This window comes from Balaenoptera borealis, assembly GCF_965194805.1.
Source record: "Balaenoptera borealis genome assembly, chromosome: 9".
Taxonomy (NCBI): domain Eukaryota; kingdom Metazoa; phylum Chordata; class Mammalia; order Artiodactyla; family Balaenopteridae; genus Balaenoptera; species Balaenoptera borealis.
This window is the reverse complement of record NC_138873.1, coordinates 7,377,697-7,666,054: the sequence shown is the minus strand read 5'-3', so window position 1 is coordinate 7,666,054 and position 288,358 is coordinate 7,377,697. Positions and strand designations below refer to the sequence as shown.

General features: G+C 43.1%; 5 protein-coding genes, 1 long non-coding RNA gene and 1 pseudogene across 21 annotated transcripts in view; 2 read left to right on the top strand and 5 right to left on the bottom strand.

The window, feature by feature from the left end:
- SLC22A2 (solute carrier family 22 member 2) overlaps nucleotides 1-20,864 on the bottom strand; it is a 31,317-nt gene extending 10,453 nt beyond the window's left edge. Inside the window, exons 1-9 of one of the 2 annotated variants that reach the window (XM_082404580.1) lie at nucleotides 19,273-20,858; nucleotides 17,275-17,378; nucleotides 10,829-10,983; nucleotides 8,739-8,907; nucleotides 6,796-6,910; nucleotides 5,152-5,258; nucleotides 3,208-3,422; nucleotides 2,503-2,611; nucleotides 1,413-1,525 (exon numbers count right to left, since the gene is read on the bottom strand). In XM_082404580.1, coding sequence (XP_082260706.1) covers nucleotides 1,413-1,525; nucleotides 2,503-2,611; nucleotides 3,208-3,422; nucleotides 5,152-5,258; nucleotides 6,796-6,910; nucleotides 8,739-8,907; nucleotides 10,829-10,983; nucleotides 17,275-17,378; nucleotides 19,273-19,683 — 1,498 coding nt within the window. In that variant the 5' untranslated portion in view covers nucleotides 19,684-20,858. Of the gene's footprint in view, nucleotides 1-1,412; nucleotides 1,526-2,502; nucleotides 2,612-3,207; nucleotides 3,423-5,151; nucleotides 5,259-6,795; nucleotides 6,911-8,738; nucleotides 8,908-10,828; nucleotides 10,984-17,274; nucleotides 17,379-19,272 lie in introns of both variants that reach the window. The other variant, XM_082404581.1, reaches the window with a different exon arrangement.
- Nucleotides 20,865-76,971: 56,107 nt separating this feature from the next.
- On the bottom strand, nucleotides 76,972-91,890 carry LOC309634497 (uncharacterized protein; the record flags this gene model as incomplete). Of its 3 annotated transcripts, XM_082404686.1 has the most annotated exons (4): nucleotides 84,532-91,890; nucleotides 82,410-82,460; nucleotides 81,097-81,194; nucleotides 80,341-80,501 (listed from the first exon to the last, which is right to left on the bottom strand). In XM_082404686.1, the coding sequence occupies exons 1-4, from the start codon at nucleotides 84,552-84,554 to the stop codon at nucleotides 80,341-80,343; spliced, it is 333 nt and encodes a 110-aa protein (XP_082260812.1). In that variant the 5' UTR covers nucleotides 84,555-91,890. The 3 variants fall into 3 exon arrangements, 1 of the variants encoding a protein (XP_082260812.1); XR_014248146.1 differs by lacking the exons at nucleotides 80,341-80,501; nucleotides 84,532-91,890 and adding an exon at nucleotides 76,972-77,038 and having other exon boundaries at nucleotides 82,323-82,527; XR_014248145.1 differs by lacking the exons at nucleotides 80,341-80,501; nucleotides 82,410-82,460; nucleotides 84,532-91,890 and adding an exon at nucleotides 82,536-83,650 and having other exon boundaries at nucleotides 81,102-81,194.
- On the top strand, nucleotides 83,820-176,674 carry SLC22A3 (solute carrier family 22 member 3). Of its 2 annotated transcripts, XM_082404576.1 has the most exons (11): nucleotides 83,820-84,385; nucleotides 127,889-127,992; nucleotides 130,336-130,490; nucleotides 132,160-132,328; nucleotides 133,170-133,287; nucleotides 158,534-158,631; nucleotides 158,751-158,965; nucleotides 166,059-166,167; nucleotides 166,914-167,026; nucleotides 170,308-170,407; nucleotides 175,087-176,674. In XM_082404576.1, the coding sequence occupies exons 1-11, from the start codon at nucleotides 83,951-83,953 to the stop codon at nucleotides 175,145-175,147; spliced, it is 1,677 nt and encodes a 558-aa protein (XP_082260702.1). In that variant the 5' UTR covers nucleotides 83,820-83,950; the 3' UTR covers nucleotides 175,148-176,674. The 2 variants fall into 2 exon arrangements, with proteins under 2 accessions (XP_082260702.1, XP_082260703.1); XM_082404577.1 differs by lacking the exons at nucleotides 130,336-130,490; nucleotides 132,160-132,328.
- On the bottom strand, nucleotides 91,988-105,282 carry LOC309634502 (cytochrome c oxidase subunit NDUFA4 pseudogene; annotated as a pseudogene). The gene has a single exon. The product of its transcript is annotated as a cytochrome c oxidase subunit NDUFA4 pseudogene (transcript).
- Nucleotides 127,955-144,256, bottom strand: LOC309634522. 2 transcript variants are annotated; one of them, XR_014248176.1, is made up of 4 exons: nucleotides 143,101-144,256; nucleotides 129,255-129,385; nucleotides 128,136-128,233; nucleotides 127,955-128,040 (listed from the first exon to the last, which is right to left on the bottom strand). It is a non-coding gene; the product is annotated as an uncharacterized lncRNA (long non-coding RNA). The 2 variants fall into 2 exon arrangements; XR_014248175.1 differs by having other exon boundaries at nucleotides 128,136-129,385.
- Nucleotides 176,675-177,259: 585 nt separating the features above from the next.
- Nucleotides 177,260-219,726, bottom strand: PLG (plasminogen). Its single transcript, XM_082404537.1, has 19 exons — nucleotides 219,582-219,726; nucleotides 215,213-215,348; nucleotides 213,842-213,948; nucleotides 209,895-210,009; nucleotides 208,004-208,143; nucleotides 206,469-206,589; nucleotides 204,767-204,885; nucleotides 203,200-203,362; nucleotides 202,371-202,516; nucleotides 198,986-199,145; nucleotides 193,125-193,306; nucleotides 191,355-191,503; nucleotides 190,347-190,440; nucleotides 186,398-186,518; nucleotides 184,554-184,634; nucleotides 183,921-184,061; nucleotides 181,942-182,048; nucleotides 178,327-178,472; nucleotides 177,260-177,675 (listed from the first exon to the last, which is right to left on the bottom strand). Exons 1-19 carry the CDS (start codon nucleotides 219,628-219,630, stop codon nucleotides 177,514-177,516), a joined length of 2,439 nt encoding a protein of 812 aa, XP_082260663.1. The 5' UTR covers nucleotides 219,631-219,726; the 3' UTR covers nucleotides 177,260-177,513.
- Nucleotides 219,727-235,239: 15,513 nt separating this feature from the next.
- The window catches only part of MAP3K4 (mitogen-activated protein kinase kinase kinase 4), a 154,248-nt gene continuing 101,129 nt past the window's right edge, over nucleotides 235,240-288,358 (top strand). For 2 of the 10 annotated variants that reach the window (XM_082404519.1, XM_082404522.1), the window contains exon 1: nucleotides 281,925-282,218. In XM_082404519.1, the coding sequence (XP_082260645.1) occupies nucleotides 282,079-282,218 (140 nt within the window). In that variant the 5' untranslated portion in view covers nucleotides 281,925-282,078. The other 8 variants (XM_082404516.1, XM_082404520.1, XM_082404517.1 and 5 more) reach the window with 7 other exon arrangements.

Genomic DNA, 288,358 nt, shown 5'->3' with positions numbered 1-288,358 from the left:
TATGGCAGTAGAAAATTTCCCCTTCACAAATCCCTTGAGAAGAAGGGAATGAGCAGAGACACTTGTGTGTGACAACGTGTGGCACCAAGAGGAGAACCATTCGCTATCCCCCTGCTGTGCATCTGAGCTGGTCTTTCCCTTCCTCCCCCCAGATTAAGTCTTGTATGCCCATGGGGAAAAGTGTTACATTTCTGTCAAATTAAAAGAAAGACTCAGGGACTTCCCTGGTGGCACAGTGGTTAAGACTCTGCCTGCCAATGCAGGGGACATGGGTTCGAGCCCTGGTCTGAGAAGATCCCACATGCCGCGGAGCAACTAAGCCCGTGTGCCACAACTACTGAGCCTGCACTCTAGAGCCTGGGAGCCACAACTACTGAGCCTGCGTGCCACAACTACTGAAGGCCGTGCGCCTAGAGCCCGTGCTCCGCAACAAGAGAAGCCACCACAATGAGAAGCCCGCGCACCGCAACGAAGAGTAGCCCCTGCTCGCCGCAACTAGAGAAAGCCTGCCTGCAGCAACGAAGACCCAACGCAGCCAAAAATAAGTAAATAAATAAATAAAGACTCAGAATGCATCTGAAAGAAGATTGAAATGTGTCCATCGAGACCTTGGGGCTAACACTGACAAGGTGAGTGTTACGTGTATGGCTCTGGAGCTGTGTCTGCGTGGACGCACAGAAGGAGAGGACCCATGCCTCCGTCTACCGCAGCGGAAAAGACAACGGATGTTGAGTGAATGGAAATGCCCAGGATTCCCAGCCCCTTTCACAGTCTGCAGACTTTGCGTTCAGCATGTGCTGACAATTAGGTTTGTCCCGCCCCTTCTCTCCTGTGGGCTGGTCAGGGAGAGGCCGGCTCAGTGTCTGTACATCCTTCAGGGTCAGAGGGAAGTGCTGTGCCCGGGCTCCTGAAATCGAATGGCCGAGGAATCTGAGGGCCGGGGCGCCCAGCACCCACACAGGTGTTCCTGTTATTCTAACGCATTTCCTTGGTCTTTGTTTCCCCTGGGTTTTGAAATTGCCCTTTGCAAAATTTTAACTGCCTTTTTTGAAGTAACGAAGTAAAAGCATTTGTATTTTTCTACATCTGGGCATAGAGGAGGCAGAAAGGGTCAGCTCTTGGACAAAGGGGTGGAAATCAGTGAGGAGCGAAGGGTCTTCTTCAGGGGAAACTCCACCTCACTCTCCCTTGACTTTGCACCTCTATGGGCATAAGTCCTCGTGGGCTCCCAGACCTGAGTGTTGGCAGCTGCTAATACTATTAGTAATACTAGCATTACTACACTACTGGTAGTAGCAATTACTAGTCATATTTAGTAGTTACTTGCAAACATAGCACTTGTTTTGAGGTAGAAACATGGAGGCATCTAAAAAATAGGTTTTCATTCAAAGACATCTCTGAGGATATCTTACCAAAAACCACCAGGGGAAGCTCATGCCAGATGTTGGTGAGCCGGTAGACGAGGAACGGCGTGATGATGCCCCCGATGTCACACATGGAAGAGCAGACGAGGACCCCAAGGTTCCTGAAACACAGGACACTGATGTATCCTTTGCTTATCAAAGGACAGTGGTTATCTCCCACATCCCCCAGATAAATACTTCCCCAAAGCATTAAAATGTGTGTGTGAACTGAAAGTGTACACGTTATTGTCAATGCACATAAATGATACATGGTACATAATTCCATTCATATTCTGTTGTACTTGTTTTATATTAACTTTCTTGAAGATTTTTGATTGGTGTTGGGGACAATTTTCATTTTTTACTTTCATCACTGTCTCCCCTGCTCTATTCTATGGTCCTGCTTGGGCTACTCTCCCTCATGTTGACATTTGGTCATCCCTCTCTGGCAATTCAATAGCTTCTGTTCTCATCGCATGGTTTCTGTGTTTTACCCTATCCTGTAAGTGTGAGGTGTGACCTGCATACTGCCTTGAAATGGTCTCAACCTCTCTTACCCTGCGTTTTGAAAGGTAAGCTGTCCTCCCTAGAGATGATCATACTAAGTAAGTCAGAAAGAGGAAGATAAATACCATATGATATCATTTATATGTGGAATCTAAAATATGACACAAATCAACTTATCTACAAAACAGAAAAAGACTCACAGACATAGAGAAGAGACTTGTAGTTGCCAAGGGGCAGGGGGTGGCAGGAGAGGGCTGGATTGGGAGTTTGGGATTAGCAGATGCAAGCTAGTATATATAGGATGGATAAACAACAAGGTCCTACTGTATAGCACAGGGACACAGGGAACTAGATTCAATATCCTCTGATAAACCATAAAGGAAAAGAATATGAAAAAGAATGTGTATATATATATATATGACTGAATCACTTTGTTGTACAGCAGAAATTAACACAAGGTTGTAAATCAACCATACTTCAATAAAATAAATTGAAGAAAAAAGTACGGTGTCCTCTGCTGGCACCTGTGGTCTTTCTCACCAGTAAACAAATGTCCCAGCTGCTCTCTTCATGCTGAAGGAAATGCGCTCACCTGATGAATGTGGGGTACAGTTCCGCATTGACCAGGCAGACCATTTCATAGGCCATTGTAATCCCCATTCTACCCAAGCATGCGACTGTAACTCTTAGCCAGTGTAGATCTGAAGGGGAAAACACACCGCTGACACGTGCTGCACTCACTCCCTGGTCTCCCAGCAGTGCCCCAGGGGCGTTTGCAAGGAGAAAGTGCACCCTCCAGAATGGGACAAGAATGCACAATCGGTTCTTCTATAGACCCAGGACAATTCAGCCAAATTCCCCATGTCTGTTTGTTTTAGCCTCAGACACAATTCTGATACTCTCTTCACTTTAGACCCCAGTCATTAATGACAACACAATTATACCAGCTTCCAAAGTTGCACCAGCTTTAGTCTATAGAAGTCACCCAAAAGAAATAGCATACTCCCTGCTCTGGGCCAGCTCGATGGCCTGTGGCATGGGTCCTCCTAACCTCTCTTGTTATATTACATCAAAGAACCAGTGGGTGTTATTATATTACATCAGGCAACCACTGGGTGCCACTGTTCTTAAAGGCAGAGTTGCCATATGGGTTCACTCAGGAAGGTCCCAGATATTTTGTTCATTCTTTCCAAATTGACTTGGATGTTAAATGACATGGTCTTTCTATCAAAGGGTTGTAATATCCCCTCTTCTCAGGGCCTTGGAAGACAAGACCCCGGCTTGGCCTGACACTTACCCTCAGGGATAAAAACCGAGGCTAAACAGGCTGCCCCCGCCACCGTATTCGATGCAGCCCATGGATGACGGCGACCCACGCGGTCAATTGTGACGAGGATGATGAAGGCGGCCGGGAATTCGACCAGGGCAGAGTAGAGGAAGTCCAGGTAGATGTTGCTCCCGGCAAGGCCCATGTGCATGATGAGGCCCTGGTAGAGAACAGAGCTCGTGAACCTGAGCAAAGAGGAGAGCTCAGGTCAAGCCAGGCACCAGGAGCAAGTCACTGAAAGGTTGATTGTAGGTCACCTTTTTTGGTCCTCTTATTATTGCTTTTCCCTCTATTCCATTGCTTTAACACCATCTGACCCACTGCGGGGGCTGGCTGTGACCCCAGCACCAGGAAAGGGGAAGAATTAGGCTAACATTCCTTGACCAAATTGAAAGGCAAGAAGAACTGTCTTACTAGAGTGATTTATTTAGTAAACTGTATCAAGCTGTTAGTGGTTGTTAATTGTTTTTCTCTTTGTGGCCTTCAAATGCAGTCAAAATCACAAGGATTGACTACTTAATCCAAACATTAGGAACCCAGGAGACCAAATGGGTACCAAATTCCCAAATGGGTACAGGCCCACTTTTGATGATTTATCTTCTGACGTGATACAGCAACATTTTGATCTAGTTTTGTTGACTAAAAATGTTCATTGTCTGTAATGGAAAATGTGAGGATGATTAGCAAGAATCACAATTACTCAGAAAAAGAAAGGATAATGAAGCCAAATTTCCCCGATGCCTTTTACATGCAATATTGTGAAGGTTGCTAAATTAATTCCTGATGAGCTTTGCTTTTGTCAGCGACCGCGAAGCTTCCTTTGGCTGATGTGAGTCGTCCCGGTGATGCCGCCCCGTGAAGGGAAGCATGCTGCAGCAAAGGAGGCTGTTGCAGGGCCCACAGCACAGGGCTCTGGAGCAGCCTGCAGGCGGTGAGGACGGTCAGGCTTGCTATTGGATTGTGGAGCCAGTGGATTATTCCTGTGGTTTCTTCTTTTTTTTTTTGAATTTTTGAATTTTGTTTTTTTTTTTTATACAGCAGGTTCTTATTAGTTATCCATTTAATACATATTAGTGTATATATGTCAATCCCAATCTCCCAATTCATCACACCACCACCACCCCCTGCCACTTTCCCCCCTTGGTGTCCATACGTTTGTTCTCTACATCTGTGTCTCTATTTCTGCCCTGCAAACTGGTTCATCTGTTCCTGTGGCTTATTCTTGTTCGGGAAGTTTACTTATTTATTTTCTCCAGGTAGAAAAGAAAAATAAAAAGCCTTGTACAATCAGGAGAGATGTACACTCATCATCAATTAATCTATACCACAAGGACCTACTGTGTAGCACAGGGAACTGTACTCAATATTTTGTAATAACCTATAAGGGAGGAGAATCTGAAGAAGAATATATACATGTACATGTATATATATACACATATATGTAACTGAATTGCTGTGCTGTATACCTGAAACTAACATGATATTGTAAATCAATTATACTTCAACTGAAAAAAGTTAATCTATAGCAATAGTTCTCAGTTTGGCTATATATTAGAATCACCTGGAGGATTTTGAAAGTATTGGTTCCTAGGTCTTTCCCTCGACCAATTAAATCCATATCCTTGTCAGGGAGGGGTCTGGCCTTGGCATTTTACTACCTCCCAGGTGATTCTTAAGGGAAAGCCAAGGTTGAGAATGTAGTGATCTATGCGTTGAGACTGCAAGCTGATTTCAATATCTGCCTGAGAAAAATGATTTCAGGAAAACCACCTATAAATGAGCCTACTTGCAATCCACTGTTCATGCTAACTGGACCCAGGCTATGTTTTGAAGGTACTCTTGGTCCCTCCCTTTATGTGGATGATTCAGAGTAAAAGAATTTGGAGGGATTTTAAAGTGAAAAATAATCTTTACCAGTTGTACATCAAGATCAAAGTGTGTTTCCTTATCTGAGGGGTTCTGACCAAGTCAAGAAATGAAGGATTCAACTTCTCGCCAACTTCCTCATCAGGTCCGAGGCTCTAAGAATAGAAAAAATAGGAACAGCTTTGTATATTTCATGATGGCATCCCAGGGTCATCCAGGGAACATAATGCCTTACACTTGCTGAGTGCTTTTAATGTGCCCAGGACTAGCTAAGCCCTTCACACACATTAGCTTGTTTAATCATTACAACTACCCTACAAGTTAGGTCTACGTTTTTCACCCCATTTCACAGAAGAGGAAGCTGGGCTACAGAGAAGTGAGGTAACTCATGCACGTATTTAAAGGGATACTGCTGGTAAAGCGGGTGGGGTAAAATCAAGGCCCAGCCCAGTGGCCCTGAGGGCTGAGGGCATTGACACGCCCTCTCTGCACACCTGGATTGGTGTGTGGCCCAAAGGTCAGGAGAGTGATCTGGGACCCTGGCACTCAGTCCAGCAACTGAATCGCCTGGAGCTCATTAGAATGAAAGATCTCAGGCCCCAGCCCAGACAGATGGAACCCGAATCTGCACGTTCACAAGGTCCCCAGGTGATCCTCTGCACAGAATTGAGAAGCCCTACTCTAGATGACACAGTAGGTGGTGGAGGGAACATTTCATCTCCAGGGTTCAGGAAGCAGAACCCTTGTGAGACCCACTCCCCTCTGTCTCCTTCCTGGAGCAGCACCTGATGTTGTGTGAAAGGCCCAGGAACGAGGGGAAGAAGTCTCCAGGAGACCAGCAGTGACCAGACTTACCACCCTCACGTGAACTCTGACCTTGAGCGAGACAGTGACCCACATGTGCCTTATTCCCTGGCCAGTTTCTGAGAGGATCTGAAATCCAAGAATCAGTGCTATGCCTGTCATTCGTGGGGAAAAATACATATTCCAAACACCCAGAAACCAGAGAGGAAGTGAAGAAAAAAGAGCTCTGAGCCCCCAAATCCTCACTCTAAATGCCACGTCAATCTCAAATTCTTACAGGTCACTCATCTTAGAGCCTCATCAGAAATGACTTACTCTTATTTCAATATAAATTCCTAATAAGCTTGATATTCTCTTTTCCAAGCCTTGTCAGATGAAAAGGTTTAAATTAAAGGTGATGAGGTCCGCTAAAGGCAAAACACTAAATGCAGAGAGAATGAACACTTCAGTAATTTGTTCTATTCAGGAAGGCAGGGGTTGCTTAAAATATTTTGGGATAATTTCTATCCAAAATTTTAAAAATTCTAAGAAATTATTTGTGTTTGAAGAATCTTCCCTCTGGGGAAAACCTCCCTCCCTGAGGATGTTGATGGACACACAGGCAAACAAGACTTCAAGTACCGGAGCCTAAGGGGCAACATGGTCAAGAGGTAAACAAGAGAGAAGCTCCTCATTTGACTTTTAAAAGACTTTTGGCTTCCTTTAGTTTTACGTTTTCCATCTGCTTAAAATATTCTACCAGGGAACCACAAACCTTAGAACAACAGAAATATCCTGTTGCACATGGTGGGTGGGCCCCTTCTGCCACTCCCCATTGAGACAATGCACGGTTTTCCCAAATCTTCCTTTCCACTGTTCCCTGATTTGATACTTCAGCTGCTGGCTCACCTGAAGAGAGGCAGGCAGAGATTTTCCATTTTTCTTTGCTATGTGCTTAATGATTTTCATGGCTTTAGCATCTTTGTTCTGGGAGATCAGCCACCTAGGAGACTCAGGTACACACCTAGGGCATAGAAAAAGTGTCATCAATGCTGTTAAGTGGAGGGGAAAATCTTACTGAACACCCACCCCCAGGGGTCATAAGCAGATTTCTGTGAGGGATCTTACACAGTGAGGTTTGGTTGGATCTACAAAGGAAATAAAAGTGTGCAGGGGCTACACAGCAAAGGGAACCATCAACAAAATGAAAAAGCAGCCTACTGAATGGGAGAGAATATTTGCAAACCATGTATCTGATAGAGGGTTAATATCCAAAATATATAAAGAACTCATGCAATCCAATAGCAGAAAACCAAGCAATTCAATTTAAAAATGGGCAGAGTATCTGAATAGACATTTTTCCAAAGAAGACATACAGATGGCCAACAACTACATGAAAAGATGCTCAACATCACTAATCACCAGGGAAAAGCAAATCAAAACTACAATGAGGTATCACCTCACACCTGTCAGAATGGCTGTTATCAAAAAGACAAGAAGTAACAAGTGTTGGCAAGGATGTAGAGAAAAGGGAATCCTGGTGCACTATTGGTGGGAATGTAGATGGGTGCGGCCACTATGGAGAACAGGATGGAGGTTCCTTAAAAAAATTAGAACTACTGTATGATCCAGAAATTCCACTTCTGAATATTTATCTGAAGAAAACAAAACACCCCAAATACCTATTTTCTACTGTTCTGTGGAGCTTGTAGAATTGTAAGAAAATTAAATTTGACTCTATTGAGTGAAAGTGGCAAGAAATGCTTCAGAAATAGTCAGAACTTGGATAATAGGTGGGCCTTTTCTGTCATGCTAAAGCATTAGGTCTTTATTCTGAAGGGAATCAAGCTACTGAAAGACGTTTAAGCAGGAAAGTAACGGGGTGGGCCTGGATTTTTACAATGCGGCGTGAAACATGGATTAGAGGATGGGAAAGCTGATGCCAAAGAGACCAGTTATGAGTCTACCCAGAAATCCAGGCAAGACATAATGGATTCCTAATGAGAACAGGGGAAAAAAGGGATGGTTTCAGAGATATAAAGGGGGTAGAAAGGATATAGGGATGAAGCGAAGGATCACTCTCAGAGTTTTACTGGCTTTCAGAGGAGAAATAGGCTTCCTGGGAAGGGTTGAGATGTTTAATTCTTAGACAAGACAGCTATGGGAAGAACAGGTAGATATGTCCAGGAGCTAAATAAGTGAGTTTTCTCATAGGAGAGAGATTTGTTTGATAATCTAGCATCCCTCTTGCTTTATCTCAGGTAACCTTGCATTAGGAGTTTCTGATAGTTTCTTCTGTTTTTACTGTTTTCCATGTTTCCCTTGGGCAGGGGTGAGAAACATATTTCACTTGCCCTGGTAACTCTGATTGCTTGGTATGGTCTCTCTGGGGTGCCATGTTGGCCTTATCTGGGATAAAGACTGCTGTGATTGATTGGGGATGTCTGCTTTTGGCATGGTATGGGAGGTGGTGACAAAAGTGCCATACTTCCCCTTCTCTATCCTGAAGTTTCTTCTGAGGAGGGGCAGCATAAGAACAGTAATATTGTCAGTCTCTTTAAAGGGTATCATGGCTACTGGAAGCTACTTTAAACACCACAAAAATAATGTGAAAAATGTGAGATCCAAGTCATAAAGCTCTTAAGTTCAAAGTGAAAGAACATCTGATTTCCAGATGGGAAGACAGGTTAAAGCTTATGATTTTTATCCCTGAAACATGGACCTGGGTTTCCTGTGAAACAGAAGAGTGAAGGATATCTTAGGTTGGAAGGATGGTGTGCATTGGGGAAGACAGTCTTTTTAGCTAAATAAAATATTTCAGTCTATCTCCTCTTGGTTCCACATGGACTTACCAGTAATAGAGCAAGAAACAGAAGTTGGGCAGAGTCACTGTGAACTGCAGCCATCTCCAGTGCGGAAGTGCGTATGCCACCCCAGCAAGCACCAGGAGCCCAACCGTAAAGGCCACTTGGTAAAAAATCCCCACTGTTCTCCGATAGCTCAGCCCAACAAATTCTGTAACTGCAGAGAGAACCCAAATGGTCAACGCAAGTCAGTACAACAGTGAGTTGGCTGTCTAACCATGGGGAAACTAGAATGCCAACTCAGAAAGTAGTCCAAGTTCTAGAATTTTCTATACAGCTCTCTGAAAACTTTTAAATGTTCTTTGGGACCTATTTTGTTATGATTACTGCTGTTGCGTTAATTAATGTGAAATCTTATAATCCCACATTACATGGAGTAAACATTGACTTTAGAGCATAGATGATTTTCACGTAAATGAATAGCTCAATGTAACTTGTCCTCTTACATGAGTTAAACATTTTCTTGGCAATCTTGTTAATGTGTTTAAATGGCTTGGAAACCTGGTGGTGGCGTTCCAAGCTGACTGGAGTCGGCTAGTACTGGCTTGCAAGAACTGATTTTTAAATTTTCAGGAATTTTGCAAGCTGGTTTTTAACCCATTGGTATCTTAAAAGCAGGCATGGTGGGAGTATTTACAACTTAGAAATTGGAAAACACTATGAATCAGGCTTTTTATTCTCCAAGAGCTGGTTTACAAGCATAACAATGCACATGGTATAATAATCAGCCTTATCCAATCCCATGACTACATCATGACAGAAGTATGAAGTCTGTGGTACGTGGATTTAAGAAATAGTCATTTTTATATTACAGACATTCTAGAATTGAGATTCTAGATATTCCATGAACCCCAGAGTTTTGCTTTAAATGTTTGGTAATCGTGTTAAAGACTTCAACTATTTGTAAACCAAATAGAAATGCACTCTGAAATTATTTCTATAAATCACTGTGAATTATCCAAAAGCATTTTAAAAAGATGGACAAAATTATGTACATGCTTAATAAATAGAAATGTCTGTCTTTCAAAGTGGTTGGGGTCATGGATGAGGTCTTGGGGTAGCAGGTAAAAAGAGGGTGAATGACAGGTGCACCTTAAGGACATCCAGAGGGACTGGAGAAGAAATTAATGGGAGAAGGATGAAATTTAAATTCAAATTCTACATATTTCTACATGTCATGTGTATGAGAAACCAAATTTCTCATCGAATAACTGCGTACATTAGTTCCTTTGTTGCCCAGACATAGATCAGGTGACGACCATGACAGGCACCTGAGAGTATTAGGCACCATCTCCTCTTCATCTCACAGAATCCCCCAAATTAACTTTACTGGGTCAAATTTTAAGCACACATATTCTAGTTCTCTTGTGCGAAATGAAAGATTGATTAATATTATTTTAATTTCAGTGTCCATTTCCCTTTGTGTGGATGCTATTTGAATGTAGCAGAAGGGCAAGCAATGATGGAGTGAATTCCCAAGATCTAATTATGGTGGTAATTCTCCTTAATATTATTTTACAGATGCTCTGCTGTCATCATCCAAATATTCTCTTATAATCCATGGAGCTTAAGCATAACCCTGACTCCTAATGAGTAGGATGTAAATGATATTCCTGTTCCTACAAATGGCTCGCTGAGGAACCGAGATCGACCACAGTACTTCTATCCTTGGTTTCCTTGCATATACATTGAGGATAAATGTGGTTTGCTAGAATGGATGTACTCAAATTAATAAAGCCCCTTATAAATCTAATATATTCTCATCAATGAATTGTCTCTCTGTAAAGCCTGGTAGGCTAGATTTCCTCTCTATGGGCACAGAAAACAAAAATTCCTGAAGAGTTATATAAGAGTTTGGATGGCATGATGTTTACTCTCATTCCTGCTTCATTGTTTTCTTTCTAGGAGGAATGCAGAATGAGTTTACTGAAAAGATTTCAGAAATTCTTTTGATACAGAAAAAAAATCTTTCAACATTGTCTTGAAGCTGAGTCCATTTTCCTGTGCAGCTACCCTCAGGTGACTGACTATATTTTGCCAGCAATGTCCCCCATAGCTACAATCACAAGCGTTCTTACTCAGGATGTAGCCTATTAACCAGCCTGCCTTGCTGACCAGTCCTTGGATCAAGCGAAAAATTAACATCCATGTATAGGTTGGGGAAATAGCCACGAGAACTCCAGATGAAGCATTTATGAGGATTGTAATCAAGAGGCAGAGCTTACGGCCAAACCTGCAAGGAGAAAACGAAGACAGGGAATGGAATTAGATTAGATTCATGAGGGTTGTAGAAAATTCATGGAAGTTATGGAACTCTAAACTAAAGTGGAGGTTATCTCCGAATTATGGAAATTCAGGAGGTACAGACTGATAACGCACCAAGAGAATCCCTGACTTCAGGTCAGTTCCATCAGGACTTTGCACTATGTATAAACCTGAAGCCCAGTGAGGCCCATTCACCCTGGGCTGGAGCACCTCTCAGCCCCATACTGTGGAGGGTACGTGGGGAGGGGGTGATTCTTCAGGCCACCCAGCGCTGAATGCCCCAAGGGCCCGTCTAGGTCTTCTGTCATCACATGAGCTGGGCCTTTGCACCAACAGTCTCAACTAGTTGCCCACTGAGGAGCTTTTGCTTTAGAAAAAACAAAATTCCATGTTCAATGTATTTCCCCATCCATTTCCAACACTGCCTTTGGACTTCATGGTATTTGTGTGTCTCCATGGAAACGGTCTTTTGTGTGGCGCTGTCATCATCTCACCTGTTGCCATCCCATAGGCCTTTGCCATGGAGTACCTTAGCAAGATTGCTCCTGCACATTTTATTTGAGAGACTTGGGTCCCATCGGTTTAGGGACCTGGAGAGTGTCTCAGTGCAGGGTAGACGGAAACGTGGGAACCTGGGTTTAACCTTGGCCTTACCGCTGACTGGGACGTCGGGTGAGTTATGCGGCCTTTCTCAGTTTCTTCATCTGGAGAAGAGCTATCTGACCCAGCCTGGCCAGGGGATTAAGTGCGGTACTACACGTAAAGAGCTTCGCACCCAGCTCTCATCCCTCCCTCCCTCCCTCCCTTTGCGAAGCTGCCTCTCAGAAAGCTGACTTGAGGTTCAGTCTCTTTTTGTCACATTTCATCATGTCCTCTTGGTTTTGTTCTAAAAGGCGCCCTAATTAGCTGTTAGTGGATTTAAAAAAATTCTTCACGCAAAGCGATGTTTTATTTAATTTTTGTTTGTTTATCCACTTCAAACTGAATGTCAGTAGTGCTGCCACGTCATTAGCAGTGCACATTTGATGTGGCTGGACATTTTTTAATTGCTGCTCTTCTTCTAGGCAATTTGTGCTCTAGTGACCATTTCAATACTAACTGACCATTTGAAAAGAATCTACAACATTGTTAATAATTACTTGGGATTATTAATGCTTTAAATCTGAAATTTAAAGATCAAGCAGTCTCATTAGTAATTAATGTAAACTGCTAAACTTCTTAAAACCCTGTTTTGACCACATCATTTTAAAATTCTCAGTCAGTGGTTCCTCACTGTAAACATATACCCCCTGGACTTTTACCCACAGCCTTGCAAAGTCATATCAACACAATGTTTTAGCCTTTCTTCCTGAACCTCTCCCTTTACGCTCAAAGAATTTATAAGTATGTGCTGAAGTGATAATTCTTCAACTTCCAAAGTTGACTCAGCCAAATCACCAAGCACCGTAGTCATGCTCCTGTATATGGACAAAACCCCACGGCTGATGAGAGGGAACATTCACCATCTGAAACTCAGTGCGTGGAAGCCTTCAGAGAATCAAATCGACCAATGCAGAACAGCTTCACTAGGGGACATGTTCACATAAAGACACAGTGCTATTAAAACAATAAGGCAGGCACTTCCCTGGTGGCGCAGTGGTTAAGAATTCGCCTGCCAGTGCAGGGGACACGGGTCCGAACCCTGGTCCGGGAAGATCCCACATGTGCAGAGCAACTAAGCCCGTGCGCCACAACTACTGAGCCTGCGCTCTAGAGCCCGCAAGCCACAACTACTGAGCCCGCGTGCCACAACTACTGAAGCCCGCGCGCCTAGAGCCCGCACTCCGCAACAAGAGAAGCCACTGCAATGAGATGCCCGCGCACCACAACAAAGAGTAGCCCCCGCTCGCCGCAACTAGAGAAAGCCTGTGCACAGCAACAAAGACCCAACACAGACAAAAATAAATAAATAAATAAATAAATAAATAAAATTAAAAAAAAAAACACAATGAGGCAGGGCTGGAAGAAATTTTGGAGATTTGGGAGAGTGGTTTGAGAACCTTCCCCCCCTTCCTACCCTCCCACAACAGAACCACTTAAGTGGTTAAATGAAAAACGAAGAGCAAATAAAAGAGAATGGGGTGAACTCCAGGACTGCTGGCTTCAAAAGTCCTTTAGCTATTTGCTACTCAGACTGTAGTCTGGGGCTATCAGCATCACCGGCGAGTGGTTAGAAATGCAGATTCTCAGGCCCACTCCAGACCCACTGGATCAGAATCATAATTCTAACAAAACCCCCAGGTGGTTAATATGGACGTTAACATTTGGGAAGCACTGCTTTCATTTCACTGAGCCTCAGTCTCCTCATCTGCAAACGGGATAATAAACTCTCCTTTCAAAGGCTGTTATGATCCTAAGTGAAATGTAACACACAGTGATGCCCAGTACAATGACTGCCACATAGTACGTAGGGGAGAGCTAGTTTTGAAAGATTCCACAGAGTTGAGTAAGTTCGACTGCGTCCCACTGGGACTTTGATTCTGCCTTGATCTCGTTCCGCTGTGAAATCTGGACAGTGCAGTGCTGGCTTTCGAGAGCTGATTGATAGACTTTCAGAAAATTTGTGAGCTGATTGTTAAACACAGCCATTATTAAAAATGAAAGTACACACTTACAATAAAGTAAATTATGTTAAAAACATGTGTAATAAATATGCAAAACTTATCTCTTCCTAATTATTTTACTGTGTTTGACCATTATCTATGCTCAGGAAGTTTTTTATGTCTATCTGTTGTAGTTGTGTGGTGGAAATACCATAGAATGGTGCATATTTCTAGCCAACTCTGTGTTCAGTGACCTCACTTTGGTAGCTTGAAATGGACCACCGTGGGAGCCTTGACAACATGGCGATCAACAAACCCTACAAATTGGGGCTTTTTCCTTCAGAGAGTCAGTTGTTAAACATTTACAAGCCTGACACTAAATTACTGACCATTAGAGTAAAAAAACCTTGAATTGGTGAGAGATTACTTTTTTGGTGTCAGGTGATTCTGAAAATCATTCTTTAGGAGGTTTGAATAATGAAACAAATTAGACATCTTACAAAAGGTTTACTTTCAAAATCTCTAGCATATATCCCCTGTCCCTCCCTCCTTCTACTTGCAAAGGTGACCTTCAGAAAGTTGACTTGGTGTAAGGCTCAGTATTCTTATTATAACCTGTTCATAATGTGCTCCTGGCTTTCTTCTAAAAGACACCGTTCATCAGCTGTTAGGTCATATTGTTACAGGAGAGAACCAAGTCTGATTACATGTTGGATCTGTTTCTTTTACTTTAACCTTTGCTTCCTGTTGCTTTTGTTCACTAAAAGGATACTGTCTATACATAATGGCCTGCCTCGGGGAACCCCGCCCCTCTGCCTGAATGTTAAACCAAAGTGCCTTTGTTCAGGGAAACATCCGGACCCTGTCCACCTGCCGATGGCTGCAAGGAAGAAGGAATTAACACATCCCCTCCCTGAGGCCGGCCATTCCAGGGGATATTTGCAAAACTTATGGTGTTTTTACTTTACTTCCCCATCTCCTCCCCCTCTCTGTTCTATAAAAGAAACTGGCATCCAAACCCCGATAAGATGGTTATTTTGGGGACCCTAGCCTGCCATCTTCTCACCGGCTTTCCGAATAAAGTCGTGTTCCTTGTCTCAACACTTTGTCTCCGATTTATTGGCCTGTCAAGTGGCAAGCAGAGTGAGCTTGGGCTCAGTAACAATATTTTAAAAATTCCTCATAGCTGACAATCTATTTTATTCAGTGTTGGTTTAATCTGTAGCATCAGATGGGTTTCCATGAGATTCTTGTTCCATTCTATAAAACCTGACAATTATTCAGTAATAGGCATTAAGTGTGCAATAGATAGTGTCCTTTTTGGACCCGTAGGGTGGTTGTCTTATTACGCACCCTTACCTGCCTACACAAACAGAAGAGAAGGGGACAGCAACCAACCAACCAGACTTCAGACAGTTTAAGAAAACGAAATAGAGGGATGTACACAGCTTTGGGGGGAAGAATAATGAGTAGTCAACTTTACATGGGAGATTTCAACAATGGGAACAAAATAATGAGGTCATCTAAGAAGGTGGATAATTGACCGGGGATTTTAAGTCAGGAAGGCACCATCCGGAGAGAATGATAACTGGTCTCCTACTCTCTGAGTGGGATGGGAATAATTAACTCATTTATTGAACCAGCTGTGAAGCTCAGTCCCCTGTTCGCTCACTTCTGTGCTGGCGAGTTGAGTGTTAGAATCTCTTCCTTCGTGGAAGAGCGAGTGGAGAGGGAGCCGGGACTCAGGGGTCCAGAGAGCCACACGCGGGGAGCAGGGCAGACTCTCCACCACCCTCGTCAGGGTACCTCTCAGGACTTCAGGGGTCATTTCCAGACCACCGTCCTTATTGCCAGTTCTGTGGCAATAAAAGTAAAAGCGAATGACCTTCCTCTGCACCTCACAAGCCTCTGTGCCACACAGCGCCCCAGGAGGAGCCTTCGAAGGGAGGCTGAGAAGACAGTTACAGAAGTGGTGTGATGCACGGGGCTGCCTCGTGACCCAGCACCTTCACTGTCACCTTCCCTCCCTCCTGCTGCCACAGGGGGCCCCGGCTGTGACAGTTCAGCTGCCCCTGAGGGTGTGATTGATTCAGCCATCCTTATTAATCTTTAACACATTTGCAAGTTTTAATCCAGACTGTAGTATCATCAGAGAAAATGTTCTATCTATATCGAATATTAAGCTCACGGCTTTTGGTTTATCTGTATCAAAGATATAGTTGGGGAAGGCAACAAGCGTAAAGTGTATTTACTTTACCACTTATTTCAGAATTAGATACATATAGTTGTAGCTTATAATAAATTATAAAAGATGGTATAATTATTATATAGTTATATGGCACTATCTCACTAGGTGACTAATGATTAAAGAGGATAATCCTGTCCAGAATGTTGCACACGGTGCCTGGAACATGGGAAATACTCAGTAAACAGTCAATATCAGGAATATTAAATAATTAGCGCTGATGGCCAAATTACCTAAGGTGCTTATCAAGTATAAAGCCAACTTTTCCGTTCCCTTCCCTTTGGGGGACTCCTAATAATGTCTAATTGATCATCAACAGAGTAAAGATGCACCTTATGGGCTTCCCTGGTGGTGCAATGGTTGAGAGTCTGCCTGCCAATGCAGGGGACACGGGTTCGAGCCCTGGTCTGGGAAGATCCCACATGCCGCGAAGCAACTGGGCCCGTGAGCCACAACTACTGAGCCTGCGCGTCTGGAGCCTGTGCTCTGCAACAAGAGAGGCCACGACAGTGAGAGGCCCACGCACCGCGATGAAGAGTGGCCCCTGCTTGCCGCAACTAGAGGAAGCCGCTGCAACTAGAGGAAGCCCTCGCACAGAAACGAAGACCCAACACAGCCATAAATAAATAAATAAATAAATAAATAAATAAATAAAATTAAAAAAAAAAAAAAAAAGATGCACCTTATGAGGAACTTCCAGCACAGTGAACCTGGGATTACAAAATAGTGGATAAATAAAAGACATAGGAACGGCTCCAATAGTATGAGTCACTGAAAACTAGCTCCCGGAGGCACGGACCCATGTGCGAGGACCACCTGTTGTACATTCCATGTGGAGAGGTCTCTCCTCATCTCTCTCCAGGGACGTGACAGTATGGAAGTGGATATTTACCTCTGCCAGTGTGGAGACCCTGTTTCCCTTTCACCAGATTATATCTTAGGTTCCATACATATAATTACATCTGGCCCCAGGGCCCCAGTTCAGGAATCCTGCAACGGCACAGGCTCAGGTAAGAACAAAAGGGAGAGTCTACCTGGTTCCAGCACAGGAGAGGCAAGCAGAGGACGGGACAGAGCTCAGAGGCCCTGAAGACGCATGACCAGGTGGATGGCATGAGGCCAAAGAAAGAATTGGGATTACAAAAGGGATCAAATCCTCTATCACTCTCCCTTCTAACGCTAAGCTTCTGGATAGCCCACAAGGAAACACTGCTGCCCAGTGTTGAAACATCCCTCTATGATCCAAGAGAATTAGAAAATAAAGACATTGGTCATGCTAACCAAAGCTGTAAAAGAAATCTAAGATCGTCGCGACAATTCAGGAAAGTGTGGTCTGTGTGCTCCGGGAATGGATGGTATTCAGGCAGGAACAGGTGAATCCAAGCGCTCTCCTTGGACTGCTTACCTTCCACCACTTTTGTACCGTACCTACCTGTCTGCTGTGTAGCCGATACCCACAGAACCGATAAAAAATCCTACATTCACAGCCGACTGAAACAGGTCCAGCATCCAGGAGTTGGTACACACTAGGTTAAACTGCGAGGGGCCAGGGGTGTCCCGGGTTGGGAGGGAAAGAAAACAAAATTCTGTTAGACACAGCTCAACCCAGGGAACTCAGGAGGTATTCCTTGCATGGCACTGATGTGACTGGACGACAATAAACCAACTCTTTTCTTGCTCGTGTTAATTTTCTTTACACAACCCCGAAGATTTGTCCCGCAGTCTGTTTAGCATTCCATCTGGCAGTATGTCATCAGGCTGAACTGTTTTGGCTAAATGAGCTGAAATTGGGTAATTACTTATGCACAAACCATTTCTCTTTGTAATTTTATTAAATATGTGTGTGGACACATTCAAGCGTTGCCCTAAGGAAGCCGGGCTGTTCAGTGTCTCTTTAAATTAGGGGAATTAGCATCTTGCTAATGGCTGTTACCTTTGTCCTCACTTGGAACAGGAGGCGGTGCTGGGGGTCCACAGGTGCTGGCCTGGAGGTCGGGAGGAAACCCCTTTCTAGGGCTAAGGACTAGCTTTCTCATTTTGTGGCCTTGGGCAAAATTTTTCTCTGCTCTGGGCCTCAGTCTCCCATCTCTGTATGAACAATGAGATGAACCACGCTGCAAAAGCCTCTTAAAAGTTTTATGGTACTTGACCAACAGAATGTGGTGGAAGTTTTACTTTGCCATTTTCTGGGTCCAGGCCTTAAGAAACAGGTAGCTTCCTGTGATGGTTAATTTCATGCGTCAACTTGACTGGATCACAGGATGCCCAGATACTTGGTTAAACATTATTTCTACTTCTTAATGAGTTTGTTTAATCAAAAATCACAAACATGTTAAGCCAATGGAGGCTGGAAATAAAGAATCAGTGTAGAAGAAAAAAAAAAAGTTTTATGGTGTTAAATCTTCAATCCTCCACATTTCATGTAACTATCAGACCATTTTAGGTCCTTCACATGGCTCTTCTACATTAACGCCTGTACAGAATATCTTCACATCATCCGAGCAGTCCTTTTAAGTTAAGCCAGGCACCTGGCTTTCTTTGTATTTGCAGAATAATTTTATCCCCCCCATTTTGCTTTGTCTCCAATAAAAGCAAGTCTCACTACTATACATAAAATAGACAACTAATAGGGACTTATTGTATAGCACAGGGAACGCTACTCAATACTCTGTCATTAATGGCCTATATGGGAAAAGAATGTAAAAAAGAGTGGATATATGTATATGTATAACTGATTCACTTTGCTGTACACCTGAAACTAACACAACATTGCAGATCAACTATATTCCAATAAAAAATTTTAAGACAGCAAGTCTCCATTTTTTCTTTCTATTTATTGAAAAGAGGCCTCATGATTAGATGTTAATGCCAAGTGTGGTTTTTAATAAAATAATAGTACCATAGCATAAGCTCCAACCCCGAATGGTTTGATATGGATACTTCGAGCAAATTAAAGAGAAAAAAGTTAGCCATCGAGAGAAAAGTACACTGTATCACAGTAAGGCACCGTTCAGGTGAGTTCTGTGAGGTGTCAGGTGTCCATCTGTACCATGGCAGAGTGGAGGGGAAGGCAGGGCTTCCAGAAAAAGAGGAGGCTTGAAAATTTTCCCTTTCCTGGCATGATTTCCAGGAATTCTGATGTTTTTGCTTGCTTCTTACCACTGAGACTTGCATACACTAGAATCATTATTGTCAGAATTTGAAGCTTAAACTCACCTGCTCACACCCCAGACAAATAAGAGGCTGTATGTTTTTTTGAAAACTAGGATTTGATTTTACTTGATTAATTAATTTGTTTGTTTGTTTATTTGTTTATTTTTTATAAGATACTTAGAGTCCAAAGAGCACATCTGGCCCTCCCTGGGTTCTTCCTTAAGAAAAACTGCACGATTTGCTTTCTCCATCCCTTCTAAGTCCCACGATCACCTACCTCGGTCACGATGGAGGAGCCGGGCGTGTCGTACACCCAGCCGTGCCGACAGGGGCCCAGAGGCAGGACGCTGCTGTTGGCGGCCAGGCCGGCCAGCGGGTCCACGCAGCCGAGGGCGCTCTGGTTCCAGTCGACCTCGTAGCGGCGGCACCGGCGGGGGAAGGCCTGGCCCTCGGACCCCGGGCCCGGCACCGTGTAGTTGAGCTCCTCGGCCAGGCTCCAGCCGCATCGCCGGCTCAGCTCGGCCACCCCGGGGCTCCGGCAGCGGTGGTCCGGGGTGAAGCCCAGGAAGACGATGCCCACGTAGATGGGGGTGAAGGCGGCAGAGAGCAGAGAGAGGAGGAGAAATGTCTGTTTCTGGAAAAAGTTGAATTCCCCTATGTGTTCTAGGATGTCGTCCACCGTCGGCATTGTTCCGGGGAGAGAAGTCCCAATGCTGCCTCCTGCGCTGCTCAGACGCCACGGAACGAGGCTGGGCCCGGCTCAGCACAACCCCGACCAAAAGTCAAAGGGTGAGTTTATTTTAGAAAGCGACCAGCCTTTGGTCCAGACCTTTACTGGTCGGACCAACTCGCAGCCACGCACCTCCCCGGCCACGTGTGTCCAGCCGCTTCCCCGAAACGCCCCGAGCAAGTCACAGGGCAAGATGCTGTGTTTATCGTAGCATCCCTCCGGTGAGTGGGCCCCTACCTCATGCCGGCCCCGCAGACAATCCTTCCTCTGTACCACACGGGGAGAAATCCGAGCACTGTCACATATCACAGCCCTGTTGATCTTTCTGTAGTAAACTGAGTGTCCAGGAAATTAATACATTCATATCTCACTGACACAGCCAACCTTTCCGCTAAGGTGTTGTAGGGAAACACACGCAGTTTTGGCCTTGCTCGCTGGGTACGATGCGAGTCATGGTCTGCCGGTCAGAGCCCTGGTCTGGGGTCAAGGTGGTTTGCAAATTCTGTCGCTGGGCTTTTTCTACAAACAACAGCCGGGGCACTCGGGGTACCTGCTGGGGCGGTTTGTTTTGATTTTTCCAAGATTTTATAATTCTGCTCTTTAAAGAATGACAATTTGGCATTCTTGCCTTTGAACCCTGGAACCCCTTGACCTGTTTGTGAGGAATGAATAAAATGTTCTCCACACATGTAGGTCAAGTGTAATGCAGGCAGGAGTGGTCTCATTCTGCTGTTTTTTGGTCTTAGTTATTTCTGCCTGTGGTCAGGGGTGGAGCGGCTCTTTAGGATGGTATTGGTGCATCCAAACGCAAGGGAAACAGGCAAACATCTTTCCTGGTGGGGAAAGGATCCTCACTGCGGTGGGCAGCTGCCACATCAGCAAGGTGGCCTGCTGATATATCTGCATATTAAAATACCAGAAATTTAATCCTGTTTTCTTCTTTTTTCCCCGTTGGGGTCTGTTTTCCTGTGTGTAGAACAGCATGGGTTGAAAAGTAGTGACCCACAGAAGTCCTCCTCCCCATTGCAGCTGCAAACTTTGTTTTCTTAAAAAAGCAAGAACCAGGGTGCCTCTGGGGACCTTGTCAACCTCTTCTGGGCTCTGTCAGGCTCCTGGAGGTTCTCTGCTTGGTGGTAGCAGGATGGGGGGGACTCCTGCTGCCCCCGGCCCCAGTTTGAGTGCGTGGGTTCAGACGCTATAGAACCAAGAGCGGGGGGAGAATTTCTGGCACAGATTCATGCATGCAATTCTACCTGCTAACTATTCAGTGGGCTAAAACAAAACAAAATAAATGAGAACTGGATTAAATTGCTGACTGTACCGGGACTGGCCAAGGCCAAGGGTGGGCCGTGGTGAGCAGGGGTCTCGGCTTCTGAGGTAATAAACTGTCACAGACTAAAAACGCCAGCCCCCGAGAGCCGTGGCTCATCCCACAGCCGTCTTGGGTAACAGATAACAGGGAGGATTTCCAGAGAGATGAGGCCACGGCCGGTTGACTGAATCTGGAGACGAGTTCCGGTTCTTTGCTTGGGAGCTCTCTAGAGGCAGAGAGATTTTTCAAATAAAGATGAAAAATCATTAATAACATAAAGGACAGATAAATAATGCCAACCAGCAAAAAGATATGGTGATATCAAGCAAGAAAAACATACCTTTAACTTCCATTTCCAGGAAAATGGAATAGATGGCCTTTTCCTTTTCCTTCCCGCTGAGCACGACTAAAACCCCAGCATGCTGCATATAAAACGATTGCCAGGACACACTGAACAGTGGAGAGAAGGAAGGCTGGGCCGGGACCTCCGGGCCCAGAGAGTGACACAGTGGGCAGTTTTCCTCCTCACAACCCAGACTGGGTGCTGGAGAAGCAGCAAGCCAGAAATACCAGTGGTCCCAACAAAATACCATCGAAAGTCCCAACAAAAGCCTGCTCTCTCTAGATTCCCAGGAATAAGCTGAAGCTTTTCAATGACCCTAATGGATGTCTCATTCCTCTTTTCTTAAGGTTTTTTCTTTGTTATCAGTCTCTTGTTAGCCCCAAATCACATTGTCTCTTAAAATAATCCCATAGCTCCATAAGGTGAAACACTGCCTTAAGAGTTGCTGTCTGCGATTCCGCAGTGTGATTTTGTCCTCTGAACAAGGGTGCTGAGCACCCTGGACATGATTCCCCAGGTGGAAACAATCGGCAGGACCAGGTTTCACCTCATCCCGCCTCTGTCAAACGTGTGGATCCCTCGACGGGATCCTCAACGCACAGCCACTGGACCTTGGAGGCTGCCAGCTTCACTGCCCGACATTCCCTATTGACGGAAAAATTCATCTTCTATATGCCTGTCCACGTGCGCTCAACCTAATGGCCTAGTTCTCGCCTCCAGAACTACCAGAACAAGACTCCTGGCTCCCCGAGGTGACACCCCATCACACAGTAGAGGTCTGTGCATTGCTGTGGCTGACGCGGGGAGACTGGGGCGGTCTGTGGTTCCTCACAGGGGTCCAGCATGGCCAGCTGGGGCTTTGGTCTTACTCCCCGACCTCCACCTCCAGCCTCTTCTCTGACCCCAGGTGCCTATGGCGGGAACCAGAGGAGGACCGGCAGGTGGCAGAGACCGTGACAGGGAGGAAGGGAGGAAAGAAGGAGACTCACGTCTGCTGAGCGTGTATTCTGCTCCAAGGAGCCTTGGAGGAGCCGTGTCTTTCCTGTAATCCAGAGACCATCCCCATGGGGCAGGTGTGAGTGCCCCTATTTACAGAAGAGGGCACTGAGGGTCAGAGTGGTTTAGGGACTTCCTCAGTGTCAGCCAGCCAGTTAAGGATGAGTCAGACCCGAGGCAGGGGTGTCCCCACACCTCTCCTGCCTTCTGGCATTGGCCAGAAGTGATGTGGGAGGAGGCGAGTTAAAAAGTGACCCAGGTCCTAAAACTCAGCACCTATTCCAGGGACCCAGGTGGTCCTCACTGCCCCTTATTAGGAAATTGTATAAACACCTGCACCCTGGATTTGACTCATTGACGTGGTCCACTTCAAGACACCAGATCTTCATGCCATGAGCAAGAGAGCACCAGGTGAGAGGCAAGAAGAGTGTCGTTTGCCAAGGAGAAGTGATGTTGAAACTCACTGTGAATTACTTACAGTAAATGATCAGATAAGGAGAAGGCAAGACCTCAGATCACTTACAGCAATTGGTTGCCTGGTCATTTGACCCTTTTCCATTGAAATACCAGCACAGAAGCAAAGTCCACAGCACGGCCACAATAAAACCCATCCTCCTGAGGGGACAGACCCTACAGCAAAGCCACACAGGCGGTGAGCGGGAAGAACCCCAGAGAGGGAGGGAATGGAGTGGTGGGGTACCTCCAGGCTTACAGCCTGAGTCTGGTCTCCTGGGCACCTACCACTTCCTTTGTGGGGTTGCTTACACACTCAGGAGCGTGGCGAGAGGCTAATCTGACCCAATGCTGAGCGATCACTTAATCCATAAAATCGGATGATTCATTGTAATGAGTGTTGGAAGTATTTCTCAATCTTTTATCAGGTTCTTTTGTAATGTAAATAAATATGGTCCCCAGATGCTATGTTCTGGAAGCACCAAGGAAGGCCAGTTGTGCCCAGGCTGACTTCTGAGCTCTCCCCACCAGAGGACAGGTGGGCAGTAAGAACCGTGAGTCCTACCCAGTAAGAAGCTAGCGTTCAGGCAGTAGACACATGACATAGAGAAAAAGTATGTTGTGGCCTCCGGTCAGTGCCGCCCCGTACGTAGGTAAGTTGGAGCCCACCTGAGACCAGGATGATTGGAAGCAGGTTGTCTCAAGGTGGTGAGGGCTGTGTGTTCTCCAAGCAAGTCACAGGGGTGATGGCAGCAGACCGGGCGGGACCAGGGAGGGAGAGTCCACACAACCAGACTGCGCCCAGCCTTGCCCTAGGGCATCCGTGTCACTGGGCTGGCTCCTAACTTGTAAGCTGTTGCCTATTCTCGAGTCAGAGAGCCGATGAGCGGGAACGCTCAGGACCCCCCGGTGCCGTGGCTCCCTGCTGCCAGCCTCACCCACAGGACATTCTTTACCCCCCTCCCTTCCGCCTTCTCCCTCCTCCCTGTCCCCGCCCCATCCTGCACTGGCCTCGGTCCTCCTCACTGCCCTGCTGCCCACCTGCATATATTGGCCACAGCGGCAGGAGATCTGCTTTGACCCAGAATCATGAACTTGTAGAACCTCTGGATAGAGGGACCTCAGAGGACATCAGAACTGACACTTTGATATCTCAGAAACATCTGTCCCACATGGTTTCACACACACATCCTGTGCAGGTGATCCCACTCCGCTGTTAGGCATTACCGATTGCTGGAAAGATCTTCCTCATCACGCATCAAGAGTCGGCTTCCAGAATCTTCCACACACTTGGACATTATTCTTTCTTTTGGGGTCAGCTAGGTTAGGTTAAAACCTTCTTACACAGAAATTCTTGTATTGGAAGATGGCTTTCTCTGACCTCAGAATCTTCTCTTTCCAGGGTAAACATCCCCAGCTCCGCATGTGGCAGGTGTTCTATTCTCCTCACCACCAGGGATGATCCTGATGTGTGCTCTGGTTTCCCCTTAACTTGCAGAGTCCGGGTCCCAGAGCATCACTCCAGGTGGGGTTCCCCTGGGTGCTGGAGAGCTGGGTGCTGCCCTCTCAAGCCGGGGTGGGCTGACACCAGCAGACAGGCAGCTCCTCCGTCAACCTGCTGCAGTTGCCATCCCGCGGAGGAAGGGCTGATCGGCTCTCCCTGGGCTTCCTTCATCGACAAAATCTCTTATCTTGTTTATCCGTATTGGTTCTGCTTTCCCCACAAAATGGTGGTCCTGTGCTTATTCCCTTTAAGCCAGGAAGGTGGAGTTAGACTGGCCATGACATCAAGGTGGCTTCTTAGAAGGGGCAGGAACGAGGGGGGTGACTGAGGTTTTGGGGGTCCCTCCTTCATGTAGCACCTTCTCTCTCCTCTTAGCTCAGCCTCCACACCTGGGGTGGGCGGGCAGCTCTGGGGGCCACAAAAGGCCTGAACGCTGCGTGTTAAAATACAAGACACGTGCCTGATACCAAACCACAAGGCAGCCTGGCTGACTTCACAGGCTTCATTTGAAGAGCTGCAGGGAAAAGTAATGTTTAAAACACTCAGGCAGTTAATGACTACAGTTTCCTGCTTCACAGACACCACTTGTCTTTAAAGACTGTATTATTTCTTATGTAAATAGTGCAGAGAATTTGGTTTTGGCCTTTGGTTTCTGAGTCGGGGTGAACCTGCAGCTCATACAGGCCCCGAGCTCTCTAATCTGGCAGCTCGACTTTTATGTGGTTTTGTTTGCCAAGGCAAACGCCGTATTAATGTCCAAATATTTGGTTGGCCAAAAAGTGCCTTCAGTTTTTAAGTAAAAATAAAAGGCACATTTTTCATTTTCACTAAGAACTTTATTGAACAATGTATTCACCATTTTGTTCCACTACCTTCAGCCATTTTTCAGGCAACATCATAATTCCATCTTCCTAACACTTTTTATCTTTTTGAGCAAAGAACTGTTCCAGGTGCCTTTTATAGTCTTCCAGGGAATTGAAATTTTTTCCATTAAGAGGATTTTGTAAAAACCTAAACAAATGGAAACCAGAAGGTGCAATGTCTGGTGAATACGGCGGATGAATCAGAACTTCCCAGCTAAGCTGTAAGAGTTTTTGCCTGGACATCAAAGAAACATGTGGTCTTGTGTTGTCCTGATGGAATATTATGTGTTTTCTGTTGACTAATTCTGGACACTTTTCTTCGAGTGCTGCTTTCAGTTGGTCTAACTGGGAGCAGTACTTGTTGGAATTAATTGCTTGGTTTTCCGGAAGGAGCTCATAATAGAGGACTCCTAATCCCACCATATATACAACTTCACCTTCTTTGGATGAAGACCGGCCTTTGGTGTGGTTGGTGGTGGTGCATTTCACTTGCCCCACCATCTCTTCCGTTCCACATTATTGTACAGTATCTGCTTTTCATCGTCCGTCACAATTTGTTTTAAAAGCAGAGCCTTTTCATTACATTTAAGTAGAGAATCGCATGCAGAAATACGGTCAAGAAGGTTTTTTTCGCTTAATTTATGTAGAACCCAAACATCAAAGCAATTAACATAACCAAGCTGGTGCAAATGATTTTCAGCTCTTGATTTGGATATTTTGAGTCTGTTGGCTATCTCCCTCATGGTGTAACGTTGATTGTTCTCAATTAATGTCTCGATTCGATTGCTATCAACTTCAACTGGTCTACCGAACTGTGGAGCATCGTCCAGTGAGAAATCTCCTGCACAAAACTTCGCAGATCACTTTTGACACATTTGATCAGTCACAGCACCTTCTCCATACACTGCACACATCTTTTTCTGCGTTTTGGTTGCGTTTTTACCTTTCTTGAAATAATAAAGCATAATATGCCAAAAATGTTGCTTTTTTCTTCCATCTTTAATGTTAAAATGGCTACACAAAAATTCACCAGTTTTGATGTCTTTTTTTAAATGCACGCTGATATGACAGCTGTCACATACAATCTAACAAAATTGTTTTGAATGAAGTTAAAGACAACCAAGTGCTACTATAGCCATCTTATGGAAACAAACAAACAAACCTTTTGGTCAACCCAATACAATTGAACTTTCGTGGGCATTTAACCAAGACCCAGGAGTGAGTCAACTTGATTGGACTGCTTTCTTCAAAGAGATAGTGAACCTGGTCTGGCTAGAAGGCATAACTTTTAATGTTACATGGGTGCCACTGGAGAATGAGAAGAGAAGAATCTTTAAGATTTTCATTTCCATAATTCTCAGCTTTTATTTTTTTTGAAGTTTGGATTAGTGATCAATTTCCCCCTCAACTGACTTATTATTTGTTTTTTTTCTTTTTTCTTTTTGGTCGCATTGGGTCTTTGTTGCTGCACGCAGGCTTTCTCTAGTTGCAGCGAACGGGAGCTACTCTTTGTTGTGGTGTGCGGACTTCGCATTGCTGTGGCCTCTCTTGTTGCTGAGCGCGGGCTCTAGGTGCACGGGCTGCAGTAGTTGTGGCTCGTGGGCTCTAGAGCACAGGCTCAGTAGTTGTGGTGCACGGGCTTAGTTGCTCTGCGGCATGTGGGATCTTCCTGGACCAGGGATCGAACCCGTGTCCCCTGCAATGGCAGGTGGATTCCCAACCATTGTGCCACTAGGGAAGTCCCCGAGTTATTATTTCTTAAGACCATTTATCCAGAGCACTGAGGGTAACACTGCCTGTAATCCTCTCATATGCTTACGAGATGGGGATTTCCACACAGGTATGTGTGCCAGAGTCAAAGGAATAAATAGTGTTAATGTCAATTAATCCCAAGCTGATTTTTTTTAAAAAATGACAGAAACAGAGCTTTTAATTCACAGCAAAGCCATAAGCTTCACCAGTGGAAGTGTCGTGCCTGAGGTTCAAAGAACTCTGGTTAGAGAGGACGGGCCCAGGACATCTTAACTTTTTTGTGACTTCAGCTCAGAGCAGGGGTGCAGCAGATGAAAGGGAGGGGCATTTCCTTGGAAAAACTGCTGATTCCAGATCAGGGGAGTAAATCAACATGACGAGCTGGGACATCCTGTCAGGCCGGAAAATAAGAGAGTACTGGTCATGCCGAAAGGGCAAAGGAACCCCATAAAGATGCTCCCATTGGCCTACAACATGACAATTTGGGCACCAACATGAATAATAACTGCAATGCATTGAAACACATGTGTATTTTAAAAATCTATTGGTTCATAATGATATTTTTTTAAATCTCATGAAATAATCTAGGCATCAATCTTTAATACACTCTAAATTCGTTAGGTGAAATGATGATGAGGAATTCCATATTGGAGGGGTCAGGCTAAATTTCCCCATCCACCTAAATTTCCCCATCCATAAATAGAAGGGAACAGACTAAATCTCTAGGGATCCTTTAAACATCATAATTTAAGGACTTAGTGATTTGCTAGCTGTAAATCCAAAGTCTTCTGTGTCATGCACAAAGACCCTCATAACACTTTGTATGCTACAGATCTATCACCACAGCGTAAATACATATAAACTCTCCCCTCTTTCTCTCAACCTTCCACATTAATACAGGTAGAGCCAAGCTGGGTTGTGTGAGGTATATGGTTCCTGGATCAACTACTACCTATGTCCTTTTCATCTCTCTGGGTTATGCCCCTCATTTATTAAGAGAAAAATTATCAAGTACACCAACAGAATTAATTCCTCTAGAAATTCTTCATCTTCCCAAGAAAGACAACTTCAAGTAGAAGATGAAGGAAAGGCTTATCGACTTCTGGTTGAAATGAAAGATGATGGCAAGTGATCAAAGTGTCTTGTTTATATTTGAGATTTCCTCAAGATCGAGTCTCAGAGTTTAGGTTCCTTTGATTCAGGAATAGAAAGAACAGACAGCTTAGGGTTGTGGTTTTCATAGGACTGGAAGTAAATTGGGGGACCTACAAGCCATATTCATTTACCCAGATCCTGCAGGAAAGGAACACAGTGTGAAGAAAATCGTGTATAACCGAGAATTAAATTGAAGAATTTACCTCTTTTCTTCATATTAATTTTAGAGGGTGAAATAATTCATTTTTAGAGGAAAAAATTCATTTGTGCTAAAAGCTAAAATAAGCAAGTGTGGAAATGAACAAAAACCATGCAATTGAGGACAAAAAAAGGCTCTCTCTTCAGAGCTTGCTGTACCAAGGGAGTCAGCCACTTGCATTTTGGCAGAGACTCAAGGGCAGGCAGAGGAGTGGGAAGCCTTCTTAGTGGAGAAAGACACAGCTCCAGGCATGCCCTGATGGAGGCTGCAGGCATGGGGAAGCTGGAGGCAGCTGACCAAAAGCAGGGCAACCGTGTGATTGGTTAGGGCTGCATATTTCGTTTTCTATGGTGGGTCCTAAATAGAGATGCTATCAGTTATTAATCAAGTTCTGGCTGTTTTGGTTCGGTTGCTGCAGGCTGTTATTTGGCTTCCTGAACTGATGGCTGCAGAAGTTCTGTCTTTATACAGTCTGGCCATTACTGTGTGTATGTTCCGTCTCTCACAAGCTAGTCATTTGTCTGAAGAAGCTTTAACTACTCTCCGCAAAGAAACCAAACCAGGCTTGGTCGGAGACATAACAGCATGATGGGGGAAACAGTGCCAGAGAATGATAAGACATGACATCACGTTTGGGGGTGTGGCCTCAGAGCAGGGAGAATTTGCCTTCTAGGCCACTCTCTTCCAGAATCTCCTAGGCTAGGTCTCTGAGATTGTAGTAATGCCATCAGCAAGCAGACTTACCTGGTCAGAGAACAACAGCTCCACCAATGTGAGGGGAGAAGTCTCGTAGGAGTCCTTATTCAAGAAAATTCTCTATTTTTCCTTCAAATATATTTCTCCATTCTCTCGGCTGTCTCTCAAGTGGACTCTTCATAAATAAGTTGGAGTTTTTCATTCTTTCCTCCATTTCTTTTAACTTTTGCCTACATTTTCCATCTCTTTATTTCTCTGTGTTGAGGCCTATGTTACGTTCCCAGATGTATTTCTCCTCTGCTGTGCTTACCCTGCGGTTTAATTTGTCTAAGGCATTTTATTTAAATGGCTGAATTTCTATTTGGTGCCTTTTCAATCTCCTTGTTTTTTTTTTTTAACATAATTTTGTATTCTTGCACCACACAATCAAATACTTCCTTTCCATACTTTTAAAACCTTTAAAACTTTAAAAATGTACTCATTTAAAAATATTTTTTAGATTTCCTTATTTTTGTGTTTCTGGCAGTGAATTTTCTCCAATCCTTAGCTTTATTTGGGGAACTCAGTTTCAGCAGCTCATCACCTCCAGGGCTTGTATCCATGACTTCTGTTCTTCCTTAGCATTAAACCCCAGCACCAAGGGGTTTATGGCATTCCGTGGACTCAACTCATGTTGAATCTCAAGAACCACCTCTCTGGTTCTGAGTTCCTTCTACGACTCTAGCCTCTAGGGAGATCCCTTTCTTGCTTTGGAGCTTGGCTCTCTATCCGTCAATGGTTCTATCCAGCATATCCCTGTGCGAGGAGCTGGATAGCATATCACAGAGGAGATCTGCTAAGTCTGCCATGTTGACCAGTGTCAACTAATATTTATGATGTGCCTACTGTATACCTTCTCTAGCTAGGTGCTGAGGATGACAAATGAGCAAGGCACAGACCTTTTCTTTAGGGAACCTAGAGTCCAGAGGGCCAGAGAGACAAATGAAACACTTATAATAAAATACAAGAAGTTCAATGCTACATGGGATTCTATAGAAGCACCTAGGAAGGGGCATCTGACTCAGGCTTTAGGGAAGGTTGGGAGTCAGTGAAGAAATGTGTGTTCTTCTAAAGAAAGGCTCTATTGGAAAAGATGGTTTTGTAGGGAAAAGGTTTTGGTTTTATTTTATTTTAAAAATCTGTGCGTGAGCCCAACAATGACAGTCATACACACTGAAGTCCTTGCCTCGCTGGTTCCCACGGTTTAGGACTTTCCCAAGCTTCATGTTTCTTTCAACACCAGAGACATTATTTGATGAATCATTTATTCAGCAAACATCATACAAACAGCTATTAAGGTAGCTTCTCAAAAGATTAATTTTACTGCTGGGACATAGATGATACCCTGGAAAGATGTGGAATCATTGCCAACTGCCATTGTAAATATTTATTAGGAGGCTGTTCTGGGAGGCTTTATTCTATTGTTGCTTTTTTAAGCATTAAAAAAGTGCTACTTATCTGCATATTTTTGGTAACATATGAAAATTATTACTTATATTGAAGATAAATAATCTGGGACAACTTAAAAACAAGGGATCTGGAATGGAAGAAATACAGTGAACTATTTATAGACCCATAGGATGTTTGAGCTATATATTGCCTTGTTGGAAATCCAGTCCGATCTAATCAAAACCAGGTTTCTCACCAGCAAAGTTGGTCTCTACTCCCTAGATGCCAGTAACACCCCTCCCACTCCAAGTCATGACCAAATGTCCCAGACGTTGCTAAATGTCCCCAGATGAGAACTACTGGTCCACATCCTTTCTTTTAGAGATGAGAAGTGGAAGCCCTGAGAGTAAATGATGTTATGCTACACAGCTAGTTAGAGACAGTCCCTGCAATAGCGTCCCTGGTCTCCTGCTGCCTCTTCTCGGGCTCTTTCACAGAAACTGCAATAAAACCTCCAGGCTAGTGTTAGTTAACTGCTCAGTCCTATTTGCAACAGAGGCCTGGGCTCAGACCCTCAAAATAATGTAGCTTCTACTGACTCCAGCTTGGCAAGCTTGTACTGTTTGAGTCGTTCGTCTCCAATGCACTTAAGAACCAAGATTTTTGTGAAATTTCAATGATACTCATTGAGCTGATTCTAAGTAACCAAAATGTTCCCTCCAAGCTCACGTTTTCTTTTAAAGAAAGTATCTGTTTCTCTCTCCATCTCCTTCACCTGTGAAAAAATAAATGCCTTGAGCCAAGCCCAGAGGATTGTGTACTTGATCATTTTCTGTGGTGCTGGTGATTGGATGACCATATGCTTGCCAAATGGTAAATAAATCCTTACACAGCTTTTGTTCATTTGACAATTGGGTGTAATATATGCAAAGTTAAAGTTCACTTCTTGAAAACATCCAGTTTTATCTGGGATCTTTTCTTCTGGTCAGTACATTCAGACACCTGAGGAAAAAACCAGATAATCCACATTTTGAAACCCTGTGGTCCTATTTTTTAGCCTCTTATTCACCATGTTGACAAATAAGTGAGACAGCAGAGGGTGAGTGAAACCAGGCCCCAGAATGTTCTTCCTTGGGGAATGTACCACCATGACCCAGCCCTTCCTGGCTGGTGAGATGCTCCCTTAATTACAGGTCGCTTGGGGTCACTGGCAGGCCTGGCTTGGATTCTGACTCTGCAGAGCTGTTGTCTTTGAAGTCTAGCAGCTTGTGGTTGGAAAAGACCACCCGAGCCAGAAAACGGCCAGTGAAATTCAAGCTCAACTCCAATTTATGTCAGTGTGCCAGTGACGAAATTCACGAGTCTCCCTCGGCACTGCTGAGCATCTGACGGGGCAAATCCTTGCCGACAGCCAGTGCCAGCGGCCACAGCAGGTGCTGCTTCTTGCTCGTTGTTGAAATGCCCACAGCTCTGGGAGATGGCTCAGGAATGCTGCTGACGCCACCCGAGGGCTCAGCACCTCTACTCGCTTACGCTACCACTCTGCCAGTCGGTAAGAGGAAATATGTTTCTGTACTGGGAGACGTCCTCATTGTACCAGGTGACGAATTTTGAGCTGGTTTGTGCAGGAGCCAGAGATAGCCACAGTCAAATTGAAAACTGGGGGTGGAAAAAAATCGGGTCAGTGCTTCATGGTCAGGACGTATGGAGGCCCCACAGACCACTGATCTCTTTCCCCTGAATTACTACATCTTCTGCGTTGTGAACTGAATCTTTCTGTGATTAAGTCCAAATAGGCAAGGACTATCTCCTGGTCCCTTTTCATGCACAGCACTACGTTGGATGTGGCAGCATGGGATAGCAGAAAGAGCACTGACCAAGGAGGGTCTAAAGATCAGGAGTCAGGGACCTTCAAAATGGCGGAAGAGTAAGACGTGGAGATCACCTTCCTCCCTACAAATACATCAAAAATACATCTACATGTTGGGTCTTTCCTGGTGGTGCAGTGGTTAAGAATCCACCTGCCAGTGCAGGGGGAAATGGTTTTGAGTCCTGGTCTAGGAAGATCCCACATGCCACTGAGCAACTAAGCCCACATGCCACAACTTCTGAGCCTGCGTGCCGCAACTACTGAAGACCGTGCACATAGAGCCTGTGCTCTGCAACAAGAGAAGCCACTGCAATGAGAGGTCCATGCACCACAATGAAGAGTAGCCCCCGCTCTCTGCAACTAGAGAAAGCCCGCTCGCACAACGAAGACCCAATGCAGTCAAAAATAAAATAAAATAATAAATAAAAATTTAAAAAATTACATCTACACGTGGAACAACTGCTACAGAACACCTACTGAATGCTGGCAGAAGAACTCAGACTTCCCAAAAGGCAAGAAACTCCCACGTACCTGGGTAGGGCAAAAGAAAAAAGAAAAAACAGAGACAAAAGAATAGGGACGGGACCTGCGCCTCTGGGAGGGAGCTGTGAAGGAGGAAAGGTTTCCACACACTAGGAAGCCCCTTCGCGGGCAGAGACTGTGGGTGGTGGAGAGGGGGAGCTTTGGAGCCACAGAGGAGAGCGCAGCCACAGGGGTGCAGAGGGCAAAGCGGAGAGATTCCCGCACAGAGGATTGGTGCCAACCAGCACTCACCAGCCCGAGAGGCTTGTCTGCTCACCTGCCAGGGCGGGTGGGGCTGGGAGCTGAGGCTCGGGCTTCGGTCGGATCGCAGGGAGAGGACTGGGGTTGGCTGCATGAACACAGCCTGAAGGGGTTAGTGCACCACAGCTAGCCGGGAGGGAGTCCGTGAAAAAGTCTGGACCTGCGGAAGAGACAAGAGACCATTGTTTCAGGGTGCGCAAGGAGAGAGGATTCAGAGCACCGCCTAAACGAGCTCCAGAGACGGGCGTGAACCACAGCTATCATATCGGACCACAGAGACGGGCATGAAATGCTAACACTGCTTCCACTGCAACCAAGAATCCTGTGTGCAAGCACAGGTCACTACCCAGCCCCCCCCCCCACCAGGAGCCTGTGCAGCCCCCCACTGCCAGGGTCCCGAGATCCAGGGGCAGCTTCCCCGGGAGGACACATGGTGCGCCTCAGGCTGTTGCAACGTCAAGCCAGCCCCTGCCGCCGCAGGCTCGCCCCGCATTCCAATTCTGACTACTGTACCCCTCCCTCTCCCCGGCCTGAGTGAGCAAGAGAGCCCTAATCAGCCGCTGCTTTAACCTCCTCCTGTCTGGGCGGGGAACAGATGCCTGAGGGCAACCTACATGCAGAGGCGGGACCAAATCCAAAGCTGAACCCCAGGAGCTGTGCGAACAAAGAAGAGAAAGGGAAATCTCTCCCAGCAGCCTCAGGAGCAGAAGATTAAATCCCCACAAGCAACTTGATGAACCCTGCATCTGTGGAATACCTGAATAGACAACGAACGTTCCCAAAATTGAGGCAGTGGACTTTGGGAGCAACTGTTGACTTGGGGGTTTGCTTTCTGCCCCTGATTTGTTTCTGGTTTTTATGTTTATCTTAGTTTAGTTTTTAGTGCTTGTTATCATTGGTGGATTTGTTTATTGGTTTGGTTGCTCTCTTCTCTTTTTATTTTTTATTGTTTTTTAAAATTTTTGTTATTTTTAAATATATTTTTAAAATTTATTTTACTTTTTTCCTTTTTGTGAGTGTGTATGTGTATGTTTCTTTGTGTGATTTTTGTCTGTTTAGTTTTGCTTTTACCATTTGGTATGTGGCTCTAACTGTTCAGTATTTCTTTTTCTTTTCTTTTTTTTTCTTCCTTTTCTTCTGAGCTATGTGTCTGGCAGGGTCTTGGTGCTCTGGCCGGGTGTCAGGCCTGAGTCTCTGAGGTGGGAGAGCCGAGTTCAGGACATTAGACCACCAGAGACCTCCTGGCACCATGTAATATCAATCAGTGAGAGCTCTCCCAGAGATCTCTGTCTGAACGCTAAGACCCAGCTCCACCCAACAGCCGGCAATCTCCAGTGCTGGACTTCTCATGCTAAAGAACTAGCAAGACAGGAATACAACCCCACCCATTACCAGAGAGGCTGCCTAAAGTCATACTAAGTTCACAGAAACCCCAAAACACACCACCAGATGTGGCCCTGCCCACAAGAAGGACAAGATCCAACTCCACCCACCAGAACATGGGCACGAGTCCCCTCCACCAGGAAGCCTACACAAGCCACTGAACCAAACTCACCCTCTGGGGGCAGACACCAAAAACAACAGGAACTATGAACCTGCAGCCTGCAAAAAGGAGACCCCAAACACAGTAAGTTAAACAAAATGAAAAAACAGAGAAATATGCAGCAGATGAAGAGCAAGGTAAAACTCCACCAGACCAAACAAATGAAGAGGAAATAGGTGGTCTACCTGAAAAAGAATTCAGAGTAATGATAGTAAAGATGATCCAAAATCTTGGAAATAGAATGGAGAAAATACAACAAATGTTTAACAAGGACCTAAAAGAACTAAAGAGCAAACAAACAATGATGAACAACACAATAAATGAAATTAAAAATTCTCTAGCAGGAATCAATAGCAGAATAACTTAGGCAAAAGAAAGAATAAGTGAGTTGGAAGACAAAATAGTGGAAATAACTGCCACAGAGCAGAAAAAAGATAAAAGAATGAAAAGAATTGAGGACAGTCTCAGAGACCTCTGGGACAATATTAAATGCACCAACATTCAAATAATAGGGGTCCCAGAAGAAGAAGAGAAAAAGAAAGGGTCTGAGAAAATATTTGAAGAGATTATAGTTGAAAACTTCCCTAACATGGGAAAGGAAATAGTCAAACAAGTCCAGGAAGCACAGAAAGTCCCTTACAGGATAAATCCAAGGAGAAACACATCAAGGCACATATTAATCACTATCAAAAATTACATACAAAGAAAAAATATTAAAAGCAGCAAGGGAAAAGCAACAAATAACATACAAGGGAATCCTCATAAAGTTAACAGCTGATCTTTCAGCAGACACTCTGCAAGCCAGAAGCGAGTGGCAGGACATATTTAAAGTGATGAAAGGGAAAAACCTACAACCAAGATTACTCTACCCAGCAAGAATCTCATTCAGATTTGATGGAGAAGTTAAAACCTTTACAGAGGAGCAAAAGTTAAGAGAATTCAGCACCATCAAACCAGCTTTCCAACAAATGCTAAAGGAACTTCTCTAGGCAGGAAACACAAGAGAAGGAAAAGACCTACAATAACAAACCCGAAACAATTAAGAAAACGGTAATAGGAACATACATATCGATAACTACCTTAAATGTAAATGGATTAAATGCTCCAACCAAAAGACACAGACTGGCTGAATGGATACAAAAACATGACCCGTATATATGCTGTCTACAAGTGACCCACTTCAGACCTAGGGACACATACAGACTGAAAGTGAGGAGATGGAAAAAGATATTCCATGCAAATGGAAATCAAAAGAAAGCTGGAGTAGCAATTCTCATACCAGACAAAATAGACTTTAAAATAAAGACTATTACAAGAGACAAAGAAGGACACTACATTATGATCAAGGGATCAATCCAAGAAGAAGATATAACAATTGTAAATATGTATGCACCAAACATAGGAGCACCTCAATACATAAGGCAAATGCTAACAGCCATAAAAGGGGAAAACGACAGTAACACAATAGTAGGAGGGGACTTTAACACCTCACTTTCACCAATGGACAGATCATCCAAAATGAAAATAAATAAGGAAACACAAGCTTTAAATGACACATTAGACCAGAGGGACTTAATTGATATTTATAGGACATTCCATCCAAAAACAACAGAATACACTTTCTTCTCAAGTGCTCATGGAACATTCTCCAGGATAGATCATATCTTGGGTCACAAATCAAGCCTTGGTAAATTTAAGAAAATTGAAATTGTATCAAGTATCTTTTCCGACCACAATGCTATGAGACTAGATATCAATTACAGGAAAAAGTCTGTAAAAACTACAAACACATGTAGGCTAAACAACACACTACTAAATAACCAAGAGATCACTGAAGGGCTTCCCTGGTGTGCAGTGGTTGAGAATCTGCCTGCCAATGCAGGGGACACGGGTTCGAGCCCTGGTCTGGGAAGATCCCACATGCCGCAGAGCAACTAGGCCCGTGAGCCACAACTACTGAGCCTGCGCGTCTGGAGCCTATATTCTGCAACAAGAGAGGCCACAGTAGTGAGAGGCCCGCACATTGCAATGAAGAGTGGCCCCCGCTTGCTGCAACTAGAGAAAGCCCAGGCACAGCAACGAAGCCCCAACGCAGCCAAAAATAAATTAAAAAAAAAAATAAATTAAAAGAGTCTGTACCTATAGCTTAATCCTTAAAAAAAACAGATATAAGGCTATTCAGGTTATCTATTTCTTCTTGAATGAGTTTTGGTTTTATACGTCTTTCAAAGAATTTGTCCATTTCATCTAAGTTGCAGAATTTATAAGCATGAAGTTGTTCATAATACTGTAGTCTTTTATTATCTTTTAAATACCTGTTGACTCTGTAGTGCTGTCACCTCTCTCACTGCTGATATTGGACTTTGTGTTTTTTCTTTTCTTTTTGCCTGGCTAGAGGTTTATCAGTTTATCAGTCTGGCTAGAGGTTTATCAGTTTTATTAATTTTCTCTGAGAATCAGCTTTTGTTTTCATTAATTTTCTCTATTCTTTTACTGTTTTCTATTTCATTGATTTTGCTCTGATTTTTAAATTATTTTCTATTTATTGCTTACTTTGGGTTTAATTTGCTCTTCTTTTTCTGGTTTCTTTTTTCTTTTTTTTTAAAGTGTGTATTTTATTTATTTTTCTCTGTGTCGGGTCTTCGTTTCTGTGCGAGGGCTTTCTCTAGTTGTGGCAAGCGGGGGCCACTCTTCATCACAGTGCATGGGCCTCTCACTATCGCGGCCTCTCTTGTTGCGGAGCACAGGCTCCAGATGCGCAGGCTCAGTAATTGTGGCTCACGGGCCCAGCTGCTCTGCGGCATGTGGGATCTTCCCAGACCAGGGCTCGAACCCGTGTCCCCTGCATTGGCAGGCAGATTCTCAACCACTGTGCCACCAGGGAAGCCCGTTTTTCTGGTTTCTTGAGATGAAATCTGAGGTTATTGATTTGAGACCTTATGTCCGTTTAAATATAGGTGTTTAGTGCTACAAATTTTCCTAGAAATACAGCTTTAGTGGCACTCCACAGAATTTGGACTATTATGCTTTCATTTTCATTCAGTTCAAAATAATTCCTAACTTTCCTTTCAGTTTCTTCTTCATTGAATCATGGAATACTTAGAAATGTGTTATTTAATTTCCAAATATTTGGGTATTTTCCAGTGATCTTTTTGTTATTGATTTCTAATTTAATTTCATTGTGATCAGAGAAAATACTTTGACTTGAATTCTTTTAAATTTATCAAGACATATTTCATGGCACAGAATGTGACTATCTTGGTAAATGCTTTGTATACACTTTGTATACACAGGAATGTGTAGTCTGCTATTGTTGGGCAGCGTGTTCTATAAATGACAATTAGGTCAGTTTCATTGATAATGTTCATAAAGAAAGGCTATAGTTCCTAAATAATATCATTTTGTTTCTGTTTACTTGTTCAATTATTGAGAAAGTACTACTTAAATCTCTGACTATTATTGTAGATTTGTGTATTTCTCCTTCCACATCTATCATTTTTCTTCATTTTTTTTTTTGAAGTTCTATTGTTAGGTACATGAACTTTTAGGATCGTTCTCTTGATAAGTTAACTCTTTACCTTATTGAAATTACCCTTTTACCTCTGGTAATATATATGCTCTATAACTTACTTTGTTTGAATTTAATATCCACTCCAGCTTTTTTCTTGACTAGGGTTAGCAAATCACCCATACTTTTCCTTTTAACCTATTTGTTTCTTTATATATAGGGTGTGTTTCTTATAAGCAACATTTAATTGGATTTTGCTTTATTTATGCACCCTGGCAATCTGTGCCTTTTAACTCTTTTAACTGAGATCTTTAGATAATTTACATTTAATGTGATAATTTATATGACTAGATTTAAGTCTGTCACTTTGCTATTTATCCCATCTGTTTTTTATTCCCTTTTTCCTGTGTTCTCCCTTCTCTTGGATTAATTGCTTGTTATTATTCCATTTAGTCTCTTTTGTTGACTTATTAGCTAAAACTTTTTGTTTTGCTATTTGGTGGTTGCTTTAGGGTTTATAGTATACATATGTCAAGTGTTATTATATGACTTCCATATGGCATAAGCATGCACAATATTAGAACCCCTTGCTTTCATTGCTATTGTTAATACACATTTTTACTTAAACCCCACATCTTGTAAAATCAACAATTTTTTTGTTTGTTTGTTTGTTTAAAAGTTTTAAAAGTTAAAAAGTTTTTTTATTTTAAAAGTTAAAGAATAAATTATTTTTGCTTAAAATGTCAATAATATTTTACACAGATTTAAATAATAAGATAGCAGTTTTACATATTTACCAATGTAGTATTATTCTTGGTACCCTTTATTCCTTTCTCTACTGGGTGTGATTTTTGCCTCTTGGGACATTTGGCAATGTCTGGACACATTTTTTGGTTATCATCACTGAGGGAGGCTACTATTAAGCATCTAGAGGGTACAGGCCAGTGATGTTGACAAACATCCTACAGTGCACAGGACAGCTTCCCCACAACAAAGAATTATCCAGCTCTAAATGCCAACAGTGCCAAGCTTGAAAAAACACTGGTGTGAATCTGTATTTCCATTTGCTTTCACTTTCCTTTTGCCTGAAGAGATTTCATTAAAATTTCTTGTAGTGTGGCTCTGAAGGTGAATTTTTTCAACTTAGAATTTAGAGTTTTTGTTTTAATTTTGCCTTCATTTTTGAAAGGCATTTTTTGGGAAATAGAATTTTACCTTGAGTTTTCTTTTTTTTTTCTTTCAGTCCAGGCATATCTCGTTTTATTGCTTTATTGTACTTTGCAGATACTGCAGGGTTTTTGTTGTTGTTGTTGTTTGTTTGTTTTTTGTTTTCTACAAATAGGAGGTTTGTGGCAATCCTATGTCAAGCAAGTCTATTGGCACCATTTTTCCAACAGCTTTTGCTCACTTCATGTCTGTGTGTCATATTTTGGTAATTCTCACAATATTTTAAATATTTTCGTTATTATTATATTTGTTAGAGTGATCTGTGATGAGTGATCTTTAATGTTACTATTGAAAAAAGATTACAACTTGCTGAAGCCTTAGATGACAGTTAGCATTTTTTAGCAATAAAGTGTTTTTTAACTAAGGTATATACATTGTTCTTTTAGACTATTGCACACTTAATAGATTACAATGTAGTGTAAACATAACATTTATATGCACCAGGAAATGGAAAAATTCGTGTGATTTGCTTTATTGTGGTGGTTTGGAACAGAATCTGCAACATCTCCTAGATGTGCCTGTACTTTGAAGATGTTGCTCCACTATCTTCTTGCTTGCACTGTTTCCAAAAAGAAATCTGCTGTCATCCTTATCTTTGTTCCCCTCTATATACACCATGTCTTTTTTCTTCAGCTGCTTTTCTGATTTTTTCTTTATCAGTGGCTTGTGAAATTTGATTATGAAGTAACCTGGTGTGATCTTTTTCATTTTTTTGTGCTCAGGCATTTTCGATCAAGCATTTTGGATCTATGGGTTTATACTCTTCACCAAATTTGGAAAAATATCATTCATTATTTCTTTAAAATAGTTTTTCTGGTGTCCCCCTTTATCCTTTTCTTCCAAGACTCTAAATATACATATATTCAGTCATTTGAAGTTGTCCTATATTTTGCTGGTGATTTTGTCATCTTTTTAAGGTTGTTTTTTTTTTTTTGTATTTTATTTTGGATAGCTTTTATCGCTGTTTTCAAAGTCACTATCTTTTATTCTGCAATGTCTAATCTGTTGTTAATCACATCCAGTATATTTCTATCTCAAATTTGTAGTTTTGTCTCTAAATGTTTGATTTGGACATCTAGAATACAGTTATACAGTTATAATATTTCTTGAACATATAAAGTACAATTGTACAGTTATAACTGTTTTATGTCCTTGTTTGCTAATTCTAACATTTAATCAGTTCTGGGTTGGTTTTGATTGGTTGATTTTTCTCCTCATAGACATTTTCCTGTTTCTTTGCATGCTTGGTGAATTTTACTTTGTTTGGTGCTGAATATTTTTCCATATCTAAGTATTCTTGAGCTTTGTTTTGGGATGCAGTTAAATTACTTGGAAAAAGTTTCATTCTTTTGGGTCTTGCTTTAAGAATTTAGTTGAAACAGAGCAGCATTTAGTCTCAGGCTAATTATTCCACATTACTGACAAAATATGACTTTGAGTGCCCTACAGAATGACCCATTAATTATGATGCTTTCCTGTCTTGTTGTGGGGGCAGGCACTCTTTCTGGCCCTGTGTGAGTAGCAGGCACCCTTCCCACTCATCCTTTCAGACAGGTCTTTACCCAGCCTCACAGTTTCCTCATGTGCATGTGCCTAGCAGTACTCTGCTGCATTCTTGAGCGGACCTTCCATAGACCTCAGGAATTCTCTCTCCATGCGACTTTTCTCTCTAGTATTTTATTCTGCAAACTCTAGGCACCCTGTTCTCCCATACTCTCAGCTCTGTTGATTCAATAGAGCTCTGTTGATTAAGGAAGTCCACTGGGCACCACCTGGATTCCCTGTCCCTGCACCATGGCCTGAAAACCCTCTCATGGCAGTAAGGTGGGGTCATCAGAGGGCTCATATTGCCTATTTCCCATCTCATAGGATTGCTGTTCTTCACTGCCTGATGTCCAGTACCTTGAAAATGGCGGTTTGATGTGTTTTATTGGGTTTTTAATGATTGTTTCAGGCAGGAGGGTAAATCTCTTACTCCATCCTGATCAGAAGCAGAAGTTACATATTAACTAGATTTTATTTCCTTTTAGCAAGCATGTATGCATGTGGCTATGATTTTATATTGCATACGTGCAATAAATATTTGCTGTAAGTAAAATTAATCCTGGTTTCATATTGGAGCTGAGCAGATGAATAATCCATGGATTTTGTTTGCTAAGTAAGTCATATCTGCCAGGTACTGACGAAGTAAGAGAATCCTGCCCTCACTTATCTTCCTGTCACTGATGTGCATTCAGGGACCTCTTGTCCTATCAAGGGAGTCATATCCCCTTCCCAGTGAAGTCCTTTGCTCCCATCAAGTATCCACTTGAAGTTTGGTGAAGTTCACTCCTTCAAAATCCAGTTTTTGCCTCCTGAGAATTTTATGAACCAACTTTTCTTAAAGGGACCATATCACATTTCTAGTTTTAAAATCTAAATCTAAAGTAATACACTTATAAGAATACACCTATCATGATGAGTTTCTTAAGCATGGAAGTATTTAGCTATTTTATATAGATGTTCGGAAAGTAAATGGTGGAATTTCCACATGAGGTGTTCCCATGTCTCTGATGGATGGACACAGAGGTCTTGAAAGCAGAAATAAGAACAGAACAGCGCACACCAACACAGAAATAGCCTGTTCTCTCTTGGAATGGAGAGCCAAGGCAAAGCCAGTGCATTTTAGGAAGGTGGAAATTTGTGCCAACAATTTTTTCCCAGTTTATTTTTGGCCTTTTTATTTTAAGGAGTTTTAACCTACAAAGGTGTTCAAAACTCAAATAGATTTTTTTCTTTTACTTCTTCCATTGCTTTTATGCCTTGACTCTCATTACTGAGAGGGTATAAAGTTTTAACATATATGATTTTTATGGGGTCATCTTCCCTGTATTATTATTTAATTCATATGGAATTTATTAGGGATGTGAGATAAGAAGTCAACATTATTTATTCCAAAATGTCAAGAAATTTTGCCAGCACCATTACTTTAAAAAATATCCATCACCATTGATTTGTGATGCCACTTTTATAAAATATATAGTTCTTATGTGTACTAAGAGCTGTTGATGGCTTCTTAGCTCTCTTCTGTTTATTTTTTCTGTTTAGACTTCTATAAGCCTACTCTAAATCATAGAAAGGGTCTTCTGTAGATAAGACCTACATTATTCTTATTCACTGACTGTCCTTATTTATTTAATCCATGTTCCAGATAAACTTTATGTTAACTTTTTCAAGTTCAAAAAAAAAAAAACAAACCACCATTAAAATTTCCTTTGAGATCAAATAGAACATCTCAATTCTTTGGGAGAAGAACTGCCATTTTTACAGTACTTTAATCTCTTCAATCTTACCATCCAGAAATATTTTCTCTCTCAATTTATGCAACTCAGTTATGTCACTCAGTAAATATGTAAATATCTACATATTTACTGAGATAGACATATATTCCCTGTGCATTTTTAATAAGTTTTTCCCCTAGTTATTTGTTTTTGTTGTTACTGATGTTGTGGTGGGAACACCGGACTTCATAACCGAGTTTTGCTAGTTGATAGAAAAGATATTGATGTCTCTACACTTTCCATTGGTCTCCTTTAAATGTTTCCTGTAGTTTTCAGTTGGTTTGTATGGTGTTTTTTTTTTTTTAAATCAATAGAAAGAGTTTCACTTGAAACTCTTAATATTCTCTTGATTATGATTCTGTTTAATGAATACCCGGAAGCGCTAAGAAATGCTGAGTTGGCAAGGAAAGAATACTAACCCCAAACTTCTAAAATATCCTCACTATATAATGTATTTTGCTATAAAATTCTAGAATTCCTTAGAGATGAGTAGAACTTTAGGTATAACAAATCTAATTCTTTCATTTACAGAGAATAAAACAGTCTCTGCTATGTCGCTGTTGTAAGGTTAGATGCTGTTGGAGAGGGGAAAGAAACATTAGTGACCATGTTATAATGAGCAGTCATCAATTTCAATATTCTGGTAATTTTACACTTTCATTACCTGTCATTTTCCCCATAAGTGGTATCAGCATCGCCCCCTTTTGCCTCAAAATGGCACATTTTATATCATAACAGAGGCAGAAAAGAAGGTTCCACCCACTCCCCCAGGCTGTCTTTCTGAATTGGTTTCTAAGCACACAGCAAGCTGTGGGAAGATGCGTGCACTGGCCGCATCTCAGGAAGTGTGACTGGCCAATGCAAACCAACTGTGAACCTCCAAGTGGAAACTCACTGGTTTAGAGTCATGTGTGTCTGGGGAGACGCAGGGGTGCCTGGAACTCAGGGCAGCTCCACGGAGATAGACCCTGGTGGGAACTTGCGTGCTTAAAGCCACCAAAAAATGCTTTAAGGAGCTCTGCAAGCACATACCACTTATTTGCCTTGGAAGATGGGCCATTATCCAAATCCCCTGGAGGGAGCCAGCCTTGCAAAGAGGCTGATGCAACCCTGAGATCAGAGACAACACAGACCTTTCTCATCATTTGTCACCAGTCTGGAATAATCCTGCCCTGCCTCCTGCCATCTCTGCTTCTGTTGTGGCTGGAAAGCCCTCTGAGAGCAATTCCCCGGGGGAAGAAATGAGCTTGATGCCAAGGTCACGTGCAGCCAAGTTCCCTAGGCAGCTGAGGACAACACATTTTTGCAACATCACCTCCAAAGCTCACTTCAAAGGGGATGGGAACCAAATCTCCAGCTTCATAGAAAACATTCATGAATTTAGTCAACAAATACAGAGGGAGTTTGTTGTGCGCCCAAGACTTTGAGTTACAAAGGCTGCAGAAGACCTGGTCTCAGCATCAGGGAGAGTATCACCTAAGTGTGGGTAGCAAGTAGGGAGAGACCCCCATGTCCAAGACAGTCTTTGCTAGTTTCACCCACAAGAGTCAAGCACCACACTGGATACGAAGCACGTAGAATAGTTTGAAGGGAGTATATTGTAATGAGCACAGGGGCCCTTATATATATCGTGAAGTTATAAAGAGGCAAAAAATAATGGGATATATCAGAACACCAAGGCTGGAATCTCTGCTCTTACCACCCATATGATTTTGAACACTCATGGCACATACAAACCATGCGCATGCAATCCAAGAGGCCCTGATGGGTTATGTAAGGAGACCCAGGAAGACTTGCTGGAAGAGGTGGTTTCAGGGGTAGCTGAAAGGGGACAGAGCCAGTAGGAACCCTGAGACATAGACTCTCACCAGGTGCCTTTCTGTTTCCTTTTTGGGTAGCGAAGCAAGCCCTCAGCCCTCCAAGGTGAAGGTGGTGTCCTGGTGATGGATTTATTACATAGGCATCAGGCACACAAATGCTGCAGAAAGATATATAGGTATATGGTCGTCTGTGCCATCACTGGCTTCACTTGTTGAGCAGAGGGGAAAGAAAGTATTTTCCAATGAGAAAAAAGAACCCAAAATGTGATTTTCAGTCACAGCCAGTATTCAGCCCTTCTACCTACAAGTTTTAAAACTTTAGTGACTTGTCTCATGGAGGATCAGAAACCTGGCTTCAAGGGATCAAGGTCAAGGATTGGCTCCTCATTTAGGTCCGTTGGACTGGATTATTCCGTAGCTACATTCTGTAATCTCTAAAAGGTTACAGAATGTAATCTTTTTTAATGAATAGGTCAGTATTCCACATTAACAGGGAGGGGCATGCAAAGTGTGGGCTGTGCTCTTATATCTGCACATCAATCAAGTATTTATTGGATACCCATGCCTTCTGTGTGCTCAGCTCTCACTAGAACATGGACTCTCTAAGGGCAAGGACGGTGTCTTATTTGTCTGTGGGAGCTCAGTCCCCAGCACTGAGCTGGGTGTAGGGTAGGTTTCAGTAAAAGTTTGAATGATTGAGAGAGCGAATCCCTAGCATGAGAAGAACGTTGAAGAAATTCATAGCACGTGCACTGTCCACTGTGAGCCGGTGAAGACAATGCACTGCTGGCTACCATAGCTTTGCAAACTTGATCTGGGCTGATGGGCCAGTGGGACAGGACTCCCTGCCCCCCACTTTCTGGAGTGTGCTTGAACGAGACAATCACACTTGGCAGGGAGATTGCACTCAGCTTAGGGGCAGAGGTCCCGAAGATCCGCCCCCTGAGGGAGACTGAGTCGTTGACGCCACCTGGTGGGGTCTGCAGAGTACTCACCTACCTGATGCGAAGCAGGGAGGAGCCGGCAGCCCAGCGCCGGCCATTCAGGTTCGGACCCCGTGAGCAGGAAGACTCCCAAGGAGGGAGGGGCTGGGGCTTGAAAGAGCCCCAGAGAGCATCCGTGGGCTCCAAAAGCTGGGCTCCGAACCTCCCAGGCACGGTGGGCTCTGCTCCCCTGATCCCACCCCAGACAGCAACATCCCTAGGCAGATGGCCTTATTACTCCCTGAAACAGGATAATAAAGTGTTCTGGGAAAAGGCTGTCTGAATGCCCCTGGATGGTCCAACTGTGGAACAGACAGCTGTGAGGTTGGCTCGTGAACCCCCGTTTTCCCAGCGAGTCATCTGAGGTTCAGAGGAAGCTTCCGAGGGAGACATGTCACCCAGATCTCCCACCTCCCAGCCAACCTCTCATCTCTGCTACACGCACGCTGCCTCTTACCTCCCATGTACACGGGGCTCTGCCATTACGGAGCTCAGTCATATGTGACCTAGAACCTAACTGGCTGTCCAGTGAATACGGAAGAGGAGTGCCCTTGTCCATGACACAGGTGAGAAGGCAGACAGGTGAGGTCACTAGCGAGTGAATAGCGGACTGGCACTAGCCCAAGGCCAGCACGCTCTGCGCCCTCCACGGGGGCTGAACTCCCAGAATCCAGCGGTTCCTGCTGTTCTATGTCCTTGCAACCCCAGTGTTTGATTTGAGGAACGACATCGCCTGTGACTGGTACGGCTCGCTCCATCTAGCAGACCATGAAGGGGAGCTTATTTCCGTCCACTTTGTGGTTTGACAGCCCATCTAGACTGATTGGAAAAAAGAAAAAGAAGAGACCTGAAGGTTTCTTCGAGGCATTTCTAGAGCAAGCAAAACACTTCCCACATCTCCGTAGGCCTGACAACACGGGAATTGAGAAGCCACAGCACCAAATGTGCAATGGATGTTCCAAAGAAAACGCAGGTTGTTCTTTTTCGAAATCAGGCTTTGGAGATGGTGTGTCTTTTCCTTCTTGAGGTGGTGTTGGACTGTTCATTCAATATGGGTATGTGGGACTTCATTATGAGAGAAGACAATTTCAAATGCATAGACTGAATTAGCTGAAACCAAAAAGTGTAAGGGAAAGAAAAGGAAGTGGGGAACTTTCTCACTGCGGGTGGGGAGATGAAATGTCTTGATGAAGCCACAGAACAATATATGAGACAAAGAAATGATAGGGACAAACGTATATACTTCATGAGAAGTGGAGCTGTCGTGAAAAGACAGTTTGATCTCTGATCATTTGACCCCACAGGGAAGAGGACTCTGGGTAGCATTTCATAAACATCCTGTTATCAGAGAGGATTACCCGAACCCATGTCATTTCCCAAGACTGGGTTAACCTAAAATGAAGCAACAGAATTGCTGTTGCTTTTGACTGGAATTAAGAAAACTCAGGAAACACACAACCCTATAAAAATATTTTTTTAAAGAGCAAGAGTCACCAAATGTCCTTCAACAAGAAGTCCAGAACAAGTCACAATGGATGTTTGCTACGACTGGGAACACACAGGATGATCAGTCTAGGCTTTTACATATACGTCCACAAACATATACACACATACACATACGTATACATATGTGTGCACACGTATATGTTCACACTGACATGGGCTGGATCAAGTCCCTCCCAAATTGCTAACCCTTAGTAGCTCAGGATGTGACTGCATTTGGAGATGGAGCCTTTAAAAAAGCAATTAAGTTAAAATGAGGCTGTTAGCGTGGTCCCTAATCCAGTGTGACTGGTGTTCTCAGAAGAAGAGGAAATTTGGGCACTTAAAGAGACTCCAGGGACGCGGATGTGTGCACACTGAGGGAAAACCATGTGAGGGAGGACCCAGAGAGAAGGCGGCCGTCTGCACGTCCAGGAGAGGCCTCAGAGTGAAACCAACCCTGCCCACACCTTGACCTTGGACTTCTGACCCCCAGAATTGTGAGAAAATAAGTCTGTGGTTTAAGCCACCCGGTCTGTGGAATTTTGCTTTGGCCGCCCCAGCAGATTAATACACACATTATTTTACATTAAGTGTGTGATTGCAAGTTTTTTTTAATTTTTAAGTTAGTCTTCTCCTTATTCTCCTTATGCTTGGCTCCCTCTCTCTGCCCCTGACTCCACCCAAGGTCACCGTATACAACGTACCTCGTGGGAGTTCTTATTTCTCTCTGTAGTCGTGTAGTCAGAGAGAGACACACACGTACAGAGGTGAGGGGCTATCATTGCCTTACACAATTGGATCATATTTCACGGGTTTTCAACGTCTTGCTTTGCATTACTCGTTAAAACTTATGGAAAAGTTGCAAGTACGATACAAAATACCTGTTCATTATTTTTTTTTTTTGAAACTTTGATCCATTTGAGATGAAGTTGCCAACATGATGCACCATCGGCTCTGAACACTTTGGAGAGTGCTTCCTTGTCATCTTTGGCAGGAATAGTACAGAAATGATGGGCTCTTCCCGTGGGATCCTATCGGTGGTACTCAGGCTCTACTCATCATTGCTGATGACACGCAGTTTGATGACCGGTTAAGGTGGTGCTGCCAGTATCTGTTTTAGCACAGTTTCTCTTTTTCTCTTTGTAGTTAATAAATAGTTGACACTATGTAAATATCTTGTTCTTTATCAAACTTTCAATTCACTCATTTATTTATATTAGACGGACTCATAGATTCCTTTTGTATGTAATGGGTTATAATTTGTTAACTATCATGATTTACTTTGATGTCTATGTCTGTGTCCTTTGGACATGTCCCCCTCATTATTTGAACACTTTCCTGCTTTCTGATACCAGATGTTACAGGCTCACCTGTGCTTTCCCTGCCCCAGCACTGGAATTGGCCATTTCTCTAAGGAGCTTCTCTTCCTTTTGCAGAGAACGGTATTTAAAAAGCCAAGATTCGGGCATTAGATGCACTCATGGCTACGGGGCATGGCAAGGGCAGGAGGTGGCTGTTCCCAGTCAACAGAGTTACAGATTATACAGACATATACACACACTCACATGTGTACCCACATACGCACACACATATATAGCTACACCTATGTATATATATTCACACACATATGTATATATGTGTACACATGCATCTATACATACACACATCTGAATCTATACTTATTATGTATATTGACAGCCATGAATTCACACTGATACCTCCCCTTCCCATTGAACACCAAAGAGTTTATCCAGGTTCCGAGTTGTCCTTATCTGTACCTCCCACCTCTGACAGTGAGGCATCTGGGCTGTTCCCCCAGGCAGAATCCCCCTCAGCCCTCCTGGACTTCTCGCCTCACCCTGCCAGGGCTCTGAGCCCCAGCCCAGGCCCCCATAGGACCCTCCTCTCTGCTGGGCCTCTGATACCCCTCGCCGGGCAACCCCTCTAAGCAGATGCTCTCCTCACTCACCCAGGCCCTGACACTCCCCCTGGGCCAGCCTCCCTGTAGGCTCCCCCCTCCACGCCCTGCTCAGGATCTGACTTGTCCTGCGAGCTGCGCTCTCACCCTGACTGGCCCCAGCAGCCTGGGTGTTGCTGCCTGCCCTGCACACACAAGGCGGATGAGTTCTTCTGGAAAGGAAGGGAAGGGCAAGGGAAGGGAGGGCCATGTCTGCTACCCTCACTGGGCAGGATCCCGGGCAAATCACTCCATGTCACTTCGTGGAGGTGGGCGTTCCCCCTTGCACGGCACGGGTGCGTCATAACAGCCCATGTGCCCCTCGTTGGCATCCCTTTGTTTCGGTGTTTTACCGTCACAAACGAAGCTGCAACAAGCATCCTTGTATATGCCTGTGGACTGGGTTTTACGCTTATTTCTATGGGACAGAGTCCCAGGGGTGGGATGGCTGGGTCAAAGGTAAAGATTTTAACAATGTCCGGCAATCCCGTGACAATCTCTGAGAAACTGTTTCTTGACACGAGGAAACCGAGGTGCTGAGAGGCATGTGACATCCTTGGTAGCCCTGGAGCCCTGGCGGGTTTCAGCTGAACCCAGGGAATGCAGGCGTATTCTTCTCGAGTAACCATACCAGCCAAGACACTCCCTTTCAATCCCTGTAGGTCCCCATAAGGGGGTGGAGCGAACCCCGTCCCCTCAGCTTTCAGAATTCATCCCCTCCTCCCTCCTCACCGGGCTCCATGTTCAGCGGACTTGAATGCTGACTCTCTGCTGGCCCCGGGGTGCCGTCCGGCAGCGCTCACGACCTAGTAGGGAGGTCGACCAGCAAGCCAGTCCTTGTCATCGCGTATGCCGAGAGCCCTGGGGACACAGGCAGGGGCAGCTTAGACGCGGAGGTGGGCAGGGAGGGAGGCAAGGGCTTCCCAGAGGGGTGACCTATGACCCTGGTCTCGGAGATCAGGTAGATCCCAGGAGGGCAAAGGAAAGGCAGGGCGTGTCCCACAAAGGAAACAGGTGACAGGGAGTGTGGCCCGTATGGGCAGTCAGAGCGCACGCCCTCCACCGGGGATGCAGGGACCCCACCTCCTCCAGCAGCTCACTCTGCCGGCCCGGCTCCTCACCGCCCCCAAACGCAGCAGGCTCCTTCCAGCCTCGTGCTTTCCCGCCGGCACCACCCTCGCCCTTCTCCCGAGCAAAAGCCACCTTCCAAATGCCTGGTGTGTGCAGCGTTCCCTGGCCGCTGCAGCCACACTTATCTCGTGCCCTGGGAACAGCCAGGTGCCTACAGCCTGGCACCTCGTGTTTGTCAAACCCCTGCAGCATTGAGCGCCGGAAACTTACCGCGTGTCTCAGCAATTGATCTTAGCCTGGGAAGTGGGTTTGGAGTTTCCTGCTCCCCCTGCTGGAGAGCAGCTCCCTAGGGGTCAGGTGTGCTGTACACAGATGGGGCTTAGCCGGTGGGCACAGAGAGAAGGAGTAGCTTTGTTCCATTGTCTTTAGACATCACAGAGGCCTCATTCCCTGAAAATCCTTCTCACCATCCTGGGGGCTCTGCTGGGAATCTAGGTGCACAGGCAAAATCCTCCTATTTTCAGTTATTTGCAAAGTGATCCAGTGTCCAGCTTTCCCATCAAGGGGGTGGGGTGAGCAATATTGCACCCATGGGAAGAGGGGAGGAGATTTTCTTCATGTTTTCTCTTCCCATCAAGGCAGAGGGTGACTAAATGTTGGCCAGCTGAGTAACCCCCATGTCTCATGGGCTCCTAAGGATTTAGCTTAAGCAGGTGGCTCAGGGAGCCCTCAGGTGGAGCTGGGACATGCGATAAACACTGCTGGTGGAATCGCACAGAGTGCGGACGTGTGACTGGAGGAAAGAGGGGTCCTGAGCAACCTCACTGCCGGGGTCCTGTGGGTTCTAGCCCCTTCCCTGTGCTGTGAGGGCAGTGGCCGAGTTTCCAGCAACTGACCAGCTGCTGACCACCACACTCCGCCCCCGCCCCCCAGCCAGCGATGGATGGGGACAGCTGAGACCCACTCACCCTGCAGAGACAGAGTCACACTGGCATTTTTGAGGTCTTCTCTTTGAAAGAGTTACTAAATTAATCATTAAAGCTAATCTCTATTGGATCAGCTCGGTGCTTTGTGACCACTTAGAGGGGTGGGATAGGGAAGGTGGGAGAGAAACGCAAGAGGGAGGAGGTATGGGGATATATGTATATGTATAGTAGATTCAGTTTGTTATAAAGCAGGAACTAACACACCATTGTAAAGCAGTTATACTCCAATAAAGATGTTAAAAAAAAAAAAGCTAATCTCTAAAGGCCATTTTTTGGTGTATTTTACAGTCTAAACAAAGTTGCACTTTATCTCAAATTGAAGTAACTAAAATAAAATCCATGTTTGGTGGTGGAAGTCAGAGCATATAAAGGAATAAGATGTTTACGGTGAGAAGTGTGTGCACCTGAGGCACTGTGGTTCAAAATAAGTGTGCTGAAATGGATTCATGTGCTTTCTGAAATGACTAGACATCAAAGTCCTATCTATAAGGCAGACCATTAACAGCTGTGGAGTCAGGAGGGTGGTGATTTCAAGGTCCTAGCCAAGACCATGCCTTGGAAACGGCTAGTTCAGAGAGATATGATTAATTCTGGGCAGAGCGATTTCTAGGAAACTGCTGTAGCCAATCTCTAAGAGAACTCTTTATCTGAGTGCCAAGTGTCTCCTGGTTAGATTCTGAAATCAGCCAGTAAGCGTTAAGTTGATATTAAAGCCAGCGGAGGTTCTCCCAGGAATTCCTGATGGGATGGTGGTGTGGTCGATGTCACCGACGCTGACAGGAAGAGGCAGGAGGCTGTTCTTCCTGGAACCAGCTTTGTGACCTTGGGCAAGTCACTTAGCTGACAAGACCTCTTCCAGTCCTAAATGCTCTGATTTATTAACTTTGGGGAGGTAGTTACAGGGTATTAGGTGGAGCGAGGCTTTGCTGGTGAGAAAAAGAGAAACACATGTTCAGCAGTCTATGCTTTCTAACCTGCATTGGAATCATTTCTCTGTGTTCATGCTATCAGGCTGTAATCACTTAGATTACAGTGACTGGAACAGGGTGAACAATTCAGGAAATGTTTGCAAAATAGGCAAGTCCTGAATTTAGAGGGAAAGGAGAAGCCTGACCTGGAATGGGAGGGATGTTCTAGGCAGGGATTAGCTTATCTGGTGCCTTGGAGGAGTGGTGGGTGCGATGAAGAGCGGGTGCTGGGGTTTGGGTGACCAGAGAAAGACTAAGAAGCTTAGGTCATGGTAAAAATGCTTTACTTGCTAAAATAGACACATGCAGGCTTTTCAGAAACAAGAACTGTGGACTTGAACAAGAAATCTGCTTGCCTATCAGTTCCAGTTGGTTGTACTTCATGGACCAAGAAAATAAATTTCGGAACTATGATGATTGACATAGTGTAGCTAGCAAGATACTCAAAAGCAAAAAACAAACCAAAGAAACAAGAACAAAATTATCTCCTATTAGTCTGATTTAAAAAAGGAAGATATGGCTACCAGAAATTGTTGGAATCATCTCAAGATTTAGACATAGAACAAAGGTAGCTTTAAAAGAATCGAATAGCATTGTTCTCATATCCCTTCCCCATTTTGACACAAATCAGCAAAAGCTGTCATGTACCTGCACCATGATTTAACTGACCCATTTTACAGACAGAGAAACTGAGCCCTGGGAGATAGACTCTAGAATCACAACATATGTTAACTTCCACGGGTTCTTCAGTAAACAGATCACTTTAGCAAGATCTATGAAAATAAAATGATTTGTGTGTAAGCAGATAGGGTACGGAGTCTCTGGAGAAAGAGAACCAAGCATGGCTTTCTTGACATAAGAGAAGACATTTTTGGCCCAAGCCATTTTGGGGTCTAAGCATGGCCACAATGCTTGTCCTTGAACAGGTCTCAGTTATCAGTGATCTTGAGGGAACAAAAGAATGCAGAAATGTATGACTGTCATCAGGCAAGAGAAGTAACAATAGCAAAGATAACATATCAGTTGTAAAGGCTCCCAGTTCTCTTCCAATGATACAGATTAGTCTGAAGCACTCAACCACCAGATCAACTAGAACCTAGTGGATGGTGATGTTGACCTTTTCTGACACTCATGACTTCAATCAACTGAAGCCTGGACTTTGTCAGCCACCCAAGCTCCTTCATGACTATGCGTGTACCCTTAGCTTAAAGCTCCCCCAGTTTTGCTGTTCAGAGAAACACTGCTTTGGGAAAGATCCTGGGGTTCTCCTTAGTTGTTGCAAGTAATAAATCCTTCCTTCTCCTCCTCTTTAGCTTGGTTGTGTCTTGGCTCTGATGCCAAAAGCTCAGCCTCTGTGCACCAGTGCCGAATCAAGTCTCAGAGACAGAGTTTTGGGTGAAGTAGAAAAGAATAGCTTTATTGCTTTGCCAGGCAAAGGGGGACACAGCTGGCTCCTGCCCTCGAAAAACTATGTGTCCCAACTGGGGAGGATTTGATGAGGAGTTTTATAGCAATGGTTCAAGGGTGGGGTTGCTGATAGGATTAGGGTGTGTGCAGGGCCTGCACTCCTCTAATCTGGTCTCAGGTAATCTTTTTTATAGATTTTTTTAAAAAATTTATTTATTTTATTTGTTTATTTTTGGCTACGTTGGGTCTTCGTTGCTGTGTGTGGGCTTTCTCTAGTTGTGGTGAGTAGGGGTTACTCTTCATTGCCATGCATGGGCTTCTCATTGCGGTGTCTTCTCTTGTTGCAGTTGCAGAGCACAGGCTATGGGCACGTGGGCTTCAGTAGTTGTGGCACATGGGCTCAGTAGTTGTGGCTCTCGGCCTCTAGAGTGCAGGCTCAGTAGTTGTGGCGCACAGGCTTGGTTGCTCCGCGGCATGTGGGATCTTCCCGGACCAGGGCTCGAACCCATGTCCCCTGCATTGGCAGGCAGATTCTTAACCACTGCGCCACCAGGGAAGCCCCTTTTTTACAGATTTTTAAAAAAATTTATTTTATTTACTTTTGGCTGTGTTGGGTCTTCATTGCTGCATGCGGGCTTTCTCTAGTTGCGGTGAGTGGGGACTGCTCTTTGTTGCGGTGCACGGGCTTCTCATTGCAGTGGCTTCTCTTGTTGCGGAGCATGGGCTCTAGGTGCTTGGGCTTTAGTAGTCGTGGCGCGTGGGCTCAGTAGTCGTGGCTCACAAGCTCTAGAGCATGGGCTCAGTAGTTGTGGCACACGGGCTTAGTTGCTCCACGGCATGTGGGATATTCCTGGAACAGGGCTCGAACCCTTGTCCTCTTCATTGGCAGGTGGATTCTTAACCACTGACCCACCAGGGAAGTCCCTCAGGTAATCTTCTTGATGAGCTTCTCTGGTTACTTTAATGTAGCGTCAGGTGGTCTTTCTCTGGTATGAAGAATGTTGACGTTTTAAAGAGCTTAAAGACATTGTTATGTGTATCCCTTGAGGTGGAACCAGGACCCTGCCCCAAGGCTGCACTATTGTTTCTTGGCTGCCCCTCCCTTGTCTTTGCATCCTTTCCCTTCCGGGATTAGCAACTGTTTGAATCTGCCCTTTGGAACTCAGGGAAGGTCATGGAGGCTGGAGTCAAGAAACAGGGGACAGAAAGGCTTCTGGCTTCCGTGCCCAGGAGCCCCACAGGATCCTGCTGGGTTTCAGCTCGACACCCACCAAGAGGCAAACCAATTCTTCGGGTAACATGTCTTGCTCTTATTTGCAGGGGGAGCTTTGGGGTTGGGGGAGGTGGTAGCAGGAGACCTTTGTTTTATACTTTCTTGCTAGATTTAAATCCTGAAGTATACTCTAAGCTCTAGAACCTTTAGAATTAAAATTGTAGAATTACAGAAATATGGAGTCTTCACAGATCTAGTCTTGTTCCCCGAAAACTGGGTTCACCTCTTGGTGGGTGTCGAGCCAAAAGACACAACTAAGCCAAAGGTTGGGAGACGGAAGGATTTATTATTGATACTTGCAGCAAGTAAGGAGAACCCCAGGGATCTTCCCCAAAGCAGGGTCTCCCCGAACAGCAATATTGGGGAATTTTTAAGCTAAGGGTGCAAGCATATTCATGAAGGGGCTTGAGCAGAGCAGAATTCAGCATAGAACTGGGGCCAAGGTCGACAGAGTCCTAGCTTTAGTTGATTGAAGTCACGAGGGTCAACATTGTCTCTCTATCCTCCTCCTGGGTGCAGAGCTCAAAAACTGTATCAGATTGTTATGTATTTCCCTTGAGAGGGAACTAGGACTCTTTTATCACTGAACGATTGTTTCTTGACTGCTTTTCCTTTGTTCCTGCACTTCCTTAACTTCCCTTAAGATCACTGATTAGTGAGACCTGTTCAAGGGCAGGCATTGTGGCCAAGCTTAGATCCCAAAATGGCTTAGGCCAAAAATGGCTTCTCTTATGTCAAGAAAGCCACGCCTGGCTCTCGCTTTTTTTTTTTTTTTTTGACATCTTTATTGGAGTATAATTGCTTTACAATGGTGTGTTAGTTTCTGCTTTATAACAATGCCTGGTTCTCTTTCTCTGGGGACCCCCCTACCCTACAGTCTGTCTCCTCATTTAACAGGTGAGTCAACTGAAGCCATGGAGATCCACATATGACTGATTCAGCTTGGTGCCTAACAGGCAGCTGGACACGTATGCCCACAATGAAACTCTGAAGCCATGTGCTGACCACCAAGGTTGAAGGATGGCATTAAAGTGGTCAGGCTGAAAAATTGTGGGACTATCATTAATAACTGTGGGGAGGGGACACATATCTGATTGGAAATTTTCTATATAAATATTTGTTGTAGAAATGTAAGCAGATAAGGTAGGGGATCCCCAGAGGAAAAGAATCAGATAAAACTTTTTGACATAAGAGAAGCCATTCCATCTAGGCCATTTTGTGGTCTAAGGCAGGCCACAATCCTCGCCCTTGAACAGGTCTCAGTAATAATGATCTTAAGCGAACAAGGGAACAAATGACTGTTATCAGGCAAGAGAAGTAACAACAGCAAAGATAATAAATCAGTTGTAACTCCCAGTTCTGTATTAATGGTAAAGATTAGCCTGCAGCACTATCTTGAGCTGTTTTGCAGAATTCAACCCCCAACCCCCCCGACCCCCCCCCCCCCACCATCAAGCACTCACCTACCAGATCAACTGGAATCTAAAGGATGATGATGTTGATCTTCGTGATTTCAATCAACTAGAGCTTGGACTCTGTCGACCTAGGTCCCAATTCTATGCTGAATTCTCCTCCTCAAGCCCCCTCATGAATATGCATGTGCCCTTCACTTAAAATTTCCCCCATCTTGCTGTCTTTCCCACTACTTCGGGAAAGATCCCCCGTGTTCTCCTTACTTGCTGCAAGTAATAAATCCTTCCTTCTCCTGATGTTTGGCTTGCTTGTGTCTTTTGGCTGAACACCCACCAAGAGGCAAACCCAGTTTTCGAGTTTTAGGGTAACAGGAACATGTTAAATAGGGGATAATTTAAAATTTTTTTCCCCAAACAAACAACTTTTTATTGAAGTTTAGTTGATTTACAATGTTGTGTTAGTTTCAGGTATACAGCAAAATGATTCATTTATATACATACATACATATATATATATTCTTTTTTCAGATTATTTTCCATTATAGGTTATTACAAGATATTGAGTATAGTTCCCTCTGCTATACAGTAGTCCTTGTTGTTTATCTAGCTTTTTAATTTAAATTTTTATTTTTTTATTGGGGTATTGTTGTTTTACAATGCTGTGTTAGTTTCTACTGTACAGCGAAGTGGAGTTTCCTGTGCTATACAGCAGGTTCTTATTAGTTATCTATTTTATACATGTTAGTGTATATATGTCAATCCCAATCTCCCAGCTCATCCTCCCCGCCCCCGGAATTTAAAATTGTTGACAAAGCACATTGATATCTGTGGAAGAACTCTAAAACTTCCTGAAATAGCAACATGCTGTGCTCACTTTCTAATGGGGTTGGCCGAGGATTAAGGTGAGAGGTGTGGGGAAGCCTGGACTCTCCTCGGTGGGGCTTGCCTGCTCTGTGTGTTCCTGCGGAGGGGAGAGGGGCAAAGGCAGGGGTGGCAGGCAGGGCAGCTCCACCAGGCCCCCAGGCTGGGTCTGTTCAGCTTCTACTAAGACAGGACACAGGAGCAATCTTTCCAGGGCTCCGCGGACAGGCGATCCTTCCTCAGATCACATGCTGCTAAAGGAAGCCCTGCCTTTAAAACAGGAAAGCTTAAAAAGAGCAGTCATGCCTCATGCCTGGAAAGTACCTCCGCTATACCAAACACCATCACATCTGCCTTCTTATTTGACCTCCACAGTGAGCCAATACAGATTACATATGACAAAATAAAAGATCAGTGAACTTGCAGATTGACTAATAAAAATGATAAATTCTGAAAAACAAAGAGAAACAGAATGAAAAGATATTGACTGGTAAGACAAGATCAAGCAATCTAAAAATGTGTAACTGGAGTCCCAGAAGAAATAAAAAGAGGAAAATGTGGCAAAAAACATTACTTAAAAAAATAATGATATAAGACTTCCCAAATTTGATGAAAAACAATAACCTTATAGATCCAGATAGTTCAGAAAACATATGCAGGACAAATACAAAGAAACCAACACCTTGGCATGTCATAATCCAACTGCTGAAAATCAAAGATAAAGAGAAAATCTTGGGAACAGGAAAACAAAAACAAAAACAAAAAAGCCACAATGACTATAGAGAAGCAACAAGAAGAAGAATAACTGACTTCATATCAGAAAATAAATAAATAAATAGGTGAGAATGCAGTGGAGTAACACCTTTAACGTACAGAAAGAGAATGCCTGCCAACCCAATTCTTATTTATTTATTTAAAAAAATTTAAATTGAGGAAACCCAGAATTCTATACCCAGCAAAAATATCCTTCAAAAATGAAGGGAAAGACTTTTCAGATGTCTTAAAATTGGGAGAATCGATTACCAGCACATCCACATTATAAGAAATAAAAGATGTTCCTCAAGTGGAAGAGAATTGACTCCAAATGGAAAATTAGACGTACAAGGAAAAAAGAAAAAAAAAAAAAAAAAGAGCACCAGGAGTAGTAAATATGTGGGCAAATATAAAAGATTACATATTTTTTTATTCTCTTAATTTCTTTAAAAGACACAATTCTGTGTAACACTGTATTGGCGGTTTATAAAGTATGCAGATGTAATATGTATGACAACAACAAAACTAAGTATGGTGAGGAGTAGAACTCTATTGTTACAAGGTCCTTACATTTTCTGAGAAGTGATACCACATTAACTCTGAGTAGATTGTGATAAATTAAGGATTCGTATTGTAATCCCTATAGGAACAATTAGAAGAATAGTGAAAAGAGATGAGCTGAAAAGCCACTCTTTCAGACTGATGGACACTGAGTTGTGCCTCTTAGATCCCCCTTCAAAAAAAGACTGGTTGTCCCAGCTGCTGGAGTGCCCTTGGCAGACAGCCTCCCACTGGCAGACCCTTCACGGGTTATGCCAGGCGCAGAGAACTATCTTGCCCACCCCTCCTTGGGCAACTCAGGGCAACCCTGAAGGACCATTGTAGGGGGCCTGTGGGGTTTCTGTGGGGTCTTCTGGGGTTATTGTTGAACCTACAGTGCAGGTCAACTTCTCCCCCTGCCCCATTCTCCTTTCTCCTCCCGTCCCCAAGCTTTGCTCTCAGGGCCACGTCCTGACCAAGCACTGTGCATGCTTGATTCCACCTCAGAGACTTCCCTAGGGAACCCAATCTGCAGCACTCGGTGGCAAGACTGTGCTGAGAAAGCAGGTGAAAAGATGGAGTTTGGGAGCCGGCACACGCACTTGTCTAGCTGGTGACGAGGACCCCACCACTGGTGACAGGTGGAGATAGCCCCTGGTGCAAGGCAGTAGCCTAATGGCTTAAACTTTCTCTGGTGGTGAACTGGGATGGCCTAACAGGGCCAAGAGATGTAATGTGATAAAGCTGATGTGATATATCAGGTGTTTAAGAGAAAAATAGAGCCTGAGATTGATGATCAAGCAAGTGAAGGCCTCCTTGGTAGCATACAAAGATGCTCTCCTTTCCAACAGCAGGAAGAAAAATAAAGCTGAGGATGACCCAAACTTATTGGTCAGAGTAGTCAAGCTCCAAAGAAGGTTAAATGCCAACCAAGGCAGGTTGTAATGCCAGAGTTGGGGCCCTTATGGAAAAGAATATGACCAGGACTCATGCAATGGGGTCAACAGGGTCAGTGGTCCTCCAAATATATATATATATTTAATATGTTCCAGATAAATTTCACCATCACAATGATTTTAAAGTCTGAAATTCAGTGGTTTTTAGTATATTCAAAATAACGTGCAACCATTACCATTGTCTAATTCCAGAATATTGCCATCATCCCCCAAAGAAACCATGTACCTCCCAGTTTCCTCTTCCTCCCATGCCCTGGAAATCACTAATTTACTTTCTGCCTCTACCAATGTGCCTATTCTGGACATTTCATATAAATGGAATCTTACAAAGTGTGGTGTTTTGTATCTGGCTTTTGTCACGTAACATAAAGTTTTACAGGTTCATCCATGCCGGGTCATCCATGTGTCAGGTCACTAAGACTTACACCTTTGTTTCTTCTGAGAGTTTTATAGCCTAGCTCTCATGTTTAGGTCTTTGATTCATTGTGAGTTAAATTTTGTATATGGTGTGAAATAGGGAGCCAAAGTTATTTTTTGCGAGTGGCTATTCAGTTGTTCCCACACCATTTGCTGAAAGACTATTCTTTTCTCCACTGAATCATGTTGGCACCCTTGACAAAAATCAATTGACCATAGATGGTCTCTCCATTGTCCCAGCTGCTGCCACCATGTCTGCACTCCAGACAGCAAGAAGAAGAAAAACAAGGAAGAAAGGCACATCAACATCAACTCTCTTTCAAGGAGACTTCCCAAGGTTCTACCCAATCTACTAGCATCTCCTTGGATGGAACTGGGTCCACGGCTGCACATCCCTGCAGAGGAGGCTGGGGGATGCAGTCATTACTCCACTTGTTAGAACTCACTGTGAATTTTAATTTTTCATTCATTCACCTCATTTATTAGGAGCTATTGATAGATTAATATAAAATTGTAATTCTTCAATAAACTTAAAAGATATTAATATTAATTAGATATAAAACATGCATATAATATAGAGATGATCAACCAAGCTAAAACAAATTCTTTGAAGAATCTAATACAAATGGACAAAACTTGGGTTAGATTAATGAAGAAGAATAAAAGAAGGCACAAATCACTGATATAGCCGAAGAAAAGAGGGACAGAAGGACGGTGCTGCAGTGGAATTTCCTCCTGCCTTAGAGATGCAGGCAGCTCCGCATCCTGCCGTATTAGCCTCCCAACATCACCCAAACCTGAGCCCTCTCCCATGCCCAGAGCCCCCTTTGCTCGGCTCTTCGTTACTTTCCTCTGTGCTCTTGCCCTGGCCCCTAACTGGACTCCCCACCCCTGCCCTCCTCCGTCCTAACTGAACCATGCTCTTCAGATGCCGGTGGCCTGCAGGAGAAATCTTTCACCATGAACCTGGCATTCAAGCCCTTCTTGCTCTGGAGCTGATCTCTTTTCACCTCTGCTTTCTCTACTTCAGTTAAAATACGCTCCGTTTTCTAAATTCACCCCTGTAACTTCCAACCTCCACAGTCTCACTGACGCTTCTCCCTGCACTTTTCCTCTCCTCAGAGAGCCCAAATGTCACCCAGTAAAACTTCACTCTTCCTATCAAGTCCCCAACTTGAAAACTGGACTTCTTCCACTCAACACTTTAATAATTTTGTGGATTTTTAAATTTTGATGTGGTTTCAGACATATAGAAAATTTGCAAGAGTAATAAACAAGTCTGTGTACCATTTCTCACAGTTACTAACTACTTATATTTTGCACTATTTTCTCTCCCCCTCCATACACACACACACACACACACACACACACACACACAGAAAGGAAGTTGGAGACGTGGTGCTTCCTATCCCTTAAATACTTCTGCATGGATTTCCTAATAACAAGGATATTTTCTTATACAACCACAGTGCAATTATCAAAATCTGAAAGTTCAACATTGATGCAATACTATTATCTAACCCAAAGTCCGTATTCCAGTGTCATCAATTGTCCCGATAATGTCCTTCATAGCTATTTTTTCCAATCCAGGATCGGTCCAGGACCATGCCCTTCCCTTAGTTGTCACGTCTCTGGTCTCCTTTATGGTGGATCAGTTCCTCAGCATTTGTTTGTCTTCCTTCTAGGACTGTGACCGAGTGTGTCGTACAGGGCTTAACAAATTGGAGACCCAGGAGCCATCTTTATGCTTTCCTCTCTTTCCCCCACTTACCTACCATCACCAACTACTGTTGATTGTAACCTCCTAAGTATCTCTGGAGTCATCCATTTTTTCCATATCCATCTCTTAGTCTATCCAGCTAGAACACCTGTCTCACCAGGACTCTTGGAATACCCTCCTAATTAACTATTTTTCCTCCTTTCGTGATTGGTCCTCTCCAATCCATGCAGTACATGGCCGCCGCTGTCATCTTTTCCAAATGAAAATTGGATCTTCTTACTCCCCCAATTAAAAGCATCTGATGGTTTCCCACTGTCCTCAAGGCAAAGGCTACAAAGCCCTAGGTGGTCCCTGCACCCCACTGCCTCTTCAGTCTCGTGCTGAACCGAGAAATCTCCCCTCATGCTCCAGAGTCCAGCCTCACCAGCTCCTTTCAGCTCCTTCAAGCCTGTGTGCCTCCCAGTGGGAGAGACGTTGCTCAGCTTCCCCTCCCCAGGGAGCACCCCCGTCTCCTCCCCCACCGCTCATCCCTGTGTCTGAGCTCTCAGCTCCCAGGGCATTTCCTTCCAAGTTCTTTCCTGCCCGTCTGCTTGGGCGGGGTTTCATCATTATATCTGTGAAAAGACGAGTTTACCTTCCTCTCTCTCTTCTTTCTGAAGCCTGGCACCTTGTAGATTTAAAATAAGAGAAGGGCCTTTTTGCAACTCCAAGCCAGAAAGGAGATGGACAATCTTTTCACCTGGTGAAAGTACAGGAGATATGCTGGCGGCAGGCTGACCTCCACAGTGCTGGGAATCTGACTGGTTTGTAGATGTCCCTCCTGGAGGTGGAGCCACTGTGGGGGAGGGCTTTCTCCTGTGTCTCAGCCTCGGGGGTCTGCACCTCACACCCACTCCCGGCAGCAGAGCGTGATGGAGAAGTAACAAGTGCCCACCCACGCTGGAGGCCACACAAAAAGAGGGGAGGCTTTGGGGACCAGGAAAGAATGAAGTGACTTAAAGATCCGAGGGCTTTGACATATATACACTAATATGTATAAAATGGATAACTAATAAGAACCTGCTGTATAAAAAAATAAATAAAATAAAATTCAAAAATTCCAAAAAAAAAAAAAAAAGATCCGAGGGGCTGAGGGAAGACGGTATAAGAGGGAGGGTCCCCCCAAATCCAGAATTAAGGCATCTCTCCCTCCATGAGTGGTCTGTGCACTCAGGGCAAGTGCAGAGGATGGTGCATGGTGTAGAGAATCCAATCCTGAATTTCTATAATTGTCTCTGGGCCAAAGTAAGGAATGACTGAACACTCTTGGCAACCCACACGGGTGCTGGACTGGCCTTGTCCCGCCCCACTCCCGTGCCTTGGTCTCAGGCAGAAGCACACACCTTGACCTTCCTCCAGAGGATGACAGGGGTCAAAGAGCACATCCAGCCAGGAGAATGCTTTTGTTACTGACCTTGCCATCTTCCCTCTCCAGTTAGAGGTTACATACCTCCTCACGGTGCCCTGCCCGCTTGGCCACAGCTAACTGGACCAGGCGTGGATACTTGACTCATGATTCACAGATTCTCTTTTCTGCAAATTTGAAATTAGAGCTATCAAGCTTTCTTTGATTTCTTGGTTTAGTAGGCCTTAGAGTTTAGGCAAACAAATTTGCTGTGTGGATAAAGAAGGAACAAACCAGGTCTATAGAAAGTGAGAGAAGAATGGTCAGACACACAAGAAACTCTGCATCTTCCAGGAAGGGAGACAGAATGAATAGGTGCTTTGGTTGCTGATGGCTTTACAGAGTCCAGCTCCAGGCTTTACAGTGTTCAGTTCTAGTTTTGCATTTGGTCCCAGCGTTTCACCTGCCCTTGATCTCCATGAACTACTCCTCTTTCTTCTGATAAAGTCTCCTTTCAGCTCCAGCTAATTTAAGTGAACTTCTGTTTTTATAAATGAAATAATCTATTACTTAGAACCAATAATCTCTGAGTTGGCTTCCATTACTTATCACCAATAATAATCTGAGATTTGTAGCTGACAATTTTATGATGTGTACTTAATTTTAATTGCTTGTAACCCATCAAAAACAACAAATTAAACAAACCAACAGACCCAGCTGGTGTGATTCAGACAGAGCTGGAAGGTCGCTGTGCCAGGAATCTAAGAAGTCTTCAGGTTCACTGTTGCTTTGGTCAGCAGAATTCTAAAGATGCCCCAGGCTTCCCATCCCCTGGCTATTCAATCAGACCCTCATCTAGATAAGAACTTTGCCGGTGCAGTTAAGGTTAGGCATCACCTGACTTGTAGATAAGATTATCCTGCATTACCAGGTGGGCCCAGTGTAATCACATGAGTCCTTTAGAAGAAGAAGAGGAAGGCAGAAGGGGAAGGAAAGAGACATTCCAAACAGAAGAAGGACTCAGTGCTCCACTTCTGGCTTTGAAGATGGAGGGAGCCACAAGCCCAGGAATGTGGGCAGCCTCCAGCAGGTGAGAACGACTCTCAGCTGACAGCCAGCAAGGAAAGGACCTTAGTCCTACAACCTCATTGGACTGAATTTGGCCAACAACCCAAATGAGCCTAGAAGTGGATTCTCCAGATAAGAGGCCAAGCCAGTCAACTCCTTGATGTCCACCAGTGAGACCCTAAGCAGAGGACCCAGTTGAGCCGCACTGTGCCCAGATTTCTGGCCCACGGACCCTGTGACCTAATAGATGGGTCTTGCTTTAAGTTACCCTGTTTGTGGTACATATTACTACAGGAAGAGAAAACTAATATGACTGTTGTCTGGGGTACATCAGCACCACCTCGGGAATCCAACACACTCCAAGGCCAGAGGTCATCCTCTCTATCATCTGGTTCAGGTCTCTTGCTTGTAAATCAAACAAAGGGAAAAAGAAAAGGAAAAACAGAACTTCAGGTCAAGCCTTGCGGTCTATCCTTGGGACCTCTTCATGTAGGTGTGGGCTGTATGTGCACATTAATGAGGTTTTTTAAATCACAATAAATGATAAAGTAACTGATATCCTTAACTGAAGGTCAAGGTCATCCTAATTCACGGGGCTAGGAATCTCCAATCGTGGAACTTGTAATTAACCCTCCTCTCATGCAGGTTGGCAATACTATTAAAACAACCTTTCTCAGGATATTTTGGGAGTTATATTCCCAGTGAGAAATGAGAAATGCAGACCCACATGGAACTGGAAAGGCTATCAAGAGAAAATAATTTCCTATTCTTCATGGGGCTGGAAAGGGAGAGAGAGGATACAATCTCAGGCTTAACACTTTGAAAAGGAGGGAGAAAGGCTCAGGGGAGTGATTTGAATATTAGACCCAGGCTCCCAGCTGTGGCCAAGAATCAGGGTGCGGGCGTTCCTGCTCCCCACCCCTGGAGCTGGATGGGTCAGCAGAGCCCGGACTGGATTTATGTTTGTCGAGTTTATGGGGCTGCGAGAGGGGGAGTGTGAGAAAGTCAGTATTTTAGTGGCTCCAAAAGGGGCAGGAGGAAGAGACCAAAGCCAGGGTTAGGGATGGCGCTTCTCCTGCTATAAACGTGAGATTTGGAGCCCTGGGAAGAAAGGGGCAGACCAAAGGCTGAAGGACCTCTGCTTGGAAAGCCTCTGAGACTCTGAGCAGAAGCTTCACGGCCCAGAAAACCCGCAGCGACGTGGGTGCCAGCCTCGCCCTCCCTCCACCCCAGAGCCCCAGGGCCAGCTGCGCAGAGCGGGCAGCAGGACGGCCAGCGGAGACACCTGCTCACGGGGCTGCCGGCAGAAGGGTGATGGGGAAACGCCTGGTGAGCCAGAGCAGGACCAGTCCGCAGGCTCGTTTCTGAGGGCGGGGGGAGCTTCTGGGGTGGGGGGCAGGCAGCACCAGGGGCCTGACTTAGCAGATAAGGTACATGGCCTCAAAGCCCTCCCCATTTAGGCAGAAATGCCAAGTGATGTCATTTGCTCCCAAAGGCTGGTGAGGCCAAGAGTATTCAGTCTGTACCCTCATGCCACAAACACAAGTGTGGGCTCGTTTAAGAGTCTGTGCCGAGATGGAAGACAGCTATTTCCATTGAACAACAAAAGCAAAAATCCCGAACGAACCTCAAAAGAAACCTGTGTCAAGGTGGAGCAGAGGGGCTTCTTTTAAACAGCCCTCCCTCCGGTCCCTGAAAAGCCCCAGGAATGTCCCCCGGGTCATAGAAAGCAGAGCTCCATGAGGGCTAATCCCCATGCCCGCAGCCTCCCTCCAAGCCCCAACCTCAAAAAATTCTAAACACAAAAAATCAAGAACAACAACTCAGTTGAGCCCTGGTTTGGGCAAGAGATCCTGAGTTTGCCAGGGGAAGGCTACCTTCCCTGGCCTATTTTTAGAGCACAAAGCGGGGGTGGGGGGAAGGACTTGTCCTTCATTTTTATATCAACATGTGTTTTTCTAGGTACAGGGTAGTGGGTTGAATGGTGGCCCCCTGCAAAAGACATGTCCTAAGCCCTGGACGTTGTGAATGTGTCCTTATGTGCAAAAAAGGTCTTTACAGGTGTAATTAAGGAAAGCGTCTTGAGATGAGATCATCCTGGATTGTCATCCCTAAATCCGATGACAAGTGTCCTTATAAGAGACACACAGAGGCGAACCACAGGGAGCAGAGGACACGGCCACGAGAAGACAGAGACAGAGATTGGAGTGATGCTGCCACCAGCCAAGGGATGCCTGCAGACCCCGAAGATGGAAGAGGTAGGGAACGGATTCTCCCCTATAGCCTCAGGAGAGAGCCCAGCCCTGCCCACGTCTTGATTTTGGACTTCTGATCTCCAGAACCACCAGAGAATAAATTTCTGCTGCTCTGAGCCCCTCAATTTGTGGTCATTTGTCACAGTAGCTATAGGAAACGGATACACGCAGTTACAGGAATTAAGTCTACGTTTTAGCCTACACTCTCCACTCCTTCCTTTTCTGTCACTCTCAGTTCTGGTCAGGAGGCGGCAAAAAGCTTTCTGATGTTTTTACTTGTGATTGCCTCTAAAGCAGACCAATGCAACAATTGAACATTGAAATAGCAGTAGCTGAAGGTATGGAGTATGATGTGAGAATGCTCACTATTTTGAATGCTAGCAGCCAATGCTAGGAAGACGTGATTGACAGCGGACTTGTGCGGGGGACACTGAGGGTCCGCAAGATTTATCACGTGACTTAGGAATGATCTGTTCCATCATCTACATCGGAGGTCTTATCACCTGTGACGGGGGAGGTAAAAAGGGTGGAAAATGAGGGATGAGGGATGCCAGTATTCTGCTATGGTTGAGTCAGGAGACACTTTCCAAGGTTGCTAGAATAAGAAATAAAGATTAATAACTTCACTTTTAAAAAGAAGAACTAAAAATTGTTCTGTAGTCATAAAATATGTAGAGGATTATGGGAAAGGAATGCTTACGTTTTGTAGAAGAGTCACTAGACCCTATCAGGAGTTGCTAAACAAGAAACGGAGGGGGTTTCCTGGTGGCCTAGTGGTTGGGACTCCGCGCTTTCACTGCCACGGCCTGGGTTCGATCCCTGGTCGGGGAACTGAGATCCTGCAAGGTGTGTGGCATGGCCAAAAGAAAAAGACAGTTGAAAAAAGATAAAAAAGAGAGCGAAATGGAAGTAACATCCAGTAGGACTGAAGATGGAGAACAGTTAGCTCTGGGAAGTCCTGAGAATGAAATCATTACTAAACGGTTCGCTCCGGAAAGTGGTCCCAGGGACGTGGGAGGTTCATAGGGAGATTGTTGTTTTTCCACATTCCCTTCTGTATCTTTTTTTTTTTTTTCATGTGTATGTATTATTTTAAACTGATTTTTAAAATAAAATAATCCAATAATCCACCTTCTCTCCCCTTTGCAGTGTATTTCAAGGCAGAAGTTGGGGGCAGTGAAAAAGGAGGACAGAGGAGGCAGGGTAACCACGAAGTCAGGTCCCCTGTGGCCCTTTCTCCCACCCTGGGTATCAGGTGCCCCAGGAAGGACAACTTGTAATGAGCTCCAGAGTTCTTGGAAGGTTGCAGTGTCACGGAGGCCCTGGTTGGGCTTAGGTCCCAGCGCCCACATTTCATGAAGTCAACTCTGGCAGCACCAGGGTGCCTCTGTGCCATGCCTGGGCTGGGGTCACAAATCTGTGAAGACAGGGAATAGCAGGGGAATTCAAAGATTGACGAAAACAGCACTGAACACATCTGGGATGCTTTTCCTCCGGGAATAGCTATGCTGTTGTTGTATCACTGCTCCTGATTTCACGTGGAAGGTCCCATGAGCACTAATATCTGTGGCAAGTAACAGAGCATGTTATCAGCACTCATGGGGTTGCAAGTCACCCAGAAGATACTGTGTAATTTTGGAGTTGGGAGGGCTTTAAAATTTATTCAGAAAAGAGTCAGGATAAAGGGGTCAATTCCGTCCAGTTCCATCCAGTTTTCTCTCCTTCTCTCCCACCTCCATTTAGAATTCATTTCAAAGGTGGATTTTCGAGGCAATTTGAATTCTTTGGGGGCTATGCAGCTGTGCTTATCACAAACAGAAATTAGCGAGCCTTTTCACTAGGTACTGGAGAAGCCTGTGCTCAGAAATGCAAGGGGCGATCCGTCATCCAACACGTTTTGGGGGGGAAATCCTATTTTCTATGATCTGGACCATGTCGATTTCAGGCAGTAACCATTTACCATCTAGAGCAATAAGGAAGGCCTTTTCCATGACAGACATGGGAGCCAAAAGGAGTGTGGATGGTGCCTGCAGTGACCCACGGACATGCCTCGGGGTTCTGCCCAAGTCTCTTGGGCCAACGTTAACTGATTTGCAAATACAGAGTCAGGAACCTGGGAAAGTCATCACTAACGCTGATAAAGACATGAACAGGCACATACAGAAAGGACTTAGAATCCTGGTTTTAGGCTCAGAAACTGGAGTCTGAATCCCAGCTCGTTCTCTTGCTGATGGTCTATTTTTTCATGTCTGAACTTCAGTCTCTCTGAAAGAGAAAAAAGCAGCGTGACCAGGTGAGAACACCATCAGCTTTAGAACCTGACAGACTTGGAGTTGGATTCCGTCCTTGCTGTATTTTGTATGAGTTAACTCTTTCCCAGCCTTGGTTTTCTCTATTAAAAATGGGCATGACAGATTAAATGAGATGACGTCTGTTAAAATGTCTGGGACATTCTAGTTTCTATTCCACTGAAAGAGGTAAGAGATGAGGAAGTTAGAAAGAAATTCTGCCTTCCACAATGAGGCAGGAAAAAGAGGCAGGGAAGTGGGGAGGACTGAGAATAGAGGCAATGGCAAGTTTGGGACCATGAAGTGAGAAGGCTCTGGTTGCTCCTTGAATGACAGAAACAAGCGTCCATTAGCTTGGAGGCATATATAGACTTGGGATCTATTTGCTATTAACTTTGAGGCATATATTGTATATTCTTGGGGTACATTTGCTATTATGTATTGTGTATACTGGGGGTACATTTGCTATTAACTTTGAGGCCTGCGTATACTTGGGGTACATTTGCTTCTGCAGCCACAACTACTCTCATAGTTGCCCAAGGAGAGTCTGTAGAATGAGAAGAAGAGAGTGATTTGGGCAGAACCTTGTCGAATGCCCACTTTGAGGGAGTGGTCAGAAGGAAAGAGGGAGTGGTCAGAAGGAAAGAGGCAGGAAAGAACCCACCAAGAGGTCTGAAGAGTGGGCTGGGGCCTCACAGAAGCCAAGGGAAGAAAGTGCTTCAAGAAGGAGGGAAAGTCAAAGAAGAACTGCCTTACCAGTTGGATTTAGCCCAAAGGAGGTCTGTAGTGATCTTGTCCGGATAGTCTTAGAGGAGTGGTGGGTACCAGCTCTCCTGCAGATGTTGAGGAGGGAAAGGGAGGGGGGCGGACACGGGCTCTCTGAGCAGGGTGGGTAGTGCCCGGAGGAGAAGTGCGGTTGCAGGAAGGTGTCTTTCTTTCTTCTTCCTCCTTTCCTTTTTCCTTTTATTCTATTCCCTTCATTCCTTCCTATCTCCCTCCCTTCTTTTCCTTCATTGAGTAGAGAGACATAAGCATGCTTAAATTCTAATGAAAAAGGAAATGGAAGCTACAGGCAAACAACTTCCAAAACTCTTATCTACTGCCCAGATGGCTTTCTCATAGAACCAATAAATTGCCCATCAAACGCCTCCATCTGGATGTCCCTTGGGTGCTTGAAGTTCAATATTGTCTAAAACTGCTTTTTCTTTCTTTCCTCCCAGTGTTTGCTTCTTTTACCCTCTTGACAGGCACCACCATCCACCCTCCCAGTCGCCCCGGTCAGGGACCTGTGGGTCACCATGGATTCTACCTTCGCCTTGTCACCTACCCAGTGCGGTCCTGCTGTATCCTCAACATCCCTCACATCCGTCAGGCTCGTCCATCCCCACTGTCTCTTCTTAGTGGAGCTGCCCACCTTCTCTCCCCTGGACCACTGAGAGTCTCCCGAATGGCCACCTTGCCTCTAGTCTCGTATCTTTGAAGCATCTTTCCTCATTAAGCAACCTCATCTTCAAAGGAACCCTTTTCATTCTGTAGGAAAGTCTTGCAGTCTTCCAACTGTGATATGTGGCTTCCTTGTCTTTACCTTTGTACGTTCATCCTCCTCAGTCTGGAATGCCACTTATTCCTTTGTCTCAGACCCAACTCAAGGGCTTGTCTGACTCTCAGACAGATCTGATGTCTCCAGTGTTCCAGCCTGACACCTCTGATGTGTTTTCATAGTCTCTCCCTAGACAGTAAGCTCTTTAAAGGCAGGGATAGTATTTTATTAATCTCTGTACTTCTAGTCTCCGGCACCATTGCAGGAACTGATTGAATGAATGAATGACAATGAAAAAGACAGGGCTAAATGCAATTTCATGGAACCGATTCCTCATTACACTCTTTGGGTTCAGTCCTCTAACGAGTCATAAGCCACCAAATCATATTATCCGTGTTCAGGCCACCCCACTCCTCTCATTTACCCACAGGATATTGTCACAAACCTCATACAGCAATTTGCCGTGTTACCTGTTTCCCAGAGTACGGCACCAGGAAATGTCAGTCCTTCAAGATGTTCTGGGAGAGAAGGATTCCAAGGTCACAGTAAGTTTTGGACACAGTGCAAACCACATTCTCTTTTTGGGGATATACCATGTAGCTTAAGGGCTTTGAGAAGTTTAACAGAAAAAACGTTGAATTTGGTTGTCAAGGCTTCCCAAACTTATCTGAACCTTTTCTTTCTTCAAGTCACACTTTGAAGCTTTAATATTTCTGAAAGTTGGCCTGTGGCAGTCTTTTGATTTACTCACAGTGGGGTTCTTCTAGTAACAAGTGACACTGGAATCCTACTTGATTCCTAATCAGTGACTTTTGGTGCCATCTTTTGCCGACAAAATGGCATATGGCAGTTTTAACGATATCTGTTTTCCAAATAAGCAATGTATCTTGAGTTTATGACATGTTTTAGAGAGTAATGATTTTTCCTCAATTAAGAAATTCTATGCCTATCTGAAAGATTCCATGTATCTTACGAGGTTTACTTTTTTTGTTTTGTTTTTGTTTTTGCGTTTTTGTAGAAAACTTTTTGTTCCACCTAACTGGGGATTAAAAATAAGATATACCAAAGTTATTCTTTTGATTCCTTAATTGAAACATAAGTGAGCTAGAGTGAGGTCTTGCTTCGTTTTAGGCTTCACTCCAGGGTCCTTAAGGGAAAGCAACACTATTTTCCAACATGATCTGGATGGTGAGGTTCAAACCTGAAGATTTCATGTTTTTAAATTTGAGATTTTGGAGACAGAAACTTAGGGTGTATCTCTACATACATCCTAGACTAAAATCCAAACTTCTTGTTTAAAAGTGAACAGACACTTCATGAAAAAAAAATCCATCTGTCTAGTTGACTTCTATAGCTCAGCTTGTACAGAGTGAAATGATATTTCTTTCTATAACAGCATGGATAGTTTAAGGGACGGTAGCGTGAGCAGGGAACACCGCCCAGCAGTTAATTCATGCGACACCTGCAACAATTTCTGCTACTCACGTTCATTAGAGTTGCTTTTCCTGAAAGGATAATGTATACTAATCTCAAATCCTATTGCAGAGCTGGTATTCAAAAGCTCAATTTCACATTTTTTCCAAGCCAAATTTCCTAAATATTTGGATTAATTAATACTCTTTAGAAGGGACTTGCCATTTGAAAAATCGTACTTAGAATTATGATTCTGGGGTATTTGCATCATTTCATGTCTGGATGAGGATTATGCTAATAGTTTCAGACATCACATCTGCAAAACATTGTTTGATGTTCTCTAATGGAGATTTCTCAGTCATAAGATAGCTGAGTGGAAAGACTTTTTAAAACATCGGTTTGTCTCTCACTGTATCTGGTGCATAAAATAGAATAAATGTCTGCCAACAACACGACCTGAGGATCTTTTAGATTGTCTCTATACAATACCCGCAAGGGCAAGAAGGCATAAGTCACCCATTGCCCTGCCAAGTTTCCTTTGTAAACTTGTGGTGTTGGCATCACCAGCTCATGACAAGCACATCAGAGCACATCAGAAAACGTCAGTGGAGCAATAATTAGCAACTGCATCAGGCGCCTGGGCCCATTTTGATAATGTGAGATCATAGCTTTCTTGCTCTTGGATGAACAGGAAAGAATGGTTTCTGGAAGCCACAGAGCACCTAAATCAGTTTTCCCACTTGTATTTGGGGTAAGGTATTAGACCAAAGCATTAAGAAAAAAAGAGGTTCAGAATATATGAATATTCGAAACTGATAACCACATGAGTCACTGAGTTTCCCTAAAATGACTCCGAGAGTTGATAGATATTGTAGACTATCTAGAAAATGCCCAGTGTTACGCTGGGAAATACATACAAGAGAAATACACAATGTAGTCCTGGTCGTCAATGACAAGGTTAAGAAGACAGAAATAACTTGTATGACACAACTGGAAAGGAGTACCTCCTGCTAAGTGCTGTGTTACCAATCACAGAGTGATTTGACATGGGCATAAGTACTCAGGAGTGAAGAGAAACAAGTAGAGTTTAGGAAAGAGGCATAGAGGAGGCATGATTGAGTGCAACTTGGAAATGGAAAGAATTTTGCAAACAGTCAACGTTGATTGAACTCTTCTTTTTGTCCAATACTATGCTAGGCAATCAGCTTACAGTATTTCATTTATTTTCCCCTACAATCCTGTGAGTTTAATACTGTTATTTATCCCCATTTTACTAATGAGGACATTGAGACTCAACGGGGTAAGTGATGTGTCTAAGACACACAGCAAATAAGTGACAGAGGGGGAATTCCAGGGCAGCTTGCAGACCACTTAGCCACCTTGCTACAATAGCTAGCTCTGTTGTCATCAAAGACACGGGTATAGATATGAATATGGATATAAATGTACACGTATGTATTAGATGTGGTAGAAGCAGAAGATGGTCACAGGGGACCGCATTTCAGAGATAAGAGAAAGATTAAGTATAAAAGTAGGATCTGGCATGGATGTGAGGGGGTTGATGAAGATACATGACTATCTGGAAAGAAGCGCATACCTCGGGAGGGTCATGGAAGACCTCCGTGGGCAGGTCGGGGTTAGCATGTAACAGGGAGGCTGGCTGGTCTGGAGCTGAGATTCAGGTGTGGACTGAATGACCAATACTGACCACCATACTTTGTCTCTGTGCTTTGGGTGCAGAGAAAAAATATTTAAGGACAAATGCCCAGGCACGTCTTCTGATGTGACTGTAGCCCAAGAAACCCATGGGAAAGAGCTTGAACCCTGACTATATTTGGGGGTCAGACACATGCAGACCCAAAGGTGTGGAGCAACGGAAACCTGAGGGCTGAGGATGACGGAAGCCACATCCAGCCCCTTTGACCCCCACTCAACAGACACAGGTTCCCAGTGAGGGTGACTCTACTCTTCCCCGGCATTAGCAAGCCTCCCACGTGTACACATCACCATTCTCATCATACAGTTCCAAACAAGACGATGCTCCAGTTCATGCCCATCGCTTCATCCGGTCCCTGCCTAGAGAAACCAGGATCTGTAATAGCTCTGGACCACTGAGAAGACTTTCAAGTAAGATTTTGGACCAAATACTCTTTTCTCCGTGTGCTCTAACTTGAGAACTTAACCCTTGAATGAGATATGATTCCACAGTGCACATGAGAGCCCCACCCACCATCATCTTAGATGTTCCTGGAAGGTAGAAGAAGGAGAAGTGCAGGAAACTGTCCAAATGGATGTGGGGCACCCTTAAAAGACAGTCCTGGGCATTTCCAGAGAAGCTTGGGTGTGAGACGCCTGCAAGGGTTACAAGACTTCCCGCAGGAGCAGAGCCAGGGCAGAGCTGCGGAGATGCACACAGCGATCTTGAAGTGGCTGCATTTGTGAGCTTAAACGGGTGATGTCCAGGAGAGCCAGTTATCACATCCAAACTCTTCCAGCGTGTCTTTAGGTGTGTTATGGAGCGTGCACACAAAACCCCATGGGCCATGTGTATTTATTAAGCAAAGAAAGCAAGTATTTTGCAGCAAGATCACTAACACCAATGACAAAAGCAGTAAAAGAGCAGAAGAAACACAAATCCTTTTTTTTTGGTCATAGCCTTCTTATCAGACTTTAGCGAAAAATGATTGATCACCGTTTTAGCAAAAACTTCTTTTTTGCCCATCTAAAGATAAACATTTATTTCGAGGCATTAGAAATCCATAGCTTATGGCTTCAGTTCACTTGTCCTCTGTGCCAAACCCAAGGTCACACTCAAGACGCCACGCACACAGACGATCTCCAATTTGCAAGTAGATGGGGCTCTGAGAGGACACTTATAAATTGGTTCTCTGGAGCACAGGAGCACGTCCCCGTCGACTCTCAGGCCAGCCCAGAAAACTCTCTGAACCCCCTGAGTTCCGAAGCTGGTTCCAAGAGCTGCCTCAGAGCAACTGTGAGACTGAGGGTAGAGCAGGGCCAGGGGGGTGGGGCTGGACTTGGAGGGCGGGAATTGTCATGCCCTTGAAAGGAAGAGCTCAAAGTCACGGTCGTTGTGGGCACAAGTCTTCCAGGACTGGTTGTCGTAGCAATATAGCATTACTTTTATTTCTTAAATAACTTTTTTGCGAAACAGTTTAAGACTCACAAGAAGTTGCAAAAATAGTACAGATTCTGTGTATCCTTCACCCAGTTGCCTTAATAATCATCTCTTACATAATCATGGTATATTGTCAAAACCAGAAAAAATGACATTGGCAAGATACTCTTAACTCAGAGAGCTTACTCAGATTTGACCACTCATCTTTTTTTCTCCCTAAACAAATATAATGCTTTGGAATTATTAGATCATTTTATTTTTCCAATGTTACAATGCTAAAAAGTCTCAGCTTTTGCAACAAAATCTTCCATTCTTTACTATAAAATATTTAACTGACGGTGTTATTTGAGTGAAGACTGAGTAGGTTTTATATTTATACAAATCACTTTAATTTTGATATTAAAAGGCAAAGATTTTATTTTAAATTTCTAGGCTATACAATATTTGTAGCCAAGAGAATAATTTATGAAATGACAACTTTAAAAATTAATCTGAGTCACTGTTTGATAACAGTGTTTGGGCCTGACTCCTGGACCTACTGGTGCTGTAAACTGAGTGACCTCATTTTAGATGAGTTACGTGATCTCTTTGGTTCTTAATTACTTGATTGCAAAATAAGGAAATTAGACTACATGACTTCTGAAATTTTTTTCAGCTAAAAAAACCCCTATGGGACCCCCATGTCAAAAGTATCATATAGAGATTGTTATAGAAAGCATAAGATGGTTTTATGAAAAACAGACAAAACAAAAACAAAGACCAAACCCTAGAGTTAAAGCGAAAAGGGAAAAATACCTTGTATTCACCTAAAAGTTATGGGAAGAGTACAAAAGAACATTTGAGGACAGCATCCCTGTGGAGGATGAGGGCCACCTGCCCGCAGGTGGTCCTGAAGAGCAGACATGGTCTGAATTCCCCACAAATCACTAAACTTGTGTGAATTCGGACCATCCCAAGCCTCAGTTTCCCCATCTATAAAAGGATGATGGACCCTGTTGGTGGGGCTCTGAGGAGGAAAAGGGATATGACAGGTAAAGCGCATGACAGAGTCTTGTCCCATGAACGTTACCAGAGTCCCTGAGTGTCAGGTGTGAGTGGGAATGGAGCGGATGTTGCGTTAGATGGTATGAATGGAGTGCGGGTCCGCCTGCCTCTGACAGTGTGCTTAGCTTAAGCGGGGAGCCTCCACTTCCGGAGGACAAGTTATGGGGCTTAGATGTGGTTGTCACCCTGGGCACTTGTGAACTAAGAAGGGGGACAGGGTTTCCCCTGTGATGCGGATGAGAGACCCCTGGTCTCAGTGGGGGGATCTGAACCAGCAGAAATGAAGAACACTAATTAGAGAGCATTCTATTCTGTTTTTAGGAAAAATAGATATGTCCCACATACTTTGTATCTCACTGTAAATTTGGGATTAGAATTTAGACTCTGGATTTCAGTCTAAGACGTCTTACTATGAAAATGAAACAAAGATTTATTATTCTCTCTCCATCTTGCTGCTCATACTAGTTTCTTATCTACAAATGCCTTCTCTTCCGCCTGGCCTTTTCTCCTGCTATTTATAGCCATGTCTCAAACATAGCCTTCCAATTGTGATACTCAAGATAAATGGGAAAATCATCTAGACCACAATCAATTCAATACAAAGATAGAAAAAAATTAATTAATTCAATAAAAAGACAGAAATATTTGTATGTACTCCTGTCCAGCAGCCATATAACATTGCTATGTACATGAAAATTTCCTAGTGGGTATTCTTGTTCTCCTTATATTATTTCTTTGGGCCATATTTTTTAAAGTTTTCATTTTGAATTTTTCAAAGAGCTTTCACCTTTTCATGTTTAAGACATAGCTTTAAAATCTCACAACATCGAATATTCTGTCTGCCAGCATTCTACCACCTGCATTAGAAAACCAGTGTTAATATATACATATATATACAAACTGCACTAAAATTGACCTGGATTACTGTAATTTATACATTTTATTTTTGTATTTAAAGGAAAAGAGAACTTGAACTCATTGCATTTTACAGCCAGGAAATGGTCTAAATTATCTTAATTTCATTGTACTTTTAGAAATAATTTATTGGCTCAACCAGAACTAGAAACTACTCTTTGACTCCAGTATAGACAGGGAAAGTAGTCATTTGTAATGTGAAAAATACAAACAAAAATTAATTCCAAAAGGAAAGTAATCTACAAGTAGAATGCCTTTAAGCTATGAAATCAGCTAAGGACTCAAAGCCCCTTGGTGTTACTCTGCTAACCCGGGGCTCATCTCTCCAGACCACCTTTCATGCATAGACAGACTCTGGAAATCATTCATTGCCAACAGTGTTACAGCATCTGTTTGTGCCTGGGGTACAATAAAGAATTCTTACGGAGACGTATGTTATTTTACAAAAACCAGGATTGCACAGAAGGCACTATTAGAGTTGGTCTGTGAATCGTTGTCCCCTGTCTGCAATCAGGTAAGTGCAGAAATTGGGAGTAAGCAGTTAGAAACTTTTATACTGATCTGGCATCGCCATGACATCCAAGTGTATGACTGGTGCACAGGTCTCCTTGAATAGGATGTAGACCAGTTCCGATGTTGCTGAATTCACCTTGGGGTTGTACGTGTCGTGAGCTGCAGACTATTGTGCCCAGTAAGACCATACATTGATCTGCAATAGATCGAAACAGACAAACAAATAAACATGTCTCCTTTACCACTAATGGGTTGAGAGGCATTGATATCAAACGTAGTCTTTGAAACCTGTTTCTTTTACACAACATGTTGTGAGTATCACTCATTTCAGTAACTATGTCGATAAACCTTATTTTTAGTGAATGTGTTATCCTTCAGTTTTTAAGTTGGATTAATTGAGAGGTCACTCAAGTTTTAATCGGTGCCTGCAAATCTCCTAAGACTGACTTTTCCCATTTGAAGATGGCATTACTGTGATTTATGTGCAATGGTACTAAGAGTCAGAAACAGTGGATCGCTGTTGAGTGCTTTGCCCAGGGGGACCACTATCACACTATAGAAGGTACCTCACTAAAAGACAATTTCATCCAGAATGAGGTCCAGCAGCAGAAACTTCTGGGCAATATTTTAGCAATTAATAGCATAGTGGCCTCTTCACCGAGACTTTCACAAATCCCCAAAGTAATAGATGTTTTAAGAGTTTTGGAGACCCACGGGGAATACTGTGTCAATTTGGCACTTCCCAGGCTACACTGACAATAGAAGGATGACCACTGTTTTGCCCTCATACTCCTGTCCCCTTTCCTCTACCTGACATTCCTAAACAGTCGTGGCCTAATTTCCACTCCACCTCAAAGTTACCTTCAACACGGTGCTCTAGATGGCTCCTGACAGACGACAGGAGTGGGACGTAAGAAGAATCCCATTTACCATTCCTGCCCTAAACCATTTGTGATGAAAAGGTTTTCAAGAGAGGTAATGTGCTTCACCTTGCACTTGTTATAATGGCACAAGCACTGAAAGGAAAGTGGCAAAGGACTTGCTATTGTATATGTTCAGAGAGTAAAATACAAACTCTCAAATCTCTTAGGCTTGACTAGGTTTTTCTACTTTGTCAAAATTCAACTCTGGAATATTTTAGCGCTGTTTAGCGTTTTCCTTCATGGCTACCATCTTCTCCGAAGATGTCTTTAAGTCTAAGATCCTAGATGCTTCAAATATAGAGAGCATCTATTTCCAAAGGATAATAGTATCTGTAATATTTGTCCCCCAAACCAGAAACTTTTCTCTAGGGAAGTCCAAATTGTAATCAACTAGCGAGAGAGTGGGTCAGAGAAAGAAATGAACATTGGTCAGTCTAAATCAATGTTAGGGTCCAGCATTCTGCCATATAATAATGGAAGTGCTCTATGGTTTTTTTTTACTACGTTCACATACTAAGGTAAAAAATAGCTACTCCGTGCCTAATAAGGTAAGAATGAGAGCGTTTCAAATACTCTTACCCATTTGTTAAAAAACAAAAAAGAAAATATGATTCCTACTTTTTCCCCTTAGACCTGAGCACAGGCCACGATTCACTTGCCAAATTTTCTCTCAGCAGATTGTTTTCAGAAGTTTTATTTCTAGATTTATTACAGTATTCCCAAGGAAACTAATCTTTTTTTGTGCTTTATAAACAGCACAAATGTCATTATGACGTCTTTTGGTAACTCAATCTGTGGTGAATAAACCCTAATACCTGGTATATCCATTCCTAAATGCGATAAAAAAAATACTAACTATAAAATTTTAGATGAATAAACCCAAACAATTACCTTTTCAAAAACAGTTAAAGTCAGTATGCTTTACAAAAGCTAAAAGTTGTAGGCCAGTAGATTTTTATTGTTCTTATTCAACAATCATTTATTGGTCACTATGTCTGGACCAGCTCTGTCCAACAGAAATCCCTGTGGTGATGGAAATGTTCTGAATGGACATAGTCCAATATGGTAGCCACCAGCCACATGGGGTTATTGAGCACTTGAAACGTGGCTCAAGAGGAACACAGTCTTTCATTTCACTTAATTTTAATTAATTTAAATTTAAATAGCCACATGTGGCTAATGGTACCTTACTGGATAGTGCAGATATAGAATAGGTATCAATGTTTTAAGATAGAAAGATGAACATGATTTGGCTTTTCTCCCAAAAATCTACAGAGTAATGGGAAAAATAAAATGCATATATAATTTTACGTAAAAATCCTGATCAAATTTATATGGAACTTAATAATGAGATAAAATTTATATGGAAGAAAAAAGCCCCCAAATTGCCAAGATAACTCTGAACAGGAGGAAGGTGAGGGGAGAGAAGAGGTGAGACTTGTCCCACCAAATACTAAGAATCATCATAGAACTATCATGATTAATAGTAAAATATTGTCATGGAGACAGACAAATAAGCAGTAGAACAGAACGAACAGTCCAGAAGCCTATTTGTGCAGGATTTTTTTTTTTCTTTTTGGCAAGATGCAAAAAGCAGAAGCTATAAAGAAAAATGATACATTTTACTAACTATCAGAACTTAAACTTTTTGTAGTCACCAAGACAACATAAATACAGTTAAAAGACAAGCCACAGACTAAGGAAATAGAACATATACAGCTGACAAAGGAGCAGAATAAACACATATACAAATAACTTCCCAAAACTTCAGTAAGAGAAAACAAGTAACAAAGAGAACATAGGCAGAGGATATGAGAGGTGATTCGCAAGAGATGAATCTGAAAGATGAATACATGTCAAATGTGCTCAGTTACAGGAAACGAGCTAGATCCATATTCATCAAGGCTAATAGGTCTCAAAAATATAATGTGGGGACTTCCCTGGTGGCGCAGTGGTTAAGAATCCGCCTGCCAATGCAGGGGACGCGGGTTCGAGCCCTGGTCCGTGAAGATCCCACATGTCGCGGAGCAACTAAGCCCGTGCGCCACAACTACTGAGCCCACACGCTACAGCTACTGAAGCCCGCGTGCCTAGAGCCTGTGCTCTGCAACAAGAGAAGCCACCGCAGTGAGAAGCCCGCGCACTGCAACAAAGACCCAACGTAGCCAAAAATAAATAAATTCATTAAAAAAAATATATATATATATATATATAATGTGGAGTAAAAAAGAAAAGTGACAGAAAAATAGTATCGTACCATTTGTGCAAACTTCAAAGCACCCCAAGTACTGTAGAGGTTTCCCTCGCTCTCCGAAAGTAGAGGTTTTCTATGAAAGCTTTCCTAAGCCAAAATGGCAAAAGGCGAAGAAGCAGTTACCTTAGGACACACCTTGCTAACAGATGCAGAAAAAGAAATTGAAATGAAGCACAGATGCTCACAGATAGTTCAAAGCTATGCCGGCTTGCAGCTGAGATGCTGCATGTAGTTTCTGGAGAAGGAGCTTGGCAGGGCCACTCTTGCTGCTGGGGTGAGCGCTGCTTCTATAATGACTTGCCGCAAAACAAGAGGTGAACGCTATTTTCGATTTTCATCTTTTATCATAAAAGTGAAAATCCTCTTTGATTTCTTGCCGTTAGGAAAAACAGGTGCTAATGTAGGTCTTTCATAAAAGTAAAGTGGCATAAGGCAAACTTTTGAAGAGCAAGGGACACCTGTATAGTGTTTGTGTGTAGTACCTAGGTATAAAAAGGATTAAAACATAGAGGAGATGAGTAACGACTTCATGATAACTATACCTGGGCAAGAGGCGGCCTGAATCTTCATCAGAGGGGGCCACACTTTCGCCTTCCTCTCCCCTAGAGCCAAGGGCTTGTACCCACCTGAAGCCCATCCCCCTTCCCATCCTCCTGCCTCACACCAACACGCTGGGATCTGAGATCCCAGGTTTCCCTGCTCAATGGTCCTGAGCCCTCTTCCTGAGCCTGTGTGGCCTTTTCCCCAGGCCCACCTTCTGAAGAAAGGGCCTGGTAGCTGCCCTGGGAAGGAAGGGAGGGGACAGGGGACAGGACCTGAAGGCATATGAAGGAGACTTCAGCTGTGTCTAGGAGTGTTAGTTCTTTATAACAATATACCTAAAACACGATAACACGACATTTGCTAATTCTGGGGAAGGGTGGTATTTTTGTACTACTCTCTTTATTAATAGCCAACTTACATATAGCACTTGTCATGTCTCAAGTACTGTTTTAAGCGATTTGCATAAAAAATGAAAAGGTGTCATTGCTACTCAGTTTTACGGAAAAGGCTGAATAACTTGCCCAAGTCACTCACCATAAAGAGTAGAAGGGGATTTGAACATAGCAGGTCTGGCTCCAAAGTCCATGATCTTAGTGACTGCTCTAGGTCTACTTGTCCAAATGCTCAGATTACTTCATTTAAAAAAAAAAAAAAATGGAATTAAAGTTAAAATAGCCTGACAACTGCAATACAAAGAAAAATGTAGTGAAATTCCTTAAGAAGGTTCTTAGATGTGTTAGGAGCACAGACAAGGACGGCAGACATGACTTGGGGAAGAAGGCAGTTTCGGCGGTTGGGGAGGGCTCGGAGGAGGGGATGCGGACTTTTGGCCCAGGCCTTGCTGGGCAGTGGCTGGGAGGGCAGGAGAGTGAAATGCCAGGAAGAGGAAACTTCTTTGTGTGGACAGGCACAGGTTTAGGAAAGTTAAAGAAGGATTTAGGATTAGCAAGTCGTGGTGTTTGGCTGTTACATGGGGGGACAACTTGGTGAGGGACGTAGGTTGGCATCTTGAAAGGGAGGCTGAGAAATGAGTATTTAATTTGGAAACCAAGGCAAGCCCTTGAAGGAAGCACCTCCGAGCTGCTCTGTGGGAAGACAAGGAGGAGTGCAGCCTGGATGGAAGGACAGCGGCCGCAGGTGAGGAGCCCCTAGGGTCACTGCGAACAAAGTTGGTGGAGGAGGAGAGGAGGCCGTGCCTGTGGGGAGCAGGGGAGGAGGGAGGGGTCTGGAAGCATCCAGTTGTTCCACCAATATTTATGGAGCACCTACTATGCACCAGGCACTGTTCTAGGTGGTGGCAATATAGAAATGAACAAAACAAAACTTTCTGTCCTCGTGAAACCTGCCTTCTAGTGGAGGAGGGGGCACAAGTAAGAAAAATAAGTAAATTTAGTAAACAAAGGAATAAAAATATGCACATGTTGGAGGGTGATAAGCACTTTGGAGACAGATAAAACAGGGAAGGGAGCTGGGGGCTTGCCTGTGTGTGTGTAGGTGTGTACTGGGGCTGGCGTGGTGGGGAGATAGCCAGGAGGGATGAGCTGAGGGCACCTTTGAGTAAAGGCCTGCGGAGTGCCAGGTGTTGAGATGATATTGAGAGTCTGAGTCTTGGGGTGGGGCCATGGTTACCCCAGAAGAGAGGGCAGAGGAGGAGCTGGGTGGGAGGAGGACAGATTGAGTCTGGGGTCCCAGGGGGGCAGTCAATAATACCGACTACACCGTGGAGCGTGAGACATGTACACACAGAAGTCGCTGCTCACCAGGTGACAGATGAGCTTCAGTAGCTGGGAACAAGGATGATAGAACAGTAAGAACTCTCATTCAGTGAGCCCCTAATGTGTGCCCACCTGCCACCAGGTGTTTTATCCTTCCTAGTACCCGGGATCCTTAGGACATCCCTGCACGGAAGACAGTATTAACTCAGCAAGAAGTAAGAACGACAGTAATAAGAGCTAACACGTGAAAGGGCATACTGTGCGTCGTCAGGCACTTTTCTGGCACTTTATGTGTAATAACTCATTCAATCCTCACAGCAACCCCAGGAAGGTATCAGTCTCATTTGACAGATGAGAAGACTGGGCTGGCCCAGTAAGGTGCCCAAGGTCACAGCTGGTGAACCGAGGCAGCCTGGCTCCCGTCCTTGCTCTGGAAGGAGGAAAAGTCAGTCTGCGCTCTACCGGCCTCTCCACCCTCCGAGAAAAGCGAGCTAAGGGTAGAACGCCTTTCCGACGGCTGGGGTGGGGTTCTGGGGAGAAGAGCTAGAGAAATTCTCAGAAGATACGTCTTGAGGGGGGGAGGCTGGGCCAGGGCAGGGAGGGCGCTGTTAGGAGTGCAGGGTGAACCTTATAGCTGAAGGCTGCAGCCGCGAAGGGGCTTTTAACCCGGCCCGGGGAGGGCATCCGAGTGTGGACGTGGACACAGCAGCCCGGACGCGGACCAGAGGCCAGGACGCCAGATCGCACACAGTTCTGCGGATCTCTGGGAGCGAATAAGGGAGCTAAAAACAACGATGGAAACCAACCAACAAACACCCTTTCTGGGCGATTTCAGGCCGAGAGCGAAGGCCTTGGCTAAAGAAACCTGTAAGGGGCTGAGGTCCGTTCTCACTTTGAACTCCAGGACTCTGAACGAGACGCCTAACACCCCTGTGGGTTGCCCGGCTGCTCTTTTGAAAAAGTTGGACGCTCTCTGAGATGTCGCCAAAATCTAACCCCGCGTGGTCCTAGCTCTGCAGTCGGTCCACTGCTCTGGGACCCGGCTGCCCGGCCCCAGGGGTGCGCCGGGCGGCTCTACTCACCCCACGGACGAGAACTGGCGGGGGTGGGTGGTGGCTCCCGCGGCACGGGCGCGGGACCCGGAGCGCGCGCGTCGTCGGTCCCCCAGGCGGCACCCGGGACCACCTAGAGACCAAGTCCCATTAGCCTGGGAGTCGCTGGGTGGCCCTGGAACTTTCTTCTCTGGAGCCCGATCCGGGACCGCCCGCAGAACAGGCTGCTGGCAAGGACCGAATGGAGCTCCGCGCCAGGCCGGAGGCTGTGCGCGTCACTCGCAGTCCCGGGCCGGGTCCGCGGCGCGCGGTGGCGCTCCGCCAGGCCGCGCCGCCCGCGCCGCGCCGCGCGCCCACCCCGACCCCGCGGCGGCGCCCCCGGGGAGCGCGGCCCCGACCTCCGCGGGCGCCCCCGGACCGGAAGCGGGTGCGGCGGGCGGGGGCCCCGGGGCCGGAGGAGCGGCGGCCGCTGGCGCGGCGCCCAGGGGCGTGAGGCGGGAGCGCGGGGGAGGCGGCGGGGCGGAGGAGGCGGCCGGCCGGCCCGCGGGTCACTCGGAGGCCCGGGCGGCGGGCGGCAGGACGCGCTCGGGGAGTCGGGCGGGCGGGCGGGCGGCGCGCACCATGCCCTCCTTCGACGAGGCGCTGCAGCGGGCCGGCGAGTTCGGCCGCTTCCAGCGGCGCGTGTTCCTGCTGCTGTGCCTGACGGGCGTCACCTTCGCCTTCCTCTTCGTCGGCGTGGTCTTCCTGGGCAGCCGGCCCGACCACTACTGGTGCCGCGGGCCGAGCGCCGCCGCGCTGGCCGAGCGCTGCGGCTGGAGCCCCGAGGAGGAGTGGAACCGCACGGCGCCCCCCCGCCTCGGCCCCGCGCCCTCCGAGCGCCGCGGCGACGGCCGCTGCCAGCGCTACCTCTTGGAGGCGGCCAACGCCAGCGCCGCCGCCCCGGGCGCGCTCAGCTGCGCCGACCCGCTCGCCGCCTTCCCCAACCGCTCGGCGCCGCTCGTGCCGTGCCGGGGGGGCTGGCGTTACGCCCAGGCCCACTCGACCATCGTCAGCGAGGTAAGGGCCCGGGTCCGCGCCGGGCGCGCCCGCCCCGCCGCCGAAAGCCGGCCGGGAGCGGACGGCGCGCGGAGCCCCCGCGGACGCCGGGAGTCGGTGAAGCCGGCCGCCGGCAAGGTCCGCGGAGGCCGGGAGCTGTCGGTTACCTCTGGGGACCGACCGGGTTCATCCCGCGCTTGGAAGCGTGGTGCTGCGTCCTAACTGCTCGGGCAGTGCCTTTGCTTTATCTCCCTCTGCTAGTGAGGCAACGGAGTGGTGCTTCGGTTTAGGTGTGAACGAAAACCGCCCTGGAAGCCAAGTGCTAAGATGCTTCGCACACGCCTCCTGAGGGATCGAAGCATCCTGTACGGTGCTCGTTGTCTCTGAGATGTGTGTGCGCAGTAGTTGGAAATGTCGGGTGGACGCGGGTAGAGAACCGCAGCGTCTGGGGCGAGCGACGCTGAGCAGGTCCGCGCCGGCTCGTGGTCCCCAAGGGGCGAAGGAAAGGAGAAACCAACGTTTGAAGGCAGCGCCAACTGTCTCTAGTTGCCCAGATGATTATCTGAAATGCAAAAGGACAAAGGTCGAGGCTTTCCCGGGAGCATGATTTTGGCGAAACTGCTTTGGGGCAAAGAGCAACATTTGAGAGAAGTTGGGAAAGCCAGGGTTTTGAATTTAAAAAAAAAAAAAATTTTTTTTTTTTTCCTGCTAATAAAGGACAGGAACGCAGCAGAAGAGGCTGTAAGGTATACACAGTGGACACCCCACTTATTGGGGGGTAGCTGCTGGTGTCGGGTGGGGACAGTCCCCACGGTTTTTTGGCCACGTTTGAGCTGGCAGTGCCTTGGGGGTTAGGTGCCCTCACCCTTGGCGGCAGAGCTGTTCCTGCGCTGCGCTGGGCTGGCAGTTTGCATCTTCATCATGGTGAGTTCTGACTTTAGGGACTGCCTCCACTGAGCTTGCAGGGAAGGTATGAGCAGTTTTATTGAACTTTGCTGCAAGCATGGATCAATTTAATTTCTAACAAGTGATTGAATGTGCTCAGGCAAATTGGGAAGGAAAAATGTTTGTCTTTAATTTATTATCATAAAGAATTTTTAAGCACCTACTTGAATAATGGGGGAAACACTGGCTTCAGGGTTCGCAGTGCCTCTTCTGCCTGTTACTGGTGTTCTTTGGTCTGGTGGTGACCTAGTCTCTCTGAAGCTGGGATTGTAGGTCTTTGAGGTTATGCATGTTCTGTGTGTTAGCACACTGTGTGTGGTCCTCTGCTAAGTGCTTTAGAGATCAAACCCCATGGCAGCCCAGGAAGGCCATGTGTATGTGTGTTTGGGGTACTTTAATTTCTACCTAATTCGTGGGTCATGATCGGGACTGCTTTATAAACTGTGGTGGTCTTGTTGTTAGGGGTTTCACTCTTGAAATGGATAGGGTGTGGGCTTGGGTGGGAGAGGGTGTTATCACTGGTACTTCCTTTGAGTTGTATCCATTAGGTGGCTGCTTAGTGCTACTTTCCAGGCAAACCAGAAGACGCTGCTTGGAGAGTAGACGCCTGATTTTTGAAGACATAGAGATCTCAAATGAAGAATCAAATGAACACACACTCCAGTGGGGTTTCCATGAGCAGGCATGATCCCTAGACATCAGAGAAGGGAGACATAAAAATCTCTAAGTTAGTGTCCAGACAGGTACTTTAAAAGCATTCTGGGGTTCCAGGGTTGTTTCAAGCACTCCAGGGTTATTTCAAAGGAGGGACAGTTGGTCTTATGAAGGTCTAACAGGCACTGTGGAAGGTGGGAGTTCAGGAGACCTGATCCTGGCACGGTCTCCATCTAGCTGTGTGGCTTGGGTGGATAGCTTAACCCTTCTGGGCTTAGCTTTCTCATCTGTAGTATCAGGGGTTGGATTAAACCCTTTACAGTCCTACCAATGCCATCAGTGTCATCACTGGATGGCTGTTCTCAGTGTGCTCAGAACAATGACAAAAATCTTCAAGGAAAAGTAAAATGCTATTCAGAATGCTCCCTTAAGGCCTCTGACAAGTTTTGGAAGTATATTGGAGAGAGAGTTTTTGTTGTTGTTCTAAATTGTTTGCTTCTTCTGGTTTGTTGTTTTAATGTTTTGCTTCTTGAGAAGAAACCCTCCATCTGTTCAGGAAGTTCAGCATCCAGAACAACTCCTTCCCTCTCAGAGTTCTGCACAGCTAATATATTACTGTCTTTGGTTTTGCATATGATCCAATTAGTGTTTGTTCTTTCATATCCTGTCAGCGTGACCCATCTCTGGCTCACACTGTACACCCAGTGTGTTTTCAGAGACTTGAAATCTAACATATGAATCATGGAAAGGGGGTGACTTGGGAGAGTTCAGAACGCGGAAGGGGAGACCAGATTCCAGAATGGCAACATACAGCTGTTATATGTAATCCTTGCGCCATGGCGGGGGAGACAGCACTGTCCCGGCTTTTAGAAGAGGAACCTGAGGCAGGAGATGTGAAGGGACCCACTAGCATCCCAGACCTTTTATGTAGCCAAGGTGGGTTCAGATCTGGGGGTCTTGATTGTGAATCCGTCTCCTTTCCTCCAGGCAGTGCTCTAAGTCCTTGAAACAGGTCCACACAACATGATACCAGATCACTCACACTTTAGAACCTGCAAGAAATCTAGCTGAACCTTCCTGTTTACTTAGTTACTATCCTGGTCCTCTGGCCAGCGTGTCATTTTATTTCATTTCACGGCCCGGAACACGATCCGCTGCAGATGAGGAGGTGGGAACGGCAGTCTGTACTCTCGGTGTGAGTGTTGCGGAACGGGCACTTAAACCTCATCCACCCTTTTTTCATCTTACAAAGAGAAACAGCGCCAAGGAGTTAAGTCAGAAGTCAATGCGAAGTGCAGGGCCGTTTCTGTCCAGCTCGCCCTCTGGTTTCTCCTGCTCAAGGTGATGCAGTGGATTTTTCACCTACATTCAGTGACCTCAGCACAGACTTTCCTAACGTCTGCATCTCAGCCCTATCTGGTTGTCAGACATTGGGCAGAAGAAAGCATGATGTGATGCGGAAAAGTCCAAGCCCTTACCACCCAAATATTTCAAATCATTGCCCAGGGAGTGAGACTCTGAAATTAATGTTAAGACTTGGAAATGCTTGCTTGTGTACCATGGATGGGGGGAAAAAAGAGCTCCTCTCTCACTAGGAACCAGGCCTCAGAGCACCATTAAAAATAGACCGAATTGCCCTTTCTAGATCATTTTTCTCCCACACGCAAAAAATGAAAGTCCATTTGAGGGAAGTGGCTGACCCATTGAAGAAAACGGAGGCTGCTTCCATCTCTGGGGCTGTCGCACTGCTTCTCACGTCTCTGCTTTGCTTCCTGCTTGTCCAGCCCCCAACATGAGGCCAGCCCCAGACATTAGTGTCATCAGCCTCTGGTCCTTACTATTTGCTAAGCGTGGAAACACAGTGCCATGGATACTGGAGAAAGGAGTGTAGCCAGGCCCAGGTTTTATTCTGGGCTGAGTCTCTGATTTGCTCTGAGCACTTGAGAAAGATATTACTTTTATATTGTTTTTATTTTTAATATTATTTGTGCTTTCCCTGGTTTTTGCTGAATCAACCTCACCAAGAGAACATCTGTTTTATTATTACTTCAAAGGACCAACTATGGTATTGTTCATTTTCTATTTCATTAGTTTGTCCTCTTTTTTTTTTAGTTTGCGTTATTCTTTTAAAAATCTATTTTATTGAAGTATAGTTGATTTACAATGTTGTGTTAATTTCTGCTGTACAGCAAAGTGATTCAGTTATACATATATACATTCTTTTTCATATTCTTTTCCGTTATGGTTTATCACAAGATATTGAATATAGTTCCCTGTGCTATACAGTAGGACCTTGTTGTTTATCTTCCTGTTTAGTATTTGTTCTGGTTTTTTGGATTTACTATGGGTGTGCTTTTTTTTCCGATTTAAGTTAGCTGCTTAGCTCAATTCTTTCCTGCCTTTCTTCTTTTCTAGTATAAATGTTTAAAGCTATAGATTTCCTTCTGTGTACTTTTTTTGGACTACACCCAGCAAGTTTTGAAATGCAGGTTTTAATTATTATTCCATTCTCGGTATTTTTAATCCCCATTATTTCCTCTTTGACCCATGATTTATTTAGATATTTGTTTAAAATTTTTAAACATACATTGATTTTTTTATCTTTTAATTGTTGACTTCTAAGTTAACCTTGGAGTGGTAAGAGAACGTGGTCTGAATGATACTGATTCTTTTTTAATTTTTTTTTATAATTATTTGGCTTTATTTTCTAAGTATTCTATTGACCTTTTTATTTTTATCATTTACCTTTTAAGTCTCTCTCTTTTTTTTAATTTTATTTTTGGCTGTGTTGGGTCTTCGTTGCTGCTCTCAGGCTTTCTCTAGTTGTGGAGAGCAGGGGCTACTCTTCGTTGTGGTGCGCGGGCCTCTCATTGCAGTGGCTTCTCGTTGCGGAGCACGGGCTGTAGGCGCGCGGGCTTCAGTAGTTGTGGCGCGCAGGCTTCAGTAGTTGCGGCATGCGGGCTTCAGTAGTTGTGGCGCGCAGGCTTCAGTAGTTGCGGCACGCAGGCTCAGTAGTTGTGGCACGCGGACTCTAGAGCGCAGGCTCAGTAGTTGTTGTGCACGGGCTTAGTTGCTCCGTGGCGTGTGGGATCTTCCCGGACCAAGGATTGAACCCGTGTCCCCTGCATTGGCAGGTGGATTCTTATCCACTGTACCACCAGGGAAGTCCCTGATACTGATTCTTTGAATTTTATTGGAACTTTCTTTTTGGCCTTCTAGGAGGTCAATTTTTATAAACATTCCATACATGCTTGAGAAGAGTGTGCAGTCTTTAGCTGTTGGGTGTAGGGTTTTATAGATGTCCAATATTTGAAGCTTGTCAGTTGTGTTGTTACAATATTCTATATTTTAATTAACTTTCCATCTGCTTGGTCTAGCAAGCATAGAGAGTATTAAAATTTACCATTGTGTTAGGGGGTTTGTCATTTTCTCCCTATATTTCCAGCAGATTTTAAAAGTTATACACATGAGATTGGATGCATGTACATACAAATTTAGAATTTTTAAAAATCTACATAGTGAATTGAACCTTTTATTATAGTGTTGGTACTCTGTCTAAAATCCATGATGTATATATTGTCCCGAGGTCTACTTTGTATAATACTATTTAGCTACTCCAACTTTCTTTTGGTTAATATTTGCCTGCTATATCTTTTGTTATCCTTTACTTTCAAACTTCCTATGTTCTAATAATTTAGATGGGTTTCTTATAAAATGCATATAACTTGATTTTGCATTTAACTACTATGCTTAGTCTATTCACCATTTCTTGTGGTAATTGGTATATGGGGGCTTATTATACCATTTTTTTCTTTGTCTTGTTCCTTTTATGCTTTTTCCCTTCCTTTAAAAAAATGATTTTAAATTTGTTTCTCTTATTCTATTTACTCCTTCCTTTATTTGTTTGGAATTTAGATTTTTTTCCCCAGCTTTTCTACTTTTTTTTTTTTTTGGAAGTATAGTCGATTTACAATGTTGTGCTAGTTTCAGGTGTACAGCAAAGTGATTCATTATATATATATTTTTCAGATTCTTTTCCATTATAGATTATTACAAGATATTGAATATAGTTCCCTGTGCTATATAGTAGGTCCTTGTTGTGGAATTTAGATTCTTTATTTCAATTCTTTTAGTGGTTACCCCTGAAATTTTGCTAAGTTTACTTAACAAAACCTAAATTTAATACTCCAACCTCCTCCTAAACAATTTAAGATCTTAAACACTTTCATTCAGTCACTTCTCCTGTATTATAGGCATTAATAGCCAATATTCTAGGTCTGTTCCTTTATTGTTAATTTATGGGTTTTGTGTAAATCATGTATGCTTGGATTTATACTTATACTTTATCTACTCATTATTCCATACCCTATCTCTTTTCCCCCCTTCCTTTTCATATAGATCTTTAACATTTTTTCTTTAGCGTGTATCTCTAGGTGGTAAATGTTCTCAGTTTTTGTTTATATGGAAATGTCTTTATTTCACCATTATTCTTTAAGATTTTTTTTTGATGTGGACCATTTTTAAAGTCTTTACTGAATTTGTTACAATAGTGCTGCTGTTCTATGTTTTGGTTTTTTGGCCGCGAGGCATGTGGGATCCTAGCTCCCTGACCAGGGATTGAACCTGCATCCCCTTCATTGGAAGGTGAAGTCTTAACCACTGGGCTGCCAGGGAAGTCCCCGCTATTATTCTTGAAAGATAGCTTTGCTAGGTAAATAGTTCTATGTTGCCAATTATTTTTCCTTAACCCTTTGAAGATGTTAGTTCTACCTTGTAGCTCTCATTTTACTTTTGAAAAATCTGTTGTCAGTTTAACTGTCCTTTTCTCTTGGGTTGTGTCTAGGTGGGTATTTCTTTTTTCTTTTTTTCGTGGGTATTTCTTTTATTTATCCAGCTTGGTATGCATTGCCTCTAAAGAGTGTCTGACATATAGTAGGCACTCAATAAATAGCTGTTGAATGAACCAGTTGTGTTTCCTTTCAACTGTGAATTTTGGTTCTTTGGTAGGTTCTGGAAAATTCTCAGCCATTATCTTTTCATTTTCTGCTCTCTATTCTTTCCTTCTGAGATTCGATTTGGACATAAGTTGGACCTTCTTTTTCTGTCCTTCATGAGTCTTAACCTCTCTCTCATATATCTCATTTCAATATCTATATGACGGTTAAGATATTTTTTCAGACCTATCTTCCAGATCACAATGTTTCTATTCAGCAGTATCAAATCTGCTGTTTAATCCATTCATTGAAGTTTTTATTTCAGCAATTATCTTTTTCATTTATCAGAGTTACATTTGTTATCTTTCAGATATCCCTGGTCATTTATTGGTAGTCTCTTATTTTTTGCTCATTCTTGTGTTTCCATTTTTCAGTTTCTTTAAGGGTTTTATGTATGATTACTCTATATTTTATATCTGGTAGTTACACTGCCTGAAGCCCTTGGTGTTTCGAATCTCTCATTTGTCATTTGTTATGTGTTTGGCACTTGTTTGTCACATGTTGGTTGTGAGTTCCCAGCTGGTTGAGTGTCTCTGTGGGAAACCTGGCTGCCTGCAGAGAGGATTTGCACTTGCTTCTGTCTGAGCTTGGACACCCATGATCTGGAATCATTTTCTTCCTTCCAGACTTCCTGGTGCATCTACAACGGCTGAATCTGTCATTGTTGTTTGTTTTTATTAGAGGTGTATGATTTCCCCTTACTTTCTGAAACACCAGCAATTCAACAAAAATTGTGTTTTATGCTGAATCTCATTTTTTCAACAAGAGTCCCTCAAAATAACTCGTCCTTTCTGCTGATGACAAAAGTGTATTAATAGTTTCACAGATTTTTTTTAATGGAGTGAAAGCAAGACCTTAATGAGTGAGCAGTCACCCCACTAGGTGTCTGCTACTTGGTGTTGGCAGCAGGATGAACCAGCAGATCCATGCAGTGATGTGTGTATGAACCCCAGAGCCAAAAGGAATGAGACTATGAAAAAGCATCTCCTGCTTCTTTCTGGCAACTGATTTATTAGATTATCAGCTACAGATCAATTGAAATTTATTTAGCATTTGTTATATGCTAGGCACTGGGCTAGGCTGGTAATACAAAGATAGATAAAATTGCCCGATGAGTTCTGGCAGAGAGACTTGCCCCGAGACAGTAATGTACTGAGAGTGGTGACAGGTGTGGTGAAGGGATGCCTTCTTATGATTGACTGGGGGTGAATCAAAGCAGAATGTGCACTGACCTTGACCTCAGCCCCAGAGGAGAAGGAGGAGTCCAAGAGGAATATATGAGGAAAAGGATGTTCTATTCCCACATTCTCTCATCTTCAGCATCATTTATTTGTAGCCATTTATCGACTGCCCTCTGGAGCAGTGGTTGATGTGTATTCCTTTGACCCACCCACACAGACATGGAATCCAAAGATCAGGGTGGGGTTCAGGAATCTTCGTTGTTCACAAGCATGTAAAGCCCCTGCAGGTGGTCCCTAGACTACACATGAGGAGTGTGACAAGATCATCACAAGTGGAACAGCCTATGTGTGGGTGAAGCAAGTGCCAGCTCCCCCAAACACACCCTGCAGACCTTGGGATGGAAGCATTGTCCCTTTACCCAAGACAGGAGTCCCACATTTTTTTTTAAGATGAAAAGACAACCCTCAGAATGGGAGAAGATATTTGCAAATGAATCAACAGACAAAGGATTAATCTCCAAAATATATAAACAGCTCATGCAGCTCAATATTAAAAAAACAAATAACCCAATCCAAAAATGGGCAGAAGATCTAAACAGACATTTCTCCAAAGAAGACATACAGATGGCCAAGAGGCACATGAAAAGCTGCTCAACATCACTAATTATTAGAGAAATGCAAATCAAAACTACAATGAAGTATCACCTCACACCGGATAGAATGGGCATCATCAGAAAATCTACAAACAATAAATGCTGGAGAGGGTGTGGAGAAAAGGGAACCCTCTTGCCCTGTTGGTGGGAATGTAAATTGATACAGCCACTGTGGAGAACAGTATGGAGTTTCCTTAAAAAACTAAAAATAGAACTACCATACGACCCAGCAATCCCACTACTGGGCCTATACCCTGAGAAAACCATAATTCAAAAAGACACATGCACCTGTACTTTTCCTCTGGGACACACAGCTAGGTTGAATTTCCCAATGTCCCTTGCAGCTGGTGGGGGGCGGTCCTGTGATGTGTTCTGGTCAGTGATGTTGGGAGAAGCAACACACCTGGAGCCAGAATAACCTTCCTCCTCGCAATCCCCCTGCTTGCTTCCTTCCTTCATCTGCCGGCAGAGAGTCCTGAAGACCCCAAAGACAGCAAAGCCCTTAGCTGGAAGGAGATCAGTGCTTGAAGCCTGCAGGGAGGGGACCCCCATCTTCCTCCCCTCCACCTCCTCTGCATGGGAATGTGAAATTAATGAAAAATAAACTTTCTTGTGTTAAACCACTGAGATTTGGGGGGTTTTTGTTACAGCTCTTACTGTGAGCCTACCCTGACAAATACACATTTTGGTGTATTTCCTGGAGGCTGCAGGCACCTGATGAAATGGAAGCTCGTTCCTTCGAGACAGTCCTCCCCTTGGTCTGCACACAAGGTCACCATGACCTTTCCTGAGGCCCCTACGGGCCCCTCTCCTCTGCAGGCACCCCTGCTGCAGCCCCCCCAGGGCACGCCTGGCTGTCCTCCCTGGGCTGTGAGTGTGCTGTTTCCTCTTCTCCAAATACCTTTCCTCTTTCTTCTTGAGGATGTTCCATTTTTTTCCCTAGAGATGCAGCTAAGAGTTACCTATTCCAGAAATACCTTCCCTGCCCCGACTCTGGGGGTCTGCTTTCCTTCCTCTGCCCAGCCACCCCCTGTGTGTGCTGAACGTATTGCCTTCCTCATCAGACTGCAGCTTTCTTTTGTTTTTTTCAAGTTTTACTCATCAGTGTAAACCCCAACACAAATACACCAACATGATTTCGTGCATTTAGAGGGGAAATGTTTCTTGGTTAAGTGGAAAATTGTGCAGATGGCTTCTGGAAGACCTTCATTCTAAGCAGCTTTATAGTGAAACATTTTATTTAGAAGTCTGGACCTTCTTTCTTCAATCTGCTGTAATCTACATTCACTGAGTAGAACTTGTACTGATCATTGGGACCCAGTGGGTTCCAGGGTTCTGGGTTATTCTTTCTGTCCCAAGTGACATCTGGATTGAACGATGCCAGGCGCAGGCGTACAGTGCTGTGCCAGTACCTCCTGCTCCAGTCAATACAAAGAGGGGGATCAAACTAGAATGCTTCTTGGCCTGACCGATGATCTGGCAGAGCATGGTTGCGACAGAGGCCTTGAGTCCAAATGGAGAGAAAAACAAACCTGCAAGGCCCGAGACTAAATAGCCTCCGCGCTGAGCAGGAGTGGATGTCCAGAGTCACCCAGGACCTAGACTGCAGCTTTCTTGGGGGCAGAGACTGTTTAGCATATATTTGTGATGAGATCACATGGCATTTAATAAATCCCGTGATTAAATTAATGAGTGAACGGGAAAGGGATTGAGTGAAATATTTGACCCCTTTTATAACTTTGGCTCAGCCAACCCTGAAATTGACCTTCGTAGACTATAATAAGCTCTTTTCCCCTCAACAGTGCTGCTTTATTTTTGCATTAATTCTGTATATTAATTTAGAGAAAATGGCCATTTTAACAATTTTGATTTTTTGAACATGGTGTATTGGATGTAATTTGAACGTGATGTATTGCTGCATTTTCTTAGGCGTGATTCAGTCTCTCTCACAACGTTTTGTAGTTTTCAGTATGAAGGTGTTACAGAAATTTCACAGGTTTTATTCTTAGGTGTTTGTTTTATTGATAACCTTGTACAGAGCTGCTTCTTCATAACTTAACCAGCAAGGGCTTGTCTTCCTCCCCTTCACACCAACAGGCTCTGACAAATCACCGGGGTGGGGGGCCACGGCCCTGCAGAAAGTGGCTCCAGGCCTCTGGAGCAGGGGGACGGCCGCCACCCGCAGACCCCTGTCTACACAGGGACTCTGTCGTCCTCAGACCCTAATTGGGGGATGCGACCTGGAACATGAAAGCGACAGGAGAGAGCAGGTCGGCTGGCTCTTTGGGGCCATTATTTTTATGTGCTGACGTCCATTGTGCAGAAAAGGCCTTTCTCAGCTGTCCTGGCACTTTTGGGCACGTCTGTGTCATCAGCCGAGCTGGGCTCCAGGAGCAGCAGGGCACAGGTGCAGGGCACAGGTCAGCGAGGGGCACACGGGCGCCTGGCTGGCAGCAGTTCAAGGGTGCAGTGCTGAGCCCTCCAAGGCCGTTGGGGGCGGGGTGGGGAGACACTGCCTACATTTCAAAACAAAATAAAACCTCTCCAATTTTTCCTCATTTTTTTCTTAAACTATAACCAAGAAAGGAAGTGTATTTCTATTCTGTGAGGAAATAGCAAAGTTCCTTAAGGTTCTTGGTGTAGCTTTCTAGAATGACAATGACACAAGCATGGCCAACGATAGTTAATGCCTTTTTATCTGGTGAGAGATCGGTAACATGGCTTTTAAAGGATTGCTGTGCTCTAACTTTTCTGTGCTTGTAATAAAACAAAGTAACTTTGGGGCTGGTGCTTGTGTAACAGTAGAGGAAAACCATGAGGGATGCAGTGTAGGGGCTCATATGAAGGTGAATAAATAAATGTGATTAAAAAAAAAAATCCTGCGTTTAAATTGTATGGCTAGTATGGGCCCCGCCAAGCACGTCCCTCAAAGTGTATGACTGATTTAGAATTTAACTTTAAAAACTGTGTTCAGGGAAATTAAAAATGAAAGTCAGAAAATGAGTGTGGTGATTATTGTTGAATATTTTCCAAAAGCTTGGATCCTCGTCTCTGATTAGTCAGTGAAGCAGACGTTGTAGTGGAAAGGGTGCTGATCCGAGACGTGGGAACCCTGGCACAGGTCACTGTGAGTGGCTGGGGGTCACTGGGGGTGACAGGTCACATCCCTGGACCACTGTTTCCTTATCTGAGTGGAGTAGTCAATTGTCAATGGATTTCCAAGTTTCCTCTACCTCTGTCATTCTGCAGCCAATTTCATTTTCAGGTACTTAATTCCTGACCCTGAACTTGGGGTTGCCATATCCATACAAGAGTGGGAAAGTGGCTTGGGATGAAGCTAACTTAAAAGCTGGAGGTGTTCAGTTCCGGAAATCAGGATGGATTCTTCCCCAGGACACCTTACTTCCTGGCGGGCGTGCTGTGAACCGTGTGGACAGAGGAGAGGGTGATGGCGCGGGTGTGGCCACATTCTGGAGCAGGTGCCCGTCCTGCCCTCTGTAACATCTGCTGTAGACCCTAGAGCTTCATGGGGAATGTGAGGAGGGGACACGCCCTGGGCCACCTACACAGCGGAAACCACCCGAGGGAGGCAGGATGGGGACAAGCTTGGACTTCAGAAACGAAGGTGATTATTCTGCTGTCAAACCCAGTCTTCTGAGACAGGGGATCTCCCTGTTGGATAGTTACAGGCCAGAGCAGGAGAGATGAGCAAGTGACAGGTGGGGCTCTGGATTTCCATTTTAATGGCCATCACTGGGACCAGAAAGTTGAGACACTCATGAGGAAATACAAACCGGAGCTTCACAAGCCTGTCCGCACTCACCCGCTTTGGCCTCAGTTATCTGATTATTAACACTTTAACATTAAACTTAACATTTAACTGAAGTGTTAAGACATTTAAGTATTTGAAAGTGATTCTGACAAGACTGTGTCTGTTTAGGGAGTATATAACCTTTCTTTTATGGGTTTTGTTGTTAACTTGTGTTGTATTGATTGGTCATAAAACCTACAGATCAGTGTGGGAGACTGTGTTTTCTTGTTTCTTAGAAAATAGTTCAGGGATGAAATTTGGAGGCTTCAAATAAGGTGAGAAGTGAGACACGTGCCTCCTCACCGGTGATTCCGGTTCCTGTGCAGGAAACTGCAAACCAGCCGTCTTGCTCTCCTCCCCCAAATGACGGGAGACCTTTTCTTCTTGGGTGGATGTCAGCTATTTTAGCAGTTGTTGGAATATAATTGTTTACTTTTTCTTGACTTCATAATGCAGACATGAGAGTTTCACATGTCAGGCAAATTTGTGTATCATAGTCTAGAATGCAATTTTATTTTTTATGGAGTGAAAAGTTAATTTTATTACTGCTTGTATAACACGGGGGCGGCTTTGGTAAAATGGTGATTTTCCATGAAGTGCCTTCAGGACAGCGGTGTCCAGTGTGAGAGACCCAAGTGAGGCCTTTATAAGAGTTGGCTGGAGCTAGGGCCGCAGCAGGCTTTGCTGCCCAGAGGAAAGAACATTGCCTTGATTCTTAGGACAGGGGGACCCGTGAGACAGTTTGGCATTGGTGACTTCTGAGGGCTTTGAAAGCTTTCGCTGTTGGTGTCGTGAAGTCTCTGGAGCCCACCTCCTCGGGGGGCTGAGGGTACCGCGCCCCTCCTGAGAGACGGCAGAGCATCCATTGTGTGGACGGCGCTCATGTGAAGCGGGTGGGCGCACTCCCAGGTGTGTGATGAAGGCTTCCCCCTGGGGGACAGCAAACACCCACTCATCATTCTCTCTGCCCGATAGCGTCACGTCTCAGATGCCTTTCCCAGAGGTGGCTTATGCCCCTCGGACGCACAGAGTGGCTCTGATTTCACGGGCTTCTGCCAGCTGGAAGCGTCGTGTGGCCGCCGACAGCACAAGATGAAAGACGACATGTGTGTCTCCTGCCCCCAGGGAGGGATGCTGTAAGCTGATGCGCCTCAGACATAAACAGAGGGGCCTAGGCACCAGAACCTCCAATTCTGAAGATTGATGGCAGCACATTTACGGGAATCCAAGGACCGTGGAGAAGGCAGTGTGGGCTGTTAATATGGATAATTCTTGTTTGTTTTTTTTTTTTTTAAATTGAAGCAAGCTTTTTAAAAATTTATTTTATTTATTTATTTATGGCTGTGTTGGGTCTTCGTTTCTGTGCGAGGGCTTTCTCTAGTTGCGGCGAGCGGGGGCCACTCTTCATCGCGGTGCGCGGGCCTCTCACCACCGTGGCCTCACTTGTTGCGGAGCACAGGCTCCAGACGCGCAGGCTCAGTAACTGTGGCTCGCGGGCCCAGCTGCTCCGCGGCATGTGGGATCTTCCCAGACCAGGGCTCGAACCCGTGTCCCCTGCATTGGCAGGCAGACTCTCAACCACTGCGCCACCAGGGAAGCCCTTAATATGGATAATTCTTGAAGAGCAATGTTTTGGAGACATTTATTGAGAAATGAGTGCCCTCTCATTGTCCTCAAATGAGGGTTTCAAAGCAAACCCTCATAGGGAAGTCACGTGGACAATTGACAGTATTAAATATCCAGGGCAGAGGAGAAAATTAAATGGAAAGTAATGAAAATTAATTTGGCATCGACTTTAAAAAAATCAAATAAAGAGATAAATTTCAGAGTTTCTGTAGAGTAAAGGAAATTGTTCCAAGAACCTTTCCCACAGAGAATCTTGCTCTTTCTGTGTCTCAGCTACTTGGTAATAATGGTAATAACACATTTACCTAAGGCCTCCATTTGTCCGCCAGCCAGCATCCTGTCAGATGGCTACGCTCCCCTATCCAGTATGTATGTCTATAGGGCACTTCCAGAATTTTGATTTTTAAATCAAACCAAGTGTATTACAAAACAAAATAAAACTACCTATGTCTTTATCCACTATATAGATAATTAGATAATGACCATTGATTGTTGCAAAATACTGTGAAGAAATGATCAACTTGTAGATCAGAACTGGTTCATTGTGCCTATCTGTAAGGCAAGGAAGTGGCTAAGAACACAGGATTACTAGGTGTGTGAACACAGGCAGATTTCTTAGTTTGAGACTGTTCCGAGCTCAGGTTCTTACCAAAGGGGAATAATCGCTGCTGGGTGGAGCTGATGGGAGGCTTATGTACGTAACACATGCAAAGTGCATATCCAGTTGTCTGCCCAACCTAAGTGCTGCGTGAATGGTGATATTGCAGTTGTTGGTTACAGATATTGTGGAAGTCCACTCAGAGAGGCAGCTTGGGTCTGGGAATTAGGGGCAAACCCCTAGAAGCTTTTGTTGGGCAGAACACTGAGATTCCAGCCCCAAGGGACATGGCAGGGATCACCTCCCTAGAGCTGGTACAGCTGGAGCCCAGGAATAAAGACTAAGAAAAGACCCAGAATAGATTCCCACAGCTACAAGCTTTGGCAAGACGTCCCGAGCTTCCATTTCTTCACCTCCCTCGGGCCCCTATGGATCTGGGCAGGGTTAGGGTCCACGGTCGCTCAGAGGCAGACCGACAGCTCTGCCCGCTGCCTCCTCTCCAGCCCCAGTTTGATTGAGAGATTGTGAAAAGAACTAAAGCATCATTCTAACACGAAGCTCTCTCCATTGCGCATTTTATTCACAAGCACAAGAAATCCTTCAGTAAATCTGGACAGCAAAAGTTTCTCTAAAGATGCTGTGGTTAGAAAACCACCGGTGTGGCTCACGCCTATGTTCTAGTTGGGTCAATTACACAAATTTGCTTCACATTTTTGGGCAGTTTGCAATGGCCATATCATGTCACAGTTTGCTTGGCCTGTCATGAGAATCTGACCTTAGAGAAAAGACCAAAAGACTCCCCTCTGCCCCTGAAATCTATGAAATGAACACAGGGCAGTGATGGTGGGGCAGGAATTATAAATATTGAGATTCAGTTTGGGGTTGAGATAAATTTGGGCTTAGTTGTTCTATGCATTAAGCAACCCAGTTCTCCTGACACTGAATAGACACTACAATGTAATCCATGAAAGTAGCTTAATACCCAATAGGGACAGAAAACCATACTATAATATACTACATGTAACTTTATAGTTATTGACACACCTTTCCTGCTTAGAAACCTGATTTTCTCTTTAATTACCTGACAACATTAAAACATAATGTGTTTTTTTTTTTTAAATTAAGTAATTTATTTTTGACTAGGGTCTTCGTTTGGGGTCTTCGTTTCTGTGCGAGGGCTTTCTCTAGTTGTGGCAAGCAGGGGCCACTTTTCATCGCGGTGCGCGGACCTCTCACTATCGCGGCCTCTCTTGTTGTGGAGCACAGGCTCCAGACGCGCAGGCTCAGCAATTGTGGCTCACGGGCCTAGTTGCTCCGCGGCACGTGGGATCTTCCCAGACCAGGTCTCGAACCCGTGTCCCCTGCATTGGCAGGCAGATTCTCAACCACTGCGCCACCAGGGAAGCCCCAAAACATAATGTTTTATGTTTTAACTATTTAAACTATTTAAAACATAGTGAACTCATTTAATCCTCACACACGCTGTGAGGCGTGGGCTGTTATCCCTGTTTTGTAGAGAAGGAAAGGAAGGTGCAGAGAGATTAAGTAATTTGCCCCAAGTCAGGCGTTGCAGGATGGGAGAATTGGAAAAGATATTTTTGATGTCGGAACCAACAAGAGATTAATTGATAGCTCTAGGATATGAAAGGGAGTTCCATAAATCATCAAGGAAAAGATAGCCAGCCTTGTAGCAAAACTGACAAAGGATATAGACAGTTTTCATGAAAGGAAACCCAAAAGGCCATTCAGCATAGGAAGCCATGCAGATTCACTCATCATCAGAGAAATTCAGATACCAACAAGATAGCACTTCACCCTTGTTAGGCTGGTTAGAAACCAAAAAGCACCGTGGTGCCAGCTGTTGGTAGATTTCAGGTCTACTGCTGGAGGGCAGGTGGAGCTATTCTCAAGAACAATCTGAAACTACTGATACAAATTAGGTGTCCACAAACATATACTGTGACACAGCAATTCCACTCCCATGCATGAGTCCCAAAGGAAAATCTCAAATCTATCAGGAGGCAGGTATGTTCACTGCAGCGTTATTTGGGCAACAAGGAGTTGGAGACAAACCTACGCATACGTTGACTTTCAAAGGTGTTTTGTTGTATACTGAAATTTAACACAAAGAAGCTGAACAAGCATCAGGAAAGTTGTGCCATTTACATGAAATTAAAAATATGTAGATTCTGCAAGAATGCAAACAAAAGATATACCTTAACACATCAGGATGGTTCCTTTGTGGGGATGGGATGGGAATAGGAATAGGGACAAAATAGAATAAATAAATAAAATAAGATAGGAGTCCTTTATAACCAATGATTATAATACATTATAATTAACTCAACCTTCTGCCCTTGAGGTTCAAAAGAGACAAAGGGGTAAAAAGGAAATGGATTTTTCTACCCAAGTCACTTACGGGTCTTGTAAGATGCCTTAGAAATCACCCCAGGCCCTGGCCTATTGAATGAATTGGCCAATAACCTAGAAATGTAGTTAGGATCTAGGTTAGTGGATTTCAGACTGTTTTGGTGACCCTAGACGTTGCAACACCTGCCCCCTTCAGGAGAGTAATCTTACTTTTATCAGTTTTATTTTGGTGTTAAGATTCTGTTTTGTTTTTAAGAGGGGAAATAGAGTTCTGCTTCTAAAATAATATTTGAAAAGATACAGGATCAATATTCCCCAGGATCCCTTCCAGATCCAAAATTCTATATTTTAATCAAAACAACCAACTTAACAAAAATGTTTTAAAACTCAGAAGTTGGAGTGTCAGCTTCCCTTATGATTGTATATAAGACATTTTCTTGGGAAGGTGTTGGGAGCGTCCTTTCCTGAGGCTTGTTCAGCTTCTTTGTGTTAAATTTCAGTACACAACCAAACATCTTTGAAAGTCACCGTATGCGTAGATTTGCACTTTATAGACTGAATGCGTCTGATGTGTACTGAGCCTGCAGATTTCTTTTTCGTCTTGTGACAGCTGACCTGAGACTTCCCCCGAGCTGTCTGCCTGCGGGAATCAGAGGCAGCACTGCTGAAGGTCAGTAGACATGATGATTTCACCTGGGGGTGCTGTGTCCTCGGATGCAGACCACTGACTGGGGCCTGGATGGAGGCCTTTCCTGAGCGTGTCACATGGAAGATGTCTCTCAGTTTCCATCTCAAAAGTATCTCATATAAAACGTCATCATTCAATCATCAAGTCCAGTAGTGCATTCCCAATATTGCCTTCTAGTTAATCCATAGTTTTTATTATGCTTTTATGTGTTCTCAGATAGAGAATTTCAGGCATCACTTTTGTCTTCAGTGATCACATAATCTTCCTAGTTAGGAAGACGAGGTGGCAGATATTGTTCAGAATCTTCTGGGGGACTAGGTTCTGGAAGTCATGACTAGACAAATCTGCAAGTCATCCTGAAACGAGATGCTTTGATCCGTCATCACTTTCTTTTTTACTTTGCCCTTTTCCCACTGTCCTTTGGTTCTCCAGGGAGGTACTGTCTTCATCTGAGTTCCCCACGCAGGAGAGCCTGAGACAGGGCGTATGTGCTAGTTTACGTCTCAGGGCAGCCGGGGCGCAGAAGCGGGGGCAGGGAGGTGAGGTCGGGGAGAAGGGGGTGGACCCCTCACCGCTGCGTCCTCTAAGCCCCTGTGCAACTGACCCCTGAGAAGCTGAGTAGAGGGTGGGGGACAGAGCTGGGGAGGGAAAAGGGAGGAAGAACGTACCCTGGTTTCTGCCTCCTAGGGGTCAGATGTTCCCTCCCAGGCATTAACTCCCTCACGCATTCAGGTGGAGCCCAGAGGTGGAGCCCAGAGGCGCAGGAGGCCAGGAGCTGGGAGGGGCCTGCATCAGGTGATCAGAGCTCCCATGGGCCAGCTCAGGAGGCAGATGGTGCCTAGAAGACCGGAGGGGGCAGGGAGAGTGCGACGTGGTGCCAACAGATCGTTAGCTCCTGCACAGGCTCTGTCCCGAAACCTTAGCAGGGCCACGCCCAGTGGCTTTTTGCCTCCCTGTTTCCAGACATCTGCATGCCCCCACTTTTGGTTCATCCTTATGTCAGACTCCCTATGCCCACCCCCTCCCTGTGCCCTTGCAAGGGGGCTGCGTTGCATCCCCCCTTTGTCTGCGGAGTTTCCCCCTTATGGTACCGTGCTCTGCCTGCCAGCCGCCACTTTCCTCTTCTGCTTGGGGCTCTCTTAGGGTGACCAGCTGTCCCAGATTGCCTGGCATTGAGGGGGTTCCCTGTGACTGAGGACTTTCAACGCTAAAGCTGGGAGAAACCCCGGCAGACCAGGACAGTGGGTTATCCCGAGCACTCCACAAGTAGAAAGAATGATTCACAAGATGTATAATAATAAAGAGCTGTGAACAATGCAGGTGTATAATATGGTTAAATAAACAAAATGTACCCATTTGATACAATATGACAGGGATGATAAAACTGAATTGACAAATAATAATGTAGAAATGTTTATGATGCAATTATAAGTTAAAACAAGAGGCTGAGATAACAATGTGTGCATATTGCATGATTTCAGTCGTATACTTAAAAATCTCTGCATGGCAAATTGATGATTGAAAGTAGGGACTGCTACACAGAGGTCTTGAAGGAGAGAGCTTGCAGTTATGGCTGCTTACACTTTTCTCTTAACTAATCGAGATATTCTTTTGCCAAAGATGGTGCTGAAGTAGCGATAAAGCTGAATTAACTTATGGTCATGCTACATTAAAAACTGACCAGGAGAATGCATGCAGAGTGTTCAAAGGAACTATAGTTATTTTGTTCAGCTTGATGGGATTGCTGAGAAACAAGTCAAACCTGGAAATTAAAGCATGCAAATGAGAGTGGGTTTTCAGCAAAGGAAGAGGCACCAGATTCCTTCTCAGCAAGTCCCACTAGAGACAGAGGCTGTGAAAGCTTCTAGTTAGTGAAAGAACTTTATTGATGATCTCTTACCCAAAGTTGCTTTACTAGTTGTTTACTAGTTGCTTATGTGAATGAAAAGACTCTCAGAAAAGAGGAGGCCTGTTCAGAGAAGACAGCTTGGGGGAGAATAAAAGCCTCTGGCATCAAACTCACCCAGCCTGGAAACTGTCATAAAATGACAAAAGGACTTTCCTTCGCTCAGCGCAGGCTCAGAAAGCGAAGCGGGTGAAGTGGATTCGTGAAACCTATAATTGCCTCCCTTGACCCAAATCGTCAAAAAGGCGATTGCTCCATTCAGAGGAACTAAGATTTCATCTGACCTCCCTTTTAATAGCTAGCGTCTGTTTAAATGTCTTAGTGACCACGTTATATTTTGCCTTATCCAGTTCATATTGTTTTATATTAGTGTTTTTTTTTTTTTACTAAGTGACAAGATACATTTACTTAATTCATGAACCATTAATTTATGTGTCTGTCTGAGATTATGTACTCTTGGGGGCCATTTTGATTACCGAATTTATTTTCGATCATAAAAACATAGTAGTTAGGTACGTTCCAGGCGCTTTGAATATATTATAATCAGCATCAAAATAGCCTATGAGGGAAGGGTTATTTTCCCATTTTCCAAAGGATGTAATCTCTGAGGCTGGGAACACCTGTGTGATGTGCCCAAGACAGAACAGTGTTAGAGTTGGCTTTGTCCTGAGGCCAACCTCACCCCAAACCAGTGTCCTGTCCCTGCCATGTGCCTCCAGAGCAGTGGCTCTCAAAGTGTAGAGTCACCAGGGGGCCTTGTGAAAACAGCTTGCTGGCCCCCACCCCAGTGCTTCTGAGTCAGTAGGTCTGGGGTCAGGCCTGAGAATGTGCATTTCCAGGTTCCCCCGTTGCTGCTGGTGCTGGGGCTACCGGGGTCCCACTGTGAGGAGCCCCTGGTCCAGAAGGAGGTTCGCTTTAGCTAATGACTTTTCCATTCTGATGACGACTGGCTCGCCTCACACAGGGCCGTCTTCAAGTCAAGTTCCCGTGAAGTCTGGTTCTTCGCAGAAACTCAGTTCCTTGCTCCTTGGCGGCGTTTCTTTCACAGCCGTGTTTCCCCTTCCGGTCCAGCTTGCGCCGCTCTAAATGGGTCTTAGGAAAACGTCATCTTGGTCACAGCACTTTCTATTCAGAGAGCGATCAAGACTCTTGTCTATGAAACAGTTCAGGTGCCTCGGCCCGGCGTTGATCGCACGTCCCTGCCTGATGTTCGGATGGCATCGAACCTTCCTCTGCTGCACGGAGGCTCCTCTGCCCCGGCCAGGCCTCCTGCTACTCCCCGTCCTCCGCCCACCGGTCCCCCCGGAAAGCCACGGCCATCACCGGGGATGCCCAGCCCTGCCTTCAAGGGGCGGTGGCTACGGAGTGGCCGGTGTGTGCCAGGTGGGTCGTAGGCCCTGGGGCGCCAGGTGAGCGAGGTGCGCAGGCCCCTCCCCAAGCCTCCGCAGGCCCCTGCGCCCCCCCGCTATGGACCCTTCCTCCTCTCCAGCCCCGTCCCGCTTAGATTCCAGGTCCCGTTCTGCAGCCGGGGCTGCGGAGCGCCGTGCGGGACCCTCACCCCGCGGCTCGGGGCTCCGTCCTCCCGGCCGCGGGACCTCAGCACCGCCTGGCCTTCCTGCCGGGTCCTCAGCCTCTCTTCCTCTCGTTCTCCACGAACTGCCCCTTGCCCCTCACTCTCAGCAAAGCCCCTCCCTTTACGTTTCCCGACAACGGAAGACCCGGGACGAGAGGCTTCTTCCGTGTCCTGCCTCCAAAACAAGAAGGGCCCCCCTACCCGCTCCCACCCTTTCCTCCTGACGACACATCATGCTGGAAGTCACAGCATCCCTTCCCACAGACGGTGTGTCTCCGCCCCTGTGCTGGGTCCTGCCCACGTCTCAGGCCGGTGCTACCTCCCCCAGCCCCACTCTGTCCCCTCCACGAGCATTTTTGCCCGCCTTGCAATGCGCTCAGTGTATCTGGTCTACACAGCCCCTCCCTGATGTCTGTTATCTGCCCACAGCTGAGGACCCGTATTTCCCCCTCATAGGCGCGTTTCTTCAAAGGGTTATCTAGTCTCACGGCCTCCCCATTCTCACCTTTCGCTCTCCCCCTCGGCCGGTGCGGTCCCCCCCCCCCACCCCGCCACGGTCTCCGGAGACCCCAGGCTGCTGCTCGCTCGCCCTCGCTTGTGCTCTTGCGTGGAACCCCAAAGTGTCACCTGTGCTCCAGGGAAGAGCATGATTCATACTCCCTAGTGACCCTGCTGCCAGAGTCACCAGTTCACATTTCACTGTTCTGCTCATTTTGTGCGTCCCAATCCGTCTCCCGTTTCACTTCTGCTGCCCTGTCCAGTGTCTGCTGAAGCCAAGCACATTTAGACAGATGGGCACTGCTGGGCGTTCCCCCGTCTGCTCGTTCCTGCTCACTTCCAGGAACCCTGGATCCCAAATCTGCAGACGGTCTGCAGAAAATACTCTATTTAGTAAAATGTTGAAGTAACTTAGCTTAACTGTCACGTACTTCATTAGCTCCACCGTTGCCATGATTACCCAGTGCCTATGTGGAAAGCGGACGCTCTTGGGAGATTTTCATCGTGATGACTTCATTTTGCCTTTATTCTTTACTTTTGCAGTGACACTCCATCTGTAAACAACACAATCTTCAAAGCATGACAGAGTGTATTGATAAATTACCCCTGAATGCCTGTGTTTACTTGTTAAACCTTCCCAGTCAGGTCAGAATCCATTAATGTTTAAAAAAAATCATGTAAATAATGCTGCTGTAGCATGCTAACATTTTCCAGAGTATTACGAAAAATTTTAACTCATTTGTAAGTACACACATACGACTACCGCGATAAAGCAAATATTGCAATAAGGCGAGTCACACAATTTCTTTGGTTCCCCAGTGCATATAAGAGTTATGTTTATACTACACCGTAGTTTATTAAGTGTGTGATAGCATTATGTCTAAAAAAACCTAAAATGTACATACCTTACCTAAAAAATTATGCTGTTGGAAAAATGGCGCCGATAGATTTGCTTGATGCAGGGTGGCCACAAACCTTCAATCTGTAAAAAAACACAATATCTGCGAAGTGCAATAAGACGAGGTGTGCCTGTAATGGAAAACAGTATCAGAATTTACTACCGCGTAGACCATTATCAGAGCGATTCCCGTGATGTGCTTGTGATGTTCATCGACTACTTTATGATATTCTCACCTCCATCTTTGAATTCTTAAATGAACAAAGTAAAATACAGTAGCTTTTGATGTGAGTCTCTTGGAATGCTTTCTATCTCTTTTCTTTTTTTTTTTGGCCATGCCCTCATGGCTTGCAGGATCTTAGTTCCCCGACCAGGGATTGAACCCAGGCCACAGCAGTGAAAGCCCGGAATCCTAACCACTAGGCCACCAGGGAACTCTATCTCTTCTTTTTAACACTAGCACTTAGAGATTTACTGGAAATTTCAACAATGGTGTTTTATGTTAGAAACACAAATGTATTTCATGTAAACGTTTCAATTAAAAAATATAAAATTTTTCAAAGAAAAACATAACAAATGTCCATACACTCATCACCCAAGGCGAACGAATGTTAGCATTTTGTCATAGGTACTTTTGATCTTTTTTTTTTTATTTTATTTTATTTTTGGCTGCGTTGAGTCTTCGTTGCTGCACACAGGCTTTCTCTAGTTGCAGTGAGTGGGGCTACTCTTTGTTGTGGTGCGCGGGCTTCTCATTGCGGTGGCTTCTCTTGTTGCAGAGCACGGGCTCTAGGTGCCTGAACTTCAGTAGTTGTGGCATGCGGGCTCAATAGTTGTGGCTCACGGGCTCTAGGGCGTAGGCTCAGTAGTTGTGGTGCACGGGCCTAGTTGTTCTGCGGCATGTGGAATCTTCCCAGACCAGGGCTCGAACCTGTGTCCCCTGCACCGGCAGGCAGATTCCTAACCACTGCGCCACCAGGGAAGCCCTTCATTTTTTTTAAAAAAAGAAAGGAACCATTGCAGATCAAATTGAAATTCCACTTCCTATTGTTATAGAAGAAATTACTCCAAAACTTAGTGACTTAAAAACCACCACTTTTTTTTTTTTAATTGAAGTATAGTTGATTTACAGTGTGGTTCCGATCTCTGCTGTACAACAAAGTGACTCGGTTTTACACCGATTCCGTGGGGCAGGGGTTCAGAGCACACACAGCGGGAACGCTCGTCTCTGCTCCATGATGTGTGGCCTTGGGTAGGAAGGCTCAGAGGCTTTCTAGTCCATTCTTCACAGTCGTCCTATATCTGGGCAACCATGTGAATGTCCCCTTGTAACCCTATCTTTCTAAAAACTAATCACAGGAAGCAGTGGAGATGCAGCGTCAGAACCAGGTGTTGTCAGTGCTCTTACATTATTATCTATCAAGCTAGGTTAGAAGGGAGCTGGCATTAATTAATCAAAGCATGTACATTTGACTTAGTTATACTATACTCTCTAATAACGTTCTAATCATTAGTAATAAGTACTCACATCTTACTTCATGTCACATCTTACAAAATACGTTCGCATTTATTCCCTCAGTTGAAGCTTCATGAAAATAAAACCTGATAAGAATCTTAAGTTCATATTTTGTATGAATCAAATAGAATACTCAATAATAAAATGCTTTAGAAACCGTATAGAGCTATCAACATGCCCATTGCTATTAAGACTCACGGTCCAATTTTTCTGTGATCTGGTTTCGTACTGCAATCCTGCCCCATGCCTAATCCTGTATCTCGTTGGTGACCCTGTTCCCTTGGCTTCCACCTCATCTCTGTGTGTCAAAATACAACCAGATCTTCACGGCCCGGCTCCAACACTGTCTCCTCCTAAAGCCTTTCCTGGCACGTACTTCCCAGCTGGACCGCATCTCTCTCAGCTTTGTGCTTGCGTAGCATTCTGTGTTTCTCTTGAGAGATTTCAACACATTCCACCTTGTATTCCGTTTCACGTACTGCATCACCGGTGCTCAGCTGGGAGCTTCGAGCAAACCGGAGCCCAGCCCTGCTCCCTTCTCACTGCACGACAACGTGCCTGGCACCGGGAGCCTCCTGGACAAGTCTTTTCACCGTGCTTAGCTGCTTGTGCTGAGCAGAGTACAAGATCCGGATGTGCCTTCAGTGTGGCCATATCTGACAGGACAGAGGACTCTCCCCTGGCTTACCCAAAGTCACCCAAAGCCCCCCAGGTTAGCGAGAGGACGCCAGCCTCTGACAGGTGCGTTTCCTGGGACTCACACCGTCCCGGGACCGTGGGGCTCGTCGGTGAGGGCTACACTATCCAGTTTGGAGCAGATGTGGATAGAGAAGAGACACAAGAAAGAGAAAAAGACTTGGCAGCGGCAAGGCCGTTCAGGCCTTTTCTAGGATGGGTGCCAACCTCCGGTTTAAGAATTAAGTAATTAAAATAAATGAATGTGTGTCTCGTCTCCAGCTTCACTTGTAAGCACTGCAGTGACAGTGGCTGGAGCATCTCTGCCTCCCAGGGACACCGGGAGGGACAGACCAAGTGGGCGCACGTTATTTCCTGAGTGGCTCACTTTGGAAGTCTGGCACCTAACGCTTCCCCAAGTGGGAAGGTGGGCAGCACTGTGAGAAAGACCACGTGGTCACCTTACACCTTGGTGGCAGCGTCTCTCTCCAGAAACTTATCAGACCAGACCTGGACCTTTGACGTGGCACGAAGCGGGGTCTCACAGACAGCCAGATCCACGTGAGTGCGGCCAATCAGCACCACCGCCCTTCGGAAACGCCCTGTCATTTCAACATAAGAAGTGCAGTCTTAGCAATGATCTATTTTCCTGCTGTTTAGCCTACTCTGAGCCAATAAAAAGACATAAACAGTCAAGGTGACACTCTATTCTAGAACCTTCCTTCCTTTGCAAAACAAACATAATTTTAGGACCAAGATGCATACCTCTTGTACTCAAGAGCTTGTACTCCCCCCACCCTGCCCCCCGTCAAGCAATTGGTTCTAAGAGCAATATAAAACTGCTAGAGTAATGCTTGAAGAGAAAGCAAAAGTATGGTGTGATACCAACCTTTTTTTTTAACGTTATACCAGTAGCAGAAAATTTTACTGCAAGCATGAGGCAACATTCAGTTGGCAAAAATATGATGGAAATAGCTCACTTACTGAAGAGAGAGAGCTTAATGAAGTCTAAGTAATTATTCAACATTTGTTTAAAGAAAAATGCCAAGGGTTTAAAAAAAAAGTCTCAGAACAAGAGAGTTTTGGATATTTGCTGCAGTATACATCTATCCAAGTAAAAGTGGTTAAAGAATGAGCTCTTGCACCTGCTTAACTGAAGGACGTATATTCCAGCAACTTTTTAAAACTGCATTTCTTTGTATGAGGCTGCAAGGGTGGCCGGTCGGGGCATATGGGGTGTCAGAGGGGGTGGAGTCAGGAGTTAGACGTTTCAGGTCAGCCTCCTCCCCACCTGCTGACGAGCGTGTAACCTCCAACTGGTTTTCTCATCTTCCTAATCTCAGTTTCCTCATCTGTAAAATGAGGGTAATAATCATGTCTACTTCACAGGGTTGCTGGGAGGATTAAATGAGATGGTGTATACGACTAATTGAAAGCTTGACTGTAGGGTACTCAGTAAATGTTAGGGGTCAGTAAAAATAAGTTTCAGCCACTAGATTCCAGATGTGAAGCCTGCCAGAGTACCTACGATGAGACATCATCTCTATATTTATTCACCTGAACACCTGGATGTGTAGCCTCAAATGGCCAGGTTGCTGAGCTGCTGTATTGCTGTGTCCTGCTTAGTTGGTTAATGCGTGTTCAAGGCACTACCCTCGCTGACATCTGCTTTAAGGAGCCTTAAAACAGGGTCTTCATGAAGTCCATCTACATTTTTTTTTGTTTGTTTCAATAACTCCAAGTAATCATAAGGAAAACAATTTGTTTTTAAAATGTAGTAAGAAGCAAAGATTTTCAATGTGGGACCTTGAACAACTAATGGTAATGTGGTCTTGGGTCCCATGAGGAACTAGAGTGGCAATCCTGGATGATACGTTAATTGTGCCCTGGAACCAACAGAGCCAAAGTGCACCTCAGTCCTGGGAAAGGAGCTGACATGCCTTTCAGGCCTTCCTTCTAACACCCCCAACCCCTGGACAAGGGCAGTTCCGGGCATCTTAAGGACTTTGGGAAATACACTGTTGTGTGTGTGTTGTGTGTGTGTGTGTGTGTGTGCTAGAAATAGTGTTCAGAGTAATATAGATTACAAAGTTTGTTCTGCGCTTCGGGTCAAATATTATAATTATAAACTCAGCAGTCACAACAGGGAAACACTTGCAAAGCAGTGTTCTCCAGGTGGAGTTTAGTCAATAATTCCATTGTCCCAGACTTTCTTGAAGTGCTCTAACCAAAAATCCTGGCCCAGACTCTCCTGAGATTGTTTTCTCAAGCCTCTTTTCTTGATTCTAATCAATTGGAAATGTTATGAAAATAATTCTATTGTCAAATCCCACTTATTCCTGCTCTCAAATACAAACCACCGAGAGAACAAAAAATAAACAAAGTGAAAACAAGACACAAATGGAGGAAGAGGCCATCTGCAGAGGCTGCTGAGAAAGCTTAGTTTTGGCACAAAGACTTTAATTTTATTGAAGTATAATTGATTTACAAAGTGGTGTTAATTTCTACTGTACACAAAGTGATTCAGTTATACATATATATATTCTTCTCCATTATGGTTTATCACAGGATACTGAATATAGTTCCCTGTGCTATACAGTAGGACCTTGTTTTTTATCCATCCTATATGTAATAGTTTACATCTGCTAACCCCGAACTCCCAGTCCTTCCCTCCACTACCCCCCGCCCCCTTGGCAACCACAAGTCTGTTCTCTATATCTGTGAGCATGTTTTTGTTTCGTAGATATGTTCATTTGTGTCGTATTTTAGATTCCACATCTAAGAGATATCATATGGTATTTGTCTTTCTCTGTCTGATTTACTTCACTTGGTATGATAATATCTAGGTCCATCCATGTTGCTGCAAATGGTGTTATTTTATTCTTTTTTTATGGCTGAGTAATATCGCATTGTATATATACACCACATCTTCTTTACCCATTTGATGGACATTTAGGTTGTCTCCATGTCTTGGCTATTGTGAATAGTGCTGCTGTGAACATTGGGGTGCATGTATCTTTTCAAATTATAGTTTTGTCTTGATATATGCCCGGGAGTGGGATTGCAGGATCATATGGCAACTCTATTTTTAGTTTTTTGAGGAACCTCCATACTGTTCTCCATAGTGGCTGCACCAATTTACATTCCCACCAACAGTGTAGGAGGGTTCCCTTTTTGGCACTCCCTCTCCAGCATTTGTTATTTGTAGACTTTTTAATGATGGCTGTTCTGACCTGTGTGAGGTGGTTCCTCATTGTAGTTTTGATTTGCATTTCTCTCATGATTAGTGATACTGAGCATCTTTTCATGTGCTTATTGGCCATCTGTATGTATTCTTTGGAGAAATGTCTATTTAGATCTTCTGCCCATTTTTCAATTGAGTTGTTTGCTTTTTTGTTATTGAATTGTAGGAACTGATTGCACATTTTGGAAATTAATCCCTTGTCAGTCACATCATTTGCAAATATTTTCTCCCAGTCCGTAGGATGTCTTTTCATTTTGTTTATGGTTTCCTTTGCTGTGCAAAAGCTTTTAAGTTTGATTAGGTCCCATTTGTTTATTTTTGCTTTTATTTCTATTGCCTTGGGAGACTGACCTAAGAAAAACATTGGTGTGATTTATGTCAGAGAATGTTTTACCTATGTTCTCTTCTAGGAGTTTTATGGTGTCTTGTCTTATATTTAAGTCTTTAAGCCATTTTGAGTTTATTTTTGTGTATGGTGTGAAGGGTGTGTTCTAGCTTCATTGATTTACATGCAGCTCTCCAACTTCCCCAACACCGCTTGCTGAAGAGACTCTTTTTCTCCATTGAATATTCTCTGGCACAGAGATTTTTGTTTGTTTGAGTCAGTTTGCCATTTTTAAACTTCATGGTCATTTGTTGACTTATTCTGACAATAACTTCTGCTTTTCTTATTGGTTTATGTAATGTTCTGTGTCTCCTCTAAAATTTCTCATTGTATCAATATTTTGTTTCTTTCCTAATCTAATAGTAATTGTTTTACTGATATGAGTCACCTGGTGTTTCTAACATTCATTCCATGTTCACAGGACAGAAAATATCAGAACAGGAAAGCACAGACCCTCAAGACTCTCTGTTCAGTATCCTGAGTTTTGACGTGTGAACAAAACTAAGGCTCAGAAAATTCTAGACTGATGTGTCAAAGTCAAAAAAGTGTAATAGGATTAGAACATGGCTTTTTAATATTCATGTCAAAATCAATGATTTTTTTAGAAGATTAAAAAAGACATGTGTTAAAGTGGAAAAATACCAAAGATTTAAATTCTGTAGGCCAGTTTTTATACTCCGGAGAAGTCGATTTTTATGTGGCACTGTTGCTGGTGTTTCTTCAGCTTGGCTACCTGTGTCATAAGAGTGTGCTCTATTAGAAAGTATGGGCTTTGGCAGACTTTAAAAGGTGTACATGGTACTCTATGTTCTGACTAGGTTATGAAAATCTTTGGCAACTGTAGTTTCCAAAAGGAGAAAAGGTATTTGAAACACAGAAAGTGAAATCTAGTAAGATGTAATGGAACTCCTCCATCCTAGAATTCCCCTTCAAGGAATGCTTGATGGACACTAATATTTATCAGGAAATCCTTAACATCTCAAGATGGCAGAGTTCAAAAATTTCTACGTCAGGCCCTCATATGGGAGGTGGGAGAAGGGGCGTCTGTCTTTCTCTCCAAAGGACAGAGAAGATCATGTGTTGACTTTTCTCAAAAGGGATGGTTAGGCTCATTGTGAGATTTATTATTATTATATTATTATCATTATTATTTTGCTTTTAATAATTTTCCTCTATCTGTTTCACCTCACCTACAATGAGATAGCTTATGACATCTTTCCTGTAGGTTCCATGAGGTCTTACAGCCCAGAAAGCTGCCAAATATCGCTTTGTCCATACATGAGGAAAATTTTTAGTAGCAAAATATCTCCTGGCACTGTTTTCAAAATGCCAACTAGATGTGATAGAACTACTCTTTGCACCTGTAAAAGTCCCCAGGTCTTGCTTCACCATAGGTTAATTTGGTACCTTCCTTTCCCCAAAGCAAAGAATCATAAAAGGCAGCTAAACTTTTATTATTATTAGTTTTAAACATTGTCATGTTTCTAAGGATAAATTCTGTGTGTTTTGTTTTGCCCTTTGTACTTATAATTGTCAAATAGTGGTCCCATTTTTGGTACTAATTGTTGTATGTTTCAAATACAAGTCAACTCCCCATGAATAACTGCAGAGTCCTAAGAAATCAAGGAACTCTGAACTTACTGTTTCTAATTTGTATCTCATTGTTTATTACCTTGCTCACAAATCATATGTGAATAAATATATCTGAAATATATATGCAGAATATGTCACCTGTTTTTATTTTTCCCATTGTCTAGTCTGGACAGCTTTGTTTCCAAAATGTTGAGTCATTTTAGTATACTTATCATGTCCTTTTAAATGTCTCTACACCTCGTAATTATTTTCAGAGGATTGTTGTCATGTAAGGGATACGAAATCAACTCCAAGAAGAACCTCTGCTCACTTTAATTAACAATGATGCTAATCTAAACAGAGCCTACATTTTATTTTCCTAAAAACTGGGGTTGAAAACTTTGTTGGAAAAAAATGGATTTCCATGGAATGTGCTCATACATGTTTATTTTAGGAGGTCTGTGTAAGAGTTTTACAAAAGAATGTGTAACATGCATAAATTAGCAGGTTGCTTTACATAATATTTTTCAAAACTTGTTTTGTAATAACTTGGAATATAGGAAGGTTAACCAAGCAACTGGAATAATTTTTTTGAAGTTATAATTTAATCTTTTACCCCCAGATGCATATATTTTGCTTGCTATGATGACTATATTTCAAAACACTTATTGATTTAGCATTTCTTTTTTAAAATAAGTCTTGCAGTATTTTTCTAGAATGGTGAAAAAATTAAAACTACCTAATCCCTTTTCCAGCATAAAGAATTGGTTTAATAATTATGGCCACATACGCAATAGACTAAATACAGCCATTTATAATGATGGTACAGAAGAGAGATTCACAAACTCACAAATCACATGCAGACTCTATAAAATAGTAGAAGAATATAACCTTATCTTTTAAAAACATATATGTGTGTATATATGCATAGATAAAAGTATAGAAGAATATTCATATCAGAGTAGAGTTGCAGGTGATTCCAATAATTGGTTGTTTTTCTTCTAATTTATATACAGTCACCATGTAGCTTAAATAAAAAATAATTTTGAAAAATTATGGGCAATGATCTTTTAAAAATAATTTGTTATTTTTTTCAGATTTTTAATCTGATGATACAGAATGATAGTGTTGTAGTAAATGAGTTTATCAACCCCAAAACAGGGACCTGTAGTCTGAGTACTAACAAGTTACCTTAGAGACAAAGAAAATTATGGTATTGGGACTTTCCTAGAAAATTCAGGCTATGTGGTCACAATTAAGGTCTTTAACTTCTGGAGCTAACTGAAATAGATATTCATGAAGGGTCTAATAGGTAGGGCATCTCCAGTGGATACATTTTATCTAGGCCTTGAAGAATGAAGGAATGGGATTTTTATCAGACAGAGAAGAGATGGAAAAATGGTGTTCCAGACAGAGAGAACAGCTGGAAGCTCACAAAGGTAAAAATAATTCAAATATGGGTGAACATGCCGGTGCAGCTGAGAATGAAAAGTGATGGGTGGTAAGATTGGAAAAATGTGTCGAGGCACTATGGGAAAAGCTTTGAAAGCTGTAATAAAAAGCCTGAACTTTCTTCTGTAAAAAATAGGGAGCTATTGAAGGTTTTAATCAAAGGAGGGATAATCTCATTTCCAAGGCATTCCTCCCTAATGCCACATGTAGGACGTGTTATTATTCTAAGGTGGATTATTACTTTACTAATATCTCATAAAGACAGATGCTTAGCAGACCCATTTGGGAGGTCTTCACCATGAAGCTTGAACGTCAGCTGTTAGGTGTTATGTATGGTTAATGTCATGGAACAGGGTACCACAAAAGGCAACTCCTCTCCAACACTCAAGGCTGACCTTGGCCTCTGGGATAGAGAATATAGGCGAAAATATGAGTCGGATATTGTATGCAACTTTAAATGAACACTGTTTTAGGGAACACTGTTTTAGGGAACTTAGATGAGTATATTATCTCAAATGCTAATAGTTAAGAGTTATCCTGTTACTGAACCAAATTTGAGTCCACTTGCCTGACGTGCAGCAAAGCCAATCTACTGACACGGAGTTGTGGTGAAGGAAAGAACAGTGTTTATTGCAGGGCCAAGAAAGCAGGACAGGTAGCTCATGCTCAAAAGACCCAAACTCCCTGATGGCTTTTAGAGAAGGGTCTTTAAAGGCAAGGTGAGGGAGAGGGTCGCAGGGTGCGTGATCAGCTCATGAACGTTCTTCCGATTGGTTGGTGGTGAGGTAACGGTGGTATTTCTGGAATCATCATCATCAACCTTCTGTTTCCAGCTGGTCTGGGGTCTACGTGCTGGTGGTCAGTATATAGTTAACTTCTTCCACCTGGTGGAGGTTTTAGTATCTGCAAAATAACTCAAGGATATGGCTCAGGATATTATCTATAGCCCTTGAGGAGGAACTGTAGCCCTTGATTTCGTTTTATGGCCAAACTATTATTATTTTGTCTTGCTTGACTGCCTTCCTTTGTTTCCTCATTTTCTCACTTCCCTGATTAAATTTGCTCCTGGAACTTGGGGAAGGCCTAGGAGGCTAAAGGTTTTTTACAAACAAGAGGTGGGAGATGTCAGGGGCAGCCTGTGCCGAGGAAGGCCCCACAGGGTCCTACCGCAATCCTACAATAATTAGGCTTGAGAAAGAAGTAGTTTAATGTGAACTTGCTTATTTTCTTAAATAATGTGTTTTACAATGATCAAGAGTAGAAATTATCAAAGAGATTATTATGATGTTTATTTTCAGACATCATTTTTCTACCAATCTGGAAAACTGAACCAAAAAGCTAGTTAGTGTGATGTTTTGGAGCAAAGAGAGCACCAGAAATATCTTACTTCTGAGATTCCAACATCACAGGTAATGACAGTAACACTTCACTCGATTATATTTCCAACGAGTCCAGTAAAATGGAGAATAAATTTTAAATTGAAAATTCTGAAGGACATATTCATACCAGTAAAAGCTATTTAGTCTTATTGATAAAATAGAACATTCATTTAAAAAATATTTTATAGTCTGAAAGTTCATTTCATGCGATTTTTAAATGTGGGACGTTCAGTCTTGTCCTGTAGGTATTAAAAGAACCAAAGTCCAACTTAATTTTTCTCGGAAAAATAAAATAAAAATCCAGATTTACTTTTTCACCCATAAACTGAGTGCATTCCCCAACCCATGTACAGCTTGGGTAATAAAAAGCTAAAGCCCTACTGGCTAAAGGCATGAGAGAGCAGACCCCCAAACCGACAGACCAGCTGGAAATTAGGGGAGTGATATTCCCCAAAAGCAGGAGGACCACAGAAAGCTGAACCCCAAAATCTGAATATAAACTCTTCCCGAATTCCGGGGCAGACCACCAGAGAGCCAGGCCAAAAAAGCAGCTGTCAGAAGCTGTACAATTGAGCTGAGTTACCAGCTGCCATACATCACAGGGGAGTCAGACTTTGTAGTTTAAGTCCAGGTCTGTTAACTTTTTACCAGAACAAAAAGCCTACAATCGTTAGAAGAGCACAGCAGGACTCAGAGAGACTGAAGTGACCACTTTAAGCCCTGTCCTTTGACATCTGAAGCCAGTAAGACATGCAAAAAACAGGAAATGTGATCATGCTGGGGGGTAGACAGTGAGGCAGTGGAGAATGGCTGCCATTAGAACTGGACTCCAAGTGGGCCCAGACCTTGGATTCAGTAGTCACAGACTTCAAAGCAGCTATTATAAATATGTTCAACCAATTAAGGGATGTTCAAAGAATTAAAGGAAAAATGATGAATGAGTAGATAGGGAATCTCAACAGAGAAATGGAAATGACATAAGAAATAGAAATTCTAGAGCTGAAAAGTACAATAACTGAGATGACAAATTCACTAACTAGTCTCAATAGCAGATTGGAGATGGTAGAAGAAAGAAGAAGTGAACTTGAAGGTAGATCAGTAGAAATGACCCAGTCTAAAGAAGAAGAGGGAAAAAAAAAAGACTGAAAACAAACAGTTCCTCAGAGACTTGAAGGACAATATCAGAGGTCCAGCACACAAAATCTTAGTTCTGCCTGTGCACTAACTTCAGATCAGGCAGCAGTGGCAAAGACTGAGAGCTGCATTCTGCCATGAAAACTCATTTATCACAACTGGATTTGCCAGGAGTAAGAGCAGACTTGCCTTAGACATTAAAGGGCTTAACTGCATGGAGAGAGAGGTTCTTGATTTGTGTTTTTGCTTTTTTAATTACTTCCTAAATTTCATGTGAAATTAAGTATCATTTGAAAGACTTTTAAGAGGACAGTCTCCCCACCCCACCCTCACCTATCTCTGATTTCCCACTAACAATCATTTCAAACATAATTGTCAGGAAGAGGGCCCACCTTACTCCAGCACATACCAGCCTTTCACCATCCGACTCTGGAGGCCCTTTCCCCCTTCCCCTTGCTGTCCTCACCTTATTTCCCTCAATGAAACTCTTTCCCCATCCTTCTAATATGGCTTTACATTCAGTATAGAATTTCCGTGTTTTACCAAAGTGGATATTTTACATTTTTCTAATAAAATACATAAAATAATACATACTCAATGCAAAGAAAATTAAGAAAACACACAAGTATGGAAACAGAATCACTTAGAATCCAGTCAGAACTTTTTCAAAAAACTTGTGGGTGCCCTTCCCTTCTGATATTTCCACGTATGTGCTTAAATACAGATTGTTGTACACCTGTGGAATCGTAGGCCTTGTGTTTTGTAACCTGATTTTTAAATCTGCTAAAGTGTAGGTCTCTTTCCATATCAATAAATATAGACCAATGCCTGACTTAACCGCCCCAGAGAAAGCTGAATCCCAAGCTCGGGGCAGGAGGGTGTGCGATGGGACAAGGGCAGGGACGGAGGGAGAAAGCTCAGGTGCCTGTGGTGCTGAGCACAGAGGAAACATCTGAAAGTCTTTCATCTCCAGGCCCCCTGCTCACACTCAGGGGTCTCTGGAGCGAGGGTGGGTGTGGGGATTGAAGTGCAGGTATTTATAGTACAGTGGGACCTCTCTTGCCGGTCACTGGGCTCAAATCTTCCTTCCACTCACAGAATTTCTCTCTGCACCTTATCATAACTTCTCCTCCTCCCTTATGGGTTCCCATTTATGGAAAAACCAGCGTTAGCACCTTGGACTGCTCTGTGCTTCTCTTCTTTCCTCTCAGGTGTCTGCTCTGCCTTTTTTCTCAGGTTCCTGGAAAACTTCTTCAAACGGATGCTCGAAGTCACTGACTCGCTCGTCCCCAGCGTTTCATCAGTGCTGCTCGCTGCCTCCGTTTGTTTTTAATTTCAGCAGTTATGCTTTCAATCTCCAACAATTCCTTTTTGCAGACTGCTCCTTTTCCCCCGACTAACCACTCTTGCTTCATCAATGTGATGGCCTCTGGCGTCTCACCAAAACTCTGAATTAGGGTTTTTAGTGCTCCTGTTTCTTGCACTCACTTATTACCGAGAACCATTTGCTCCGAACGTTCAGGTGGTTCTCGGTTGAACTTCGGAGTCTGGCCCCAGCCTGGGCGCTTTCCTCTGCTTGTGTTTGCAGATGGGCACGTGGCCGGCTCGGAGCTGGCTCGGAGCTTGGTGAGGAGTACGCGGTGTCTGTTCAGTTCTGCCGGTTCCCACTGACTGTGATTTTTCTCTGGTTTGCATGGGATCAGGAGGAGACCTCCATGGGCTCAGAGGGTTCTAGCAGCTTCTCCTCGTGGGGGGTTGACATGGCTGCACAAGACAGCCGGGCAAGGAAGGACCCGCCTTTGCTTCCAGCCATTCAGCAGCTGACCCTGGAGTATCTGTCCTGCAAACCCCCTCTAGACACGCATGCAACTCAGGGCCAGCCCTGCCAACCGGTCGCCGGCAGCCCACACCGCAGGCTCCTGCACCAGCTGGATGGCCAGAATCCTCCCACTTCCGCAAGGCTTGGCTCCAGCCCAGGAGCTGGGAGTGAGGGGCATGGAGAGGGGAGGGGACAAGGGTTGAGTCTCTTTGCTCAGCTCCCCGACAGGCTTGCTTCCCTTAGACAGGTTCTATGGCAGCAGGTGGTGCCCGCCTGGCTGGACTCAGACCCGCTTTGCTTTCAGCTGAAACTCCCAAAGCTTTAGGTCTCTGGGCAGGACACGTCTCTAGTTTCTGTCTGTGGTTTGCAGTTTTTAGGATTGTATTGGTTGGGCCCTTTTAGCTGGAAATTGGGAGAGAAAGGAATTCATAAATATGTGGATCTCTGTGGCCCTTGGGAGTTGGAAGCCAATGTGGATTTCTTAAGTCTTATTTCCTGAGCAGGTCGTAGTTTTTGTTTGTTTGTTTTTTAAATTATTTATTTATTTATGGCTGTGTTGGGTCTTCGTTTCTGTGCGAGGGCTTTCTCTAGTTGCGGCGAGCGGGGGCCACTCTTCATCGCGGTGCGCGGGCCTCTCACTGTCGCGGCCTCTCTTGTTGTGGAGCACAGGCTCCAGACGCGCAGGCTCAGTAATTGTGGCTCATGGGCCCAGTCGCTCCGCGGCACGTGGGATCTTCCCAGACCAGGGCTCGAACCCGTGTCCCCTGCATTGGCAGGCAGATTCTCAACCACTGCGCCACCAGGGAAGCCCAAGGTCGTAGTTTTCTCAGGTTTGAACCACCCCCACCCCACCCCACCCCCTTTAGATAGACACGGCCCACCCATGGCCGGCTGTGCCGTTTGGTGGTACACACAGCCTCACCGGTCGCGTCGTGAGAGTCTCCAGCCTACAGGGCAGCTGCTGCACCGTCACGTGGGGAAGAGCAGCCCCGCAGGGCGTGCGTCTCAGTTACCATGTTGGTTTCACCTCCCGGTGCCTTCCTCTTTGTCCAGCCCCTTTATGTCACTCTCTGTTTTCTAATCCCTCTTTGCTTTGTTTCTGAAGCCTCTGCTTTCCCCTCCACCTGGGTGGGCTGGGCTGTGGAAAAAGGAAAAGAGAGAGGAGAATGCAGAAGGAAGAAGACTCAGGCGCAATGGGGCGTTGTGGCTTTATTCTCAACTGCATTCTTCAAGTGAAATCCTTTACGTTTAGGGTATCTCTTTAAGTCGTTCTACTTCTTCTAACAAAATCTTATGAGGTGGTCCTATATCTTTTTTTCCAGCTTAGATTCCCTAGAAAACAGATCTAGAAGCAAAACTTAGGTGTTCAGTCTCTACCAGGAGGAGAACCCGCAGGTGGGGAGGGGGATGGGGGGGGGAGTGAGGTGGGGTCCACAGCAGTGTCCAATTTGAAAAATTACTAATGTAAGTAACGTGTTCGATTCTGTGGTTCTCAGACTTGAGCATGCAGCAGAATCTCCTGGAGGATCTGTTCAAATACAGGTTTCTGGGTGCCACCCCAGCGTTTCTGATTCAGGGGGTTGGAGGTGGATCCCAAGAACTTGCGTTTCTCCCAAGTTCCCAGACGATTCTGTGCTGCTGGTCCGCGCGTTTGAGAAGCACTGTGTTAAGTCACTTAACGTTATCAACAGAATGATTTAGCAAACTCCTATGTATTTCTAAATCTCTACTTTTTTTCTAGTAAAACATTTTCTAGTAAAATGCTCACAGAGATGCGTTTCATTATGAGCTTAATCCCCCATTTAGTTGTTTCTCTACATGGTCCTTCTGAATTTACCCATTTTTCCCTTTGAGGACTGTAAACCTCCTTATTCATTATTCTTATTTTCTCAGAAATCAGCTTTATCAGAAAGTGTGGGTATGTTATTTTGAGATATAGCTTAAGAAATCAATAGCAATTATCTGCAACCAGAATAAATATCATTAAAATAAAGATGTTACCTGCTTGCAGTTATTTACTAAAGACCAAAGGTAAAAAGAGAGAATAACAGCAAAGCCCACTATGTCTTAATAGTAAAGATATGGAACCTGCATTAGAAAACACAAAAATCCAGCAAGGTGTCAGCAAGGCCTGCTCCCTCTGAAGGCTGTAGGGGAGAATCTGCTCCATGCCTCTCTGGTAACTTCCAGGGTTGACGGCTGTTATGGGCTAAGATATAACCCCCCCAAATTCATATGCACCTCAGAATGTGATTGTATTTGGAGATAGTCTTTTTTTATTAATCCTTCAATGGCTTCCCTAAGCCTTATTTTTTTAATTTAATTTTTATTTTATATTGGAGTATAGTTGATTTACAATGTTGTGTTAGTTTCAGGTGTACAGCAAAGTGATTCAGTTATACATATACATATATCCACTCTTTTTCAGATTCTTTAAAGGGGAAATTAAGTTGGAATGAGGTTGTTCAGGTGGGCCCTAATCCAAATGGCTAACGACCTTGTTAGAAGGAGATTAGGACATAGACACACACAGAGGAAGACCAGGTAAAGACAAGAGGGAGAAGACAGCTCTCATCGTCACATAGTCTCAGTTGTTTAGAGAAATCGTAAACATTTTCAGATGAGTAATTGCTTGTCTTCACTACAAAGAAATAAAACAGCTTGAACTTTGAAGATGTGAGGGTGAGTCACGAAGGTCTTCAGTTAATAAATGATGAGGCATTATTTTTATTATCCACCTTGGAGAGCAGCTGATATGACAGGTGATGCTCTATAAGCCTTGCATCACACAGTGGTGCCTCTTTATGCCGGTGAAGTCACCTGTCCTAGGTGATCATTGCAGACTCTTGGGTTTCCTGTCTCGTCTCTATCATCTATCATCTATCATCTCCTTGGAATCTCGTTCTGTCCCGGGACCAGGGCTTCTGCTCTGGACCTCTCCATTTGCAACCTTCCAGACTCTTCCTCTAGCTTTTAGAACTTCCTCCTCCCTGTTGTGAGCTCTCTCGGTGCCTCTGGTTTCCTGAATAAGAAACTCTGTCCCTGCGGGACCTGCGCTCCCTTCCCCACTGGGGGCACAGACACAAGTGGTTCTTCAGCTTCAAGCCTGAGCCTGGCACCTCCACTGCTGCAGGCAGATCTGAACCTCATTGGCCCGCACGCTTCTGTCCTTGAGCCTAGGCTGCCCGTCGCCCTGCTCAGTACCCTTCTTTCCCCTTTTTTTTCCTTCTAAATGCAACTCATTGTTGAAGGATCTGTTTATGTCCCACCTTCTTCACAATCTGACTGCTCTGGGTCCCACCAGTCGTTTCTTTCCCTGAGGCCCTCACGCATTTATAGTCAATCCCATTCCATTTAGATCTCAGTTCCTCTGCATCTGCTGCCCATGAACTGATCCTGGCTCTCTAAGCCATGTAATAAGCTCGTCACAGAGGCAGGAGCAAAGCCTGTTCGTCACTGGTATTGCTCCCAGCCTCAACAGCGTGATGCCAGGCACACCACTGGAAGCTGTAAATACCTGATGATTAGTTTTCACACCTGCAGCTCATCATGATGGTTCATACAGCTCAGAAAAGCATTAACTTTTTGGTATTAAGATACCCAAATAATGCTATCGGATCATGTTAAAGAAATTTTCATTAAAACTAGAATTAATAATGACATCCTTCCCCCTCATGGAGACCCAACCCAAATGATTTTCTTTATGAGTACACTATTTTTAACACTATTTTTAACCATTATTAGGCTCTGTGATGGCGGCTTGTTGATTAGAAATGGAATCCATCCATGGGGGTCAACGTGTGATTGTCTGGCCAGTGCTAAATGTAGCCAGAGGCACCCTACACCCAGTGGTCAAACCAAAGGGACACTGGAGTCAAATACTGTGATGTCCTCTAAACTTAGAATCTCTCACGTGAGGATTTGTTCAAGAAGGCTAAACAAGACATCTATGGAAAAGCCAGCTGCCCGTCATCAGGGGCCATTCCCTGTGGTTTCAGGAGCGGGCAAGCCCCCTCCTGAGGTCCTAAGTCTCCTGCATCCCTGCATTATTTTTACCTTATTTCCTACCTTTGGCCTTTGTATATTGAAGATATTCTGTTACTCTGGTTCTAAGGATAATTTAGAAATCAAAACTTGAGCATAGATCTGATAATGACCTGCTCCAGCATTTTACCATTACAACTCAAGTTAACATAATGTCTGTTTGGATTTTAATGACTAGGAAAAGCTTAAAAAAATCACTTGGTTGGAGGCTCTTCAAAAGTATCTAATTAGGCTAGAGTTGTGCTTTCTGCAAAATGAAACAATGTGATCCCTTCCAGCATTCCATGAACAGTTGTTTGAATCTTTTATCAGATTGGCTTTCTGCTCATGCCAAGGGGAGTAATTCTCTTTGTGTAAAAATGACTTGAAATTTAAATAAAAGTGACTTTAAAAGAAAATTAACAGGATGGGTACACCTGGATTTATGAGCATTTAAAAATAACTTTAAATATGTACACTTAGGGGAAAAAAAGGCGATGCTTCACTTGTTCTTGGTAGATTGCCTTAGGACAGACGTAAATGCTTGTGTCTTTGATTCAAACTTAGTTAAATTTGACAAGAGATGGGTTTTAGGTCTCCCTGGGAACTACAAACTGCTTTTAGTACTTTATTTCAGGAAAAAGTCTTCAGCCTATGACGTTCATTGGCTTTGGTACATGCCAACCTCTCTCTAGACACAAAAACATATCTCAGACTCAGAGCTGTTTTGGCAGCAGGCAGCGAGCTCAGAGCTGATTAGGAAGCACCAGCCCCAGGAGGCAGGGTTCTGACTCTTGACTGTACACGCAAGAGTCAAAACCAAGCCCTTCCATCCTAGTGACTGCAGTGTCTGTTCCCTACTGGGAACCTAAGTGTGTGTGTGTGTGCATTTCTTTACAGGTATGTGATTTGTTTATATTAATTTCTTTTGTGCTTTTGAAAGATGGCAGGCTCCCAGGCATAAAAAGAGAAACTAGGCTAGGTATTTCAAGCGGGAAGGGATTGAATAAAAGGATTTGGATTTGAGCTGTTTTGGAAAGGCTAGAAAAGCAAGGAAAGACAGCTCCTGCAGAACCCCTGCCCTGCTCCACAGCATTACAGAGCCTGTGGGTCCTGTCCATTTGCCCCTGTGTAGCCGGGGAGTGGTTAAAAGCACTGACTTTTGTCACTGCTACAGTTGGAGCCTGTGCTGCTGCCACAGCCAGAAGCAGAATCCCCACTACCTCCCTCCTGCCTTCTGATCTTGCACCAGCGCCCCCTACTGGCAGAACCTAAACAGAACCCCTGCTGGCAAGGATTCTGAGAATTGTAGTTTCCACTCCTCCAGCATCTGAGATGCAAAACAAAGTATAGAGGACTGACAATATGTGGTCTGGATGGTATCGTAGTGCTTTAGAAACTAAGTTATCATAGCCCTTTAACCACTTAAACATTTATTTTAAATTAATTTTATTGTGATACAAAATACAAAAAAATCCTTTTTGAAAATTTCTTTTATGGGAGAGTGAAAAAGATCACTGTTTTTTTTTTTTCATACATAAATTTCTTTTTTGTTTATTTATTTTTGGCTGCATTGGGTCTTTGTTGCTGCGCGGACTTTCTCTAGTTGCGGAGAGCGGGGGCTACGCCTCGTTGAGGTGCGCGGGCTTCTCATTGCGGTGGCTTCTCTTGTTGCGGAGCACGGGCCCTAGGCGTGTGGGCTTCAGTAGTTGTGGCTCGCGGGCTCTAGAGCACAGGCTCAGTAGTTGTGGCGCACGGGCTTAGTTGCTCCACGGCATGTGGGATCTTCGCGGACCAGGGATCGAACTCGTGTCCCCTGCATTGGCAGGCGGATTCTTAACTGCTGCGCCACCAGGGAAATCCAAGATCACTGGTTTTATAATAGGGAATATCTTTGTGTTTAAAGAGTATTTAGGGGTATTTTAATTCACACAATTCAAAAGCAGCTAAATACGTTCATAAAAGGATAGCTCTTGCTGGGCCTTGCTGTGTCATCTATGGAAAACATTCCTTTATCTTTAGTTAACCAAGTTATCTGAAGCTCAGCTGGAGGAAGCAAATTCTACTCTTTGAGAGGTTATATTTGACACTGGCTGACACTTTTCTGAGTCAAAATGCTTTCTCTGGGGGTTAAATCACCTGTTTGACCTCTGAGATTTTATATACTCTAATTGCATCCTTTATATGTTTAATTCTAATGGGAAATTATTTCAGATAATCATCTGCAAGTTTACTTAAAATGAAATTGTTGTGCTTTGGAAAACCAGTACCTACATTGATGATAAATCTCTTTTAAGTTACTACTACTATGCATATATGTGTATATTCCTACTTCTTTAATCTCCATAAATCTTTTCAGTAAGTCTATGAAGTGAGCCAGCTACTACTGACCCCAGTTTTTTTTTTTCCAGCTATGTTAGTCGACAGGTCATTAGCTGTAGAACCAAGACAAGTCAGGTTCTATAAATAAATATTATTACAGTTTGCTTACGAATATGTATCTATAAGACCACTCACAATTCCTATTCCAACAACGTTAATTTCCTCATCACGCTACAGTCTAGAGTAGTGGTCTTCACACTGGGGCAAGCATACCATTTGGAGGTGTGCAGAGAAAATCACAAGGTAGAGGGCCTGGCTACTTTGAAGGGAATCAGTTTTCAGAGCCTCAACGCACATATGTCCAAAATGGATCTGTCTGAGGATATGTACATGATGAGGACACAGGTCTTTTCCTAATATCCTTCTCCCCCTTTGTGGAAGGACTCCCACCTCTCTTCCATCTTACTATGATGTATTGACCTGGGGTTTTAAAACCTGTGGGGAACCAAACAGTGGGACAGTTTGGAATATTGGTAAGAAAGTAACTAAGAAAGAAAGTAAATGACCCTAATGATTTGATTAAACAACTTTTTGTAAGTCTGGTGGTTTCCATTTCTTTCCTGACAGCAAGACTGTAGGAGTCTTAAATGGCATGTTGGTTAATAGAAAAGTTAAAAATAATTTTGATGATAGATTGTTCTGTGAACCTTGGCGTTGAGAAGGAAGCAAAAGAACTGAGTAACAATACTGTAACAAAACTCTCTCCATTCCCATTAATTTATTTATACAGACAAGTTCTCTTGGCACATAAATTTATAAAAATGAAAAACAGGAATAGAATTGATGTTGAGCCCTAACTCATTCTAGTAATAAACAATCTTCAACCACAGATTACATGAACTAAGTGGCTTTTTTAACATTCTTCTAGAAAAGGCGCAGTGCATTTCCAACAAAATTTTACTCCTGAGTAATAATTCTTTTTCAAGATTCATCATATGTTATGTTTTTGTCAATTGTGTTCTAAAAGTAACTGTAATTATAACCCAATCAGAAAGGATTCTAATAGTTAGAAACATTGTCACAGAAAAAAATGTTAATTAAATGTCAATTTATGTACATAATTTATTACGTGCAGAAGTATTTATTTACCTGTCCATTAACATAATACACATTAACACAAAACACAATATTTTCTGCATAAAATATTAGGATATATGTATGTGGGAATGAAAATAAGAATTCAAAGAGAAAACAGATGAGTGTCAAATTTTAGGCTATTGAAGAACTTGTTTTCAGTGGATGATGGTAGGTATCACGTGGCTAGAGTACTCTATCAGATACAGTTGAAAGAACGATTTAAAAATGTCAGCATTTGTAGTGTACTGAAAATTACATCCATGGCAGATAGTGAAACTGATAAAGGAGACGTTTATATATCACTGTAAAAATATCTATGCGATACACTTAAAATTTTTAGTTAAGGAGCATATGAGCAAAAATGTTTAAGGATCACTGGTCTGGACAGATGATCAGGTGTCTTGAGGTGTCTTAATGTCTTAAGCATTGCCACATGTCTCCGTCTCCCATGTGTTTTCTTTGTTTTCCCAGTTTGACCTCGTGTGTGTCAATGCTTGGATGCTGGACCTCACACAAGCCATCCTAAACCTGGGCTTCCTGGCCGGGGCATTCACCTTGGGCTATGCAGCGGACAGGTAGGCATGGGTATGGCAGCCAGTTTACATCTAGAAGATGATGTGTACCTGTGGAGAGGAAGATGTTTCATGTTAACCATTAGAAAACTATTCTTGCTAATTTTGGAAAAAAATCTTAATTCCTCCACTTAGGACATTCATACCTGTTTGGCTGCACTAAGTCCTTCCTTCGTAAACTTCGTCTCCTCACCCCTTGAACTGTACAAATGGTTGGGGCTGCTCCCCTTGGGTCTGAATGCATCTGAGAGGAAACACAGAGCAGCAAGGCCGTGACTTCATGGCGGCGCCCATGGCTGGCTGGTTGGATGTTGTGGAGGTGATTCCATGGGCTTCAGTAACTCGCTGGTCGCGGCTTGATTAATTTAGTCATAAGGTCGCCCCCTTACAAATTTGTTTCATTTAATTAAAACAAATTTTTGTATTTATTCTACAAATTAAAAACTCTGCAAAAAAAAAAGTGTTCCAAAAACCATGAAAAGAATTTGATCTATTCTTGAACATCCATAAATACACCAGTTAATGGCAGACACAAAGTGAGTGTATATATTCAAGACAGCCGTGCTCTCTCTTCAGATATCCCCGTTTCACACATTATTGATGTAGGTTATTGTACTCCTGTTTAACTGTTCCTTTATCTCAATTCTAAGTATGAACATACTTGCAGTGATTTAACAATTCTCTCTGTCCTCCGTGTCTGGCTTACTGTTGCTCCCAGCACTCCAGCCCAGCATTAGTGGGTCGTCATGACTGTGCTCCCAGTGGGCAGGGCTGGGAGTGCCTCTTGCAGAGCTGAGAACAGCAGTTAATTGGAGAATTCAAGACAAAATGCCCCCAATCCTGTAGGCAGTTGGTGGTCTGCATTTGACCAGACCAGGACTTCAAAATGGATAGAACCTTTGGTTGCTCTCCATCCTCTCTTTCTTGTGTTGTCCCCCAGCCCTCCTCGGCATGTGACTTTCTCCTTAATCCTCTGTGTCTGGTGCTCTTTCCCTCTCTTTTATCGGTGTCTTTCCTACTGTTTCTCCTTACAGCCTTTTCAATTCATTTTTCCTTCCTTAATCTTCCCCACACAACCCTCTCTTTCCTAACTGGCTGCCATTTGGAATTGAGTTATAGATTTTCAATATGTATTTCTTTCATTTTGTTGTTACTCTTCCTAATTTAAGCATTAGGTTTTGCTTCTTCGGCATGTTTCTCTTTCACAACCAATCAACATATCTTCAAACTGAAGTAACTTGACTAAAGGAGGGGGCTTTTCCTACCTGTGTTCCGGGAGGGGCTGAGCGTCTGTCCTCAGATGTGACTCGGTACTTTGGGGAGGAAGACAGAGCCGTGAATAATGCTGCCTCACCTCGGGGCTGACCATCTTTCAGCTCCTTCAATCTCTTATATTCTTGAAGGAAAGGACAAGAAGCAATTTAATAGGTCATATATCCGTGAGAAGAGAGTGGGAAGGGCAGAGAGTGAATTTAAAAACCTAGGTAAACCGAGACTACTTGTGTCTCCACTCTGAAGCAAGATGCTGTGTGAATTTGATGGAAATTTCTATGGGAAAATGTCTTTGAGTCAAATCTCTCAAAGGTCATTGATGACAGGGCTTCACCAGCCAATAATCTGGCACAGCTATACTGGACCACTTAGCATCAGACTCTCAGAATATTGCCCGCGGTCACCTGTGTCTTTTGCCTAAGCGCTTTAATAATGGCTATGTAAATGGTGAAAGTAAAACACAAAACTTAAGAACAAATCACATTTATTGTGAACTTGATAGTTTGTAAAGAGCTTTCACATTAGCATGTCAGTTTGGTCTCTACAACCTCACTGTAGAAAAGGTAAAAGAAAAAAAATCACAAGCAAACAAACAAAACCTGCATCTTGAATTGCTTAAGAAATTCACCCAAAGTCGCATGACTGGTAGATGGGTGAGCCAGAAGGCCAGGCCTCCTGGCTGTCATGACCATTTTGGCTTCTTTCTGTCCCTTTCTCCTCTGACCCCACCCACAGAAATGCTAGGAAGTATCTAAGCTGTGCCACTGGAGTGACTGTATGGGAAAAAAACGTTGTAATGGAGAGGGTCATCTCTTTGGAAACTGCAATCCCAAGGATGCATTCCGTGCTTTAAATTTTGTAATGTCATTTCAGAGGCATAGGTTTTTATTTGCCCTGGCTTTGCTATAAAACAAAGCGTAGCATTTTCAGCCATCCTTGACATGGTAATAATGAACCTATAGAGGACACAAATTCAGCACTTAAACCTCCTTTAACAACACTTCCAGTGAGAGTCTCCTCATTGTGTTGAAGAAAACGTTTAAGGTAACCTCATCCTTTCTCTTTCTCAAAAAGGTACGGCCGAATAGTCATTTACTTAGTATCCTGTTTCGGTGTTGGCGTCGCTGGTGTTGTGGTGGCATTTGCGCCCAATTTCCCTGTGTTTGTGGTCTTCCGCTTCCTACAGGGCGTGTTTGGAAAGGGGACATGGATGACTTGCTACGTGATTGGTAAGACCTGGCTACGCCTCCTTGTCTGTTTGAGAACCAGGGTTAGGCGGGTGAGAAGTGCCGCTGGGTCAGCCTTCCTCCTGCAAGTACGGTGAGGCCTCATTGCTGCAACGTTATTTCTGCAAATGGGAGGATGCAGGGGCAAGATGCTGACTCTTTAGAAATTAATGTTCCATCTTGTTTTGGGAACCAAATGTGGACTCTCGCCAAATACTGTGATGAACCACTTTCTAGCACGGCCATACTGTTATCACATGGCTTCTTGCTTTGTTTCCTTAGAGATTAATCTTTAGAAAAATTTCAGTAGTTCCTTGAAACTTTTTTTTTTTTGGCTGTGCCATGTGGATTGTGGGATCTTAGTTTGCTGACCAGCGATTGAATCCAGGCCCTCAGCAGTGAAAACACAGAGTCCTAACCACTGGACCACCAGGGAATTTCCCCCTTGAAACATTTTTAAAGCATTTTCCATGTGTTTCTGTGATACAGTTTGAGGTAACATTGCTGTGCTCTCAAATATTATTTCTTTAATTCTATTCCTTACGCACAAGTGGAGAACTTTTTGCCATGCAGGAGATATGACCTGAAAATGAGAAGTTCATTTGTAACCCTTTGCTATCTTCCATACCTAGAAAGTTGGATGTCTGAGTGTGAAGGAAAGAAAAACTTCTCTTTGCTCCTATTACTGGGGAAGGTCCTGGCCGCTACCTTTCCAGCAGTGTCTGGGATAGGCACCCACTCAAAGTCGTGGTGGATTTGTGACCAGGGAAATGTGAAGCCTCCTCTTTGATTATCACCCCAGATCTGTGGGCTTCCACTCACTTCTGTTACTGCTGGAAAACCCCTCTTTGGGGTGCCTACTTTGGGGACCCCTTGAAGATCTTTTTGTGGGCGAGGAAGGAGAGAGAGAGCTGGGGGGACTGATGGTTCATGGCTGGGGCAGAAGGGATAACTTTAGACTATGAAGCGTTTTAGGGAGACCCCAGTCTAGGTGAGTTTTCCTAGTTGTGATCTTAGGGCAGCAATAAGGTAACATACGCCAGGATGATCAGAATGGAATTAGGGACAGATAGAAACAGATCAGTGGGAGGGGAGGGGAGGAAAGGATGCCAGCAGTAAAATTCTTCATGTGATTTTAAAAGAAATATCACACAAATGAAAGGTCCAACACTGTGGAGAGAATTATCATTTGATAGAAACTATCTTGTGATAGTGAAAAATTTATCTGTAGAATCTAATGTTCATGATGAATCACCTAAAGAGACTGTAATATGCAAATCTTTAAAGACTGTGATAAAATCTAGCCACTTTATTATATTTATGTTTTGATAATTACAATTACTTTTCAAAATAGTCATCGTCTAAGCTTGCCTAAAACCAACACATATATTCTTTGTATACCCGGAAGGGTGCTGGGCTGGGTGTGTAGGAGGATGGCACATGCTTGTTGATAACGCAGAGGAGAGGGGGAGAGGAAGGGACTTGAGCTGTCTGGGAAACACATCCCCCTCAGGTCAGTGCCTATGGAAGCTTCGGGATCTTTGAGAGTCCTGTATAGTATTCTAGCAATGCTGATGGATGGATGTCACAGGTGTAACGTCTCTGTTTGTTTTTTTGTTTGTTTTGGAGCTGATCTTGAGCTTCCCTAACCTCTCTGTTTGTTTTCCTTCAGTGACAGAAATAGTAGGTTCAAAACAAAGGAGGATTGTGGGAATAGTGATTCAAATGTTCTTCACCCTTGGAATCATAATTCTCCCTGGAATTGCCTACTTTATCCCCAATTGGCAAGGGATCCAGCTAGCCATCACGCTGCCCAACTTTCTCTTCCTCCTTTATTACTGGTAATGTGGTTTTGGTCATTATCAAATTTATTCTTATTCCACAGAAATGTAGAATCTATGCTTCCAAACCAACATGAAAATGAAGGCGAGATTTTCTAACATCTCCAGAATGGCTATGGGCTTTGCGAATTTCTAGAGATTATTTATTGGTTTTTGACTAATAGTTATTATTAAATTAATAAAATTGAAAAACACCTTTAAAATAGAGTATTAATTATGTTTTATTATTTTGTAATATTTTTATGAAAACTACAAGGCAACAAACCATATCTGCCAGTATTTCAACATGCAGTTTAAATGCAATGAACAAGATTGCTTCTCTGTATGTTTTATTAAGCAAATTAATGTGACTCAGGTATTCTCAGGGGAATAAGAAAATGTTAAGAGCATCAGAAAATTAAGTTATCGGAAAGTTACAGGTGTATGCATTTGATTCTTATTAGAATGAACATATTTTAATCATCCTCTAATTTAATTTTAATATATGAGCAAACCAGTTTACGTAAATTGGGTTCTTAACCTTTTCCTAAATGTTCATTAAATCCGTTTTTTTCATCTTTGTAATTGAGGACTGTATATTCTAAGACAGCCTTCTTGCAAGGGCAATGTAATATTGATTATTTTTATCATGAGCAATGATTCAATTATCAAGTGAGCATTTTTTCCCTTCCGTTATAAACTTGCAAATATAATCTATGTTTCAGAGAGCCAGTTCTAAGCTCTCAGAATCTCCGAAACATGTATCTGATCGCAAGATCCATTTCGATAGAGAAACTCAAGTCATAAACTTGTAAGTTTTGAGATTCGCAGGCATAACTCAAAAAAGACTTCTTCTCACCAGGGTGGTTCCTGAATCTCCCCGCTGGCTGATTACTCGGAAGAAAGGAGATAAAGCATTAAAAATTCTGAGGAGCATTGCGAAATGCAATGGGAAATATCTCTCGCCAAATTACTCGGAGGTAATCTTACATATTACTAGTAACAAGTATTGTTAAAGTGGGTGTATTAATTTGTCACTTATGCACATATTATCAAATATATGACTAATCATTTTTAGTTTGACTTTAAAAAAACCTTGGGAAGAATCATAAGGTATAGTAAAGAAGAAATAATTGCGAAGTTGTAATAGCATTATAATTGAGGTGAATTGGTCATTTAGTCCATATTTTAATAGTTGCACCAAGTTACTTGAATTACTATACTTGAATCACCTACTATAGGCCCCATAGTAATTAATCATTCATTCATCTTAATTGGACAAACTATAAATCTTTTCTTGACATTCAGTTTAAGTCTAAAGATTTGTCTTTAAATTTAGTCTTGGAAGTATTACCTATGCCAACCAGAGCTTGGGCAGTAATGTAGTTTTTCAGCCTTTAGACTTACACATGCTGAATAGTCTGCCCTCCCTCCCTCCCTTCCTCCCTTCTTTCCTTCCTTCCTCCAGCAAAGGCTTTTTGGGTGCCTCTGTATCACTGCATTAAGAGAAAAGGGGGTGGTGTATTATAAGCTCATTCTTGTCTTTTCAAAGATTCAATATGCAGCCGAAGACATATACATGTATTTGAAGCAACGCCTGAATAATTAGAGAATAACATATAAAAAAGATATGATTTTTGCTTTAGCTGCAAAGACTAAGTGAATGCAGAATAACAGAGGATTATTATAAAAGGAATATTTAAGAATAATTTTTTTTTAATTTATTAAATTTATTTATTATTGGCTGCGTTGGGTCTTCATTGCTGCGCACGGGCTTTCTCTAGTTGCGGCGAGCGGGGGCTACTCTTTGTTGCGGTGCCCGGGCTTCTCATTGCGGTGGCTTCTCTTGTTGTGGAGCATGGGCTCTAGGCACACAGGCTTCAGTAGTTGTGGCATGTGGGCTCAGTAGTTGTGGCTCGTGGTCTCTAGAGCACAGGCTCAGTAGTTGTGGCGCACGGGCTTAGTTGCTCCACGACATGTGGGATCTTCCCAGACCAGGGATCGAACCTGTGTCCCCTGCATTGGCAGGCGGATTCTTAACCATCGCAACACCAGGGACGTCCATAAGAGGAATTTTTAAATGTTTAATATTAATATTGCTAACATTGTTTTCTTTTGTAGCATTCAGTTTGTTTTGCTAGAAACGTTCTGATAAACATGGGTTTGTGGGTTGTATTGTCAACTCCCCAGCTTCCTAGCTCCCCAGAACCTGGTTGGATATATTCGGATTTCTACCTTCTTCTTTCACTCTTACATTAAGCGACAAGCAGTAGGCTATGGGTTTACAAAGGTTTCAACTGACCAATTGTCACTGTTGGAAGTAGATTAATGATTTACCTTGAGGTTTACAGGTCATAAAATATATGGTAAAGATAAAACGTGATCTGTTCTAACCATGAAGACTCGTCGATCCTTGTCATTCTTTGACTGAGAACATTTGAGCTGTGCTTCTAGGGAAAATAATATCCCACTGCCCTCTCAGCTTGCTCTGGTCACACGAGCCATTGGTCTGCACAGCTGGATCAAATGAATGATACTTCGTACTCAGTTTTAATGGCCAAATGAGTATTTTTGCTATTCATTCACCAGTATCCTGAAGACATTGCACGTAGTCCCAGAGCTAAGCATGTGTAAGATCTAAATCAAGGTTTTAAGAGTATAGAAAACATAGTGTGTGCTGATGGCTTATGAAAGAAGATGCTGCATTAACCGGGCACGTTGTGTGTTATCATGAGTGTTGCTGAGAGGCCAGAGGATGATTCCCAAAATAGCTGCTATTCCACATCCTGTGAGTGTCCAGTCCAACACCCACTGACCCGCTTCGAATTCATGAGCAGGATAGAGATCATTTCAGCAGGGAAGTACTTAAATGCTCTACATGGTTGTGATTGTAAAAGATCGGGAACTATGGATCCGGTGGCTTCCAAGACACTTGAACTCTAGTTTTTAGCAGTTAGATGATCTCCATTTGAAAGTCAGGTTTGATCAGACTTCAGTTTCTCTAGGACTTCAGTTACTCTAGGATCCTAGCTACCACTGTGGGCGTAGAATCCTAGTGATAGGTGTTGTGATAGGTTGATAAGCCTCTTCGGTCTTTTTTAATCTATAGGTTTTCTTTTTCTGGCAAATTTTTCTAGCAACTTTGGTGGAGAATGCTACGAGGTTTTCTTTCTGTTGAGCTTTCTGAAGTCTAAATTTCACTGATTACATCTCTTCGGATCCTTTAACATGACCCTCTGTCTTGTATTCCTTGTGATGGAATACAACTAAATATAACTAAATTGGTAGTTAGATCTAGAGTTAAGCAAGTTCAGGTTTGTCATTTTGGGCAAGACTACTTCAAAAGTGGCTTTGTACATTTCCATTAAGAGACACCTAGTATCTCTGTGCCTCTCTATTCTTTTGTGATGTTAGCTGCCACTGATAATCATTGCCTGGATTTATTCATTCATCAGAGATTGCAAATTGACAATATTCCCATTTTGTCATTATTTCTTCATGTGTTACTGGAATACTTATATAAAGACTAACTTATCCCATCAACTGAGATGACTCTCAGATACAGTTCCTGTAGGAAAGGCAAGATATAGGCATAATTCTTTCTTTTCAAATTAGCAAATTGGTTGCCTGCATTCTCGAAGTGATCAATGCATTGTGGGCTATGGTTTTTTAAGCCTCATTATGACCTCCTGGATTCATACATACTGTGTATGTTTCAGTCTTTTGCAGTTATTGTTATTATCCTACTGATGCTCAAATTGCCCCCATCTTTGGACAGACGAGGCTCATCTTTGCTGGTTCCTGAGTCCCTCTGCCACACCTCTAGTAGTTTCTGAATGCTTCCTTGCTCATTAGCACGACAAGATTTTCCAGGCTTGTCTTGTAAGTTCCAGTCTCATGCTTGTAATCACCTGCTTCTCAAAGGGGCCTTCAATTTTTGAAATAAATGTCTTCAAACTGACCCTGTCCATCTCCAGCCTTTAAAAATTGTACAACCTAAGCAGAAAGGCAAAGTATTGTCTTTAAAAAGAGAAAGAATTTTAAAACGTAAAGACGTTTAAAACACCTTGCTAATAGCTGAATTCAGTCAAATTATAGGCCAAACCATAATTTTCTATTTCAGAGATATTAATGTTTCCACGAAGCATGATAATGTGCAAAATCCCTCTTTCAATACTCAGAAATACTGGTAGGTAGTGCAGGCATTTGCCTTGAACTCCAGCACCAGCACCAAGGCAGGAGCCTATTATAGTTTTGGAGGTAATGCTATCAATTACTCCTATTTTGGCAACTCAAGGAACTATTGCCCATGTCAACAGTAGGACCACCAGGAAACCTTACAGTTATACAGTCACCTCACACCTTCAGAAACCCTCCGTTGCCTTAGCTGGTATCCCTGCTCTCTGGATATAATAACCTCAAGGCACCCATGCCCAAGGCTGGTTGCCCAATGTTCTCCTTCCACTTTTCACGGAACCTCTCTTTGGTAAATCCTGACTTTTGGAAGAAGTCATTACCATGTAAATGACCTCATCCCCCAAGACCTCTCCAATTCCCACCTCATCCTAGGGGTGCACATCCTAGGTTGCAGTGAAGCTAGAATGAATTAGAAAGAATCTGCTTGGTAGCAGAGCAGCCCTAGGAGATCTGGCAGCTGTACCCTCCTCTCGTCACAAGAGCCTCAGCCACCTCCCAACACCAGCCTGTTCCATCACTGACACCAGAGGTCCTGGTCTATTTTAGACCCGAGAAGCAGAAGTGGTGGGAGGGTACCAGTTCAGAGCAGAAGCTGTAAAGGCATCACGAGTTTCTGACAGCTCTTTTGCTCTTTCCTTCTGCTACAACAACATCACATCCCAAATTGAAGCTGTTCCTTCAGCGTGGGTCCAGAATGAGAAGAGCTACAACTTGGAACAGAGCTATAGCAGCTGACCTACAGCTGAGACATGGAATGTGGCCAAGAAATCATTGTTTCCCCTGTAAACTACAGTCTGCTAAATGTGTCTCAGTAAGCTACAGAGATTTGAGGGTGTTTGTTTTTGCAGCCAAAGCTAAGGTAGCTGATAGTAATAGTACTGGTTCAGTTGCCAAAGTAGGGTTTGGTGATCCAACACATTTTTTGCTATCTAGATGACACTGGATTGTGGTAGATTAGATTATTGTTTGAAATAGTCACATCTTCCCCCTCGTTTCCAATGAATGAAGATACTTCCTGCCTCCGTTGATTGCGGGGCAGAGCAGTGTAACCTACTTTGGCCTTATGATGGCTGAAGTGTACGGCCTGCCCTTCGACTTCGGGCTTGGCCGTTTGGGTTGCTTTGGCCAATGGTAGGCGACCAGATGTGATGCAGTAGAGTCATGAAATGTGCTTGTGTGCTTGGGCTTGATCTCTGGGCTTCAGCCATCACTGTGAGAAAAATATTTCCAGGTTCTCCTACTGACCACATAGAAGGCTAAGAGACATTTGGAGGAAAGCTGCTCTAGCAAAGTCTCCCCAAACCTAGATCAGCAGTCTCCCAGCCAGCCCACAAATGTGTGAGCTCAATGAATGCTTATTATTTTATGCCACTATGCTTGTTACAGAGCATTATTTATCAAAAGTCAACTGATATCCTGATTAAATAGCCCTTGTCACTTACTGACCTGGATTATACAACTACATAGGTATTAACTCTGGCAGCAGTTTTGGTTTCATTTTTTTAAAAAAGGATTTTAAAGGCCCTTATCCTAAAGATCTCTCTCTCCCCCTCCTCCTCCTCCTCTTGTCTTCGTGTGGGATATGCTCATGGAAAATAGTAGGCTACAACTCTAGTTAACAAAGAGGCTCTAATACTACAGAACTGAATATGTCCGTATTTGTTGGTGACATTGTTATGCTCTGTTGACTCAAAAACTTATAAGGCTTGATTGTAATTTCCTTACTTTTATGATATGTCTGTATAGTTCATTGTTCATAGCTAATCACAGTTTACTGAAATGTCAGTACCAGATGTTACACTGATAATCATTCATGCATAAACACACTCATGGGCAGTTCCCATGGTGACATGTTTGGGTCACATCAAGAACTGATACTTGAGCTTTCTGATCCCAAAGGGAACATCATCAATATAAATGATCCCACTCTGATATATTTCCAAAATTGAATATATTAAAACCTCATTAAAAAATGTCAGGCTAATTTTTAGATTACCTTAGTTACCAGAGAGACTTCCAACACTTAATAGCTGCCATATTTCCTATATTTTAATGAACCGTCACAGAAGTATCAATATTGCTCCAGACTGGGACTTTCCAGCTTTGGGAATGTCTGTTTCTGACATTTCCTTTCCAAAGGGGATTTTTATAAACATAATTTTTGTTCTTCCAAAAGAGGAACCACACCATGATTCTGGCTGTCATGAAGTCCATGTGAGTTGTGTGATATTTTCATCCAGTTGTGCTGTCTTTGTTAGTTTTTGTGTTTAATTATTATCTCAGACTTGAAACTTAAAAACTCTCCCATAGAATTCATTTCAAAAGATCCAGAGAAAGTAATTTAGGCCCAAGCAGTGACCGTGTCAAGAGTGGGAAAGGTGTGAGTTTAGAAAATAGTAAAAGACAGTGGGAAAAAGTCTCTGGAAACTTGTACATTACTTTCCCTTAACAGAAGTAAATCTTCATTCTTTGACTTCACACAGAGTAAATGATGCCAATTCTACCAGCAAAGCCATCATCCTTAACATGACATGCTAAAATGATTACTGTAATATGCATGCCACCACATTAGCTTTAATTTAGAATATTCTTGATTGCATAAAAAAATGTCAGGACACTTCATATACTAAACATAAAATGGATCTTTGGAGCTGAGAAATAATTTAATAGTACTCTAGTTAAATCCATTTTTGGAAATAGCCTGAGTTCTATAAATTGGCTATATTTCAATTCTAATTAGTTCCCATGTCTTTAACTTTTTGAAAATAAGACAATATTGCATGAATAGAGAAAAATGTTTATGCTGCAATTTAAAAAGCCATAAAAACAGCAGTGAAGGACTGTTGAATCCAGAGCGAGTTCCTTTCCCCAGCTGGGTGATTAAATAGTAAGTTTCTTCCACTAAAGGAAATTTGGCCTAAAACCTTCCAGGTCAGTGGGCTCTCATTTCACCTGTACAAATCTTGAGGAAGAATGATCCAGAGCATCATATGGCTTTAATTGAGCTAGAAATCCAAGTGTCATATCCCTTAAAGAATGAGATTACAGCCCTGGAGAGGGCAAGGCAGATTTTCAGGGCATCTCCCCAAAGAGCAGTATTTTGAGTGAGGAACCCTGGGAGACAGGCCTTCTCTCTCCCGCCCTCAAATTGACCTTCCAGAGTCCCTCTTGAAATAACTGGGCTGTATGCTCTTGCCACGGTCTTAAGCTTGAGAAGTATACATCAGAACTGTGAAAGAAAAGCACTCAGCATCAGTGTTATATAAATATAAATAAATATATATGTAAATATAGTGATAGCAGTCAGTCCTGGTGTCTGATGACATCTTTCTAACAAGTAATTGGATCTACAGAACCCAGGACAACTAATGGACTCAGATGGTTACCAGGAGGGTGACCAGTTGTCTTTGTTTGCCCAGGACTGGGAAGATTTCTAGGATAGTGAAGTCTCAAAGCTAAACCTAAAGAAAGTCTCAGGCAAATGGGGATGAGCTGGTCACCCTGTGACTAGGTCAGTCCTCACCTTCGCAGCTATACTTAGAGGAGGATACCAAAGATATACATTTTCTGGCTTCACAAGCCCCTCCCAGCCCACTGCGGACCCTGATCCCTATGAGAAGACAGTGGGATGCCTGGCCTGACTAGAGGATGGGACCTGGGATTTCCCGATGTCAGATGCAAGCTGCCGGGGCCCCCAGGTGCCTGCCAGGCTTCCTCTTTCTTCCTCAATCCCTAATTCCTTAAAAAAAAAAAAAAAAAAAAACTTTTACAGCCTTTATTTGAAGGTCTAACATGAAGTGATATTCCTTTGAAAAAAACACACACTTTATTGATGTATGATTGACATGCAGAAAGCTGTACATATTTCATGTATACAACTTGCTCAATCCCCTGTTTCTACTATAGTTCTTAATCTGGACTTGAACCCTAGTTGTTCGACTGGGGCCCTGGCCCCCTGCTTACTTTCTGCCTGTTCTTTCTTTCAAAAGTGGGGTCCCACTGCTGATGTCTTTACTCATCTGTTGTCATAGAGTTAGATGTTGCCCCTCCTGATAACTGCTGCCTGCTCTTTCTAGAGACTGCGGCTGCTGAGAACCCGTCCTCCAGGTGGGTCCCACACGGGACAGCAGTGCTGGCCCACAGGAGACCCAGGTGTCGCCTCCCCCCACTGGCCTCTCTTGGTGTACATTCTTGGTCCAGACACAGAGCCAAAGCACTTCTATTCACCTGGCCTGCTCTCCCTAAAGCTGAGATTCCAGCAAACACCGTAGGCAAATGATGCTGGATTATGACGCAAGGGGAAGAGTTCCAAGCTCTACATAGTGACATTTAGGGGCATGTCAACTCCTCATTCATTAGTTACAGAATCTGGGAACAATGCACTCCTCCCTTTTTCCCTCTCAAAGGCTGGTCCTTGCCCTTCAGAACAACAGCCCTCCCGTTTGAGCCCCAGCACCCCTGTGGTGGTGCAGAGAAGCATTTGCCTTTTTCTGGCCTAGCCCGAGCCCCGGTGGCATTACGAACAAAGCTAATTAAAATATGAAACAAAATGAATAAGCCACACAGGCTTATTTTATTCTGTTGATATTGATTGCTCTTTTTTGTGAGAATTGTGAAAATGCCTACTTCAGTTATTTTAATTCTGGGTCTCTCTAATAGAATAAAAAGTGAGTTTGCTTTTGCTCTTGCTTTTTGGAACACTTGCCAAGAGAATGGCCCTCTAACACTGTCTTTGAAATCATATTCTATCGTGTGAGAGAGGAAGATGGCAGCTTTTTCCAGTGTTTTGTTCCTGTGCCACTTGGCCCACTCTTGTGTTTTTGGCAAAAGCAGCCTCTGCAATCCAAATTGCTGTGCTTCCTTACTGTGAATAAATGAGAAAATACTAGCTCTTTGTGAAAGTGTTCCTTGCTGTGGAGGCCATGATGGGTACAACTTCCAGAACCCTGCACATCCAACTCCCTGGCAGGGAATTCCCAGGCCTTATTCCTACTCCAGAGCTGCTGTTGCTATGACAGTGCTGCTTGCTAGATCTTCAACCCATTAGGAAAACTGCCTTTTTTCAAGAAATAATCCTAAGAAAAGAGATGCAGCCTGGGTGAAATCATTTAAAGTCTCCAGGGCTAGGTTGATTGTTGGAGTATACAGACATGCTCCTTTGATGTAGATAAACATGAGAAAATTGTGCTAAATAGTAACAGAGAAAACACACTGGGATCTATTCGCTTCCATCCCTAGAGGTTCCCCCCAGGTAGATGGTATAAAAGGTATCAGGTGCTAGATTTTCAAGGGCTAAATCTTCCCTTCCCTGGAAAAAATAAAAATTAAGATCCATCTAACAGATGGCTGGGTGAAGAACATCCAGGTTGTGTTGCCATAGCAACACTTCTTCATGTGGATACAGACATGAACGGGACCAAGCCCATGCAATCCAGGGATGGCTAGATTTCTTGGTTTAGAACAAACAATATGGGTCTGTGCTCTTTTCATTTTTCTTTGAATCTGGCGCTATTGGAGGGAAGTATAATTTAATGTACAGAAAGGGGACCTGATCGAGAGGAAGCCTGCCTTCTTCAAAGAGTGAATGTACCTTTCTTAAGGTGGCTGAATAAAGGAAGCTTTAAAGAGTGAAGAAGTCCTTATATCCTTCCCAGGAAAAGGACTTAGGGAACGTTGGGGGAAACGGCCTGAACCAAGGACACTCTTATGCTAGAAAAGCAGACCTTTGTTACCGTCCCTAGGAATGGGCATGGAGGGTGACCAAAGAGGAACGTTCTGGCTAACACACTCCTGCCTCGCAGCACCTGTGACCTCAGCCCCAGAGTCGATGGAAGAATCATGTGGCAGTCTGTCCCAGGGGGCCACTGATCCTTGAGGACCATCAAGTTACTGCAAAAGTCCACAAACCATTTGCAGCCAGTCTTGTCTGTAGAATGAATGAATACATCTTGGATAAATATGTATTATTTCAGATGAAGGTAGATGCCGTTGTGATGAATAATGACTAGTGAATTGAAAGGCGTTAAGTTCGTAGTAAATTTGTGTTATGTTGTGGTCTCAATGAACAGAACTAAAAGCACAATTCCTATCATGTGGGCAACCTTTAAATTCTTTGACATTAACCAGAAGCTCTCATACTCAATTAGGACAAGAGTCACTGATCAGTAAGTACAAACAGGATTAGTTTCCATCAGTTGGACAACCGTTCCCTGAGCTCTCAGAGTTCAAGTTACATGAAGTTCTCAGAAAAAGCTGAAGGACCCCACAGAGTCTTGATAAACAGAATTCTTGACAACTTCAGAGATTCGTTCAGTTGTTTTAAATTCAATAAAATAAACTCAACTTCATTATATTCTGCTCTTTCACTGACCTTAAGGACAAGTTCTTCCTGTGAAGTAGTAGGAGTTGAGCAACTTGGTGTACAATTGTCTTACTGTCTCTCAAAGGTGGATCCTAGTTTTCTTTCCTGTTTATGTTTCAGAGCCAACACACCACTAACAATTTAGATCTTGAGGAAGACTGAGGAAGGCTTACTGAATGAATGCTCAGCACGATTATTTCTATGGCACCAAGAACGATAGAGATTAAGTACTTACCTCATGTGTTGATCACTAGTGGAGTCTCCAGGCTTAAATACTTCTTTGAAACCTGACGTTGACAAATTTTACCAAAGACAATTCAAGTATTCACTCTGCAATTCCTAACCGTTAACATGCTGTATTTATACAGGCTGATCTAAAATTAGCAGGGGACAGATTTGATGGCAATTGAGTGAAACATGGGCTCCACTCCATGTAATGTTCTTCCCACAGTTCTGTAAACTCTATGGTACACTTGGTTCTCTAAAAACAACCAGCCTGTAAAGTTCAAGTTGATTATTAATTATTGCATTGAAAATATTTTTCACCTTGCACACTGAATCATGGAATATTTTATTTGGTCACCACATGTTTAGAAAAACCATTTAAATGTAATTGACATGAGGTCGTCCCACAAACTGACACACAACGCAGCAGGAATTCATCTTCATTTGTTCACCCATTTATTCAGCAGATAGTTACAGAGCACTAGGTTCAAAACATCTAGTTTTAAACAACCTCTGTGCAATAGTCACTTTCAAAAATGCCTCCCAACATGCATTCAAGGTGCCTTACATTTTCTCTAATTCTGTATGGTTGGTTTTCTTTCTTTTTGTTTTTGAGCTGTTTTCAGGTCCCCCCACTAATAGTTCCCTACCTATTCAAATATACTCAGTTTCATCATATAGATAAGTTTAATACAACTAAATATAAATTTTTCCTCTCATCTAAAGCTGAAGAACAGCTTAAATCTCAAGTGTAGAGTTTGGAAACCATATCAGTGTGTTTTAATTTTGATGGCATTTGTCTACAGAAAGGTATTCTAATTGGATCTCAGTTAGTACACCTGTTAAGGATGGAAACTCACCTATGTATTTGTTGGAATATAATAAAGCAAGTCACATTTCAAAGTTAGAGTAGAGAGTGAAGGCAGTATAACATTAATACACATCACTGTGGTCCAGAGTGAAGCCATGAGACTGAACAGCCTTCACTATCAAAAACCTCCAGAGTCAGAATTCCAGGGATGGTGTATACCACCCGCTCATGGCTTGTACTTAAAAGCATCTCATCCCTCTCTAAAGATGGTTCTGCCTGAACAATAAAGTACATGCCAATGAACAATAAGTACCTGTTTGCAGAAAAATATTTTGCAAATCAAGAAATAGAGAAGGAAAAAAAAAAAAAAAAAAAAAAAAGAAATAGAGAAGGGAGAAGCTTGCAAATTCCAGAACTCACCAAGGACTATGATATTTATTGGGGTGCGTGTCAACTGCTTTTTTAGCTGTTCAGCTGTACTTGACTTTCTTTGGAAAATTTCTCAGCTTTCCCCAATGCATGTAAATAAACATGAAACTAAGGGCTTTCTGAGGTGCAGAAGTAAGGCAAAATTTGAATAGTTGGCACGTCTGGAAGCACTGAAAGCAGAGGAAATTCCAAGATGACCTCTAAGTAGCTCTGTAGGAGGTGGTTTGGGTGACTGTCATTTTTCTTTGAGCGCAGAGTTGAGTTAAGCCTGTCTCTCTGCGCGTGTTACAGCCATCGCTGGGCTGTGCAGGCCCCTCTCATGTTTGTTTGATTTGATTTTCCCTTCCTCCACTCTCCCCACTCTGCCCTCAACAGGTCCCCAATTGAATGTGCTTGATTTATGCCCTTTGATATTGATGTGTCCTTATAAACCAGAGCTTGTGGTATGTGTGGGTTTAGGTGACATAAATGGCATTGTGCTGCTCTAGATCTTGTTTCATTTCTTACTTTTTCATGGAGCAATGTTTTAAAGGTCTCCCTGTGCTGCCCACACGTGAGTGCTGCGTGGTTTTTGTCAGTACCTTCTGCTGTATTTCACATCTCCATCCTCCAAACCTGGGCTGCCTCCAATCATCCTGATAAATGTTTCCATACATGACCTCTTTGTTTATCCGTTCTCTATATAATAGTTTGCATCTGCTAGTTCCAAACTCCTAACCCATCCCCCCTAACCCCTGCCCCTTGGCAACCACAGTTCTGTTCTCTATGTCTGTGAGTCTGTTTCTGTTTTGTAGATAAGTTTATTTTTGTGTCATATTTTAGATTCCACATATAATGGTAGCATATGGTATTTGTCTTTCTCTGTCTGACTTACTTCACTTAGTATGATCATCTCTAGGTCCATCCATGTTGCTGAAAATGGCATTATTTCATTCTTTTTTTTATGGCTGAGTAGTATTCCATTGCATATATATACCACATCTTCTTTATCCATTCATCTGTCGATGGACATTTAGGTTGCTTCCATGTCTTGGCTATTGTAAATAGGGCTGTTATGAACATTGGGGTGCATGTATCTTTTTGAATTAGAGTTTTCTCTGAATCTATATCCAGGAGTGGGATTGCTGGATCTTATGGCAACTCTGTTTTTAGTTTTTGAGGAACCTCCATACTGTTCTCCATAGTGGCTGTATCAATTTACATTCCCACCAACAGTGTAGGAGGGTTCCCTTTTCTCATACATGTCCCCTTTGCACATTTGAGAGGTTCCCCGTGGAATATAATGCCTAGAAGTGGAACTGCTGGGTCCTGGGATGCGTGCAAGTTTAGTGCCCTAAATAATGCCAGATTGCTTTCTGTGTACACCCACTGAATGTCCTGTTTGCCCATGTACACATTTGGTACTTTACAGTTTTCTAATTTGGGCCAGCCTCCTGAGTGTTTTAGGTTGCACGTCTGTGGGTACCAGTGAGGCTCAGCACATCTTCGTGCGTGTCGCTTTGCTATTTGTGTTTCTCCTATGTGGATTGCCTTGCCATATCCTTGCCCACGTGTATTGAATTTTCTGGATTTGTTGGACTTATTGGATTGGATTTGTCCCCTTCAATTTATAGGATTGCCTTTAATATTCTAAATTTTACCCCGTTGTTGGTTTTAGACATTGCAAGTATGTTTCCGTCAATGTTTTAGCTACCCATTAACTTTGCCTATTTTTTGTTTCATTGACCAAAAATTCTTAAATCCTTAATTGATTTGATATGGTCAGATCAGTATGTTTTCACCTATTGATTGTTTTCTGGGTTTTGTTTAAGAAATCTTCTTCTGTACCCAAAGGCCACAGACATTCTCCTATTAGCTTATGGCTCCGTCACATCCAGGCCTGAATCCATCTGCCCTGCTCCCTCGATGCCAGTGTGAAGCAGGGATCCACCTTTATTGGTCTCAGTACTGAGCCGGTTTTCTGAGTACCAGCTAATAAGCAGATGCATCATTTATTAAGTTCCCATTTCTGAGTCTAAATTAGTTTACAACCTAAAACCTGTCTACTATTTTTAAGGAACCCAGTAACTCGTAACATACATATGTGCTCCTGGGCTTCAGATCGGGGCTAAAATGCAGGCGCCTCGCCAGTGTTATCAATGAATGTCCCACACCTATGAAGCTCCATGTGGCTGGAGATACATGAACCAGATAATGAACCAGATCACTTAGACCTCAGATTCGTATACAACCAGCAGACAATCATGTTCACGCTCTTGGCCTTAAAAGATAAATACACGTTTGTTAGCAAATGCCCAAATCTCAATACTTATCCTCTAAAACACACTTTCTGATTCTGGACGTCGCTACCTAACTGCCCATCACCGAAATGAAGGAGAAATACTCTTCAAAGCCGGAACATCAGTCATGCAAAAGCAAAAGGGATATGAATGTCCCCCCAGGATACTCAAGTATTTCTTTGAAAAATGAGGAGTGTCTCTGGGAGAATAATGCCTGCTCTCCATGCCTCTCAAAAGGAGGTGACAGCGTATGAACGTACTTCATCAATGTAGAACAAGATCATGATTTTCAGACCCACCAACACCTTCATTAGGTGTACTTGGGGGCTCAAATGGGACTTGTTAACTGTTCCATTCCCTGGGCAGCGACGTAAGCTCTTAGTCACAAGCTTTCAATGGGATGGCAGGTCTACCCAGGGATCCCTCTGCTTCTGTGTTACAATTTTATGATTTATTTCAGTGATAAACTAATTAGTGCCTGTCGATTGAAAAAGCAGTAGAAATAATCCTCATTTCTTTTTAGGAGTTTTAAAGGTGTGATTTTATCAAAAGGACTTATTATTTATAAGAAGCAAACAAAATTTCATGAAAATTGCAATTTTCCCAAATTTAAGTTGAAGTCTTAGTTTAATTACTTTAAAATAGAAATTTAATACTTAGCATAATAAATTCCTATGAAAAAGAGGGTATAGACCAGAGGGCTTTTTTGTAAACATGAGATATCTATGGACTCTTTATCATTCAGGATAAGCCAGGTGTGCATGTAACAAACACTCCCCAAATCTCTGTAGATTAAAACCACAAAAGAGGGACTTCCCTGGTGGCGCAGTGGTTAAGGATCCGCCTGCCAATGCAGGGGACATGGGTTCGAGCCCTGGTCCGGGAAGATCCCACGTGCCGCGGTGCAGCTAACCCCGGGCACCACAACTACTGAGCCTGCGCTCTAGAGCCCATGAGCCACGACTACTGAGCCCACGTGCCACAACTACTAAAGCCCATGTGCCTAGAGCCCATGCCCTGCAACAAGAGAAGCCACTGCAATGAGAAGCCCGCGCACCGCAACAAAGAGTAGCCCCCCGCTGGCTGCAACTAGAGAAAGCCGGGGTAGCAATGAAGCCCCGATGCAGCCAAAAAAATTAATAAATAAATAAAATTTTAAAAATAAATAAAAACCACAAAAGATTAACTCCTGTCTGTGCCACGTGGATTCACTGGGGGCTCCTCTCCTTGTCACAGGGTCCTCGCCCTTTAATCCAGGCTGTCCTAGCAGCCACTGCCTGGACCATCGCAGAAAAGGGGGAGTTCTAGAGGGTCCTGCTTCAGCAATTAAATGCTCACAACTCCTTGGCAAATCTGGGGAGGGGGCCCCACTCAATCACGCAGGACCAAGCACTGCAATCCTATCACGTCCGTGTGATGGGCTGGGGAGGGAGGAGAGGAAACCAAAACATTTTTGGCAAACAGCGCTCGTGAGATGAGTACCACCATAGATCTCTTTTAAAAGAAAAAAAAAATTAAGAATACATAATTCAGTTTGAGAAACACTGACTTAGGAAGATACATGCTTTTGAATGCAAATGATGACTACAAAGTAGCTTTCGCCTTCACAACTGGTTAAAAAAAATAATTTGGTCAAAGTGTAATCACAATTTCAAAAGTTCTTACTGAAAAATAGGAACTATGACGACCCATTTCTTAGAGAAACCACAGCTTCGGGTCATTGTGAGAGCAGAAAGAAGATGGTACCCAAGGCGCGAAAACTCTCGGAGCACATGTTAAATAGAGGACAAAGAAGGGCAGCCAGGCCTCTGCTCAGTCACAGCCAGCAGGCAGGGCCAGCTCAGCACAGGGATTTAAACACCCTGAAAAGATGCCTGTGAACCTAGCGGATGGGGAACACCAGAGAGGACGCCAGGACCACTGCCGGCTTGCTGAGAGGCTGGTAAGAGCTGGATGAAGGAAAGCAAGACAGGGAGCCAGTCCCGGAGAAGACGACCTGCAGGAATACAGGAGGCAGCTGACCCGACCCAAGGGCGCTCTGAGAATACCATCCTGGACTCGCCCTATCACCATGGCTGGGAGCACTTGTGTGATGGAGCTGATGTCGCCCTGGCTGTCATTGGCCTGTATGGAAAGGGCTGGCAACCCAGAGACAGGGTGGTAGTGCCTTACGCTCCAGGCCCAGGAGGAAAGACACCTGCCAGGAATCCTACTGGGTGAGGTTGCACTTTGGCTGGAATCCTGCAAACACCTGAAGCCCTGGAAAAGCTAGAGCTGGGCGTGTGCAAGAGCTAACAGAGCCTAGTGGAAAATATCCCCCAGCTAGTGAGGAGAAAGGCCATCGTATGAATTTATAGTCTATTATTATCTGTGTTCTTATTAAAATAGTTGCTGAAGCATTCAGGAGACTGAAAAGAAATGATGATAAGAATGCGGATGGGTGGAGATGTGGTCTGGCTTTTATTTGTGACACAGCGGATGATTTGTTTTATTTCACACTAGCTTTCTCCTCTTTAGAAAAATCCTTGGCTAACTAGTTACTTACAGATACTCAATTTGCCTATTTAGAACTAAAAATTTGTGTATCTAGACATGTTCCTATGGTTTAAGACACTGGACATTCTTGTTTTTAATTTATAAGTCTTGGAGTTTTTTATTGAGATACAATGACATAATATTAGTTATAGGTGTACAACATAATAATTTGGTGTTTGGTGTATTGCAAAGTGATCACAATAAGTGTAGTCAACATCCATCACCATACATGCTTAATAAATTTTTTTCTTGTGATGAGAACTTTGAAGATTTGGTCATGTAGCAACTTTCAAATATGCAGTACGGTATAATTAACTACAGTCATCAGACTATACATCACAACCCCTTGATTATTTTTTTTGGACATTCTTTATCATTTGATATTTAGAACTTTTCTGTTTCAGCAGCAATCAGTGACATTTATTGGTGCCATTGGGGAGTTCAATGACATGTTTAATCCCATCCACTCACATCAAATTTTGGTGTCCGACCCCTGCCAAGTTCCGAGTCTTTAGGGTTAGAGTTTTAGAACTGAGAATGCAATCTGTTTTTCCCTCTCTCCGTCATGTACTTTAACACCTCTCCTCCCTCAAATCCTCGCAGATTTGTTTTTAAGAAATGAAGAAGTGTTCCACCACGTGACCCACAGCTGCAAGCCATCAACCTTTGCTGATATTAAGGCTGCACTTTGGATCCCTGGGGAACTCTAGAAAGATGCACTTTTGCTGTTCCAGGGAGCGAGTCCAGTCGTGGGATGGGAGGGGGACTCCCTCTCGGGCCAGATGCAAACTCTCGGAATAAATATCTCCTCTACAGGGCATCCTCACAAAAGAGCTGGCTGAGCCCTAGGTTCAATACAGGGACCACCAGCCGTATGTGGCAGTGGAGCCCTGAAATGTGGCTTGTCTACACGGAGATGTGATGTGAGAGCTGCACCGTGGATTTCAAAGATTTAGTGTGATGTAAACACATCAACTATCTCATCAGTAATTTCACGTTGATTACATGTTGAAATGATTGTACTGGAGATAGATCGGATCAAATGCAACATAGTCTTAAAATTAATTTTGCCTGTTTCTTTTTACCTTTTTAATGTTGCTACTAGAAAATTTAAACTGACGTGGGTGACCCTATATTTTTATTGGACAGCGCTGGTCTAAGTGTCTGGAATTTGATTTTAACTATTTTAATAAGCGTCAAATACTGATGAGCATTTTAATTATGAGCATTGCTTTACCATATGAACTCTCTATGGTAAATATTTTATCTACTCTTCTTTTAAAGTATAATGAGATTTAAAAAATTTTTCAAACCACTGCGGGTAATTTCACAAATTCTCTTTTATGGGTGCCAGACAGCATTATTGCCACCTAGAAGCCGGCCAGTGTTCTATGATGTTAAACATTTACTCCTGGACCTTCTGGTTCTGGCCTTCATCTGACTGATGGGGGTGTCCGTGAGGCAGTGGCGGCGGGGGGGATTGGTGTACCGCAGCAGTCACTGTGTACTTCCCCCTGGCCTCCCCCAAGCTCTCCAGCTCCTGATGCTTCTAGAAAAGACCTATAGGTCATTGAACTTTGAGGGTGACTCCTGGTCCTCCAAATCAGTGAACCCCGAATCCTCAAGTAATATTTTGTTCACACAGACTTCTTAGAGAGTAAAAGGTTCTAGAGAACAGAGCATGTTGGGAATTTTGATGACACTAAGTCAGTGTTAGATTCAAGAAGAGATGAATTCCCCTTCTCCTCAGTGGCTTCACCTTCCCTTGTGAAATATGACAACTGTTGAAAAATCCACCCACTGAGATCAAGCAGGTGAAACTGCAAGGCTGGAAATGCAGCCACCTGACACTATTCCCTCCCCTGCTGGCGCCAGACCCTGCTGATCAGCTGGGTTCTTCCACCTAAACCTGGGGGACTCATGTTCCGTCTTGGCCAAGAAGAATAAATACTAGGAGTCAGCAGGTGAGGCAGGACTTCGTGGACCATCTGGGCTTCTCACACGAGTCTCCAGGGAGGTTGTTAAAATGCAGATTCTGATCCGAGGTAGGGCATCTTTAACAAGCTCCCTGGTGACCACACTGTGGACTCATGGACCACACTTTGAGCAACAAGTTTCTCCAAGCGTCATTTACTTGTATTCACATTTGTGAAAAATTACCCTGCCTAAGGCCTGGGAGATCAACAGTGCCAGATGAACATTAAATATACCTGGTAAAGTTAAGAAAATCTAATAAAAAAGAAATCCATTCCTTTTTTTTAAAAGACACAATGACAGTTGTCTTTACAAGGGGATTCATGTAGGACTACCTTGAAAAGAATCTCCCCACCTAGTGCATTGTAGCACAAGGTACGGTTTACTAACCGAAAAGATTTTTGAAAGTGCCAAGTGAATTATTGCCTGGAAGTAAAATATCTCTGAAATGTTGTAAAAATAATATTAATGTCAACTGCCTCCATTTTTGAGCACTCACTGTGTGCCAGGCATGTGTATTGCTGACCTTAAACAAAATTAACAGCAATTGTTATTTAGCAAAAATGAGTTTATTCGGGAATAGCAGAGGAATTACAATTTGGGACACGCAAAGTATGGCAATCCATAGCCCAGTCTGAGGAGACAAAGGGAAGGTTAGCTTCTATTAGGTTCTGGGAAGAAATTGGGGAGGGTCGTTTTGAACAAAGGTTCATTGGAGGATGAGAGTTTGGGGTTGTAACGGTTTCACCTTGGTGGCGTTGATAGGCAGTTTGCTGTCACTGAGGATTGTGGAAATCTTTCTTCCTCTGCTATGTAAGTTGAGGTGCGGTGTATGTGCTATTCGTATGCTACTGATGAGAGTTTAAATAATGCGTTGGTAAGAAAATGTTCCGACTAAAATACAGCATCTCTAGCCTGACCCTGGCTGGTTGTCTCTCTCTTTTTTTAAAAAAATATTTTGTATTGAAGTATAGTTGATGTACAATGTCGTGTTAGTTTCAGGTGTACAGCAAAGTGATTCAGTTTTACATACACATATACCTATTTTTTTCAGATTCTTTGCTCTTATAAGTTATTACAAAATATTGAGTATAGTTCCCTGTGCTATACAGTAGGTCCTTGTTGGTTATCTATTTTATACATAGTAGTGTATATATGTTAATCCCAATCTCCTAATTTATCCCTCCCTGCCTTTCCCCTTGGGTAACAAGAAGTTTGTTTCTTGACCAGAAACCAATCCCATGTCAGGAGAGCTCGGAACACCATATTTATAACAGATTGTTATTTACAATGTCTTTCTCTTCCTTGGCAATTTAAATTCAAATGTCAACTTCAAGAAGTGTTTCAGAAAGGCACCAGAAAGAATTGTAAATAGAGCTGGATTAATCAAAGAAAGATGACTAAACTATGCTTTTAACATTGTTGATGTAAAGCAAAAGTCTTGGCAGAATTAAAAGACACTTAAGAGCCAAATAGAGCAAATAGCCATCAGCTCAGTAAATGAGTATCAGGACACCAGCGTGTACAGTTTACCTGTGAGCAACCCCTTTTTCAACGAGTGTCATTACTAGGTAACAAGACTCCAAACAGACAGATGTTGCCAGGAGCATTTCCCATCTTCCTTTGCTACTAATGAAAGCAGGCAGACACCACTTAGATGGATAAATGTATGATAAAATACAATGCCAAGTTAGATATGAAAGATAACATTCTGTATGGTTCCATTTATATGAAATTCTAGAAAGGCAAACTGTAATGACAAAACGGAGATGAGGGTTTGCCAGGGGCCAAAGCTGGGGGCAGGGAATTGACTGCAGACAAACAGGAGGAAACTTCTGGGGGCGATGGAGATATTCCACATCATGATGGCAGCAGTGGTTATAAGACTCTACACATTTGTCAAAATTCATTGAAATGTAACTTAAGATTGCTGAATTCTACTGGACATAAATTATATTTCAATACAGCAAATTTTAAAATCTATCTATCTATCTATCTATAATAACCTGACATACATCTCTATTCTTTTGTATCTGACTCAGACTATGCAAAATCTGGTTACACTTTGGCAATAGAAAATAAACATGATTTAATTTAAAAATATAGAGCTAGAAGTTGTTGTAAAAGAATAAGAGCTGCAACAGTCACTACACATGAGTTGCCAAGACTTTCCTGGATGAATTCCATCCAAGATACGGCTTTTAGTCTCTCAAGGTCTTTGGACACCCAGAAAGTGGGTCATCTTTCAGAATATCTGCGTCACTGTGGAGAGCGTGTTAGTAAATCAAAGACCAGCTGGATCTGTTCTTAAACTGGCAAAATACTTGCTTGGAAGCACTATTAATCCTTCCATTTACTGAACGGGGAAAATTGGTTTTATGGTCTCGATTACCTTCAGTTGCTATCAGCACTTCATATTCTGTTGGTGTAGGATATATACTAGGCATTAAACTTGTGCTTAGGAAAAGCAGATATGTGACTGCTTGATTCTAATACATGTTAAAAGTTTGAAATTAAGACTAATACTAAATATTTTTACGGGGTAAATTTGAGTAGTGAAACAATTATTTTCATTCTTTAATGCAAAATTATTTTGCCTAAAGTATTCAGTTATTATGCAAAAGCATTGCTCTGGACTGAATTCTCCAGATAATTCTGCTTTTGGCAACAAGTAACAGAAAACCAGCCTAAATGGGCTTAGACAGTAAGCACAGTTCCAGGCTCCTGGATCTGGGATTCTAGACATAGAACAGCATCCAAGGTTGTTTAGACCTGGGTCTCCACACTGAGCCATGGTTTCCTCCCCTTCTCCACTCTCCACTGGGCTTCTCTCCTGCGGGTAGGATGGCTGCTAAGATCTATTTGAGCCCACCCTTTCCTCATTAATTCCCTGAGGGGAGAGAGAGAAGATTCCTCGGATGCCTCTGACTTAAAGGCAATGAAGGACTTTCCCAGAAGCCCTTTTTCTCATTGGTTCAGATTCGGTCACATGTCTATCCCTCATTGGTTCAGATTCAGTCACATGTCTATCCCTCATTGGTTCAGATTCGGTCACATGTCTATCCCTCATTGGTTCAGAATGGGTCATGTGCCCAGTCACTGACATAAAGGATAGAATTACCCTTAGATGATCAGACATCCGCCTACAATTGGAAACAGAGTCAGCTTCCCTGACAATACAATTGATGAAGTATGTGTGTGTGGGGAGAGGGGGATGGTGTAGTGGGGGGTTCTACTAAGAAAAAGAAAGGGAGAGTGATACTGAGTCAACGGCAAAAAAAGGTACATAATATCTAATTTAAATCCATCGCTTTAAAAGTGAGTTATCTTTTCTTGCTACGAAAGTAATGTAGGTTTAAATTTTTAATTTTCAGAGAATATTTATAGCCAAAAAGAAGAAAGTAAAAGCCACCTTAATCCCACTACCTCTGAGAACCATTAATGATATGATACAAGCATACTTTTAAATAATAAAATAAATATTATACTCTGCACACTGCAGACACAGTACAGCATAATGGTGAGCAACACAGACTCAGGTAGCAACTTCCTGGTTCAACTACTTCTTGTCTGTCTTTGTTGGGTTAACTACTTAGCTTTCCTGTGCCTAAACTTCTTCCTCCCTATAATGGAAATAATAGTGCCTGTATAAGTTCGTCCAGCACTAACCCTCTAGTTCAGAGGTTGGCAGTCTACCGCCTGCAGGCCAGACCTGGCTTGCTGCCTGTTTTGTAAATAAAATTTTACTGGAATCCAGCCACAGCCATCCATTTATATATCCACTTATGGCTGCTTTCGCAGAGCAGTGGCACAGTTAAGTAGTTCCAGCAGAGACCTGATAGCTCACACAACCAAAAGTACTTACTATCTGGCCCTTTGCAGGAAAAGTTTGCTGGGTTAGACCATCAGATCTCTATTGTCTTGTCAAAATTTAACATGTCATAATTCTGTGGTCATGTAGTAACTTAACTAGCCTGGAGACCTGATCAGGAAAAAGTGACATCTGCAGAGCAAGAGATTTATTTTATGAGTTAGAAAGAGTTAAGAACCATGAATAGCTGAAAAATCTACAAAGGTGTTTAAGCGTCAAATTATCTATCTGAATTGACTAGAGATTTTGAAATATGTGAAGTATGATTTCCCTTAAACTCTGGGATGTTGACATTGGATGGACCAGAAAGAAAGTAATTTGTTCAGTCTTACCTAAGAGATACAAGTCATGGCTATAGGCAGAAAATAAGAAGATTGAAGAGGAAATAAAAGAGAGTCCATAATAAATTGTTTTGAATATTGCTTTTGAAAAGAAAGGATTGTCCCTATCTGTGTGCTCTGAGTCAACAGTGATGTACATGTGTACATGAGCAGAGCTGTCAGCTCTCCCTGGAGAGAAGAGAACAGTCTAAGATGAACATGACCCGGGTCTGAGTTGTGGAAAAACCCTAAGTGAAAAGATAAGAATCACTGGAATAAGTGATACATTCATGGAGGAAAACGGCTCGCATATGATGAGTGGTTTTAATCTTGAATTTAAAGGTCCTCAAAATCTAAATTATTTTAATCAAGGCCAACTTTTCCATAAAACAGTGTTTTAACTAAAGATTAAATACTTGGTCAAGTGCATAATGTCCTTCTTTAAAATTATACGGAAGTCACCGTCAACTGCAAAGAAGTTTTCTAGAATAAAAAGCTTTTTATACAATCAGCAATGCAGTGAGAAGATTAAGAACAGAGGCTCTCCATCAACTGCCTGGATTTCAAGTCCTAGCTTAGCCACCTTCCTTCTATTGAATCCTTAGTGTCTTAAGCCTTGTTTTTCTTATCTATAAAATAGGATCAATAAAAGTACTAACTTTAGAGAGTCTTGATGAGAATTAAATGAATAATTCATGTAAAGTACTTAGCCCAGAATCTAACAAATATTGCACACTCCATAGAAGTTAGCCATTTTAATGTGGGCAATATATAGAAACTAATTGTGAAAAACATTTTGGTAACTAACCATGTAATAATATACGGTCATCCCTTGGTATCTGCGGAATATTGGTTCCACAACCCTCTGCAGGTACCACAACCCTCGGATGCTCAAGACCCTTATATAGAATGGGTCTCAGTTGATGCTCTGTATCCACAGGTTCTGCATCCACAGCTTCAACCAATCACAGGTCCCACAGTTGGTTGAATCCACAGATGCAAAACCTGTGGATGTGAAGAGCCAGCTGTATTGTTGTGATATACTAAGTTCTTTCACTTACGGTATTTCTGCTTTATTTTTGGAGCAGCAAAGGTGAAGGTAGGGTCTTGGAATTTCGAGGATTAGCTCAGGGAACATTTTAATAAGGATTGTATTAGTACAGTACAAGTCGACTTGCTGCTGAAACACCGCAAAAATACAGTGACAGAAAAGAGAAAAGTTTCTTTTTCTTTAACATGCCCACCCAGAGTTGAGTAGCCCAGCGCTTAAGGCAGCTCTGTTCCATGAGGTCCTCTAGGACCCAGGTTCCATTTATCTTGTTTCTCCATCATCGCCTGCAATAGGTTGTATAATCAAAGCCATTTCACCAGCATTGTCTTCTTCCATCCTTCAGGAAGGGAAGACAGTGAATGAAGAGCAAGCCATTTCCTTTTTAAAGAATGGGACACAGAGCTTGTACACATGGCTTCTGCTCCCACCTCACTGCTGAGATCTTAGTCACTGGGCCACCCGTGGTTGAAAGAGAGGCTAGAAAATATGACTTTAGCTAGGCTGCCATGCCCCCAACTAAAATTCCATGGGTTCTGTTATCAAAAGGGAGATGGAATCAATTAGCAGTTTTCCACCGGCATTGCTATGGTAACTACTAATATTGTTTCACTGACCCCAAGATACTGTTAATTTTGAGACACATCATCATTTTATGCACCACTCAGTAAGAAAAACCATGCTATTGAAACTGGGCACATTGCTTTCTTATCAGCCGAGTTGATAAGAAAGGATGTGTGTAGGACACATCCTAATTTCGAGATTTTTAAACTGTGAAGAATGTGTGTCTTGGTATAGAAGAAATACAGCACTGGAAAGACTTAGGAAAAGAAAGTGATCTAAAGACATCCATTTTGCAGTCTTCTTATGTGTTTGTGCCTTTCCTTGGAGCAAGCATAGGCAGCAGATATGCAGCTTTGGTTGACCTGTTGAGCGTAATGTTTAGAACAGGTGATTGACAAGGTATTGTACTATCAGCGTGAATCTAAGTCAAATTCCTATGACTGCTGGTAGAGGGACTTTTGACTCAAAGTCTTGGGGAAAATTTGCCTAGATTTTCACTCATTCTGGACCAGATCTGGAGTTGAGTAAACAGACAGTGAGGGTCCTGTTTTTGCTAGCCAGGGTTCTCACTTAACAGAAGGACAAAGACCGAGGGCTATACTCTGAGGGAACAGACATGGCCAAGGCACTTGACTTCCTGTCTCAACATTCAGTCATCACCCAAACACTGGCTGAACACCAAGCACTTTGCTTGGTACCACAATGCAGTCCCTGCCCTCCAAGAACTCCAGAGCTCATGCAGGGAGAAAAATAAGTAGACCCGTAAAGGCATGCAGTTGTGTGTGGGCTATGATAGAAGTCTGGTAAGTACAGGCACAGACTGGGATCATCAGTTCCGAAGACCTCCCAGTGGCAGGGAAATCCGGACTGGGGAGGTGTAAGGGACTCTTCAAGCAGAAGTGACAGAATATGCAAGTGCATGGAAACGTGAAACAGTGGTCACTTCAAGGGGACCGAGTTATGATCTCTTTGGCACACAGGGCTAGAAGCAGTGGGTATGTCCAGCTTTGTTTCCTTTACAGTGCCTTAGACATAGGAGGCAAACAGCAATATTGGTTTAATCGAATTAAAGAAAAGACCAACTTCTTGGATGGTCAGATAGAGATGAGCTGAATTTTCCTGGATCAAAAAGATGCTGGATTCCAGTAAATGGACAGAAGCAAAAAGATACCCTTGGTGCCATGCTTGTTCGGGAACTTACCATTATTCTAGCTTATTTGGCAACTTAAGGTTTGAGGATTTAATGGATAAAGGAACTTGTTTGGAACTGCTTTCACCAGTTTTATGCTTATTTTCTCCAATTTAATAAATGCACAAATGTATTTTACTTTAGAACACACCTTTTATCCTTGTTTACTCAGAGCATATAGTACTGCTGGTATCACCGTTAAGAATAGATTCTCAATGCAGCAAGCACATCTTTGTGAATTTGACCTATTACAAAGGCTAGAGAATCAAACTTCTTATTCTCAGGTTTTAAGATGTAATAATGAAAGACCCTGGTCTGTTCAGTAAGATCATATGGTAGCTTTGAATCTGGTCAATGACAAATCTGTAATATGCAGATGTTTCTTGCTGTATATTGCTACTGAAATCTGCTTCTCTCATATAGATCACTGTTACAGATGAGGAAGTTAGTAATCCATCCTTTTTAGATCTGGTGAGAACTCCCCAAATGAGGAAGTGCACACTTATACTTATGTTTGCTTGGTAAGTTTGACTTGTGATGGATTCAAAAGCTTGTGTCAAATTTACAATGCATCCCGTTCTTCAAATCAGGTTGAAGTTATCTCTTACTTGTTCGCCCTTGTCTTTCGATGTTGCTCCAGGTTCACAAGTGCTGTGGTTTATCAAGGACTTGTCATGCGCCTGGGAATTACAGGAGGCAACCTCTATATCGACTTCTTCATCTCGGGAGTTGTGGAACTGCCAGGAGCCCTCTTGATCTTACTAACCATTGAGCGTTTTGGTCGGCGCCTACCCTTTGCGGCAAGCAATATAGTGGCAGGAGTGGCATGTCTTGTCACTGCATTCTTACCAGAAGGTAATTGTCCCCTAAGTCTGTTTGGCAGCCAAGAACTTGAAAAAAATCTTAAAATATTCAAGAATGGAGAACTTATCTTTAGAAAATGGACCATAGCATCAAAATCGTAGTGCCAGTCATGCTCTAGTGATGTCACTCTATTTTCTGCCTAACCAGCCTAACTACTTTGAGTATAAAAGATTGGTTCTATAGATGTTTCTGTTTTCTCCATTTCTCAGTTCATTTATGGATGAAATAGATGTGTGAAATCTAGCTTGGAGTGATGTAGTTTACTTTTTTGAAAAATTTTTAATTGAAGTATAGTTGATGTACAATACATATAAGTTTCAGGTGTACAATATAGTGATTCATAACTTTTAAAGGTTATACTCCATTTATAGTTATTATAAAATACTAGCTGTATTCCCCATGTTGTACAATATATCCTTGTAGATTATTTTATACCTAATAGTTTGTACCTCTTAATCCCCTACCCCTATGTTGCCCCTCCCCGCTTCCTCTCCCCAGTGGTAACCCACTAGTTTGTTCTCGATATCTGTGAGTCTGCTTCTTTTTTGTTATGTTCACTAGTTTTTTGTATTTTTTAGATTCCACAGATAAGTGATATCATACAGTATTTGTCTTTCTCTGTCTGACTTATTTCACTTAGTATAATGCCCTCCAAGTCCATGCATGTTGCTGCAAATGGCAAAATTTCATTCTTTTTTATGGCCGAGTAGTATTCCATTGTATATATATATACCACATCTTTATCCATTTATCTGTTGATGGACACTTAGGTTGCTTCTTGGCTATTGTAAAAACACTGCTATGAACATAGGGGTACATGTATCCTTTCAAATCAGTGTTTCTGGTTTTTTCTTGGATATAGATCCAGGAGTGGAATTAATGTCGTTTATTTTTGATCACCTTTATCCAACTTAATTTTGTGATATCATTGACCCTGTTTCACATTTCTTCCACGTGGCCAATCCCATGTGAAACACTGAGGTTGCAAAGGGAAGGAAAACGCGTCTTGACTTCAAAAGATTGACAACCTAGTGAGGAATATAGACACTTTAATGCTCTCACAACAAACTGTGATAAATGAACGAATAGAATGATTTACAAGATTTAGAAATAGGAAAAAAAAGGTACAAGAAGTGATTAATCCATGGGGATAGTCAGGAGAAGCTTCCCAGAGGTGAGAACTAGGCATGTATGAAGAAGGAAAAGAAATGTGCCCTACAGAAGAGAAGGCTAGGAGTGATTTTACAAAGGAAAGCATGGTTCTCAGAAGTACGCACCACCTTTGATGGTTCGGGAACCAAACGTTCTTTGTTATCACAGGAATCTCCTGGCAAGGAGGCTGAGGGATCATCCGTCACCAGTGGAGATGGCCTCACAGCCAAGGCCAAGCTAAGAGCTTGTGAGCTTCAGGTGGAGGACAGGTGCCCTCCCAGTGGCTGTTGCAGTTTGGACAATGGCAATGGGGAGGAGAGAGGCTGAGAGCAGGAATCAAGGTCGTGGCAGTCGGGCCTGAATGGGAGACGGTGATTTCAGAGACGTTTCAGAGTTAAATTGGGGGGAGGGGGGGCTTGATGACCGGTGTATGGTACAGAGGTTGTCAGTGCCTCCAAATACACTGTTAATGGAAAGCCGGTTATCTCTGCCTCAGAACACAGCGGGCACTGGACAGAGGAAGCCTTTCAAACTCCCAGGGAACGTGTGTTTTAGAGCAGATTTATTATTTCAGCATTTCAGGAGGTGTGGGGTGGGAGGTGGCTGGCAGAGCTGGAGTTTCTGGTAGTTCTTTGTGTCAGCACAAGAGAAGCTGCCTTTTCTTTTGCGAATCCTCTGCGGATCAGGGAAGAACTGATAATATTGTGGAAGTCGAAACAGTCAGACATTTACAGATGAGTTTACTAATTAAATAAGGATTTATGAAATCCCAAAACATCAGATAGACCCTATTTAAATAAAATTACAGAAATGCCCATCTTCAGAACAGAAGGGTGGAAAAAAAGATGTGAAGTCCTGTCATACTGGAATGGTTGATGATAAACAGAACTGACTATTTACATTTACCTCATTTTTCTTGAGCGTATTAGTTTCCTAGTGCCGCTGTAACAAAGTACCACAAACTGGGTGGCTTGCAACACAGAAATTTATTCTCTCACACACCTGGAGGCTGGAAGTCTGAAATCCAGGTGTGGGCCGGGCCATGCTCTCTCTGAAGGCTCTAGGTGAGGATCCTTCCCTGCCTCTTCCTAGCTTCTGGCGGTTACCAGCCATCCTTGGCATTCCTTGACATCATTCCAATCTCCGCCTCCATCTTCACATGACCTTCTCTGCATCTCTGTGCCTTAACTTAACCATTATATCTGCAAAGACCCTATTTTGAAATAAGGTCACATTCTAAGGTTCTGGGTAGACATGAACTTTGGGTAACACTATTCAACCTACCACATAGAGTTAACACATTATAAGAGCTGGGGAAGATATTGGCCAATGCACATCTATTTAGTGTCTATTAATTTCTGCCAGTAAACTAGGAATAGAGATAGTGCAGTGAACAAGACAGACATAATTTCTGCCCTCGGGAATTATGCACAATTTAGTAGAAGGTGACAAATCAGGAACATTGGAGACTTCACTGTTCTTTCTGTTTTACTTTGGCACTTTTTAGTTTTAGGTTTAATTTTTAAATGTAGTTCCCTAAGACAACGTCATCTGTTCTCACTGCATATGGAACAGGCATCAAATATTAATTACGTATTCATTGCATATGAAGTTAGGAAAGTGGAGAGAAAGATTAATGACTTAAGTGTGGCCCATCTTTCCATTATGTAACTTTCCCCAGAAGATTTTCTCTGGCCCTAGACTGACTGGGATGACTTCAATGTGTGTTGCATTCAGCATGATCCTAGAAATCATTGAAGATCATATATCCAAACCAATACTGAAGTAACTAAGTGGGTGAGAATCAAGCTATTTTATAGAGAACACTCTCATATAGTAGAAAATATAAGGCAAAGGATAGACTTTTCTGTTTGGTCCGATCAGTTTTATTTTGTAGACAGAATTGCCCAATTTAAGCCTTAGAATTGTTCTTAGCAACATTGAAAATGAATTGCTCTTATTCTGGATGCATTTTTATTTGTATATTCTGCAGATTCGGCTGCTTTTATAGTCACACGCTGGTCATAATTGACTGCTAAGAATAAGTTCAAATCCCTAATGCTGCGTGTGAATACCAAATATTAGCAGAGGTTCCTTGCTTGAGTTGACAGCCTTACTTCCACTTAAGGGAACTTCGGGACTTGTTACTTGGGCTGTTGAATTAACATTAGAAAGACTTTTCCTCTCAGCCTTTCTTGACATCATCACCAGGATGACTGCCCCTGAAGAGAATACTGAGTAGCCTTTTAGGGGAATCAGCTCTAAAATTATCTCAGAGAAAACGGTTTAACCAACTTTCCGTCCACTAAGCATGACTTTTCATGGTCTGAAGAATGAGATTCTGGAAAAGAAAGTCTTTCAGGCTGTATCCTCATCCAAGACTCACTGTTTCTGACCCAAATATTTTAACTCTAATTAAAGCCTGAAAAATAAAGAGCTTTCTAAATCCATACTCATCTGCCATCTTTAATTTGACTTTATTCAAGATGGCTACAAACCTGACAGTTTGGGTAAGTCTTTTTGAAATGACGAAGTTGTCTTGGACTTTTCTAAGTAAAAAGTAAGTCTGTTTATCTTATTTACTAGGAATTTTCACTACATTTTATTTCAGAACTCAGAGCAGCTGGTGCATTCAGAGGAGATGTAAAATTGTGTTTGTTTAAAATTTTGCATCCTTTTCTTCAAAAATTGAGGTATTATTCTCAATAATTTCTACGAGCTTGACCAAATCCCCATCAGAGGGACTTTCTTTCTCTGTGTTCTCAGGAGTTCATGGGAGGTAGTTTCTGTTTCAGTCTTCATTCTTAACTTGTCTTGTTGTTTTTTGCCATTGCTACCGAAAGATGTCTATTGCCACTCCAGGGTGAACTTAGCATATTACAGGGATAATCAGAAGTTTTTATGTGCATACGTAATAGTCACACATAACTTACACCTCCTATAAATTGTTTTCATTTTACCCTTTAGTTAAAATGAACAGTGCAGTGCCTTTGGGACTTCTCTTTTGTTCCACATTTCAACAAAATCTCTGTCCAGTGCAGTTAGATACTGGCCTTTACTTCTTAGAAAGAGTTGAGAGTCTTGAGAAAACTTGACAGCATTTTCTTAACGTTTTACTGAATTGACTAGTTATTTATCTGTATTCATTGAGCTAACCACATACATTTCTCATCGAGGGGGGAGGGTGTGTGTGTGTGTGTGTGTTTTAATTTGGTTTCTTGGTTTTTGTTTGTGTTTGTTTTTCCGCAGTCAGTTATAAACTTAAATTGTCGTTGAAGTTGTCAGTGGGACTCACTTGTAGAGCTGTCTTGATTCAGTAGAAAAAACTATAGCTTAAGAACCTAACCTGGATAATCAAGTTATCTGCACAGGAGCCAGCGGCGTTCTTCTCAGCAGCCTGAGAGCAGCGGGAGGTTGCCTGGCCAGGCCGGGACCCAGGAAATCTGAGCACCAGTTGCCACTTTCCGTTCCCCAGCATCTGGCACTGCACCACCTGCTCGCTGAAGGAAGGGGTGGAATGCATTTCCTAGTCCCCCTCCCTGGCCTTCCTCAAAAAGTAAAGGCTAAATAAAACACTTGTTTACAACTGGGCCGGGGCAGACGGCAGCCCAGTGCATCAGCGCGACTCTGCCGTTCTTCACTCCCTGATGTGACGTTAATGTGAGCGCTGCAGGTGTCCTCAGCTGGGAAAAACATCAAGGACACCAGGACCTCCTCGGCCAGTTTGCAATCAACATGTAACAAACTGGAGCCTCCCACCAATGATCTGGATTCTGGAACCCTCTTTTTCTCTGCTTGCCCTCCTAGGCAATTGTTTTATTGAATGAGTTTTAGCTTTTCTATTGGTTGAATATTCTCTAAAGAGAACACACATAAGGGGAATTCCCTGGCGGTCCAGTGGTTAGGGCTCCTCGTTTCCACTGCAGGGGGCACGGGTTCGATCCCTGGTTAGGAAACTAAAATCCCGCATGCTGTGTGGTGCAGGAAAAAAAAAAAAATACACGTAAATCTACCGAGTTTCATCCTCTTCTTTCATCCTCCTCATTCATGCCTACTTTTCTACTAAAAAATTATATACTCAGGAAAGCGTGATAATTCTAGAAGACAAGAGGACTGTTTAGTGCTGAGCAAGCATAAATAAATATGAGTCTAAAGGGAGAAGGTTTCCTTTTCAAAGATGGAAGTCAGGCATATGCCGAACGCCCTTGGCTTTGCTTTGGCGAGCAGATAAGCTGCTGTTCACGCGGTCATATGTCCTCACCCAAGTCTACTAAGAAAGGATGGCATAAAATCAAAACTATTGATACAATGAGATACCACCTCACACCCGTCAGAAAGGCCATCATTAAAGCATCTACAAATAACAAATGCTGGAGGAGGTGTGGAGAAAAGGGAACCCTCCTACACTATTGGTGGGAATGTAAGTTGATGCAGCCACTATGGAAAACAGTATGAGGTTCCTCAAAAAAATAAAAATAGACTTGCCATATGATCCTGCAATCCCACTCCTGGGTATATATTCAGACAAAACTTTCATTCAAAAAGATACATGCACCCCTGTGTTCATAGCAGCTCTATTCACAATAGTCAAGATGAGGAAACAATCTAAGTGTCCATCAACAGATGAATGGATAAAGATGTGGTATACACATACAATGGAATATTACTCAGACATAAAAAAAGAACGAAGTAATGCCATTTTCAGCAACATGGATGGACCTAGAGATTATCATACTAAATGAAGTATGTTAGACAGAGAAAGACAAATACCATATGATATCACTTATATGTGGAATCTAAAATACGACACAAACAAACTTATCTACAAAACAGAAACAGACTCACAGACATAGAGAACAGACTTGTCTTGGAGGGGGAGGGATGGAGTGGGATTTGGGGGTTAGCAGATGCAAACGATTATATAGACGATGGATAAACAAAAAGGTCCTACTGTATAGCACAGGGAACTATATTCAACATCCTGTGATAAACCATAATGGAAAAGAATATGAAAAAGAACGTATATATATATATGTATAACTGAAGAAACTAACACAACATTGTAAACCAACTGTACTTCAATTTTTAAAAAAAGGATGGCATCAACTGTACAACTTTTAAGACATTTAGAGCACTGACTTTTTAGAGCAAAAATGGTTTATGCCTTCTTCCCTTGAAGCACAAAAGAAAGAAAATATTTAGTAGAGAACATTTGGCATTTCCCACTAGTTACTATGGAGGAAAGGAGTGTTTCCTCATATAACCAAAGCAGCCCTAAAACAGTTCATTTTTAAATGAATAAACAAACCAGTATTAAAGAATCTGGCTCCTTCTGGATGATTTCTTAGGCAAAGTAGAAAGACTTGGGATGAGGGAAATAAGCAAAGACGTACGCCCTGGTGATGACGCACGGCAGAGATGTCCCCTCCCGGAGATCTCAGTCCTCGGAGCCTTGCTGCTCTTTACAAACCAAAGTCAGTTTCAGGTCCAGATTTTTCCTGGTCTGTTGGGAACAGTGATTCTGTGTGTCATCACTAAGGGGTATGAACAGAAAGAGGACAAATGGGCGTCAGACTGCTGTGATGGTTTTCAAGGGCACAGGCAAAGACTACCTTCCAGACAGAAAGCCAGTGTACTCAGGCCCTCTAGGAAGGCACTGCTTGGAACATTGTTTTCAAGGTAGTGGCTTCTCAACAAATGCCTTGGCTTGTATTTCTGTAATCCAACCCTGCTCAGGAAGGCAGCTAGTGCACTGAATACTAGCTGTCCTCCTGGTTGTTGTTGTTGAATTTTGGCTACAATATTAGACGGTACCTATCATTTGCACTTAAAATTAGCAGATTTACGGCTGGGAGAACACTAAGCAAATGCCCTCTGTTGTTTTGTAAAATTGTATTGAAAGGAGACCCTTCCAAATTTTCTGTTTTTGCAGGAGTACCCTGGTTGAGGACCACTGTTGCTACCCTGGGAAGATTAGGCATAACCATGGCCTTTGAAATTGTTTATTTGGTAAATTCAGAATTGTACCCAACAACATTACGGTAATTCCAACATCCGTATCATGGTTTCTCCTAAGTAATTCTGCAGCCGCATATTTGAAGTTGACTTAAAAACTATGAAATAGTTTTCTTAGCTTGGCGACATATTAGCCTGGGCTGGATTCAGCCAGTGGAAAAGCTAAGTTTTGAATGGTAGCTGCTTTTTGCATTATTATCATCAATATCTTCATACACAGTTGGGGGTTTGTGGAAAGGCACTAGACTTGAGATCAGAAAATCTGGGTAGCGTGCTTGCGTCACGGGTTACATCTTCTTTCATCAGCAGCGCTCTGTGTAAAGGCTACAGCCTCTGTTCTGACCACACTCCGCAGCCGATTATTGAAGGACAAAATGAAACAATGTGCATAGCTAGTGCAAATTGGCCTGCTTTCTTGGGGGAATATGCATGAGCACACCTTACTGCCAATCTGGGGTGCCAAGGAGACACATAAGTGCCACAGAGCAGGCTGGGTAGTGAGCCGCTGTTGGAAGATTGATTTCCACCAATACTGTAGACCCGCCCCCGCCCCCAACTAGCCTCACTGTGGCTCAGCTTTTACCCAGATGTGAACTGGTGCAGGTTGGAAATGATTTGCTTAGAGTATGAGAGAGTAGAAATTTTCAAAGTTAAAAACTACAGAAGTGGGAAATATTGTTACAATTTCTCTGTTACTTAGATATCTGAAAATGTTACGTATCTTGCATTTCTTTGAATACTTTTTGTTTAAAACAATTTTTTTGTTCTGCAGGAACTTTGGAGTTTCACTCTGTTCAGGTTTATGTGATTTTGGGGGGATCATAGCCCCGTTTCTGCTCTTCCGCTTAGCGGCCGTTTGGCTAGAACTACCTCTTATCATCTTCGGTAAGTTCTCACTTTATATCCTATTCTTAAATGCTCTCATCCACATTTTTCACATTAATAGAACCTAAAATGATCATCAGGCTTGATATCAATTATAACCATTTGCTCTTTTTATAACAGCTGTTTCCGTTTTGAGGAACCACAATGAAATGTGGACCCTAAACCATTTAAATTTACTTTACATTAAGGGTTCCTATAAAAAAGTGTTCAGTTTAGCTTTCTTTGTTGAGGTTCTGAGTTAAAATCAAAGATTATGAAACTTTTTAATAATATTGTGGGACATAACCAATAATTTTCCAAATAGGACCAAATCATAGGACCTTCTATGTGTTCAAAACAAGCCTAAAAACAAATTGCACTGTTAAATGCTCCACGTCTCTCAATATTGTATCTGCCTGTGCTTCGATGCTAAGCACGCCATGCCAAAAGATCAGGGGACACAGAAGCCCTCGCACACACGTACCGTAACCTCTTTGATGCCCCTCAAGTTCATACCCTCCTTCCTACCTTCAGTCTTCATGAAACTCATGAAGGGATAGAACCATAGCATAGGGAGGGCCCTTAGGGTAATTCAGGCCAGTGCATCTCCTGTGCTGTTCCAACCTTTCTGCCCAGATCTCCTACCCTCCTCAGCAAGAGAGGATGCCGGCTGGCCCCTTGCTCACCTACCTTTCCTCCACCTCCACTTCCTTACTCCCGGTAGAGAAGGTTTTTCACCCATTGCTCAGCAGTTTAAGCTCCAATGAAAACATTGCGTCCGTGAGGGCATACATCCGGAGGAATGCAGGAGTCCTTCAGCTGTGCTAGGGACCATAAAGTCGGCTTCTAATCACTGACACCAGTGATTCCATAAAAGATCATTTCAAACTATTTCATGGGACCTGATAAACAAGCTCAGCATTGATTCTGGGCCAGCGTGAAAGAGCAAAGAGAGGCCACTGTGCAAACAAGACAGAGCCGCCTGACGGCCCAGTCCCTCAAGGTCGGGACTTGCCTGCGAGCCGCGCTGGCTGAGCTGGGCGCTCGTACTGCAGGGCAGGCCCTTGCTTCGCGGAGTCTGGCTGGGGAGGGAGCCGCCTTTCCAAACAGGCCGTCACAAGAGAGTGTGATAAATAAGGGCGCCACGAGAGCACATCACAGGGATCCCTAGCCCCGTGGAGTCAGGGGGAGAAAGTCAGGGAGCAAGGAGGCCATGTGGAGGTTGAATAGGAATTATCCACGTGAGAGGTGTGGGCTGGTGCTCTAGGCAGTGGGAAGGCCTAGAGTAAGAGGAAGGTAAAGGACAGAGTACAGTGCGTAAGTTGGGGCCTGAAGAGAGATGAAACTGGGGGGGTGAGCTGGGGCCGGACCATGGAGGGCCTTCCCCGATGTGCAAAGGGTCTGCTCTTTATCCAGAGAGCAGAGTTTCAAGCCGGGCTTAACAGTGTCAGGGTTGCATTTTAGAGACATGACTCTGATGGCAGATATGCCAATGAGTTAGAGGGGCACAATGCTAGTGGTGAGACGATTCAAAGAATGTTGGTGTAATCAGGTAAGCGATTTCATAAGGACTGGGTCTAGGGTGATGGCACTGAGAATGCTGAGGAGTGGATGGATCCAAAAAAATATATTGGAAGTTGAATTGGCAAAAGGGGGTGATTGACGGGGCGAGGGCCAGAGGGACCAGGGAGCTGGGCAGCCGGCCTCCGGGCTGGCAGAACCATAGGTGGCGGGGCCAGCCCTAGTTTAGTGAATGTCAGAGGGGCCCATCTGCAGGAGGACGTGGAGGGATACTCTTTGGGCTGTTTGTAGCATGAGGTGCCTCTAAGAAATCCAAGTTGAAATGGTGAGAGGCCAGTAGGTTTGGTGAGCTGAGTCGGGAGCAAAGTGTGGCCTTGTGATGAAGGTTTGGAAGCCATCTGGAGGTAGATAACCACTGAAACCATGGGAGTGGCCAGAACCCCCTCTACAGGGCCCAGGAGAGAGTGAGAGGAAAGAAGGGGGCCCAGGCCAGAGCCCTGAGGAGCGACAAGGCACCCAGCGTAAGCAGAGGGAGAGGGGCCAGCCAGGGGATGAGAAGGGATGCAAGAGGAGCAGGAGGGAAGCCGGGAGCGCGTGGGGCAGGGAAGCCGGGGGACAGCGGGTGAGGTCAGCAGCCGCCAGAGCTGCCACGAGGCCAGGCAGCAGGGACGGGAAGCAGGGCCACTGCACCTGGTGGTGGCAGCAGCTGGCGGCCTGGCTGGAGCAAGGCCAGAGGGGACACTGAACAGAACCAGATTAGAGCAGGGGGAGGTGGGAGACGGCTCCGGCCCACCAAGGCCAACTGTCAAGTTTTCAAGAATCGTTGAGCCAGTTTAAACACGTCCATCATTAAAAATTGAATATGTAAAATAGATGAAAAACAGAGGTAATAAATACGCACGCCTCATCAGTTCCTGATCCACTGGGTTTTACTGCATCCGCCCCTGAGGCTGGCGCGTCCACTGTAGTCCATGGTGGAGATGCTGCCGCCCGTCTCCCCAGGGCCTCACTCGCGACGTCACGCTGCTGGTTTGAATCACGCGCATCCACGATGGGCGTATTTACACCACGGAAACAGGCAAATGCTGCTGCAAATCAGGACTTTATTCTCTGGAGAGCTGGTTGTTAGACATTTACCAGCACAGCGCTGGGATATGAAGGTGTGTAGAAAATAGGAGAGGGTGGTGTTTCAAGAATTGCAGTTCTAAAGAACGGAGGAAGGGAGGATGGTGAGGTCGATAGAAGGCTCTTTAAAGAGGAGAGATTTGAATACGTTTCAGGGCGTCCACTGTTGGGTTAAGGGTGCCGGAGGGAGAAGATGAATCACTACAGTGAGCAGCCCAAAAAGACTCCAAGAGATGCTGGTGGGCAGATGTGGGCACCAGTCTTGCGGGGTCACGTGATGGAAGGAGGAAGGGGAGGCGCAGGGCGCAGTGAAAGGATGCTGAGGGGCTCCTCACTGGTGGCGTCTATGTTCCCCGTGAAGTAGGAGGTGAGGGCTTCTCGGAGTGTTTGGCACTTAGTAGGTCCTCAATAAATTGTGAAACGAGTGAATGAATGGATGGATGCCAAGAGCACAGGAGCGATGGAACTGTCTAGAGTTTGAGGAAGGCTGAGAACCTGTGAAATCATGACAGAGGAACGCTGGGCAGGGTGACCAGAGGGTTGCTGCCGGGCAGGGTGAGTCCAGAGTGAGCACAGCGGCTTCCAGAATGAGCAGGGGGCCATGAGGGGGCGGCTGTGCGTTCCCGGTACCGTAACGCCTTTCTCCTGTTCCACAGGTATCCTGGCATCTGTCTGTGGTGCTCTTGTGATGCTTTTGCCTGAAACCAAGGGCATTGCCTTGCCAGAAACAGTGGATGATGTAGAAAAACTTGGCAGGTACGGTGCAAAATTCAGCACATCCTAATTAAAAGCAGCATTTCAAACCTACTGGGAAAGGACGGTGCTAAGAAAATTGAATATCCAGGGGGGAAAATATAATATTAAATCCCTATCTTACATCTTAAGCAAAAAATTCAAAGTAGATTTAAAAGGTTAATGTAAAGCAAATCTCTAAAAGAATATGTTTTATTTTTTAAATGTGGTTATGAAGAGGGAACCATTTCCAAATAAGGTGTTAAAAACTCAGAAGGAACCTAAAGGAAAGAGACTGATGATTGGACAAAGTAGAAATAATTTAAATGTGCATCAAGAGGCAACTGATGGTGAAAATGATAATATATCTATAAAATAATTGAGATATATCTATATGGAAAGACATGGAGAGATTTTCAAGATGGATTACAAAGTGAAAAGTCACAGAACAATGTGTTATAGTATTTACTAAAAAATAAAACCAAGAGTAATCCCTCTCTATAGCTAGATGGGAAAATAAATGATAGTCAGATGATGATAGAATGATCGACCGATCGATAGATAGATGAATGATAAGTGATACATAGACGGGTAGAAAGAAGATAGGAGAAGGACAGTGAGAAAGAGACTGAATTTGGGAAAAGGGTGTCTAAATGGTGTACAGGGAAAGTTAATATCCAACCAACATATGAATATGAAATATGTTTTTGTTATATCAAGAAAAATCCACAGTACACATATTCTAATCTCCTCTGAAATCTTTCATAATAATAAGATAGGAAGAGAGAATATGAATATGGGAATGCATAGGAAAAGATCTAAAATGATAAAATATACCCTCTGGGGATAGAAATGGTTCGGGAAGAGGGGTGTGGAAGGGAGGACATTACTTTTATACCCCATAGACTTCTGAATTGTTTGATTTTTTTTTTTTAATTACACCTCATGGTCTTGTATCATTTGTGAATTTTATTTGTTTTTAATTTTTAAAATTTTCTGGCTGCACCGCGTGGCATGTGGGATCTTAGTTCCCTGACCAGGGATCAAACCTGTGTCCCCTGCATTGGAAGCGTGGAGTCTTAACCACTGAACTGCCAGGGAAGTCCTCATTTGTGAATTAAAAAAAAATAATTTAACAGCTAATTTTATTTATTTATTTTTAATTTATTTTTGGTTGCATTGGGTCTTCATTGCTGGGCTAGGGCTTTCTCTAGTTGTAGTGAGCGGGGCTACTCTTTGTTGTGGTGCACGGGCTTCTCATTGCGGTGGCTTCTCTTGTTGCGGAGCACGGGCTCTAGGCACGCGGGCTCAGTAGTTGTGGCTCACGGGCTCTAGAGCACAGGCTCAGTAGTTGTGGCGCACAGGTTTAGTTGCTCCACGGCATGTGGGATCTTAGTTCCTGGACCAGGGATCGAACCTGTGTCCCCTGCATTGGCAGGCAAATTCTTAACCACTGCACCACCAGAGAAGTTCCTAACAGCTAATTTTAAAAATAAAAATCAATCTTCTTCTAAACAGTGACCTAGAAATTAAGAGTATGGATCTCTAAATTTTTAAAAAGTGTACCAAAAGTATTTATGACAAGACTGAAATGTTAGTAACCTCATGGCAGTTTTATTCTTCACTTGACAGACTGGGAAGAGAGTAGAAACCAACTTTTTTTAGGTCCTTATATACGTGATCAATGGTTTCACATACGTCATTTCATTTAATACTCAAAGTGATTGGGTGCAATACAAGTTCTTATCCTTACTTTTTTGTATACTAGGAAATCTATGCTCAGAAAGACTTCACAACTTTTACGTGCTAGTACTGGGATTGATATTGTCCAGTGTACAGGTGTGACTGTTGTTTTGGGTAGTTTTATTATCTTATGCTGTATCCTACTTGATTATGAGTATTTTAATAGCAAGAATCCCCTGGTAGGATTGGAAATTTCTCTCTTCATATCCTCTTTTAATGAGGTCCCATCCCCCTCCCCAGAAATAAGCAACCATTGCTCAGAAGTATTTTAACCAGACCTTTAAAACTTATACAGTGATTTCATCGTCCTATTTCTTGATGCTATTTTGAAAAATAAGATTGACGAATCATCTCAGAACTTTCCTAAGAAAGGCTTATCAGTGTACTCAAAACCAAACCACCAGCTGACTTCTAACAGGACTGGCCAATCAGAGGACAGGTAGACATTCGTCCCATGAAGTAACCCAATCAGATTCTTGTGCTTGTTTGTAATTAAACCGATAGGTAATGGCTTATCCCTCAACCAAAGCTCTACCTATGTTTTACCCTAAAACAATGCTACGTGAAGTCTGAGGTGAGGTGGGAGATTCTCTTTAAGACATTGCCATTTTATAAACCAAAATTAAGTTAAGAAATTTATAAAAGGGGGGACTTCCTTGGTGGTCCAGTAGTTATGAATCTGCCTTCCAATGCAGGGGACTCGTGTTCGATCCCTGGTTGGGGAACTAAGATCCCACGTGCCACGGGGCAACTAAGTCCACACGCCACAACTACTGAGCCCCTGTGCCACAACTAGAGAGAAGCCCGCGTGCCACAGTGAAAGATCCCGAGTGCTGCAACTAAGACCCGACACAGCCATAAATAAATAAATAAATTTTTTAAAAAAAAAATTTATAAAAGGTATTAAAACTGTCCTCTTCAATATTTCATAAGTTTGAAAATTTCAAAACTGTTAGTTTTGTTTGCTTTTGGAAGGACATTCTTTGCTGGGTATAAAATTCTTGGCACACAAGTCTCTTTCTCTTTCTTGTAGATGTATTAACTACATTATCTTCTTGTTTTGAATGTTGCTTTGGATAAATCTGAGACATGCCTGAATTTCCCCCTATTTAAAGGCTGATCTCTTTGCCTGGACGCCCAGAAGATTCCTTCCCTCTTTCCCTTCTTTCATCTCCTGCTCCCTCACTTTCCCCTTCTGCCCTCCTGTCTCTCCTGCTCCCTCTTTCTCTTTCACCCTCCAACCCTGTGGGATATGTCTCATGGCTGACTGTTCTCATTCAGTTTTCCCTGGTCCATGGTGTACCCTTCTAATACGCAGAGTCGAGTCTTATTTATTCGGTTTCATCTTTTCTGTTTTCTTCCCTATGGACTCTGATTTTGTATATGTTGGATCTCCTTTGCCTGTTGTGGGTATCATTTTCTTTCTAATCCCCTTTAATTCCATTTTATTTCATTTAATCTTGGTTGCATTTCTTGTATCTGTCCTTTATATCCTTTAATGTCGTTTCTACAATGTATAGTCTCCCTTGTAAACTTTCCAATTTTGTTTTAATTTTTCTGATGGCTTTTTAAAGAAAAAAAAAAAAAACTCCTCTTGAGTGTTACATCATGGAAAGACTTGCTTCATCCAAAAAGGATAAACATGCTGCTAGCTGTGTCATCACAGACAATTATTTGGTTTGTATGAGAGTATGGGGGCCAGATCAGGGTGGGCTGTGTCCAACCCTGTCACCCCAGTTGCAGCCATGCTAAAAGACCAAAGGAAAGAAGACTATTTAAGGTTAGATAAAGCAGGGGAAATGGTGGGAAAGGAAATAGGATTATCTTCAAATAAGATATCCAAACTTTAAGGGCAACTTCTCATGGGCTGATGTGCCCTGCAGGATCTGTTCAGGGCTGGGATACGCAGGAGAGCATCCCGGCCAGGATTATAGGGTCAAAAGTAAGAAGTTCAGTGCTGACTGTTGGTGGCACAAGCCTGGGAATGTGTCATTGGAGTTTTAAGACGTCTAACTCTCAGTGGTGCAGAGTTCTTTTCCTGCACATCTGCTGCCCTCTCTTGTGAATGCCCCTGTGCCAACCCTCCAGCGACAGGGACTGCATTCTTCTCTTTGACTCGACTCTATTTGCTGCTGCTCATTTACATAGTGAGCGCGATAGATTCATTCTTGATCCCCAAACCAGTCAGAGGTCAGATTTTCAAACTCATCAGGAAAAAGTGGAGGAAGAGGGAGTGACTTGAGATCAAGACTCTTTTGCCAATTCAATCATATTAAAAATAGAATTAAACAATTGGAAGAGATGGAGTTTTGGAGGTGAGAAGGCCATCTCAATGGTGTGCAGGGAAAATTAATATCCAGGCAGTATATACACAAGAAGAATTAGTCCAACAAAAATTCAACTTACATGAATTTTTTTTCTGATTTTTTTCTGTGTTTGTAAATTTTCATAATTAAAAAATTGGGTAAATTAATTAATTATACCTAGTCCCTACCCTTGAAAAAACATCTAATAAAAGTCTGATCTATAGTTTTACAAGTTAAGCACATTGATTGCATTCTATAATCACTTACTCAGGAACAAAAACTACTTAGCCCCAAGTTACGGAAACCTCTTAGCATTTTCCCTCCTACAACAGCACTTAGTCATTTTCTCATTTCTGCTTTCTTTTGTTCACATCAGCAGCTCATTTCCAAACCATCTGTTACGGAGTAGAAATTCATAAAGAATTTATATATGCTGTAATGCTAATTAACCCCTTCCTAGGGCCTGAGAGCAGGTAAGAATTGACCTGGAGACAGTTAATTTTGTTCCCTTTGAGTTGGGTTTTTATGAGCAGTTATGCATGAGTGTATTCGATCAAAACCAACTATGAAATTGAGTAGTAACAAAAAGACTTCCTTCTCACTAGTTGTATAATCTTTTACAAGGACTTTCTCTTTTCTCCTTTGTTTTGTCAGTCCACATTCCTATAAATGTGGCAGAAAAAAGAAAACTCAAGTTTCGAGATCTCACCTTTGAGGCCCCTGCCAAAGATGCAAGGATAGAGCTATTCAGGCTGGTCCCCCCAAGGAACCGACATGCCTTGCAGAGACGTGTGTGTGTCCACTTCAGCTGTGCAGCTCCAAGTGTTTTTAATACTTTACAAAGACATTCAGACTATCCAGAGTATTTTTATACAACGTCGGATGAATCAAGACTCATCGTGCTGTCAAAGTTTCTGGGAACGTGTGATATGTGACCGGTTTAACCAAGAGCCTGTTGTGTGCACAGCTCCTTCTGAGGTTTTTTCTCACGCTGGGGCAGTGCCTCTGACCCACTGGGTTACAGAGAGACAAGAGAAGCCCCACCCAGTTCTCATGACGGTTCCATCAAGAATGCAAGATGTGCAAACCAAGGATCTGGGGAAAGTGTACAGAAATGGGTTCATCAAATCTGATCAAGACATTGAGGCTCTGAACTGAGGGTTCTGAAGATTCCAGGGCAGATGAAGATTTGGGAATCTTGTTAATGAAGAGACTGAATCTAGGGACCTCGGGCCACCTGGCTCTGAACCTTTGCTTTCTCTTCTCACCTTGAGCTCCTTAAGCTCCTGGAGCATCTAGGGTCACAGGCACTTTTAGGCCTTGTTCCAGAAATAAGAACAAATCTGCTGTACCATTCAAGGATTTGGCTCGATTATTTATAAAATCAGATTCGGTCCTGAGATGATTCAGGATAATTGTGGTCCTCCTTTAGTGGACACCTACAGCCACATATTCAGTTTTTTACTGATGAAACCCATGGGCTATGATTTCATGGGTCTTAAGATTTTAATCATACAGGGATATTTATCTTATATGTGTGAGTTCAGCTCTATGATGATGCCCATGGTCAAGAGTGAAAAAGATGGACAAATCTCATTCAATCTTGACACTTTTGACTTGTCTTGGGAAGAAGCTTACATTTTAGTTTGAAAGAAAGGTCAGTTATATCCATGCTTAAAACAATTAGCAGAAGTTTATATTGTACGTGACTTTACAGGTATACTAATAAGGGATTTGATCTTTCTTTTTTGTTACTGAGACTTTTTGAAATGTGGAGTTTAAATACAAATATGCTGTCTTTATGATGTTCTGCTTTATATGGTACATTTGTTATATTTTCAGATTCAGTATGGATCTTATGCAGAATTGTTTAATGAATTATTTTGGGTGGACAGGTAAAATGGGAGCCAAAGGGAAATCTTGCCAGTGAGGAAGGAAATTTCTATGTGAACACATGACGATATGTACGGTGTACGTGCTAATTGTAAAATAAGTTTTTAATCCTTAAAGCACATCAGAATTGAATATGAACATTTTATTTTTCAATGAAATAAACACAGTTCTTTAAGGATGTAATGCTGCATTTACCCTTTATTCATACACCCTTGCATTTTTGTTTCTTTTGCATTTCTCTTTGCTGTGACATGACTGTCGCTCCTTGATACTATCACCTTGGAATTGTATTTTGAGTTGACATTTGGGTTCTGATAACAATAAAAAAAATGTAAATTGTCAAGAAAAATCAATTGTCATCCTTTCTCTTCCTTCTGAACATGTGTCGCTGTAAAACACTCTTCCCATGTGACAACATATACTACACATCCAGGCAGCCAATTACTGATGGAAATTAAATGGTCCACCTTCAATATATGTTCGTTGCTCCTTTCCAGGCTCTTGACACCATTCCTAGACTCATATGTGACCCAGAATACCATTCAGACTCTTAGCTGGTCTTGTGTTATGACACTTCCATTGCCCGGTTTCCTTCTCAGAATATACAGCTGTCTGCCCAGGGTCTCCCGTGCTGGGCTAGAGTCAAGTTGTCAGTAACAGATTTCATTCCCAAGAACAGAATTCGCTCTCATGATTCCCCATATATGCTGCAGCTTTGAAAACATTCATCCCAGTGCCAAAAATAAAGAAATTAAAGATGTGTGTGACAAGGTAAATATATAGGTGACTTACTAGGACTTCTCTATTGATCTTACAGGCTTCTCGTTCCTCTATTCCTTATGAGAAAGAACAAAATCGCTCAGGTCTGTAAGAGTTACATCATTTACAATTGGTAGGATGAACGAAGGACATGAAAACAGTGAAAATCAAAAAATTAAAGGAAGTACAGAGTTTATTTTCAACAAATGTCATAGCTGTATTGCCTCATTATTACAGAATCCAGCAGTCCACAGACAGGAACAAGTTATCCACAACAATACAAAAAAATGTTGAGGTTTGGCAGTAGCTGGTAGCTAAGTACAGTGTCAAACTTAGTTTGATTACTGTCAATTATTTCTGAGCGTGCTGAATTCCCTACCCATGTTCCAGCTTCAGATCCGTTGATGCTTCACTCTGTCTCCCATCTAATTAATTCTTTCTCATTATTTCTTCAATCCAGGTAACAAACTTTGAAACACGAACATACACACCAGGCTTATTGGGGCGTGCACAGCCAAGACCCCATGAAGTGACTCCTTGTAAAATGTATTTGTCCTTCTCAAAGCAAACCAGAGGCCCTCCGCTGTCACCCTACACAGAGGAAGGGAAAAAGCCATGAGGAGATGAAGCTTCCATCCTTTTAGTATGGGATGTTATCCTTCTATTACCCAAATGTAAGCTTTTCCCAGTATTTGAACATCCCTTTCCAATCAGAAAGGAACGTAGTAACATATTATTTGAACATCTGCTGTGCTTCAGTACTAGGCAAGGTACGTTTAACGAAACCGTACCATTTAGTGTTTCCCGGGGGGAAGAGAAATCCCTTGTGAAAACTGTATTCATCCCTTCAAGCCTTGGGGTTTCTCTTAGGGAGGGTGAACCCAAGAACAATCTTAAAGGAGGTGTGGGAGGGTCTTTGTCTTATACCAACCTCCCTTCCCTACTAGAAAGGCCACGTCCCGAGTCCCACCCAAGAGCCCCCTCCCAGAGGCGTAGGGGCTGTTGCCGTGATGGTGCTTAACTATTCCCTTACAACCAGTGCGGAACTCAAGGCCCAAGAAATCACCCTAGATGACCTGAATCAGCCTTCAGAGACACGCTTAAAAGGTTTCTGGGCAACATTTAGACTGTGGCCTTCGATTGACAAATCCTTCTCAAATTTGCTGCTTTGGGGCTGAAATGTCTAAGGGGCCAAAACAGGCCAACACAAGATGAACTTTGATCTCTTTAGTCTTTTTTTACCTGGCAACTGTCAGCACCTCCAGCCAGATGCCCCGCACACAGCTCGGTGGGTCTGACTCTGTCATTCAGATACTCATAGCGATTGCACACCTTGTTTTCAATCACAGGCAGCCGGGCTTCCTTGAGCAAGCCAGCACCGTAAGTGCCTGTGTTTAAAAAGATGAAACACACGGTGACTGGATCGAAAACATGTCCGCAAGGAAGCTTCCAGAACAACAGAACAGCAATGATAGATCTCATGTTCATCCGTGAGGCTGGATAAAACAAGAAGTCAGTTCCCAGTACTACTAGAACTCTTTCTTCTTTCTTTTTGACCCTTGAAAGTATAAACATTATATAAGATTTCATGTTCCCAAGACTTAGACTCAATTAATCTGGGCTTCTTTATGGGATTTTGAGGTTGGTTTGTGTTGTTATTTTTTGGTTTCTTTTTTTTTTTAAACTATAAAGAAATTTACTTTTAATGTATAAAGAGAGATTGAGAAATACTAGTGCTACTATTTTCATATATTCCCTTCCAGGATTTTTATATGCTTCTTTTACTACTTATATCATATTGCCCATTTTTTCCACAAAAAGTTATATCATAAGGACTTTCATAATCCTACAATCTGTATAATTAATACTTTAGTGGGGAGTGACTGCTGAATGGGTTTGGGATTTCCTTTTGGGGTGAGGCAAGTATTCTGTAAATAGTGGGGATGGTTGCACAATGTTGTGAAGGTGCTAAATGCCACAGAATTGTACTCTTTAAAATAGTTTAAAAAGTAAATTTTACGTTACGTATATTTTACCACAATATTTTAAAAAAAGAACAGCTGTCATTTACTGAGAATTAACTTTTTCAGGCACAAGCTCATTATGTGGTGTAGCTCATTTAATCCTTAAAACAGTTCGATCACCTAGGCACTTTCGTCATTCCTATTGTACAGTTAAGGAAACTGAGGCTTAGGAAGGGTGTGTAGTTTGCCCAAGATCACCCAGCAAGTCTGGTGGAGCTGGGATTTGAACTTGGGTCTGCAGCGTCATTGCCCAAATTCTTCACCACCATTCACATCCATTGGCTACAACAGCTGCTCTCAACGTATCACTTCTTTGTTCCTACAGGTTATTCACATTCCTTAGTATTTTCTTAAGTCTAAGATCTGAGGGATTATATAGACATATTTATGGTTCCCAATATGTTTGCCAAATATTTTCTAAACAGGTGTGACAGTGTAAAATGTCACTAGAAAAAAAGCACTGCACAACACCCTTCTGAGTGTGTGGTGTCTAATAATTTTCAAATATTTGCTAATGTGATGAGTGGACATTGTCTTAATTTATTTCCTAATTTACATTTCTTTTCCAATTAGGGACAGTGAAGATTCTTTGGTGTGCTTGTTTTCCTCACTGTATTTCTTTCTTTGGGAGAAAAACAGCTTTTTCTTTACTTTGGCAAATGGAAATAGAACCCGTGCACAATCACAAGAAGAGATGATGTTTTCCAGATGGACACACCAGGTACGTCTCAGCATTTTCACAAATAATCCAGTTTTCCAATTTTGCAAGCCCAGCTGTGATGAGTTTTGCAACATCCTTGTGTTGCCATCATGGAACAGCCAAGAAATAAGGTACTACTTCTTCTCCAAAGACTTTTAATAAAATTGGGAAATTGTCTTGAGTTCAGAAAACTTACACTGGAGTTGACAGGAGCACCTACGAGGACCACCATTTGGAAAGAAGAGGCGAGTCCCAGCCCTGGGCAGGCAGAGCCACCGAGGACCAAAGTCCTGACCACAGAAGCATTGGGTAGCGGATGCATTTTCTGAACTGAGTGGATGTGCAGAGGGTGCGGCCTTCTCAAAAATTTTTGCTGAAAATTAATTTAACCGAGTGTCTCGCTCTTACATCTGCTTTCTGAGCAAGACAGACATCCTGAGGCTAGGGACAGATCCACTGCTAATTGACGAGGCGCCTTTGTGGGCTGTGCAGAGGTGCTGCCATCGTGTGGTCACAGGAGAGATGGCGTTTCTGAGGGCCTGAGACTGAGGGTGACCTAGGGACCTGATGGGGTAGTGGGGACGTCGAAGCTGGTCCCTGAAAGTACCCAGCCATTGCTGATGAGGGGCTGACATGAACGACCCCCTCGACATCAACCCTTACCTTGCTTTGGAATACGGAAGTCAGGGAAAGTCTGGAGACTAAAGGGGAGAATTCTGACCTCACACAGAGAGGCTGAGAACACTGACTGATCTGATGTCATTACTGACATATAGAAAATTGGTAAACAGACCTGACTCATGTTTTGTGACTCCTGATCCAATGAATACATTGAGAATCATTTTCTCCAGTTAGACATTCAGACGAGGCCTGGAGAGACAGGGGAACCCAGTGCAGGGTGATAGTTAGAAAAGTGTGGGTGCTGGGTGAGACAGAAGAAACACTGAATGGGCTTGGGGGGTCTGGCAGGCTTGGGTTCCATCAGGGCTCAGCTACACACAGGTTATGTGGTATTTATTGATGACAGTGACAGTGGTGATGGCGGGGAGGGCTGGGGGCCGACCATGATGGTGATGGTGATGATAATGATGATCCTGAGATGGTGAGGGTGATGGTGAAGATGGTGGTGGTGATGACGGTGTCCATGGTGATGGTGGTGATGATGATGGTGGTGATGGCAGTGGTGGTCGTATGATAGGCACAGGAGCTGCTAAAATACCATCTCCAAAGCACTGAGCTCTTCATATGCATTATCGTAATCCTCACAATGACCTCATAGGGTAGCATAGATGAGGAAACTAAGGCTAACATGTAGAACATAATTTGAAAACACGGGTTTTATGGATGAGGGCTTAGATGCCAAATGGTACAAAGAGGTAAGGTGACTTGTCCCATTCGCCCAGCTGGTGGCAGAACCAGAACTATTTTCCAGGGCTTCTGACTCCCAGTCTGGTGTTCCGACCAATGCTTCTGAGAAACTGAGGCAGAGATCTAGGACATTCTTATAATGTTCCTAGGCCCGAGTCTGAAGGATATAATAATAGTTTTTATTATAATGTAATGCAGGGCATACTGCAAAGAGAAGGCGGGATTCGCAAAATATAGTACAGCTGCTGATACGGGATCCTGCATAAACGTTTCCTCTCTCATCCTCACCCCGTCAACCAATACCAAATACCATCCTAGAATTGGGACCTTTCTTTCTTTCCCCTGCTGTCAGTCTGCCCTACCTCCAACAACATCTCCACACAGACCCAGGCAAGTGGGTATTTGGGGAGACTAGTTTAACTATAATTTTTGTTGTTGATTTGCACCGTGTTTGGGAACTCTGTGTGCTTAATTCACATGAACGACAATCTAACACCCTTAATTTGTAGCTTGTGTCAAAACCCTACTTACCTGGGGACACAATATTAACCTTGGATTTTTGGGGTCAGAGTCTCAAGGAAACACTACCCTTCCCCTCATCCATGTCCCTTGATGACTGATTATAGTGACGGAGGCAGGTGTCCAGACAAAGTCAGGAAGGGAGTGGACCTCACTCACTGATAGAAATCGGTACACATGCTCATTTTCTCATGTAGGTTGCAGGTCAGAACCAGTTCATCATGTGAGTCACAGAATTTATCTTACCTTGGGTTTCTCCCCAGCCAGTGATGTAACATACTGTCCGGTCCGCGACCACATAATTCGGGGATGGCAGACAAGCTGGGATTACCTTTTCGGTGATGACGGCAGGGCTGAAAGGAAAACATCAAAAGTTACATTTGACTGCCCTGCTAGGAGACTTCTGCCATTCATCTGTTGTTCACAAGATCCCACCTGCCCCAGAGCCCCAGAACGCTCTGAGCTGGTATTTCTTCCTTGCTTCACTGACACAGCGCAATGTAGAAAACAACTTTCCATCCTCACATTTGCCTGTAGTATCTTATGAGTCAAAAAAAAAAAATAGAACATTTTGTTTTAAAGGCACCAGTTGTGGACAAGAAACTAGAGGTGGGAATAGAGATGACAATGACTTTTAATGTCTTTTCTTGCACTATGGGAGTTTTATACCAGGTGTACACTTCTAGATGAAGTTAAGAGGGCTTCAGTCAGTAGGTGGACCATCCAGCTGAAATACAATCACAGGGCTTTAATAATAGCAAGTACCTTGTGCCACTAGGAGCAAACTGCTCCATCTTTGGGGTCCTCAGATTCCTCACCCATAAATGTTACAACACCATGGCTGTAAGAATCCAATATAATGCAAGATACCAAATAAAAGAGGATTAGAAGTAAGCACCTTGCATAAGCAAAGTAGTATTGTTTTCCAAAAACTTTCACATTAGAGTTCCAGAGAATCAAATATTAGAACTTTGATTTTTAGACTTGATTCTATTTTAGTAAATTCAAGAGGAAAACCCATTGAAGATGAGAAGTGCCTGATTCTGATTAAGAATCATCATTGCCTGCAACTTTGAAGCAGACACACCCTCTCAGAGTCACCAGAATAGACCTAGCGTCTCACATGGAGTGGACCACAGTCATCACTGTATAGGTTCCCCTCGTGGAACGCCAATGCCTGAGACTCTTGGGGTTTGGGGAGCCTGGGAGTGGGTACCCGAAAGCTCAAACGTTTCAGTCTATCAGAGAGCACATCCAGAGCCCCAACTTTACTAAATTACTTGTTCGAGGATCAGAGCTTTCCTGATGGCCCCAGGGGACCATGGAGAAAAGAGAATCAGCTCCTTTTTTAGGCTAAGCCAATAAGGAAGGCCCTTTCTTTCCTTTCCAGAGTGTCCAAATATCCCAGGGAGTCACTCCTCAGTTTACTGACCCAGAAAACTTGTGAAGTGTTTCTGTCCAGACCCAGCAAGCCCCACTCAGACTCTTGACCTCTGGCCTGGCCATCCTCGTCACTGTCACCGTTGTCCCACTGTCATCTGGAACCCATCATGCATGGTTGATGGGCTCTGCATGCCTTGTTGACTGTCCCAAATGTGCCTATTCTCAAAATAGCTGTCTGTTTATTTAGCTGTCTCCCTTGTCACCTATTTCCAAATACTGCTAACTTTAAATGACGTTAACAAATTGATCATTTTGTCAGACTTAATAAAACACCATTTCAACAGGAAACATAAAACCAGAGATAGGAAGAAGGAGAATTTGCACTTGTGAATTGTGAGTGTGTGTGTGTGTTTACATCGCCTTTTATAAATCGCTTCGAAATATACATAATCCCATTTGATCCCCCAAATATATTATTATGTTGAAAAGAGAGTGTCAACCTGGAGTAATTGAATAATTCTCTGATTATGAATGTATATTAGCTGACTGGGGAACATTAAGTGAGAGAGTTTGAGGGGTAACCTGTACCTCATGTTTCAACTCACTCTTTTTCCGCAAGAGGAAACTGAGTCCTGGTGCTTTTGTCATGACCACGGCTAGTAAGAGGCAGGCGGGGCTGAGCCCAGGTTTTCTCACTTGAAGGTCAATGCCTGTCCCAAAGCCCCGTGCCTTTGGGGTCCTAGACGGGGCTGCCCACATACAACTCTGTTACGGCTCATAAACCCAGCGGTGAGCAGATGTTCTCACTGCTCACAGGGTGAAAGTCACGGGCGAGCCAGTACCTGCTCAGCTTGAGCAAGGCGATGTCTGCCCGAGGGGGCCCCGGGAACAGCTTGGCCACTTGTATTTCCTGGACACTGTCTTCAACGGCGGTCTCTTGGTGTGCGCCCAGGACAACCTTGTATGATGCCGGCCCTGAGAAGCTAGAAAAGACAGCAACATTAGGAGCAAAATCTGGGCCAGCCCTTCATCGGGTGCCTTCCTGAGCCACAAACACTGCGTCTTCTCCCCACTAGGCTACCTACATTCAGAGACCTCTGAGTGGCAAGAAACAAGTTCACGATTTATCTGAACCTGGCTGTTAAGGAATGTTCTTGGGGCTGCTTTTGGCCTGACCACAGAGGAAGAATGACACCAATGCTGAAGTCGGCGCAGGACAGATACGGGTCTGTCTTCTTCATTTCTCTCTGGAAATACCTCCTCCTCTCTCATCCAATGGCCCTGGCAATTCTGCCTCAGGCCCTTCTCATCCACTCCCTGGTCCCCAGTGTCACTGCCATGAAAGGAAGGAGGGAAGGAAGGGGAGGGGACAGGAGAGGGGCGAGGGGAGGAGAGAAGAGGAAGGAGAGGAGAGAGGGGGAGGCGGAAGTCTTTAAGACAAGTAAGGCTTTGGGTCAGGGGTCCCCTAAACATACCTGTCCAAGCAGTGGGCAGCAGTCAACACCCACTCTGGGGATATTAAAGTGCCTCCACAGAAGTGGTTTCTAGAAGGAAATCTGGAAGGAAAACGTGCCAGGATTTTAGTTCAAACCTGATGATTTATTCTACAGAAAGCCGGAAGTAGTGCTCAGTCTGTTGTGATATCGCTGACGTTCCCAGAGGACAAGGTGACCAGCCCGTCATCAGGATGGTGGGAGCTTTGAATTGTGCTCCTGTGGTGGGTTCTCAGGAGGCCACTACACCACCCTGGAAAGTGGCTGGCGCTCAGGTGAGGCCCAGCAAAGCCACACGACCCCAACGGGAGGTCCACGCCCATGGCTTTGACCCTTTGGCCCTGGACTCCAGCTCCTTGAGGTCTCTTTCACTTCTTTTTGACAAGATCTATGCAAGACCCGATGAGTCATTCTTCAGGGAACCAAAATGGGATCCTGAGTCGCCGTGATTCACGGGCATCTGCTAATTTTACCTGAGAAAGTTCGCTCTGGGGGGAATGTCCCCTAAATCATTTACTTTATAGGACTGCTTAGGCACGGGATTGCTCATAAAATTTGTGTGAGCCGCTCCGAAGCCCATCATAATGAAAGGGACACAAATAGTAAGTGAATAACCAGCAAGGCAATTATCAATCTGGAAATAGACCACAGCGCATCTTGGGAAAGAGGGAATATGAAATACGTGAAAGGTGAAGGCTCTGTATCTCAAGCAGTTACTAAATGATGAAACAAATAAAAGAAAAGCCAACTCAACCAGGGAATGAAATAGACCATTTTCATTCATCGATAGCATCTCACAAGCGAAAAGAAGGAAGACCACTGAGCACAGCCGTTGGGCACATGCGCACTGGTGCAACATCAACAAGCAGATCAGCCTGTTTCCCGCGTGTGCTTCGAAGAGACACCCAGCAAAACGGACTTATTAAAGGCGACCGCCACTGAAAGATAACCTGAACCTTCTGGGTCATGTAGGATGGGGACTGATCACTCTTAAATTATGGCAATCCTGAGCTACCCTTCACTGAAGAAGATGCGTTTTGCAAATGGGTGAGCACCCTTTGATTAAATTCAGTAGTTCACAAAACTGTGGCAGGAAGGAAGGAAAGAAAGAAAGAAAAAAAAAAAGAGACTCTGTATCTGTGATATATTATAGATAATTTAATCTTTACCCTCCCCCTCCAGGTGTCGCATTTCTAAAAATATCCCTTTCTCTTCATTTTACAAAGTACCAGTGGGTATCCATCTAAACCCTCAAGGTATCTTCCATACTTTTTCAGCAATATTGGAACTTAGTGTAAATTGCTACATTTATCAATTTTGATGATAGCTGCCCAGATCAAAAAAAAAAAAAAGGTTCTAATTCTGACTATTTTCAAACTGAAGAACATAGAAAAGAATATAACAAAAAAAAGAAGCAGACTCACAGATACAGAGAACAAACTAGTGGTTACCAGTGGGGAGAAGGAAGGGAGGAGGGGCTATATAGGGGTGAGGAGTAAGAAGTTCAAGCTATTAGGTATAAAATAAGCTACAAGAATATATTGTACTACACGGGGAATATAGTCAATATTTTATAATAACTATAAATGGAGTATAACCTTTAAAAATGGTGAATCACTATATTGTACAACTGTAACTTATATTGTACAGCAACTATACCTCAATTAAAAAACATAGAAAAAATTTTTTATAGTTTTCCTTACTCCTTTGCAGAACTTAGAGGCAGGTACTGATACTGAGGGTATGTGGATTTAGTGTGAATGTAGAAAGGGTTTGCAAGGAGTACACAGGAGGATGGAATACACTGTTTCTGGAAATGGTGTTACCTTTTTCGAAGGCTGACTTGCCAGGGCCAGGAGTGTGGGATGGCCACGCACCCACCTACAACCCTTCCGGGACACTTCTTCGGCTCCACCTGGGGCTTTCCACAATCAAATGAAGAGGAAACTGTGGCACAAAGTGGGAAAAATTTGCATTTGAAGACGTGAAAGAGAGCACCTCATGATAAATTCATGGCTCGTGGCCGAAGCACTGAATTTTTGACATCCCAAAGCCCAAACTAAATAGTAAAATCATAAACATCTTTTGGAATATTTTTTCTAAGTTTCAAAAGTGGTAGGGGACAACATAGAACCCTCTCCTTTCAAGAAAATATAAGTACTTTTTTTTTTTTTTTTTTACTGCTTTCTTAAGGAAGTGATTAAATAAATGGGGAAGAGTTAGGCATTAGAATGAGAGCTTTTTGGAGAGGAGCTTGACTGACACAAATTGTTATTCTGACTTGATGTGATATATCTAGAGAGTGAATCATCATCACCATCATCATCTGAACCATGTAAAGTTTACTGAAAACCATAATTGTCATCCCCATTGAAAGGCACTAGGAGTATTTTTAAAATGTGAATCTGTGTGTGCACGTATGTGTGCGTGCGTGTGTGTGTGTGTGTGTGTGTGTAGCAAGGATAACAATCTTACACTGAAATGATGCCTCCTCTCAGCCAGTTTCAGGACGGCTCTTCCAGGGAGCCTCCCAAGACTAACCCAATGCCACGGGGATGACTTCCACTCACTTGCCTTTCTCTCTATTCATTCTCCCACCTGCTTTCTCTCTCCACCTGGCCTGCAGGGTTCCTGGAGATTAGGGTTAATGCTCCATCTCTGGTTGGTGCCACTTACTAATGTCTAGAACAGTTCAGGGGCTACACAAGGTATTCATAAAGGGCTTCTCCGTTGTCTGGAACCCTTTAAGATCTTCAAAAATAGAAGCATAAATCATTGTTAATAATAATAGTACAAGGAGAAATTTTTTGCTCTTAATCAACCAAGAGATTCTATCCTCTAGTGAATCTGGAATCTGAATTTTCCAAATACCTTTCCAATTGTCTTGGCCTATTCTGAGAATCTATATACAGAAGTTTTTTGTTTTTTTTTTTTTAAAGAAGCATGCAATATAATGAAATCCTACTCTCTAACACTGACCTTAATTTCTCTTACTGTGTCTTACACAGAATAGACTTACAGAAATGGACTAAGAAAAGAATAACTACAGATATTATGGTACCCTGGTCTTAGTATTCAAAACAAAACTGAAGTTCTATTTATTTTTAATTACTTATTATTTGTACTGTTAGTGTTGGTGGAATTGAAATGAGTTGTTAAAACCAATTAACAAAAACTTACAATTTAAAATAAATGAATATAAATAAATAAAATTATGTTTAAAATGGGCATCTTTCAATTTTTGAAGTTAATATTAAAGAGAAAAACAACACAATCCCTTGATAAAATTGAGAAGCAGAATACTGGGCTGAATAGAATATAGTTCTGATTTCAAATTGTTTTACTTATGCTATTACTTATGTGCAATTTGCATGGTGCCATTGTTTTAATAACACAGAATATTTACACAAATTTTTCAGGTGAGTTGCTTAAAGAAGTTTACGTGTAGCCTAAAAAGTTAATCAGTGTTACTTTTTCATTTTAAAGATGTTTTCCATGTGAATTACAGACAATGTAAAGTTTGGAAATTTTAAGGAAAATTGCTATTAGGAAATTTCTCACTTAAATAAAGGAAATCCAAAATCTCTCAGGAATAAACAATAGAAAGTTTTTTAAAAAAACAGAGAAAATGAAAATAACCTAAAAAAACAAAAGTCGTACTTCAAAGAGATTTCATATTCTGAAAAATCTGAATAAACTTATCGAAAGCCATACAAGCACACACACAGAAAGTACCCTTAACCTGGGATAGTCACCCTTTTAAGCACCGACCTGACATGTTGGAGGAACTGTGATTTGAGATTTCGTTCATTTATTTGAATACATATTTGCTGAATTTACTCATTTAGCAAATATGTATTCAAATATATATACGTAGTGCCTGGCATGTACTAGGCATTGCTCTAAGCACTAGAAAGAAGGAAACAGCTGAGGTTTGTAATCTTTACCTTCTGATGGGTGGGTATGTAAAAAGATGTTACACTGGAAGATTCAACAGAGGTCCCAAAGATGCCCGGGGATGTGTACGGTAAACCTCCATCTGCAGACTTCAAGGCAAATAGCCTCTTCTACAGTGCTGGTACCCTTACCCAAGTCAAGGATGGAAAAGAATCAGGTTCTTAGACATGGAAGAAAGAAGAAAGGATGGAGAGAGGGCTGTTCCAGTGGCCTGTGAGGTCCCCGCTTCCTCATGATGTGGGCACGTTATCACACCACGAGGTCTGATCTTGAGACATATTTCCTGTGGAAGGATACCCAGGCCTGCCTCACACTTGAGAAGCTCATAGCGTCTGGTGGTGACTGAGGGCTGCCCCTGGGACGTTACTGTACTTCCCTTCAGTGGGAATGAGAGTTGCATGAATCCCAGGCACAGCTGTAGAGGCCGGGGCGGGACTGTCAAGCTATACAAGTTAAAGGCAATCGTGCCACGTTGGCATCCTGTCCAGGATAGCGAGTCCACGCGGTAAGAGGCAGTGGGGTACCAGAAAGCTGAAGGGTAGGAAAGGGAGGCACTAACCCCACCAGGGACTCTCCGATGGAGGGCCACCGAGAGAGCTTGTGCAGAGCACACACACACCGGAGAACGAGTCAGCTACAAATTCCCCCTGAGTCCAGAGAGCACAAGGGCAGCAGCCAAGTAGAATCTTTCCTGTCACCCTGACCTCCCCCTCCTCCCCCTGCTCTACCCAGCAGTGGCCTGAAAGCGAAGCCCGACAGTGTGGCTCCGGAGTGCTCAACCCCTTCCCCAGACAGCCTCCCAAACCATCTCCGGACGTGGACTTAAGTGGCTTTGCAGCAGGAACTTCTCTGCTCCAGCCTGCCCCCCACGTGGCAGACACAAGCAGATGCCATCAAACGGTGCAAAGGAGAAGTCCAGGCTGATTGATTAGCGGGAACCAGGACAGATGGTGTTTGCAAAGATGGGTCAGCGGAAAGTAAAATAGGGTCCAAATCAAAGTGGTTTACATTGTTCTCCAGACCTATCTATGGATTTGTTACCTCTATCTATCTATCATCTATCTATCTATCTATGGATTTGTTACCCCAGACTTTTCAGAACTAACGTCAACTCCCCTTTCCCTGGTCCAAGCTTCTCACTCCCTAGAAAAGCCCTATCTATGGATTTGTTACCCCAAACTTTTCAGAACTAACTTCAACTCCCCTTTCGCTGATCCAAGCTTCTCACTCCCTAGAAAAGTCTCAGAGAAATGAGGAAAGAACCCAGCAAGCTTCCTCTAAGTTATCTGGCTAATGCACGGCTAATGCATAGTCATCTTAGGATAAAGAAAGTTGGGGCTTTGTAAAGAGCTGTGTTACTTTTCATTGAATTCTTAGGATGACAGTTTATAGGCTTACAATGTATGTTGTATGTTTAGCAGTTTCCTGCTGTTTGTACTTTCTTTCTTTCTTCTCAGCTGCTGAAAGAGAGAGTTTCCTATCTGGGTGACTCTAAATTTGTGCTTCGTGCCTCCCACCCCAGACACTGGAGAGTTCAGTGGACTGTCTGGAGGCTGATTAGATCACCTCTGAATTTGCTCTTTTGGAGGATTTTGCATTTATTTTATTTACGGAGTCAGAGGAGGGGGCGGTGCCTAACAAAGGGGGTCACGAGTAGGACAGATTCAAGAGGCCCAGGATGAAAAGAGGGCTCCCAAGGAGAGGGGACCCTCTCTTGCCCAGAAGCGCTCAGCCCAAACTCTTGTCTTGCAGATCTAAGACCAGGTGATGCTGCATTTATTTAGAAGTCATTTCCTTCCAAAAAAGAAAGAAGCTTACCACACTGAGGGACATCACAGTAGTCAAAAAGTTTCCTTGGATTTGTCGTGTAGCACCAGGGACCATTGATATCCCCATCAGGATTACGGCAGTACTGGAAAAAGAGGCAGGCATGTAGGGGATGGCACACACCGGGGCAGGAGAGGGCAGAGAACGTCACATGAGGCACAGACACTGGTTTTACTGCTGTCCTTAGAAGATGAAGGGTTAGTGTTCCTTTGGTGGGGAGGCAGGCAAAGTTACCATTTCAGGATGCTTATCAAGCCTCTGACTCACAGAATGCCATCAGTCACTTCTCCTCGTTCAAAAGGAGCTCCAACCTTGAGGCCACTCCCCTGGGGAAGGGGTGAAGACCCTGAGGGGTCTTGAGGTAGAGACTGTATAAAGGGGCCTCCCCCCTCAGCAGCCTGTGTCCGTGGGGACCGTAGGGACCCAGCAGTAGGGGACTGTGGACGTGGACGACTCGTCTTGTCCCTTGCTCATGTCAATCTTCTGCTTGATGGCGCCTGTTTGCTGTTGCTTCAGAGTTGCTTATTCCCCTGGCATGGGCACCCTCTGTGGGTCAGCTGTGGAAAGACTGTGTCTTCCTTTTCCTTCCCTCTACACACCTATACCCCAAAGGAAACAACCCCAGAGAATGTGTGGGACTAGGGGAAATCCTAGTGGAGTCCTAATTATGCATCCAAGTTTTTTCTAGAAAAATCCAACTACGATGTCATGAAGGTCATCTTTGATCACTGGAAACCATAAACCAGTAACAAAAGCAGACAGGAAATGTCACACATGGAAGTGATAAGAAGCAGGGAGGTTGGCTTGCCCGTGCTAACTCTCCTTCCCACACTGAGGCCAGTTAGATCCTACGCTTGGTCCCCTGAAATCTCTGTCATATCTTCCTCTCCACCCCACACCAAAGCTCAGGCAGGCTGACTTTCCGTAACAGAGGATCAATTCAGTTTGCAAAGACTGGTCAACAAAAGGCAAAATAGAGTCCAAATCCAAATGGCTTACATTTTTCTCCAAACCTGCCCGTGGGTTTGCCTCCGGAGTGAAAATGTTGTGTTTGTGGGGCGCCTGGGCAGCCCACTCCTGGCAGGGGACACCGGCCACCGTGGTCGCCTTCTTGCCCCGGTATCCTTTACCAGTCCCGAACATGCAGTCTGTAGGGAAGAGAGAATGGTGGTCTCCTGTCATTACACAGACCCGGGTGACAAGGAACAAACGCAGCAGTGCTAGGTTTCTCTCAGGACAGACTGTGGTCACATCCTTCAGAACACAGGAGCGCTGAAGACTTCAGTGAGCTCTGCTGATTTTGACAAGTTACCAGAAACGCTATTGGCTCAGAAATAATCACAAGCCGAGATGTTAGGATGGGAACTTTGGCCAGGACACGAAGATAATCAATTTTATAACAAGCTGAGTGGTAACACAGATGCCACCATGAACTGTTAGATGATTCTTGAACACCTCAACAAGGATGGAGAGAAAGAGTGCGGATTGAAAAGGATTTTATAAAAAATATTATTTTGGCCAGAGCTGTGCTGTGAGTTCCCACCTTCTGGGATGAAAGAGGTAATAAAGAGATGACTAGAGGCCCCTTCCCCAAACTCATCCCTCACCTCAAGCCTCGGGCTTGGGGGATTCGGCAGAACCCCTCAGAGAACTTGATGTGTGTTACCTATGGGGACCCAGTGCCCGGTGCTCTGCTGGCCACTTGGAAAATCCGCAAAGCAAAAGCTGGGCCAGCTGGCTTCCCAGTCAAGGAGCAGGGCTGGGCTAGGCAGCCTCCAGTGTCTGCCAGGACCAGGGTGTGTGAGTTACTCACGCACCAAGTGTGGGGCATCACGTGAGGCCATGAGAGGTCTTATCAGGAGGGATCCCCAGCTGGAGCACGGCACCCAGAGTCTCACCAAGAAAGAGTGGGGAGAGATGAGCTGGCCCTGTGTGTATGGCAGCTGTACAGGTGTACAGGTGTACAGGTGTACGGTAGGTGAGGTTTCTCCAGCATCTTGGAGGAGGCAAGTCCACCTCCGGAAGGAGAGGGGGTCTCAACGTGAAACCAAGTTCTCATTTAATCATTTCTCTCTGATTTTGGATTATCTGAAAGTGGTCAGACAAGCCATGGGACCCCTGAGTTTTCATTCCGGGGCAGGGGGAGAATCAGCCCCCTCTGTTTCCTTACCCTGCAGGGGTACAGAGCACTTCCTGCCACCTGACAACCACAGGACCAGGGGCTAAGCACTTAGAGCTACACGCGGGCGAAGGGCCAGGGAAACAGAGAGGACTGTGATATTTTCATGTCTCCCTGCTCAGATGACAACCGCATTCTTATCCTCAGGCCCCAAAACCCTTGCAGCTACATGTCTGCTTCGCCAGGTGTTTGTTGGAGATGATCACTGACGGTCCTCCTAGCCCTCCTAACTCTGTACATTCAAAACCAAATCAGTCATTTCTATTCCTCCATGCAAAAGGCAGAGACTTGCTTTTCTAGACTGTCCCATCTCGGCCACCATCATCAACCTGTCAGTCCACCCAGGCTCAAAATTGTATCCATCCCTCACAACCAACTAGTTTTCAAATCCTAAAGAAACGCCCTACCCCATCATGCCAGCAAGAGCAGCTCTGGCTCCCCCAGGTGATACGCTGAGGCTTCCTTCCATATCGCAGACTCAGCCAGCACTCCAGCTCCCTGTAGCAATGAAGTCTCTGCATCCCAAAGATTTTCCATCTCTTATCATCCCGATACCCAACTACATAGATGTCTGGCCACAGACTTCTTACCTGCTTCAGAAGGATCCTCTATACTTGGAACCTGGTCAACAGTCGGAGATTTTGTGACCTGCGCTTGTGTTTCTGAGCATTTCTTCAGGTTACAGAACTCCCATCTGACGCTCGGATCAGTGGTATAACACCAAGGGCTTTTATCAGCATCTGGATTTCTGCAGTAGTTCATTGTCAAGCCACTGTAAATTCCACAACAGTACAGGTCATGAGAGGTGAGCGAATCTTCAGGGGCACCCCAGCACCCTCTGAATTTTGTTACAACAAAGTGACTGAAATATTTCCATTAAGGTACCAAAGGTACCAATTATTATTATAATGTCACAAGCACAGATGGTCCTCAACTTCTAACAAAGTGGGTAAGTTTTTAAAAATAGGTTATAGTTTTTATTTTAAAAAAATCAAGGGACTTCCCTGGTGGTGCAGTGGTTAAGAATCCGCCTGCCAGTGCAGGGGACACGGGTTCGAGCCCTGGTCTGGGAAGATCCCACATGCCGCGGAGCAACTAAGCCCGTGCACCACAACTACTGAGCCTGCGCTCTAGAGCCCGTGAGCCACAACTACTGAGCCCACAAGCCACAACTTCTGAGCCCACATGCCACAACTACTGAAGCCCACACGCCTAGAGCCCGTGCTCTGCAACAGGAGAAGCCACCGCAGTGAGAAGCCCGCGCACCGCAACGAACAGTAGCCCCTGCTCGATGCACTAGAGAAACCCCGCACGCAGCAGTGAAGAACCAAGGCAGCCAAAAATAAATAAATAAATAATTTTGTTTTTAAAAAAATCAAAAGTAATATATGCTCCATATAAAAACAGATCATATATAAATGTATAAGAGAAAGTATCAGAATGTCTTCCTTTCCCTGGGAATGTTAAATACATTCCCCAGGGATAACCAATATGGATTTTGAACCATGTATTTCAGATTTTTTTTTTAAGGCACATACAAATATATCTATATCTCTGGCTTTCTCTCTCTATGTGAGTACATAGGGCTACGGAAGTTGGAACCAAAGCATATTTATCCAAGGCGGAAAAGACATACAAGATGATATTGACATACAAGATGATATTGATATTCCCAGGCCAGCTCTCTTAGTCTATTTACTCATATTGTATTTTACAATGAAACGAAAACTCATGACAGTAATATTACTGTAAATATCATAGGTAGATCAAGTGGGTTTGGGGTTTGGAAGGCTTGTGGACGCCTTCCTGGAAAACTAGCTCCCAGGCAGGATGAGGCTTCCAGAGGATGCATTCTGGGGCACACGAGGAGAAACCCCAGACCCCTCTAGCTGGAGCCACTCGGGGACTGAGGGGAGGGGGTGTGACTAAAGGACAGTGGGACCAAAGGGATGAAGGGAGATGCCTGGATAGACCACGGGGTCTGTGGGAGCTGAATCAGAAACAATGGGATAAGGACATAGCAGACGAGAAGCCTGGGGCTCACTGGGCAACTTGGACCCCCAGGGCCCGAACTTCACTCCAGCCTCTCAGAAGTCTCAGCCTTGGACTCCCCTTTGCAGCTTAGACCCACGGTCTGAGGCTTCTGAGATAGTTTGAAACATACCATGTATTATGGGAATCCAACAACACTGTGTCTGTGGGAACTACAGACAAGGGACAGTCTCACGCCCAGGCCCATAATTTGAGGAAGCCCGTTAGCAGGTTTCTGAGCCCCTGGATGTGTTTAAAAAGCTTGTCATGTGAAACGGACTCCTGCTCTTTTTTTTTTGAAAGGTAGTTTGACGACTTTTGATGAACACACATACCTGTATAACCCACACTCCTAGTGCGATAGAGAACATTTCCATCAGCCCCAGAAACCTCCCTTGGGTCACTGCTCAATCCATCTCAGCTGCCCCCCAGACGCAAATACTATTGATTTCTTTCACCATAAATTAGTTTTGCCTTTTCTGGAACTTCATATGAATGGCCTCATACAAGTATATACCCTTTTGTGTGGCTTCTCTCCTTAGGATGGTGTTTTTGAGCTTTATCCATGCTATTTGAGAGTATCAGTAGCTTGTTCCTTTTTATTTCTGAATAGTATTCCATGATATGAATATCCCACCAATTATTCACGTTCTTATTGATGGCCACTGAAGCGGTTTCCAGTTTGGGGCTAGTTTATGAATAAAGCTGCTAAGAACTTTCTGGTAGATCTTTTTGGGGGCTTATGTTTTCATTTCGCTTGGGTGAGTATTCACAAATAGAATTGCAGGTTTGTAGGCAGATGCACGTTTAACTTTATAAGAAAATGTTGGACTGGTTTCCTAAGTGGTTGTTCCATTTGACGTTCCTACCAACATGTGTGAGAGCTGTAGCAGCTCCCCGTCCTGGGCGCACTTCTTATTTTCTGTCTTTTTAATAATAGCCATTGCCATTGGGTATTTAGTAGTATCTCATTGTGGTTATAATTCTTATTTCTGTAATGGCTAAAATGTTGAACATTTTTTCAGATACTTATTGACCATTTGTATATCTTTCCCTGTGGAATGTCTATTAAAGTCTTTTGCCCCTTTTTATTAGGTTGTTTGTCTTCTTATTAGTGGGTGGAATGGATCTTTATACATTCTAGATACAAGCCGTTTGTCAGATATATGGATTGAGACTATTTTTCTCCCAGTCCGTGACTTGTCTATTTTCTTAACAATGACTTTTGATGAGCAAAGTTTTCATTTTATTGAAGTCCAAATTATAATTTTTTTATAGTGTTTTCTGGATCCTATCAAAAAATGGTTTGCCTTCCCCAAGGTTGTGAAAATAATCTCATGTTTTTTTCTAGAAGCTTTAAATTTCAGCTTTAGTTTTAACCTTTACTTTCAGGTTTAAGAGTTTTCTCAAGTGAATTTGACATGGCAGGTAGGAGTCAAGGTTTTGGGTTTTTCTTTCCTTTATGGACACTCAGTTGTTCCAGAACAATTTGGGGGGAAATTTCCTTTTCCTATTGAATTGCTTCACCAGGTATATTGAAAATCAACTGACCATACTTGTTGTGGGTCTGTTTCCGGACTCTCCCTTTTTCCATTTGTATATCTTTTTGCTAGTACCACTGATTCCTGAATTCCTTTGTGATTTCTTTTTTGACTCATGGGTCATTTAGAAACGTGTTCTTTAATTTCCAAGTATTTGAGAATTTCCTAAACTTTTCATTATTTATATCTCATTTAATTCTGTTGGCTCAGAAGACACCTGTATATTATTTTAATCCTTTTAAATTTATTGGGACTTATTTCAAGGCCAAGCATATGATATACCTTGGTGAATATTCCATGTGCACTTGCATGTGTATTCTGCAGTTGGGCATATGTTATATTGGTTCATATTTTCCTCCAAAACTTCTGTACCTTCTCTGAATCTTTCATCTACTTGTCCTACTGTATTGTTTTGGGAGAATTTTTAACTATACAAGAGAGAAGTGAGAAAATCTCCAACTGTAACTGTGGACGCATCTATTTCTCTCTTTAGTTCTGTCAGTTTTTGCTTCATACATCTGAACCCCTGTTATTAGGGTCAACACATCGTTGGCCCTAATAACATCGGGTCAACGCATTGTTAACGCTTTTTAACATCGTTAACGCTTTTTACTTCAAAAATGGCCTCTTTATCTCTGGTATATTTCTTATCCTAAATTTATTTTGTCTGTCTGATGTTAAAAACCATTCTAGCTTTCTTTTGATTAGTGTTTTTATGGTATTAATTTTCCATATTTTGATTTTTAACTTATTTATGTCTTTATATTTAAAGAGCATGTATTGTAAAGAGACCATAACTGCGCTTTGGTTTTTATTCAACTTGACAATCTCTGCCTTCTAATTGCATTGTTTTATCCTTTTTATATTTAATAAACGTATTGATATGGCTGGGTTTAAGTCTAACATCATTCTATTTATGCTCCGTTTGTACCATGCCTTCTTTACTCTTTTTCTCTCCTTTTCTTCTTTCTTTTGGATTAATTGAATATCCTTATTATTATCTATTCCTCTGAGTTTTCATTTTCAGTGGTTACTCTAGGATTTACAATATCCCTCTCTAACTTACCACATTCAAACATGTATTAATATTATGCAGCATCATGGATAGTGTAAGAAAATTAGAACAGTAATGTCTACTGTAATGTAATGTCATGTCATGTCATGTAATTGTAACAGTAATGTCTTCTGTATTGTCTACCTGGTGGTAAAGCCATCCAGTGAATTTTTCATTTAAGATATATATTTAAATATATATATATTTAGTTCTTAAATATATATATATATTTAGTTCTGTCTTTTCCATTTGCCTCTTTTATAGTTTCCTTTCTCTTTAGATTATCCATTTGATTCTTTTATGTTCCTATTCTTCTTTAAATCCTTAAACACAATTATAATATCTTTCAGAATTTTTTGTCTGCCAATTCCATCATTTCTATCATTTCTGAGTCTGTATTGACTGATTTTTCTCCTCATTATGGATCACATTTAATGATCTTTGCATGTCTAGAAATTTTTAAATTTCTGCCAGACATTATAGATACCACATTACTGAGTGGCTTGGTTTTGTTATTTTCCTCTCAAGAGTGTTGACTTTTCTTCTGGCAGACAGTTAATTTACTTGGAGATCATTTTGATCATTTTAGGATTGCTTTAAAGCTTTGCTAGGGTGTTTTTCTAGAGTAACCTTTATTCCAGGAATACACTAATCCTACTCCTAAAGTGTGACTTTTCTGGATTCCTTACTGAATGCCCAAGGTGTCCCATGAAGTCTCTCCTCTCTGGCTAGTAAGAATCCCAAATCTGCAAACACAGAATCTCCTAGTGCTGTGTGAGTTCTATAATCTCCGTTTATCTCACTGTTCCCTGTTAGTTGTTCTTCGCCCCACTAACATTGTGGAATCTCTCCCTGTGCATTTGCAGCTTTATATTCAGCCAGAGACTTAAGGAGAACTCTATACATATTTCTGGAGCTCCTTCTCTGCACAGATCCTTCCTCATTATTACCCAGCCTACTAAATCCAAGCTGCCTCACTAATCCCCAACTCCAATCTCTGCCTCCTCAGTTTAGCAAGACTGTTGTGGTCTGCTTTGGTTCCATCTCCTTGCACCGCAGTCCAGGAAGTATCTCCAGGAAGAAAACCAGGGTACTTGTAAATTTCTTCTAATTTATTTTCTTTTCTGAAAAGTCTCAGGCCTGTGTTGTCTGTTGTCCGTCATGTGAAAACAGTTTTTCCATATGTTTTACAGCCATTTATCGCAGAAAAGCTGGTCTGACCAGACCTAGCTTTTGTTCATCTATATGTCCATTTTGCCTATCAGTATCTGTATACTTTCTGACTCTAATCTGCCTTCTTGCTTTTGCTCCTAATGTTCTGGTAACTCGTATCCCTTTAGACCACTAGTGCCCAGGACCCAATGTATCTATAGAGGTCAGGTGAAAAAATACTTACATTTATCACCTGGTGGTGATACATATTTATATTTATTACTCAATGACAAACACAAAACCCCTTCAGGAGTTGGAGGATGAAATGATAAAATTCCATAGTTGAAAGACCACACTGATCTTTAGCAGGTGCTGTGGAATGATGCTATTTCTAAGCTCTTGATCATTTGTTCTTCTGAGCTTTTTACGACTATGACCTCAGCCCCTCTATATCTCCCACCCTGCTTCTGCAAAACTACTCAGGAAAGATAGCCAGCCTCTAGCTTCTCTTCTTTCAGAAATTTTGCTCAAAAGCAAGCTGCCTGAGACATTTTGTCTCATAGTCTGGAGCCAAAGGAAATTTGGTCCGAAGATATTTGTTTAAAGCATGGCCCTTTTAACAGGAATTTAAGTTGGCTGTTGCTCCTCTAATGGTTAAAAATCAAAGACGTACGCATTTGGGTAGTTTGCTGGGGTCTTCTGGTGCCGGTGTGGTATCATCGATGACCAAGATTGACATTTCCTTCCTGTGACAGTAGTGGATGATGTCCCTCGATAGCTCTGCCCATTACCCTGGTAGCAGTCCTGGGCTACAGGAGTTTGTTCGGGTGGTACTGAAATGGAAGTAGAAGAAATCAGTAAATAATGACTAGAACAGAGAAATATGTGAAATAATTTATTAAACAAACGGAATAGTCATCTCTGGGAACTAACACTCTTCTCTTTTACATATTGGCAGGCAGATGGACATGCAAAGAAAACAATAGATCCATAACATTCTAAAATTTTAATGACCTAACTTTTTGGTAAATATTTAATTTAAAACTCAGAAAAAAATAAGCAGGGCAGAGGGCTTATAACTGGACATTGCACTCGTGTGCAAGCTCTCTTCTATGGATCTCCACTGGGAGATCATGAGAACAACTGGGCAGGTCTCCAGAAAGAGACACATTCATTGGTGTAGGCTGCAGGTGATGACAGGGTGACAGTGAGGAAGACATGAAAACCCTGTGCATTTCCTGAGACTCTTTGCTTATACAAAGCCAAAACCTCAAGCTGTTGGGGAGTGGGGCAGGAAATGGTCCTGCATCCAGGACTAAGGCAAAGATCCACTGCTTCTCGGGGAGGTGTAGGGCGAAAATCTTATTACCCTGGAGGAGGGGCAGAAAATTCTCTTGTGCCAGGATACTTCACCAGCCCAAAACAGAAGTCTGCTACTCTTCCACCCAAGACCCACCCCACATACAAGTTAGAGTTTAGCTCCATGGGAAGAAGGGGCAAGAATACTGAGAAACGTTACCTTCAAAACCCAGGTGCACAGAGTCTATCTAAGGCTGAGGGTAAACCAGGAAGATAGAGAATGCCTACCTCCACCAAAATCTTAGCAGTGAGTAACAAGAAACAGTAGTCTACCACAAGGGTCAGGTTAGAAGTGTGGCATGACCCCCCTCTGTGGTGCAGGCATGCAGTGATTGCTAAAAATTGAGAAGGGATTAGGAATACTGAGAAAACTCTTCAGCACCCCAGACCCTACTCTAAGCACAAAGTGATTTCACCCCATCACTGCAGGGATTTGAAACCTATGGTTCACTTAAGGTAAAAGCAGCAACAACAAAAACCCAAATTCCTTCTATCTGCTAATTATATCAGTTCAATTATCCACATAACATACTGATAAAAGAAGAAGGGTGCCCATTTCAAAGTGTAAATAATATTTGCTTCAATAGTTATTGTTCCTCTACATATATACCCAGCATTTGATTAAAAATTACAAGACAGACCAAAAAAAAAAAAAAAAGGAAAAAAAAGCCACTGTTGAGTGGTAAACAATCAACAGCTCCAGATTCAGTGATGACTCAGAGCCAGACAGAGATGTGGAGACTATCTGATTGAGATTATAAGGTAACTGTGATAATATGTTGAAGGATCTTGTACTACAATATGCATGGATAGGTGAAGAATTTCAGCAGAGATGGAAACTCTTTTTAAAAAAAAAAAAAGAATAAAATGCAAACACTAGAAATAAAAACCATGTTATCAGAGATGAAAAATTCCTTCAATGGGCTGATCAAGAGATTAAACACAACTGAGGAAAGAATCAGTGAACTTGAAAATAGATTGATAAATATTAAACTGACACACAAAGAGAAAGAGAAAAAAACAGTGGGGGGGAAAAAAGTAGAACAAGCATGTAAGAGGTATGAGGCAATATGAAATGGTCTAATATTTGGGTGATTGAAGTCCCAAAAAGGAAAACAGAGAGAAAGAGCAGGGGAAAGAAACATTTGAGCAGTAATGGCTGAGAATTTTACAAAAGTAATGAAAATCAACAATCAGCAAACACCAGAAGCTCAGAGAACTTCAAGCAGGATAAATACCATAAATAAATAAGTAAACAAACAAACAGACTCACTTAGATACACCATAATCAACTGCTGAAAACTGAAGATGAGAGAAAGTCTTAAAGGCAACCAGAGAAAAAAGAAATATTAGATACAGAGGAACACAGGTAAGATTTCCATCAGAAACTACTCAGAACAGAAGGTAATGGAGTAACATCTTTAAAGTGGTAAAAGGGGAAGACAATTGTCCACCCAGAATTCTATACCCAACAAAAATTACTTTTTAAAATTGAAGGCAATATAAAGACCCTTTCTGACATACAAATGCTGAAAGACTTCATCATCAACAGACTTGTGTTACAAGAAATGGTAAAGGTTAAGTTTTTTACAGGAAGAACATGACATCAGATGGAAATTGGAGAACCAACAAAAAGAAACGAAGCACAGCAGAAATGGTAGAAATAAATAAATGAAAGTAAATATAAACGTTTTTTAAATTTATAATTGCTTTAAAACATGACTGTTCAGGGCAAAAATAGTATCAATTTATTGTGAGATTTCTAACATAATAGAAGTAAACTCTTTGAGAACAATAGCACAATATTTTGGGAGGGAGGAAATAGTACAATGTTGTAAGGTTCTTACATTATACATCAAGTAAAATAATATTATTTGTAGGTGGAATATGATAAGTTAATGATGTATATTGTAAACATTAAAAAATACTAAAATCAGTGGTAATGAGGCAATACAAAATACTCAATTAATGCAAAGGCAGAGAAAGATGAAAAAAGGAACAAAATTCAAATAGGACAAGTAGAAATAACTAATTTGATGGTAGATTTAAATCCAACCATGTTAACGATTACATTAAATGCAAACAGTCTAAACATCTCAATTAAAAGACTGAGGAAAAAAAAGATGTATCATCCAAACGCTAGTAAAAATAGAGCTCTTATGGCTGTATTCATTTCAGCAAAAGTAGACTTTAGAACAAGGACTATTTCTAGAGATAAGGAGAGATATTACATAAGGATAAAGGGGTCATTTCTTCAAAAAGACAACAATCCTAAGTGTGTCTGTGCCTGACGAAGAGCTCCAGAATATATAAAGCAAACACAAAACTGAAATGAACAGCTGAAGCTGGAAATGTCACCATTCATTTCTCAGTAAGCGATAGAACAGTAGACAGAAAATTAGTAAGGATTCAGAAGAGCTAAACAGTACTAACCAACTTGACCTAATTGGCTTTTGTAGAACACTCTACCCAACAATAGCAGAAGCCAGATTCTGCATGTGAACAGTCACCAAGAGGACCTTATTCTGAACCACAAAACAAGCCTCAACACATTGAAAATAAATGAAATCATAAGGCATGTTCTCTGACCACAACACAATGAAACTGTAAACAAAGCTGCTGTATATTGTGCTACTACTGGAGTAGAAAAATACAGAGTGCATTGGAGCTCTCAGTAAGCTCTCATTGCCCTTGCTTACCTGGGGCATCCAAATGTTCCGCGGATAATGGAGAGGACTCACAGGATGGTATCGTGCAGTATTCCCACCTCACTTCACTGTTGGTTGTATAGCACCATGGACCTGTTTCTCCATCAGGGTTACGACAATAGTTTTCTTCCAAATTTCTGAAAAAGAAGTGACTGTGAGTTTGGTTTTCCAAAAAGGCTAAAGAAATAACAAAGTGCACACACGCTTGTTAATAGTGATGTTGGCTATGTATCCAGCTAATTCTCTAGAATTATACAAACTGAATAATGGGTGGGAACTTAAGCAGAGTAGGATTCCAGAGAATTATGGCACAGATGCTTCTTTGGGTGAAATGATTGAAATATATTCCTTGGCTGTGTCTAATGAAGCAAAATAGGTCTTTTCCCACAGCTTTGGGCACTGTGCTGTATGCTGGAAACACAATGGGTATTTTCTACACTGTTTTGCCTCCAAAAGCGTGTATCATAGCCCTGGAATTTAAATGTTCTCAAGCCTTACTGTACGTTTAGTACAAATGTCAAAATGTTGCTGAAACCCACTCCGAGGTTACTGATTTAGTAGATCTACAATAGGGTCTAAGAATTTGCGTTTCTAACAAATTTCCTGATAATGCTGATGCCGCTGGCCTGGGAAACCACATTTTGAGAACCAGTGTTCTAGGAAAATCAGCGCTAAATTTCACTTCCCTTGCATGTGACTTGACCAGTTTTCATTCTCAAATGCTGTAAGCCTAGGTTTCTATTGTCACTAACACCAAGGCAAAGTCAATGGGATTTCACTTTCCATCCAGCTGACCGGGAGGAGACCAGAGCAGACTCACCTGCAGGGAAAGTTTTCTGGGGTCCTGTTGTGCTTGTGGGGTGTCTGATCACCCCAGCGTTGACAGGTGTGCCCAGATACGGTGACAGCCACTGTCCCTCGATAGTTTTCGCCTCTTCCCTTCAGACACTGATATGTTGGCCCAGAAGATGGTGGCAGTGTTGCTTAAATGGGAAAAATACATGACAATGAATGTTTTTTAAGTAAAGGATTCACAGATGGATATTATGGGGGATTGGTAGATGCAGGGAGCATCAGCCTGTCTTCTTTTCCACTCATCCTCCCAGATATTGGCATTTGAAAATTTTTTATCGTTTTTCAGAAGAAGTTGATGTGGTAGAATCGATGTTTCCAAGACCATCTCATGAGGAACTCCTCCAGCGATAAGACCCTTGGAGTAGATGCTTCTTTCTATATTCTGTTTTCTCTATATTCTCAGCTCATCACACACAGTAAGCATCAACATGTGTCACATCCCACCTCAAATCTGCACGTGTACCAACAATCCAACTTCCTTTATGAAGAATAAATTATTCATTAAGTAAACATAACTGGCTGACCCCCAATATTCCGCAAAGCCAAACAACAGAGAGAGTCCATGGGAAGAAAGAAAATAGTATCTCCAAGGAAAAGGGTATGCAGTGAGAAGTCAAGAAATTCTTAAGACACACTGCCATATATAAAACAGGTAAACAAAAATTTACTGTATAGCACATGGAACTATATTCAATATCTTGTAATAAACTATAATGGAAAAGAATTGGGTGAAAAAGAATATATATATATATATGTATATATATATCTATAACCAAATCACTTTGCTGTACACCCAAAACTAACACAATATTGTAAATCAACTATACTTCAATTAAAAAAAAAAAGAAAGTCTCAAGAAATAAAAGAAGATGACAGAAAGAGAAACTGATGTGCATAAGGAAGGAGAGTACCGAGGCACTTCAGCCTCCCTAAGGATGACCATCAGAGCGAAGAACAGGAAGCCAGCCCTCACGGCCTACTGAGTCCTTTTTAATGGTCTCAGATGCCCTTGTTCAGTGCCTTGCTTCAAATTCTCATAGAAGGAAAATATTATAAAATTGTTTTTTCCAACTCATTCCTGCTAGGTCTACCATTTCATCTTCTCCCCCGACCTCTCTTCTCCTGTTGCTCCCTCCCAAGTTGAACATACTGAAAAACTGGACATCCAGAGACACCTCTTTGCTTACAATTAAAAAGAACTCTGGTTGATAATGAAATCCATGTACCAGAAGGCATGGGTCTGATTTGCCTTTAGCACTAGAGAACCATAAGGGTCAGAGATCGCTCCCAAAAGTCTACATTCATCTGTACTCAAAAAAGGCAGAAGTCTCTGATACGGGACCAAAAAAACCCCATAGTAACTAGATACTCTGATCAATTACCTACAGTAACTAATAAATTGTTTTAAAAGAGTAATCACATCCCACGGAATTTATAGGGCAATTTTCAGGCATCACACTCAGGCACAGCACTCTTGATTCCAAGAGAAGAACAGGTGAAGATCCCTGAGGACTGGGTATGAGCATACTTACTACATCTCGGGATGTCACAGAATTCCCAGCGTTTGCTGGGATCGGTGGTGAAACACCATGGGCGGGGCTCCCCATCAGGGTTACGACAGTAATTCATCTTCAGATTCTTGTTTGGAAATCTGAATGTGCAAGAAGGATTTTAACAGCACTGAACATTTACATCCACGGAGGAGAATCATTTCAAATGAGCAAATATTGAGCACCTGCTGTGTGCTAGGCACAGTCAGGCACCCAAGGAGGTGACTGGATGAAGGTTATTCTCAGTGGGATGACAATCTCATAAGAAACATTAGCCGAGTATTCTAAGGATTGTTTTTCTAACAGTTTACATGTGCAAAGATCATAGAATGGGATCAACTTTATCATTTTGGCCATCTGGAAAACCGATGTAAGCCAACTCCAATTATTCAGCTGCAAATAATAGCAATTTTTAAAACACAAAGTACTTACTGGCTAGAGATAGTCATCTAGTAAACAGTGCAGCCTAGTAGTTGGTGTCTTCATAGTTTAAAGGAATGGTCCTTCTGATCTACCCGGTTCTGGTCCTGCTAGCCTTTGAGCTTGTAGAAACTGAGACGGATAAGCTATGCTCCTGTGTGCAGGCCAGAGAGTCCCCTCAACAACAGGGACCCAGTGACTGAGACTGTGAGATGCACGCCACGCCTCGTGCCCCTCTGGGCTCATTTCACGTCCCTTCCTGAGACTGTAAATGCTTAGTCAGGATGGACAGAGCAACCAGCAGTGGCTTAAGCAATCCTCTTGCAGGATTGCTTTCCTGAAAGTAAATTTACCCAGTTTCCTGAAAGTAAATTTACCCAATTCTGAGCCTTGAGGCTTTACTGTATTTCTTCTTTGGAATACAATAGGGAAAGGAAAATGGCAACAGCTGTGTTTTAAGATAGCTATTTGGAATGGAAGGTACAGAAATTCAGTGGAGCTGTTTTCTACACTGAAATATGTGACTTAGTCCCTTTGCCTATAAGTTTTTATAAGTCCCGTTATAATGCTATAGTCGTCATGGAAAGAAGAGAAAGACCGAAGCAGCTACAGAGAGGGAGGTGTTTTAAGTACAATTAATGTGTACAATTAAGTACAATTAATTAGAAGATGTAGAACATTGTACTCTAGAACTAATCATTACTTTCTAAATCAGGGACTCATTTCTATTATAGATTCATGATCCCCTTTGAGAAGCTAGTGAAAGTTAGGAATCCTCAACCCCAGAAAAATGTACTGATATAAATACACATAAAATGTTGAGGGGTTCACAAAGCCCTAAAGCCCATCCACAGATCATAGGCTAGGAAGCCTTGAATCTCATCAGTGTGAAGGAAAAGGAAAGGAAGAAAGAGAAGAGGGAAATATTTGCAAAATACACAAGTGAGATATATCTGTTTTTCTTAAATTTTTATGTGCCTACGAATTAGCCGGGAATCTGGTTATAAGGCAAATTCAGATTCAGTGGGTCTGAGATTCTGCATTTCTAACAAACTCTCAGATGATATCTCTCTTCCATGGACCACATTTTGAGTAGTAAGAGTGTATCCTTCATTTGCAGTCATGTGGGAAGATTCAAACTTTGAAATTCAAAAACATCAGGTATGTTCACTATTTGAGGAATGCTAAAATATCTAAATAACATTAAATTACCCATAACACTGCAGAGTCATAAACATCTAATTCCACTCCCAGTGAGGCTTACTTGGCAGGAATGTATCCATGAGCATGTGGGCTCTGAGAATCCCAGGCCTGGCAATCAAGTCCAGATACGGTCTTGGAAATTTTGCCCTCATAATTTTCTCCACTGCAATGCATACATTCATCTGGGCAGAACGGACAAGAAGGAAAGGAAGAAAGAAGATGAAATGGATGAAGCAAAACGGAGTAAAAACTAGAATCCCACTAGAAATGTCTGATACCTTTGCCACTTGTTCGATGTACTTTTCCAACAATCACTTGGCAACAAAATTGGCAATAAAGGCTTAATTTTCTAATACAATCTAAAACGTCATTCTCTTTTTCAAATGGTAAAATTAGTATATTTTGGTTAATACCTTCTCAACTCTTATAGTCTTGACCAAATCCAGAAACTCCATAATGCCATGTCTTCAAAGTGGGATGTGTGGTCCTTGGTGGGTGGGAAGGGGGCGGGGGAGAGGTTGCACATAATCTCAGGAGTCTGTAAGTTCTCTACTAGAATTTTTTAATATTTGGGGTCCCCATTCCAATGGCGGTCTTTAAAAATTTCTATGAAATTATTCTGATCATATGGATAACTGCCAAATAAGCCAGCACCCTCTCAGGATTTTAGTGCTAGGGTTTTTGCTTGTGTTCATGACCTCACGCGGGAACAATATTCACCTAAAGGGACAGTGCTTCTGTTTTTATATTATTGAGAAGCATAACTGGCTGTTTTTCTTTCTTACATCACTTAAAAATGGAAACTTTGGAATACTTGAAAGAACAAGGTGCAGCAAAGTAGTATAAGACTTTAATTTTTATGGGGTAATAAGGAAAACTGAAGCAGACTTAATGCGAAAATGATGCTCTCATGTCAGTGAAGGGCCAAATGACCTCATACCATAGTGTACAAGTAAAGGATCCCCATGGTTGGAATAGACAAAGTGATGGGGAAGTGAGCCTTCACGTGGTACATACACTATCCATGTGGCTACACATATCTCACCCTTGCTCATTCCCCCATGGCACCGATAAATATAGCAGGAAACGTGAAATGAACATTTTTCAATAGGATGTTTTAAATCTTTAGCATTGACTTTTGAGGTGCACTATTAAATTGATTGGTCCATTAAAACAATAGAATACTGATTTAAAAACTAGTTCATTGCTTGGTTTCAATGAAACAACAAAGTCTACCATGTTAAATTAATATTGTGTATTTGAATTGTATTGATTTTGTGATTTTATTTTAATGATTTAATTGCAAATATGTTTTTGGCTTTAGACTGTGTCAGAACTTTAAGCATAAGAAGTTTGCATCTAGAGTTTATATCTAGTTTTATATTAGTCCCTGTTGAAGTACATTTTAATAAAAATAATTTAGATCAATAATGGAAAATATGCAAAATTGGTCCTTTCCAAGAGGTCATGTATTACTTGATTCTGTCAAACACAGCACTGATTGATTATTAATATCCCTGTAGAAAATTGATTTACAGCAAATTACTCCACAGACGAAGGGCAGATAAGAAAGCATTTTCTAGAGCCACCCCTGACCTTCACATTCAGGAATGTCGCAGTAGTCGTATCTCGTGCCTGGATCTGTGGTGTAGCACCAAGGTCCCATCTTATCATTGTCTGGGTTCCTGCAGTAGTTCTCCTCCAATTCCGCGAAAGGATATTTTTCAGGTGAAAAGCTGTGGAGGATGAAAAAGAACCCCTTTGACTATATTTTTAAAATCAGCATGTTATCAGCAAGGCAGGATAAGACACTCTCTCTTTCCCATCTGTGATTCGAGGTTGTGTCATCCAAATGCATTTCGGCTATGTTCTATAGCATTTGTGTCACCCAATTTTCAGTGTCTCTGCTGATAGCCTGCTTCAGTAGAGTAGCTACTATTACTATTATTACTATGTGGACAGCCAAGTCCTGGAAGTAGAGCCAAAGTGTCTTTATGCACAGTAGAAGTACAAAGCCCTCAAAAGCCTGCCAAATTCACTATGCATTCTTAACACCTGCTTTTGTCAGTTGCCCTTCTCTCTGTAAAAGTAATAGAAGTTAACACCCTTTTGTCTGTGTGAACTCTGCACGAGGTATTACACTGAAATTTCTCTATACATTCTCTAATGTAGTCTTAACAAAAATCCCTATCAGGAAGGTGTTATTATTCCCATTTTACAGATGAGAAAACTGAGGCACAGCCATGTGAAACAAATCAAATCTTGCCTAAGTTTGAGCAGTTAATAAGTAGTATCTCAAGGGTTTAAAGTCAGATCTGTCTGATGCCAAATTCCACATCCTCTCTGAGATGCATCCAGAATTAATGGGAGACTGGGAGGATGGAGTTAAGCTCATTTTCAGAGATGAGTTGCTACGTAGCGATAAGAAATTAGATTAAAAACCTAAGACTTGGGACTTCCCTGGTGATCCAGTGGTAAAGAATCTGCCTTGCAATGCAGTGGATGCAGGTTCGATCCCTGGTCAGGGAACTAAGATCCCACATGCTGTGGGGCAACTAAGCCCGTGTGCCACAACTACAGAGCCCTGGAGCCTGCACGCCACAACTAGAGAAGAGAAAAAACCCACATGCCACAACCAGAGAGAAGCCCGTGCACCTCAACAAAAGATCCCGCATGCCCCAACAAAGATCCTGCGTGCCTTGACTAAGGCCCGACGCAGCCAAAAATAAATTTAAAAAAAAAACAAAAACAAAAACCTAAGACTTAGAATCTGAAATGGTAGCTCTTGTTTCTGGTTCTTCCATGTACCTGTTTTTGGTAGATTTGGTACCCCCAGGATCTCAGTTTCCTCATCTGCTGGGGTAGAGATGGCCTATATTATCTCTAAGGCCCTTGACATTCCATGATTTGGCCATTTGGTTTAATCATTTTAACCTCAATAAGCCTTAATGTGCTGGGAATATGAGACCTGCCCATCTCACAGGGATGCATAAAGGCAATTTGTTTGGGTAGGGGAGGGGGAAGGGTCATAGACACTAAATTCCCACTTGATAAGCATTGTTAATGAGAACTTAATCCACCTAATACCATATTGGGCAAAGCACAAAAAGGAAGACACTAAAATAAATAACAGGCAAGTTGCAAGATAATCTGTTTTTCACAATGTTGAGGTGAACACATGGTGTGTTTGATTTAGACTAATTCAGTTCTAAGCATAGTCATCTTTGGTCTTTTCTCAGATCAGCCTAGAATTCATGGTTTTATAGTTCTTTTCTATTGTTCTCAGTCTTCCAGAAAAGCATATACGCAAGAATGAATGGAAAGCAGCCATTTTCTGCTTTTATTCCATAAATAATCGAACGGTTCTGCCCCAGCATCAAGAAGGTTCTCCCCATACCTGCTAGTCACATGTTATGGTTTGAGTCAGAAGTAATGGAATCATTCTGAGTATAAGAGGTGAACACGGAGACAAAAGAGAAAGTCTTACTTGGGTGTGTGTGGAGAATTGTCACTCCATTTTTGACAGGCAACACCACTTTTTGTTTTGGCCATGGTGCCCCTGTAGTTCTTCCCATTTCCAGTCTTGCACTCTGAAAGATACACTGCAAGGAAGTCCAAACAGTGGTCAAACACTTTCACAACAAGAAAAATCATGAAGAAGTCTTGCACTACTTGAACACATTGAGAGAAAAGACACCATTGCCCACTATTTAAAAGGACAGTCTTTTACATCTGTGTAAGAGTTACAGTTAACTAAGCCATGTGGGGCATTGATTCCTTTACTCAAAACTACCGCCCCTCCATGTGCCGGGCAGATGCTGGGTGCTGGGGATGCTGGAAACACCAAGAGTAGGAACCGCACAGGCTCTGCCCTCGTGGAGCTTACATTCCAGTGGAGTCAGGGGGGCCGGTTACAGAAAGTAATCAAGAACACAGACTGTGAAATAGACAACCTTGTGGTGACACATGTAACAGAGAAAATTAATAGCATCATGAGAAAGTGGATGGGAAAGGGGATGCGGGCTTCTTCACAAGGTGGGCAGCAGGTTTTCAGATGTTGAAAGAGATCCAAGCCGCTTCTACTTTTGGAAGGTCCCAGTAGTATTTTAAATATGAAAAAATGCCAAACAGTGTGATATGACTGTGGTCTACTTTCAATGTTTACAGAAGATGCTCTCAACCAGCCTCCACTTAACCAACGCACCAGTTGCCCAGTGGGCCCCATCCTGCCTTTAAAACACGCTGCCAGGTGCCCACCTGGCAGGGTGGGCATCTGTGGCTGGCAGGCCACTTTCGGGTGTGCCCACCCACTCTGTTCCTACCAGTTGGGTTATATGCTTACCAAGAGTCAGTTGCTTTTATTTCCAAAACGTTTTATACAGCTCTATTTGATTACAGATGATCTAAACTGAGAAATGAATTGGGGGAAAATGGAGCTTTTTTAAAAATTAAGTTGAATGGTTTCAAGGACTTGAAAGAGTTGAATAATTTTTTTTTTAATTTAATTTTATTTATTTTTTATACAGCAGGTTCTTATTAGTTATCTATTTCATACATGTTAATGTATATATGTCAATCCCAAACAATAGCTATTGTTGATTGAGCACCTGCCAAGTGCAGGGCTCGGTGCCAGCTTCTTTACATTTATTCATCATAATCCCTGCAACAAATTTGTAAGGCTGGAATAAGGCCAACACCCATCTCTGCACAATGCTTTGTTGCCTCTTGTTCCATTACAAACTCTCAGTAGGAAAGAGTAGTGAGGAACAGGCAAAAAAAGAGAAATGGAACCCATGGTGTAGTAGTGAAGAACAAATCTGACTCCATATTGGATCTGTTTCTTTAACTTTTGTATTCTGTTGCTTTTGCTACAAGTTAAGAATGTTGCCTATAGCCTGAAATATATAGGATAGCCCATTCTCAAGGCTCTGACCTCTAAAGGTATAACACTTTTCCATTCATATAGAGACCAAAGGTTGCAGAACAGAGAATAACACTTATCTCGTTGGAGGTTTATAGGTACATTGTGACGGGACTTATGTGGCCAGCTGCAAGAGCAAAGGATTCCTATACCAAGAAGTCTGCAGCAACCAACCTCACCCCCTCCCCTTTTAGTATAAAAGAAGCCTGAATTCTAATCAGGGAAGATGGTTCTTTGGGACACTAGTCCACCATCTTCTTGGTTGGCTGGCTTTCTGAATAAAGTCTCTATTCCTTGTCCCAGCAAATCATCTCTTGATTTATTGGCCTGTCCTGCAGGTAGCAGGACTTGAGTTGAATAGTTTTAAAAATTGTCATCAAATCCACTGAGAGCAATCCATTCATATAGTTGATATGAGTTTGAAGGGAGAGGAATCATAAAAATATAAAAGAATTTTACAGACAGATTGATTGGTAGATGTCTCTAGACCTGCTCGACTTCAAAGAGAAGGACATTAATTATCATAGACAAGTCACTAGAGTGTGGTTTATGCAAGAAATGCACCAGATAACTCCTGTTGGCGGCCCCATGTTCAAAGAAAAAAAGCCTCTGCTTTACATCAAAAGGTGCCAATGTAAGCTTCCATTTTCAATGAAAATATAAAATATTTAAGGTATATTTGTGTCATCTTTTATGATTTCCCACTTTAGCCAAGTTTTTAAATTAATCAATCAATTGTCTGGGGAAAGGACTTCTAACACACCTATAGCAGCTACTGCTTTAAACCCAACGTTCTATATAAAGATTGCAGATATATCTTCATTGAGATATATTATTATAGTAGATATATTACACTTATCAAAAAGGTAAACTCAAGGTACTTTGGAGGCCAGGGGTCAGGGGAGACTTTTCAAAGGAGGTGATGCTTGAGCTGAAATTTGGGAGATGAGAAGGAGCCGGAAGAACAGAGGAGGGTCCAGGACGAAGAGGTGTGTGCTTGCCTTGCTGGAGGAGGGGCAGATATAAGCCCAGCACATGAGGTAAGCTTAAATAATGCAGGGCCCTGCAGCAATTGGTGAGTATTTCGATTGTCTTCTAGGGCACTAAAGGTTTGAAGCAGAGAAGTTACAGATCAGCCGCTCTGGTGGCACAGCCAGTGATGATGGCGGCTTAGACCCAAGTGGCAGCAGTGGCCACGGTGGCAAATGTAGAGATGTAACTAATTTGACACTGACCATTCCCAGCAAAACCCTGGCAGGTAATTTAACAGTGGATCAATATTCCACAGTAAAGAAACAAGCACCAAAAAATGACTGACTTTTGACTTTTTACCTCTCTTTTATTTGTATGTACCTGCCAGAGTTTATATAACCTTTTGCTCCTTTCCATCACCTTGAAAACAGGCAACTCTTCAACTATCCAAACTAAGCCTAGCGGTCACCCCCATGGTCCTTCTGGTTAACAATTTACAAAGGACATGTTTAAATGTTAGCATTTTGCAGAGAGTATCCCACCGCCTTTTTAAAAATCTGACGGACAGTGGGTAATCCCATATATCTCTTCCTTTACTATTTGTAAGAACTAGTAACGTCAACAGATAAACTTCAGATGTAATCTGCACTTTAGACTCAAGGATTAGAGCTAAACAGTGGGCTGGAAGTGTGTATAGCAGACGCACAGATAATTAAACCTAAGAAGATGAACCAACGTGTAGATAGAATCCTAACCTAAAAAAACACTTCTCAAAATCTTATTTAGAGTTTTGTGGGGAAACTAGAACGTTGTAAGCCATTGTCAAGAATCAGTGAAATAGGATGTTTCTGGTTGAGTTCAACACCTCTGATACAGAATATTTGGAGAGCAAAACTGTTATCAAAATAGTCTTAATGCCTTGCCAGCAACAGAGAATAGGAAATAGTTTTGAAAGCATCATTATTCACTTAAATCTTCGTACAGACTTAATGAACTTTTACACATCTTAGAAGACATGCAACTTCCGTAGGAATCTAGGCCACCCATGATCCTAAACAACGAAAGATCTAGAGTTTTCAAGGAAACTATGTAAAAATAAAGTAAAAATAAAGATATTTTCTCTATTCAAATGTTACTGCAGATTGAAAACACCTCAGTTTTGCTATTTCTCCAGGCTTCAGACCAAGGACCGTGGTCCCTGCAGAACAAAAAACCAAGATCATAAGAAACCTGTAGACTCTCCCTCTTCTCCTTAAAAATAAAATAAAATTTTCAGTATCTTATTTTCAGGGTCATAGAGGTGGAAGTGATTTTGTAAATCCAATCCCTTCGTTTTTAAACCAAGAGAAATGAAACTTAAAGGGTGAAGTCATATATGCAGGTTGACATAGTGGGTTAGTGGCCAAATCTTCTGACTCCAAATTCAATTTCACTACACCATAGCGCCTCCGTTCGCTGGTCTGATAAATTACACATATTAAACGGGCTGGGGGAGAGAAGGGGGAGGGGAATGGGGAGAAGGAAGAAAACATTGTACGTACTTCTCTTCTCAAATAAAACGACATCCCTCATCCTAAGGACTGGGGAAAACTTGCTGTTTTCAGCCATTATCACACACTGTTGCTCTTTACTGTGATACTGGAATGCCCTGCGGAAGAGAAACAGAAAGCACAACTCTGTTCCTTTATTTAAGGAAAGCAAAGTTTTATTAATAAGGAAGAGACTAAAGATGACTCTCTTGATGAATCAAGGAGCTCAGAATTTGTTACTTCCAATTCAACTTGGCACTGTATCAATGAAGTATCGTCAAAGGATGCAGCAATATGGTAGCTACTCTTGTTTTCTTCTACCTTTACCTTCTCCCCCTCCAAATTTTCTTTTTTTTTTTCCCCTCTGTTTCAACTGCTTTATTCTTTCTTCACTAGTTTTCTTAATGAAGTGCCAGAATATTTGCTTTATGCTGGAAAGAAGCAACTGAGTGCTTTAAACCCATTCCTGAGAGGGTCCACGTGGACTCCTGTAACTTCCCCTTGCCTATGTCTCTGCATTCTACCCCCTTCCCCCTCACACCTCCCTGCCCTGTACCTCAGTCCTGCATGGATGTTGAGCCTGGCATCAAAGCCGTCCATGGCTTCCTTTCCTGCCCCATCTCCTGTGTGAACCTTTGCTTCAGCTGACTTGGTCCTTTCATCGTCCCTCTCACAGGTGCCCAGCCATGCTGCCCTCTGCCTAGAATCCCTCCCGCGTGGTCAGTATTTACCAAGATCTCACCCTTCAAAGCCCAGCTCAGTTCCCACCTCCTCCCCAGGGCTTCCCTGGTCATCTCAACTCTTAGGATTGTTCTTTCCTCTGAATCTTCATAGAGCACGTATTGATTATGTCACTTATCAATGTCTTGCATTGGCTGGTTTTTTTTTAATTTTTATATTTTATCCAGTTTCTGTGACTATACCACAAATTTAAAAGGGCAAGCCCTGGCTTTTGTATCTACACAAAAATCTATCATATATACTGATATATATATATATATATCTCCCCTATGTACTGATCATTGTATCAATGCTTTGTGGCTCCTTAGGGTCTAGGACACTTCCAGTCACATGATCCTCAATAAATATTTATCGACGATAATGTTAAAAACTAGAGCTCAGAACAATAGCTGCCCATGTCATGTGTAAAAATAAATAACTTCCTTTGGGGGCATTTTTCTAAAGGGGACACTAATTAACAAGAAACCGTATGGTTTCAGATACAGAGAGCAAATACAGATTCCAAACTCCAATCCCACGAAATTCCTCTTTCCTCTTAAATCCTATTTTCGTTGATAAATCCCTGAGCAAATTTCTCGTGATCAATGTAATAGCGTCTCAAGCAGCAGGATTTCTGTGTAGGCTCAGTGACCAAGAAAATACCTGCAAATGAAGTCTCTTTCCTCCTCACAGTTTGTTGCACATTCGTCTATGCTTCCTGTCACCAGCAGCTTCCGAGTCAAACTAAACAGGGAAGCTCCCCGGGTATTTACATAGTTATCCAGGGGGTCTCCGAGACCTACAAATGGAAGATAAAAGTGGGACAACTGATAAATGCATCAACACCATTGTTTAATTATCATGAATTTGTAAACTATTCGCTTTGCATCAACGAAGTAAAACTGGCTGCTCCATTGGAAGCAGAATGTGGCTGTGAATAAAAATGTTTAATTAGGAAAACAGTTCCATGAATAGATGGCACTATGTTAAAAGATGGCACTATGTTAAAAGATCAACTGGATTGTTAGGTTAATAGATTAGAACTATTTAACAACTTCCATGTTACTACGTTAATGGGTATGAAACGTTAAATAAGAAAAATTTTGATCTGTTTGCTAGTAATTGCATGTCATGATGGAACAGTAAGAGACAACCAAGGGCAACTTTTGATGTTGATTTGTCCATCCCTGGGTATAAATAGAAACTGGAGGCCACTATTCGATTTCCTACAGTACAAACTTTAGTTGTGCCCTGTCACTTAAACTGATGGGATAAGCATTCTCTGAATGGCTCCACCACAAGATACAAAAACTTTAATGAGTTGATGATGTCAAGAATAAATAAGAGCTGGACTAAATCTTGACCACAATACATGGTCATTTTTATACTGGACTTGGTAGAGTGACACCTCACTATTTATTAAAGAGAAATCATTTTTGCCAAGATGATGACAGCTTTCTGGCATTTCTGAGCAAACTGTACAACAGCAGAGCTTGGGACAAACAATGGCCTTGATTTTCCTCGGACATAAAATCTGAGGCAAAGAGTCTGTTTGAAGGTCGCTCTGCCCCCTTGCTTCTGCAGAGGGTGGCCAGGGGGGCCTCAGCCATGTTCCCACCGCAAGGCTACAAAGAGTACCCCTGAGACATGTGGCACCTGAGACAGCTGTGGCAGCTCTATTCCAAGCCTGGAGACTCAGCCTCTATCCTTTTGGGATGGAACACCAGCCGTTTTCATAGGGTGAGGGGCTAAAAGAGGTTAATTTAATGGAGACAGCAAAGTTTCCTAAAGTTTGCCTAAATGGAATTAGGCAACCTGGCAACTTTGACCACTTTGAGGGGAGGGGTGGAGATCAAAGCCAGGGTGAGCGGGTTGAAGAGTGACCAAGAGAGGCGGTGGGAACAGCATGGGAAGACAAGTCTTTTCAGAAGTCTGGCTGTGAAAGGAGCATTTCCTAGAGGCCATATGAAATCTCAGAAATTTTTTTTTATTTTTTATTGAAATATAGTTGATTTACAATGTTGTGTTACTTTCAGGTGTAGAGCAAAGCGATTCAGTTATACATATATATTCTTTTTTAGATTCTTTTCCATTATAGGTTATTACAAGATATTGAGTAGAGTTCCCTGTGCTATACAGTAGGTCCTTGTTGGTTATGTATTTTATATATAGTAGTGTGTATTTGTTACTCCCAACCTCCTAATTTATCCCTCCCCCCTCTTTCCCCTTTGGTAACCAGAGGTTTGTTTTCTATGTCTGTAAGTCTATTTCTGTTTTGTAAATAAGTTCATTTGTATCATTTTTTTAGATTCCACATATAAGGGATATCATAGGATATTTGTCTCTGTCTGACTTACTTAGTGTGATCATCTCTAGGTCCTCTCAGAAATTTTTGAAGATGAGACATTCTAGAGCATGTTTGGGTACTGATGAAAATTATCTAGTAGGAAGGGTCATGAAGGGTCAGATCTTCATTCTCAGAAGGGCCATCCCTTACCACCTGAAAACACACACGCCACAAGGGCGTGATGCACTTTCCTAGATTAGGACAAAACTATTTCCAGAGCCCTGCCTCTGCTCTTCCTTCCTCGACCTGAGATTCTCCAAACTGGAAGGATGGATGGTTCCATCCTTGAATAGGAAGTTGACTGATGTAGTTTAATACACCAAAACAGCACCTGATACGTGTATCAAGAGATTATAGAGAAATAGATATGTTAGACCCATACCCAGGTCTTCATCCTGTATTTATCTCCCAATTTGCGCTCTCATTTCCAGGAAGAGTTGTGCTTTGGTAAATTCTATAGATCAGGATGCGACTTTAAAAACAAACACAAGAACTCTATAAAGTATATCCTATAAAGACTGAAATTAGATCTTTTGAAGAGTTCTTAGAAAGTAGAGCAGGCTGGGGTGTAAATGATATCAAAACAAGAAAAATTCCATTTTTATCACCCTTTAATTATGTTATGTTAGTATGTTTCATAGCATATAGCTGCTGAGACCCACCTTAGGAGCTGATACACCAAAGAAATATCCCAAAAGAGAATAAATTTTTTTCTTTTTACTTTGAAAAGTTTTCCCCCAATAATTTCTTTCTTTAATTCCAGGGATCATGTGACAATGTGGTGTAATACACTTTATTTACTGGCCAAGAAATATTAGACAAATTTTTTTAGTAACAAAAGTATTTTTATATTCTATGCTGAATGTAGATGTATATTGGTACCAAAACAAGTATATTTTATTAATAACGTGGGTTTGTTTTTTTTTAAATCACGGTAGTGTGTATATGTACACCCATGCTTGTGTGTTTGAAAGAAAAGACTTTGTGGTTTGTGAAATGCAAACTGCTTATCCACCTCTCACTGAGAACAGCTGTAAAAGGAGATTTTTTTTCCTCTCCCTGGTCATTTCAGTGCACTGGAGAGATGAAACACTTCCACGGAAAGACAGAGTAAATGCCTTCCTTTCAAAAAGAGCTTATGCACGTCTTCTTCCCCCTAGGTTGGGGAAGACGTATGTTAATCCTGCTGCAGAGAAGTCTGTTCTAACATTTGGGTGTGCCCCACTGTATCCAGAGTTCCAGGTCCTGCTTCCCATGGACTAAAATAGAGTGTGCACAAAAAAATAAAAAATAAAATAATAATAAAATAGAGTGTGCACCCCTGCGCCACTCCCCACAACCATTTCCCATGAAAACCTCTTTATGCAACCTTCTGCTGTTTTTTCTTTGATATTTCTTTAGATGGCTCCACTAAATTCAAATGTATTTGACTCTAATTTAAAGTACAGCTCGTAAAATTTTATCTGGCTACTTATAAATTGAATTTCAAGTATCTATGCATTGTTTATATGAAGAACCACTAACATACTGTATGATTCCGCTTATAAGAAATGTCCAAAACAGGCAAATCAGAGACAGAAAGTAGATTAGTGATCGCCAGGGGCTGGGTGGGGATGGAGGTTGGGGAGAGGGGAGAAGAGGAGTTGGAGGTGACAGCTAAGGGGTGTGGAGTTTATTTGGGGGGTAATAAAAGTGTTCTAAAAGGTATTGTGATAGTTGCATAACCCTGAATACTGAAAACCTTTGGATGGATTGTATGCTTTAAATGGATGAATTGTATAGTATGTGAATTATATCTCAATAAAGCTGTCAAAAAAAAAAAAAAAAAGAACTACGAAGACATGCTTAGAATATTTTAACAAAGGTTTAAACAAAGTTGAAAAAGTGAGAAGAAGCATCTGATTCCTTCTCGGAAAGCCCTGGCTAAAGTCCTGGTTTCTGGGAATTTGGTCAATAGGCAAATAACGTGATTTTCCTAAGGACAGATTTCCTCATCTATAAAATGGGTATAAATCTACTACAATACCTACGGTATCAGCTAAATAAGCTGGACTTAGTAAAGGACGCACACATATGCATGTACGAATAAAAATGTGCCCGGCCTACCTCAGGTACTCAGTGGAGATTTGTTGAATTATTGTATGGACATCATCCTGCAAATCGATGCCTGTGATTTCTCCAGGCATAAGAAGCAAACTTATACATATGGAAAGCCTTCCTTAAGTCATAACAAACAGAGAACAGGTTAACACAACCACAGACTGGTCAAAGAATATGGTCGGAGATATTTCATTGTTTATATTTGAAAGTCAGAAAAATATGACACCTTAACAAAAATGGTCTACATTAACCAAACTGAGAACCAGGCAAAGAGACTAACAACTTCTGGGGTTGTTAGCTATCTGGGCTATTTTTTTTTCTAACTAAAATAACCATCACGTGGGCTCCATCTTTTAGACTGAAAACGTCATTCATTATTTTCTCTGCCCACTTGTCTCCAGTATTCCCATGAAGGAAACGAAACATTTCTTGAAGATTTCCTCATTCTTAGATTGTGACCTGGGAATCTCACAAGTCAAAAGCTAAATTCAACAAGTTGCACATGAAACCATCATGGATCTATTTTTAATACATTGTTAGGAAAAAAATACATTGATTAAAGTGAAAACAATCTCTATATCTTACCTGATTTCAGAAATAAAAGAAGTAGAAGGACCACCTCCTTATGTTCCATCTTGGGACTGGCCAGCAGTGTCCGGAAAACAGTGCGTCCCAATTCCAAGATGTTATTGACTTACATGAGAGGAAATGCACCCACAAACAAGATAATCACATGGAGTTAATTATTCTCTTGGAGGCCCATTGCCACTGTGCTCTGAAGTGTTCAAACATTACCTTGACTGGAGGATCTTACAAAATGTTTGAGAGCGGAGTCTGCAATAGATGCTGGGAAGTGGTGGAGACTGCCCGCCCCCTCGGCTGCCCCACACTGCCTCCTGCTTCCCTGCTTGCCCCCAGCCCATCATCTTTCCCACTTACTCTTCTTTCCTTCCCTCTTATTTCACTCTCTTTCTTTTGGGTGAAAAACAAAATTACAACAATAGCTAACATTTGCTGAGGACTTTTCTATGCCAGACCTTCCGCATAGTTCATCCAACCTTCCAAACAGGCAATATTATTATCATCCCCACTTCAGATGAGGCGACTCAGGCTGAGAAAGTTTAACTTTCCCAAGGTCACTTAGCTCACAAGGGATGAAGCCAATGGACAAAATCTATTTGGCCTCAGATTACAGACTAAAGCTAGAGCATCACTATTAACATCTCCACATCGTACCTGTGTAGAAATCACTACGTAAGTTACAATATTTCATTATTATCAAACTTTATGTCCAATGGACTCATATGGTTTCCATGATTATAGATGATGTTATAAAATGTCAATCTTTTCCCCCAGTGAATTCACAGTGCATTATAGTCTCATCCTCATTAAATGAAGCAAGAGTGGGGAAATTAAGTTTAAAGAATGTCTTGATTTTAATTGTTGATTCTGTACTTTGCCCTGGCTTAAGGTTAGAATGACCAGGTAGTACATGCTTTAAAACTCTTACATCAGTGTTCAATAATATTCAGGAATTGGTTCTATTTTAATTGTGAAAGAAGAACTCAAAACACTCCTCTCTCCATGCTACGAAATTCCTTTCTACAAATTAACCAGCAAAACGTAGAGGTGGGCACCAATCGTCTTGGATGGACCCTCCTGCAGAATTGCCTGGGGTTGAAGTACTGTGTGTGCAGAATTCACAAGAACAGAATGTGCTGGAGAGCAAGATGGTAGCACCATCATGAGGGGCTGGGAAGACCTGGCACATTTCCTGTTTTTCCACCATGTCCCAGCTTTCTCCCCTCCCTCTCACCTAGTGGCCCAGTTTATTCAAGGGGACACAAGGTGGAAGCAAGTTGAGAAATCAGCCTTGGGAAGACTTTTTGTCTTAACATATCTGAAATGTCTCTTAGGGGAATTATGTTGGTGTGTTTCAGAAAATACTTTGGGGGAGAAAACAGACTCTGGTATTACATGATGTTGCCACTACACATTTACTACCACTTAAAATACTTTAGTACTACCTCATGGATAAGGCACCTCAGGAACAATGCTATCAGAAATTCTACATCTGCATAAATGTCTTTTTCCTGTTTTGTTTTTTTGATATGGATGGTAGTGGTATGCCTTTTGCCCCCTTTCCTCTTGGAAGCTTCTAGAATATATTTGGTTCTACAAATGTTATTTTGTTTAATTTATTTTATTTTATTTATTTTATTTTTGGCTGCATTGGGTCTTTGTTGCTGCACGCGGGCTTTCTCTAGCTGCGGCCAGCGGGGGATACTCTTCCTTGTGGTACGTGGGCTTCTCATTGCAGTGGCTTCTCTTGTTGTGGAGCACGGGCTCTAGGCACGCAGGCTTCAGTAGTTGCAGCATGCGGGCTCAGTAGCTGTGGCTCGCGGCTCTAGAGCGCAGGTTCGCTAGTTGTGGCGCACGGGCTTAGCTGCTCCACGGCATGTGGGATCTTCCCAGACCAGGGGAAGATCGGACCTGTGTCCCCTGCATTGGCAGGCGGATTCTTAACCACTGTGCCACCAGGGAAGCCCCTACAAATGTTATTTTGTGAATGAGGTTGCCCTCCAATGTCCTTCTGACTATGTATTCTTCACCACCTTCTCAATACATCAGCATCACGAGAACACAGGTAAACACAAAGCAGCGTTTAGCTATTGTGCCCCCTATTCTGTCGTGTGTAAAGAGAAGAGGAAAGAGGAATGTGTTGTTTAGGTGTAGACAGTGTGGATGGACACAGACTCCCATTACGGCACTGCCCTACAGGGTTCAGCTTCATAGGTGCAGGGTAGGCACAAAGTGATGGACTATTCTAGATCGTACGTAGGAATCCCACACTGGCACTCTCGGAGGGGTGTTGGGCAGTGGTTTTGCCCAAGGCTGTAAAGACAATTAATTCAATATACGTCATTTTCTATTTGAAAGAATGGCAGAAGCTGAGGAAAGAGATAAAGAAAAAGATCATCTCGGTATAGTGTTAGCAGGTTGAAAAAATTCCGAGATGTGTATTCTCTTTGAGTTCAATTCATTAAATATTTATTGACCAAATAGTAGGTGTTAGATTCTTCTAGGATTAGAGAAAAGGTACAAATCACAATCCCTACCTTCCCCCAGCCTCCACCTGAAGGAACTGCAGGAAACTTTTGCACCTGAGATGCGTAGAGTCTGCTGCTGCACTTGTAGTGGGTGTTTGGGTTGTGGGGGAGGGGGCGGGGGGGGGGGTAAGGACACCAAAATAAGAGAGAGGCTCTTCCCAGCATGGGGCCTGCAACCAAGATCCACTCAGGACTCAGGTTCCCACAGGAAGGGAAGAATGAGCTACTTCCTCCCCTCCCAGCATTGAAGTGGTGAATTCCTTGCAAGCACCTTGAACACAAGGTAAGGCCAAGCTCACCAGGGGAGTGGAGTAGAAGCCCCTTTGGTCTCACTGGCACCCACCCTGCAGATGAGGTGGAAGCTGTGGCCAGGTGACATCTTCCCAGGTGAGATTGCGTGGACCTCACGTTGCTGGCCTGATGTCAGCACCTGTCACCTTTCCCCCACTGACTTCCCACCTTCCTGCAGCCCTAGCTCTTCTCAGCCCAGGCTCTGCCATCTGGGAACTGTCATTCTAAGGCAGCTCGTTTCTTTTTTTTTAATTTTTTAAAAATTTACTTTATTGAAATATAGTTAATTTACAATGTTATGTTAATTTCTACTATACAGCAAGTCATTTCTTTATCATGAACGTCTCTGAATCTTCCCCGCAAAGACCATGTCATTTCAAAACAAAACAGCACAAAATTAATTCATCTGTTAAGGGCTCAAAGTATGCCTTCATCGTTGCAAAGGTTCATAGCAAGTTTATCTTTGTCCTCAATGCCAATTTGCAGATTGCTTTCACTGTGTGAGTTTATTAGGGCATATCATCTAGGAACCGTGTTCTCATTCATCTGAAGGTGGTGTTCCTTTCTTTATTGGACCTTTTCCTCAGGTTTGTTAGCCTTTGTTCCTCAGTCTCTGGGACCATGGAATGAGATCCTTATAAGCCCTCAGCTGGTAAGTGAAGAGATAGCAGGGCTGCTCAGTGAGCACAGGAGTTAAAATGTAACCCGCACAGGAGCACCTTCTAACCAACACCTGACTGACTAATTCAGGGGTCAGCAAGGCGGTATTTTTTCTTAATTGATAGTGCTTACAGAAATCGAGATGTTTACTCGTTTTGAAAAAGAAGTAGTCTTCATTGGACATCTCATTAGACTTGTTATATGCTTACGAAAAATATCAGCAAAGAAGACAGTAACTCCCTGATAATTTACCAGCCCACTCTGAGTCGGCACTAGAAGCCCCCAAAATCCAGGCAAGTATCCTCTCACCTCTGAGGTCCAGAGAGAAAACAGATCATCTTTTCCATCTCTAAAACTCATTATTCTCTAAGGTAATTATGACAAAAGTCTTTTTTCACAGTATTTGGAGAGACAAGACATGTAGAAAATATTAAAATCTTTTAAGAAAAAAAATGAGTGCATATAAAAACCGGTGAAATCTGAGCAAGTTCTGTGGACTAGCTCATTACATTGTACCAAAGGCAATTCCTGGTATTGATAATGAACTGTAGTTATGTAAGATGTTACCTCTGGGTGAGACTGCGTAGCTGGGTGATTGTTAGACCAGACCCCTCAGTACTATTTTTGTAACTTCTTGAGTGTTTATAATTATTTCAAAATAAAAAGTAAAAATGTTTATGTCTATATTTTATATATTTAAATATATGTGTATATTTGGATATGTTTGAATATTTGTATATACATATGTATATATTTGGGTATGTGTGTTTGTATTTGGATATATGTGTACATATTTGGATATATGCCTATATTTATATATATAAGCATATATATTTGGATATGCCTGTATATATTTGGATATGTGGATATATATGTATATATTTGGAGATGTGTGTATTTGGATATATATGTATATATTTAGATATGTGTGTTTGTATTTGATATATGTGTATATATTTGGATATATGTGTATATATTTGGATATGTGTGTACATATTTGGATATGTGTGTATACATTTAAGAGGACCCAGGATGACGTAAACGCTTCCATAATACTAAAGAGAACTCCCTGAGCACAGAAACTTGCCCAGGGAGAGTCAAAAGTTACAGAATTTCTCAATCGGGGAGCCTAAGCCAACCTTTGGCTGATTTCTGGGAGCTCACGAGTAGTGTGAGTGGGATGGGAGAGGCCCTCTCGCCCGCCTCCGCGCCCCCCTCCCCAGCCCAGACAGTTCTTCAGGCCTGATTGACGCCACGGGCTCAACAGCCGCTCCTACACGTCGACCTGAAAGCCAGGGGCTGGAGGAGCCCAGGCCTGCCCGGGCCTCCCGGGTGCTCGGGGGAGACCCACCATCTCTGCACGCAGGTGAAACACCAGCCAACAGAGGCCCCCGCATCACAACTGGACCCCAAGAAACGACCCCTCCCTCATCTCCTGCTCATCCGCTGCCACACCCGCCTCCGGCGGTGGAGGCAGCCGAAGGTCCCCGAGGGACGCATGGGGTTGGCGGCGGGACGGACGGGCAGAGTTTCACGGAAGGTGAGCACCGGTCCGGGCACCGTCCTTCAGCAGACGCCTCTTCCGTGCCTGCAGGGCGCCTAGCGCTACGCTGAGCGCCGAGCAGACACGAGGACGCTCTCCCCGCCCTCCGCGAGTTGCCCACGTGACCGGGTGGGGGCGGGGCGCGTCCGCAAGTCGGGCTGCGAGGCGGCGCGGCCAGGCCGTCGCGGAGCACAGGGACACGCCCTCGGCTGGAGGAGTGAGGACACGCTTCCCGGGGAGGTGACATCGACCCTAGATGACAGGCAGGAGGGGTGAGAAACAGGAGAAGTGTGTTCTGAGCAGAAAGAATGAATGTGCGAAATCGCAGAGGCAAGGGTTCCATCCAGGCGATTGAAAGTCGTTCAGGCTGAAATCGGAAATGATGGAGAAGAGACCGAATCCCATCGGCACTGCGGCGAGAACGGCAGGGACCCTTGAAGGGTTTTAAAATGGAAGAGTGGCCTCATCTTTCTGCCTGAAGTGTGGTGAGGAGATCATAAGAAGCACGGAGGAAGGAGGTGACGGATGAGAGGGGTCTGAAAGGAGGCAATGGGGACAGAAAACAGGACTGGATTAGGGAGATGGTCAGAAAGGAGAGCTGACAGGATTTTGTGACTGAACCTGGTGAGTGAAATCAAGGCTGGGGCCGGCATTTATGTCTTGGGTATATGGTAGAGGGCGGTATCTTCATTGAGAAGGAACAGAGGAAAGAGTAAGATGAGTTTGCTTGGAGACATGTTATGTTTGGGAACTTGTGAAAGTCCCCAGTTGCCCAGAAGGCAATTGGATATTTGGGTCTGGAGCAGGCGTTGGCAAACTGTAGCCCATCCGGCAGCCTCCTGGTTTTGTAAATAAAGTTTTATTGGCACATAGACTGGCCTGTTCATTTACTATTGGCTACAGCTGCATGTGCATGAAAATGAGTAGTTGAGTAGATGTGACTGAGGCTGTATGTTGGCCAGCAAGCCCATAAAATATTTACTACCTGGCTTTTTGCAGGAAATGCTTGCCGATTCCTGGTGTAGGGCCCAGGGAAGAGGTTTGGGCTGGAGATGTAAAATCAGGTACATAACACTGAAACAAAGGACGTGGATGAGGTCAACCTGAGAGAAGAAAAGAAGACCCGGGATGGAACAAGGGAAGTCTTTTTTTCTTCTTCTTTTTTCTCAGTGTTGTGTTAGTTTCTGGTGTATAGCAAAGTGATTCAATTATATATAGATTATATATATAATATATATATATTCTTCATATTCTTTTCCATTATAATTTATTACAAGACTTTTTTTTTTAAGGTTTTTTAAAATTTATTTTATTTTTTTGGCCTCGCCGCACAGCATGTGCGATCTTAGCTCCCCGACCAGGGACTGAACTCACGCCCCCTGCGTTGGAAGCTCAGTCTTAACCACTGGACCACCAGGGAAGTCCCACAAGATATTGAATATAGTTCCCTGTGCTATACAGTACGACCTTGTTGTTTATCTGTTTTATATATAGTAGTGTTTATCTGTTAGTCCCAAACTCCTAATTTATTCCTCTCCCCCTTTCCCCTTTGGTAACCATAAGTTTGTTTTCTATGTGTGTGTCTGTTTCTATTTTGTGAATAAGTTCATTTGTATCATATTTTAGATTCCACATACAAGTGGTATATGATATTTGTCTTTCTTATTCTGACTTACTTCACTTAATATGATAAATCTCTAGGCCCATCCATGTTGCTGCAGATGGCATTATTTCATCCTTCTTTATGGCTCAGTAATATTCCTATGTATATATATATATAATATTATATATATATATACACATATATATATACATATATTACATTTTCTTTATCCATTCCTTAGTCAATGGACGTTTACATTGCTTCCACATCTTGGCTATTGTAAATAGTGCTGCAATGAACACTGGGATGCATGTATCTTTTCAAAGTATGGTTTTCTCTGGATATATGCCCAGGACTGGGATTGCTGGATCTATCTTTAGTTTTTTAAGGAAACTCCATACTGTTCTCCATAGTGGCTGTACCAATTTACATTCTCACCAACAGTGTAGGAGGGTTCCCTTTTCTCCACACCCTCTCCAGCATTTATTGTTTGTAGACTTTTTGATGATGGCCATTCTGACCGGTGTGAGGTGACACCTCATTGTAGTTTTTTTTTAACATCTTTATTGGAGTATAATTGCTTTACAAGGGTGTGTTAGTTTCTGCTTTATAACAAAGTGAATCAGCTATACATATACATATATCCCCATATCTCCTCCCTCTTGTGTCTCCCTCCCACCCTCCCTATCCCACCCCTCTGGGTGGTCACAAAGTACCGAGCTGATCTCCCTGTGCTATGTGGCTGCTTCCCACTATCTATCTACTTTACGTTTGGTAGTGTATATATGTTCATGCCACTCTCTCACTTCGTCCTAGCTCACCCTTCCTCTTCCCCATGTCCTCAAGTCCATTCTCTACATCTGTGTCTTTATTCCTGTCCTGCCCCTAGGTTCTTCAGAATCTTTTTTTTTTTTTTTTAGGTTCCATATATATGTATTAGCATAGGGTATTTGTTTTTCTCTTTCTGACTTACTTCACTCTGTATGACAGACTCTAGGTCCATCCACCTCACTACAAGTAACTCAATGTGCTTTTCTAAGAATTTGTCCATTTCTTCCAGGTTGTCCGTTTTATTGGCATATAGTTGCTTGTAGTAATCTCTCATGATCCTTTGTATTTCTGCAGTGTCAGTTGTTACTTCTCCTTTTTCATTTCTAATTCTATTGATTTGAGTCTTCTCCCTTTTTTTCTTGATGAGGCTGGCTAAAGGTTTATCAATTTTGTTTATCTTCTCAAAGAACCATCTTTCAGTTTTATTGATCTTTGCTATCCTTTCCTTCATTTCTTTTTCATTTATTTCTGATCTGATCTTTATGATTTCTTTCCTTCTGCTAACTTTGGGGGGTTTTTGTTCTTCTTTCTCTAATTGCTTTAGGTGTAAGTTTAGGTTGTTTATTTGAGATGTTTCTTGTTTCTTGAGGTAGGATTGCATTGCTATAAACTTCCCTCTTAGAACTGCTTTTGCTGCATCCCATAGGTTTTGGATCGTTCTGTTTTCATTGTCATTTGTTTCTAGGTATTTTTTGATTTCCTCTTTGATTTCTTCAGTGATCTCTTGGTTATTTAGTAGTGTATTGTTTAGCCTCCATGTGTTTGTATTTTTTACAGATTTTTTCCTGTAATTGATATCTAGTCTCATAGCGTTTTGGTCAGAAAAGATACTTGACACGATTTCAATTTTCTTAAATTCACCAAGGCTTGATTTGTGACCCAAGATATGATCTGTCCTGGAGAATGTTCCATGAGCACTTGAGAAGAAAGTGTATTCTGTTGTTTTTGGATGGAATGTCCTATAGATATCAATTAAGTCCATCTTGTTTAATGTATCATTTAAAGCTTGTGTTTCCTTATTTATTTTCATTTTGGATGATCTGTCCATTGGTGAAAGTGGGATGTTAAAATCCCCTACTATTATCCTGTTACTGTCGATTCCCCTTTTATGGCTGTTAGCATTTGCCTTATGTATTGAGGTGCTATGTTGGGTGCATAAATATTTGCAATTGTTATATCTTCTTCTTGGATTGATCCCTTGATCATAATGTAGTGTCCTTCTTTGTCTCATGTAATAGTCTTTATTTTAAAGTCTATTTTGTCTGATGTGAGAATTGCTACTCCAGCTTTCTTTTGATTTCCATTTGCGTGGAATATCTTTTTCCATCCCCTCACTTTCAGTCTGTATGTGTCCCTAGGTCTGAAGTGGGTCTCTTGTAGACAGCATATATACGGGTCTTGTTTTTTTATCCATTCAGCCAGTCTATGTCTTTAGGTTGGAGCATTTAATCCATTTACATTTAAGGTAGTTATCAATATGTATGTTCCTATTACCATTTTCTTAATTGTTTTGGCTTTGTTATTGTAGGTCTTTTCCTTCTCTTGTGTTTCCTGCCTAGAGAAGTTCCTTTAGCATTTGTTGTAAAGCTGGTTTGGTGGTGCTGAATTCTCTTAGCTTTTGCTTGTCTGTAAATGTTTTAATTTCTCCTTCAAATCTGAATTAGATTCTTGCTGGGTAGAGTAATCTTGGTTGTAGGTTTTTTCCTTTCATCACTTTAAATATGTCCTGCCACTCGCTTCTGGCTTGCAGAGTTTCTGCTGAAAGACAAGCTGTTAACCTTATGGGGATTCCCTTGTATGTTATTTGTTGTTTTTCCCTTGCTGCTTTTAATATTTTTTCTTTGTACTTAATTTTTGATAGTTTGATTAATATGTGTCTTGTCATGTTTCTCCTTGGATTTATCCTGTATGGGACTCTCTGTGCTTCCAGGACTTGACTATTTCCTTTCCCCTATTAGGGACATTTTCAACTCTAATCTCTTCTAATATTTTCTCAGTCCCTTTCTTTTTCTCTTCTTCTTCTGGGACCCCTATAATTCAAATGTTGGTGAGTTTAATGTTGTCCCAGAGGTCTCTGAGACTGTCCTCAATTCTTTTCATTCTTTTTTCTTTATTCTGCTCTGCAGTAGTTATTTCCACTATTTTATCTTCCAGGTCACTTATCCATTCTTCTTCTCAGTTATTCTGCTACTAATTCCTTCTAGAGAATTTTAAATTTCATTTATTGTGTTGTTCATCATTGTTTGTTTGCTCTTTAGTTCTTCTGGGTCCTTGTTAAACGTTTCTTGTATTTTCTCCATTCTATTTCCAAGATTTTGGGTCATCTTTACTATCATTACACTGAATTCTTTTTCAGGTAGACTGCCTATTTCCTCTTCATTTGTTTGGTCTGGTGGGGTATTTTTAAACTTTTTTTTTTCCCCGCAGTTGCATTTTTTAAAAATTAATTAATTCATTCATTCATTCATTTTTGGCTGTGTTGGGTCTTCGTTTCTGTGCGAGGGCTTTCTCTAGTTGCGGCGAGTGGGGGCCACTCCTCATCGCAGTGCGCGGGCCTCTCACTGTCGCAGCCTCTCCCGTTGCGGAACACAGGCTCCAGATGCGCAGGCTCAGTAGTTGTGGCTCACGGGCCCAGTTGCTCCGCGGCATGTGGGATCTTCCCAGACCAGGGCTTGAACCCACATCCCCTGCATTGGCAGGCAGATTCTCAACCACTGTGCCACCAGGGAAGCCCGATCTGGTGGGTTTTTACCTTGTGCCTTCATCTGCTGTGTGTTTCTCTGTCTTCTCATTTTGCTTAACTTACTCTGTTTGGGGTCTTCTTTTCACAGGCTGCATGTTCGTAGTTCCCATTGTTTTTGGTGTCTGCCCCCAGTGACTAAGGTTGGTTCAGTGGGTTGTGTAGGCTTCCTGGCAGGACCGTGTCTGGTGGTGTGTTTTGGGGTGTCTGTGAACTTATGATTTTAGACAGCCTCTCTGCTAATGAGTGGGGTTGTGTTCCTTTCTTGCTAGTTGTTTGGCATAGGGTGTCCAGCACTGTAGCTTGCTGGTCGTTGAGTGGAGCTGGGTCTTAGCATTGAGATGGAGATCTCTGGGAGAGCTTTCGCCATTTGATATTACGTGGAGCCAGGAGGTCTCTGGTGGACCGATGTCCTAACTCGGCTGTCCCACCTCAGAAGCACAGGCCTGACACCTGGCTGGAGCACCAAGACGCTGTCAGCCCCACGGCTTTTGGGAAGTCTAAGGTTTTCTGCCAGCGTTCAGTAGGTGTTCTGTAGGAGTTGTTCCACATGTAGATGTATTTCTGACGTATTTGTGGAGAGGAAGGTGATCTCCACGTCTTACTCCTCTGCCATCTTGAAGGTCTAGCCCTCTCATTGTAGTTTTGATTTGCATTCCTCTAATAATTATCTATGTTGAGCATCTTTTCGTGTGCCTATTGGCCATCTGTGTGTCTTATTTGGAGAAATGTCTATTTAGGTCTTCTGCCCATTTTTGATTGGGTTGGTTGTTTTTTTGTTATTGAGTTTTATGAGCTGCTTGTATATTTTGGAAATTAAGCCCTTGTCAGTCTCATCATTTGCAAATATTTTCTCCCAGTCTGTAGGTTGTCTTTTCATTTTGCTTATGGTTTCCTTTGCTATGCAAAAGCTTTTACATTTAATTAGGTTTAGGTTTAATTAGGTCCCATTTGTTTATTTTGCATTTGTTTCCTTTGCCTTGGAAGACTGACCTAAGAAAACATTGCTATGACTTATGTCAGAGAAAGTTTTACCAATTTTCTCTTCTAGGAGTTTTATGGTGTCATGTCTTATATTTAAGACTTTAAGCCATTTTGAGTTTATTTTTGTGTAGCATGTGAGGGAGTGTTCAAGAGAAGTCTCTTGAGGTGACGAACAGTTAGCTGGAGGGGACTGCCAGTAGGGGTTCAAAGAAGCCAAGGAAAGTGAGACTTTCTTTGAAGGTGGGAGTGGTCAGCAGTGCCCAAATGCTTCTGAGAATTCAAGTGAGATGTACCTGTGTGTCCCAGCAGGTGAGAACAAATGAGGTCACAACACCTTACTCAGCCAAATCTCAATGGCCCAGGCTCCTCACAAAGTCTACTCAGCCCACCACTCCCACCAAATATATATGAAACCCAGGAAAATAGCATATTTTATTCAACAAATTCCTGACCCACCTCTGTAATGCTTTTGCCCCAACATATTTGGCTGCGTGTTCTTTGATTGAATCTCCATATAACAATGATTTTGTAACGTCATGTTCTATGAGAGAAGAGAAAAATAATTCATTCTTTCTCTACCATTTTCTTATTGGTAGATTTAAAAACTTCCAGCTTCATATCTTATTATTGATAATGAAAGACAGCTTTTAAGGATTGTTGTCAAATTTAGGGAAACTTCCATCAAACTACTATTATGTGTGAGCTGTGAGATTTGGAATACTTCCCAAGACTCTCTTCTAGCTTGGTACATTTCACATCCACATATCACATCACATTATCGTGGTTCAGTCCATGGTCCTGCCCATTCCTGTCAGGTCAGTCAGCACGGTGGATATTAGGAATGTTCTGGAAGCCATTTTGCACTGGGACGGCCAGCAGTAACTCACACAGGAATGAATCCATGCCACATACATGCATCCCACCGAACCCAAACTCAGTTCACCTTTAGCTGAATCCCAAAAATGCCCACGCCCACTCCAGTGCCATTTTACCTAAAGAGATGGAGGGAAGGTCAGTGTGGAAAGAAACAGAGGTTTTAGCCAATTTTGTCTAAAATATTTTATTTTGCAAATTTTACAAAAGCGTACGACCACATGAATACATTGCTAGTGTAACCGAAAGTGGGTTCTAGCTGCTGATCGCTCAAAAGCCAGTAAAGAGGCAAGGTTGGTGGAAAGGAAAGTTTGCTTTATTTTGGATGCTTGCAACCAGCGGGAAGGGCAGGTGCCTGCCCAAAGGCCAACTCCGCCCCCCCACCCCAGCCCCCCACCGACAATTGGTGGGCAAGAGCTTTTATAGGCAGAAGGAGGGGGCTACCTGCAGAAACAGCCCAGTCAGCTCTGACGGTCATCTTGAAATTAATCATGAGGTGGTTTGCTCAGCGTCATCTTGATTGTTTTACGTACAGTTAATCTTCAGTTCCAGGGTCGGTTTGTTTCCATTTCCTTGAGGCCAATTTTCGCAATTGTGGCAGCTTATGTCACAGCTACAGTCTGGTCATCATGTAGTTGACTTCTTCCACCTGGTGGGTTTCAGTATCTACAAGACAGCTCACAGGATGTGGCTCAGAATATTATCTATAGCCCTTGAGGAGGAACTAAAGGTCCTTGACTTTGCTTAATGACTAAACTATTATTATTTGGCCTCCTTTGACTGTTTTCCTTTGTTTCTGCATTTTCTCATTCCTCTGATTAAACTTATTCTCTGGCTAAAGTTTTTCCGCAGACAAAAGGCAGTCTGAGGACATGCGGGGCATAGACCATAGGGTCCTGCTCCATTTCACTAAGACCCTTCCAGAGCCTCAGAAGGGCTGTTGAAGTGTCTCTTGCTGTGGAATGAATCACCACAGAACATGGTGACTTAGAATAAGAGTAATCATTTCATCGTCTCACACGATTCTGGAGGCTGAGTGGGCTCAGCCAGGTGGCTCTCTCACTCGGGGTCCCTGGGAGGCCGAGTTCAGACGGCGGCTGGGTCTGGGACCATCTCCAAGGGCTCCTCGCTCGCGTGCCTCAGGGTGGATGCTGCCTGTCGCTGGGACCTCAGGTGGCATGTGGGCTGGAGCACCTGTGGCCTCTCCGTGGATCCTGGGCTTTCTGGAAGTGTAGCAGCTGGGTTCCTGTCTCCTTTATGACCAAGCCTGGGAAGTCACAAGCATCACCCCCACCATAATCACAGGCTTGCTCAGACCTCCGGGGAGGACACACAGACCCCGCCTTTCAGTGGGAGGAGTGGGACCTCACACTGTGGGAAGATCATGCGTGATGGGCGGTCCTGTTGCTGCCATCGTGGAAAACACCGTCTGCCACGGGGCCCGTGGAAGGGAGGAGCCCTGCAGCTTAAGCTTTAGTCATTTCTCTGTACCTCTCGATCTATTCGCTTGTGTTCCCTAATTCAGCCTTTTCTATAGCTTCTCAACAGTGCTCCCCTAAAAACTCTTCCTTCTCCTACCTTAACACAGATCAAATCCTTGGAGTTCGCCCAAGCAGCTTCAAGCACATCAGCTTCCACTGAAGGTCAAGCCAGAGATTCGTCCTTCCCCCACCACCCCTGCTAGTGGTGTCAAAACACTCCAACATCACTGTGTCTTTGCTAGGGAAAGGGACTTGTTTATTCTGGGTGGCCCCCTCACCCAATAAGCTCCAATCTGTCGTTGTACTCAGAAAGGGCAGCTTTTTTTAAGTGGGAGGATATCCTCCCCATTATGTTCAATCAGGGCTATAACAACACAAAGTTGCTTGGGGGTCCAAACTGTTGCAATCTTTAATTGTCAGAGTCACGCAATCCTTCTTCCACAAAGCATACAGAAGTGTGCTTTTTGCACAGTGGCGTCAGGGTCGGAATGGATTTCTCGAATTAGCCCCATATTCTGTCTCAAACCAGTAGTCCCTCCCACCTGACGTCATGGTGTTGGGTAGACCTCTGTTGTGTAAGGGCCTTTTTCCCTTAACTGTACATTTTCTCTCAGGAAGTCTGGGTGGTTTCCCACAAATCGTTCACCCCTTTATATCCCTGTGCTTCAACAGGCATTAGGGTATCAGCGTCCTAGTATTTTTCTCCCAGGCAGCTCCTCTGTACCCAGGTCAGTGAGGGCAGGTGGAGGGTTCTCCCAGCTTCGTAGCAGTGTTCAACCCAGACAGAGCATCCGTCGGGGGACACCTGAACTCTGTTCATCAGCACTGTCTGAGCTCCCTTTCTACTCAACCAAAACGTCACTCTACAAAGATAAAGACGGAAAATGCTCCTTGACCGTAGCGGCAAGGGGGTCAGCAGCATGGAGGGAGGGGAAGACAGGCCACAGCTGCAAAGCACCCGCTGATAGATGGTGGGGGGGGGCAGGGAAGGGGGCACAGGAGGCAAGCGCCAGAGGGAGGAGAGCCCTGGTCCAGCAGTGGGAAGCTTGCTGTCCCCCAGGCAGGAAGCTGAGGGAGTTTCCTTCAGGGTCTGTTTCCTCCCCAGAGTGGAAGGTGTGTTCATCTTCATCTTCAGAGCATGGCCGGGGGCGGGTTGGGATACTGGAGATGGAGGAAGTAGGGCAGTCTAGAGCCAGCGCCTGAGGAGATTCACAGAGGGATGGAGCGGAACACAAGGGGCTGGTTGCCCAGAGGTGCGGTCTGGACCCTGGAGCCTGGCGGCCCCTCCAGCCTCTCAGGAGGCTGAGCTGGGACCTGGTTTGATTGAGTTCTCATGGGCGCCCTATCCCAGTGGACAGGCCAGTTATTTGGCTTCCAGCACCTTCACCCCTGCTGGAAACATCGCCCGTCTCTGATGGTTGGAGGGACACTGGCCCCGCCTGGCTATGTATTGAATGCCTGGGCTGCTCTGGCTAAATCCGAGTGCAGAGAGTGGCGGGAGCTCAGAGGAGAGAGCGACAGTGAACTTGGCTTTGTATGCTGCGCCGGAGTGACAATGATGAGTGACAGTGATTCCGCTTGCTAATGACTGTGTTTTAAGAATATCATATTTGGCTCTGTCATCAAGACTTCATTTCACCTGCCTGGCGCTTGGAGGCACCTGAGTTTGCAACCCCTGGCTGGACCAAAAGAAGCAGGTGAGGAGCTTTGGGGGAGGAGAGATAAAGGTGGAAAATGAGGGGCTTCCCTGGTGGCGCAGTGGTTAAGAATCCACCTGCCAATGCAGAGGACACGGGTTCGAGCCCTGGTCTGGGAAGATCCCACATGCCGCGGAGCAGCTAAGCTTGTGCACCGCAACTACTGAGCCTGCGCTCTAGAGCCCACGAGCCACAACTACTGAGCCCGTGTGCCACAACTACTGAAGCCCGTGAGCCACAACTACTGAGCCCGCGTGCCACAACTACTGAAGCCCACACACCTAGAGCCCATGCTCCGCAACAAGAGAAGCCACCGCAATGAGAAGACTGCGCACCGCAAGGAAGAGTAGCCCCTGCTCGCTGCAACTAGAGAAAGCCCTCGCGCAGCAACGAAGACCCAACGCAGCCAAAAATAAATTTATTTTAAAAAAGTGGAAAATCAGATGACTGGGGGCTGGGGGGAGAGGGTTGATTGCTTATTAAATATGCAATTAGTATTGTGGATTTTAACGTAAAGAGCATGACGTGCCACTGAAGACAGAGTGCACCACAGACTCAGGGAGCTCCAGGCTCCTTGAGAAAGAAAAGGCTGCCCTTTGTGGAGAAGAGGAGGTTTTCTTTTTCTAGGGTCATTTGACGTCCTTGGCAACAGAAAGTAATCCCCTGGATTTTCCAAAACCCTTTTCTGAATCATTCCCACCTGGTTTCCTGAGTCCCCTGAGAGTGGCCAAAGGGAAAAAGGTATCTGCTAAGTTGAGATTCCAGTTCAATGAGTTGGATGGATATAGTTCTAAAAGGCTACATAGGCAAGGGTTAGCTAACCTATACCTCACTGCAAGCCTCCTGCTGGGTTCTGTACCTCAGTTCCTTTCAGAATCCTCCCCCGTCGCCCAAGGAGTGATGGATCATTATAAACATTGTTCAGTCTTATTTGACCTACTTCACAAAACCAAGTTCCATCATCTGAATAACTATGGAAGCTAAAGGGTTACTGCATTTGGTTCTTCAAGACGCCTTTCCACCTACCCAGGCCAAAATTAGCAGTAATCCCATGGAAAGTCCTGGGGGGTCCTTCTTTGGAAATTACTGCTTGTCAGACACTGCAGGAGAAACACTCTGCCTGAAACAAAGAGCTGCCGACCGCCACGCCTTCGTCGGGAAGGAATCACAGGGTTCAGACGTGGGCGGGAAATTCACTAAGAACCTGCTGATAAGCAAGGAAAAGCCAGTGGAAAAGCGAAGTAAGGTAAAGACATTATTACCTCAGGGGCAATTTTTTACTTCCAACTACCGTATTTTGCAGGCTTGCCCACTCTGTGCCGGGCACAAACACCATGATGAATGAGGTACAGTAAAACTCCATATCATGCTATATAACCAGCAGCTTTGTCTCCATTATTATTACCATCTTATATATCAGGAAATTGGAACTCACCTGCCCAAAGTTATGCCAATGGAAAGGATCCCAAGTATCTGAGTCCCAAGTGACTGCTTTTAACTACTGCCTTGCAGATTTCTTCTGGGGAGAAGGAATAGCAGCGACAACAACAAAAGTATTAGCTACACTTGATTGGAAAATGGCTGCGTACGAGGCCCTGTCCTTAGCACTTTACATAGATTATTTCATTTACTCCTCCTCCTGACCCCAAGGGGGAGCTACTGTTGTCATCATTCACATTTTACTGATGTGAGAAAGGAGGAGAGGTTCCGTAACTGGCCAAGCGCCACACAATTATGAGGCCGGATGGGGCAGGGATTGACGGGGCATCCAATGCCAGGGCCAGGCCCTTCAGCTTCCTATCATTGCCATAGTCATCAACTGCAGCACTCAGAATGAGCATTTATTGAGCACCTACTGCATTTGCAGAACTATTATCACCCTGGAAGCCCCAACAATGAGGCAAAGCCAAGCACTGGTAGAAAGAGCAAAATTCAAACCAGAGTCCAGAGCCTGAAGTGTGCTGCCTGGACGGGCATGAGAGGGGTGCTTATCCTTGGACCGCTGTCCAGGGGCTATCTGCCTGGGTTTGCACGTTTCCGTGTCTTGTATTGAGCTTGCCGCTTAATTGTGCAGCGTTCCGCTTGCTTTCTGTTTTTAGGATGAACATCACCAAGCAGAGGTTAAGCTCCAGGACACACACTGCACATTGTATTTCCATTGTATGTCCCCAAACCTGCAGAGGGTGTGTTGGTGCTCAAGTAGATGAAATTGAGTGAAACCTTCCCTTTTTGGTCTCTTTATTGATTGTTCATCCATAAATGCCTTTAAGGGCATCAGCTTTCGATGCAGTCAACAACAGGCAAAGAATCAGGACATCCTACGCTTTCTTCTCCTAAGAAAACTTCTTTGCGAGCCTGATTCTGCAGAGGCTTGCTCCTCTGTAGAGATGGGCAAACTGTAGGAGATAAAGTGGATTATGTTACATGCTTAATGTGGAAAGTGGGCTTCATGCAAGAGCTTGGAGTTTCCAGCAACACTGAAACTGCCTCCCCTTGGGCGATCCCAGCGCCTCAAAGCAATAGCTCTGACGCAGTTAAGACTTCACTAACCCACAGAAGCGCAACCTTTATTTTCAGCCGTGCCTTTGAAGCGCTAGGCTTGGCGGAGAACTTAGGAGCCAGTTAAATAGAAGCGGTTACCGATAGCGGCCGGCAGGGGGCAGCAGACCCCAGCCTTTTCTGCCGCGGAGGTTGAGCGCCCGCGCCCCCAGGAGGGAGTCCCCCGTCACCAAACCTGTCGCAGGTTTTTATCCTCAGTGACTCCACCGGCAGATGGGTTCATTCTCTTCTGAGGCTGCAGACTCGGGCTGCAAGGGAGTGAAGAATTCCAAGGCAGGGATGGGAGCTGGTGAGGGCACGTGGCCAATTCCCGTGGATGATTTATGCCTCGTATAGGAAAACTGGAGATGCTGGCCAAGGCGGCAGCTGCATGCATTCCGGCGGAGTCACCGGGCGGCGGCGGCCTCGCGGCCAGGGCCCGGGCGGCGGGAGCCAGGACCCGTCCGGGGGAAGGATGTGCAGGCGGGGTGCAAAGGTAGGGAACCCCTCCGCTTCGATGCTGGGCTGGGGGGTTTTCTGGCGCGTGGCCCGCCCGGTCCTGGGGTTTGGGGGTGGCGCGGTTGACAATGTGTGTGGAAGAGGAGGGATGGAATTTTCACGAGTGGAATTTTCACTTTGCACGAGTGGTGATGCTTAACCCTGGTGCTCCAGACACTGAACCTCGAATTTCGAAACTGGCCGGGGTAGGAGATGTTTCGGAGGAGGGCAGGCCCCTGCGTTTCCCTGTTTTAACATCTTTTTGCTGAGGGCATGTGAAGAGACTGGGACAGGCTAGGTTAAGAAGAGATGGTCAAAGAGCGTCTAATACCTGTATTTCTGAGCAGAGAAATTCGGAGCCCAAAAAAGCCAACATAATCGGTTCTGCGCCCTTAACATGCTCAATGTGGCTTTGTCATCTTCCTTCTACAGATTTACCTTGTTTTATGCCGTAGCTGTGTTCCTAGAAAGCCATGCAAAACAATTTATTTTTTTTATTGACTCGGATTTAAAAGACAAGAAGTAGCTTGTTGTAGGGTATATTGATCCTAGGTAAAAAGGGGATTTATATGCTCTTAACTAGGAGTGTTCATGTGCTCTGTGTATGCTTCATGCTATGTAGAACTACAGGTGAGATGACCTTTTCACTGATTTTCAGAATTGTGGGCTGCTTACTTCATAGTCATGGGTGGGGGGGGGGGGTGACTTCCTATTTTTCTCTGCAGTTCTCTCTTTCCTTATTTGCAGAATAAGGAATAAAGCAGAAACCTTTTTGTTTAGATCAGTTTGACATTTATCCTCCACTCTTCTGAAGTTTAGGCTTTGATAAATTCATATGAGTACAGTAAAATTAGTATTCTAAAACTAGCTAATGTGCTTAATAATCAAAAAAAATTCCAGTTTCTAAAAATTCTATTCCATTTAGTAGTTTGACCCATATGACATATATGTGTATGTGTGTGTAAGCAGATAGCTACCTTTGTAAGAAAAAGGTGTATTATACATGGTACTGAGTTTATATTTTTACTGCCCATCACTAAGACCTCTTTTAACTTAAAAAAGTGGATTATATAGATCTGTGAAATAAGCAACAAGAACAAAAACAGTGTATGCTTTTGTGGTTACATAAACAAAAAACTGAAAGTAACAATTCATGCTGCTGGTCCAGCATTAAGTTGTTGTCAGCGATTGTCATAGTCAGTTATAAGTGCTGATAAATGGAGAAGACCGGAACTGAATTCCCTGGAGATCGGACCTTGGAAATTGCTCTTTTGAATAGATTACTGGTAGTTCGTCTTTCCTACAAAGGTAGAACACAAGTATACAAAACCAGATTTAGGAAAGTGGACACTTAATCAGTCACAGCACCCTACTCTTAAAGGTGATCAACAAATGATTTCAATGACTCTTGTGCTGGCCTGGTCATCACTCACTCGACAGTCCTCCAGATTTCTGCAGCCAGCACCCATGTTCCCAGACCCAGCATCGCCTGGTGCTGTAGGACTTCCCGTGTCCCTCAGCAACATCCCAGGAAAATGGGACACTTTAGAAAGGACCCTACAGTATCCTCTAGGTGTGGTCCAGAGAACTAAGAGCCCTGTGGGTCCATTATTATGCATCCCTTGATCAGGATGCCTTATTTCTATTAATTCTGCAAACAGTCATTTGTTAAAAGACCCTTCATTTTAAACTAGTAGCTCAGCTGTCCTGTGTGTAAACTGCCCTGAAGCTGGCTCTCCCCCTCCTCACCTGTGTAACTGACCACACAGTTCATCATATTGTGTTAATTTAAGAAATGGAACTATATGGAAAATGGCAGATTGAACAAATACTGAAGCAATTTACCAACTTTCCCACAACCTGGAATTAACAATTGAACATTTCATCATTTTAACATTATTCTTAAAAAAAAAAAAAAAGATGAAATCCTCTCTATTCTCCCCAACCCATAACCCAAGCCCGCACAGCACTATCATAACTTAGTAAGTACCCCTCCCATCAATTTTGGCATTCTAAAATTCTTTTGACTTAATTTAGCTTTTTAAATTAACCTCTGCACGTAGTTTAGAGAGTCAAAAAGTTCTGTGAAGTGCCTGCATTTCCCTCCCCAGAGGCCACCACTCTGAACTCCTTAAAGTGATCTATTGTTATTTACCTTCAAGTCTCTAAATAACATTCTGGTCCTGGTACTTCTTGATTTTATTCAGTTTTAGTCGTTATCTATTGACTTCCCACTCTGGAATATTAGGATTTAATTCTCTTTAGTGCACCCGTCAACATCACATCACACACACACACACACACACACACACATCCTTTTCCTTTAGTTATGTAAATATTCAATGTTCATATTTTTAATGAGTATGAAATGCTATTTATAACTGAGTCATGTAGTATACTTCTACATTTTCCCCTAGAATTAATCATTGCCATTTTTGAAAGCATTTTATCTACTTTCACAAATTCCACTCCAAACTCTCTACCAGTTTTGCAAATCTTTTGTGTATGTCCAAATCCATTAGGCAGTCTAGCAATTTTCTTAGCGATCTCTCCTCTGGGACCTTCTACCCTGCTCCAACCTGGGCTGGGTGGATGTGCGACAGGCCTGCTGCACAGTTGTCATGTGATCTCCATCTACTGTCATCCAGCGGGTCCCTCTGCCTCTTTGATATTTGATCCCCTGTTTCTTGAGTCCCACATCTTCCTCTTTTTAAAAAACGTATTACTTCCTCATTTTGCTGGAGCAAATCTTCCGGTATCATCCTTAGAAAAGATACATGGAACTTTTTAAAAATTGAGGTTAAATTCACATAACAAAATTAATCATCTTAAAGTGAACAATTCGTAATCATTTAGTACATTCCTAATGTTGTATAGCCACCCCCTCTATCTAGTTTCAAGACATTTTCATCACCCCCAAATCAAATACCATACCTATTTAGCAGTTACTTCCCATTTTCCCCTCCTCCAGCCTGGGGCAACCACTCAGCACAAAGTTTGCCAGGTTCAACCATGTAGTAGCCTGTATCAGTACTTCATTCCTTTTTATGACTGAATAATATTCCATTGTGTTTATAGGCCACAATGTTTATTCATTTATCCACTAATGAACACTGGGGTTACTTCCATATTTTGACTACTGTTAACAGTGCTGCTATGAACATTTGTGTACAAGTATTTGTTTGAGTACCTGTTGTCAATTCTTTAGGGAACATATCTAAGAGTGGAATTGCTGAGACATATGGTATTTCTTTTTTTTTTTTTTAATTAATTTATTTATTTTTATTTTCTGGCCGTGTTGGGTCTTCGTTGCTACGTGTGGGCTTTCTCTAGTTGCGGCGAGCGGGGGCTACTCTTTGTTGTGGTGCACGGGCTTCTCATGGCGGTGGCTTCTCTTGTTGTGGAGCACGGGCTCTAGGCGCGTGGGCTTCAGTAGTTGTGGCACCCGGGCTCAGTAGTTGTGGCACAGGGGCTTAGTTGCTCCGCGGCATGTGGAATCTTCCTGGACCAGGGCTCGAACCCGCGTCCCCTGCATTGGCAGGCAGATTCTTAACCACTGCGCCACCAGGGAAGCCCAAGACATATGGTAAATCTATATTTAACATCTTGAGGAACTGACAGCTGTTTTCTGTGGCAGTTGAGCCATTTTACATTCCAACCGGCAATGAACAATAGTTCCAATTTCTCCATATCCTTACTAACGCTTTTTATTTTCCATTTTATTAAAGTATAGATATCTTAATGGGTGTGAAGTAGTATTTCATTGCGGTTTTGATTTGCATTTCTTTCATGACTAATGATGTAGAGCATCATTTCATGTACTTGTGAGTCATTTGTATATCTTTTTTGGAGAAATGTCTATTCAAATTCTGTGCCCATTTTTAAAATTAGGTTGTTTGTCTTTCTGTTGTTGAGATGTAAAAGCTCTTCATATATTCTGGATACTAGACCTTTATCAGATATATGATTTGCAAATATTTTCTCCTATTCTGTGAGTTGCTTTTTACTGTTGATTATGTCCTTTGATGCATGACAGTTTTTAATGTTGAATAAGTCCAATTTATCTATTTTTCTTTTGTTGCTTTTTCTTTTAGTGTCATATCTAAGAATTCTTTGTCAAATTCAAGGTCATGAAGATTTACCCTTATGTTGTCTTCTAAAAGGTTTATGGCTTTAGGTCTTCTATTTAGCTTGTTTGTACACTTCGAGTTAATTTTTGTGTATTGGGTGAGGTAGGAGTCCAACTTCATCTTTTTGCATGTGGATATCCACCTGCCCCAGCACCATTTGTTGAAGAGACTGTTTTTCCTAACTGAATGGACTTGGCTCCCTCATTGAAAATCAGTTGACCCAAATAAATCTTTTAATATCTTCCATGTCTGAAAATGTCTTAACTCTACCTTTACACCTAATTGACAGTTTGGCTGGGTAAAACATTCATTTTTCCCCAGAATTGTTTTCTAGTTCCCAGTGTTGCTGTTGAGATATTTGGTATCATTCTCATTCTTTATGCTTCCCACGTAGCCTGTGTTTTCTCTCTGGTAATTTGTAGAATATTTTCTTTATCCCCAGTATTTGAATACTTTGTTAAGATGTCCATTCACGTGGGTTTGTGTTTCGAGTGGGCCGTTTCAACATACAAAGCCATGTCCTTCAGTTCTGAGAATTTTTCATTGTCTTCGTTATACACACACATATACGAATATTATTTTACTTTTAAATTGTTAGTAATATATAACACTGAAATGTTGTGATGTATGTATATATATATATGAACAATTTATATATGTGTACATATTTTATGTATATATATATACACATATTTTGACATTTTTCCCCAGAAAATAAGGATATTCTTTTATATAACCATAATACCCTTTCAACATACTTTTGAAAACTAAAAGTAATTCCCTATTACTTAATACCCTGTCTATATTCTGATGTCCATAATTGTCCTCAAAATGATTTCTACAGTTGTTCCTAATTTTTAGAGCCAATCAATGATCGCATATTATATTAGATTGTTGTGTTTCTTAATATACACACACATGTACTTTTTCTTATTATTATTTAAATTTGATTTTCCTGATTAGCAGAGACTTGACATTATTTTTATTTATTTACTTATTTTTTGGCAGCGTTGGGTCTTTGTTGCCACGCGGTGGCTTTCTGTAGTTGTGGCAGGCGGGCTTCTCATTGCAGTGGCTTCTCTTGTTGCAGAGCATGGGCTCTAGGCACACGGGCTTCAGTAGTTGCAGCACGCAGGCTCAGTAGTTGTGGCTCGCGGGCTCTAGAGCGCAGGCTCAGTAGTTGTGGCGCATGGTCTTAGTTGCTCCGCGGCGTGTGGGATCTTCCTGGACCAGGGCTCAAACCCATGTCCCCTGCATTGGCAAGTGGATTCTTAACCACTGCACCACCAGGGAAGCCCTTGACATTATATCTGCTAGATTTCTTCTTAATAGTCTGTTGCAAACTTTTATATTCTGACTGGTTTGTAAAAATATTACCTATACCTCCCAACGTTGTTCCACTTCCAAGTCATTGATAAAAGCACTGAGTAGAGCTGAGCCAATGCCGGGGCCTTGTGACATGCCCCTAGAAACCAGTCTTAGAGTGGAAAGTGATCTATCCATCCAGAATTTTCAGATACAGAAACTTAACATGCTATAATTTCACTTCATGTTTCTGTTTTTGCATAAGGCCAGCATGAGCACCTTTGTGAAATGTCTTATTGGGAAACAGATATGCATTGTACCTGTAGCAGGCGTCTCGTTTACCTGCTAAATCCTCAGACTGAGATTGGAAATAATGGCTACCGTTTATTGTGTGGCTGCAAGGCACCGTGTATTTCATGTAATATCTCTAGTGCTCACAACGCCCACTAAAATAGAACGTTATTACCACAATTTTAGAGGTGAGTAGAATGAAGCTCAGAGAGGTGAAGGAGCTAGTTTAGGTTACAGTTTTATCTGATTCCAAAAACCATTCTCCCTCTGCTGCTGCCCAATGCTCATCGTGAGTAGCTTGCCCTGACTTTTTCTGAGCAATCACCCGTTGCCTTCTAAATCCTCAGTAAGGCATTTAGCAGCCTAATTCTTAATGCCATCATCATTAATAAACTGAATAATCAGAATTAATTAGTGAATGGTTTCTACCTATCACCCCTTAGGGAAACTTTCTCCTGAAATCTACATAGGCACCAGCTTCAGCCCTTGATTTGAAATAATCGTCAATAAGAAAGAATGCAGAATCCTTAATAGTAGAGGTTCTAGGTTGTTGGGGTTTTTTTAAATTGTAAACAAAAGATTTTAATTGTCTTCCCAGCCAACACACACACACACATGAAAATCGTGGAGGCAAGGGAGAACCAACTATTACTTTTATGCATAGTTATCTGAGAGTAAAAAAAATAAAACAAAAAAAAACCACATTAGGTATGAGTCTCTTTCATACTTTTCTTCACCTTTCACACTTTCTTCCCCTTTCAAGAAAATACAAAAATCGTTTTGTATAAGGAACACTGGCCAATAGGCTGAAATCTGTACCCTCATCTAGATACCTCACTTGAGGGATGTCAAGGCCTATTTCCCAGCTCCCAAACCATCTCTGTACCTTTGGTGTCTTCCCATGGGATGTCACCCAAGAAAGCCATAGAAGCTCTTCCTTGACCCCTCTGGGACTTCACTGGTTAGGACAGCTCTCTTCCTTGGTTCAGTCATGTAAGGAAAGAATTGATTACGTTGGAATAAGTAAACATGCCAACTTCCAACTTAAAAAAAAAAAAAATTAATTAATCTTGGGAAATTTTGCCTTTTGAAAGCAATATTTATATTTACATTATAAATATTGGGTTGGCCAAAAAGTTCATTTGGCTAATGAATACATCGTTCAATGAAGTTCTTGGTGAAAACAAAAAAATGTGCCCTTTGTTTTTACTTGAAACCGAATGAACTTTTTGACCAACCCAATACTTTACATTAGAAATCAAAAGTCATTAGGAGGGCTTCCCTGGTGGCGCAGTGGTTGAGAGTCTGCCTGCCAGTGCGGGGGACACGGGTTCGAGCCCTGGTCTGGGAAGATCCCACGTGCCGCGGAGCGGCTGGGCCCGTGAGCCACAACTACTGAGCCTGTGCGTCTGGAGCCTGTGCTCCGCAACAAGAGAGGCCGCGACAGTGAGAGGCCCGCGCACGGCGATGAAGAGTGGCCCCCGCTTGCCGCAACTAGAGAAAGCCCTCGCACAGAAAGGAAGACCCAACACAGCCCTAAATAAATAAATAAATAAATAAATAAAAGTCATTAGGAAAGTAAAGACTTTCATGCAAGGCAATAAAATATTGGTTATGTTTTCACGTAATCATGCAACAAATGTGTATGGATTGTGTACCAATGTCTTGGGCCTTGGGATGAAACAAAAATGATAAATAGGCAAACATGGTCATTGCCCACCCCAAGCTTACAGGTAGGTGAGGGATACAGATGAAGACAGAGGCAGTTACACGCCTCTGTGATAAAGCCCATGATGGGGGAGCATGGGGTGTTACAGGCGTCCACAGGAGGTATTGAACCCAGAATTGGTGGAGGGTAGGGTGGCCGGGAGAGACTTCCAGAGCCGTTTCTAGATTCCAGCTCTCTTGCTGAGATCTGATCAAGGAAGAACGGTAGAGATGGTGGATTGAGGGCATGAGGATGGAAGAAATCATCTTCTAGGCAGAGGAATGGGAACCCAACCAGAGCTCCTTAAGGGCCATCATTGGAGTTGGGTGTTGCGGGTATGAGGGAAGCTGGGCTGAGCAGTGGGTCTCATGACTGAGAGAATCTGGGTACTCTGGGTTGAATGTCTGAAACCTGCCACCAAGGATTTTGGTAGCAATTCTATTAGAAAAGCCATGAAATTATATCATTGAAATGGACCAAGCTTGTAGCCATTTAGCTAACTGCTGTGTAATCAGCTCTTGAAGTTGAAAAAGGACATCAACCTAAAAAGTTAGTTCGCTGGGTAGGTGTCGACCCTAACTTTTCTTTCCCTTTGCTCCTTTGTTTGGTTTTGGGATCTAATCTGTCTCTGCTTATTTGTCATGTTGTATTAGTACGCATCACTTTGCCCCCAGCCAATTAAAAGAGGATTTCTGAGGAGTGGACCCAGAGGCCACCCCATCCTTACGAAATCCTTTTTTCCCAGTTGTGATTTATTTCCTCAGCTTCCAGCTCTCCTTCTGATATGCCTCTTCTCTGCAGCAAAACTGAAAGACATTTTCATTAGAATTAGAAGGTGCAGCAAATTATACCAGTTTGCTTTCCCTTTTCCTGTTTCTTTATAAAATCTCCCGTTTGCTTTCTTGGAAGCCATTTATGAGCGATCGCTTTGTTCTGCTCCCCTAACACCCTTGCTTGTTTGTTCTATCATTCTTTTATCATCATAGCTTGAGCTGTTCCTCATGTGGATTGCTTATTGAGATATCATTTACACTGCTTTTGTGTTCACTGGACTCCTTTTCCACGTGGCTTTTTAACAGTAGTTCTGTCAAGATTTTCTTCTTATGTGTGCTCAATACAGGCTTCTGTTTCTTTGTAGATTTTGGTTATACAACCTCTATTTTAGCACGTCTCCCCCCTCTGCCCCCCCGCCGTGTTATTAAAGGCAAGGCCTTGGTCATAAAGAAAAGAGACTTTAGAATACAATTGACAATGATTTGGCTTCCCCCCATTTCAGTAAGAGAATTGAGGGCAGCAAATTCTCTGAAGATACATAGAAGATACCACTGGAGAACTGCTGCTATACTCCTGATTAAAGAGATTGGAGGCATTACTGCCATAAACTATTTGCTATTGACCACTTTGCCTGTTTGGGTCAATATAACTATCAATATGTTGGGAATGTCAGAATTTTCTGTGACCTTAAATATGCATTTGAGCAACTATTAAAACTATATGTAATCTATCAGATGTCTCACAAATGAATTTCCCAAAGCAAAGGAAGAATTTTATTTGACTGGTCTATGTTCAAACCATGTCTTACTTTGTAAAACCTACAGATCAAAGATTTCTTATACCTGGGTCAACATACCAATATCCAGGGGGAAGGTAACAATATTTATCAGTATTTCTAATATATGAATGTTATAGATCAAATAACAGGACGTTTTAATTTTTTGTTCATGTCTTTAACAAAACCACTTCCCCTTTCATCACCAATTTTTTTTTCTAGTCAATAAGAGAGAGGAATCTATGTCACGTGTTAAAACTACCTCAAAGGTTCATTTACCTTCTTCTTAGGAATCTAGACATCTTAAAATTTCATATTATTCCCAGTTTTTTACCTTAATGTGTAGGATAGTTATTGCCTAATAGTTATGGGATAAATAAGTACAGCTTTATTTTTGTTTGCCGGATTGTGAAAATGATGAGTTAAATCTAAGAGATACTTTTACAATTGCTTCTAATGATGGTCTTCTGGCCAAGTACATTATTATTAAGTGGTACCTTAATTTCAGGAAGAATGTCGATTCACAGATATAGGACTAAGTAAACTGGAAAGGCACATTTATGGGTCAATCACAGTCTATTCTATTCGTTAGGAATATAAGTAAAGTTTCCAATTATGCTGTCATTATACCTACAGTGGCATGTCCATAAGCCCTCCATCTTTTGCCCCTTAGTTATTTGTGTATTTTGTTTGAAAGAAATATACTAACAAAATAACATAAAATATTTATTTTTGTAATTTAATGATCTTGGCCAAGTAACTAACAAATAAGCTCATTATAGCTAAAATTATACTGAAAATATCTCTTCACTCACTCATCTCACAAACTGTTACTACAACACATATATTTACCTGGGTTTTTACCCCCTTTCCTTAAAACAAAAGGACCATCTCACCACACAGCAAAACCCTAGGGTAGGTGGAAACAAAACAGCAAGGGAAGATCTAGAAATCAGATTCAAAAGAGCACAAGATAAGCAGTAATTGAAAAAGAACACATATTAAGGTTTCACAAAACATTTTTAAATGCTTTTATTCTAGATATGAAAGGCCAGATTCATTTTGCTTGATTATATTTTGCATACTTTTTGAAGTTTTGCATTTATGAAAAAAATGATTATTTACTATGTGTACAATTTCTTAAAAGCATTCCAACAAACATTTATATTTTAGGGTTTGTTGAAGAACTTTACCAAAGGCCTCTTTTTAAATTTTTTAAAAAAATTTTGAGCCCAAGTTACCATTTTCCAACCATGAAGTACCACACACAGGCAAGTGCACACAAACACATAAACACACAGCCTTAGTGTTATGGGCAGAAAGATTTTTCACCAAAGACCTAATTTTAGATGAGTTCTGCACCAAACTATACCATTTCATTTTTTTTAAGTTAAGAGCAAAATTTCATTTTAAAATGTTTTTTGAAATATGTTCAAGCCTTCTTGGGAATAATCCAACTGTTTTGCCAAGGCCCTTCCTCACCCTTTTTTTTTTTCAAGGTTACAGAAGTACGAAGTGTAGATTCAATTTGTTACATAAAGGATGTACTTTGAGAAGACTGAAATTACTTCTAGTTAGCAAGTTATTTGCCGTGCAGGTAACAATTTATCACAATTTGACAAGATACACTTTTTAAATTTGAGGTTAAGAAGGAATGTAGAAATAGCTCTGGGCAGAAAAGAACGGCTTGCATGGAAGTATATAAGGTGTTGTGATGTGTGATATTTTACTCCACACCCATATTATAAATAAACACAACTGGAAAAAAAAAATCCTCCAAACACTTGCTGTGCTAAAACTAAAGCGTGTGTGCTATATTAAGAAAAGAGGGATATATGTTTGCATTTGTAGGGATGGGCTGGTGGTTTTCATGACAAAATGCTTTCCTTGTCCACCCCCAAAAAAAAGACTACAAACTTTGTCATAGTGATTGTGTAGTTTGTAATTTGAAGTTCAGAGTTCAGATTATATGTAGTTAGAGAAGTACAGTAAATTTTCATTTATAAACATTCTAGATTATGCATAGGTAGTTTGCTCTCTTTGGTAATCATTTATAAAATCTGGCTAACCTCTCTTTTCCCTCGCAACACTTACTGAGGCTTCTCTTCTTCCAAAGACCTCCTTAAATTTCCCATCAGTGTTTACAGAATAGTAACTAATTTTGAAGATAGGTCAATCTTTTAGGAGAAAGGAGCATAGGTATTTGAAGGTAAATGCGTGCCATTTTGGTAATCTGCTATTTTGAATGGTGACATCACCAGGCCGTGCCATCCACGGAACCCTGCCCAGGTGCTGGTCTCCTCCCAGTTTGTTTACCTCAGACTATTCTAGAAACAAGTTAGGCTATGACTCAGGACTAGTGTATTTTGTAACACTTAAAATAATTCACCAGAGTATATAATGATTTTATATTTCTTTGGCAACAAAACAGTGTGGACCATTGTATTTTGAAAATACAGACAAGTTTAGATATTTTTATTATCTGTCTTGCCAAAATCAGTAATCTTCAGGAAGCTTAAATCAATTATTCCTTTTCAGGGAAAAGCAAAGCCCCATCATTTCACTTCCACATATAATAATACCACTTTTGATTGCTGGGTTGAGAATTACCCACATGTAAGATCTGCAATCACCATTCTTTCATTAAACAAACACGCATGGATGTCTTGCTGTGAATCAGGACTGTGCAAGGTGCTAAGCTTGCAAAGGTGAGTGAGGCCATCCTTGTCAGATGCTGGGGAGGGAAACAGAGCCATAGACACATGATTATAATTTAACGTGGAATATGTGACTTTTAGGATGTGCCCAGGGTACCACGTGAACACGGAGAAGCATCAGGTAACTCACGGGGTGACGGGAGGGGCACCAGGGAAGCTTTCCTGAGGTAGGATACCTGAATGGAGTCAGAGAGGAGGAGCCTCAGCAAGGGGGGGGGGGGCGTGTGGCAGGGGGTGGCCGTCACAGCGGAGACACATGCATGGCAACAAAGATGCCTTAAAGAGCCTGCTGCACTCGCGGGAAGTGTGAACGGTTGGCGTATGAAGCGAGGGACAGGAGGAGGCAAGGCAGGACGTTGGAGAAGTTGGCTGGGCGACTCAGGGAGGCTTCGGGGCCGTGTTAATAAACTCGGACTTTATGCTTAGCCAATGGGGAGCCGTCACGGATTTTTCAGCAGAGGACTCACATGGTCAGAGTTGCATTTTAGGCAGATCAATCTGCAGAGGAAGAGAACTGAAGAAAGCAAGACTGAATCCCAGGAGAAGAGTTGTGAGACTCAGCCAGTAGTCGGGCTGAGATGAACGAGACGGTGTTAAGAATGGAGAGGGGAGACAACCTCGGGAATTATAAGCATCAGACGGCCAGAAAGTGATGACGGACTGGGTGTGAGGGATGAGGCGCAAGAGAGGTCAAGGGTGACTGGCAGTGTGGTAGCTCAGGAGACTGGATGGATGGCGAGGCGGCAAGACGGAGAGGAAAGCGGGGACGGAGAGGAAAGCGGGGACGGAGAGGAAAGCGGGGTCTGCTTGGGGTGAGGCGTTCCCTCCACCCGCCGCCCCGACACGCACACACGCACACACAGTGCACCTCTCTCTCACACGCACACACACACACGCACAATGCACCTCTCTCTCACACACACACACACACACACAGTGCACCTCTCTCACACACGCACACACACAGTGCACCTCTCTCTCACACGCACACACACACAGTGCACCTCTCTCACACACGCACACACACAGTGCACCTCTCTCTCACACGCACACACACACACGCACAATGCACCTCTCTCTCTCACACACACACACACACACAGTGCACCTCTCTCACACACGCACACACACAGTGCACCTCTCTCACACACACACACAGTGCACCTCTCTCACACACGCACACACACAGTGCACCTCTCTCTCTCACACACACACACACACACAGTGCACCTCTCTCACACACACACACACACACAGTGCACCTCTCTCACACACACACACACAGTGCACCTCTCTCACACACACACACACACACACACAATGCACCTCTCTCTCACACACACACACACACACAGTGCACCTCTCTCACACACGCACACACACAGTGCACCTCTCTCACACACACACACACACAGTGCACCTCTCTCACACACGCACACACACAGTGCACCTCTCTCTCACACACACACACACAGTGCACCTCTCTCACACACACACACACACAGTGCACCTCTCTCACACACACACACACACACAGTGCACCTCTCTCTCACACACACACACACACACAATGCACCTCTCTCTCACACACACACACACACACACAATGCACCTCTCTCACACACACACGCACACACAATGCACCTCTCTCACACACACACACACACACACACAATGCACCTCTCTCACACACACACACACAAACACACACAATGCACCTCTGTCTCTCACACACACACACACACACACAAACACACACAGTGCACCTCTCTCACACACAAACACACACACACACAATGCACCTCTCTCACACACACACGCACACACAATGCACCTCTCTCTCTCACACTCACACACACACAATGCACCTCTCTCTCTTTCACACACACACACACACAACACACCTCTCTCTCTCTCACACACACACACACACACACTGCACCTCTCTCTCTTTCACACACACACACACACACAACGCACCTCTCTCACACACACACACACACACACACAATGCACCTCTCTCTCACACACACACACACATACACAATGCACCTCTCTCTCTTTCACACACACACACAAACGCACCTCTGTCTCACACACACACACGCACACACAATGCACCTCTCTCTCTCACACTCACACACACATACACAATGCACCTCTCTCTCTTTCACACACACACACAAACGCACCTCTGTCTCACACACACACACGCACACACAACGCACCTCTCTCACACACACACACACACACACAATGCACCTCTCTCACACACACACACACACATACACAATGCACCTCTCTCTCTTTCACACACACACACAAACGCACCTCTGTCTCACACACACACATGCACACACAATGCACCTCTCTCTCACACACACACACACAAAATGCACCTCTCTCTTACACACACACACGTACACCCATTTTTATTATGTAAGTTTCAGGTGTACAGCATTGTAATTTGGCAGCCGTGGGCACTACACAGTGATCACCACCAAAGTCTAGTTACCAGCCATCACCTTACAGTTCACCCCACACAGACTATTTAGATTTAACTTTTTAAAAATTGTTATTGAAGTATAGTTGATTTACAGTGTTGTGTTAGTTCACACACGCTATTGAAATTTCTCTGTCTTGGGCTTCCCTGGCGGCACAGTGGTTAAGAATCCGCCTTCCAATGCAAGGGACACGGGTTCGAGCCCTGGTCCAGGAAGATCCCACAGGCTGTGGAGCAGCGAAGCCCGTGCACCACAGCTACTGAGCCTGCGCTCTAGAGTCCGTGTGCCACAACTACTGAAGCCCACGTGCCACAACTACTGAAGCCCACGTGCCACAACTACTGAAACCCACGTGCCACAACTACTGAAGCCCACGCGCCTAGAGCCCGTGCTCTGTAACAAGAGAAGCCACTGCAATGAGAAGCCCACGCACCGCAACGAAGAGTAGCCCTCACTCGCCGCAACTAGAGAAAGCCCACACGCAGCAACGAAGACCCAGTGCAGCCAAAAATAAATAAATAAGTAAATAAATAAATAAATTTATTAAAAAAAACATTTCTCTGTCTTGCTCTCATAGCACACCGTGCTTCCCCTACAGGAACACCACTGCTCTTCATTCCAATTGCATGTTTAATCGTCTGTCTTCCTCACTCAGCTGGAAGCTCCTTGGAACAGGGATTGTGTTTGCCTTCTTCATTGTTCATGCCCACGTTAGCAGGCTGCCTGGCACATTGTAGGCATCAGTAAATACGTGTTAAAGGGGTGAATGCAGTTTTCAGATCATAATTAAGAGTCAGCCATACATTTTCAGCTAGTTTTCTCTGTGGATTTTTCTCTTTTTTTTGGTTTTTGGTTCTGTTTTGTTTTGAACAACAGCCCTGCTGAAGTTATTGGCTGAAGAGCCAGAGCTGTCACACCAGCGAACCTGGCTTCCGGTCCCTGCCCCACCCTTTGCCAGATTTGTGATATTGGGCAAGGGGCTTACCCCCTCCTGGGTATCGCTTCTCCACGAGTATAGTTAGGAATAGGGACAGGTCTGATCGCTGAGGTCCTGCCAATCCTGATGTTTTACAAGAAAGGAGGACATTTTATATGACTGACCAGAAAGGGAAAAATAGTAGTAATACATTAAATACTTTATTGAGCAGAAAAAAGCCTCAGGAAAACAGAAAGCCCAGACTCTGAGTCTACTTGCCATTAAAACGTCCACTGTTTTCCAACTTTGTTGATGATATGGACTTACTAAATTAAAGAGAAATCAGCTCAAGAGTGATATTTGCTGCATATTTCCATGTGGCATCGCCGCTGTCCTAAGGTCTGATGGTCCCAAGGGTTGATCAGGTTGAGGAATAGGTTAAACGAGACATGCCCGTCTGCGGTGTGCTCAGCGCGTGCCCGCCTTTCCCCAGAGCAGCTCCCTGTGTGCTGCAAACTCTCTTTTGTCGCCAATGTCTCTCTGTCCCCAAGAAGCCCTGCATTTATTCTGCTTCTAAATGGGCTCCCCTTCTTGTAAAGCATCATTATACCCCGTAGAAAAGAATGTGAGCTCAGAGACGTCTTTGTCCGAAAAAACTTTGAAGGCAAATTCCTTGAACTTCTGAGACATTCAGCAGACAGTAGCTCCTTTCCTCGTGGGTGCATGTGTTTAACGCTGGCAGGAACCTTTGACATGTTTTCCCTCAGTTCTGTTTATTGTGACTTCCTAGGGACATTTCCCTGTTGAAAATTTAACTAGAAAAGAAAGTTTGCATTACTCTTGCTGGGTTTTAAGCAAGGATGAGAAACCCGTTTGTTTTACACTGATTGATAATAACCTTCTTTTTTCAAAAATTTATTTTATTGAAGTATAGTTGATTTACAATGTTGCATTAGTTTCAGGTGTACAGCGAAGTTATTCAGTTATACATATATATACATTATTTTTCATATTCTTTTCCATTATAGTTTATCAGGATAGTGAATCTAGTTCCCTGTGCTATGCAGTAGGACCTTGTTTATCCATTCTCTATACAGTAGTTTACATCTGCTAATCCCAAACTCTCAGTCCATCCCTCCCCCACCCACCCCTTAGCAATAACCTTCTTAAGACAACGATGGGTCTCCCTTGCTTACATAAAAATGTGTGCTGAATGACGTGCACAGGTTAAGTTTCTGTGAATTGAAACCTACATGGTAAGTTAAAGGAACTTACCATGCTCTTTTTTGCATTGAAAAGTCTGCTTTATAGAGGGCAGTCTCCTAACTTACCTATTTGCTAATTCTATTTGTTATTACATCAGAATAACTGCTTCTCCCCACGCTGACCCTGATCCAAGCCAAGCTCTTTCTCCATCTGGGCTATTGATATGATCTAACTGGCCCCTCAGTTCCACCCTAGTTCCCAACACAGCAGTCAGGGCGATCCTTTTAAAATGTAAATATGTTTTAAAACTTAACGTCCGCATTCAGAACAGTCCAACAGCTCCCATTGCTCTCCGAGTAGAACCCCAAGTCCCTACCATCACACTCACCTTTCTAAATACGCCAAGCATGCTCCTGCCCCGGGACTCCGTGCTGCCTGGTCCCCGCACCTGGAATCTCCTGCCAGACACACCATGTGGCCGCCGCCCTCTCTCCTTCAAGATCTTCCTCCACTCAGACCTCAGTGTGGCCGAGGGACACCACTCAATTGAAGACCGTGGTCTTGACTCCCACCCTGCACATCTCATTCCCCTTCCCTGCTCTGGTTCCGCCCTTACCACCTTCTGACATTCCCTATATGTACTTATTTATTATGCTATTGTCTTCATCAGTAGAAGGTAGCTGAGTGAAGGCAGAGTTGTTTTCTGTTTTGTTAGCTGCTGTATCCCCAGTGCCTGGTGTGGTGCCCACATACAGTAGGGGCTCTGAAAACTTGTTGAATCAATGAGTGAATGAATAATTGGGTGTTTCTCAGGTGTAATCTAAACAAAGTCAAATTTTTATTTTCTATATAGTTTAAGCCTGTAGAGTAAGGGTAAAGTCTATCAAAGCCTATATTTTTAAACTTGTTTGTAACTAGCTGACAAGGACATTCTTTATAACATAAGGCATCATGATGACAAGGACTAAACTTAGGGAGGCACAGAGGTGGTCAAAAGGGAGCAGGACTGAAGATGTGGTACATATACACAATGGAATATTACTCAGCCACTAAAAAGAATGAAATAATGCCATTTGCAGCAGCATGGATGGAGCTGGAGATTATCACACTTAGTGAAGTAAGTCAGGCAAAGACAAATATCATATAATATCACTCATACATGGAATCTAAAAAAAAAAAGATACAAATGAACTTATTTCCAAAACAGAAACAGGCTCACAGACTTAGAGAATGAAATTATGGTTACTGGGAGGATGGAGGGAGGGATAGATTGGGAGTTTGGGATTGACATGCACCCACTGCTATATTTAAAATACATAACCAACAAGGACCTACTGTGTAGCACAGGGAACTCTACTCACTATTCTGTAATAACCTAAATGGGAAAAGAATTTGAAAAAGAATAGATACATGTATATGTATAACTGAATCACTTTGCTGTACACCTGAAATTAACACAACATTGTTAATTAACTATACTCCAATATAAAATAAAAATTTTTAAAAGGCGGGGTGGGGAGCAGGACTTAAGGCTTAGCCTGAGCTTTTGTTCTCAGATCTGGCCTCAGGAACATGTGCATTGTTGTAAGGATTTGAGATAATATATGTAAACTGCCTGACCCACATTGACGTTTACTGCACAAATGGAATAATCATGAGCTTTCTGTCATTATTTGGAACCATCCTGGAGATTGCCTCCGCTGTCCCAATGACTTAAGACTTCTAAGAAAGCCACCAAACAAGAGGATTTCCTGCTGGAAACCCGTGGCCCACTGCATCCCGTCAGGGCCCCTTTGGAGATTGGGGCAACGCACAGCAGGAAAGCTATGCAACCATACTGCTCTTAAGAATGAAAAATGAAGAAAGGAATCCATTTGTCCCTTTCCCAGGATAAAGCGCACGCTTCCTCCTGTTGACTTTATACTTCCAGCCTCGTGCCTTTGATGTCTTAGTGTCTTGCATGTTTATTGATGCTTCACAGAGGGCCCATGGAATAGGTAGGGCAGCTACGCTCACTCTCAGTACCAAATTCCAAATGACTTGTTTGTGGCTACAAGGTGGCCTGAACTCCAGGTAAGGGTTCTTTCTACCATTTGTTGCCTTTTTAAAATTTATGCAACAATTATTGGACTGCTCCTTATATGCCAGGCACTGTTCCAGGCACTGGGAATACAGCAATGTCTCTAATTTCATGGAGCATACATTCCAGTGGAGGAAAAAAGACAGTAAACAAATGGCAAGTAAATGTGCAATGTGCCAGGTAGAGATTTTTGCTACACAGGAACATGAAGCTAGGTGAGAGGCATCGGATGTTGCTATTCAATATCAGGAAATCAGGTAAAACCTCACCGAGAAGGTTACATTTGGACAGAGACTGGAGCAGGCCTTGCAGATACCTGGAGAGTGTTGCAATGAGGGAGCAGCAAGGGCAAAGGCCCTGAGGCAGGACCACGTTTGGCTACTCGAAGCATGACAAGGAGGCCAGAGTGGCTGGAGCTCGGTGAGCAGGTGGGAGAGTGTGGGAGAGATGGTCAGAGAGAGTGGGCGGAGGTCAGGCCATTGTAGGACTTTGATTTTTACTCCAGGTGAGATGGGAAGGCTTGAGGGTTTTGAGGGGAAGAGTGATCCCTCTGCTGCTGTGTTGCGTTGAAAGGACACGAGGGGAGCCAGGGAGAGCAGATGTTGCAGCAGATCCAGCTGGGAGGTGCTGGCAGCTGAGACCAGAGTTGGTACCAGTGGAGGTGCTGAGAAGTAGTTCGATGATGGATATTATCTTGCAGGTAGACCTGGAAGATTTTGCGAAAAGATTGCAAGTGGGGTTTGAGGGAAATAGAGGCGTTAACAATGAACTCCAATCTTTTGGCTCAAACCTCTGGAAGAATGGGGTTGCCATTTCCCCAAAAGGGAGAGGTTACAGGTAGAGCAAGCTTGTGTTGGTTTAGTTGTGTCTGATTTTTTTTTAAGGATGCAGTTGAAATCAGGGGTTCAATTTTGGGCATGTGAAGTTTATTGAACATCCGAGTGAAGATGTCGTGTAAGCACGTTGACAGGCATGAGTCTGATAGGAGACCAGGACCTGTCTGGGTTGGAGACGTGAATGCAGATACATCAATGCAGAGACGCTGTTTAAACCCGTGCAAGTAGATGGAATCATGTGGAAAGTGGATGTAAACAAGGAAGCATCCGAGGTCAGAGACCTGTAGCACTGCAACATTTGCCATTTAAGGGATACCAAGGAACCAGCAAAGGAGGCTGGGAAGGTGTGACCCACGGGGAGGGGAGTGGAGAGAGATTCTGTCCAGGAGGCTGGGGAATAAAGTGGAGGGTGAGATCCCCTCTGTCAGGTGGTGCCACTAGGTCAAATGTGTAGATAGATAGACAGATAGATATGTACAAAATACGTACAAAATATATATGTACATATGTACAAAAATATATATATGTAGTACAGTATATGCCTTCTTAACTTGACATTACTTCATGAAGCATTTTCCATGTCATTAAATATAATTTCCACACATGGCTTTTAATGACCCCATAGTATTTCATGTCATGGATGCGCTATAATTTATTTACTATTCTCTGACTGTTGGATGTTTGTATCAATTTTTCAGTATCATAAATAATGCTTATATATACATCATGCTGTACATCTTTTGATTCTTCGATATAAACTCCTAGAATTGGAATTATTGGGTTGGCCATAAAGTTCGTTTGTAACATCTTACGGAAAAACCCGAACGAACTTTTAGGCCAACCCAATACAACCCAATCAGAAGTGAATATTTATTATAAATGTCCATCCAGAAAGACTGTACCAATGTTTGCTTCTACCAGTTTTGTAAAAGAGGAGTGCTTATTTTACTGTGGGCTTCACCAACATTGTGTATCAGTTCTTTTCAGTTTTTTTGACAATAGAGTAAAAATGGCTTGTCAATGATGTTTGCATTTTTTTTTTCATGAGCTTATTATGGCTTCGTGTATCTTTTGTACCTGTCTCTTGTCAATGTATCTGTTGGAATCATGTATTTTTCTTAGTTACTTGGTAAAGCCACTCATGCAGTAAGGATATTGATATTTTGCCATAACTGGGGTAAATATTTTTCCCAGCTGTTTGCACTTTGGTCTTATAATGGCATTATATGATTTATAAATTTTAACATTAAATTTAGAAAATTCTTTGCAATTTTGAAAGTAATGTATATGTATATAGTTTCAAGATTTCTAAGTTTTAAAGTTTATTTTTATGTATAGTTAAAGGTAAGGCCCTAACCTGCCTTTTTTTTCCCCCAGAAGTAATCAAATCTACTCACCCAGGTCAAGAATTTCTACTCTATGTTCCAAATTCAGCCTCTCATTGAACACTTGTAGAACAAGGCAACATAATTAGTAAACAACCCGTTAAACAGTTCTAATAGTTTAGGCTTCATTTGGTCTCAAAACCTGCTGCCATGTAATTCCTATATCAGTGAGAACATGATAGGCTGTGGCTGCTGTAATAAACAGCCCACATTTCTTCTCTGCCTTGTCCAGAGGGATACCTGTCACTTCCCTCCAAACCCCATTGGCCAGAGCTAGTCACATGGTCCTACCTAACTGCAGGGGTTGGAGAAGATGGGAAGCAAATGGAATGTTTCGGGAGTACCCCTCCCTCTGCCGTAGATTGCTGCCACATATTCTATCTAGCGTTGGCCTCAGGAACGCAGAGTAAGACTTTTCCACATATGCCTTCAAATAATTGAAAAGAGCAATCACATTCCACTCCCCCCCCCCCATATACACATTCCCATATGCACACTCCCTGTGCCCCTCATAGTCTTCTGGTTTTCAGAAGAAGCCTCACTCTTTTGATCATTTTTTTCTCTTAGTTTCTTTCTTTCTTTTCTTTTTCTTTTTTGGCTGCGCCACAAGGCATGAGGGATCTTAGTTCCCTGACCAGGCATCGAACCCGTGCCCCCTGCATTGGAAGCGCAGAGTCTTAACCACTGGACCACCAGGGAAGTCCGATCTAACTTAGTTTCTTATCCCGTTGCCATCCTGGAAACCCTTTTCTGGATGCGTTACCACTTATTATTATTATTTTTTATTTTATTTTATTTTATTTTATTTATTTATTTTTTATGGCTGTGTTGGGTCTTCGTTTTTGTGAGAGGGCTTTCTCTAGTTGTGGCAAGTGGGGGCCACTCTTCATCGCGGTGCACGGGCCTCTCACTATCGCGGCCTCCCTTGTTGCGGAGCACAGGCTCCAGACACGCAGGCTCAGTAGTTGTGGCTCACGGGCCTAGTTGCTCCGCGGCATGTGGGATCTTCCCAGACCAGGGCTCAAACCCATGTCCCCTGCATTGGCAGGCAGATTCTCAACCACTGCGCCACCAGGGAAGCCCGCATTACCACTCATTAATATCAGTTGTTAATACCCAAAATGTCTTGTGATTTAAACAGAGATTTATTTTCCGTGTCATTAACTTCCAGTCTTATATTCCTGAAGCAGAGCCTTCATCCCCCTCTGCTTGATGTTCCCTGCTCGCGACACCTTCCTATCCTACCAGCATAAGGCTTGGCTCGTAGCTACCCGGTTTGCCAAATGGATTGTACACCTGTAGTTTCCATTGACCTAGGATCATGAGGCTAACCAGTTCAAGAAGCCATATCCTAAAGCCATGACCTGTCATCAGTTCATTAATATATATATATGGTTTCTGATATAATGTGCTCAAGCCATAAATCACATCCAGTTCCTGTGCTTCAGCTTTTCAGGGCTTCCAGCTGCTACATTTTCCCATTGGGTGTGGACGAACCACTGGCGTTTGAGACAGTAGACAGCCTAGGAAAACAATGTCACTGAACTGATAATGAGTGTGAAGGTCTTCAAGTCTCTGCTGACTTAGAATGAGGAAGAGGGAGGGACTTTTGATAGCCCTATTCTCCAACTGCTCATATTATTTTTAGATCAGAAAATTTACCTTGATCGATGTTGTACTTCTTGAACAAAAAGGCTTTGCCACCCTCCCCCTTCCCCTGAGGGTACTTCATTGTCCCATGGAGTCAGATGGTGACAACAGGCCTGAAGAGTCTATAAGGGCTAGACCTCTTACAATGCTTCTACCAAGAAAACTAGCCGAGGTGACATTTGAGAAGGTTTACTGGGCAATGTAAAGTTGACTTCTGCATTACCCATCATCTAGGCCTTGTTTGTGTTCAAAACCCATTTCAAATGCTAAGCTGAAAGAGCTGGGTCATCGTGTGATAGCCAGTTGTGCGTATGATAGCGTCATGTGTGTGAGAGCCAGTCATGCATGTATATTAAATCCTTGTGTGGACCCAGAGATGCTGTTTCTTCTAACAGTCGAGATTCAAACTGTTATTGGGACACTCAGGTATATCAGGTATATTAAAGCTTAAGCTTAAACATGCCCTTTAACCTACCTAATAGTTTCCAAATACCCATTCAGCTACCACCATCTCCCGACTTCCTTCACTATTATAATTGAATACTAGGAGTCTGTTTTTCCAGAGTGAGAATACCACGAAGCCTCTTTTGAAACCAGTAGAGCCAGACTCATGTCAAACTGCCACTCATTAAATGCACAGTAAGCACATCTTAATAACCTGACAATTCCATGTGCTACCCCAAAGGTATTTTCAAACATTATTTCCAAAACACGTTCTTGTTCCAAGTAATGTGAGTAGGCCTCACAATTAACTAATTTCCAGCCAAGTCTGAAATATCAAAGGTTAGTGTCCAGAGATCGTAGTGTGTAAAAGAATGGGAGCTCTTGTTTTCAAATTCAGCTGTGTTGGTTTTACAGTTTCGGGACTGGAAAATGGCCAGAAGACTGTATTAACCTTCTTTTCAATCTTCCTTAAGAATTCCCTCATGTCTAGGATGCCAACTAGACTCTGAGAATTCCGGCTTATTCTGTCGTGTCCAGGGGATGCCTTCTGTTATCCGTAGTTACCTGCAATGGCGAGGGGTTAGGGATTGAAAGAGTAAAGGTCAAGTTCTTAACCCAAGAATAGGGTATTTGTTTCACCTGGCCTCACAGTCAAGTTCAGGGCCACTGGGAGCTCATGTGAAACCTAGAAAAGAAAGAAGCGTCCATGCACATCCACTGTTTGAGGCTTAGCCCCTGGTTGCTTGATCCTTACTGGAGCTTGGTTTTTAGTCCATTCCCTTGACTGCAATTTTAGTTCCTATTTCCTTGGCCCTCAGATTTATAGGTTAGAATCTTCATAACTGTAGCTTTGCTTCCCCATTTCCCACCTCTGAACCTTCTATCCTCAGACCCTAGGCCCCTGTCCCTCAGTCGGGGTCTGTAGAGCTATGCTCCCCAGATTTAAAATGCTTGTTCTCATCACTCAGGAACATTGCAGAGAAAAATCCAGATACAATATGTTTATGATATGATTGAATCTGGTTTGAATATATTTCAAGAAGAGCATAGTTTCAAGTTAAAAAAAAACTGAAATTTATTCAGAAATAGATAAGTTAGTAAACCTTTGCATGCAAATTCACAATATGTAAAAATAATAACAGAATTTTGTAATGACAGTGGCCCCTGCATAGCATTTTTGTCTGTTTGCTTATTTTTTGTAGCACAGCAAAAAGCCCAGATATCAAATAGACTGGAGGCTGGGAAGATACATACACTACAAACCTATAAATTTTTAAAAAGTAACCTAATCCCCCCAATGCCCCCCCCGCAAAGTTGTCTCTTACATTCATTTCTCCCTAGCAGTGTTAAATCTGGTAAGGATTGTGTTCATCTTGCCACAATTAAAAGTCTACAAACTAAAAAATTTCCATAAAAGCCAACCATCAAAATGTGTGAAACATCTAAAATGTTGATATAATTGAAACCTGTCTTCAGTATTTGCTAAATACATGGTTCCCCTCCCTTGACATCTAATAAACAATTGTAGAGCTGTGTCTGAGTTTAGCATTATAAGATCTGGATTCAAAGTACCACAGGAGAGCAGTCAACTCTGGTCTTCTCTGGATTCATGGGCTATTTTTTAGATAAATACCAGCTACATAACTAATTTTTTTAAAATTATTTATTTATTTATTTATTTATGGCTGTGTTGGGTCTTCGTTTCTGTGCGAGGGCTTTCTCTAGTTGCAGCAAGCGGGGGCCACTCTTCATCGCGGTGCGCAGGCCTCTCACTATCGCGGCCTCTCTTGTCGCGGAGCACAGGCTTCAGACGCGCAGGCTCAGTAGTTGTGGCTCACGGGCCCAGTTGCTCCGCGGCATGTGGGATCTTCCCAGACCAGGGCTCGAACCCGTGTCCCCTGCATTGGCAGGCAGACTCTCAACCACTGCGCCACCAGGGAAGCCCTACATAAGTAATTTTTAAAAAATCAAAACTTTGTAACTGATTGGTTATTTGTGATACAAAACTTTCTACCTGCTAGAAGATGATAAAAAAATGATGATCAATTTTCCTTGCTCAAGAATTCCAAATAACTTAGCTAGATACACCCCCCAACTCAAGAAGGGATGCATAACCCCCTCACCTTAGATGTGGGCTCCCACAGGGACTTCCTTCCAAACAGTAGAGGATGGAGGTGGGAAGAGAAACTTCCCAGTGGAGAAACCTGACAAGCCCCAGTCAGCCAGTGATCAAGTCCACAACGTCAACAGTGATAAGCACCCTTGCTGTCCTGTTCACCTCTGTGGTCGTCTTCCCCAAAACCCATAACCTTCGTCTAACCATGAGAAAAACATCAAACCCAGTTGTTGGACTTTTCTGCAAAATACCTGATCACTACTCCTCAAAACTGTCATCAAGAACAAGGAAAATCTTATAACCTTTAAAGATTGTGAATCACTATGTTGTACACCTGAAATACAAGATACTGTGTATCAACTATATGTCAATACCAATATTTTTTAAAACAAATGAAACAAAAACAATTAAGTCTGAGGAGTTATTCCAGCCAAGAGGTACCTAAGAAGATGTGATGACTAAATGTAATATGGTGTCCAGGATGGGACTCTGGAACAGAAAAAGGACATTCGGAAATCCAAATAAAGTGTGGGCTTTAGTTAATGAAATGCATCGATGTTGATTCATTACTTGGGACAAAGGTCACATACAAGGGAAGATGTTCATTAGAGGGGAACCTGGGTGTGGCGGTTATGGGAACTCACTGTACTATCTTCGCAACTGTTCTGTAAGCTTAAAACTATTCTAAAAGAAATAAAAGTTTATTTTTAAAAAAGGCTATTAACAGACCCTCCAACTGGGCCAATAGGGTTCTCTCTACAACCTGATTCCAGGACACCCCTGCTTCTGTGCTCAGAGACCCCCTACCTGGTGACCTGTCTGTGGCCCTTCTCTAGCATCAAAACATCTCCCAAAGCATCTTTTATAAGTCGTTCCACACATCTGGCACCAGGGCTGAAGTTTCCCGGAGTCATCTGCATCAGTGTCTGCCCCAGAATGAAATCCCGCACACATGTGGTGGAAGACATTTGCCTTCTCGTTACCCATCCAGTGTTTGACTCTTTCCTGCTTTTTGAGTCTCCATGTGGTTTCTCACTACAGGAGTTGAAAATTCCAGACAATGGCCCCAAGACTGTGTCCTCTGCTACATTCATCAGATGCACCCATGGCAACCTTAGGATCAGGAGGTGAGGTGGGGGGGAATCTTCCCAGGGGACAGCGGTGTGTTGGGGGGTGATGGGGGAGGCACAGGGGCTAGTGGAAGGGGACTGCAAGCTTCGGGGGGTCTACTGTCAGGCAGTGGAGTCCTGTCAGCCGTGCTGGGCCAATCAGTTCCGCACCATACTTTGTTCCCAGCCTGGTTCTCCAGCCCTCCTAGCAGTACTGAAGCTACACAGTGTTCTTTATGTAAAACTGTTTGTTGAAAAAAAACATGCATACATAACACCTCACAGATCATAAGAGCACAGTTCGATTCATTTTCACAGAGTGAACCAATCCTTACTAGGACTCATATCAAGAAACGAAACCTGGAAACCCCTCCCACACCTTCACATCCCAGCTCAGAGGAATCTGGCCAGGAGGGACCAGCCAAGGGAGTGCAGGAGGCGGCAAAGCCTGTGAGAAGCCTTGCGTCAGCCCACAGACCTGCCTTCCAGCTCAGCTTCCATTTCCATGTCTCTTATCATAAGGATGATAAGTCCCATTATCCTGAGTTGATTAGAGCTGGCTTCTGTTCCTTGCAGCCCAAATGGCCTGAAGAGCAACTGTTTCTACTTAGGCGAACAGAAAACATATAACGATCCGATGAAAACCATGACTCACTCATGCCAATGTCTCATGGGAAGGAATGCCTTCAAAATCATTGGCTTTGGAGGGATACTTGACACAATAGCATGAAAAATAAGATGTCATTTAAAGGGTAGGCTTAAAACAGTGATATTTATAGAATTAGATATAATCTCAGAATGAGGAATAGGGCATTGGAGTACCAACAACAGCCCACTGGTTCCTGAGCAATGATCTTTAGTAAATCATTTCTCTACGTTCCTGCTTGTGTGGCCATGGAAGAGAGCATTAAGAACCTGGGCTAAAAGATGCTCCCGGGGGAAAGTATAATGATTTTAAATGGCAGCGAGTCTCATCCACTAATTTCCTAGCAAAGTCTGTGTCAAGCCCAGATGTTGGGGAGAAAGTGAAAATGACAGCACCAAACAAAACAAGAGTACCTTTTGCTGGTGTGTTTGCTGACAGCCTGTATGTGTCAAACTTGATGAAATGCACTTACAAGCCCCTGCCAGACGTCAAAGAAAGCAGCTGTGAGTTCTCATCCCTTGAAACCTACAAGCCACCAAAGCGATTTAGCTGATGGCGCTGAGTATCAGTTTATGCTGAGACAGGGTGTGGGCTATCTCCTCTCGTGGGCACTTTGCCTTTTGGACAGCTTGTGGGAACACACATAAAGATGTGTGTCCTATGGAGGACATCCAGGGCATTTTAGGAGAGCTGGGTGGGTGGCAGTCAGCGGTGACACATTCATGCGTCCACTCTAAGGGCTTTGAACTATTTTTACTGATTTATTATTTTACTCATTTAGCCTTAGCTAGATGTGTTTATTTGCAAATATTTGCTTAGCACTTGCCATGCAAAATCCAGTAGAGAATTTTCAATTGTGACAGTTTTCTTCACTTTGCATCTCTTCCATGACAAACTCTGTAAGGTTAGAGATTTTCCATTTGTGAATCCCCAGCATTGGGGTCACGGAGGGAGACAGTGACTGGCTCATGAAATGAGTTCAAAATATAGCTATTGCATGAATAACTTTGTGATGTGTTGAGCTCCAAAAGGGACTTGATCCCTTAAAAACTGTGGCTTTACATAATTGAAGCAGAGAGCACTTAGAAAGTGAATGGACTTAGAACCTGAGTTTATATGCTGGCGCTGGTACTTATTAGCTGTACCTTAACTAGCAAACCTGGCTGCTGAGCCTCGATTCTCACCTGTACAATGGGAACAACATAACTGCCCCGCAAGTTTCTTCTGAGGGTTAGAAGATGGAGTATGTGTGCAGTTCATGGCACAAAGTGCCATGGTCATTGCCGTGAGCATCATAAGAGTTAAATGGTTGAGAATGAGGGCTTTAGAATCAGACCTCAGCTCTGGTCTCAGCTGTAGCATTGCCTTGCTGTGTGACACATGTAAATCACATGGCACCCTGCCTGGTCCACGGTGAGTGATTGATAAATTATTATTATTATTAACAATAGAAGGCAATTATCCTTATGGTTGTATTACTATTAAATTATTCCCCTAAAAGGACACACAAAACAAAGAGTTTCAAATCCGTTTAGAAGGAAGAGAAATAGATTTTAGAGGCACTCTGGATGAGAAAATCTCTGTAATTGAGCACCAAATTTAGCCTTGGGTTTCCTGGCAACCAGGGTAATAAAAAGAATCACAACAGTTTATATAATTATTATTATCAGTTATAATTAGTCAACTAGAGCTGCTCTGTCCAATATGCTAACCACTAGCCACGTGTGGCTATTACTGAGTCTTTGAAATGTAGCTCATCTGAACTGAGATGTGCTGTAGGACTAAAATGCACTGGATTTTGAAGACTTAGTGTGAAAAAGTAAAATATCGCATTAAAAAAGTTTTGTATTTGCTACATGTCGAAATTATGGTATTTTGGTTATTTGGATTGAATAAGATATACTATTAAAATTAATTCCACCTATTTCTTTTTACTTTTTTGGTGTGGCAACTAGAAAGTTAAAAATTCCATACATGGCTCACATTTTTGACTTCCGTTTTGTCCCTATTGGACAATACAACTCTTTAAAACTCTCATTATTCTAAATGGAACTTATATTACTTATATTTTATTTGTATAAAATATCAATATAATTCTATAGCATAATTATAATAATTATGACATTGATAATTATGATACATTATAATTATAATTATGATATAACACCATATGATATATAATTATGATATATAATTATATCATATATAATTATAAAAATATAAAAATATAAATGTGATATAACATCAACATATTGTAGACATACAATATAATAAAATATGTAATATTAATATATTATAAATATATAATTACATACAATATAATTATTAATAAAAGTAATAGAAATATAAAACAATATGTTATATATTAATATATTATTATATACTTTATATTATTTATAAAAGAGGCTTTTGATATCCATATAGGTAACATCGTCACCTACAATTTTAAAGAAAATTTGATAGATCCTAAAGGAGCGATGTTATGATAATTACATGAAGGAGAGACGTAATGATAATTGTAGTGGCTACCGTTTCCTGAATGCTTGCATACATACTAGGCACAGTCCTAATTTCTTTTCAGATATCAGTCCTTTAAAAATTCATAAGTGGTATGATCATTCTTGCATTACGCCAGGAAATTATACCTTAGTAACTGGTATAAGATATAAAGACACCCGTCTTCTCTTCTTTCCTTCCTCTTTGGTGTCATTCACAGCTGCAGACAGGTGCTCGGCAGCAAATGGTGCTCAATAAATCGGTGTATATAAATAAATACCTAAATGGTGTCTCTTCTCTCCCTGTGTCATTCAGCTTCTCTGTGAGATCTAGTTCTTTTAAATCTCAGTAACAGCAGGACATTTAAAAGTCTATAAAATTTGGGAATTATCTGTCACCCAAAATCGTCTTGTCGCTTGAAGTCTGCAGGAAGAACTTGGCAACAGAAGTGACATGAGTCCATTGATAGACCCCCGGGCTCTGCTGTGCTCTGGTCGGAGCCTGGACGTAAACCGAGTTACAATAACTAAAGAATTAGCTGTTTCCTGCGGGTACAAATCATCTCTAAACTTTCCAAAATTCTTGTATATTTTGAAGAAATTTATTTAGCTTTTTTGGAACCCGAGTCTATTAAAAAACCAAATATTTCAAAGAATATATGGTTTTTACAAGAGGCAAAAGTGTAAAAAAGAGGAAATGAATCTTATCTCTTAAATCCAACCCTGTATACCCCACTGAGACCAGGAGAAAGGAACTGGAATTTAGGATTGTTAAATGTAACTGCAAGTAATAGAAAGATGTGCCCAGCTCTGCGAAGGGCCAAGGGCCAAGAAAAAACTGTCTTTACTGTTTCACAACATACGGAGAAGGGAAACTTGGAAATCGTTAGAAAAAGAGTGTCAGGGGTCATGACAGGTTTGGAAAATAGGTCTAATGAGCAAAGAATATAGTAGTTGGTGTTATTTTTCCCAAGGAGAAGAGAGGAGGTTCGTCGTGATTGAGAACCCAGGGACAGCGTTGTTGTACAGGCACTAGTACACAGTAGGCTCCCAGCTGTACTGACGCGCACAAGTGTAGATTTCAGTTTAAAGCTGAAAGAATTTCTTCATGGTCAGAGCTGTAAACCAATGGTCTAGCCAGCAGGGAGAGGTAAAGAATCTTTCTGGAGGTCCTTCGATAGGCTGATCTCTTGGCTACCTGTGATAGTTTGGGGGTGTCCTGGATTTGCTGACTGTGGAGCAGAATAATCCACATAGTTGCTACGTTCACCTTAGAAAAAGTGATCTGCACCAGGTATTTAGACAACAGCTTTCTCAAATCAGACACGTCATTCATAGCTTCGTCATTCTCAGAGGAACCCATACATTGAGAAAATGAAATACCCAAGTTCAGAGACTGGTTCTTGGTTGCATAAGTGGATCCAGGCTTACAAAGAAAACCCCTCACATTAAATCCAAAGCTTTTCCTCCAGACCATGAGGCTATTTGCAGGGCTACATTTGAATGGCAAGCTTTCTGAATTGAGGTGTTTGTATTCTAATTCAAAACTCCTTTCACTTAACTAGTATAAAAGCACCTGTAGTGATGTGGCGGTGTTTCAAATGTCCACGTGGCCACTTTTCAGCAGCTGATGGAGGGGCAGGAATGCACTGTGTTGGGTCATGAGGTCTAGAGCCCAGAAGACACCCACACCCTAATGCAGATCAGAACCTGAATTCTTCTGATCACAGTGGCCAGGTTCTGCAGCTTGAGAGCCGCCACGGTTGATTCCTTTCAACAAACTACAATATCTTAATCCACTACAGATATCTCAGTAAAGCCACTACTGCTCAAAATTTTAAAACTATGAAGAACTGAAGCATTTACCACTCAGACATTGGTGGGTTTTAATAGCTGCTTATGGGGAAGATTGGTAGAATTTAGAAACCCATTTCCAGCAGACATAATGAACCGCTACTAACACCTCATACCCATGACTCAACTTTGATTCATGAAAGTAGAAATGGCTCTTAGGTACTTTCAACTGAGGTAAAAGTTGATTTTTAAAACACACATGTTGAATTAAGGAAAGCACATTGTCAACATCAGAGCATAGAACAAGTAACAAAGATAAGCATTAGAGGCCCGGTCTTGTCATGATTATATTCACTGAAATGTTTCCTGGAGAATAACAAAGATTTCAAAGATCCCTCATGTCCCCTTCCTGCATTGTTCCACTGGATAGTCTGGGCGCCCTGGGATTAGTAATTGGGGTGCTTTTTGTTTATTTGTCAGAAATTAGTTCAGAACACACAAAGCTGGTTATGATTGGTTTTGATGTGAAAATAGATAACCCACTGACCTTGGCCTTTGGAGCCTCCAGCTCATAACTGATCACAATTATTGACATTGATTACTTCCTGGTCGTTCTCCTCTCTGAGATGCCAGGGAGTGGGGCCTCATGAGTCTGAGCCCTGTGCTTTATCACTTGACTGTTTATTGAGTCTTGTCGATGTGCTCGTTGCTGAGAAGAATGCAGAAAAAATGTAGATCTTTGTCTCCCAAAAGATTGCCATCCAGCTCAGGAACAAATGCAGCACACACAAGACAAGCAATTCACAAGTGAAGGCTGTGCTCCCGGAAGTGGCCAGGTGGGCTGAGAATGCTGGGCCCTGGTAGGGAGAGACCTGGCGAGGCTGAAGACTTTGTCACAGAGGAGGTAACGGTCTAGATCCAGAAGGATGGGCAGAGAGCAGGGCAGACACTTAACTGCCTGACATTGTTACTTAAATGTTACCTTATCTCCCAACCAGATCCCACACTCCCAGGTGAGCTTGACCTTTTCCTCCATGACTAGCACAGAGCCTACATACAGTAGGTGAATAATAATCTTGCCTGAAATGAGGGTGTCCTGAAAGTGCTCAGAAATAAAGGGGGGGGGCAATTAATTTGCAATTATCGAAATTGTTAATGTTGATAATGAAGCATCTTTTAAGATCTCTTGTTTTTCTCCTCTAAACATTTTAATGCCTAGGATCACGATAAAGCTAGAGGTCTCTCACACTTATCTTTTGTTTTATGCTCTGATGTTGACAGTGTTCTTTCTTAAACGCAACACGAGTATTTTTTAAAAACCAACTTTCATCTCAATCTAAAGTGTCTAAGAGCCACTTCTAGGAAAGGGAGGCTGATTTGCAAGCCACATCCTAGAGGAACTGGCTGAGGAAGTTTTTTTTTTTTTTTTTTGGCTGCGTTGGGTCTTCGTTGCTGCACGCGGGCTTTCTCTAGTTGCGGCGAGCGGGGGCTACTCTTCGTTGCAGTGCGAGGGCTTCTCATTGTGGTGGCTTCTCTTGTTGTGGAGCACGCGCTCTAGAACGCGGGCTCAGTAGTTGTGGCTCACGGGCTCTAGAGCGCAGGCTCAGTAGTTGTGGTGCACGGGCTTAGTTGCTCCGCGGCATGTGGGATCTTCCCGGACCAGGGCTCGAACCCGTGTCCCCTGCACTGGCAGGTGGATTCCTAACCACAGCGCCACCAGGGAAGTCCCATGATTTTTATTTTTTTAATGTTAATAATCAGGAGATGAGACAGTTGAATTTGGAAGCCTGAGAGCTGTGGCAGTGGACGCTGGACCGCAGATGTAAGGACGCCCCTGGGTGGGGTTACAACGGGTACATGGTGTCCATTCAAGCAGGGAGTATGCAGGGGACAGACTCGCTGTCCCACCTACTGTGTTGGACTCAGGGAATAGAGGAGAGACAAGGAAGGGGACCAAGCCTGTATTTGGAGGACAAGGACTGTCTCCACACTCAGGCGTTATTCCTTCTTTTTCACTTTCAAAGAGGAAATGGGAGCAAACCCAGAACCCAGATAAAGTAACCAGAATGCTCCCCCACACATCCGCCCTCATGTGGCCAAGGTGTCTGGTCACTTTGCAAACACCCGCAGTGAAGGCCTAATCCTAACAGAAGCGTCAGGCCTGGCAGGCAGTGGGGACAGGAGAGGTTGGGCCGGAAGCGCTCTGACATGTCCAAGCCACCTGCCTGGCTTCTGCTTTCACACAGCTCCCCAGCGCCCAGCGAAACGGGACCTGGGGCTGCTCTGACGGACTGGGGATCTGGGATGAATGAATCTCACCAGGCTGCCAGCGGAGAGGGAGATTCGCAGGCCCTAGGCCTCAGCCCTCTGTGGGTTTAGGCGTGGATGGGGGCTAACAGTCTCTGCTGAAGCGGCCCAAGCACCTCAGGCTCAGGCCCCGGGGCTGCTGCTGGAGAACCACGGCAACTCCCACGTGCATTTTAACCTGCCCCCTCGTTGTGACAGTTTGTGTTGCACTAAGAATCCAAAATTAAGACTCTAAACTGGTATATAGAGAAAAAACTAGTGACCAGTGGCGGGGGAGAGGGGCAACATAGGGGTTGGGGGGCAGGAGACACAAACTACTGGGTGTAAGACAGGCTCAAGGCTGTATTGTACAACACGGGGGATATAGCCAATATTTTGTCGTAACCAAACGGAAAGCAGTCTTTAAAAATTGTGTAAAAATAAAAAGTTAAAAACCATAACCCCTCCCCAAACCCTCCAATTGTACATGAAGTTAAATCTAAAATATGCTAAGAATAAGCACATATAAAATATAAAATGTAATACCTTAAAAAAAAGAAACATTCCAAAATCAATAAAAATCACAATATGAAAAAATAAAAACCACTGTAAACTGAGAAGCATAACTTGGGGGCCATCCGGGAGCCAGTGCGGGTTGCACACAAAGTAGAGAATGACATTTGAAAGGCTTCACTTCCTAAGCCCCACCCGTCCCACCCTTATCACCACATCATCTTGAACTGCCTGCGCCTTTGCTGTCTGTCCTTCTCTCTCCCTCAGTGCCCTCCCAACCTTCTACCTGTGACAGCCCACTGGTCTCTTGAGGCCCTGCTCAAATGCCACCTCCCGCCTGAAGTTGTCTCTCATCAGCCTCCTTCCAGAAGGGCCCACATATGTTGCTTTATGACAGTCATGTTTGAGACACAGACGATTCTAGCTCTGCAGTCAGTTGGTCAATACAATGTCTTAAACTTCTTCTGCTGCACCAGGTGCAAAATTAGAAGAAAGATGCAAAGAAAACCAAAGATCTAATGTGACAACTGGCTCTTGTTCTCACACTGATTTATATGATATCTAATATAAATACATCATAACATAATATTTATACAATAGGTTTATATCACATTTATATGTAAATATTAATTTTATTATAGTATAGAGATATTAATATGTATAATAAATATACAGTATATTTTATAATATTTATAATATACTTGTATTACTTATATTTAGTAACAAATATAACCCAGGAATTTGTTGAAAAAATGCCTGAGTCCTAACCCAGGGGTCTAATTCACTGATTCCTGGGTGGGAACTAGTGATTTGCGCTTCCGTATAGAGCTTGCAATGCCAGTGGCCTAAGGATCCTGCTTGGAGAAACACAAAGCTAGGATGTGCCAACCTGCTGCTACCCCCCTCCTTCCTCCTGCTTGTCTCTTATTTAGCTCTCAGGGCTGGACTTGGTGAGTCCCTGTGTGATGGTTAATTTTGTGTCAACTTGGCTGGGCTGCACTGTCCACATACGTGGTCAAACATTATTCTGGATGTTTCTGTGAGGTTTTTTTGGGATGAGATGAACATGAAAAGTGGTGGATGCTGAGTAAAGCAGATTGCCCTCCGTAATGTAGGTGGGCCTCGTCCAATCAGTTGACACCCTGCAAGGAACAAAAGCCTGCCCTCCCCTGAGCAAGACAGAACCCTGCCAGCAGATGGCCTTTGGATTTCGTCTGCACATTGGCTCTCCCCTTGTCTCCAGCTTGCTAGCCCACAGCCTCTGTAATCTTGTGAGCCAATTCCTTAAAATGAATCTCTTATAATATATATATTTATACATAAATATATATGTATCCTATTGGTTCTGTTTCTCTTGAACCCTGACTAATACACCCTGTGAGAATCTGAACTCACCTCCTTTTTACTGCAAAGCATATGCCGTCGAACCCCACGTCAGAGTCTCTCGGTGTAGAGAACAAGGCCCGACCCCACCAGAACCACCCAGGAGCCCTAGAAAATGCAGGTTCCCAGTCTGCATCCCTAGAGACACTGACCCAGCAGGGGCTGGGTGGGCCCTGAAATCTGCACTTACAGAATACTTGGTTATTTTTTAAGCATAGGACTCAAACTCATTTCAAAATGTGAGTTGCACTAGTGGAGAGCGTGGTGAATGACACAAAAGGACATAAGAACCAATCCTTCTGGCAGGGAGTTTGCAATTCAAGTGAGGACTTTGATTCTGGAATATTTGGGGAGTGACAGGAACCACACTGACCCACTGTACTGGATTGAATAGTGTCACCCTAAAATTCACGTCCTTCCTGGGAACCTCAGAATGTGACGATATTTGGGAATAGGATGGTTGCCAGTGTAATTAGTTAAGATGAGGTCATCGTGGAATAGGGTGGGCCCTTTATCCAATATAACTGGTGTCCTTATAAGAAGAGACACAGAGACAGACAGACAGAAGACGGCCATGCGATGACAGAGGCAGAGATTGGAGTGATGCTGCTGGAAGCCAAGGAAGGCCAAGGACTGCTGGCTGCCACCACAACCCAGGAGGGAACCGTGGAACGGATTCTTCCCCTGAGCCCCCCAGAAGGAGCCAACCCTGCTGACACCTTGACTTTGGACTCCTGGCCATCAGACCTGTGAAAGAATAAATTTCTGTTGTCTTAAGTCACCCAGCTGGTGGTACTTTGTTATAGCGGCCCTAGGAAACTAATACACCCACCCACTGCAAACGACTAGAAAATTGGACAAAACATATCAAACAGTTGTTTGCAGATATTGGATAACTGGCAGCACAGGCCTACTATCCATGGGGAAAGGTACATAAATGGAGTAGGGCGGCACCCATGTGGACAACCAGTGCAGTCAAGGCTAAGCTGGAAAGTTCTGTGTTTGGGTGCCTGGATCCCTACTCGTCGGCACCTCCCGTGGAGTCGGCAGCTGGTTATCTAGACTTCCGTCTTCCCACCTCTAGCCCATGCAGGGTTGTTCCGACTGAGCCCTCGGTAAATAAGTGAGGCATCCTCCTGGACCATGTTTCCCAAGCTCATCCTGCAGTTGAAAGTTTGGAGCTGTAACAGTGGTTCTAACCCTGGCTGGAATTTAGAATTACCTGAGGAATCTTCTCAGTGTATCGATGCTGGGGCCCCATCCCAGACCAGTTCAACTCAGGTGTAGGAGAGGGGCGGGACCCTAGCATTAAGGTTTTTTAAAACCTCCCCAGGAAATTCTGTCATGCAGCCAAAGAGGAGACCCACTGATCTGTATCTTACTTCCCAAACTGTTTTGAACAGCCCTCCTAAAACCGAATGTAAACAGATGCTTCTTCGTGTAGGCATCTTATAAGTTATTCCTCTACCGTAATGTAAGTGCATTCATCCTCGAATTCGCCCAAGCAGGTGGATGTTTTGTTTCATGGCTGTTGTTGTGTGGGTGTCCTCCCAGCCCACTCTGGACACTTTTCCTTAGAGGAAACACAGCTTCCTGATGCCCCAGCAGTGATTTCCTGGAGTGGCTGTAGGTCCTCCTGGCCACTATGTGCAATCTGGTGTATTAGTTTCCCAGGGCTGCATGACAAAGCACCAAGACCGAGTGGCTTCAAGCAATAGACATTTATGCTCTCACAGTTCTGAAGGCCAGAAGTCCAAAATCAAGGTGTCTGCAGGGCCATGCTCTCTCTGAAGGCTCTAGGTGAGGATCCTTCCCTGCCTCTTCCTGGCTTCTGGTATTTGCCCGCCATCGTTGGCTTGTAGATACGTCACTCCAATCTTTGCCTCTATCATCACATGGCCTTCCCCCTGTTTCTCCACGTCGCCTTACCCCTGTGTGTGTCTATCTTTGTGTCGATTCTACTCTTCTTATAAGGATGCCACTTGCATTGAATTAAGGCCAATCCTACTCTGGTAGGACCTCATCGTAATTTACATCATCTTAAATGCATCTGCAAAGATCCCATTCCAAATAAGGTCACATTCACAAGTGCCAGGGTTAGTACTTCACCATAATCTTTTTGAAGGACACAATTAACCCTCAACACCAGGATTACCACATGCCTGCTGATTGCACCTGGCCAGTGAGGCTTAGTTATCTTTGCTTGAAATTAACACCTCCATCTTTTCTCGTGGTCATTTTCTTTCAGCACAGGTCTGTTGGCTATCCAAGCAGAGCGCTCTATCCTTGCAGTTCAAAGTGTGGTCCACCTTCAGGCAGCATCCACAGCACCTGGGAGTTTGTTTGAAATGCAGATTCTCAGGTCCCACCTTAAACTCACTGATTTGGGAATCTGCAGTTTAACAAGATCTCCAGGTGATGCATATACACGTCACATTTTGAAAGTGCTCTAAAAACCAAAGACTCACCTTCCTTTTACACTGTTGAATGATTCTGATTGCTATGAACACATAGTGTCCTTTGTTTAAATAGGAATGAACCATTAAACATTCTTTTCTTAAATACCTTCTAATTATATTTTGAAATGTATTTGAAGTAAAAATGTTCTGAAGTTATGATTTCAACTTCTCTGATTAGTTTAATCAAAACTAACCAAATCTGAATTATCAAGTGAATCATTGTAAGAAAAATCTTCCAATGGAATTATCTCCAGCCTGTATCACCCAAGTCTGGATGGAGTGAGGGAAGAGGATGATTACTCTGGAAATTTTTTTTAAAAATTTTGTTACCATTTTGGAGGAGAACCGCAAAATAGCTGTTCTCAAATGTCAAACGTTTATTTTATGTAGCCCTAGCTAGAACACTGTATAGATGTATTAGGGAGGCACTTTGGGAAGTATTATAAACAGTGATTTCCTAAGAATGAGTTGTTAAAATACAGGATAGAGTGCCTTATGAAACTGGGACACTTGTGATTGATGATGAGAAAAATCTTGCTCTGAAAAGACAGATTAGGTAGCTTCCAAGGATGTTTCCAACTCAAGATTTCATGTTGTTGCAAAACTACTCTGAAACTGTAAACTTCAGAAGGATGGCTCTTTACTTTTTGGAACTTATTTCTGGCCTTTGGTTATGAGTCCATTGCCTTGAAATATTTCTAATGTGCATCAGAGTCATAGCTCAATAAAAATCTGTGTTTTAAGCTCCATTTCAGTATTTATCCTGACTACTATCTTACTTCAACCAGAATAATGTAAGAGCTTTTTATTTGTTGGTGTGTAAGTGTATAGACGCAAATAGCCCAAAGCGCCATTAAGATGGTCCGCTGTCAATATAAGAATACAGGTTATTTCTTTTCTTTCTAATACTTTTTGTCACTTAAAACCTCACATGATGTGAGTTAACATTGCTTTTATGCCTCATACTGAATGTCTATTTTATATAGTTTTTCTTCCTTACTTGTGTCTACTTTGGTTGTCTCTCTTCACAACATCTGTTACCCTTTAAAAAATCTGCCTTTTGATGCTTCTTAGAGTCTATTTATACCACAGTAATTGTTACCTTAGGCTTATTTCCCCAATTAGATCCATCCATCCATCCATCCAGTTTATTTTTTCAACAGACATTTTACTGAACATGTACTATGTGTAGGATGTTATTCTAGGTGCTGAAGATACAGTGATAGCAAGAAATATTGCCTGCTCTGGAGAACGTCACAGGGTAAGAAATACACGTCATCAACCAAATAGGAGATGTAGGTAGTGCTAAACTAAGGGTTTGCCCGAGATGTTATGGGGGCCTTCAGGGGAGCGCCTCACTGTCAGGGTAGGGCAGGCTGGTGGTGGAGCTCAGAGAAGTCTTCCCAGAGCGGGTGGGAGGCCCCTGAACTTCATTTGGAAGGAGAGGTGACACCGCCACATGGCAATGGGGAGCAGGAGCCCCTGGTAGAGGGTGCGGGAGCTTGGCGCTTGTTCCACACAAGCTCCGAGCGCTGGTTCCGGGCTGTGTGCAAAGTCTACGCCTCTTGATTTGAAGGGATCTGAAAATAATTTAGGAACTGCAGCTTCACAATTCTCTAAAAGTCACACCTGGATGTCTGAAAGAGAAGAGAAAGGATGAGAATCAGGCAAGTTCTGTGGCCGTTTTGGTGGGGAAATGACTGAAATGTTTGGCCAGCAAGAAGAGCGGGCTCTCTCAGAGATTTCATTTTTTTAAAGCCACCCATTCCTCGCAGGATCCTGGAGAGGTGGAATGAGAAGTCAGAGCAGAGATGAGACGTGGGCACTCCTGACGTCTGCTGCCTGCGCTTCCTTCTGGAAGCTTCCAGGAGGAGGGCTCTTCACCGTGTGGATTTCCGCTAATGCATCTCTCACCCTTTAGAGTCCGACTTGTTCTTTGTTGGAGGCCACTTCCTTTCCCTTAATTAGTTTCATTCACAGTATTCTAACCATTGAAAAAAATAGCGAGACTAATGTTTTGTCCTTTGTTTAATGAATCAGAGCTGGCGGGGTGATGCACTCTCTTTAGATCCTTTGTTTGCACAGAGAAGCACCTCTGAAATAAGGGATGATTTGGGTCCTGGTGGAGAAATAAGAAAAACGGTCAAATCACCTCTCAGAAAAAAACCAAGGGAGATTTTATCTAACTTGCCACTATTCAAAAGAGAAAGACTAAACTTAAATGTTACAAGGACTATTTAAAAGTGTGGCAACTAATTATCCTTTGTATGTATCCAGTTTTTTGTGTGCTTTACTAGTAGGTAAAAATAGATGCCATAGTATCATTTTGGGAAAAAAAAAAAAATCCATGTATGAAATGCCCAGTTTAGTTTTTCCTTTCTTGGAGTGAGGTTTTTATTGCTCTGTCACTGAGTTGGCCTTTCTCCGTGTGTGCTGCAGTGAACAGGAATCAATCCCCTCTGGTCACGGGCAGATTGGGAGGTTTGTACTCGTGTCTTTCTCTCTCTGCAGAGCTGCTAAGGAACCACCAGAGAGGAGAGGGCAGGGCTGGCGAAGAATCTAGGTGGAAAGCTCACGGATACCATAGGGAAGGGAGACACTTATTCTAGGTAAAGTACAGCCCCATGCTCATAATAATTAAAAACCTACAGCCTTAGAGGTTTTGTTGTTTTGTTTTGTTTTTTTTAAACAAAGACATAACCCTATTTACAGCATAGCTTGAGCACACTCTTTTTGAATTATCTTGTCACAGAACCATAAAATTAACTTTCTGCTAATACACTAGCCTTGATAAGATGCTAAGGCATTATAATGCTGCCCTTAACACGGATACATATGTAGATATAGATACACAGACAGATGCATATCTATACCTATGTTGGTTTAAGGCTTTATCATAGTGGTAGGATGTGTCAAAATTGGGCCTGAAACTAGTGGTAAGCAAAGTTAAGAATGTTCTGTAGCTTAACCTAAACTGGACCTTTGGTAAAACTTTAATCTGGCTTTTGTAACTCATTTTAAAGTAAAGAAAGTTAATAAGGGCTATGTGAATTCAGTCTCGAGGACAGAGTGAGAGGCAATCCTCTGAAGATCTTTTTGCCATTGTTTTTAAGAACATGATTAAAGGCAATGAGATCAGCCACATGCTAAACGGTGATAAATTTAGAGACAAAAATCTAATTATAATAGTAGTTCATTAATGTTAAAAAAAAATCCTACTTTCTGAAAGCAATAATATTTACTGAGTTCCTCCGATGTTTGGGGCACCCAATGAAGCCTTGGTCCCCTCCCTCCAGGACTGTTCCCGTGGTGGTCAGAGGTCAGTGGTGGATGACAGAAGGTGTCTGTCCCGAAGGGGTGGACACCCCAGCAGAGAAGGAATCTGGGGGCTGGAGGGAGTGAGGGCTGTGAGGGCCTGGGCGGGGGCAAAAAGTCATGCACTTTAATTGAACATTTAGTACCAGTTAAGTAGGGTTCCTACACATGAAGCCTTACCTGATCAGCTAGCTGTAAATTTGTTTGGTTCCTGCTGAAATAGACAGTACCCTCAGGTGGAAATGAAAACAAGTCTCCCTGACGCTGGTCTGTGTTGCTGAGTGTTTCTGTGGCAGGTGCATGTGTGTGTCTGTCCCCTCAAAGTCAGTGGTCAAAGCTGGTTGAATACCAACATCGACGAATACATGGTATAGTGTTATTTAGAGGAGAGGGATCTGTTTGATTCTGTAACATGTAAAGCTTCTAATATGTCTTCCAAGAAGGATTCTGGCTCAGAGGATTACAAAGGAACATTAGGAAAACTAGAATTACAGAAAGCTGGGAAATACTTTGCGGAGTTTTCTTCACACAGTGGCCTTGAATTAGTGTGTAAAGAATAGTTTTTATTAAGATGAAATCAGTTTTTCCCTTTTGAACAACTATTTTTAAATCACCATTTGAATGGATGCCAATTCTTAGCCTGCAGGAGTGCCCGCATCTTGTTCCTGCCCTAGGGAGAGCGCGTCACCAAGTGAGAGGTGGCCTCCGAAGAAGCAGGCACGGCTTAGACTGGAAAGGGCGGGCCAAGTGGAAAGGTAGGACCAAGTGGAAAGGTAGTGTGATGGAACAGAACCTCCTTTTGCACAATCCGAGTAGCAGGACCAGGTATGGAGCATGTGAAGAACTCAAAAAGGTCCAGTAAGGACTTTATTGTGACAGCAACGAGATGTCAGTAAAATAAATTAGATAAGAGTGACATGTTTAGATCAGATTCAGAAAGGCTATTGTGGCCTGCAGTGTGAGAAGAGGTTGGTTGGGGAGTGAGCACTCCAACAGGCAGGGAGAGCTGGAGACTGTCACGATTATCCAGGGAGATGCGACAGTGGTCTGAGCTAGCTAGCGAGGTTGGAGAGAAGTGAATGGATTCCAGAGGGAGGGAGAGTTTGATGGGACTTGGACCCATCAGTCAGGGGCTGAGTGGTGGTTGTTCAGAGTTCTGACTGGGTGAAGGTGCCGTAGCTCATCAAGTCAGAGAACACAGGGAAGGAGCGGGTGTGAGGTTGGTGTGCGTAAGAAGGAAATAAATTCAGATCTTGAAATCTGGAATACTGAATTGCAGAAACGAAGTGGCATAGAATAGGAGGAGAGCAAAAACAAAAAAGGCTGATACAGGACACAAAATTAACTTGAATGAAGACAAAATTCACAGCACTTAAACTGAACACTTAGTACTAGTTAACGTGGGTCTCTACAGGCCTTACATGATTAGTTAAGTGTAAATTTGTTTGATTTCTGTTAAAACAGTACCCTCAAGTGGCAATTAAAACAACAGCAAACCATACATCTCTCAAATGCTGGTCTATACATCAAATATTATATATTTACAAGCGGGGAGACCTGAGGACAGGCCCCAGGTTGACTGTCTTCAGGAGTTATTTGTGAGCTATAACCGATTCAAACTATTACAATACTTAAAGATGTGTTAGTGAGGATAAAGTTAAGTGGTTTGGTCATACCACTGTTTCAAAAGAAAATTTGAAATTCAGTAAGTAAGAAGTTATCACAATTTTCTTTTGAAATAGTGCTATGACCAAATCATTTAACTTTATTCTGACCAATCTGTGTAAAATAGCATTGTCCCCTCCAGCCTCTTCCCAGCTTACTTTTCTCCATAGCAGTTATCACCCACTGATATGCTAAGTATTTACTTGTTTGTTTTTCTTCTGTCCTCTCTCTTCCCCTTACTCATCTAGGATGTTATCTCTACCAGGAAAAGACTTTGTTTTGCTTACTACTATATCCCCAGCGTCTAGCTTAGTTCCCGGCACATATATGCATTTAGTAAGTATTTGTTGAATAACTCTTTTTGAGTAAATAAAATGAATGTCAATTTGGAAATTCAGCTCTATCAGGTCATATAATGATAGACTATCTTAATAAAGAAAATAGACTGAAAAAGTTCTTAAACTACAGAGAAATTTCTGTAACGTACTTTGAATGCACTATAGCTAATTTCACACATATATGTGAAATACACGAATATGTATATACAGTATAATGTACTTATGAATGCGACATAGCTAACTGGCCTTTAAATATAATCATATTTAAACTTTTCTATCTTGGCCACTTTTCTTACCAACGTTTAATCAAAACGTGTATTTTACATATTCAAGCTCCACCAAACGAGCTCTTGAAAACCAGTGCATTTGAATGAATAGAAATGTACTTAATTTTAAATGATACTGTTTTTGAATTAACTCTGGACTTCACCTTAAGGGAAAATTTGTAAATATTTGCAAATTAAAACTGTGAAGTCTCAGATGCTCTCTGAGTAAATGAGGCGGTGATATTTCAACAGTATTTTTATAACTCTGAAATAATCTTTAGAACTGTTTTCTTTTTTCTTTTCCTTTAGTGTAGGAGCACTCCAGCCCGAGTTTCTGGAAGATCAATACCCCCTCTTGTGATCCAGAGGTTAGAAGGTTAGATCAGTGTTCTTTCCCGCCCTGTTGATAGCAGGGTAACTTTAATGTTCTGCGTTTCCAGAGCCTCTGTTTACACAGTCTCAGAACCCTGAGTCTTGTGTGTGTGTTGAAGATTGCTCTTTCATCGGAGTGCACCCCCGGGCCCCCAGGACTCACAGGTCTCCCAAAGCCTCCACGCCCGCGTGTGAGCTGTGAGCGTTACATCCACCCCTGTTTCTGAGGATGGCATCTACGTTTGGCGACGATCCTCTTGCTAAAGTTCACAAAGCACTTAAAAGTCAGGCGTCGCCGCCTAAGCCAGGCCGCGATGCCCTTCCCGGGGCCCTCGGTGCACGCCCCACGCCGACCACCTGGGAGCACCGGCGCGCACAGCCCACCGCACACTCCCCGCGAGCGGAGCCAGACGGCGGCGGCGGCGAGGCCCGGCCCCCGGGGCAGAGCGCCGCTACCCCAACCTGCTAGCTGTCTGCCGCCCGGTCTCCCACGCCTCCACTCCTCCCCTCCCCTCCCTTCCCCGCCGGTCCATCCCGGCGCCCGCCGCCGCCTCCCTGGGAAGCTTGTCCCTCGCCGCCCGCCGTAGCCCGGCGCTGCCCGGTCGCCGTCTCCAAGATGGCCGCGGCGCGAGCGGCTCCTGCGGCGGGCTAGAGGCGGAGGCGGAGCCGAGTCACTCCTGCACTCCGGGGCTCCGGTCCCCCGCGCCAGGCTGCAGCTTACTGCCCGCCGCGGCCATGCGGGGCTCCGTGCACGGATGAGAGAAGCCGCCGCCGCCGCCGAGCTGGTCCCGCCGCCCGCCTTCGCCGCCACTCCCGCCGCCGCCATGGAGGAGCCGCCGCCGCCGCCGCCGCCGGCGGAACCCGAACCCGAGCCGGAGCGCTGCCGGGCGGCGAAGTGAGTGGGGCTGCCGCGGCGGGCCCGGCGCAGAAAGCGGGTCTCGTCCTGGCCCGAGCTCGGTCGGGGGCCCGAGGGGGCGTGGGGGCCTCTGCTTCCCGCCAGGTGGTGCGGGAGCGTCCAGGCTGCCGGGCCGGAGGGGCGGGGTGCAGCCCTGGACGCAGGGCACGGCGGCCGGGTCGGCCCAGGGACCTCTGCCGGGGCGCCGCGGGTCCGGCCGAGCGCTCAGCCCGCCGGCCCTCCCTGCAGCTTCGCCGCGCGCCGGGAATGCGGCGGGGCGGGAGCGTAGCGGGGGCGCCCCTGGTCCTGCCGGGACTGGGACCCCCCCCTCCCCTCCCCCTTCCCCTTCCCCTTCCCCTTCCCCTTCCCCCTCCAAGGCTTCCGAACCGGCGCCGCGCTGAAACTACGCCCCTCGTTACTAAGCGAAAATGCTACCTCCCCTTCGCCCCCGCTCGAGTAAAGAGGTAGACGCTCGTGAAGCAGATGCACACTGGCTGTTTCCCCTTCGTTCTCCTCCTGCCCTCCGTTTGTCTCCCCCCGAGTGTGCCTGCTGTCTCTCCTGTGAGACACTGCATCTAGGCTGTGCAAGCAGGTTGGTTTCTCTTTCTGAGGGCCCTTTACCGGCCGTGAGTAGTAGCGTTGTGCAGATTGTTGCTCACACGTGCACATCAAGTGAAGGATTGATTTGTCCAAAACTTTGCTCCCACAGGGAGCCCTAATATGGAACTTTGGTACCCAAAGCATTCGTTGCATTCTGTTCCCTAGGGGCTCTATTAATGAATTCTTATGGCATTTTTCTGATCGGGAGATGAAATTCACCATTACTAAGAATTTCCCTCTTATATGCCTCCGTTTGTATGTTCAAATGCCCTCTTACCCCTGTCTTTTGCATCCCAGTGTAAACTTGCAAACTGCTGCCCCCTGTCCCCTGTAATGAAAATATTTCCACGTCTCCTCTTGCATCTTGCTGTCTTGCTCTGTAGTTGCAGGAATAAGGGAGTTAAGTGTCCTCTTTCTTTTTCCTCCTTAAAGAAATTTTAAACAAAGTCTGCAGCTGTAGTTAGAACTGAGTACAGGAACCACATTCGTGCTTGTTATGACCCACTCGGCCCAAACAGATTTGTTTTGTTTTTATAAGCTGTGAAGAAAGTCGTTCTTCATTTTCCTTAACTCTGAGGTACTTCTGAGATACTCTTGTGAACTTTTAGGGAACACCTTCTCTAAATAATGGTACATGGTGCAATGAGAATTCATTTTGGTCCTTTGGAATACATCTCACATTTTTAGAACTTTTGTCAGAAAGTTTATCATATAAATTTGTTAGTAGATTCATACTTTGAGTATTTTGACTCCTTTAAGTTTTTCTTTAAAAATAATAATAGCGAACACTTACTAATCGTTTAAAATGTGCCATTTCCTTTGCTTCTATTAACCCATTTAATCTTGACCAACAACCTTATGAGGAACATACTATTACTGTCTCTTTTTAAGATGAGGAAACTGAGTCACAAAGTTAAGTGTTTTGTCCAAGGTTTCACAGTTAGTGCTGAACTCAGGTCTGGCTGCACATTCCCTGCTCTTAACCGCCATGAAGAAGAGAGTTGATTTCATTATACAAACGGGCAGATCAGAAGTTATAATTCTGTATAACTATAATTTGGGAAAAAATGGATGTGAACATCCTTAGGTAAAAGGAACAGAGAGAACTGCAAATGTGCTGTAAAAAATGACTGTTTCTCTAATGATAAAAAGAAACCTTGAGTTTTCAGCCAGGTTTCTGTCTTTGTTATAGTAGAAATAGGTCAGGATAATCGGCTTCATCCAACTTTAAGTGAACAGCAGTGTACGAACAAGAAGATCTTAGAAGTATTTTTCTTAGCAACATTGCAGTTAATTTTACAATAGCAAATCTGTAAAACATGACTTGACAAAGCTGTTATTTTTTCTTTTATATGCCCTCATTGTCACCACCACCTTTTTAATACACAGAGCTGACCTCTGACCAACTTACTGTAGATCATTAGTAAAAGATGCTTCAGGAGTTCTGCAGTTGTTTATTTGAATTTCTTTTACTTATGTTTTTAACCATTTTAAAGAAGCTCAACATGCATTTTCAAATAATGCTAGATGCCACATTTAACGCATAGGAGACCAATAATGTGACTTGTGCTACTAGGTTAACTGGTTTGGGGACAGACCAGAATAAAGCTCCATCTGCCATCTTTGTTCATGCACTTCATGTCGATGTGTCATTGATTAGGAAGGCTGATCTGATGCACAGGTCTTTTGTGGAAAGCAGGCCGGCACACGTTGGCCAGTGCAGCAGTGCGGCAGGTGCCAGCCCAGTACATCTGCTCAGCGCGTGCTGACGTGAGAGTTATGCAATGACAGGGGAACACAAAACAGGTTGAGAAGTGATAGTGCTCTTATGGTTTTACTGCCTGTTGTCAGTGGTGGATACTTCTTGTCCTTGTTTTTGATAAATAATTCATGATAAGGATAGCAGGTGTTATTGTTAGTGATTAAACTTAGAAATAAGCATTCCTTATAATTTCTTTTTTAAGCTTCTGGGTCAGTTGTAGGAGGATCCTGAGATTATAAGGAGAGCTTTTAAAACTAATTTGGAACAATTTACTTTTGTGATTTCTTGAATCTGCACTTAAAAAAAACACAGATCTTGTCTATTAAGGCTGATAGGAGACTCCTCCTATCTCCTGTAAGCTTTCATAAAAATGTTTATGTTAAAAATAGTCTCCTTGGGCTTCCCTGGTGGCGCAGTGGTTAAGAATCCGCCTGCCAAATGCAGGGGACACAGGTTCAAGCCCTGGTCCGGGAAGATCCCACATGCCGCGGAGCAACTAAACCCGTGCGCCACAACTACTGAGCCTGCACTCTAGAGCCTGTGAGCCACGACTACTGAGCCTGCGTGCTGCAACTACTGAAGCCTGCGTGCCTAGAGCCCGTGCTCCGCAACAAGAGAAGCCACCGCAATGAGAAGCCCACGCACCGCAACCAAGAGTAGCCCCCGCTCGCCACAACTAGAGAAAGCCCGCGCGCAGCAACGAAAACCCAGTGCAGCCAAAAATAAATAAAAATAAATAAATTTATTAAAAAAAATAGCCTCCTTGTTCTCATTTATTGGCCCGTGTAAAGTACTTGTTACCTGAAATAACTTTTTTAAACCAGTGACTTTATTTACTTTTTATAATATGGTTCTTATAAGTTCATTTGAAAAAATGGGTTTCACTACTAAAAAAGTACTTCAATATTCTGTCCCTCCTAGGTGATTTGATCTCTCCCTCTCCTTGAATGTCCCCTTGGAGCCTGCTTGTTTCAGTCTTGCCATTGGCTGTCACTTATCTATTCTCCTTAGCGAAACCCACCTTACGGTGCAGCTGCAGTCTCTCCCGGCAGCATCAGTGATGGGCGTGGCTTGAGACCCTTACTGGGGCAGATACCGTTGGCAGGGGTGGCTTTAGGCAGAGAAGCAGTGACCACACAGCAGTAACAAAGGGCTCCAGTGATAGCAGAAGCTCCTTCATGTTCTGAAATGGGGACAGCTCGTCTTTCAAGAAGGACTTTGTGGTTCCCTTTAGTTGTCATATTGTTAGAAGTTGCGTCTACTTCTTTCACGTGCGTTCTCTTAATGTCTTGTAAATCTTGTGCTGAGCCCTACTGAAATAAGGGGCTATAAAGTCTTGATTGTTTACTGGATACATTGCCTTAATAACTTCCTGTAACTTAATAATTCCTCACTCTTCAGTGATTATCATTTTTACTCCTAGCATGCTGTTGTTTTAGCCTTCGCATTTGACCGGGTGGTATGTATCGTTTATAAAGACACTTTGATGCCTCCAGTCAGTAGGCCATAGGAAATAATTTCTTTTAAAGAGAAAATGGGGGAAATGTTAGAAAAAGAGTTTGGCCAGTGACTGCTGTGGGTCTTTATAAGCTGGCATTCCCTGGGCAGCATAAGGTAAGCAAGGTCCAGGTACTGTGCTTCAGCTCCTACTTGGCTTTGTCTGTACCTGGTGGGTCAGTGTATTCTCTTGCCTGTAGAAAGCCAAAGTATAATTAAAAGATTGATTGGTAAGCATGACATCAGCTAGGGAAGTTAGTTGAATGATCTTAGTGACTAATGTTAACAGACCAGATTGGCGTGCATCCCTAACAGGCGTACCCCCTGCTTCTAGGATGAGAGGCAGGTGACAAGAGTCTTACTCTTAGGTTTTCGTTTCCCTAGACTTCACACAGGCTGTTGTTTTTTTTTTTCCTCTGGTCACTAACCTCCCTCAATTTGTTAGGTTATAGTGTGTTTGATTTTAATCTTCAGTCTTACTTTAATTAGATTATGACAAACCTTGCTTTTCCTGCTTTACTTTGAGGTATATTGTATCCTTGTCCCTTAAAGACATCTGTTTAAAAAACCCTCAGTGGTAGATTTTGACTAATGTTAAGTCTCAGAGGATCACCTGTCTTCACCCTCCTCATAATCCACTCCTCTGACCCTGCCCCCGACAAAGAATCCTTTGGCGTAGTTTCTGAAAAAGGTGTGGCAAAGATGTCAGTGGTTGGTGCTTTCATAAAATGTTTTTTGACTCTTGTGAGTATTGTGTTCAAAAAAGATCATGATGGTATGTGGTTTTTCTGGATTTGTCATAAAATTAAATTTATTTTTATTTTTTTAATAAATTTATTTATTTTTGGCTGCGTTGGGTCTTCGTTGCTGCGCGCAGGCTTTCTCTAGTTGCGGCGAGCGGGGGCTACTCTTCGTTGCAGTGCGCAGGCTTCAGTAGTTGTGGCTCGCGGGCTTCAGTAGTTGTGGCTCACGGGCTCTAGAGTGCAGTCTCAGTAGCTGTGGTGCATGGGCTTAGTTGCTCTGCAACATGTGGGATCTTCACGGACCAGGGCTGGAACCCGTGTCCCCTGCATTGGCAGGTGGATTCTTAACCACTGCGCCACCAGGGAAGTCCCCAAGTATATTTTTAAGAAAAGGATGACCTGGGTGTTATATTTTGCTCTCCTTCTTTGCCTTGTTAATTCTTCCTCCTCCTCCTGGTCTTCTTTTAAGCATTGCTTACTTCAGGGTCAGCCTTCCCTTGACCTCATACCCCTTCACTATAAGTTAGATTAAGTCCTTCTGTTCTGAGTCTTCCTAGTTCCGGTGGTTTGGCCTCAATAGCCATCAGACTCCAGGAGGGCAGGGACATGGTTGTTTGGCTCACTTTTAGGTCTCAGTTCCTGGCACAGTGTCTAATGATTGGTAGGCTCTCCACAGGTACTTGTTGGATGGAGGAGGCAGTGGATATATTGGAGGGCACAGAGGTGTTGGTACTAGACAGACAGGCTTTGAATCTTACCTTTTAATTAGTAGCCTCTGATTTGGGGAAAGTTACTTAACTTCTCTCAGAGTCAGTTTGCTCATTTGAAAATCAAATAATAATAGCACCTCCTTCGTAGGTTGTTACTAAATTAAATGAGATAATGGCCTTTTATATAAAGGGCTCAGTAATTGTTAGCTCTCTTTATTAATTTCTTTTCTTTTTCTTTTTTCATTTAAAGTGAAAAGGGAGGAAGTCCATCATAATTAATTTTCATAAAAAGCCATCAAGTATGTTTTGAGGCTAGGTACATTTTAAAATAGCTGCAGTAATCTTTATTCAAGAAACATTTGTTTTTTCTATGTCTGTTGAAGTCATAGGAGAAAGAGGATTTGGGGACCTGGCTTTTCCAAATTCCCTCTTTTGCTTCAACTGTGATTACTTTGCATATTGTTCCTAAAGGTGTTTGGAATTTTGGCGCGAGGGTCATAAATCATGCCACTAAAATCAGAAGTGTTAACACTACAGGTTGAATGACTCCTTTAGGTCATTAGGCACAGCTCAGTCTTTTTTCTCTGGAACTTCTTTTTAGTTGTTTGTTTAACTTGACATGTCTTTACAACTTAGATTACTACTGTTTTCATTTTTTTAAATGTTATGCATTATGTTTAAGAGTAATATTTTCCAAATTGGTCTAGCTGTTGCCTTAGAAAAGTGAATGAAATCACTTTTCTAAATCAGTTAGAAATCTCTCTGATTATAAAAGTAACACGTGTCAATTGTAGAAAAATCTGAAAAGTATAAAGAAGAAAATAGCCA

Coding starts and splice junctions, on each gene's coding strand:
- SLC22A3 (XM_082404576.1), top strand. CDS start 83,951: ATGCCCTCCTTCGACGAGGCGCTGCAGCGGGCCGGCGAGTTCGGCCGC. Junction 84,386..127,888: donor ACTCGACCATCGTCAGCGAG/GTAAGGGCCCGG, acceptor TTGTTTTCCCAG/TTTGACCTCGTGTGTGTCAA. Junction 132,329..133,169: donor CTCTTCCTCCTTTATTACTG/GTAATGTGGTTT, acceptor TCTTCTCACCAG/GGTGGTTCCTGAATCTCCCC.
- PLG (XM_082404537.1), bottom strand. CDS start 219,630: ATGGAACATAAGGAGGTGGTCCTTCTACTTCTTTTATTTCTGAAATCA. Junction 204,886..206,468: donor CATGGATACATTCCTGCCAA/GTAAGCCTCACT, acceptor TTGCACATTCAG/ATTTCCAAACAAGAATCTGA. Junction 190,441..191,354: donor GGGCAGGTTTGGAGAAAAAT/GTAAGCCATTTG, acceptor CTCTTTTTCCAG/TACTGCCGTAATCCTGATGG.